Source organism: Pelodiscus sinensis, chromosome 2, assembly GCF_049634645.1.
Source record: "Pelodiscus sinensis isolate JC-2024 chromosome 2, ASM4963464v1, whole genome shotgun sequence".
Classification (NCBI taxonomy): Eukaryota; Metazoa; Chordata; order Testudines; family Trionychidae; genus Pelodiscus; species Pelodiscus sinensis.
Window position 1 is genome coordinate 183183926 of NC_134712.1, and position 288358 is coordinate 183472283.

At 44.2% G+C, this 288358-nt stretch overlaps 2 protein-coding genes and 3 long non-coding RNA genes across 12 annotated transcripts; 2 read left to right on the forward strand and 3 right to left on the reverse strand.

Moving 5' to 3' along the window:
• Positions 1–17382: 17382 nt before the first annotated feature.
• Positions 17383–158906, forward strand: TOPAZ1 (testis and ovary specific TOPAZ 1). Of its 6 annotated transcripts, none has more exons than XM_025190286.2 (22): positions 17693–17831; positions 18948–19044; positions 21589–24121; positions 31243–31310; positions 31564–31691; positions 39642–39709; positions 54457–54572; positions 59830–59898; positions 60992–61077; positions 66908–67045; positions 82797–82860; positions 84755–84906; positions 85100–85192; positions 85494–85609; positions 86608–86674; positions 96705–96879; positions 107517–107617; positions 109170–109335; positions 112714–112878; positions 135144–135347; positions 138261–138444; positions 158611–158906. In XM_025190286.2, exons 2-22 carry the CDS (start codon positions 18957–18959, stop codon positions 158879–158881), a joined length of 5052 nt encoding a protein of 1683 aa, XP_025046071.2. In that variant the 5' UTR covers positions 17693–17831; positions 18948–18956; the 3' UTR covers positions 158882–158906. The 6 variants fall into 6 exon arrangements, with proteins under 6 accessions (XP_025046073.2, XP_025046071.2, XP_025046068.2 ...); XM_025190287.2 differs by having other exon boundaries at positions 17710–17831; positions 18933–19044; XM_025190288.2 differs by lacking the exon at positions 18948–19044 and having other exon boundaries at positions 17383–17831.
• On the reverse strand, positions 124637–141001 carry LOC142827290 (uncharacterized). The gene is made up of 6 exons (XR_012901930.1): positions 138671–141001; positions 132509–132629; positions 130946–131028; positions 127741–127867; positions 127214–127340; positions 124637–124999 (listed from the first exon to the last, which is right to left on the reverse strand). It is a non-coding gene; the product is annotated as an uncharacterized LOC142827290 (long non-coding RNA).
• On the reverse strand, positions 141028–148924 carry LOC142827291 (uncharacterized). Its single transcript, XR_012901931.1, has 3 exons — positions 147866–148924; positions 146294–146575; positions 141028–141948 (listed from the first exon to the last, which is right to left on the reverse strand). It is a non-coding gene; the product is annotated as an uncharacterized LOC142827291 (long non-coding RNA).
• On the reverse strand, positions 158238–164935 carry LOC142827289 (uncharacterized). The gene is made up of 5 exons (XR_012901929.1): positions 163185–164935; positions 160402–160430; positions 159074–159170; positions 158566–158612; positions 158238–158416 (listed from the first exon to the last, which is right to left on the reverse strand). It is a non-coding gene; the product is annotated as an uncharacterized LOC142827289 (long non-coding RNA).
• Positions 164936–164973: 38 nt separating this feature from the next.
• Positions 164974–220558, forward strand: TCAIM (T cell activation inhibitor, mitochondrial). 3 transcript variants are annotated; one of them, XM_006134291.4, is made up of 11 exons: positions 164974–165096; positions 172450–172523; positions 176422–176557; positions 177206–177359; positions 179860–180112; positions 186265–186387; positions 193060–193157; positions 198743–198834; positions 208345–208577; positions 209665–209796; positions 219124–220558. In XM_006134291.4, the coding sequence occupies exons 2-11, from the start codon at positions 172495–172497 to the stop codon at positions 219347–219349; spliced, it is 1476 nt and encodes a 491-aa protein (XP_006134353.2). In that variant the 5' UTR covers positions 164974–165096; positions 172450–172494; the 3' UTR covers positions 219350–220558. The 3 variants fall into 3 exon arrangements, with proteins under 3 accessions (XP_006134353.2, XP_006134354.2, XP_006134352.2); XM_006134292.4 differs by lacking the exon at positions 164974–165096 and adding an exon at positions 165261–165402; XM_006134290.4 differs by lacking the exon at positions 164974–165096 and adding an exon at positions 165366–165572.
• The last annotated feature ends 67800 nt before the right edge of the window (positions 220559–288358 follow it).

A 288358-nucleotide genomic window follows, 5' to 3' on the forward strand; every position in this document is an offset into this window, starting at 1 on the left:
AATAAATCTTCATTATACCCCGTCCTTAAAACATTTTGCAAAGAGCCTGAAACCCTAAAAAGACCCCATATTGGCAGCAAGAGGATGAGATTGCCAGGAAGTGAACTAAAAGGAGGCTAATGAGCTGAAATAAAAATAAATAATGTACACACTACCCTAACTTTTCAAATCAGGCAGTAGATGTGTTAATTATCATCCTACTTCTTTAATAAATGTATTCTATAAAGTTATGGAACATACTGTATTTACAAATCTATAATTATAATGAACAAAATGTGTTATTGGGAAATATCCAGCATGGACATGATTATGAATAATAATTTATATCATTGTAGCATCTAGAGGCTCTGCGCAGGGACTAAGGCTCTATTGCATTAGGCGCTAGACACAGAAGTAAGAAGAAGATAGTTTCTATGCCAGGGAGATCACAGTTTAGATTTAGAACAAGACACAACATGCAGATGATCAGGACAAGAGGAGGAAGCAATAACCATAAAACAAACATTTTTGTATCACAGTCAGTCATCTCTACTCAGCATCTGTTTAGCCATGTTTGTGGGCATCAAAAATACTCCAGTATTCCAGAGTGATACAATTGATTGACACCATTTATGACTTTTCGTCAGATTGTTGAGCGTGTGGGGCAGATGTATATTACTCAGGTCTTTGTAAGATCAAAAACTGTACGTGAAACTCACTGTTCTAAATATAAAATAACTAAATGTGTATTGAATACTGTCTGGAATATGTGCAAAATAAAATTTGGATATAACTTTATGTGTTACAAAGAAGAGTGTTCCAGACTCATTACTATTTTTTATTTTACAGCTATAGCCAGGGACGGTGATACAAAAACAGCTACTAAGACATAGCCATGTTTCATCCTCCTGATGCAGAACTTGTTGCCCCTGTTTCCAGGGACTTGGGTCAATTGGTCTGTTCCATCATGCAGTGAAAAACAGTTCTGAAATCAAAAGATTGATGGAAAACAGGAAAACTTTAAGTGATGTGGTTTGGAGCTATGGGCAATGCCCTTATGAGGAAAATAGACGGATGGCAATGCTTGCCTGGAATTTGCCAAACAACAGAATATGGTGAGATTATGGTTTGGTGATTCACCTTGCCACTGCATGAACTGAAACTGCATGATAGGGAATTTGGTAATGCTTTTGATCATGAACCATGAACTCTAGTGGGAATCACTCTTGAATGATTCCATTCTTTCCTGTTTGAGAAATCCCAGAGTTGGTTTGGGTTATTACTTACATACATTCATTCTCCTGAGGAGTTTCTCATATGCAGTCAGGCCTGCCAACAAGGGGGCAAAGAGCACAATAGCAGTGGTGGCTGGAGCCCTGGGCCCTTTAAATCACCATGGGAGTGCTGCACACCATGCTCCAGAGGGCTCTCAGAGCTGGGGGAGGAGGGGACAATGTGGCACACTCCAGGCAGTGCTGAGGGCCAGCTACTCCCCGCCTGCACCCAAGTCCATGCCCTTTCCAGGAACATGGAGCCGCCCCCCTACCACCTTGCCCAGAGGCCTGGCAAGTCTGTTGCCCTCCGCCCCCACATGCAGTATCATAGGGTACGTCTACACATCAAAGTTAATTCAAAATAGCAGCCGTTATTTCAAATTAACTTTAATAGCGTCTACACAGGCAAACTTCTATTTTGAAATAAAATCGAAATAGCGGGGCGCTTATTTTGAATTTGGTAAACCTCATTGTACGAGGAATAACGCCAAATTTGAAATAGCTAAATCGATATAAGGACTGTGTAGACGCTTATTTCGAAATAGGGGGCCTCCAGCCCTTCCCAGGGTGTCCTGGTGGCCACTCTGGGCCAAACCAGGAAAACTCTTCTGCTCCCCCCCCAACCCCAGAGCCCTTAAAGGGGTAGAGTCTATTTGGCCACAGGGCCTGTGCCAGCTCCAGGTCTGCCAGCCCAGAGTCTGCAGGCGCTGCCCCGACCCAGTTGCCAGCATGAGCGAGCCAGCCAGTGCCAGCCAGCTCCACCGCTCCCCAGGAACAGGCTGGCAGCTCCCAGGAGCCTGTCAGGGGCCAGAAAAGGCAGGTGCCTTCTTGGTCCAGTGCAGAGATCATGGACCTCATTGAGGTTTGGGGGGAATCCTCCAACATCCATGATCTCCGCACTAGACGCAGCAACGTGGCCATCTACAGATGGATGGCTGACAGCCTGGCCACCAAAGGCCACATGCACACCCAGGAGCAGGTGCGCATGAAGATAAAAGAGCTGATAAAAGATGAAAGATGCCAGGGCCACAGGGGGCAGCTCCCAACCAAGGGCAGACCCAGACTCCTTGCCCTACTTTGAGGCCCTGGACCGCATCTTGGGGGGGCCGGACGGTCTGTGCCCCCCAAGTGGTCATTGACCTTGGGGCAGAGTGCCCTGACCAGGGCACGGAGCAGGAGGAGGAGGAGGAGGAGGAGGAGGAGGAGGAGGAGAACGGCCAGGAGTCGCAGGAACCTGGAGGGAGTGTGGCACCCACCCTGGACCCCTGAGGCATACCAGCAGCAATTTCACCGCTGTCTTCTGAGGCCGGGGAGGCCTTGACATGTGAATGCCATCACTGTCCCTTTATGCAGGGTGGGAGACTGGGAGAGGGAGCCCAGGGACCACGCGTGTGGGCCTTGCTGACCACAGATAACGCAGCAACCTGTGCATGTGCCATGCCAGCCGGGGCATGTGGCCCTGGCTGGCTGCCACACAGGGGCCCTGGCCCGTTACCCACACACATGTATGTATGAAGGCACATGACATGCTCTGTACCCCAGGGAGGGACACTGCACGATGCCCTCCCTCCACAAGCCCCCTCTACACAGAAGCAGGACACATCCTCCCCCACCAACACCCACACTATATACAGCTCAGAGCCATGGGTACAGTCCCGGGCCAGCTCACACTCCTGGGGATAGCAGGACATGATGGTGCAGAGACCTACTATCCTCACTTTGCAGCAGGACCAGCAGGTGCACCTGGAACCAGGAGGGATACCAGCGGCAGCACCTGGGGTTACTGCAAAGGCAGGTCCATAGCCAGGAGCACTGGGTGCAGGAAGACCTCCAGCTGCGGCGGGAGAGCTTGCAGGACCTGCGTGACCAGGGTTGTGTCATCTGCAACCACCTGCAGACCATGGCGCGGAAATTGCTGCCAGCTGCCGCTCCAGCTATCGCTCCTCCTCCCACTCCCCCTCCCGCTTCTTCCTCTCCCCCCCCCCTCCATACCTGCGCCCCCCCAGGGACACCGAGGCCCCCGCACCCACAGTGCTGGGAGACAGGTGGGCCAGCAAGACCCCCAACCCTGAGCTTCTCCTCCCACTTCCTCCCCTTGCCTCCCCATTCAAGCTCCCTGCTCCCAGGTTTCCCCCTCCCCTCTCCCACCCTCATTCCCCCTCTGCCCCCCAGTTATGGTCAATAAATAGAGGCTTTTTTGGCAACACATGTGTTTTTATTTGACATCAGGAAGGGGGGCTAGGGAGGGGAAAGTGGAAGGACATGAGGGTGGAATAAGGCACAAGGCCCCAGTGGGGCACTCCAGGGAGACTTCACTCCTCCTCTGTCTAGAAGCTCTCCTACAGGGCCTCCCTGATACTGGTAGCACCCCGATGGGCCTCCCAGCTGGCAGCCATGCAGGGCTGTGCATACAGGCCAGCCAAGTGGTCAGCCTCTGCCATCCAGCCTGGCAGGAAAGCCTCCCCCCTTCACTCACACAAATTGTGCAGCACACAGCAAGCCGCCACCGCGTGTGGAATATTCCTCTTGGAGAGGTTGAGGCAGGTGAGGAGACATTGAAATCGGGACTTCAGACAGCTGAAGGCCCCCTCCGCCACAATGCAGGCCCTACTGAGCCTGGCTTTAAAGGCCTGCTGGGAGGGGTTGAGGTGTCCCGTGTAGGGCTTCATGAGCCAGGGTTGTAGTGGGTAGGCCACATCCCCCACTAGGCACACAGGCATACCCATGTCCTCGACCCTGATATGGTGGTCGGGGAAGACAGTCCCGGCATGCAGCCTCTGGCACACAGAGGAGTTGTGGTACACACACGCATCATGTGCTTTGTTGGACCATCCCATGTTGATATCCAGGAAGTGGCCTCAGTGGTCAGACACAGCCTGCAGGATGACCGAGAAGTACCTCTTCCGGTTAATGTAGAGGGAGGCCTGGTGTTCCGGGGCACGGATGGGGATGTGCATCCCGTTGATTGGCCCCCTGCAGTGGGGGAAGCCCAGGGCACCACACCCCTCGATAACCGCATCCACATCGGTGAGGCAGATGACTCTGCGGAGCAGCACTCTGTTGATGGCCTTAACCACCTGCACAGGGACACACAAAACCACCGAGAGTCACTGGGGTGCCAGGGTGGCTGAGAGTGCTCCTTCCCCGTCACTGCCCCATGCCCCCACTCCCCGGGAGCAACCCCCCCGCAATCCTGGCCACTGCGGGCAATCTGTAGTGTGGCTGGGACAGGACAAACCCTCCCGTGGAGGGGACGAACAAACCCTCCCGTGGAGGGGACTTCCACCCCCTCTCCCCCTTTTCCCCTCCTCACACACACACACACCCCACCACAGTGGCCGGAGACTCCCATACCTGCATGAGCACTGCTCCGATGGTTGATTTCCCTACGCCAAACTGGTTCACCACGGATCGGTAGCTATCCGGCATGGAGAGCTTCCATAGAGAAATGGCCACCCACTTCTAGAGGGGAATGGAGGGCCTCATGTGTGTGTCCCGTTGCTGCAGATCAGGGGCGAGCCACTCACAGAGCTCCAGGAAGGTGTCCTTCTTCATCTTGAAGTTCTGGGTCCACTGCTGGTCTCCCCAGCACTCCAGGACGATGTGGTCTCACCAGCTGCTGCTGGTGTCCAGGCACCAGATGTGGCGGGGCACGCTGGCATCTGGCCACTGCTCCTCCATGGCCCCCAGTGGGGTCCAGAAGAGGGCCTGGGGGTTGGGCTGCCGCAGAAGCTGCCAGGCAGTCTCCAGCACTTGCTGCCAGGCTTGTAGCAAGACATCCAAAATGAGCACCAGAGTGCCCAGAGGCAGCTATGGCTCCATAGTGCCGAGTGCTGTGGTATCTCGAGTCAGGGCAACCAAAGCAATCGGAGAAAAAAAAATGCTTTGCTGTCCTTCAGCGAGGTAGGCAAGCAAGCAGGAAAACCTGAGAACCAGCTGTCCAGGGGCGTCCCTTTGAGCACAAGCCTCAGATAGCCTCAGGCAGTAGCCACACAAAGCAACTACTGACCTGATGCCCTGCTGGAACCAGTTTCAGCTGGCCTTAAATGTGATTCAGCATCCAATCAGTTTAGACGCACTATTTCAAAATAGCAAAACACTATTTCGAAATGCATTTTATGTGTAGATGCGTTATTTCAAATTAACTTATTTAGAATTAACTATTTCGAAATAAGACATTTCAAAATAACGCTGTAGTGTAGACATACCCATAATGTTTTCTTTGATTTTCACTCTTTTTCAGCATATATAGAAGATCATATGGACTATATCATTGGCACATAGCTCCGTGACAGACTTTCATCATATTTCAATGGAATAATGTCTTTGCTTTCTCACGGTCCAGATGAGATTGTAGTATGAATACTAGCCAGCTAACTGAAGTTTAATCACTTGGGAAATAGGTAACAATGGAAAGCTTACATTTTAAAATGGGAAGCAATGTTAGTGGATGAGGAAAGGTCTTTACAACAGGAATAGATTGCCATCTTTGAGTGAATTTGTTCTCCATTTTAGTTCAAGCTGTTTAATAATACAAAGGTAAAATAGCCTCTCTATTCCTGATTTCCCTGCTTATGTATTCAAGATGACATTAGCCCTTTTGGCTACAGAATTGGGTACCCTTTTCACTGATTACACTGTATGTGCTAATGAAAAGAAAATAGTATGTTAAATAGATAAGTGAGCAGAAATACCTTTGATGTTTTTAACTGAACTGTATTTGGGTGGAAAGGATAGTCTGATGCTTCAATAAATCAGCTATTCAATAAAATGGTTGTTGCTCTAAAAGTAAGATAAGCAGAGCCGTTACTATTATATGTTACCAACTGTTAAACTTCTTTTGCCCCCCCTTAAAATGAAATTTAAATATTTGCTCACTGAATGAAGTAAATATGGTTAGTAGCAGTCACTTCACGAGTCAGTAGCTGTGACCTGTTCTGATCTCATTTCAAGAGTCTTCAGTGATTGCAAACATGTATTCCAGGTTCACACATCAGTACTAGGCAAGTGTTTTAGGGTTCATGGCTGGCTCAATAAAAAGAACTGGCAGGAACGCTTCCCTGATTCTTGGGCATCATACATCCAGGCAGATGCACAGACATTAAGTGGAGAAAAATGTACAGCATTAGAAAGAGGATGAAAGTGGTGCAGAAACACTTGTTTAAGCACCCAGTCATCCAAGGAGGGATATCACTAACTTTTAATGCTGATTTTCTGTGAAGACTCCTTCAGTTTCTGATAGTAGTTTGTGACCAGGTATGGACATCATCCCATGCTCATGTCTGTTCACTTTATCTTATGTGCAGTACTGTGGATGGTATGTCACCATCCCTCAGCGCCACTTCAATCTGTCTCAGCTATGAAAAATACCTGTTTTGCTTTACCTCAGTATTTACATTTACCCTCTTTCTTCATCACTGCGTTCTAGTTAATGCTACTACCTCAAGCAATCCTTCCCATCTTTCTTTGCTCATTTCTCCCTAGCATACATGCCCTTGTTAATTCCTTTGTTTGTCTTCTTACAATCTTTTCTGTAATTTCACTTATTTCTGTTTATAATGGCATTCCTTTTCTTGCCACATTCTTTGCAGCTCTATTTCCCCTCACCATTTTGCTGACTTTCTTTCTTATTTAAAAATCACATCACACCCTAATTTTCATGTTGTTCCAATTCAATGATAAATTAGGAATCATAAGAGCTGCCAAAAGACTCCATAAGGTGCATTATGAAATGCACCAGCTGTCCTCCCCCCTTCCCAATACACTTTTCTGCTAAACTACTGAAACATAGGCTTCTTGAATCCATTGTAAAAGACCCAAAAAGAGAAAGTGGCAGCAACATGTAGGTCAAGACATACTGGTTGACTAGGGAATAGGCCAATTTGCCCTTAGATTAAATTCCTCTATGATGTTAACTGCTAACATTTTAGTAGAACTCCTCTGCCCAGCATAGCACCCTGCATGTTTCTTGGGACACATCTCGGGGCCACATTGGTTAATATGCATATGATAGCAACAGGTGTAGTGCTGTCTGTATATAATTATGCATTGCCAATAGTATGCTAGTTACTTTCTAGATAAAGAACACATGATTCCTCCCTCAAGAAGCTCACAGTCTGAAGACAGACAAACAACTAGGTGTTAGGATAAAAAATGAAGCAACAAACATACAGTTGGGCTAGTTAGTATTATAAGTACCACCAGTGCCTACAGTTTTCAGACACTGGAATTTTCTGATACCTGCTTATAGATGTTTTATGGACATAAAGATCAACTGTAGGCACTGGTGGTACTTATAATTTTTTTAAAAGGGGTACTTTATAAAAAAAGATTGAAAAAAGCTGTCCTAGCCTAGAGCAAAGATATAAGCAATACAAAAGGAAGAATTCCAAGTGGAGGACGGACACACACACACACACACACACACTGCTTTATAAAAGTTAATTTTGAAATTAGTCCTCTTTTGTTCCCTGGGTAAAAAATGAAACTTAACTTGTGATGTTATATGTGTGTACAACAGCAACGTCTTATAAAACATCTACTCAGAACTATTTGAAAGATTTTAGCTGCTTCTTTACATAGCTGTCATTAATACAAGATATCTCTCTCCATTTCTGTTTGCCAGAAGAGACTATATTGAGACACACACAAATTTTGGGAGATTAATAAAATTCATTACTGTTAAACATGCAGACATATAAGTATTGCACTTTTTCCATGCCAGTTACTTGAGTGACATTACTGAGTACATTAACAATACACATTTCTCCTCCTTCGGGGAGGATGAGAGAACAAAACCAGAATAGATGTTAATTATGTTGCTTAATATACTACTACAAAGTGCTCAAATACTGTGGTGATGAACATGGTATATAAACTTACATTGAATCGAATAAAATAGAACATAATTAGGAATTCTATGGGGCTTCTTTAAGTGGCTAGGTAGCTTTCATAAGCCTGCTGTTCTTACACTAATAGTAACTTACCCAGATATATCTTTCTCCCCTCTATCTATTCTTCAACACATCTCAGTGTGTTTCAGTCATGCTAGCTAACATTTTTTTTTCTAAGAACATAAGAATGGCCATACTGGGTCAGACCAAAGGTCCATCCAGCCCAGTATCCTGTCTGCTGACAGTGGCTAATACCAGGTGCCTCAGAGGGAGTGAACTGAACAGGTAATGATCAAGCGATCTCTCTCCTGCCTCCCATCTCCACCCCCTGACAAACAGAGGCTAGGGACACTATTCCTTACCCATCCTGACTAATAGCCATTAATGGACTTAACCTCCATGAATTTATCTAGTTCTCTTTTAAAACCTGCTATAGTCCTAGCCTTCATAACCTCCTCAGGCAAGGAGTTTCACAGGTCGACCGTGTGCTGTGTGAAGAAGAACTTCCTTTTATTTGTTTTAAACCTGCTGCCTGTTAATTTCATTTGGTGGCCCCTACTTCTTATATTATGGGAATAAGTAAATAACTTTTCCTTATTTACTTTCTCCACACCACTCATGATTTTATATATCTCTATTATATCCCCCTTTAGTCTTCTCTTTTCCACGCTGAAAAGTCCTAGTCTCTTTAATCTCTCCTCATATGGGACCCGTTCCAAATCCTTAATCATTTTAGTTGCCCTTCTAATTATGCAACAGCATTATGGTTTTACTTCTGGAAATAATTCTTAGGTTTTCTCCTTTACCATCTCTAGATAAAATCTCTAGACTTTGTGGTAAGTCTCCATTCTTCGAGGCTGGGGTCATTTTAATCAAACTCATTTTATTGATTTTTAGAATATTTTGCTTAATTGTATATAAAACAGATTTTTTTAAGCTAATGACCTGAGGTTTGTGTGTGCGCTATACACACCTATGTATACCTATGTAATTTAGGCCTTTATGGATCCATTTTATCAGAAGTTAAGTGGATGGAAGGGAATATTTGTTTAGATTGACTGGCAATCCTTCAGTTTTTGATTGACACTTTAAAACTGACATTTATATTAAGAACATAAGAACATATTGTGTCAGAATGCTTACCACCAAGAATGAATGAGGGATCAGTGACAAAGAAATAGACCCCTGCCAAAAATTAATTTTGTGTTTTCTCATATTGGTTATTCCTTACTGTTATTTTCAGTGTCTCTGCTGTGGGAACAAACAGGACAGAGGTTAGAAGGCTTCTCTACTTTGCCTCAATTCTAAAGAAAAGGAAGCACTGATGATGAATCATTTACATTAAGCACAACTCTCAGATCTATATACACATCAGGTATCTATTTTTTAAATGTAGTTTATAATTTAATTTTAGAAGCAAAACCCAAATCTCTATTACTTCATGTAAGAAATTCTAATTAGTGCTTTTGAAAAACTTGGCCATATCTATGCCGAGAAAAATATATCTAATGTTAGAAGAATTATTGTTGAACTTTCTTAGGGTTTGCTATTCAGGACACTACATGATTCTCTCTCTCTCTCTCTCTCTCTCTCTCTCTCTCTCTCTCTCTCTCTCACACACACACACACACAAAGAAGCACACTTTCTCCACTTCTCAGCAAGAATTTAAAACAAAAGTGTTGAAGTGAAGTCTCTCTTTAAAAAGATCCATTGCTTTTACAAACTATCCTGTGGAACATTTAATTATTCATAGCACCTATCTAGTAATTTAGATTTTCAAAAGACTCTATAAATTTGATCTGTTTAATCCTCTCATATTCTTGTGTAGTAGGGCAATATAAAACCCATTTTCCAGATGGGGAAACTGAAACAAAGGAATCCATGAAACTTACTTAGGTCATATGACAAGACAGTAAACAGAATCATGATTAGAACTCAAGAGTTCCTGCTTTTATCCTCATAAGCTACTTCATCACATAGATGCTCTTAACTGATTATCTGTTTACTGTTATTGAGTATTATACATAAACAGATTAAACTGTTGCCAAACAGCTGAAAAATGAACATTGTATGATGCATTCTTGCTTTTTGTGTTTGCTTACTTGCTAATATATACAATCTAGTAAATTCCAATCCAATTGTTAGTGTGAATTAGCAAGAGTCCACCAATATCAAGTTCTTTTTAATATTATTGCCTATTCTTGATTTGCATAACTCCCAACTGGTCTTTACAAACTATAGAATAGCATTAGACTTGTTATTATATATCCATTTGCAAGTGTCTTTTCTAGATTCTTACTACCATCTTACCCAATTTTTCTAGGTAGTTCTCAATATTTTTTATAATTATTGCATCACTTAACATGAGAGATGGTATGGGAGGACACCAACTTCGTAATAGGAATAAGCACACATAGTAAGAAAGCTAGGTGTAATTCTATCCTTGAATGGTAGAAGGTTTAATTTTGAGTACCCAATTTTTTGAATCCATCTGTTTGAGAGATTCATATATGTTACTCTCGTACCTTAAGAGAGCCCTTTATTTATTAACACTCAAAAATCCTTACCCATTGACTTAACTGAATTTTAAATTAAGTCCATACTGTACAATTCTGTTAATTTGCTTATAGAATTCTTTCTGGAGACAAATGAGCAGTAAGAGTAGAAAACATTTTGCCAGGTGAATTAAATCCCTCTTACTGCAGCCCCATTTTACGATGGGCAGATGGAATGCTGGAGCCTAAGGTTCCATGGCTGTTGGGATAGGACAGTTGATGCTTCTTTGGGTGGGCCTGGGAAGGAGCTGGGGCTGAGAGCCACTGTGTCTAGCTAAGCAACATAAACCTTAACCAGACAGCAAGGGAGGAAGCACAGAACTGTTGTTTCCGAAGAGGGGGTTCCCCTCTCTCTGCTGGGCCAGCAAGAAGTCTGAAATAGTTTCTAAGCCCTCTGAGAGGTCAAGCTATTGTGTCCACAGAGGCCCTGTCGGGAACTGAGATGTAAGGAATCCTACAAAGCTTCAGTGGTCCCAGAGCCAAGGGGTGTAATATCTAAAAGGGAGTCACCAGAACACTGATGCAAAGAAGTGCTGAGACCCCAGATAATCACTGACATCTTCTGCTACTGCTGATCTAGCAAAGGAGTCTCACCGAGTACAGGGAAAGGCAAGTATCACTTCAGTGAAAGCGCCAAAAAACGTTTTTTTTCTTTACAGTGGGTCTGCAGCGGTGTTATACATAAATGCATAGATTCCATGGGCCAGAAGGGACATTTGTAATGATCTAGTCTGATCCTCCATATAACACAGCTCATAAAATTTCCCCCAAATAATGCTGGGAGCAGATCTTTTAGATAAATGTTCGATCTGGTTTTTAAAAATGCTGGTAATGGAGAATCTACCATGGCTCTTGACAAGGGTTCCAATGGTTAATTAACCTCACTGTTAAAAGTGTATGCCTTATTTCCCATTTGAATTTGTCCAGCTTCAATTTTCAACCACTGGATTTTGTTATACATTCTCTGCTAGGCTGAAAATACCATTTGTTCCCTATATACATCTTACAAACTATAATCAATTCACCCTTAGCTTTGAGTTTGTTAAGGTAAACAAATTGATTTCCTTGAGTCTATTTATAATCTATCATATTTTTAATCCTTTAATTGTTATTGGGATTCTTCTCTGAATTCTCTATAATTTATCAACATCCTTTTTGAATTGTGGACACGAGAAAGGGACATAATAATCCAGCAGTAGTCACACCAGTGCCAAATACAGAAGTAAACAAGCTCTACTCCTATTCAAGACCCCCTTTGTTCATACACCCCCATTGTTTGCATTAGTCCATATGGCCACAGCATTGTTCATGTTCAGGTCATTATCTACCACAATCCTAAATCTTTTTCAGAATTATTGCTTCTCAGAATAGTCCAACATCCTGCAAAACTGACCTACATTTCTTTTCTAGATGTACGCATTTACATTTATTGTGTTAACTTATATATTGTTTGCTAGCACCTTGTTTACCAAGTGATCCAGATTGCTCTGTATCAGTGACCTGTCCTCTTCATTTTTTACCAATTTTACCCCTACATTTTGTGTCACCTGCAAATTCTATCAGTGATGGGAATGGAATAAGATATTACAGACTCTAATTATTTACTTCTAACCCTGAAATAATATAATGATCACTTTTATAATGACGTAGGTCTATTACTTATATTTAATGTGTTGTTGCTATGACCAAGAGTAGGAGCATCAGGACTGAATAAACTCTCTTTCATTAAAATTATCACAGTCTTTCTGATTCTTCTAGTATTCAGTAACAAGCCAAATCTTAGCTCTTGATATTTGCTGGACATAATACAAATCTAAAAAGGCTTTTGATGGAATTTTGGTTTGTCTAGGTCAAATAGGAGTCTGACAGAGCTATTTTTGATGCAGCATTGCCACCATGATCTCCTTTGATTTTTAATTATTTAATTATAATTTATATTGTCATAAAAGTACACATTGCTGCACAGAATGTGTGCTTTGCCACATTAGTAACAAAATCCCTAGCTTGATTTACTGTCTAAAACAAGGGTGGGCAATAATTTTTGATGAATCAATCCAAGAACCTGGTAAGCCAGGCATGTCCAAAGTCCGGCCCGCGGGCCAATTGCGGCCCATGTTCCGGTTTAATACGGCCCCACAGGTAATTTGGCAATATCTATCTTTTATGGCCCCCAATGAATCCATATGTATTGAGATGAATACATTGTAAAATCTCAGTTAATGTCAGTTGGTCTAAATCAGTTATAAATATATTTGGACACAACATGTATACTTGGTGTTATGTTCCTGTTCATATTTTTTTAACTTAAAAGTTGACAGACAACCTTTATTACCAATAATATGTAATGTACTTTACAATGTTCCTGACATATTTCAGCTTCTTGGATTTTTTTTTCATCTGGCCTTCAGATATGAAAGGCAGAGTGATTTAACACCTGTTTAGATTTGTCATCCATGTGACGAAATGAAAAGTATGCTGTTTGCAATAAACTTTGCATAAAATAGTTAATTTGCATTTAATTTTAATGGTTCAAAGAATGTCAGGCAAAATGGTCGGCCCTCACGCATGTTCACTTCATCAAATCTGGCCCTCTTTGAAAAAAGTTTGGACACCCCTGTGGTAAGCAGTCAAGGGCTGCACTCTTCCATGATACTAAATAGAGGAAATGCAAGGTCTAGAATGGAGTTGGGTACAGAAGGGAGCTCGGGGTAGGGAATTGGGGTGCAGAAGGGAATTGTGGCATCTGGGAGGAAGTTTGGTGAAGGAAGGGGTTGTGACCTGGGACAGAGAATTGGGATGCAGGAGGTGGGGGTGCAGGATCCAGGAGGCAATATGGGTATGGGTGCAGAAGAGGAGTCTGACCTGGAGGAGGCATTTATGAAGGGATCTGGGAGCAGTGTTCCCTCTAAACTGTGTGGCAGCACAGCTTCACAGGTGATGAATCAGTCCTGCCCAGTCAATCTCCTCTGTGCAGGGAGCCCTCAGCCTCTGACTGGGCAGGGCTGATTCATCACCTGTGAAGTTGTGCTTAAGGTGCTGCATACCTTAGAGCAAGGTTTCCCAACTTATGGGTTGAGACCCAAATATGGATTGCCATTACATTTCAAAAGGGTCACTAAGTGTTTCCCCAAGTGGCTCTGCCCCTCCCCTTCCCCCCGTTTTTGAATTGCTTTGGGTCACCAAGTCTTCCTGAATTGTCAAAATGGGTCCTCATCTGGAAAAGTTTGGGAACCGCTGCCTTAGAGGGAACACTGGGAGGGGGTTGTGATCTGGGGCAGAGGTGCAGGATGGCGTGCAGAGGTTTGGGTTGTGACCAGGGGCAGTATTGGGGTACAGGACAATATTCCCTCTAATTTTTTCCATCCACGTGAAGAATACATTTTTATGTGCACTAATGTACGTGCGAATGTGCACCACCAACAGAAACAAAAGCCCAGCTGTGGGTACTGTGCTAATCAGCTGGGAAGCATTTGAATCTCTCCTGAATGGTAGCACAAGCGCCCAACTTATAGCGAACACTGGTGCAGGGTCTGTGAGGAGATATGGGTGCAGGAGCAGAGGTTCAGATAGTTAGAATTGTGACCTGGGGCAGGGCTGCAGAAGGAGAGGCAGAGGGTTGGAGGTGACAGGGGTTGGGTGCTAAGTGCAGGCTCTGGCCAGAAGGTGCTTACCTAGGCAGCTCCTTGCCAGCAACCCAGCAGGTCCCTCAGGCATGCCCCATGCCTTCCACACCCCTGCCCACTGCTCAAAGTGACCAACTGCAGGGGCCATGTGCTTCTCTGACCACCATGAGCCCCCTTCGGTGGGTACTTCACACACTGCCTGCATTGCAAACAAGGCCCAGGCAGCTTCCATTGGTTGATGTCTGGCCAATGGGAGTTGCAACATTTTGCTGGGGGCAGGGTCAGCTTGTGGTGCTCAAAGAAGCACCTGACCCCCGCAGTTAGCCACTTTGAACAGTGTGCAGGAGCAGGACAGGCAAGAATCCTGCCTAAGTCTGCCACTGGGTCACCAGGCCAGTTCTGGAAGCTTGGCAGGCTGTATGTGGCCCGCAGCTTGTATTTTGCCCAACCCTGGTCTAAATGCACTGGCTGATGCCATACAATATAGAATGAGTACAAATTGTGTTGAGATCATTGCAAATTTGTTTTTGTTTTTTTTTTTAAGAAGAAGAGATTGGGGTATTCTGAGAGGGTGTGTCTACACAGCAAAGTTATTTTGGAATAATGGACGTTATTCTGAAATAACTGAGCATGTACACAGCAATTCTGTTATTTTGAAAAATTTTTGAAATAACAGATGGCTTATCCTGATTTCTGTAAACCTCATTCTATTAAGAATAACGCCTTTTCTGAAATAGCTATTTCAAAATAAGGCATGTGTAGATGTTCCACTTCTGCTTTTTCGAAATAGCCCCTCACCAGGGCCATTCTAACTTAGCAAAAACAAATATTTTTATGTATTTTAAATTCCAATTAAAACATTTTTTTAAAATGTAGACATTCATCTGAAGTGTTTGCAATTCATATGTTGTTGAATCTGTGCATGAGAACCAAAATTGAAACTGACTATCAAAGTAAAAACTATTTTATTATCTTTATCTGAGCAATGTCATGAAAAGAGTGAAGAGTGTTAATTGTGAAAACTGAGTTAGATTATACAATTATTTCCATTTTAATAGCATAAAGTTTTAATAAGAGGTAAAGAAATTAGATTCTGGTGGAATTTTAACTTCACACTGTCTTTTTAAGGCTTGACTCTTCTTTCAAGCATTCTAATGCACAGTTACAGAAGAAACATTTAAATTACACTTTTACCTCCATTTCACACCAACTTGGTTTGATCCCACTTTTCATTATTGTACATAATTGACATTATAAACACTCAATCTGAAGCTATAAATCAGTAAAGTAATTACTGTGACATCATATTTCCTTCTCTATTCCTTTCTATTGTGTCTCCCTTTCTATTGTGTCTTTATTCCTTTCTATTGTGTCTCTCCCTTTTTGTTATGCATCATAAAAGTCAGTTACACATCTGAGTTGGGAAAGGCTGAAGTTTACTTTCCAAATTACACTTTTTTACCAGTACCAAGTCTGAAAAATGTGGATATTGCTGAATGCTGTATAGCTAAATCTCCTTATTGGATCTTTTTGGTTCTGAGGACCTGGAATACCATACAAGTCAGATAGCACCTTAATTATCTGTATTCCCTGCCTTCATTAGGTTTAATTATTTGCCTACAGTCTGCAGTTTGTACACTCAGCCTAAATGAGGATCTTATGCATCAGTATACTGCAAAGGATTTGCTTCCCAACCTGCATGTTTCTTCTTCATTCAGAGATGCCTTATGATTAATTTTTCTCTGCATCATTTGTATAATGATACATTATTTCTGCATTACAAGTGAAAACTTAGAGGGATTGTAAAATTCAGTGATTTCTCCCAAGGTCACATAATGAGCCAGTCAATTGAACTAGTATCTAAGTCTATTGGCTCCTAGTTTAAATCCTATTATTTATAATATTGTAAACCAAAAATATTGATTTACTATTAGTAAGTCCCATCCTACAGCACTTTGTAATGTGAATGCTAGCTATCAAGCAACAAGTCAAGGTGATCCGGTTTTTAATCAGGTATTTCCTCTTTCCAAGAAAAACCAAGAATAGTGTGGGACTACTGGGCTAAAACACATTTTTTAAGGTATGTGTATGTTTGATGCTACTGCTAGTACTTTTAAAGTTATTAAAATTACTAAATATAATTATTTTAATTTTGATATGTGTTGGAAATATAAAACTCCATTCGAATAATTTACTTATACAATATGCAGTTCTGTACACTGAGTTTTTAGAATATGTTTGCACAATTGTTAACACATGGTAGTCTTCTACTGTACTTGCAAGTTTGGGGCCTAACAAATGGGCTATCACTAAATTTTAAACCCAAGCTGTGCCTTTAGCTATGACTATTGCATGCTAACAACTTCCCATCATTGCAGTATTTACCAAGAAATAAATGTAATCTCTTTGGAAATGTAACTTTATTAAAACTAGGTATGGATAATGAGCAAAACTCTGTAGAAGTCCTCATTTAATCTAGTTCATTATGGACAAAAAAGGAAAAGCAGACTAATTTCCTTCATTGGATAAATTGAAAAGAATAATAATTTTCACTATTTTTAGATGAATACCTAATGTTCTTCAAACTATATCTTAAATTCACATTTAACTACAATACAAACTAATTTTATTTTTTTTAAATAAACATTTTGGGGATTTTTGCAGGTTTGTGAACTTGGCAAGGATAACTTAAGTAATTCTATCCAAGGATAACTTTAAGTAACTACCAACCCTCAACTATTATGGTAAACTGCATTACTTAATGGTTTATTGCCAGGTTCCTTTCCTAGCCTGTAAACTTCCAAACTGCTTTTCGTACTTATAACGCGCTACTTGTGGCGATTCCGTATTCCAATGTCTTGTTTTAAGGAAACAAAAAGGGAAAAGACTCCCCCCTCCCCCTAGAGTTTAACTAACCCAGCCTATGACCCGACACAGCCAAAGTGTGTGTGTGGGGAGGGGGAGGAGTTGAAATCCTAACCAGTCTCTTCCTATTTTAGATATTTCTGTTCCCTAACCTCGTTTCCTAACGCTGACCATGCCCCGCACGCTACATGAGGCGTGGTAGCTGCATTTTGCCACCAGTGTAGTCGATTAACCCGGACTTGGACAAAATAGAGACTCCCCCTCCCCCCCCGCAAGCTTTTGTGGGCGCGGTTGGGATCCGGTGCCCCTGGCGCACGCAGAGCATGTGAGCCTCTCAAGCTCGCGCCAGCGAGACTGGAAACGGCAGCTGCGGCCCGCGTGCCCTGCAGCTCCCTACAGAGAAAGACGGCGCCTGACTCGGCGCCTTTTCCACAGCCAGCGCCCTCCCCGCGCCTGCGCAGCACCCGCGGCCGTGACCCTGCGCGAGGGGTGCGCCGCACCTTGCTGCGTGGCGAGAGCGTGCGGGGTAGAGCGCGAGGCGGCGGGTGGTGGCAGGGCCTGGTGTTGACAAAGGCGCTGGCTGGCTGAGTGAATGGGGTGGCAGGGCGCGGCGGGGATACCTCTGGAAACAGCAGGGAAGGGTGAGCAGAGCGGGGCTGAGAGGGCCGGAGCAGCAGCCGCCCGGCGTAGGTGGTGGCTGTGACGGGCGGGTGGAGGCCGTGGAAGGTTTTGCCTGGATCTGCAAGGGACTCCGAACAAGCCCAGGCCAACCTAGCTGCAGCTGTTCCTCCCCGTTGGCCCTAGCTCGAGGGAAAGATTGGTCGCATGGTGGCCTGTTGATCTGCCTGTAGTCCCCACACCCCACCAGTAGAGGAAGGCAGCTTTCTGTCAGAATCCTGCTTCTCTGCTGCTGGTGCCACCCTGCAAAGGCGCATTGGGAGCTGGTTTTAGGAGGCTACTCAGGCTGCCTCTGAGACAGTTTCCTCGCCATTGGGCCTACTCCCCCCCCCCCCCTCCTCAGTACTGAGGCTGGTCAGATTGGTGTGTGGTATAGTTGGGGGACTGGGTACACTTGCTGCTAGAGGCAGCCCTGCACTCTCCCTGCCTGCAGAATGCCACAGCTAAGATCTCGGAAGGTAGAGTTAAGTAGGGAGATACTAACTACTCCCATGGGGCCCTCTCCACAACCTGTGGATGTAGGGATGGGAGCCCCCTCTGGGGACTACTCTGTGGTCAAGAGAAACCCTCAGCGGGAGGCAAAGAGAAAAGCAATGCATTCCTTATCCTGCTCGTCATCACCTAACCTGTTCTCCAGGGTCCCATATGAGCAGCTCATGCTCCCGGCAGTAGTACCCGTGGGGTTGGAGGAGCAAGATGGGACTAATATGAGGCTTCTAGGGAAAAGAAAGGAAGGAAGACGAGGCCGTAGGGGAAGAGGTGGTGCTGCTGCTGGAAGCAAAAGAGAAGAAGCTTTACAGGTCTCAGACCAAGCTGCAGTTAAAATCTGGGAGAAGATGATGTTTCCAGTAGCCCCAGTAGGGAGATATTGGGAAAAGGCTATCGGTAGAATGAAAGGACAGGAATTGCAGCAGTCTTTCTCTGGAACTAGATTGGAGGGAAAATTGGCAACAGAGATTGAGGGAAAACTAACAAGTAGCTCCTTAGCATATTTGGGGTCCCAAGAAGGATTAGGGAGCTCAGGGGAAAAGAGCAGACATTCCTTAATGGAACTGAAACTACAGATTCCATGTCCCAAGGAAGAACTGATGATCCCAGAGAGGAGTAGCAGATGCACCCTGACGGATCCAGAAGTGCTGGGACCTGGGAAAGATGCAGGGAACCCAGAGGAAAAGGGTAAATATTCCTTGATGCAAATCCCAGACTCTGAGAAGGAAGCAGTGAACTTGAGTGGGAGGTTCCAATACACTTTCATAGAACTTGGGCTTCAGAAGAAAGTGGGTAGACAGGGAAAAAGGGGCTAGCACTCAATTTTAGAACCAGGAGTGCTGAGGCCCAAGGAGGGAGAAGACAGCCCGGTGAAAAGGGGCAGATATTTGTTGGCAGGGACAGGGTCTTGGGGAAAAGCAGGGGAAAAGAGGAACAGGCGTGCCTTATCTGTCCCAGGATCTGAGGAGAAATTAGGGAGCCCAGAGAAGAGGGACAGATGTTTTTTAATAGAAGTGGGAGTGGCAGGGCCTCTTGATGAAAAAAGGAGTCTTGGGAAAAGGGGCAAACAGTCTTTGGCGGAACTGAAGCTAAACAGTTCAGAGAAAATGGCTGGGCACTCCTTGTCAGTACTACAGCCACAGGGCCTACGTCTCCAAGAAAAAACTGTAAGCCCAGGAAACAGGCTCAAATGTGCCTTGCAACTACAAAGCTCAGGCCCCCAGAAAGAAGTAGAAATCTTGGGGAAGAGAGGTAAGCCCTCTTGCACCACTGAGGAATTACACCTCCAGAGCTCAGGTCTCCAGGAGAGTACAAGTAGCTCAAGGATAAGTTCTGTGGTGGCATTGCAGTCACAGAGTCTAGGTAGCTGTGATGGAGCAACTAGTCCAGGAAGGAGAGTCAGGAGCTCCTCTGTGGAGCTATGGCTACCAGGGCCTCAGGAGGAAGCAGGGACTTGTGGGAAAACAGGCAGGACTGACTTGGAGGTAACAGGAACCTCAGAACATAGGAGGAGGAGGAGGAGCTCCTCAGCAGATGAAAGAGTAAAGATGGTAACGCGGGCTGCTTCTCAGTCAAGGGAGATGTGTGGGAAAGATTATGAAGACCAGTGCTGGGTTTGTGCTGCTGGAAATACAGGAAGGAGGAGACAAGGGAAGATGCAACAGCAACAAGTTGTAGGGCAGAAAGTGGGTTCCACCCTCACTGGTGATCTGTTCATTAGTAGACTAGAGGAGAGACAGAAAAATGGAAAGGAAGAAGCTGTGCTTTCAGCTGAACTAAAATTAAAGATCAGAGAGCCTAGTAAGATCTTATTCTGTATCTGCCTGTATATTTATATATTGCTGTCTTGCATCCATATCCCTTTACTCCTCCTGCTTATACTTTGCTGTCTTTTTTGTCGCCCTTCTGGTTTGTAGGATGCTGTCCCAATTCCTTTAAATGTTCATCTTTATTGCCTCTTTTTTCAGATACCATTCAGAGTAATATCCCACTAGCAACAGAAACAAAAAATGCACTTGGGAGTGTTTTTTGGCATTATTAATTTTTTTAAGTGGTACAGCTTGAACTAGGAAGATTTTTAAAAATGTACAAATTTGTAAATCTTGCTGAAATACATAAAGTGAAATCCTCATAAGAGGGAGAGATTGTAAACACCTATGACATTAAATTGGGAAGGAATTTCTTTCCAATGAATGAGAAACTTGGTCAGGTCTCTCTGCCCCTAAATATGTGGGTTAGGAATTAGGCACATTCTCATTCCCTCTAATTTCTTGATGGAAATATGAACTTTTGTTGTCTCTTTATTGAAGATAATTTTATGTATTTGAGCCCTTTTTCAGATAGGCTTAATTTATTGCAGTGGGATAAATTGAAGTACAGAAATCGTGGCCTGTATTGAGAATTTAAAATTTAATTAAGTGTCTGTCTTTACTGTTTTGCAACTTTTTTTTATTTGCTGACCCCTAAAATTTTAAAATGGAAGTGGGAACCTCTTCAGAAATGTTAGACATAATCTGTAGTTCCATTAGAGATCCATGGATCACAGGCTGAAAACCGCTGTTTTAGTTTAGTCATTTTGATACATTATGTGAAGTGTTATTAACTTTCTCACTGCATTTTACCAATATGTTTTGAAATTTTCAGTAAAATGTTCACAAATACAATTTTTTAGATATAATGAATATTTCCTGTTAAAAGAACAGTAATTTGCTTAACATAATAAAGAATTTGTGTTTCTGGTTCTTCTTGAACAGGGACTATAGTTCTAAATATTAAAAATTTTGAATTGACTTTTTTTGGGGTGATTTTGAATACTCTATACTTTCTGAATATATTTATTTCAACACAAAATATTTCAGTGAAAGGTTTTACCTAAAATTTAAATGTGGGAATAGTATCTAAAATTATTTGCAAAAAATATTTTAGATTGATTAGCCAGTTTGAAAGAACTGATAGTAACTTCAGATATTGTTCGTACAACCTTCTACAGTTCTGTATAGACTTTATATAACAGATATGTCGAGACAGTTAATATGCTATTTATTTTTTGTATGTAAAATTGTTAGAATGTTACAACTACTTTTCACATGTATAATTTTTGTTTAATAGATAATGGTTTTGAAGGACCATTTTTGCAGTTTTTTTCTAAAAAGTCGGTTCAGCTTTTTTCTTAAAGCACTTGTAATAGTGTGTGAAACTGACTGTGATTCTTCTTCTTTTTTTTTTAATCAGCAAAGAAAAAGATAATAGAAGTTAAGGAAGACTCAGATGCACAGGATGGAAAGCAGCTAGAGACTGATCTAAGTATATCAAAAGATTGTCACAAAAAGAAACCACTAGTAGCTTACTCTGAGTCTCTTCGGGTAGCTAAGTCAGATGGGACTCAGAGCAAGGTAACAGTATGCCAGAGTTTAACAAGGGGATCTGCAGTACAATGTAACAAAAGAAGAAATAGAATCACCAAGATCAGGCGTTTACAGGATTTGAATATAAAAGTCACTGAAAATGAAGCGACAAAGAACGTAGAGTATAAAGATGAAAAATGCAGAGAAATACCAAATTATCATAATTGCTTGCCATCCACAGTAGAAAAGAATCCAGTTGTGAAATTATATAACTGTTGTTACCTGAATACATTTGTAAAATCTTCAGTTGATGCAACCACCAGCAGTTACAAAATTGGTGGTGGATTCTTGCATGTAGCTCAGGGTGAGAGAGAGACTTTTTGTCCTAACAGTGTTATGGGACAGAGTGATATGAACAGCAAGCTTAATGTAATGCAAATTGAGAAATTGCCCACACAGGAAAGTATATCATTTGACAAAGAAGGAATATGCCAAAATAGAAGAAGCTGTCAAAATGAGAACAGTAAATGCCCGAGGGAAAGAAAGTGGAGTATTGATAGAAAGCCCAGGAAAAGGATGAAACTTTCTGAAAAATCAATCCGGAATGTGTTCCCAGTTATAGACAACAAACATTGTGAATATGAGTTACGTACGGAAGATAAAACTGCCAAAACAGACACTTTAGCAGTTGTAGAGTTCAGTAGCAATGAAACTACTTCTTTATTTGATCAAAAATCAAATTCCCATCTAGAACAAAATTCTCAAGCACAAAATGGTTGTATTGCCTCAGATAATAGAAAACTGTACTTGAAACCTGGTTCAAGAGTAAATAGTTTTGAGAAGAGACTTGAGCTATTGGATTTAGCAAAAGGAGAAAGGGATGTTTTTGATTCAGAAAGCATAGAACAAGAAGACTGCTCTAATACCTCAAATAGTCCAGAATTGGTTACTGTGGTCAATGACAACATTTCTGATTATTGCAATGATGCCAGCTGCCAAAAGAGAGAGAGAATAGTGTCAGATGAAAAATTGATGAGTAATGTTGATAAATTACAGTTATGCAGCTGTCAAAGAATAGTACCAATGTCTGGTAAAAACGTTTGGCCTCGTGAATCATGTGCTAGGACTTCTGAATGGTTTAATAAACATCATGTGTCTATCTTGGAAGGAAAAACTTCAACTTCTGATTCTCAGGAATGCTCATCTCAAAACAATACTGAAGCTGTAAGAGATATGGTTTTAACTGATAACTCTAGGCAGTTAGATCTGTGTATCTCAGATGCAGAAAGTATAAACAAATCTGCATGTAAAACAATGGATTCTAACATTGAATGTCAGACTTCTGTTAGAACACCGGAGTCCTCTTTATTGGATATTTACGGGACTTTGAGAGTCACCTGTAATGAAAATCTAAAGTCATTAGTGGATACTAGTCCTATGGCTTCCAACTCTGAAAGTTTCCAGAAAGCTCAGGTGACCTTAAATTTGGAAGTAAAACAAAAACGAGATGATAAAAACAAAGGAGGTTTAACCAAAAAAAATCTGATGATGGCTCTCCAGGATGGTATATCTAAAGATGACAGTACAAGTAAAATGATTGTAAATCATAAGACATCAATTAAAAAAACAGGTGCAGTTCCAAACTTAATTAAAATGTTAAACACAGGAAATCTGTCAAATTTCAAAATTCCTTTACGCAAAAATAAAACTGAATCAAGGAAAGTGGAATCTGCTAGACCATTAGATAAAGAAACATACAGTCCTCTGGAACGCCTTCACAATTCTGCTGCTGCTTCAGCAAGTCAGAGCAGAGTCAAGGATAATTCCTCTATGGTAGTTTCAGAGCAGCAATCTGTCTCTGAAGAGACTGGTATCTCTTTAAACCCCTTAATGGAAAATATTGACCAAATGAGAAATAAAGACTTTGGCAGTTGTCGTTCTGAAAGTCTTTCAAATGAAATAAATATACTTTCTGGAGGTGTTTCTATATATCAGTGTGCTTTCCTTGAGGGAAAATTGGAATCCTCTGTTCTTAAGGACATTACTGACTCATCTGGTACTGTGCATGAAGAGAAAAGCTTCACACAAGATTATTCTAGTGAAACAGTTGACCATTCTGTTTCATCAGAAATGCATGATGATGATGATAATAAAAAGAACTCAAAACTGAGTCATGCACCGAATATAATCAAAAACTTTCCAGATGTTCTTAAGGCTTATGAAGATGATATTCTTGTGATTGATGTAATTCAGGATGACCCTGACCTTTTTGGAACCACTGATGAAGGGGAGCTTGCATTCACTATGAACCATGCAACTAAAAAGCACTGCAATATTAGTACTACCTCAGAGGAAAAACAGGATGTTAAGCCAAAATGTCTTGTCCTTCCAGAAACTAAGGATTCAAGAGATTACTTTAGGTATGCATCTCATTATTTTATCTTCATAAAATATTTGTAAAACTGAGTACATTGAGACATCATCTTAGTTTAATCCAAGTATTCAGATTTCCCAAAAAATGCTGTAGATATGTACATTTAGTAGAGTGAGCTGTATGTTCACAGATATACATACAATGTGAACAGAGAATTTCAGCCCAAGTGGACTTTGGGAAATTTAAACATTTCTTGGCAAAATTCTGAATCCAAATACAGTGTTTCATTACTGCTTGAGAGCTAGAAAGTAAAACTGATTATAAACCAAAATAACTGAATTCCTCAGGCTGAGTGATAAAAAAATGCTGGAAAGTAAATTAATTATTTAAAATTACTTTAAAGTAAGATATTGAAATAAGCTGTAACCGTGTCTATATAAATTATCTTGTCAACGTCCCCTTAATGGTAACTTATAGTTGTACTATGTGTGACAAGATCAGAGCAAAAAGTTACAAAAAGTAGAGGAAGGGAGGTATATAAACCTCAGACTGAGGAGATCTCTGTTCGCAGGTAAGAGAGGGGCTGGTCTAAAACCAGCAGGGGCAATCAAGGACAGTTGAACACCTGGGGCTAATTGACCAGGCCTGCAGAGTGAGGCCAGCTTGGGCTGATTAGGTTACCTGCGGTAAATTAGGGAAACCAGTTGAGACTGGCTATAAAAGGAGCTTGCCTGCAGTTGGTGGTGTGGGTGTGGGTGTGGGTGTAGCTGAGAGGACAGAGGAAAGCTCTGCTGAGAGTAAGAGGAAAACACAAGTAGACACTAAGAGGATGAACCAGAGAAAAGGAAGGTGTGAGGAAGTAGTCCAGAGGTCTTGGCACTGTCTTTTAGCAGGTGTCAGGGGTCTCACATAGGCAGCTGCTCTTACAGGGCCCTGGGCTGGAACCTAGAGTACAGGGTGGGCCCATGTTTCCCCCAATGCCTGCTTCCCCATTTCCACTCAGGGAAAAGACTGTGGAGTTTATTCTCCCCTTATACGCTGGCCCATGATGAAAACAGCTCAACAAACAGCTAACTAATGCCCTAAGTGTGGTGCCTAAAATTGAGGACTGCTTGTGAGCCTCTGAAGCAAGCAAATCTGTCTGAAAGCACAGGACTCATTGAATTTAAGTAGGAGCTTTATTGCATATGATTTTTCAAAATATATATAACTTTTTCTGCAGCTATGACTTCTTTTGTTATTTGCATGCCCATCAGTAAGCAATTTTAATTATCCAAATAGTAACACAACTTTTTTCTCGCTGAATAGTTTTTAAAACTATCCTTTTCTACCAGGTTTTAGTGTGCGTTTTTATCAGTCTTGCATTGTGGTGTTTAAGCTACACATTGAGATTGTAGTAGGAAATGGTAGAGGGAAAGCAAAATTAAATGTACTGGCAAGCTTCTATAAGTAGCAGCATATTGTGTGTGCACGATGTAGTAGTTGATCAGCCCCAGAGCCTTAAAGCATATCTAATAAATTTCTCTAAACCCAAAATCTTTTTATAGTGGCTTGATACACTAGCTCGGGGATGGCCAACCTGCGGCTTGCGAGCTGCATGCGACTCTTCCCTCCTATAAGTGTGGCTCGTGAAGCCTCCCCTGTGACTCACAAAGCTGCCCCTGTGCCCCTAGAAATGGCCCCAGTTTCCTATGCTCACCGGTAGGGGAGCAGTCCGGTGCGGCGATTCAAAATGGCATTGCCAAGATGGCAGTGGCCGATGGGAGCCTGATGTGGCCAAAAAGCCTTGTCTCTTAAAGGGACAGCTCAACAAAAATTGCTCAGAAAAATAAAATTCTGGTGCGGCTCTTCAGTTTTTCCGCCACTGTTTCGGCTCGCTTCATTTAATGGGTTGGCCAACCCTGTACTAGCTGTTGTTCAGAATTGGTTGTCTTATAAGAAAAGTATAAAACCTGCATAGAGGTGTATAGTACCTGATTTTCTCCAAAGACCTGAAGATAAGTGCCTTCTCTTCCAATATTTATTTTCATCGTCTTTGGTGAATGCTACCTGCAATCTTTACCCCTTTTCAGATTAATACTACAGCTAACATTTTAAATTATTTTTTTTAATATTACCAATTTCTTACACTGAAATCCTCCTTGTTAGTTGTCTCCCTCTCCCTTTTCTAAAAGTATGGTGTAAAAAGGAGGAATGTGGGAAGTTTTCTTAGGATGGTGTTGAAATGTGTGATTTAAATATCCATTTTAAAATTTAATTTTAATTGTATATCTTGGAATCTACAGTAAAACTGCAGTTGTCCGGCACTCCTAATAGTCCAGCACCAACTGGAACCCGGAAGTGCTCCAGCCAGCCGAACAATTGGAGCTGCTCCACACCGCTTCCTCAAGTCCGCTGCTGCTGCTGTTGAAACTGACAGCTGTGGACCTGGGGAAGCAGTGCGGAGTAGAGCAGGTGGGGTGCTGCCAGGTTGGTCCCCCAGCTCTGCCTTTTGCCCCCCTGCTTGGCGCCCAGCAGCACCCCAATGGCTCTGCCCCATGGCTTCCCCAAGTCCACCACTGCTGAAACTGACCAGCGACGGACTTGGGGAAGCCCTGGGGCAGAGCAGCTGGAGTGCTGCCAGGTTGGTCCTGCAGCGCCGCCCCTCACCAGCATCTGGTTTGCCCCACGCCGTTCCCCGCCCTCTCCCTTCCCCCCCCCCCCCCACGATACTCCGGCATCTCCGATAATCCGGCACCCTCTGGGTCCGAAAGGTGCCAGATTATCAGAAGTCTGCTGTAACTTTTAAGAAAGTAATCTAGCAGCAGCAGCAAAAAACAAACCAAAAAACCTCAAGAAAAACAAACAAACAAACAAAAAAAAAACCAATGACCTTTAGGAAAGTTTCTTATCTCATGCAGATAAATGTTAGTCTCAGGGTTTGATCGATTAGTACTCCCAAGAAGGTAACATTATTATTCATAGAAAGTCTTCCATTCCCAGAAGAAGGTGTAAATCAAATTGTCCATGTCACAACAGTATTTCTCACATGTGCTTTAAGTACAGCCTGGAGTAAATATGTCTAAGGATCCATTCCTATACCCATTTAATCCTTGTCATCTTTACTGAGGGGCATCAAGGGTACCAGTTAATGGTGTGTTTCATGATACAAACATGTTGCTAGGAGTCGAGTGGAGATCATATTGTTTCATGTAGATAATTGGGATGTCAGATAGTAATACTGAAATCCTGTCAGACTGAAATTCTGTGTAAAGCCTACTTTGCCCATTACTAAACTCCTGAGACATCCAGTCCTCCTGGGTTTTCATATGCTGATATTCAAGAGTGATAGCTTCAGGTGACTGTTGTAGTTTGTGGTCCCAGTTATCACATGCTCATAATCAGGGGCAGGGCCGGCTTGAGCAATTCCTGCGCCCCGGGCAGCAGGCGCGTGATGCCTGCGCGGCTCCGCTCTGGGCGCATGCACGGCCCCGCCCTCCAATGCACTGCACCCCTTAGAGCTGCCACCAGTTAAGGAGCCCTGTAAAGCTCATGGCATACTGAAGCCCCACCAAGGAGGAGTTAAGCTCAAAGAGCTCAATGGAGCTTAGAGAACATTCAAACATATGGGCTGTGTCTAGACTGCATCCCTTTTCCGTAAAAGGGATGCAAATTAGACACATCGCAATTGCAAATGAAGCGGGGATTTAAATCCCCCCGCTTCATTTGCATAAACATGGCTGCCACTTTTTTCCGGCTCAGAGCTTTGCCGGAAAAAAGCGCCAGTCTAGACGCGGACCTTTCGGAAAATATAGCCTTTTCCAAAAGATCCCTTATTCCTCTTAAAATAAGGAATAAGGGATCTTTCGGAAAAGGCTTTATTTCCGAAAGCTTAACTTCTGAGCTTAACTTCTCCTTGGTGGGGCTTCAGTATGCCATGAGCTTTACGGGGCTCCTTAACTTGAGGAAAAAAAAAATTGTTATTATTGCCCAAATGACACCCTCTTTTGGCATCAAAATGAGACTTGACTGACAGTATATTGTAAGATCTGTGGTTTTTTTCCCCTCTCCCTACGTACAGGAGGAATGAAATTAAATGGTGACATTTTTAACTATCACTAGGTTATGAGTTAATACCTTAAGGAAAGAACAAATACTAGATCTATTCTCAATCTCTATTCTTGGTCTCTACCTGAATGACTCTTTGATGTTTGAAGGAGAAAAAAATTGTTTATTTTTAATGTTAAACAAAATAAAACAAACCCCCTCTACATTTGAGAACTTTTTTATTTTAAAATATCTGAAATACACCAGTTCTTGGTGTGTATGTAGCTGAAAATACCTTTTAGAAGGTGGTGGTAAATGCCAATATGATTCAAAGCTAGCTAGCTCTTTAGTGATTTAGATCACAGGGCTGGTCAAAACATACCAGTGCTTAAAAGCTGGAGGAGGCAGCTTTAAGGGTTTATCCTTTCACATTTTTTATCTCTGATAAGTTCTAGGACATAAAAGCCAGATTTGCTTTTGCTGTTATGAGTTTAACCATTGCATTCTCTAGTTTCAGTCACGGTGATGATTTAAGTTGATAAAATGCACTGTGCCCTCAGTCTTTCCTATTTTGTTTTTTTAAGAATGACTGAGTCAGATTCTTGAATGCACGGATGATAAGCAAAACAGTCTTGTTTAGACCTGACTAGCAAAGCAGTCTGTATTGATTTGTATAGATCTCCCCAAAATAGCTTATTTGCATGTAAGGCAAACCTGGGCAAGATATGCCCCCCGGGCTGCATGTGTCCTGCAAACGCAGCAGGGGAAGCCTCAAGCAGGTTCCCTGCCCAACCCACGTGCTGCTGAGAAGTGTGTGCTGCAGGGCTCTGTTTGAACAGTTGCAAACCCAGGCCTGGGGGGAGAAGAGATTTCACGCGCTACCCCTGCCCCCAGCTATCAACAGGCAGCTTGTGAAACATCCTCCCCTCATGCTCATAGCTATTCAAAGATTACATGGCCTCTGCTATGGGTGTGGGGGTAGGGCAGGCAGCGAGTCTGCCTGAGAAGGCTGCTGGCCGGGAATCATGCAGGTAAGTCTCCGGGCCAGAGCCTGCCTCTGGCACCCCAACCCTCTGTTCCCTTCCTGCACCCATATCCTCTCCTGGATCCTGTGCCCCAATCCTCTGCCCCAGATCACAACCCAAACCCTTCAGCTCCTCCACCCTAGTCCCCTGCCCCAGGTCACAACCCACTCCTTCCCTAGGTCACAGCCCAAACACCTGCACCACGGTCCTCTGCCCCTGGTCACAACCACCTCCTTCACCCAAACTCCCTCCCAGACCCTGCACCCTCTTCTGCACCCCATTCCTTTACCGCAAGCTCCCTTCTGTACCCAAACTCCATCCCAGACCCTACACCTCCTCCATTAATCTCATTGAAGAGTGTGGCCCTTGACCATTTTCCAAATTCTTGGAGTGGCCCTCCATCAAAAATTATTGCCCACCTGGTCAAAGGCATCAACAAGAGCTTCTGTACTTAAACAGTAAAGTGTGAAAATATTTCCAAATTCAGTCTTTGACAGTGAACTCTCTTTTGATATCTAGAGTAGCAAGCTCACAGTTGTGGTTGATAATGTGAAAAGTTTTTTGTCTAAAGTTGGCCTGCAGTATACCATTTGAACAGCCCATTTTTACTATAATATCTAAATTGAAGATTATCATGTTTGACTGGAGTGATTCTAATTCCTAGAACTATCACAGCTGATAGTCTTTCTGTGATACTATCAGCTGTTCTATATTTCAAATGGGCTACATCAGCAAAAAGACTGTTTCCCAATCTTGCGTGAATCTGATATACATAGGCTTATTACTCCAGATTTTGACCTATGAATGGATCATCAGCAAATACATAATAAACCTCAATTTCTGAGATGAACCTCAGTTGTTTCTATAAAGTCTTTCACACTGTTTACTTATTTTAAGATACTTTGAGCCAAGGTTTAGGGCTGTATTTAGCCTGACAGTTGCAAAGTATTTCAGAATCTCTAAAAATAAAATATTTGGCAGGTAAGCAGTGATAACCAGGTGGCAAACTTCTGGATCTCCTGACATTAATTTTAAAAGCAGTTGTTAAGAATTGTGAACAAAATAACACATTCTTATCCTTTGCATTTCATATGAGTATCAAAGCTGTCACATACATGTTGTGGGGAGAAACACTGCCTGTTATCAGAGGGTTCCTTATAATTTCTGCAAAGTAAACATTTTGTTTGACATGAAACTCACGATTAATTAACTTTCAATGGTTTTTGTCACTGAGATACTTGTATTCAAATCAAGTGTCTATATACATCAACTTATGTATAATGCAAAACCTTGTACTCTCTTTGCTAAATTTCCACAGTGTGGCTCATTTATAACGTTTCTATTCCTACCTGCCCCCTTTGATCACGTTGCTGAGATTGGCAGTTCATTACTGCTGTGCTGTGGTGTTCTTAGTATGCCCCCAAGTCTCCCCTGTTGTCTTATACAGTTTCTTGCCTGCTGACTGTTTGCACTTTCAAGATAACACTTGTATTTGTTCATGGTTTCTGGGAAGTAGGACTTTTTCAGACTCTACCCATTTTTAAGCCAAAATGTTTGTTAAATACAGTATTCTTCCTAGCCTAAATAGTTGTGTAGTGTTGCCATAATGGGTTTCACTACAGAAGCGGGTGACGTCTACATAAATTAGTAACATTTTCTATTAAATACTGTTTGGGACTAATCTGGAAGAAATGTGTTAAAAATAAATATTTTGAAATTGGTGAGCCAGTTAACTAACATATTATTTTCAAATCTTTCCCATTTTCTGTAACTGCTGGGTTTGCCTGACCTTTGATGTTAAAGATTCCCCCGACAATATTTTAGGCAAAGGTGTGATGAGGACAAAAAACAAAATTGAAGAACTTTGGTAATATCAATATTGTAACTATATTTATAATAAAACAATTGTAAATGTGTTTATAAAAGGTTTTTTTTCAAAGAGATCAATATATGAGTATAGAAAAAAACAACTAGTGGATTTATTGTGCTGTAAACATATTCTGTCCATCGCTGAAAGCATTTACTGATGAACTGGAAAGCTTACATTTTATGTATTTAGGTTAGATTAGTCCTCCTCTTTGATACAGATTTTAAAAGTATTTTTTGTTTAAAACAGAGAAAATCCTAACCAAAAATCTGGAATATTGAAATCTGTCAGAGATTCATATGATGCCCTGCTAATAGGTAAGAATGGAGATTTTTAGAATGTGTAATTAGAGGGAGAACTGAGATATAGCTATCCGTTTTTGCTTCTCTGTTACTATAATATTTATTTTGAAGAGCTTCTCAAGCTTTCATATTGAAATGATTTTTTAAAAAATTCACATTTAAAACTGTCTGAGTTCTTAAATTTCATGGCTATAACCATCTTTAGTGAGAACAGACATTTTGTGGCTTTGTATTGGAGACTTCATAGTAATGTGTTCCATTTTTTCAGCTAATGAAATTCAAAAACATTCCTCGAGTGGAAGCTGTCCTTTAGAAGGTATAACTGAGGAGTCTGTGGAGGATGGGCAGCTGACTGAATCGGATGAACTCATAAAGGATTGTCACGTAAATGAGAAGGTACTCCCAAACTAACGTAGGCAGGAATTATGATAGGATTTTCTGTGTAGACTAATTGCTAATTGGGTTTCATACTCATGTTACACTTTAATTTTATGTCATAAAGAGTATAGCTGCTTTTCTAAAGAGGTTTTTATTGATTACTTTAATATACGCTCTAAACTAGGTCAGAGTCTTATTTCACAAACTTTTGTTTTGTTTCTGACACTTGGGTTTGAAATTTGAACTTGGATAAGACATTACAATATCAGTTACTGTAACATTCATGTTTTACCAATAATATAAATCATGTTATACTGCAGTGTTTGTGTGTATTAGTATTAGAATATGTCCATTAAGACTTTTCTGTGTATAACTTAGCCATCAAAAAGCAAGGAAATCAAAAGTTATGGCATCAAATGTTCTCCCCCTTGCATTCTGTTTTGGACCTGCCAAGGAAAGAAAAAAGCATTGTCCCCATAAGAATTGCTCAGTACCCTTCCTACTGGACTTGAGAAGGGGAAGAAGGTGGCACTGCGGCTGATAGGCTGATTGGCTCCTAAGAACCTATATGGCATCTCTTCTGACACAACCAAACAGGAAAGTTTATAAGCCCTTACTCCTGCCCAAGGGGACCATTCTACACAGGGAAGAAACATTTTCTAACCATTGGAATTAGATTAGGACTGCGTTTGTTGGGTTTTATGGGCTCATGCTAATTGCATTTTTGAGATTGGGAAGGAATTTTTCCTCACTGCCAGATTGGCCAGGGTGCTGTGGATTTTTTCACCTTCCTCTAAGTAGCCTAGGATAAGTTAAGTTATAAAACTAATTCTGTTGATATTGGCAGGTGCTCAATGCAGATACTGATGACAAGGGGATCTGGTTCCCTGATAAATTGGAATTGGAAGCAGATTAGCTTTAGTGTGTAGAAGCTGTGTGGTACTGAAGTCATGTGATATAGAGGAAGTCAAACTAGATAGTCGCTTTTGGCCTTCAACTGTAAGCCCATCTCCTAAAGAATGTGGGGAATGGGGGTCAAGGCACCCAATGGCAAATACAATGGGTACATAAATCCTCTCTTCACCACATACTTATCTCTCTTATGATAGAGAGTGGTGGAGCCCCTGCCGTGGGTTGGGACCAAGTTAACAGGGTGAAATGAGTGGTGATAGTACTCCACTGCAGGGTATGGATTATTGAAGAAGGAAAGATGACTTATACTAAATGAGTAATTCCAAGATAGCCCTATGTGTATTACTTAATAAAGTCACAGCCTAGTTAAGCAGTGTTCTTGATGTTTTATCTTGTCTTCCTGTCGTGTCCAATACAACAGTATGTACCAGGAGTGGCCAAACTATGGTTCTCTTGCATATACAGTGCAGCTTATGGAGTGTCCCATACTGTCCTCATTCTCTATCTTCCAGACTCAGGGGTGAGGGGGAAGGGGAGGAATGATGGAGGAGGAACTTGGGACCTCTATCTTGCTGCAGGGTAAAGGATAGGGACTTCTGCCCTATAGGATTGGGGATCTTGGGCCCTATAATACATGCCTGCTGAGGCTTGGGGCTGATGCCCAAGCCATGGAAAGTGTGCCTTGATTCTTGAACTAATCATAGAACTGGAACCTGAGGAGGTCATCAAGTCCAGTCCCCCTGCACTCTCATGGCAGGACCAAGTGCTATCTAGACTATCCCTGATAGTCATTTATCTAACTTGCTCTTAAAAATCACCAGTGATGGGATATTCCACAACTTCCCTTAGCAATTTATTCCAGTGATTAGCCACCTTATTAATTAAGAACTTAAACATCCTTTCCTACAATTTAAGCCCATTGCTTCCTGTCCTATCATCAGAGGTTAAGGAAAATAATTTTTCTCCCTCCTCGTAACAACTTTTTAGTACTTGGAAACTTTATCCCCTCTCAATCTTCTCTTTTCCAGACTAAACAAACCTGATTCTTTTAATTTTCTCTCTGTCATTTTTTCCTTTTCCTCTCATATGATCATTTTTGTTGCTCTTCTGTGGACTTTTTTTTTTTCAATTTTTCCACATCTTTCTTGAAACATGGTGCCCTAAACTGGACATAAAACTTCAGTTAAGGCCTAATCAGTACAGAGTAGAGCAGAACAATTACTTCTCATGTCTTGCTTACAGCACTTCTGTTAATGCATCCAAGAATGTTTGCTTTTTTGCAACAATGTCATACTATTGACTAATATTTAATATGTGGTCCACTATGACCCCCTAGATTCTTTTCTGCAGTACTCCTTTCTAGAGAGTCACTTCCCATTTTGTATACATGAAACTGATTGTTCTTTTCTAAGCGGAGTACTTTGCATTTGTCCTTTATTAAACTTCTTCCTATTTACCTCAGACCGTTTTCCAGTTTGTCCAGATTATTTTAAATTATAATCCTGACCTCCAAAGCATTTGAAATCCTTCCCAGTTTGGTATTATCTGTAAACTTTATAAGAATACTGTTTATGCCCTTTTCTAAATCATTGATGAAGATATTCAACAGAACTAGACTCAGAACTGTTCCCTGTAGAGGAAGCTCATATGTTATGCACTTTCAGTATGACTGTAAACTAGAGGTGTGAATATTTAACCGGTGGGGAGTAAAGCAGCTCCCCACCTGTTGAAGGCAGGGGGCTGCTCAAGCCCTGCAGGGGGGGCCTGCTGCGGGGGGCAGAGAGGCTGCTCTAACCTGGCTGATGCAGCACTTGCCTGGAGTGGAGGGGCTGCTTCTCTGCCCCTCCTTTTATCAGCTAACCTTTACGTTTAACTGGTTAACTAATTAAACAGGATTTTATATTCCTACTGTGAACCGCTGATCACTGCACTATGGTTATCAAACCAGTTGCGAACCCACCTTATAGTAGCTATGTCTAGGTTGTATTTTCCTAGTATGTTAATGAGATAGTCATGCTAGACTGTATCAGATGCCTTACTAAAGTCTAGATGCTCTACATCTACCACTTCCCCCTTTTTCACAAGGCTTGTTTCTTCTTTGGGTGATGTTCACTTGGGTGCTTCGCGTCAGGTGTGGCGATGTCCCGGATCCTCAGAGCAGAGTTTTGTACTAGCAGTGCCTGCGAGCCACGCATGCACGAGGGGAGCTTGCACTGTCCCCTGATTATCACCTTGTACGTGCGGTTTGCCCCTCTCTTCAGTTCCTCTTCTCCCATCCCTGGTCAGAGTTCTTCAACCTCTTTAGCTTCTCCTCAGGGGGAGTGATAAACTGCCTTGGTTTCACTCTCCCTATTTCCTCTTGTCTGCCATCTCACTTGGCTTCATTAAAAAAAAAAATCCTGTCATTGCATAAGTACCGGCTTCAGTGGGCGGCCACCTGCAGGTAGCCGCTAATCTCGCTGCCGCCTCCTGTCAGCCACTCTCTCTCCCTCTTTTAAAAATAAAGGGGGGGGGAGGAGAGAGAAGAAGGAAAAAATAACAAACAAACCAAAATAAATAAAGCCACTGCTCAGACGTTAATGGCAGTAACGGTCACAGCAGCAGCTCCTGTAGAACGGTGGCGGAGAGCCGGCTAAAAGCTGTAATGCCTGGTTCCTCCAGTTTTAAAAAAATGTCACTCATGCCAGGAGCCCATGCCAGTTTCTGACAGACATGTGGAGTGTATCGGCAGTCTTGGGGAGACACATGTCCCCCAGATACGTGAGCGCTGCTGCTCTCTCACTAGACAAAGCATTGCAGCCTAAGTGCTCTCTGGACTCCTCACAACCGGCCAGGAAAAGGGCCGCCTCACCAGCACCGGTGGCATGGGCAAAAAGGGGATGATCCACAGCAAAGTCCCTGCCCCCAACACTGTCCCCCTGAGCGTTGGGAGCAGATAGGGAGAGCACCCCCCGCACCGGGGAACCAAGTACCAGGTGCGGTACCATGATTGCTAAGATGCGCTCAGCCTCAGTACTGGGAGGATCAGCCCCCGCACCGGACAGCATTTCCAGGCACCCATGAACACCAGTGCCAGCAGCAGCAACAGATCCGGCACCAATAATCATGCTGCTCCCAGCTACTCAGCCTGCTCGGAGGGAAAGGAGCACGGAGACGAGCTTGATCACCTCCAACTCCATGCTGCCCCGCAGGGAGGCTCCGGTGCAGCCTCAACAAGATGCAGGTGAAACTGACAGACCACAGCTCTCACATATATGCTCCAGATGGGCTTTTCCCCTATACACCCCTCCCTTGGGCTCTTCCAGCACTATGCAAGATCGCCTGTATTATCTGACTGAGATGCTATCAAGCAAGGGGACCATTGCAGTGTCTTCTCATCGCAACATTCATCCTCCACTACATCTCGCCATCCTTACTACTTTCAGGGTAGACCACTGTACCCACTCTGATATGCAGAGTATCTGTACCCCCTCCTTATTACCCACCTCACTGGGTGCCATGGGACCATTGGGGCATACGGAACAGACCTTGTGCATTGCCCTCTGCCTCAGCAAGATTACCTCCACCCTCCCCATCTCAGACGGTATCATCAGCTGTAGATTCGGGTGAGGAAGACAAGAGCTAACTCTGACGAGCATGAATAATTGCAACTGACTTCATCCCACGACAACACGTCCTCACAATCTCAGGAGGCACTAATACCAGACGAATCCCATCAGTCTGACGACGTGAAACAATTCCATAAGCTCTTCAAGAGTGTGGCAACAACACAGGACGTTCACCTCCAGGAAGTAGAGGAGAAACAGCACTGACTTTTAAAGAGTATACGCCCCGCTACACAGAATAGGATAGCACTTCCCATTGACGAGGCAATAATGGAGGTCTCCGACGAAATCTGGTGAACCCCTGCCTCAATTCAACCAACGTGTAAGAAATCCGCCAGGAAGTACTTTGTACCCCAGAAAGACCTGGACTTCCTTTTCTCGCATCCATCGCTTTGGCTAACTAGTGTGCAAAAATCCCTCATAACAAAACAGCATCTAGTGATAAAAAACACAAGAAGTTGGATCTATTTGGCAAGTAAGTCTACTCATCGGCCACCCTTCAACTACAGATAGCCAACTACATGGTTTTGCTAGCAAATCATGATTTTGACAACTATTCTAAGCTGGCCGAACTGATGGAACATCTCCCAGACTCCTAAAGGGCCATTCTCAGAGGTATTATACATGAAGGTCACACAATCACTCGTAGAGTTCTCCAATCCACAATAAGTGTAGTTGACACAGTGGCCAAGACATGGTGATGAGAAGAGCTGCTTGGGTCCTTGCAGCCAAGATGCCTAAAGAGCTCCAGTCCAGGGTAGAAGACCTCCCCTTTGACAAACTCAAGCTCTTTGCGTCAACAACTGATGAAGTCCTATGTAGTAGCAAGGACTCCCGCACCACCCTTCATACACTTGGAATGTATACCCTGCCCTATCGTCGGAGGCATTATACCCCAGACAGTAAGACCAGGGATAGCTACTATAATCGTGCCTAGCAGAGGCACTACGATTACAACCGCCCTAAACACTGCACTCAAAGGAGATGCTCACCTCCAACTCGCTCCTTGGGCTCTCAGGCAACAAAGCAGCAGGTTTGAGGGTGTGGTCGAGGGCCTACCCAACCTCCCATTTCCTCCTTTGCCAGCCAGCCAGTACCACCTTTTTTACCAGCAGGCTTCGTCCCTTTTACCAGTAATGAGACACCATAACAAAGGTTCAGCTGCCACCTTCATGGCCTTCCTCACTGATGTACCACTCAAAGACATCTACAGAGTAGCCACATGGTCCTCAAACCATGCCTTTGCTAGACATTATGCCATTATGCTGCAACTGGCTGCCGATTCAGCATTGGCGACGGCGGTGCTATTTACAGCCTCTAAACAGTGGCTCCGATTCTTACCATCCTGTTGGATACTGCTTGCCAGTCACCGGTCTTGGAGCACCCATGGGGACATCACCTGAAGAAGAAAAAGGGAGTTACTCACCTCATGTAGTAATGACTGTTCTTCGACGTGTGTCCCCGTGGGTGCTACCCGACCCTTCCTTTCTCCCCTCTACTCAAAGTCACAAATCACTCCAGTGGAGAAGAGGAACTGAAGGGCAGGGTGCGAGCCGCACGTGTAAGGTGACAATCAGGGAACAGCATGAGCTCCCCTCGCCCATGCACAGCTCGCGGGTACTGCTAGTAAAAAACTCTGCTCTGAGGCTCCAGGACATTGCCACAACTGATGTGGAGCACTCACAGACGCACGCACCTCGAAGAATAGTTGTCACTGCTTGCGGTAACTCCCTTTTTCCTGGTCAAAGAAAACTATCAGGTTGGTTTGACATGATTTATTCCTTATAAATCCATGCTGATTGTTACTTATTACCCTACAAGAGGATTTACCTAGTATTGTTAAGTCCTTAACTCAATTTTTTTTTTTTAAATAAAATGAAAATGGTATTTGCTTCATTGAAATTGCTCTGGGCTGGGGATGAGGGGTTCAGCATGTATGCTGTCCCGTGGGGAGAGAACTACTCCAGCCCTTTCTGAGCACAGCAGCTTGGGTCCAGGTGAGAAGCACCTCTCCATGGCTTCTGCAATTCCATCGGGCACAGCCAAGGCATGGGTGCATGTCCACCAGCTGGGGCAGGCTCAGGTTTCTCTGCCTCCTGCACTCCCCAGTCAGAGTGAGGAACGCAGCAAACTGTGCACTTTTCACTTGCTCCCTGACAAAGGGGAACAGCTAGAAATTTCCCCATACGAATTGTGGGGGAGGAGATCTTCCCATTAGAAGGTCCTCGACAGTCCATTTGTAATGTCTTGGCTATGGGCCCCAGGCAGGCAACATACCTCCTGAAATATCAAGGTGACAGATAGGTGTCTCTGTCCCTCTCAGAAGACAGTCTCCAACGATCACTAACCCAAGTTTCCTCCTGGGAGTGGTGGTTACAGAACTATCAGCTTTGGGAGTACATGGCTTCTCCATGATTCCTCATCTCTTGTTGCCAGGGCAGTGGGCAGCATAATGATTTTTTCATCACCATGGCCAGTATGTTGGGAGTAGGGTTGGAGCACTACCATTAACCAGCTGCTTGTATCCTCCTGGTGAAGGAGCCATCTACTCCCCTGGTGGTGTGAGAGCAGTCCAGTGTGGCTGGATAAAGATTGTTATTTGTGGCTCAGAGGACCAATATGTTTGGCGACCCCTGGTATATACCCTCAACTTCTCTACCTCAAAGTATACAGCTTGCCTCTTGAACAACCATCATATACCACATACAACACCTCATAATCTCACCTTTTCCCCAGTAGGGATGAAAAATCAGTTATTCATGTTTGGAGAAAGATCTGGTCAAATGAAGAATATTTGTTTTGAGATCCTCTGGCAATTTTTGTGTTTTTAGTATAATTTTCCTGTTTCTTTTCTTTCCTAAAGTTATAGGAAAAACCTAACAAACCACAGGTGAAACTTATTGTACGGGGAAAATACGAAACAACTATGGACCACCTGTAAAGTGTGTGTTTACCTAATCTTTTGTTTATAATAATCATATGTAAAATAGAGATGTTAAAGGTTAACCAGTAAGCATATGCCTTACCAACATGCTTATCTGTTGACCACATAGTGGGAGTGTGGCTGGCAGGACCTTCAGCCACAGCGGGCAGCAGGGTCTGGAGCAGCTCCACTGCCTGCAGTAGGGCCAGGCAGGAGCAGTTTAACCAGTTAACTATTTTGGGCTGTTTTACATCCCTAAAGTATAACAATATTAGCTGAAAATGGATTAATGTAATTTTTAATTTTTCTGTTTCCCTATAAGTAACAGTAGATGTCATTATCAGCATTAGGTATTATATTGTAAAGGATAATTGCTCATGTTTGAGCCCTCATTAAAGTGGAGATAATATGAAGAAATTTTTGTGTGTGTAAAATATATATACACTGGGCATAGTTTTGAAAGATTGTTTGATATACAAGATGGAGTTATCTGAATTTACATTTATTTAAACTATAATCATTTCACAGTACAGATTTTCAGGCAAGTTGGCCGCTATAAAAGAAGAAAAAATAAATATTCATGAAGCTGAAAAAAGGTATGTGTGGTGACATACCTTTGAGTAATGTATTCTATTTTTTCTTGAGTAATGTATGCTAATGATAAAGTGAAAGGCAACTTTCTTTTTATCAAATCTCATCAGCTTGGTTTTACTTTTTTTTTTTTTTCCTTCTTACACTTGCTTCACAACTCTGTAGAAAATTAAACTGATACTTCAAGCTCTGTACACATATTAAGTTGTATCAGGGTTGTAATGAAGTTGCTGTTCATGCTATTATAGTGGACAGAATTTTGTTTTGAGTTGATTTATTTTGTCAGTATATCAGGAAGGATGTGTCTAAACAGCACCCTACACTAGAAATAAGATACTCAATTTGCACTATGCAAATTTGCGCATCTTATTTAGAAACTATTTTGCAATAACTTATTTTGAAATTTGGCAGTCTACACAGTGCCAAATTTCAAAATAACACGCTATTTTGAGCTATTCCTTATCCCTCGTGCAACAAGGCTTATTGGGATGGCAAATTAGCGCACCCGTTATTTCAAAAAATATTTCAAAATAACAGGCAGCTTGTGTAGATGTGAGTAGCTATTTTGGGATACCTCCGGTATCTCGAAATAGCTGTGCAGTGTCGACATGCCCTTAGTGTCTTATCTATTCAGGCATCTCGATATGAATGCATATGTTGAGTATGGATGATCAGTTTTGAGGTCGTGAACTACAAAGTAATAGTATTAGCTATATTTGGATTTGGTCTCTTCTAGAACTAAATAATTTGACTAAATTAAATTAATCCAGGAATATAATTGGCTATGGTAAGAGTTTGTTACAATTGCTTAAGTGCATATACTGGATATGCTAGTTTTTTACTAGAATATGGCAAGGTGAAATCCTAGCAACTTTATAGGAAACATTCTTTCATGTTTATTATGATACTGATTTATCTCCATAATAGCTTGTTTGGAATTGCAAGACGAATTTTGTGTCTAGGCACTTCAGAATAAAAGATAGATTAAGACATTTTCAAACTGAAGGAGCGTTTTTGAGAAACTAAGTTGTAGCCTAGTTCTTCCAAAAACAGATAAAATATTTAAGTGCTGTAATACTCATAACTATAAAAAGTCATAGTTGATAACTGCGATCAGCATGAGGATTGCGAGAATAGAGGTACAAATCTTTCCATTCTGTAGTATCCCCGGTTTTAGAAGTATTGGACATTGGAGTGATAGAGATGGTATTCTTACTAGTTTCCTAACCTAGTGTTCAGATACATTGTATGCCTCATACTACAAATATTTTTTCCATTGAAAACAGTTGTCTAGGCTATGATAAAATTTATTGTGGATACTTACAAAATCCACGGATATTTGATCAGTGGGATACTTTTGAAGTAATATCTGCCAGTCAAAAAATGGTGCTCAAAGATTATCTAAGCAGTCACTGAGAGAAAATAAATCAGTTTCCACTTCTGCTGTTTAGAACTGTGCATCAGAGAAAGAATTGCATCAATATCTGTCAGTTCTAGGATAGAAATTCATTGATCTGTAGCAGTTTGTGCAGCCTGCCTCTATATAGTGTGCCTGTGAGTTAGCAAAACATTTAAGCACAAACTTAAATTCAGGTATGTCCAGTTGAAATCACTGGAACTTAAGCATGTGCTTAAGCTGAAAGGGCAAGAGAACTTTTGAAAAATACATATATCCAATGCAGTGTCCAGGAAACTGTAGGAAAGGTAGAGTAACTGATGTTTCAGAGTCACTCACTCACCAGCTAGGAGACTATGGAATGCAGAAAAGAGAGCAATGGGGCTATGGTTATACTATTTACAACAGGAAACTGGTACAGTAAAATGCAGTAATGGTATAGTTCTTTTAGCATGGTGTATAGTTCTTAGACTATTCTGGGCACAAATGTGTTTGCATCTGATATTTAGTCTATTTATAAAATACTGCAAGTAATAAAATCTCATTAATTTAGCTTGTTTCGCCTAATATAGCATTAGAATAAAGGTTTATTCCTTTACTTTAAACACAACATTTTGTAGAGCAAAGAACAAACAGCTCTCACTCACTATCTTAGAACTCAGTTTGTGTGATAGCTAAATTATTTTACACAGCTGAGCTGAAACAAAAAATGATTTAGTGACCATCTACTTACAGCATAGGAGCAAAAAAAAGGTTGATTTAGATGGACTTATGAACCAGTGTAATTTACCATCATGACAAATCAAAGATTGTGAACAAATTTAGAATAGTGATAGCCTGGAAAAGGTAAGCTAATGGACAGAGAAATAATTAAGTAAAACAAACTTTTCCAACAAGAATGAACTAAAATTATGATGTACTGCTCTTAACAAGATACATGCACAAATATCCAATATACCAACAATGCATGTTTGCGCAAACTGGAATAGAGTCTGGGGGATACATTTACTTTTCTCCTCCATTTAACAAATACACTTTCTCTGTGCTAAGGTTTGTTACAATGCGTACTTCAACCTTCTTGCAGTTTGGAGACAGAACCAATCCTATCAGTCACTAGCAGTATAGGAATGCTCCTTCTTTTGAAGTTCTCTCTAGTTTTACCTGTATCCATAGCAGTTGGCAGCTCAGACATCTCCTATTGTAAAAATTTCCGGAGGAAAATTCCAAACTTTATTTCAAATTTTTAGACTAACGGTTTGTTTCAGTAACTCCTCTATGGCTGAGGAATGCACTTGATTTTTGTGGCAATTGTTTCATTTCCCTTTTGAGGCATTTGTGGAAGCTGGCTGCAGGCTTTAGGGTCAGAACTAGGCCAAAAAAAGAAGTCTGTCTCCTGCTCTTCATTGGGGATATTGGCTGGCTCTGTGGTCAGAGGTAGTTTCCCTTATAGCCCACTCTGGGTGCTGTGACTTCAGCCCTCCTTCCCTGGGGAAGTAGGGAATAACCTGTCAGGATTGGAGAGTCTGGCTCTTCTGAACAAGAAGCAGTCAAGACTGGGCAAAGCTGTCTTGGTTCCCTTCTCTCTAGCAGGAAAGGAGAACAGCAGGATTGGAAAAGAACTGGCTTTTGGACAAGCAAACTCCACTCTCTTCATCTCCATGAGGGGACTGGAGTCAGAAGGGCAACATGAAAGAATGTGCCCAAAGTCCCTATAGTCCACACCAGCCACCACTCCTCCAACTGTGGAGCTCAGCCACCTCCTGCTCCAACCTCTCCCTCCACTTCCCTACAGGTTGTGGATGGAAGACACCAGAGACACCATGGATACCAGCAACACTGGAGAGTGTGGTAAGGAGGCCTTTGGGCCTAGCCTTCTCCCTCTGCTGCCATATTTGTAATAGTGGTATCTGCTCCTCCCTCCCCCACACCCAAGAGGATTCCCAACTCATATCCCCGGCTGAGAACACCAGGCAAATCAGAGTTGTTAGGACATTGTAGATCCCATGCAGTGTAGAGGGTCATAGCATCTGGGAAGTCCATATTTGAGCCTCAAATCAGTGCTTTTCTTGACAGACCCTATACATGTTGGAGGATGTTGTGTTAATTTAGATTAATAAATAGATTAAGTACAGGCCCGAAAAGTGACCTGTAACTGCCCAATGGTAAATTGTTTGAAATGAGGTTTGGAGTTTAATGAACCAACCTCAGCCTGCTTAGTACTATGGCAAACATCATTCAACATCTTTTAAATCCTTTATTAAAAATACATATAATCAAGGGGAAACAGTTAAAACAACTTTAAATATAAAGTAGTAAATACGTTTTTCATTTTAACAATATCCCCTATTTCCTTTTCTTTTAGCTGTAGAGAAATTTTAGCAGGAAATTCCTTTTATTTTAACAGTTTTTTAAATGGTAATAGCTGTCCTTTTTGAGAAAGAGAGAAGTTAGTTAAGATGGACTGGAGTTGTTTGAAATCTGGGCCTATTTTCTAGAAGAAAATAGACAAACATGCAGTAGGGGAAAGAAAAGTCAGCAGAGATACAAAATGCAGCTTGTGTGTCGTTGATTCACTTGCATCCATACTGCTAGAGAAACACAGGCACAACACTCTGTCTTAACAGCCACTCTGACAGCTGGCAAACTTGTACCAGCATTCGTCTGTTTAGAGCAGGGGTTAGAATCCATGTATATTTTACCAGGGACTTCACCCTCAAGTGAAAAGGAGGAGGAAAAAACCCTCACAGATGTGGCCCCAAACAGAGAAGCAGGGGAAAAAAACACTTCCTTCAAGTTCCAGCCCCCTGGGTTAAGGGGGAGGTGCCGAGGCTCAGTTCTTACACCCAGGGTTGGATTAACTTTTCTGGGGGCCTGCAGCTAGTAGATTTTGTGGGGGCTCCTAGGCTCTAGGGTGGTGCCAAAAATGAGGAGCTCAGTGTATGTAGATGGCTGCTGGGGAGTGGACTGGGGATGGGAGTGGGGAGGGAGGGAGGGAAGAAGGTTGGGGGAAGGAGTGGGGTGAGATGTGGGGTCTGGGCAGGAGCAGGGTGCAGGAGTGGGCTGGGGATGAGATTGTGGGGATGGGGGAGCAGGATGAGGAAGCAGGGTCTGGGCAGGAGGAGGCAGGGAATGGGGTGCCTACCTGGTGCAGGTCCTGTGGCAGTATAGGTGGTTCTGCATGGATATGCATGTTGCTAGGAAGCACTTCCTGCAGGCATTGCCCCCCACTGGTTTTCCCAGCCAATGGGAGTGACAGAGGGGCAGTGCCTTCAAGGAGTGCTTCCCTGTAATGTGAAGAGCTGCTTCCTCCCCCCGGGCAGGCTTGCCTTAATCGGGCCCATGAGGTTCACTGGCTCTCCACTGTGGGAGTGGGGGAAATCCTGAGCCTCACAAGCCATATCAAGGCAAGACATGGGCCATATGTTCCACACCCAGAATTAGGATATTGCTTCAAGTTGCTACTTTGGTCACAGGCTTATAGCAGCATTGCAAAGTATGCAGTCATGGCTCTCTAAGTCAGACTCTTATTAGATGGAAGGAAAAAGAGAGGAGCAGGAGAAGAGCAGAAATAAAGTGAGAAAGAAAGAAGACATATTGGGAGTTTAATGCAAAGTCTACCATCCTAGAAGGTGTTCAGGATTTAGCTGGATCTGCTGGAAGAGGTGGTATTGTCTGGGTCCCTGGGTCTACCCTGGTTTGGTTAAGATGTTTCTTAGTATTAGGATGAAAAAGGCACAGACATTTCATACTGAATCCCAGCATCCAAGGAGATTGTGGGGATGGGCAGCCATGATGGTAAAGCTTACTCCTTTCACTTCTCTTTTGTTTTAGTCAGCCAATGGTCACGTCTGTTCCCCAAAGTTTCTGTGAGGGTCCCCAAAAGTAGTTTGGGTGGAATAGCCCACCTTCTAATTATTTTGTCCACCAACTAGGTATAATTTTTGAGAAATCAATCTTTTTTTAATGCTAGAACTGGAAGAGACCTCAGGATCATCAAGTCCAATTCCCTGCCCTCATGGCAGGACCAAGCACCATCTAGATCGTCCTTGATAGATTTTCATCCAGCTTGCTCTTAAATATCTCCAGTGATGGAGATTCTGCCACCTCCCTAAGCAATTTATTCCAGTTTTTAACCACCCTGACAGTTTGGAAGTTTTTCCTAATATCTAACCCAGGGGTGGCCAACCTGAACCTGAGAAGGAGCCAGAACTGACCAATGCACATTGCCAAAGAACAACAGTTCTATGTCACCAGCCCTGATCATCTCTCTACCACCACTCTCAGCACATCCTGCCCACTAGCAGCCCCACCGGTCAGTGCTGCCTTCTCCTTTTCCTCCTGCCCACTGGGATCAGCTCTTTCTCAGTGGGAGACACTGGAGGGGGGGAAGCATGGGTGTGACAGGCTCAGTGGAGAGGGTAGGAAGTGGCAGGATCTAAGGGGGAAAGGGTGTAGGGCAGAGCTGGGGGTTGAACAGTGAGCAGTTTCTGGCCCAGTGGAATGCTGGCATCTGTAGCTCCAGCCCTGGATTTGGTACCTATGTAAGGAGCCACCTATTCACTTCTGAAGAGCTGCATGTGGCTCTAGAGCCATAGGTTGGCCACCCCTGGTCTAACCTAAACCACCGTTGCTGCAATTTAAGCTAATTGCTTCTTGTCTTATCATTAGAGACCAACGAGAACAGTTTTTCTCCCTCTTCCTTGTAACACCCTTTTAGATATTTGGAAACTGCTATCATATCCCCTCTCCAGCTTCTCTTTTCTAAATTAAACAAGCCCAATTCTTTTAGTCTTCCCTCATAGCTCATGTTTTCTAGACCTTTAATCTAGAAATTTTGATTCGTGGATTTCTAGTCCCACATTTTGTTTACCAGGCTTCATCTTAACCGAGTCATCAGATTATATCAGTAGACCTCTTTGGACTAATGTTTTTCTGACCCTTTTGTGCCTTTTCCCATCAATACAATTGTTCTAGGTAATTGTGACGTTTTATAGACTTTTACTCACTTTTCATAGTTGAGCTCACACTTCAGGAAAATGCAGGAGGCAAATAAATCCATCCTTTTTGAGGACAGGGATCACTAGCCATTTGTAATATTTTCAGGGTAACATTTGAGCTCAATTTCACTTCTCCCTCTGAAGCTCTATTTTGTAGACAAACTCCCAAAGGAATTTTCTCATCTTCCCAGCAACAGCAGGACAGATAATCCATAGTTCCTAAGTCTCCTGCTTACCCTCAAAGACTTTAGCATGGCAGATCAGTGAAGAAAAGTCTGGGACATAAACATGTGCTGTTTCCTTTAGGCGTAGGTACACGCAACCCTACAAATGCAATTATTTCTCCTTAGGAAGGAAGGCCCAGCATTCCAAATCTGAGTTAGAGAAACAAATAGTAAAATATATTTGAAAAATCATCTCCTTCCCTCCAAAAAAAAACAAACCCCAAAACCAAAAGATAGACTCTTTCAGGCAAGTGTTATTGGGTAATGTAAAACTAAGCAGAAGAGCACTTCTGCTGCCTTCGAGGAGCTGTAGTTATATACCCATTCTTATGCACTCTGGGAAGTTGTATTAGTGGGACTGGAATTTCCTGCCATATCTAGAAAATTGAAAAGGTATCAAGTTGTCGTCATTGTGCTATCATTTTCAGTTATTGCTGTGGGTCATCATAACCTAATGTCCAGATTATTGTTCCCAGCTTCTGATACAGGTTGCCATGTCTCACTCCTACCTCCTCTATCCAGCAGGAGTTTGTGGAATAATGAGAGACGTGACCCAGGTGCAGAACAACCAACAGGCATTAAGGAGTCTTTTACCTGCTATTTATGCATCCCAGGTCTCCCAAAATTCTTGACATCTGGGATTCTCTTTCTTCTCTCTCTCTTTGCAGCTTGGAGGAGGATCAGAGTTCTGGAGCCAAATGGTCTGGCCATACCTCCTCAGCTCCTTGCTTCCAGTTTCTCTGACTTTGTGGCAGTGCAGAGATGAGGGTTTATACAACTTCCACTCTCAGATTTATCTGAGAACATTTTTTTGTCAATGTGGGGCAGTGATGAACAGCGATCTCCTTCTCATCCCCCTCTCCCACCTGGACTAGTTTTTGAGCTGCATGTTGAAACCCCATAGAGGTTCAGTTGTAGTGCCGCCTTATTGGCTCATCCGCATCTTCTGGCTTTGGCAAAGTGGACTAAAAAGCACTGTTGAAATCCAGATAGTGCTTCATCTGTTTGATTCCTCTCCTGGGGATGGCATACAACAATGTATGCCCATCCTGTACCCAGTCTTCTGTCTAACTTTTTTAGGTCCTGAGGAAATGAGGCGGACACTCATGTGAGATTCTTTGCCATCACTTTGACATGGGGGAAAAATTAACCAGGATTCTATGGGTAGTCAACTCAGGTTATTCCTAAGAGAACGGTGGGCAGATTTGTGGAGTCACAAATGCCTCCAAGTTCTAAAATGAGTTCTTTACATCCTGGGAAAAGGAAGCAGGACTCATAAGCACGCACACCCTTTGCAATTTGCCTATGAGGGCTCTGGAAGAGTTCCTCTGCTCCGAGGGGGAGAGAGAATAGGATCTAGCCAGCAAGAACTCATGAAGAGTTCAGGAAGAGATCTCATGACAGAACTTCAGGACTTCCACAAGGCTAGCAGCAAAAGGTATCACTAAAGCCACAACAGTTTATATGCTCTAAACAAGCTTAAAAAAATCAAAGGTAGCAAAGAAAGAAACATAACAATTCTTCAAGAAATCTCCGGGGAAGCTCCACACTGGGTCTTGGTGCTGTCCCAGCACCTGGATGGGAGATTTTGAAGCAGTCCCTGCGGGGGCCATCCGTGCACGACATCAGCTGGTGTGTGCTTTCCAGTAGGAACCACGTATGTGTGGCCCACATCCTCCGGTTTCTTCTCAACCACTCTTGGCCTAAGACGGAGTTCTGCAGTTTCCTGCTTTTACACTGATTCTGCAGTAGTTTAGTTTATCGTTAGTTTCTTGTTATTGTTAGCATTATTTAGTGAGTTAGTTAATAGTTAAAAAAACCTTTTCTTTTACATCATGCTGGGTTTGCCAGGCTTCAAACGCTGTGCCTCCTGCAGTTAGGCACTGCCTATTTCTGATGGACACTTGCAATGTGTCAGATGCCTGGAGGAACAGCACTTAACTCAGAGTTGCCCTCACTGTGCCAAACTTAAGGCCAGGACCTGCAAAGACAGGTCTCTGAATAAACTGATTTTAATGGAGAAAAGCCTTCTTCCTGCCTTGGATCTGGGAGCACAGCCTAGGGAGATGTGCTCACCCCCAGGTTCCTCACATGGCAAGAAGGCACCAAAGAGAAGTTCCTCAGTGCCTTAGCGGGAGACTTGCCGGCAAGAAGCAGTCCCCCCAAGGCAATCAATTCACATGTGTTATATATTAGCACATAGAACACCCCAGCCACTTCAGGCACAGTGGCACTACTAGCCGTTGACACGTCTAATCACAAAGGCTCCAAACAACGTCTTAGTTTCGTACCAGTAATCCCTCGGGTACCAATAAATACCCCAGCACCATTGGATACACTACGGGTGTCAACTATAGCACCAATACAGAAAACAATGGTACTGCCACCATCGCTACCCGCAACCTTGTTATCTATGGCACCATCTTCTTTCTCAGCACCAACAGCACCAGGCTCGGTCTTGGCACTGACGGCATCTGTCTTGGTTTTGGTACCGACAGCACCAGCCCACTCTTTGGCACTGCCAGCACTGACCAGACTTGCAGCACCGATTATATACTCGGTACCGCCAATATATCAGTATCATGGAATCCATGTTAGAACGTAAGAATAGCCATACTGAGTCAGATCAAAGGTCCGTCTAGCCCAGTACCCTGTCCTCCCACAGTGGCCAAGACCAGCTACCCCTAAGGGAGGGAACACAACAGGTAATCCTCATGTGATCCCTCTCCCGTCACCCATTTCCAGACAAACAGAGACCAGGGACACCATTCCTACCCATCCTGGTCCATCGATGGACCTAACTTCCATGACTCTAGCTAGCTCTTTTTTGAACCCTGTTAAAGTCCTAATCTTCACAACATCCTCTGGCAAGGAGTTCCAGATGTTGACTGCATGTTGTATGAAGAAAAGCTTCCTTTTGTTTGTTTTAAATCTTCTGCCTATTAATTTCATTTAGTGACCCATAGTTCTTATATTGTGGGAAAAAGTGCATAACTCTTCCTTATTCACTTTTTCCACACCAGTCAAGATTTTATAGACCTCTATCCTTCCACCACCACCCCCAGTCTCCTCTTTTGTAAGCTGACAAGTCCAAGTCTTTTTAATCTCTCTGTATATGGGACCAGTTCCAAACCCCTAATCATTTTTGTTGCCCTTTTCCCCTTTTCTGAATCTTTTCCAATGCCAATTTCTTTTTTTGAGAAGAGGCAACCACATCTGTATGCAGTATTCAAGATGTAGGTGTACCATTGTTTTATATAGCAGTAATAAGATGTTCTCTATCTCGTTTTTAAATAATTCCTAACATTCTATTTGCGTTTTTGACTGCCACTGCACACTGTCATCTGATCCCTAATGTGCTCAGGTATGTTTTCACAAGCAATGTTAATGTAGGTCAACAATGTTACAAGCACAGCCCATCTCAGTCTGAAAAATAAAATCGCATGGCCTAATGCTGGCTAGTCACTGGTTGGGGATAAGGAGCATATTTGTTAAGTGCAGGTTTGTGGAGCTTTGATCCTTGGAGTCAGATGGTCACACAAGTTGGTTCCCACCTATCTTATTGATACAATGGAAACTTGTAGCTGAGGCTATTCAGAGAGAGAGAGAGAGAGAGTCATCTTAGAATTCTGCCAGGTACTACAGAGATGAATACAGGTCATGTGGTGGGTTGAAGTAGTCCAGGAAGTCCTAACAGGAAAAATACCTTTTTGCATATGGTAGTTAAAACAAGTATAGCGCCTCAGAACCATCTGCATGCCTTCCTACCAGACTCTCGATTTGTGCAAGGTTCTTTCATGTTGGGAGCAAAGGACTATCTGTAACTTTGATCAGTAACATCACTGGCCGCTGTCAATTGGACACTGGATTTTTGGAGCTGTGCAAGAATTTCAGGGACAGCTTTGTTCCATTACCTATTTCACCTATACACAGAGAGGTGATAACATGAATGAAATTATCCTCCATTTGTTTCACATTGGGAAATTAACTTGCTCCCGTCCTATTTCTAGCTTCAGAGAATGGAGGTGAGGGAAGCAAAGCAGACACACATATGACACACACAAGTTCTTAAAGGAGGCTTGTTTTCAGAGTATTCCTATTTTACCATTCCTAGGTAATTATGATTTACAGGTAGATTTCTGCTTTTTTCCCCATTTTTGATCTTCACCATTAAATCTTACTTGTACTCTGTCTGGATCACTCTTTGGGATCATGGTAGCAATAATACTGTCTTTAGGGAAGAAGCCATGTTGTCTTTGACAGTTTTTCTGATCAGTGTTCTGTACAGTCAATGCCAAAGCAATCACAAAGTGATACAATTTCTGGAGCATTCTGGATTCAAGACAGACATTTACATGTGGTGCCAGGGAAGTTATTCATAGATCTGAATTGAAGGTGAATAGTATCCAGTACATGGTCTTCTTTCAGAAAGTGAAGATGGCTATAATAGAAAACAAGGGGTGCTATTGAAAAAAATTCCAAATCTTATTAGAGCCGGTTGGAAATCTGATCTCATAAATAAGTAAGCTTTAGTGATCCAGAGTTAGTGTGACACACATCTAACAATACACAGAGGAATACATGAAATCTGCTTATCTATTGGCAGAGATCTATTTCTGACTGTATATATTCTCTGTTCCCCCCCAACTGGGGAATGCTGAGAGTCAGAATTTTTTAAGGAACCTTCCTAGTTCAGTTCAGGGAAGTAGATACAAGAAAAAGGAAGAACACATCTAGCAGCTGGAAGGTAATGATTCATTGAGGTCTCAGAGTACTGTTTCTTCCATGGATAACTTAACCAGTGCTTGTCATGATACTCTTTCTTTTTTTTATAACTAAGAATAATACAAACAGCCCTACTCTGGAGAGAAATTCTCCTGTTCTGGGTGAAACTCCATTTCCTATCTCCTACATGCATTGCTCACGAAGGGAGAGAGGAACACCAAGACTTACATGGCACAAGGATGAGTAGCAGAGTGGAACCTGTATCCATAAGTCTTCTTAACAATTGTAAGTCTGTTTTGTGGGCTTCTGATCAATCTCTTTGCATTTGGGAAAAAAAAAAGCGCCCTTGGGAGCTTCTGTGTCAGGACCCGTTATGTGAGGGGATATTTAACAAGGCGCAATGCCTATGATATTTAATATGAAATCAAATAAAAAAGAAAATTAACACTACCCTTGGAGTACACCTAATATATAAAGGAGAATGTTTGTATGTTTGTGCTCTAATAACTTGGACACTATAAGAGCTACCACAACCAAACTTGACATGGGATAACCTTTCATCCAGGAGAAGGTTTTAAGGTACTTTTGGACCCGATCAGGCCCGAGCTCAAGCTGTAAAAATCAAAAAGTAACCCGTCGCACTGCCCTTCAGGTGCCGTCCTGCCCACCCTAGGTCCTGTGCCCACCGCCTGCAGCCCCCAGCGCCATCCAGGACTCGCCCCGTCCTGCTCACGAAATTACATAAGCAACCCTCTTCTCCTGCCCCCCTCGTGCCAGCACGCAGTGCCCCGACCCCCATGCACATACTGGCTCAGGCACCCGCCCTGTCCCCCAAGGCACATGGGGTGCCCCTCCCGCATGTAACCTCCCCTCCACCTGGGGTCACACCCACCTCCGGGAATGATGAGGACTTATATTTTAATCCCTATAGAAATCAGTGCAACTTTTCTACCATTCAAAAAAAGATAATGGACTACTGTTTTTCTACATTTTGTTCCTCCAGTTTCCCGAACAACGCCGGGTAACTCCAGCTGGTGTATCCATATATCATCAATCTTTCTAACAGCTCAAGCTAGTACTTGCTACTTCTGACTCATAAGAGCCAGAACTCTACCACATAGCAAAATTCTGGCCTTAAATTACCATGTATTAATTAGTAACACAGGGTTTAAAAAAATAATTAAGATCAGAGTTTTAGAAATCTGCAACACTCCAAAAAAATCTGTTAAAAGAATCTTTTTCTTTCTTACCTTAAGTTAACACCTATGTAAACTTTGTTTGAAAGGTTGTCATGCAGATGTCCTGCCACACACACAATTGAAGTCCTCCTTAATTTAATAATCAAAGTCAAGATCTTAGAGGCAGTGTCAGGATAGAGTGAGCTTGTGTACTTTAGTGAGATCATCTAAATAGCTGCTGTAGGGCTGTTTAGCTGCCTTTCCTGTCAGCCTCTAAGGGAGGCCATACTACCTCAATGTCAGGCATCTATAAAAGTGATCTCAAAAAGGGGGATTAACTGCTTCTAGAATTCAGGCCCTCAGTCGGGGCAGAGCATTAAGGCAGTCTTTGGGCCTCAAGCCCTCAATCGGGAGGACAGCAAATAGAAGTCTCAGACAGGGGTGAGCACCAACATAGTCTAGTACTCAGGCAGGGATAGTAGACCAAAGCAAGCCTCCTGGCCTAAGGTGAGGAGCTGCCACACACATGCACTGGCTGACAAGGATAGGAGGCACAGGCCAACCAACTCCACTGCCTTCTAGTCCAGGGCCCTAACAGTGGCAGAGTTGGATCACCATTGGATCAGTGGAAATCTGCCTACAACGTGCTGAACTAGCATCACGCCAACACTTATTCAGCTGGTCATTTAGTTCTTCTGGGCTACTTCCTACATCCCTGTGGTTCATTATTTTTGTGATGTGGGGATCTTCTGTTTCTAGGGGGAATTCTGGCCAGTCCTCAGGCAGCAGCTCTTTAGCGTCTTGGTTAGCTGGAAGCTCTGGCCAGTCCTTAGGCAGCAGTTGCAACAGCTCCTCGGAGTCTTGGTCAGCTAGTGATGCAGGAAGATCCGGTCAGTCCTCAGCATTTGCACAAGAGGGCTTTTGCCCGAACGGGAGCAGCATAGTATTTCTGCAAGAACACTGACAATCTTACATGAGATTGTCAGTGTTCTTGCAGAAATTCAAGCAGCCAGTCTAGACACAGCCCAGGGGCATTGTGTGGTCCTTCACTGTCAACCTCTGAGGGTGGCCATGCATCTTTATTATAGCAACATAGCCATCCATTCAGAGGTCACCACATTCTTCATAATGGTCATCCAATCTTAGCCCATGCCATTTCTTCTCTTTTGGAATAAGTCTTCCCTGTACTGTGGTGCCTTAGGGAAGATGTAGGTTATATTTATATATGATCTACCTTGTTTTGGATGTCTGCATTTAAGGATGATCCTGCTTCCTACCCTAGAGGTATACTGTTATGAAAACTACTAATATAATGGGTCTGGGAATCTTTGCACAAAGAGGAGGAAAATTTATCAGTGTTTACCTGAAAATTTCTCTTAGAATAATAAAGTCCACAGATGTGGACCATGTGTGAGACAAATGGATTACCCAGAATAGCGTTGAACATTGACATCTAAGAATTTAGATTAATCATTTTAGGTATATTTGCCATGCTCCTTAGTATGAGAAATCATTCTGTTTCTTTGATGTATATTAAGCACATTTTTAATTTGAAATATCCTGGTTTTGGAAGTTATCTCACCTGAATGGAACTTTGGGTGGATGAGGCATTCCCATGCCACCAGTGTCTGGTTCTGCCCTCAAACTGCAAATAGGCTGACATACCCATTGTGATGAATCTGTGTGCCTTATTACTCAGTGTTCAACATATATATTTTGAATTGCTTATGAGGTAGAACAAGTAATTAGGGATCATGAGTATTTTCAGTTTGAAATGTTATCAAAAATCTTTTCTTTTAGTGTAATTGGTCCATTAGAAAATTGTATAAGCTCCATGCAATGGAGTTCATCTCTGGCAGAGAAGATATAGCAATACACAGAAAGGGGGTTAACTCCAGCGTACAACACAATCATCCCAACCTTCTTTTCAATTTAATGGCAGATTTTTAAACAAGTGTCACACAGGTGCTCTCTCTACCAAGTTAATTTGATTCTTGGTTACATAGTTGCTAGCTCCTTCTCCTTGCTTTAATGTAATCATGTACAAGTTGAGATCATCTTCCACTAAAGCAGTATTGGGGGGAATTGTTCCTCTACTATTTAAATGTAGAGTGAATTCTTAAGTTTTGCTTTAATTGTTGAAGAAATCATCTAGTGTTTTATAGTTAACCCTTGACATGAAGAAGCACTTGTCTTATTTTGTTAAATATGAGTTTTTCTTTTACCATTTAGCAATAATTCTAAATATCTAGAATTTATGAGCAGCGAACTTCAATTAGGACTGCAACTGCCTTCTCTGCAAATAAATGCCTACCAGGAAGACACAGCACTGAAACCCTGGATCAATGGTATTTTATTTTGAATTAATAAAGCACTTTGTATTTTTTTTGCATTTGTTTAATGTTTTTCATATAAACATTTAAGAATGAGCTAATCTCTCGGTATTAGTTATTGTGCACAAGGAAGTGAAAATGCACATTCTTTGACAATAGTGTCTGTAGATCCCTATTCTGGGCTTCCTAGAATCTGTTTGGTTGGAATCTTCTGGAAAAGTAATGCTCATTCTGACTGTTCGAGTACCTCTTCAAGAAACTGAAAATTCAGGCTTGCTGGTTTAAACGATTACAAAGCTCTGTCCTTTCTGCTGCTCCTCTGTTTCCACTAGCAGCTTATGTCTAGGAATGTGAGGTCCCTCTCTAAGGGGGTGCTGGTGAATCCAGAACGTTAACTGTTTTCATAGAAGGATCCTACCTGACAGTATCGGGGGTGCCTATATTTATCTCTAAGTATTTATATTCCTCCACTATCCTTGTACTTGAACACTATGTAAGAGTATAAATCTATAGGTGCATTATATTTGAACTACTTTTACTTGTGAATAAGTCACTGAATAAGTCTCATTATTATAGAAAAGGCTACATACACTTTCTCCCCAAGTGACACCTTTGTGATGTTTGATCCAGAGCAAGTGTATAATTTTACTTGGCATATAAGGCAGGTAGATATGTGTATGATCTTTATTTACAGACAAGTATTCCGTTTTATTCTCAGTGCAACAGCTACTTTGGGAACCAATACTTTCAGTATCCTTTGCTTAAGTACATATCTGTAAATCTGAGTTTCCTGAACTCTGAAATTTGGTGCATGGATAGTTTAAGGTTCTGCCACCAACCCAAGTATAGGAATTACAGTACTGGATCAGACTAGAAGTCTGTCTGTTCTGCTGTTACTGATAATAGTCCATATTGGCTGTGTTTGTGGTGTTTCTTTGACCTTCTGATAGCAGTTGTGGAATAGCCTGTCATAAGGAATGATTCTTCCTTACCTGCTTTAAAGGTTGGCTTACATCCTAAGGCATGAAGTTGTATAGTCTGCCTGTAGGTCCTGTTTAGTTTTTTAAATCTTACAACTATAAATCTAGATATTCTTATTAATCTCGTAAATGTACTACCCTTGTTTGACTTCTGCTTAAATCTTGGAAGTAAAACGCTTGTGGCAATGAGCTTCACAGACTAATTGTCTGTCTTGTGAAAAAATATTTCTTTAGGTACTTTTCATTTCCTCATGCCTAGGTTCACTCTATATGAGATACATTCAACAAAGATCCATTTTGTTAGATAATTGGATAATTTCATGGATTCATTTCAATACTTAAAACTTAGTTCAGTCATCAGAGGAGAAATGCAAGCTCACAGCACTCACTATCAAAATATTGCAGTACTTTTGTTAAAAGATAACTCCAGAAAGGTGCTTATTCCTAGGTTTACAAAAATTTCCATCTTTAGTAGAGAACTTGATGGAAAGGTTCGGTCAATACATTTTTAGAGTTTCTCCAAACAACATATAGTGGTGCTGAATATTTCCTTACTTTAAAGTATTTCTTTTGTACAGCCAGGCTTACTGGGTTGAAAAGTGCTCTTCTTCAGACATGTAGAAAGCAGACTGTGAAAAAAGGATAGTTCGATGCGTTTTATAATCTGAGAACAGTTCTTATGCATCTACTTAAGTCTTATTGACATAAGGACAAGGTGCATCAAACTGGGGTGTAAATCTACAGTACTACAATAAATTCTTCTAATGCTTGTTTCATGTGCATTCCAATCAGGTGTGTGTGCACGGGAGCAGGAAGATTTTGCCTAGCAGGAAGTATCATCCAGTGCACCTCCTAGAGTGATGTCAATATGGCGCTCAATAGCCTAGCTCAGTGGTTCCCAACCTGTTTTATACCACAGACTGGCAGACTTGTTCACAAACTTTAGGCGGACCAGTAGCATTTTATCTGCATATTCATTATGGAAATTAATTTTAAGAGGCCACGTGTTATTCTGCATCACACCTGCACGGGCAAAATACATGTCGTAACAGATCAGAGTTTGCAGATATCTACAACACTAAAAAAAACATTCACAGAAAGAATTCCCCTCTGGCTGCTGGGTGGGGCAGTCCCTCCCTCAAGGGCGACTGATGCCTGCAGAGGGAAGAGCGTAGGGAGGGGCACCCACACGGGCAGGGAGCATGTGGGGTACCCCATTTAGCCCCTGAAATTTTGTCGGGCAATAGGAGCTGGTGCCCCCAAGTGTTATCATCAGTCACCTCTGCCCTCCTTCCCCTCTTGCCCCATGGGGTGGGAGAGCTACTGTTGTATCTTCCCCCGTCTCCTTCTGTACAACCCCTGCCCTGTGTCTCTCCCTTCGCCAGCCAGGCTGCTCTTGCTCCCATAGTCTCCCCCCTGCAGCTTCCCCCTTTCCTCCCTGTGACTCCCCCTTCAGAGTTTACCTCTGTTGCACCCCTGTTCCCAGTTGCCCCATGTCTCCCCTGAATTGCCCAACCTCCCTTCAGCACCTCCTGCATTCTCATCCTGCCCCTGCCTCACACATCCCTGTTCCCCCAATTCCCTTTATCTTCCCCTACCCTTCTTCAGTCTCCTCTTGATCCTTTCCAGGGCTGCCCCTCCCCCCCACCTCGTGCAGACTAGGAGCTGGCCACAGTTTCCCTGGGCCTCAGGCAGGGATTGCAGCCAGCTCCACTGGAAGCAGCCCAGAGCCAAACCCTCCCCCTGCAGCCCTGGGACACTGCTCACGGAGGGGTGTAGTCTTTCTTACCTGTCCCCCAAGCACTGTCTGCCCTGGGGCAGGGTATGGTTGCCAGATAGTTTCACAAAAAATACTGAACATGGTGGGGAGAAAAAAACCCACCACATGAGGAAAAAAAGGGGTCATGGCTCCTTTAATCCCCACATCTCCACCAGACGTGGCAGGAGAAGAATGTCCCAAGCGGCCTTCCATCCGAGAAAAACAGAAAATACTTTTCTGGCTTTTTTACCAGACAGAAGTTGCAAATACTGGACCAATACCGGACACCTGGCAACCATAGGGTAAAGGTTGGCTGGGCTGGAAATGCTGATTTGGGAGAGATTCCTGGGGAGCAACGGAACTGGCCCTGCTAGAAATTCCCCATCCTGGCTGCAGCCCGGGATCCTGGGGAGCAGAAGCAGCAGCCCCTGCCGGGAATCATAGATTTGGCCTGGAGCCTGGTCCTGAAGCACTGAGAGCAGCAGCTGCGAGTTGCTTCCTGCTGCAGGGGTTGAGCCCAGCCCTAGCTCCCAGAGCCCCTGCCTACTTCTGCAGCATCCTGGTGAGCAACCTGCTGTGCTGCAGCTCTTGCCCCTGGGAGCCCTCCCGCAGTGTGCCATGGCCTAACAGCCAGTGGTTCAGAGCCTGGCACTGGACCACAGACCGGCAGTTGGGAACCCCTGGCCTAGCTGACCCGCCAACCCCTCCCTCCTCCCCTCCTCCCTATTGTTTGGTGACGGCAGAGGGAACTTTTTGCTCTTGTTCTGCAAACTCACCTAGTTGCTTTTCAAGTATATAATTACAGTTTTATAACTGTAGGTAGATTTAATGTTAGTAGTTTCATTGATTAGAAAGGAGGGAATCCAGTTTTTTTTCCCATCCTGGGCCTGGGACATATCTTGATCTTTAAGGTTTGTCAGGCTTGCAGTAAGCTTATCCCAAACGAGTGACACTCATGCTGTCAGAAGTGTTTGGGTAAGGGTTACCAGAAAGAGAAGTGCTGCATTTGTAAGAGTTTTTGTCCATTGATACTTAAAGACAGAGAGCAGAGGCATAGAATCCTCATGGAGGCTGCTCTTCAACCTCAATTGGATCTAGGCCTAGCCAGCACCATAGCCTTGTGCAGAGTGTTCCGGCACTGACAGCGTCGGATCTGGTACCAAACAGGGACTGGCATTGCCACGACACTCAGTGTGGGGATGGTAGCCGCAAGTCTGCATCCCTGGTGCCGAAGAAGAAACGAAGTAGAGAGACCAATTCTCAGGTCCCCAGAGGAGGCAGCTGTCCTCCGTGCACCAGTTGCAGGCAGGGTCTGAGAAACTGGCACAAAGGGAACGTTGACTCCTGCCCTACAAAAGGGCCAGTTGAGTCCTCCCCGCCATCACCCCTGGACTGCCACGACTGGGATATGCAGATCCTTTCCACCGTGGAGACCTTTGAGGCAGCCCAGAAACTCATTCAGAAGACAGCACCACACCAACCAGAAAAGGACCCAGTGCTGCTTTCATCTCATTAGCTGGTGCCATAACATGGTAAACCCTTTCTATTACCACACAGATTGTCATCCCTGGAGAGGACGTCTCCCCTGCAAGAGACACGAGACCACATCTTACAGGTCTTCAGAATGGGTTACCAAGAGAGGTAGTGGAATTTCCATCCCTAGTGGTTTTTAAGTCTCTTCTTGACAAAGCCCTTGCTGCATTGATTTAGTTGGGATTGGTCCTGCTTTGGGCAGGGGGCTGGACTTGATGACCTCCTGAGGTATCTTCCAGCTCCATGATTCTGTAACTCCATCCCAAGTTCTGTTGTGCCCCCTGTCTGCTTTGTGGAGAAAGGATACAGAGTGGAAGGGGGCACCTTGACATCAGTGCCCCTCCTGTCTCTTCCCTGCCCTGCCCTGCACTGAAAGCAGGAGGCTCCCCAGGGGAATGGTAGCTCCAAGGCAAAGGACAGGAGATGAGCAGCAGTGAGGGGAGGGGCAACTGAAGTGCCGACATTTCATAGCCTCTTGGCCAAACCAGTCAGGATCACCTGTCAGAGGCTCCAAGATCTACCAGTAGATCCTGATCTACTGGTTGGTGACCACTGCTCTAATGTGATATATGCCATCAAATGCCAACAGTGGCCCTCTGCCATGTATATGGACAGTTTCTGTGACAAAGGATTAATGAACAAAAATCAGATGTTTGAAATGGTAACACACAGAAGCCTAGAGGGGAACACTTTAACCTACATGGACACTCATTAATGGACTTAAAAGTAGCCATTCTTCTACAAAGAAATTTCACAAGCCAACTATAGAGATTGAGTGCAGAATTGACTTTCATATGCAAATTTGATTCTTTCTCTCACATGGCCTGAACAAAGATTTGAACTGGTAAACATATTATAACACCAGCTTTCCGTATATTCAGTACCCTATTGACATCAAAAGCTAAGTATGGGACACTTCCAGCTCACTTAATTAGCCTCATTAGCACCAAGACTACAATTGATAGGTAATTTTTTTCTCCCTCTCCCTTCTTATTCTGAGGGTCTCCCTTTCTTTCTCCACTCAAGATCATCTCATCTGAAGAAGTGGGTTTTGCACACACAAACTCATGTATGTATATATATTTGCTAGTCTTTAAGGTGCCACTGGATTGTTTTTAAAGTTATAGACTAACATGACTACCTCTCAGACTTTTTTCACTAGAGTTGGTAGGGCTCATGCATCTTCAGAAACCTGATCATATTGTCCCCTTAGTTAGTATTTAGGGACAATTCTTGCATAACACCTGCATATTTTCATTTGCCAGTATAAAACCATTTGGGAATATTAGGGGGCTTTTTAGCATGATTTTTTGCACATTGTGTGGTCTAATGCGTTTTTTAAATTTAAAATTGAATTCTTTAAACTATTTACATGCATTTGGTCTCATTTCTGATTTGAGTCAGGTAGTTATCAAATATGTTGGACTAATGTTGCTGAGCAGAACTCCCTCAGAAATACTTTGATCTTGAATGAATGTCCATAATTAAGGAAATATAAAAATATAAAAGCTCTAAATGATACTTTCTTACTAACTCTGGAAGGAACCACTTGGAAGAGGGCAGGGAGGAGGAAAAATTGTGACTGGAGCAATAAGATTATTTTGTTCATTACATTCCCAGTTATTTGGAATAAGAAATAAACATATTTTTAAAAGTGACTAGTGTTTTTTGGGTGCCTCAGCTTTTGGATGCCCAACTTGACACCACAAATTGGTTTGATTTTTCTGAGCACCTACCTTTTGAAAATCAGATTTTTTTCAGGGAGTCAAGTTAAACATCCAAAAGTTGAGGCAATCAAAAGCACCAATCACTGTTTGAAAATCTTGGTTGCATATTTGTAAACTAACACTTGTATTAACACAATTATTTAAAGGAAATACTCTTAAGCCTTAAAGGGTGGGTGGAATGTGCATGGAATGTGTATAGATAAATATAATTGTATTTGAGTCATTCTAAAATGTCATGTTTTTATGATGAAAATATTTACAGTTTAGCTGATCACTTTCCCTGCTACAGTGCAAAAAGTAGGCCTGCAATGTCATTAAAGGAAAATAATGAGTCATTATAAGTGTTTAATAAATTTAAAGAAAAATAAGATTCATTACCTGCATCTGACCCATTTTATTATGCAATGCATTAAGTATTCTTGTCCTCAATCTTAGATTTTAGATACTCAGGAAAAACCCCTAATCTGCCATTGCCTAATTCGGACAGTTATGAGCCATGGAAAATGGACAAAAATGTAATGGTAAGTTATTAATACTTAACAAAATCTCATAATATTGGGTTAATTTTGTTTATATGGACTTTTAAATAGTTTGTCATAAAAATACTTAGATAATATCAGTCAAAACTTCAGTTACCCTAAAATGGTATAATTTCATGAATAAATTTAGAGAATAAAGGGCATAATCAGTGACGAACAAACAGTTGTTCAAAATGCAGCCATCTTGGCTTTCTGCTGCTCTAGAAAACAAAGATAAAGTGGTTTTTGCCATGTGCGAGGAATAGCTTATATTTTAAAGGTTTAGCAGAGACTGCAACATCTGTTTAATTAGTAAGTGGACTGACAGTAAGGAGACCTAAAATATTGTTTCAGCTCAGTCACTGACTAGCTGTGACACCTCGAGTAAGACACTTCTACTCTCTCTGGGCCCATAACTTCTCCCAGTCATCCATTGTATTTATTTAGATTACTAGGAGATTTACCTGGTGTTGCTCAGGTCCTTAACTCAATTAATTTTTATTTTTTGAAAAATAAAATGTAAATGTTCATGCTTCATTTAAATCATTGCTCTGCGGTGGGACTGGGGATGAGAGCACCAGTATGCAGGCTGTCCTAGGGAGAGAGGAACTATCCCAGCCATCTCTCACCGCAGCATCTTGGGGCCGGGTGAGAAGCACCTCTTCATGGTTGCTGCAACTCCAGCAGGCACATCCAGGAAAGGAGTGCATGTCACCCAACTAGGACAGGTCCAGGATCATCTGCCTCTTGTGGTCCCTAGACAGAGTGAGGAATTCAGCAAACTGACAAAGGGGAACAGCCATCAGTGTTCCTGTATGAATTGGGGGAGAGGAGAAGGGGATCTGTAGCATCCCACACCATCCCTAAAGGGTGCTTGGGAAGTGAGAGGCTCAGGGCTGAGGCAATCCCAAAAGGGCAGGGCCTTTCATTTGCCTGGTGATTCTGTCTCTTTTCTGTATGATTTTATGACAAGTATTCCCATTTTCCTGGCACAACCAAACCCTTACTTTGCATTATGATAAGAGGAAGCTGTATGCTGAATTTGGTGGTCTTAGCTCTTGCCATTTAGGAGTTCTTGGACAAACAGAGAGACGTACAAATAGACAAACTCTTTCATATAAATAATAGATAAGCTCTTTGGGATGGAAATAAGCTCTTTGGGATGGAGACTCATATGGTATATGTGTATAGTGCATAGTTTGTTAGATACTAATTATATTTTAAAGTGTAATTTGTTTTTAAAATGTAAATGAATGTCTTTTCTAATGAAAAATGGAAAGGAGAAATTATTGTATTACTTTGAATGATTGTCCCCATGTGTTTTCCACATGTGGATACACATGTGTGCCATGTTCCTGAATCTGGAGGTTTTTAGTAAGCAGGGTCCATTGGTTCACATACATGCAGTTCTCATCATGCTCTGAACTAAGAGTATAAGTGGCAGTGCAGAGCACTAACTCTCCATTTCCTCCTTACCCACCATGTGGTCTGAGTCAAAGAAGCTGTGGATACAGCTTCTTTGAGTACTTCAGTCTCTAAATATATTGTAACTATTTCATTATTTTGTTTTTACTTTTTTGGTCTTAAGTACTAGTGTTGGGTTTTTTCCATTCTGAGGAAATTCTTTCTGGGAGGCTAAGATTATAACTAGGGTTCAAGAATTGTGTTTCCTTTTCTGTGAATGATGAATGTTACCCTTACTGAATAGCTGAAATGTGAGACTCAGAAAAGTGCAGCATTTGCCTTCCTTCTCTCCTAGAATTTGTGGTGGTCAAGAGCTGTCTTAAAAAAGCATCTGATGGAGACATTAACCTCAATCAACTGTCAGTGCCCCACCCTCAGGAGTTGAGTTTAAATCTTCTAAGCCAAAGGAGAAGGCTTTTCATGAGATTAAGATGAGATAAACTGCCTTCTTTCAAATTGGCTCCAGAGAAAAGAGATTCTTCCCCGATTCCTTCAAAGTAAGGAGATTCCTCATGCACTGGTCCTAAAGATTGAGGCCTGAGTAAACCTCAGTAGGGAGAAAGTTGTGCAAAGGAGCATAAATTTATTCGTTTCTATACCAGTTCCAGTGTGCAAATTCAAAGACAAATATCCACACAGAATGTGCCAATATCATCATAGCCATGAGGGGATCTGACTTATACTGTAACCAAGAAAGCACCGGATCCAGTAGCTCCACTAACGGACTCATCCAATACATCAGAACACTCTGAGACCTACATCTGCCCAGAGAACATTTTGGCTGTCCCCCATTCTCACACCAATACCTCAAGTCCGTTCTTATTCAACAATGGTTATGCTGGAGAAAGAGGCTATCCTGGAGAGACAGAGCCACTGTCTTCCACTCATGAGCCTGAATACTCAGTCATTGGCACTGTTGGTTCCAGTGGTAGTTTGGGAAACAGCTTTTTCATCCATTTGGTTGGAGGTTCCAGGAGAGCCCTTACCCTATTATAGAGAAAGAGGGCTGGACAGAAGCCCTAAGAAATTTGGGTTCTATTCTGTCACCATAAATGACTTACCAAGAGAGAGTTGATACTCAGTGCCAGATGGTAGTCTCAGCTGGTTGGTTTCTTGTACTAACATTATTGGGGCCCTTGCGATCTCTACTGTAGGCACCTAGGGTACGTCTACACTTGCACCCTAGTTTGAACTAGGGATGCAAATGTAGGCGACCGAAATTGCTAATGAAGTAGGGATTTAAATATCCCACACTTCATTAGCATGATCTCGCCGGTGCGTTACTCCGCTCAACAGCTGTTCCAAAAGTGAAAGTGCGTGCTAGGACGTGTTAGTTCAAACCAAACCCTTGGTTTGAACTAACATTATTCCTCATTTTTGGAAAGAGTTCCACCTCAACAACAAGGAAAAGGATTCTACTTCCTAGATTCTACTTCTAGTCTCTAAAAGAACAGAAGATGTAGATTGATTGTTGATCTGTGCCAGCTAAATGTATTCATCTGGAAGAAGGCAAATGTTTTGTGGTTCTCAACATAAAAGATGCATGCTTTCACATAAACATTGACCTATCACACAGAAGTTCCCTCAGATTCTTCCTTGGTCAAGACCATTACCAGCTGATTCTTCCGTTCAGGCTAACTGTGACATCAAGGGTCTTTATAAAAGTCTTTTCACTGTTGACAGTTTTGATGAGAAGAAATGGGTTTGTCTTCCCATGCCGTGATAATTGACTACAAGAAGATTATATAAGGAAGTCCAGGTGGCAACCTGACTCCTTCTTTATCTTCAACTTTCCCTAAGACTTTTTGTCAACCATGAAAAGTCTACTTTGACCCCATGAGGACCATTGCCTACATTGCAACAACTTTGGACTTGACTGCCACAACTGCCAGGGGCAATGTCATAAAACAGGCCACCCTCAAACTTCAGTCAGAACTTACCTATTCCTCCTTTGCCTCATGCACACACATGATGCCATTTGCCAGACTCCATCTCTGTTGCCTGCAGACTTGGCTTTTGTTAGTCTACTCACCAGAAAAAAACAACATCAATAGCAAAGTAACAATTCTATCCAGGACTCTGGTCTCTCACATCTGGTGGATAAAGCCAGAGAAAATTCAGATGTGGATTCTTCCTCAAACCTGTATCTGAGGTTTTCAGCATTACTCATGCTTCTACTTAAGTTGGAGCGCTCATATGAATAATCATACTGCATAAAGCATCTAGACCCCTTGGGAATCTAGATACTTATCAGTTTATTGAAGCTAAGAATTGTTCATCATGCCTGCAGTGTTTTCTTCCACTCATTTGGTCCCAGCACATCTAGATAGTTTTAGATAATAAGACTTTTATATAAACAAAAAGGGAAAACAAGATTCCTTCCTGTATGTGTTGAGACAGTTATTCTCTGGAATTGGTGTTTCAGACTTCAGATAACTTTCAGCAGCCTATTTGCTACATTTAGAACATAAGAACAGCCATAAGTAAGACCAAAGGTCCATCTAGCTCAGTATCCTGTGTGCCTACAGTGGCCAATGCCAGATGCCCCAGAGAGAGTGAACAGAACAGGCGATCCCTCTTCTGTCATCCGTTTCTAGCCCCTGACAAATAGGGTCTTGGGACACCATTCTTATCCATTCTGGCTAATAAATATTGGTGGACCTAACCTCCATAAATGTATCTAGTTCTTTTTTGAACCCTGTTGAAAGTCCTGGTCCTCACAACATCCTCTGGCAAGGAGTTCTACAGGTAGACTGTGTGCTGAGTGAAGAAAAACTTCATTTTGTTTGTTTTAAACCTGCTACCTATTAACTTCCCAGCAGACAGTCTCAGTGGATGTTTTTCTGCAGACCACAAATGGGAGATTGATGATTTGGTCCTGAATAAGATCTTCACCTAATGGAGAATACCATCTTGGAACCTTTTCAGTTCACAAAAAGCAAAAAAAAATCCTTTGTCTGTACTGCTACAGAGCAGCTCTAGGTAGGTGTTCAGAGGGAAATACCCTTCTACTATTATGGAAAGATCACAACAGGTATATCTTCTGTCACATTCCATTAATACCACGTTTTGCAAAAAATCTGTCAGGAAAGGACTCAAATCATCCTTATTATACCCAGTTGGCTGAGACAATTCTGGTTCACAGACACACTGAGACTTTTAGCTTGTCTGCCCATGAAAATCCAGCCATTTCCAGTCCTGCTAATGCAACAAAATGGCACATTCAGGCACCCCAACCAAGAACTGCAACTCAAGGCCTGGTATTTGGATGGGTATCAGATGTAGAGTGTATATGTTCCAGGGCATTTCAATCCATCAAAGTAGGAAAGATTCTATTTAGCAAAGTTAAAGCATTTCTTGTTTGGTGCTCAGCAATATTATTTATCTGCAGATTATCTCAGCTATTTTAGACTATCTGCTTACTGATATCACTTTGTCTATTTTCCAGAAGGAAAAGGTCTCTCTTTGACCCCATCCAAAATTCATCTCTAAAGTAATTTCAGAGTATCACATGTATCAGACTATCCACTTACCATATTTTTTTGATGAAACTGCATGCCTTTGAGGAGAGAAGGCTTCTTTCTTTAGACATCCCAAGAATACTGGGCTTTTATCTACAAATAGCAAAAGGAATTAGAAAAACACCTAACCTTGTTACCATAGCAGAGAGCGCAACAGATCTAGCTATATCTGCGCAGAGACTTTCTAAATGGATCTCATTATGCTTTGTTGTCCACTGGCTCATATCCCTACCCTGGAGAGGGTGCGAGTCCATTCCACTAGAGCCCAAGCAACCACTACTGCATATATGCAAGACATGCCTCTTCTAAAGAGAACTATCTAGAGCAACTTCCTGGAGCTCCTTACTGTCACAAAATATCACACTTTGTTCCAGTCTTCTATTACTGATTCAGCTATAGGGATAGCAGTATTGGACAATCATCATTTCTGCATTCTTGCATCTGCCTACAGTTTGACTACTGCTTGTTAATCTCCCACATGTCAAATATAGATTGGAACTATCACTTGAGGAAGAAATGGAGATTACTTATCTGTAACTGTTGTTTTTTTAAGATGTGTTGTTCCTATCTGTATTTCACTACCTATAATCTGTTCCTTCTGCTGCAGATCATAATTTGATTTGTGGTAGGAGGAGGAACTGGAACAGTGCCAGTCTGCACTGCCCTACTACCCCAGTTCAGAGTATAAGGAGAACAACTGCAAATGTATTGAGTGACAGTTACTGCTTACTAAAAATCTCTGGACTCAGGTGCATGGTGTCTTGATGTGGACACGGATCCCACACATCTTGAAGAACCTATTAAAGAATCAGTTACAGGAACTAACCCTCCATTTACCTGATTTTTAGGTTTCGCATCCGATCCAGCAGAACCTTGGCATGGTTGAGTTGCCCCGTAAATATTGCAGATTGTATTTCAATACACTGCGTGGCTGTGAGAGAATGGAATGTTGGTTTTGGCATGTTCCTGAACAAGGAGATGAAAAGGTAAAAGAGGTTTGCTTTGGAGGAGGGAATCCTCAGGTTGAACACTTTCTATTTGGTATGAAATATTTTGTATTAATTGAGTTCATTGTTAGTTACCTTTGAAGCGAAGAAATCCGAAGTGGGAACCCAGAAGAACACTGTGATATTAACAGTTCCTTAAAAAGATGTCACCTAGAGAGATTATAGAACTTAAGTTTGTGTGTGTGTGTGTGTGTGTGTGTGTGTGTGTGTCTGTGTCTGTAAATTGTCCTGTGGGATGACAGAGTGACATCACTCTGCATCCCCATACCCCCAAGCCCAGAACACACCCACCCACCCACCCAGAAATAGCCTCTCGTCACGCTACCACCTTCGCTAGCAGACTTCCCCGCTGACTGGCCTCTTCACCTGAAGCCCTTCTGGCTGCAGCCCCTGGCAAATGCACCCTCCATGGCCCTCTCAAGTCATTGTGAGGTTGGGGTAGCATGTTGCCCCAGCCTCCCTCCCCTATGATCTGACTAGGGGGTGGAAGCTGTGAGCCACTGTGCAGCCTCTCTCCTCCCCAGTGTTCAGGGGAGTGAAAGCCGTGAACCGTACAGCCCAAGGGAGTTGCACATCCTCTCCCCTCCCCAGTGGTGGGGGCAGGGCGGAAGCTGTGATCCGCATGGCCCTGGGAGTCATGCAGCCTCTTCTGCCCCCATGCTCCAAGTTGGGGGCAGGAGCCACATGGCCCTGGGAGTTATGCAGCCGCTCCCCTTTTCTCTCCCCAGTTCTTGGGGGAAGCAGAAGCTCCCTGCCCGGTGCTCGGGGGGCTGTGTGGAAACTTCAAGCAGCACGACCCCGGGAGTTACACAGCCTTTCCCCTTCCCTTTCTTGGGTGCTCGGGGGTAGGAGGACAGACGCAGTAAGCCACACAGCCTCTCCCTTCCCCCCACCCAAGGGGTGGGAGCCATGAGGCCTCCTCATCTCCATTGCTGCAGGGGGAGTTGGAGCCATCTCCCCACACACACACACCAGGTTGAGGGGAGAGCCAGGGCTGGTGCGCTGCAGTCCAGTGATGTGGGGGGGGCTGGGGCAGGGGCAGGAGTGGGGCAAAAAAGAGCTGGTAGGGGGCGAGGAGCAGTGAGAGAGGTGCAGGCCGGGGCAGAAGGGAGAAGGAGTGAGAGAGCTGGGGAAGGAGAGAGGAGGGGCAAGAGAAAGCCAGGGCGGTCTTGGCCCTGGGCCCTCCCCATCTCAGGGTATGTCTAGACTACATGCCTCTGGCGACAGAGGCATGTAGATTAGGCTACCAGACATAGTAAAATGAAGCGGCGATTTAAATAATCGCCGCTTCATTTAAATTTACATGGCTGCCGCGCTGAGCCGACAAACAGCTGATCAGCTGTTTGTCGGCTCAGCGCGGCAGCCATGTAAATGTAAATGAAGCAGTGATTATTTAAATTGCCGCTTCATTTTACTATGTCCGGTAGCCTAATCTACATTCCTCTGTCGTCAGAGGCATGTAGTCTAGACGTACCCTCAGAGTGAGGCGAGCATAGCAAGCAGGAAGTGCAGCCTCCTAGTAATAATGAATTAATGGAGATGCCTCAGTAAACCCAAAAGACCAGATAATCAAACCCAGACATTTTATATGCTCCTAAGGTCCAAGGCTGTCTACATTCTTCCCCTGCAAAAAGTAGCTGTAGCAAAGGCATCTTTATTATCCTCCTTAAAGAACTGATAGACTGAGTAGAACTGGGTTTGTGTACCAGCTATTTATGCTATACCTTGCATTTATCAACATTTCATTTAGTCTGCCATCATGATTTCTGTTTGATCCTCTGTTAAGTATCTCTGGAGTTCCATGATATTCTGTGCTCCTAACCTTCCCAAATAATTTGTCAGAGGCGAATTTTATTACCTCACAGTTTACTGATTCACTTTTCCAGCTCACTTAATAAATATATTTTACATTGTATACTTCCATGGGACATCCACTAACGTTTCTGCATTGAAAATCGAACATTTAGATTTTGTTTTTTCTTTGCTGATTTCTGAACCATGACAGAATTTCACCTTTCACCCTTTGATTATTTAACGTGTGTCTTCATGACACAGCTTGATTTATAACTTGAGCATTAACCCTAATTCAACTCCTCTTAACTTGAACTAAGGTTTTTTATATGTTAAGATGGTACTTTCATTTCAAACCAATTGGTCCTTCAGGAGGCTTGATTGATGCTCCAGTGATGCTGGTGCTCAAGCAAATAATGCAATGGTGATATAACAGTTTGTTCTTTGAGTGCTTGTTCACATTGATTCTGATCACGTGCGTGCGCATCATGTGTAGAAGCATCGGAAAATTTCCCCTAGCAACTTCCGTCGGGTTGGCTGTGGATGGTCTAAATAGAAGGAAATTCAATAAGAGCAAATAAAAAGTACTCCACTTATGAAAGAACAATCAATTGCGCACATACAATATGAGAAACAACTGCCTAAGTAAGGAGGAGTATTGTGGAAAGGGGTCTAGAGATCATAATGGACCATAAGCTAAATATAAATCAACAGTATAACGTCGTTGCTAAAAAAGCAAATATTCTGGGATGTATTAGCAGGAGTGTTGTAAGCAAGACATGATAAGTGATTCTTCCACTCTACTCTGTGCTGATTAAGCCTCAACTGGAGTATTGTGTCCAGTTTTTGATCACCATGTTTCATGAAAGATGTAAGCAGAAAAGAGCAACAAAAATTAATAAAGGTCTAGAAAACATGGCACATGAAGGAAAATTGAAAGAACTGGGTTTGTTTAGTCTGGAAAAGAGAAGTTTGAGAGGGAACATAATAGTTTTCAAGTACCTAAAAGGTACATGGAGAAGGGAGAAAAAGTATTCTCCTTAGCCTCTGGTGATAGGACAAGAAGCAGTGGGCTTAATTGTAGGAAGGCTGGATTTAAATTAGACATTAGGAAAAACTTCCTAACTGTCAGGGTGATTAACCACTGGAATAAATTGCAGAGAGAGGTTGTGGAATCTTCATCATTGGAAATTTTTAAGAGCAGGTTGCAAGTGCAGGGATGATCTAGAGATGTGGAGATGATGCTTGGTCCTGCCATGATTGTGGGGGACTGGATTTGATTACTTGAGGATCCTTCCAGTCCTATATTGCCCCAGCATCCTTTGTGATTAACATTACAGAGAACCTTTTTTTTTTTTATTTTATTTTTTTTTTTTTTGCATTGTTTTCCTGGTCCTTCTTGAGTTCTGTTTTTAATCACTGATAGGCCAGCATACCGACTGACTCGCATAGAATTTTTTCTTTTATGTATTTGTTTATCTGGTCCTTCAATTCACTTATACTCCTCTTGATTTTTGTCAGTACTTTACATGACATAACTTGTTTTCTGTTGGCCTTCGTTGGGAGGCTTCCTTCATTCAGGAAACAAAGGGATTTTAAAGAAGGCTGAAAAAGGTGTAGGTTCAGAATGAATGCCTAATTACCTTCTTTGACAGACACAACAAGTATTCCAGAAAGGAGTGAAGCTGAGAAAAGAGGAAGTAGATTCAGAGCTGTGTTCTCAGAACAGTAGCTTCTGTATTTCTCAGAAAGGGGAGAACTGATTCATTCCCCCACTCCATATATACCAAATATACTCAAGGCAATGAAGTAATTCTGTATGTGCTACAGATCAGAGCAATACAATCAGCCCCACTGTCAAGGAATTTATTCTTTTTTTTCTGCCTGTACAGTCTAGGGGGATCAACCTCACTTGTGTCCAAAGAACTTGAACAAAAATACAGTATAAGGAAATTAGAATGCAAACTAGAAACTCTTTAAGATATACCCTTGCCTCCACTATTCAGAATAGTTACTTGTAAGGATGTTAAGGACTAGTTGACTATCCGATAAGCAAATGCTTATCGGATAGTTGGTCAACTAGTCGATTTCCTCCCCCCTTTAGCAGATAGAGGCAGCAAAGGGCGGGGGGAGGAGAAGGGGTACTTCAAAGCGGCAGTGCACAGCTGAGCTGGGGATCAGCTGTGTGGCACTGCCGCTTTGAAACCCCAAGGCAGTGTTTCAGAGAGGCAGCTGCCTCACAGCTGATGTGCGGCTCAGCTGTGCAGAGCTGCCCCTTTAAAACACTGAAGCACTGGAGCCTGGGGTCAGCTGGGCCCCAGCTGATCCTGGGCTCCAGGGCACTGCCCCTTTGAAATGCTGAGTTGGTGTTTCAAAGGGGCAGCCGCCACACAGCTGAGCCAGGGATGGACTCTTGTACTTTTCAAAAGAGGAATGCAGAAGTGCCTATCGAGTAGTCGATGGAAATTCCATCAACTACTTGACTAGTCAGTTAACCATAATTTAGTTACTTGTACTGTATTTACATAAGCATACCTGTACATTCCAGTACGAATCTCCCACAGGAAATAGCTCCATTTCTGATACAGCAAAAGACCACTGTTGGCATAAGGCTCTAATATTTAGTCTTGCTGTATGTGGCAGAGTATTAATCAAAGTGTTTGTCATTTTAGTGGTAGACCTTAGAAAAAAGGAAATTCATATCTACCCCTTCTTGGAGGACTTCCAAATTAATCCATTAGAAATTAGGAAATAGCTGCGACTGCCTTTCTCTTACAATGAAAAACAAACATTTTCACAAGTCAGCTAATAGCCACAGAAATGTTTAAGTACTGGTCGATACAAGATTATAAAAAGTGTTTCTGTAAAAAAAAAAAAAAAAAAAAAAGAAAGAAAGAAAGACTTAAGTATCAAACTGATATATTAGCCTTATTCCCATTATGCAGGTTAACCTGTTTTTTGAAAACGTCAGTTTCATAATATTCTTGTTTAAGATTGGTTTTGTGAGGCCCTCCAAAGAATTCTGTTCTCTTTTCATCCAACATGTCAAGATCAGCCTTCACTAGCATGAAAGTTCTCAGTAAAATGAACTCATTCTTAATATGGTGAAAAGCAAAACAGATTGCAGATTTGTTATTCCATTCCTGACTCTTTAAAAAATTGGTCATCTTGAATAAAGCCTCTCTTGGCGGGAGTCTCAATTGACTCCTCACAGATCCTGGCAAGCATCCTTTCTTGGCTACTCACTGGCTGCGTCTAGACTGGCAAGTTTTTCCGCAAAAGCAGCTGCTTTTGAGGAAAAACTTGCCAGCTGTCTACACTGGCCACTTGAATTTCCTCAAGAACACTGACGATCTCATGTAAGATTGTCAGTGTTCTTGCGGAAATGCTATGCTGCTCCCGTTCGGGTAAAAGGCCTCATGCTCAAATGCTTTTGTGCAAGAGGGCCAGTGTAGACAACACGGTATTGTTTTGCACAAAAAAGCCCCGATCGTGAAAATGGCGATCGGGGCTTTCTTGTGCAAAACCGCGTCTAGATTGGCACGGACGCTTTACCGCAAAAAGTGCTTTTGCAGAAAAGCGTTCATGCCAATCTAGACGCTCTTTTTCGCAAATGCTTTTAACAGAAAAACTTTTCTGTTAAAACCATTTGCGGAAAATTATGCCAGTCTAGACGTAGCCCCTAGGACTACTGTGAGTGGAAGCCAAGTTTGTGTACCTTGGATCCACTGGAGTGCATTAAGCACTCTTAACAACCCTGCAGGCTGAAGTATTGGTTTCTCCTTTGGCTTCCCTGGCACTGATAGCTGTCCCTTCTCAGAATAGAGGCCCTTCAGTCCTCATCCTATTTCTGATAGACTAAGTAGAACTGGCCTATTTCTCCAGGTCCATAGCTGACCCCAGAATATTCCCATTACTTAAACATACTCCTCTTCCAAAGATACAAAGCTTCCAGTTTACATTTTAACACTAGGGCAAGCAACTTTTGTGAAGCCGACAACACAGGCAGACTCTTCTCACAGTTTAACAGCTTTGTGTTTTTATATTCAATCATGTAAAGCTCGGGGGATTACGGATCACACAAAGCAAAAAATAGTGAAACTGCATCAGTTTACACACCTATTTAGGGCATTATTTGGGCTGTTGTCCAAGTTCTTTGGTCAAGTCCAGGATCCTTGGAGCTGTCTAGTTACAGGGAAGTAGGAAGGACTCCCCACTCCATAAACTAGCTACATGCTGGGTGTCCTCTCCCTTTTGGATACTTGCACCCAGCTTCTGTTACCTTGCTTTCTTCCCACATGATCACCTGATCTCTTTTGTTTGTCAGCTAACTTTACTGCTTTTTTTAAAGCCACCATGAACAATGCCAAGAGTTTAAATTTCTGTTCTGAAGGAGGCAAGAACTCGGGATCTTTGCCAATGCCTTCTCTCTGTAGTGGGATCAGGGCCTACTTTATATCTGCCCACTGATTGCACTAATCCCCAGAGTGATTGCCAAGGCCAGAAAAGACTAGGCCACACTCATCCTCATAGCTCACTATTGTTTGAGGCAGTTCTGGCTAACCTCCCATCATTTTGTCCAAGCCTACTGTTGCAAGTGTTACTTTCAAGTTTGATTGTGAACTGTTGAACTCTATGGAAAGGGATTGCTTCTCACATATTGATGAAATCCTGACAGAACAGGAAACTAGCTAAAAAAATGACTGACTCCTCCAAATGATAAAGATTCTCTATATAGGTGGTCCAACATGATCTAGACCTGGTGCATGTCCCAGTACTGTAGATTCTTGACTATTTGCTGCAGTTAAAACATTCTAAACTTTCTCAGTCTAAGTTCATTTGTCAGGAATATCAGCAAATCATCTCCATGCAGCCATTCTTAGTCTTCTCTCATCTGGTGGTATCCAAATTCCTTAAAGGGCCAATTGCACCTCTTACCTGCTAGTTGGAGAGTTTACTCAAGTAGTAATTTGAACATTGTCAAGCCTGCTCTATGTGCTCCATCCACTTTATTGTCAGAACAATGTTTCTGGTGCCCATCACTTTAGTCAGAAGAATGAGTAAGATTTATGTCCATATGATGGAACCCTGCATATCCCATTTAATACAGACCAGTTTGGACTGAAATGTCACAAAATTGAATCCCCGATGTGGTCTCTGGGTTCCACTGTCACTACTTAATCAATTTATCTGTGTTCTTTCCCAAAGCCTTTGTGATGGATAAGGAGGAGTGTTGTCCTTTTTTGAACATACCAGCATTCAATAACCAGAGGATTAAACCCAGGCAGCTAGAAAGTGTTGGGAAAGAAAGTGTTGGCCCAGAGAACCAAAGATTTGAATGGCAAGGGGTACCTGGCTGCTGGTTTTCTTTGTGTGAGTTTTAAGCCAGGGGCTGGGGAAACAAGATGAATTGAACTAGGCAGCATTACCATGCCTACAAAGAATACTGGGCAAGGAAATGAACTGGACCTTGAAGCACGGATATATGATTGTATAGGGACTACCTAGATGTTGCATCTATTTAGATGCGATCAGGTTGTTTTCTTTGTTTTGTTGTTTGGTTAAACTTCTCTGTGTTAAGTCTATGTGCTTCCCCCCCCCCCCCCCCGTACATTGTAACTTTACGCTGTATCCCAGGGATAAAATTCTTTGTTTTAAAACACTGGTATATTTTACCAGGAATATCTTTTTGTTTTGTTAATAAAATCACCTTTTTTAAAGGTATAATTTGATTCTTGTGTCCTGAAAGGTAATGGGAAATCTGTGTATGCATGCCTAAAACTGAGAGGTCAGCTATCAGAGATTACGCTTTTTTTTCCCCCCCAAGCTATCTTGTGGTAAAAGAGCTTGGGGTTCTGGAAGAAGTTCCAAGTGCTTTTTTTCCTGGATTTAAGAAGAAAGGGTGGGGTTTTTTTTAACTTCATGGTAGCAGCCTATCTCCCAGAGTCAGAGAATCTGTGACCTTAGGGATTATTTTAAGGCAGAAGCCTATAGCGGCAAGGTATTTTTTTACATCTCTTGTGGCCCCCCATCTTCTGTACTTGGAGTGCCATAGTGGGGAACAGCCTTATTCTGTACATGACAAGAAAAAGCTCCACATCCTGGACATATCCAGATTTTTTTGTACAGTACGTTGACAAAATAACATCTTTCAGATTGTCCAAATATCTGTTTGTGGCTCTATCCAGGGCTATCATCAGAATTTATGGTGCCCTGACTTGCTCTTAGCAACATAAACACAAGCTTACAATATTGGAAAATTTGCCACATTGAATAGTTTTGATCTGACAATAGTGTTCTGTTGCTTACAACATAAAAGTTGATCAGTGGCAGCACTGTGAGCTGCTTTCATGCTTGACTCCCCTGTGGCCTGCTGGTCCAGTTGCAGTAAAAGAGTTAGGTGGAAAGGTGTAGAACCCTATAATTCACCTCTCAGGACACAGAATGGCAAAAGCAGCAGCAAACCCATCCGGGTCACACCACTAGGCATCAGTTGATAAGGATTAGAGTAAGACCCCAGCCCATCCCCAATCTGAAATCTGATCTCAGAGCTAAATTCAATACATATTTGACAAACATGAATAATTTGCTTCACTTAGTGGCCTTGCAGATTTCAGATACCAGCACTCTGTTTAAACAGACCAACAGTGCCACTTGGACTCTAGTAGAGTGCACTTTGATGAGATGGATACATTTTATTATCTATTTTGGAAAAGTCTGATGAAATGGCCTGAACTTTGGAGCAGGCAGCTATAGCCAGGGCCATCCCTACCAATACGCAAAGTATGCAGGCTGCATGGCATTGGGGGCATCAAGCTGTTGATACGTCTCATCCCCAACATCCTGTAGAGGATTCTGCTTGTCAGGCACCTACAATGGGATCCACATTCATGGCCCCAATGGACATTGCTATTCAGAAGATTCTGAGCTCATGTTCATGAGGTACATGTCCATCTACAGTAGGTTCCAAACTAATTACAATATCTTGAAGAAGTAAAGGTAACCATTGTTTCCCTATTTCATAAGTGAGTTATGAAGACAGATTACAGTAAGGATTGTGATGTGCTCAGATGCTTCAGGAATGGAGGCCATGTTAGTACTTCTGGTGGATGGAAACAAGGAGACAGTGTCTTTTGTGTAATGTGTTGTGATGAACTTGATATCTTTCAAGACAATGCATATAAAAACAGTAATTTCATTGCCAGTTGTCTGAGCAGACAAGCAGTAATCTTTATAACTCACTGTTCTCATTTGTTATGCAGGTATTTGAAACACTAATAGTAGTCTTCTCTGTGCTAGTCAAATGGCAAAACCTAATTCTTCTCCAGACACAACCAGTATGAAGAAGGCCTGGGTATGTGTTCTTATTTGCGGCAAGGAGAGTTATCCTATGAACCTCTGAACATTTGAACCTTTGATCTTCACTCCTGACTATGTTGTTCTTTAGTTGTCCTTGCTATTTAGATGGATCCTGAGTTCAATGACTCTTCCTGCAAAGCTGAGGAAAGGGTCTTTAGATGTGGACAGGCTTGCATCCACCTACCTTTCAGTGTTTTCAATAGACCTTCCCTGTGGGCCCGTCACCTAAAAAGCAACTGAAAATAAAATAGGACAGAGCTTCCACAGTAGTGACAGCTCTGTTGTAGCCTCACAGATTTTGGTTCTAAGGCCTGATCATAAGACATTTCTTTTAACTTTCCCATAAGAGAATATTTACTGGCATAGTATTCTCTAAGACCACGAAACCTCGATTTGCAGCTTGGAATTTGAAAGAAGGCATTGAAAGGTGGAAGAATGACTTCAGCAGTCATAAACTCAGTTTTGCCTTTAATATGTATATAGATATAGATGAAGTCAGAATACCAGCATACATGAGGTAAATTGGCAGAGGCCCTGGAGGTTTTTCGCCTTCCTCTGTAGCATGGGGTACAGATCACAGCTAGAGGATTCTCTGCATCTTGGGGTCTTCAAAGTATTTGAAGGCTTCAATATCTGAGGGTATGTCTACACTACCCCGCTAGTTCGAACTAGCGGGGTAATGTATGCATACCGCACTTGCTAATGAAGCCCGGGATTTGAATTTCCCGGGCTTCATTAGCATAAGCGGGGAGCCGCCATTTTTAAATCCCCGCTGCTTCGAACCCCGTGTAGCGCGGCTACACGGGGCTCGAACTAGGTAGTTTGGACTAGGGTCCTATTCCGAACTACCGGTACTCCTCGTGTATCTGTACTATTTTACTTTTCTATCAAGTTAAAAAGATTCCTTCTTTTGTTACAAAACATTTGCTATGGGAAAAGATTGTCATTGCATGAAGGGCAGTTAGGACAAACCCAGAGAAGGTAGATCCTCTTTTCAGCTTGTCAGTCATCTGTTAAAAAGATTGAAATTGAAAAGTTCTTCATTTAATGGTTAAAACTCTGTATCAAAGCTTAGAATTGTAAAGATTATTAAGACTCTTGAATCAAACAAGATTACTCTTATTTTGTGTAAGAAAGTCTTATGCCTCAGAGATTTGTGAATTGGTTACCTTAGTCGTCTGTCAATACATTTTTCTAAACATATGGACTTCAGCAGAAATTGGCAGAAAGCTACTGCATATCGTGCAGCCCACTTTCCTGGCTACACTTTTGTTTAGATACTTATTTGAGGTCTCATTGCTGTTAAAATCCTGCTGCTACCAGTAATTAAGCTGGCCTTAAGGGGAGATAAATGTGCTTGCCAGATATTTTCTTCAGTTGGCTAATTATTGGTTCTGGATGGATAATGTTAGCCTCATTTGACCTGTTCCATTGTCTGCAAAATGTAACAGATACAGGATTAAGGTTTTTTTAATATATGTAATGGAATGCACAGTCTTATCAATATATTACTGTCTTAGAAGCATTGTCTAGGGCAAGACCTCCAAGTAGAGTAGACATTAATATGTCTCTAGCAATACATCTGGTGTGGACTAATGTTCAGTGGGACAAAAGGAAAAGCTCACCTTGATATTAGGAGAAAAATCACTAAGCAAAAAATGCCTTTTTAATCTTAATAGCTCTCAGTCACGAAGGACTTTTTTCTTCATTTTTGTTTGAATTGCTAGAAAAGAAGCAGATTGACTGACTGAAAGTTCATTGGGCACACTACATGCATACCACCTGTTGATGATATTTTAATTGCTAAGAGCTTTATACTAAACAGTCCAGTTCGGTTTGTGTGCATTGATCAAAATATTAATGTGTTAATACAGGCAGTCTCCGACTTACGCGGATCCGACTTATGTCGGATCCGCAGTTACGAACGCAGCTTTTCTCGCCCCGGAGCGCACGGACTGCGGGACCTCGCGGTCCCACCGCCCGTGTACTCCGGGGCGAGAAAAGCTGCTCCGTCTCTCCCTGGTCTGCAGACCAGGAAGACGCGGAGCAAAGCAGCGGAGGGGCTGGGGCTGCGGGGCAGCCCAGGCATGCCTGGGCTGTCCCGCCGCCGGCTTCCCAGCCCCAGCCACTCCGCGGCTTCGCAAAGCCGCGGGGGAAACCGGTGGCGGGACAGGCCCAGCGCGCCTGGGCTGTCCCGCTGCAGGCGTGCTCCAAGGCTTTGCTCCCCGTCTCCCTGCAGACCAGGGAGACGGGGAGCAAAGCCGTGGAGCACGCCCGCAGGGGGACAGCTCAAGCGCGCCCGGGCTGTCTCGCTGTGGGCGTGCTCCAAGGCTTTGCTCCCCGTCTCCTTGGTCTGACCAGCTGCCCGCGTGCTCCCGCTTTGCTCCGTGTCTCCCAGGTCAGCAGACCAGGGAGACGGAGCAAAGCCGTGGAGGACTTGGGCGTCCCCACCCCCGTCTCCCTGGTCTGCTGGGGGGGGGGGGGGGGGTGCAGCTAGTGCCCCCCCCCCCCCAGCAGACCAGGCTTTTCTTGCCTACCCCTGGGGTAGAGCAGCTGGGGGCTGCCGGGTTGGTCCCGCAGCGCTGCTCCGGACCAACCCGGCAGCACCCCAGCTGCTCTGCCCCAGGAGTCCTGATTCAGCTGCTGCTGGTCAGTTTCAGCAGCGGCTGAATAGTAGCGGCTGAATCAGGACTCCTGAGGCAGAGCAGCTGGGGTGCTGCTGGGTTGCTCCAGTAGTGCCGAAGAGCCGCACTACTGGAGCAACCCAGCAGCACCCCAGCTGCTCTGCCCCAGGCGTCCCCAAGTCAGCCGCTGCTGAAACTGACCAGCGGCTGACTACAGGAAGCCCGAGGCAGAGTTGCTCTGCCCCAGGCTTCCTGGAATCAGCTGCTGATCAGTTTCAGCAGCAGCTGACTTGGGGACGCCTGGGTTTCTTAAGTTGAATTTGTATGTAAGTCAGAACTGGCGTCCAGATTCAGCCGCGGTTGAAACTGATCAGTTTCAGCAGTGGCTGACGCCAGTTCCGACTTACATACAGATTCAACTTAAGAATAAACCTACAGTCCCTATCTTGTACGTAACCCGGGGACTGCCTGTATCTACTGAGAACAGTTGTTACAAGTAAACTCCTCTTTGTGCCTATCTATTCTTTGTACAGAAATTTCTATGATACCTAATTTTAGCCTACACGCCACTTAAAACTCTGGCATGCAATGGCTGTTTTCCATTATAGTCACATAAAAATGTACACATATGAACAATGTAGCTTTTGAAACATAAGATTGTCATTAGAAATATGATTGTTGGTTTTCTTTGACTTATACTTTAAGAACTGTTTCCTGACTTTTGCCTGTTGTGCCCTTTTTCATCTTGCCCAGTAACATCACTGGATCTATATTTTGCATCCATTTAAAATAAATGTCTCCTGCAAATTACTTTTGCTGCCCTTATTATTCTGTCCTCCTTGTTATGGTCATCTATATCAATCCACAAATGAAAACACAGTGAATATAAACTACGAAAGCCTCAGTCTAACACAGTCTTCCTTCAATTCTCCTCCTAATATTAAGTGCCTTAAATTAAAGTATATATATATTGCTGCTGATTTGTTTAATGCAGTGGATTATTGTATATATGGTGATAAGTGGTGATCCCTGGAGTTCTGCTCAAACTAATCAGCTGTTCCCATATGAAGAACAATTATGTTGGCTTCTTTTTCATAAAATTAAGACGTATATAAGGGAACTTATATGTGGAATCAATGGGAGCCTTTAATTAGCAGCATGATTTCCAGTGCCACTTCAGATTGAAAGATTGTTGCACTCTGATTTTTAAATGTTACTGACTTTAATTGCTGATGGCTAAAGCAGCTCCTAGACTAGAATCTAGTGTTGTCATTAAACTTCTTGTGGAATACTGTATATTGAGCTAATCAAAATTACTCATACATGGAAAAGTATATCTTGTCAACTTTTTTTAATTATAGCTGATGTGGCTCTTTCTATAACTGGCTGCTTTCTACAAATTAATGACTCAATTAGAACACTTTCATACAAGAATAAAGAACTTTAAATTTTATTTCATTTTCAGGTGCCAAAAGCTACTGTCTTTCCCCATCATTTAATAAGACTGTCATAGAGGCCAGCTTGGACTAAATTCCCCATAGAAATTTAAGTTTATATATCCTCTCCCATCTAAATCTATTACAATCAACTCCAGAGTTAGACTTTCCCATTTTTACATGGTCCATAGGTTCATTTAAACCCCTTTTACATTGAGACTGTTAAATCAAAGAAAGTTTCATACAAGCTGGAAATGAGGCTCACAATTAGACTCTCTTATGCATCTAATGTAGAGTTGTCCAATAATTAAACCTTTCTGCAACTGGATTTTCACTAATATTTGGAACAATGATAGCTTGACACTCTCCGCGGGGGGCTGAACAAAAGACCCCAATTACCTTACCAATTACAAAGATAGCTTCCCCAATTATCACCTCTAATACCATTAGCTCACAGACATCTACCTTCCTTCCCCCCCCCCCCCATCCCTCTTCTGTTCTGAAATGTGATTTGTCCTTTTCATATGTGTTCACTTTTTTTTAATTGTATCCTTTGGTATATATGGTTGTGACTATCTTCTTCCACTATTTGATCTGAGGAAGTGGGTCTGGCCCACGAAAGCTCATCATCTAATAAACCATCTTGTTAGTCTTTAAAGTGCTACATAGTCCTGTATTTTGTTTCAGCTACACCAGACTAACACGGCTACATTTCAATCACGATGGCTCTACATGCATTCCTGGTACTTTTAGGAGTCATTCCAAAGGAGGAGGAAAATAGATTCCAAAAGAAAGTAGATTAATGTACATACTTTCCACTGGTGCTAAAATTTGTTTAAAATGCCCTCAGCCACCTGGGTTTTTAGGTTGGCTTAAATTGGCTTATCCCAAGTGACATCCCATATGAATTTTTTCCAAAAGCAAAGTTTGTATACCTCATTTAAACAATAGGCGATACTGATTTCTACTAAAAAAATTAAATACAAACTATTTTGATGTTTTTCATCTTTTCTATTTATAATAAATCAGAATACTGAAACTTTAAAATCTTATGTTTGTCTGGTTCTTTGATGATCAGCTTTGCTGATCTGCAAATACTAATTTTTTTTAAGGTAAGTCAGACTTCACGTTCTAGTATGAACTCGCTTACTGTGTCACACTGGATAAGTTAGTGGAAGAGACAGATCAACTTCAAACTTAAACTATTTTTCGTTACTTATAGTTCCTAAAAGTTACACTCGAGTAAATGAAGGATACAGCCAAAAAAAAAAAAAAAATCACTTTAGTTTCTATATTTGATAGAATACTATATATTTTCAGTCTGGCTATTTGCTGAAATAGTTCAATTGCAAAGCTAAATTCTTCAATGTTTTAAAGCATTTCATCTTCAAAGGAAATTTTTAATAAAATATTTTAACACCTAATTTTAATCTTATAAAATGATTTAATTTGAAAGGATGTTTATCACTAGCGTTTGTCTGTAATGAAATAACTTTGGGTCAATTTTCTTAAGTTCTCTTACATGCCTGGCCTTGTGTTGCTTTATGGGAATACAAAGTAATATGTACATTACTCTGTTTTATTTTCTGGACATCCTTATGACTTGGGGGGGTCTCTGTACATATTTTGATTCCACACTTTTGTTTTTTTACCCTTGTCTGTTCCCTTTCCTGAATGCCTGCTTTCACCTTTTAGTGAACTCTGGCTAATACTTTATTTCCAATCTTTTGTCCTGCTTGATGCAGATATCCGATGTGGGTCTGTTTATACACATATACAAAACTTTAAAAATGAGTTATCCTGCAGCACCTTAGGGTGTGTCTAGACTACATGCCTCCTTCGACGGAGGCATGTAGATTAGCCAGATCGGAAGAGGGAAATGAAGCCGCGATTAAAATAATCGCGGCTTCATTTAAATTTAAATGGCTGCCCCGATCTGCCGATCAGCTGTTTGTCGGCAGATCGGGGCAGTCTGGACGCGATGCACCGACAAAGAAGCCTTTCTTCATCGGCACAGGTAAACCTGGTTTCACGAGGCTTACCTGTGCCGATGAAGAAAGGCTTCTTTGTCGGCGCGTTGCGTCCAGACTGCCCCGATCTGCCGACAAACAGCTGATCGGCAGATCGGGGCAGCCATTTAAATTTAAATGAAGCCGCGATTATTTTAATCGCGGCTTCATTTCCCTCTTCCGATCTGGCTAATCTACACGCCTCCGTCGAAGGAGGCATGTAGTCTAGACACACCCCTAGAGACAGACAAAAAAATATAGATAGTATCGTGAACTTTTGTGGGTACAACCCACTTCAGATGAATGGAGCAAGAGGCAGAGAGGGACAAATAAATTTTGTGTCTCTGTGCCTCTTGCTCCATTTGTCTAAAGAAGTTGGTTGTGCCCATGAAAGCTCATAATACTATCTACATATATTTGCTTACTTGCAATATAAAATTCACATTCAGACTACTAATATTTTGAAATACAATTTGATGTATTGTAATGGATTCTGCTTATGTTTTTGTAGATTTGCATGGCCATACTTAAGACGTATATAAATATCAATGAACCAAGTTTGCTACAACGTGCAGGTATGATATAACAGAAAACGAATGTATAATATGGCAATTCTAAAGGGAGCACATGAGAGAAGTCATGAGCAGAGAGATTAGTCAGGGTAAAATAACAATGAGTAATGTTAGATACTAGTTAATGAGAATCATGAGCTGTTATTTTTTGTGCAATCCTGTTTGGATTTGGGAGTTGTGCTGTAGAGTGGCTATATGTGGTCCTAAACATATTCCCAGACTAACTATACTAAGATGAAGTTTCAATGAGAATATGTATCAGTACTCAAAGATAAAAAGTATTAAGGAGATATTGTAATCATTCCAAAGCCAAGCATGATAAATCTAGGAAATTCATAATTACAATTGTATTTAAAAGAAATTCAAATATGCTAAGATTTTAAAAAATGCAGTTAAGACACCCAGAAAGCTTTAACTCTGCCCATACAGTTATGATTAAGGTGTTTTAGTATTTGATTTCCAGATATAGCATTACTACAGGGAGTTTAAAAAATAGGGATAAAAATGATTGAATGAATGAATTTCTAAAAGAGTTAAATATATACGGTGTGCCTTCTGAAAAGGTATGAAGAATATAACACTGTATAGGTATTTGAAGGGTGCAAATGGCAAGGAGTGACAGCAATTTTAAGTCCTGATCCTGCAATCAGATCCATATTTGACACACCTATGTGTGCATACAGAGCTCTGTTGTCATCAGTGGAATTCTCTGCCTGCATAAGGATCTACTCACATTGTTCAGTTGCAGGCTTACAACAGTAGATTGGTACACAAGAAACAGGAGTTTTATAACTGGAAATAATGGGTTCAAATTCAACTTAAAATCTAGTTAGTTTTTTTTTTAAGCAGATGCAGGGAATATAATGCTTCTAAGTCGCTGCTAATTTTGGTGGAATAAATCATTGTCTCATTTTAAATTTTTTTCTCTTTCCTATTTCTATGTAGAAGGCTCATGCAAACAAGAGGAGATTGACTATACTGGGAAACAGCAAGACTAACCATATATGCCAAATGTAGTTTGAGGCACCATATGCACTGTCAATTGTTCTGTATCATTTTTAACAATCTTTCAATAGTAAATGCAAAGTATTTACATGGAAGTCTGACTTTAAGTTTGTTTTCTCGCGGAGAAACACTTAACTTAATGTCAGGTTGAATGCACTGAAACTGGGAAGTGTCACTGAATGCCATTTTGTTTGGGACATTTTAAACCAGACTGGAAAAAGTGCTCTAGTCAGATTCCCCGCATTTCCAGTGAAGCTAGACTAAATTTACTATATAATAGTAATAAATCTTCTAGTAATATATTTTTCATTGCCAGTTTCTGTGATTCAATGCAGATATGATGAGGGAAGTTGAGTGCCTCTGAGGATTGATAATAGATACGGATCTTTTCATCTCTAGTATTCTATCCAATTAATACCCGACCTAGGGATTGACAAAAAGTGATTGCTGTCTGACAATTGTGTGGCCTCTGTGAAATAGATCCAATCAGTAGACAGATGTTGACATAACAAACACCATCACAGTTTGCATCCTATCTTTCTCCATCTCAGCAGAGTTGCTAGTTACTAAATGGATATGGAGATTGAACTGTACTTTCTCTAAAGGGATCTGGAGTTCATGGTATCAGCTCATCTGTGTGGCAGAATAGTATGGGCTCTGCTTATCCTTTTACAGTATCTATATTATGGATAATTCAGGAATATATGTCAATCTGCTTCTGTTACTGCAACTATCAGATTTTATCACAAAATATTTTGTTCTCACTTTTGTATTTTAATATAGTGCCTTTATTAAGAAATAACTTTTGTTTCAGGAAATAAGTTGTTTAAATACCTAAGAATGTCAGATATCTTAGAACAGAATTGACTCTTTCATTTGATTTTTTTTTCAGTCCAGATATTTATCAGTTACTACAGAGAAGTTACTCCTGGTGTGCATTTTGATTCACAAGTACTGAATGATCTTCTCATTTCTTTGCTCAAGTGTTATTTGTTGAAAGAAGTATTTCTGTTGTTAAATGTTGCTGTAATGATTAAAATGCTGGTAAGTGATCATGAAACATTTGAAAGCTTGAAAGTTATGGGACCATAATTATCTATTTTGTTTACATGGGCCAAGTTTGAAAAACAAAATTCTACATAAGGCAACATAAACTACTAGTATGAAAACTCTAAAATATCTATAGGAGACGAATAAATTATTAAGATATTTTTAATACTGTATTTTATATTTTTAGCCAGCTGTTGATATATTTCTGAAGGTGTTTGAGCATGTAGCTGCCATGAATATAAGAGATGCTGTGCCTACATTAATAGATATCTTTTGTAAGGTATGACTTTTTTCCCATTATCTCCTTATGTGTGGAAGTTTCACAAAAACTTCTTGCTTATTTTTAAAATCCTGACAATGAAATTTTAAAGATTGAATTGAAACAAGTATCTTTATTTTGATGTTGTAGCAAGGCCCTTTGTAAAGGTTTTTCTTTCTCTCTTATTTTTTAAAAATCTCTCCTACTTATATTTCTCATGTTATATATTATGTCCTCCATTGTGTTTGCCACTTGGTTTTTGAAAGATTTTAGAAATTGTAATTTGTATGTACATCTGCATTATTTTCTTTTGATACTACAGGTTTTTGATGCTGGGATGGTTCTTGAGCTTGAACATTTTAACCGTATTATTAAATTCCTTCACCAACTGCAAGTTTCCAGTCAAGAAATGAATGTTATTTTGAACATAAAATCAAGGTGTGTATTTAGCTGTGGAGATTATTTTCAGTTAATGTGCAAAATATATTTAACGGTTTCTTCTGGATTTTGTTTAATAAAAAATTATGTAAAGAACATTGGCTTGTTGCTAATTAGAAAGCATGGTGAAAAGGTGCATATTTATACATTTTCTACAAAAATTAGAAGTTTAATTATTCAGCAATAATGTAATGGAGTTTCCAATTGAATGTAATGGGGTTTCCAATTTAATGGAGAATGCTAACACTAAGTATTGAGAATTAGAAGACCAGGATTTTTGCTTCATTTATTTATTAGCTTTTCCATAGCATTCATGATTATTAAATCTGATTAGCATAGCTGGGAATAGAATGCACAAATTTCTGTGACCCTGAGCAAGTCATCTAGTGAACATGGTGTTTTACGTTACTTACAACACATGTATGGGGTTGGTTGTATCATTTTTACTTATCAGGAAGTTGATGTACAATTAGTTATGCCGTGCAATGTGTCACAATGTCAGACGCAGAGCCAGAAAAAAATCTCTTAGAAACATGCTTCTCTGTTCACTAGATCACACTTTCTCATGTAATCTGATGTAATTTGAGATTGTTATAGAACTTAATGGGATATATGAGACTCACATTTCGTATTGTCACTGCCATTTCACTGATCCTCACATTGAGATAAATCTTCTCTATTACAAGTTAGTGCCTTTTTCTGTGGAAATAATTTTCTCACTAGATTAATATTTGAGAAATAGTAAATGTAGTCTAGTAAAATATTGAAAATTATTTGTATAGTATTCATTAGAATAGTACACTACTGAAGCACAAATGACATTCTTAATATTATTTAAATACATATTGCTTTTCCCTCTTGAGTGGTGTATTTAAGCTTGGATGCTGGGGACTTAGGTAATGATGTAGGATTGAAAACACTGCTATTTTCTTTAATGATAATACAAAGTATTATAATCTTAATAGATAACTATAATTAATAGTTTTCTCTTGTTGAAGATTTCAGGCAAGACAGTTTAAAAAGAACTGGCTTTGTGACTTAAATTTGGCACTAGCTGAAATTCAGGTACAGTATGAATATTTAGTTTTTGGAAATAGATTTCAGAACTAACGATACAAAACATATAGTACTTACTCAGTTTCTATTTTTATTTCAAGAGTAATAGCTAGCTTTATACCTTTAAAGCCATAGAGTGCAACAAAGGGTTGTCAGTCATAAAGGAATGTTAGTTACTTTTACTTCAAAGACTGTTTAAAGAAACATTTTCTTATTCTTGTAAAGCAAAATTGTAGACTAGGATGACTACCAACACATAATAAGACCATCTTTATTAGAAAGTGATGTGTCAATGTGGCTTTAATTTTGTGCATATTTGTAGATTGTTTATACATGTCTTAAATTACTTGAGATTTTGTACTATATTTCTTTGAGTAAGCAAACTGTTAATGTAAACTGAGAACTTTGTCTGACAATACCAGGATTCAGATTCAAGTACCTTCAAACAAATATTTAAAGTTCTACAAAACCTTTGTTATTTAGTGCTAAGAGCTCAGATTATGGTGCTACCAGGAAAATAAATTAATTTATATATATATAAATAAAAGCAAACATGATTCTGGGATGCATTAACAGGAGTGTTGTGAGCGAGACATGAGAAGTGTTCTGGTCACCACATTTCAAGAAAGCGGTGGAGAAATTGGAGAAGGTGCAAAGAAGAGCAGCAGGAATGATTAAAGGTCTAGAGTACATGAGCTATGGGGGAAGACTGAAAGTATTAGACTTCTTTAGTTTGGAAAGGAGAAGACTGAGAGGAGACATGATAGTGGTTTTCAAGTATCTAAAAGGGTGTCACAAGGAGGAGGGAGAAAACTTGTTTTCCTTGGTCTCTGAGGATAGGACAAGAAGCAATGGGCTTAAACTGCAGCAAGAAAGGTTTAGGTTGGACATTAGGAAAAAGTTTCTAACTGTCAGGGTGATTAAACACTAGAATAAATTGCCTTAAAGAGGTTGTGGAATCTTCATCTCTGGAGATATTTAAGAGCAGGTTAGACAGACATCTTTCAGGTATAGTCTAGACGGTGCTTGGTACTGCTGTAAGGACACGGGACTCGACTCAATGACTTCTCAAGTTCCATTCCAGTTCTAGTATTTTGTGATTCTATATTCACTTATAGTTAATAGGATTCATGTTTTGTGCAAAAAATGATTCCCAAAAGGGCCTATTTGGAGTTATAATGTTAATAATTTGTAAATAATAGAATCAGTGTGATTATTTTTCTTATTAATAAGAATTTTATTGTGTAGTGTTTACGTTATTTGCTCTAGCAGCAATATTGTGGTTTTTAAAAAACTGTCCCCAAATTTAGTGTGCATTTGAGCAAGAATTTAAGAAAATAGTAGAGAGAGGTTTCTTGTTAAATAGGAGGAAAGAACCTTTAATGTGTGTCAGCTGATTTCATGAAGAATCAGAATCTCTTCTGTTTTGAGGGACTCAAGTTACTGATACTCTGTAGCACTTAATCAGCATGAAGCACCTTTATACTGATCAGGAGAATTGAGAGTACTTACTGTACAAGCATTTCAGCCAACATCAGGTAAGGTAGGGCAGGGCAGCTGCTGATTTTACAGCATTGTTTGGAATGGCCTCGCCTATATAAGGTAGCTGGAATAGATGATGAAGTACCAAGCAGGACTAAGTCATTCCTGTCTAATATATCTAAAAAGAATTGTGAATTGGAACTGCTTCACTTTTCCAAGAGTTCTCTCAAAGCTCAATCTGTCTCTTCTTTTCGGTGTTTTTCTCTATGTGAGATCTCTTTCCCCATCCGCTATTGAGGTTTTGCACACCAGTTATCAAAATAATGCTGTGGTGGATTGATCAGTGCTCCCAGACACACACACGCACAGCAACAGTAAAAAAAAAATGGCTTCCCTCTTCCGCTGGGCAATAGGTTGTGCCCATTGCTCTGAGGTGGAGACCAGTAAGTTGTGCTTCACTTTTTCATCTCCCAATTTGAGTACTCTGACTTGCTTCACTTTGGGCTAAAGAAGAAGGTCACTTTAAAGTTTTGATTCATACAATATACAGCTGCCTGCCTCCTGTAGAGGAAGACCAGTGAAACCAAATGCCATTGTCCCATTTGCTCCCTACTTAACTTCAGGTTCAATTCAAGATTGTGGTTCTAATTTTTAAGACTCTTTGGTCTCTTACAGACAGTTTCTTTATGGTGGGTGACCCATTAAGACAGTGGTTCCCAACCTTTTACGTACCGTGGACCAGCAAACCCATTCACAAACTTTTGGTGGACTGGAAACATTTTATTTGCATGTTTGCAGCTTCATTATTTACATGAAATATATGCAAATAATGAACATGCAAAAAATATGTTGCCGGTCCACCTAGGCCCAGCTCAGCCTCTTGCTCTCCAGTGCCTAACACCTTTTGACACTTTAAACTCTGACCCCTTGTGAGAGCTCAATTCCCCAACCTGACACAACAAGTGTAGAGATGAGGGGTGGGGCAGTTAACAATAAACTCTGTAAGAACCTGCCTCTTTAACTCCCCAGAGACAAACTTGTCTGGTCCCAGTTTCTCTGAAACCCAAAAGGAAACACTGCCACCACCCAAGGGAGTAACAAAAAGTATATTTAAAAAAAAACTTTTTCCAAGGAAGAGATCACTTGGGAATCCTCTCCCTAAGGCAAAGCTCTTCCCCCTTACTCCAACTTTCATTTTGCTTGGAGTTGGTGAAAACAAACAGAGGGAATCCGCACAGAACAATGGGCACTTCTCCTCCTGGATAATCAGCCACGTAGGCATAAGGACACAAGAATCAACCAGTAGCTACCTGCCAGTCAAAGCAAAACAGGAAAACACTTTTATTATCAAAAACAAAACTATTGTTACAAGCATAGTAAGTGACTGGCTGTTAAAAAGCCATGGAGTGAAATAGACTCAGGGGAAACTCCTCAGTGGTAATCCTTAATTACAAAGAGAAAAACAATTAACCAGCTCAGACATGATTTCCAAGCCCCCAAACAAAGAAAACAATAAAATGTGATGGGCTATCTAAACTTTTCCATGCCAACACATTTCAAGAGGTCTGTTCTTGGGAGAGCCGATCTCATACCTGGGAGAAACTGCTCTCACTCCAAACAAAAGAAGAGAGAGAAAAAAATCCTATCTCAGTTTGAAATTCCTATCTGCATTTCATTGGATAAATGCCCTAATACCCTCCCTTGGGTGCATCTCCAGTTTCTTAAGAACATAAGAACGGCCATACTGGGTCAGACCAAAGGTCCATCTAGCCCAGAATCCTGTCGGCCGACAGTGGCCAATATCAGATACTCCAGAGGGAGGGAGGGATCACAACAGGTAATCCTCACATGATCCTTCTCCTGTCACCCACTTCCAGAGAAACAGAGGCTAGGGATACCATTCCTACCGGTCCTGGCTAATAGCCATTGATGGACCTAACCTCCATGAATCTCTCTAGCTCTTTTTTGAACCCTTTTAAAGTTCTAGCCTTCACCGCATCCTCTGGAAAGGAATTCCACAGGTTGACTGTGCACTGAGTAAAGAAGAACTTCCTTTTGTTTGTTTTTAAACTTGCTGCCTATTAATTTCATTTGGTGACCCCTAATTTTTGTATTATGGGAATAAGTAAATAACTTTTCCTTATTCACTTTTTCCATACTAGTCATGATTTTATAGACCTCTATCGTATTCCCTCCTCCCCTTAGTCTCCCCTTTTGTAAGCTGAAAAGTCCAAGTCTTTTTAATCTCTCTCCATATGGGACCTGTTCCAAACCCCTAATCATTTTTGTTGCCCTTTTCTGAACCTTTTCCAAAGTCAATATGTCTTTTTTGAGATGAGGCGACCACATCTTCACACAGTATTCAAGATGTGGGCATACCATGGTTTTATATAGAAGCAATAAGATATTTTCTGTCTTATTGTCTATCCCTTTTTTTAATTACTCTTAACAGTCTATTTGCTTTTCTGACTGCCGCTGCACACTGAGTGGATGTTTTCAGAGACCCATCCACAGTGACTCCAAGATCTCTCACTTGAGTAGTTGTAGCCAAATTAGTCCTCCTCATATTGTATCTATAGTTGGGATTATGTTTTCCAGTATGCATTACTTTGCATTTATCAGCATTACATTTCATTTGCCATTTTGTTGCCCAATCACTTAGTATGGTGGAATCATTTTGAAGCTCTTCAGTCTGCTTTGGTCTTAGCTATCTTGAGCAATTTGGTATCATCTGCAAATTTTGCCACCTCACTGTTCATCCCTTTCTCTAGATCATTTATAAATAAGTTGAATAGAATGGGTCCCAGGATAGACCCTTGGGGGACTCCACTAGTTACCTCTCTCCACTCGGAAAACTTACCATTCCTACCCTTTGTTTCTTGTCTTTTAACCAGTTATCAGTCCACAAAAGGACCTTCCCTCTTATCCCGTGATAACGTACTTTACGTAAGATCCTTTGGTGAGGGACTTTGTTAAAGGCTTTCTGGAAATCAAAGTATACTATATCCACTGGTTCCCCTTTGTCCACATATTTGTTGACCCCCTCAGAGAACTCTAGCAGATTAGTAAGGCATGATTTCCCTTTATAGAAACCATGTTGACTTTCCCCCAACAAATTATATTCATCCATGTGTCTGATAATTTTATTCTTTACTATAGTTTCAACTAATTTGTCTGGGACTGACATTAGACTTACTGATCTGTAATTGCCAGGATCACCTGTAGAGCCCTTTTAAAATATTGGTGTCATGTTAGTTGTCTTCCAATCATTAGGTACGGAAGCTGATTTAAAGGATAGATTACACACCACAGTTAATAGTTCTGCAATTTCCCATTTGAGTTCTTTCAGAACTCTTGGGTGAATGCCATCCAGTCCCGGTGACTTGTCACTGTTAAGTTAATCAGTTTATTCCAAAACCTCTTCTAATAGCACCTCCATCTGGGACAATTCCTCAGATTTGTCACCTTAAAAGAATTGCTCAGGTTTGGGAATCTCCCCAATATCCTCAGCTATGAAGACTGAAGCAAAGAATTCGTTTAGCTTCTCCGCTTAACCCGTTCCTCGTTCTTCAAGTAAGTCAGACTCTCCATGGCAGCTCCTTTTCATGACACCCCTACAGCCCATGCCAACACCCTCTTGCCCCATGAGCCCACCACAGCCTCACCCACCACCCTTTTGCCCCCACCCCTGCACTGCCCAAAGCAAGGCTGCCCCTTTATGGAGCATAGCCGTTACTGCCGCATTGGCAGGGGGAGCAGTCATTGGCAGTGTGCGCTCCCTCCTCTTTCGCACCCCTCCCTCCCCAAGTGTGTCTCGCTCCCATGGGTGGAGGGGGCAGAGTGTGGAGCCTTGGCTGGGCTGCCATCTTACCTGGGTGGGAGGGAGAAGGAGGCATCTCCTGCTCCACTTCTTCCTGCTGCCTCCTTAGACTCAGCACCGCCATTGGGCAAAATCAATCACCACTGCTGCCAGTTACCATGAACAGCTGGCTTAAGCTTCAGCAGCTGCTATGACCCAGCAGCCAGGTCCATGGACCAGTGGTTGGGATCCACTGCACTAAGAGATTACATTTATTGGAGGTGGAGAATGTGTGTGTGGCCAAGGTAGAAAACCCACCTACTATAAGGCAGAGCATTCAGAATAGAAGGCCCTAAACTATAGTACTACGTGCTGCCAAAGATCAAGATGAATCCTAGAGTCTAACCATGTTTAAACAATGATTTGAGATGTACATTTACAAAAATATTTTTTCATTGTTGGAAGAATCTTGCAGTTCTCATGAAAGGAAAAATAAGGTGGGAGGAAAAGATGAGGATGCAAAATACCTATGGGGAACACCTAATTCTTGTACCAGAAAGCAGATCTCTTAACTAAAAATTAGTCCATAATCTTTAAATATCTGCTACCTAGATCCTAGAATTAAAAAGTACTTGAATACCAGTGTTAAGCACCTTAAAAATGGTGCTTACCACGATGGGTTAGAAATGCCACAACAAATCCATACATTCAGAACGACAATGACTGGGACCTTTTATACTAGTCATTTAGTCATAAGTGAGGATTTGAAAACTTTTCCAATTAACTAAATTTGTGCCTGATTATGATTTTTCTATCAAACTTCCTTTCCTTCTCTATTATAAATAGTAATCATTATGTTAGCATTCTTTAATTTTAAAAAATGGTAAAAAGGTCCTACCTAGATTAGTAAAAGTGCTGTAATAGATAAATGACAACATAAGAATGCTGTGTGGCACACAGTATGGTATACTTCTCTAGTAGGAAACCAGGTTTTTCATATGGGTTATGCATCATATAAGCACAATATATGTATTTAGTTTGTATTAGGAATGGAGAATGGTAATGTAATTGCTTTTGGACATGGCAACAAATCAGTATTTATGATCTGATTAATTTGAAGTTTCATATGTCAAGCGCTAATTTATTTTCACAGTGTACTTTTGGTTATATTAAAAGGTTATGGTAATATTAAAATACTAAAACATTGATGATTTAATGTTAAAACTGATAGGGGCATTGATTTTGAATATTGGTTCTGGTTAGGAGCATAATTGCCCTCTTTGAGTTCAAGCATATATCATGTATGTAGAAAGTAGATATAAATCTGTTGGTTTTGAAAGCCAGTGAAAGTAAAAATAATGCAAGATATATGTATTTTGAGCAATATTCAGAACTAGGACATTGACAGGAATAATAAATGATAATCTCTTGTTGAAAAAGTGATCATTCTATCTGTGCATAATAAGGCTAACTGCAGAGAGTCAAGAACAACACTTTCAGTTGTGGGAACAAGCACCATTGCTTTACAGGCAGTCCCCAGGTTACGTACAAGATAGGGACTGTAGGTTTGTTCTTAAGTTGAATTTGTACTTAAGTCGGAACTGGCGTCCAGATTCAGCCGCTACTGAAACTGACCAGCGATTGACTACAGAAAGCCTGAGGCAGAGTTTCTCTGTCCTGGGCTTCCTGGAATCAGCCGCTGATCAGTTTCAACAGCAGCTGAATCTGGACGCCTGTGACAGAGCAGCTGGGGCACTGCCGGGTAGGTCCCCGCAGCGCCGCACCTCGGCGCTGCAGGGACCAACCCGGCAGCACCCCAGCTGCTCTACCCCAGGTGTCCCCAAGTCAGCTGCTGCTGAAACTGATCAGCGGCTGATTCCAGGAAGCCCGGGGCAGAGCAACTCTGCCTTAGGCTTCCTGTAGTCAGCCACAGGTCAGTTTCAGCAGTGGCTGACTTGGGGACGCCTGGGGCAGAGCAGCTGGGGTGCTGCTGGGTTGGTCCAGTAGCGCCGCTCCTCGGCGCTACTGGACCAACCCAGCAGCACCCCAGCTGCTCTGCCCCAGGCGTCCTGATTCAGCCGCTGCTGAAACTGACCAGCAGTGGCTGAATCAGGACGCCTGGGGCAGAGCAGCTGGGGTGGTGCCGGGTTGGTCAAGTAGCGCCGAGGAGCGGCGCTGCAGGACCAACCGGCAGCGCCCCAGCTGCTCTACCACAGGCGTCCGCGAGAAAGCCTGGTCTGCTGGGGAGGGGGGCGCACTAGCTGCACCCCTTCTCTCCCCAGCAGACCAGGGAGACGCGGAGCAGCTTTTCTCGCCCCGAAGGACGCGGGCGGCGGGACCGCGGCGCGTCTGGGCAGTCCCGCCGCCCGCGTCCTCCGGGGCGAGAAAAGCCCCGTTTGTAAGTACAGATCCGACATAAGTCGGATCCGTGTAACTCAGGGACTGCCTGTATTCCTGTATTTCAAATAGGAAATGGTATAGTTAACCATTTGAAGAGGCAGCTACATTCCAGTTTATGTAGTTATAGTCTGGTTTTTAATTTCAACTAACCATATTGCTCTTTCAGTCCTTTTTCTAGAGCTTATCTACACATAAATCGTTACAATGGCAGAGCTGCACCACTACAGCTACACTTTCGTAACACTTCAGTGAAGACAATGCCTATGCCAACGGGAGGGCTTTTCACATCGGCCTAAAAGGCAGTAGCTGGATTGGCAGGAGAATTTGTCTGTTGACCTAGCACTGCCATATGCCAGAAATTAGGTCAGTTTAACTGCGTACAGATTTTTTTACACATAGTTCTACTGACCTAATTTCCTACTGTAGACCTAGTCTCATTAAGAAGGCAGTAAATGCATCAGAACTGATAGATAAGTGTAATCATTCTCTGAAAAGTGTGTTTGTTTAAACACATATACATCAACAGGTTTGTTATTTATCAATTCTTTCTAAATGACATTCACTCAATTTTCAAGTTAAATTATTACTCCAGAAACTCTTTACTTGAAAAACTGAGTAAATGCAGTATGAAAATTGAGACTCACTAAACATGAAACCACACAATGCCGCTTTTAAAGTCACATTTCAGAGTAGAACAGAGCTTAAGAAAGCATGTTATGGGAAATGATATTAAATATTGTTTATAAATGTATCTAGTTTGTGAAGCTGTTTGATCAAATTTTCAGATGATACAGAAACTTCCATGTGACATGTACTGTGCTTGCTATACAAGAAAAATAAAGACTTAAATTTTGATGGGCTGGTTTGATAAACAACTCTAATAGTATACATTTGGAAAGTGTCAATGTTAAATAAAAATATAAAATGAGATAATGTGATAGAAATATTGTAGAAAAATATTTGAGTAAGTTGAACATGCATAGCAGACATGGAAAGCAGATTATAGAAACTTGCAATATGAGACTATAACAAAATACCTGGTATGTGCCTCCTGAGGGGGGGGGGTGTGTGTAAAACTTTTCCTGCAGAATGACAGAGTGAGGTCATCACGTCACTTTGCATCCCTCCTGCTTCTTCCCTCCTTTCCCCCTCCTCTTTCCCAGTTCTAGGCTGCTCTGCCACCCTCCTCTCCTCTTCCCTGTGCTTGGTGGCCAGGAGGAGAGTATGGGGCCTGGAGAGAGGCCTTGGCTCTCTTTGGCAGCTGGGGGTGGAGAAGCTAGGGCTGGCCTCAGCCTGGACCAAGCCCCCAGAGGCTGGGGAGAGAGCCAGGCCTGGCCACAGCTTCAGCCCAGCCCAACTCTCCGAGGCTGGCAGGGGGGAGAACTGGGCCTGGCTGTACCGCGGCTTCAGCCTGGCCCAACTCCCTACCTGGCAGCTATGGGGAGAGAGCTGGGCCTGGCCACAGCACGGCTTTGTCCCAGCCCAATCCCCCAGTGGTCTTGTGGAGAGAGCTAGGCCCGGCTGCGGTTTTGGCCCAGCCCAGCCCTCAGCCGCCAGTGGGAGAGAGCTGAGCCACAGCATCAGCCGGGGGAAGGGAAGAGGGTTAGGCTGCAGGGGGAGGAGGGCTTGGGGCAGAGGGAGAAGGGGTCCAGGCTGATGGCAGGGAAGGAGCAAGGGACCGGGCTGGCACGGCAGGGATGTGCGGAAGGGAGAAGGGGTCCAGGCTGGCACAGCCATAGCCTTGCCTTCCCATGTGGCCATGGGGAGAGCTTGGGTTTGCCTACACCCTCGAGAGGGGTTGGCGAGCGTAGCAAACAGGACGGCATAGCCCCCTAGTAATACTATTAATGTTTCTTTGCCAGTAGTGTTAGGAACCTCATTTTATTTCAGTTAAGGATTTTTCACTGAAACAAGATTGGTAATAAAACAGCATGAAGAATAACAACAAAGAAAACAGGATTGGAAGATATTATTTATGAGGAAATACTAATAGATTTGTGAAGAAATTACATTAAACAGTATGAACATTTAAAATAATACAAAGGGGGATGACTTGCGACTAGTCAGATGTTACAAGAATTAATGTATTTAAATTGAAGTTAGAATTAATTTTCTTATCTGACCTAGACACAATAAGAGCAGTAAAACAACTTACTATAAGCTGGTTGAGAGATCATTGAGAGAGATGTTCAGAAGGTTATAATATTCATTTGAGAATATAAGAGGAGAATTTGTACAAAGTGGATTTTGAGCACCTAATAGTTCCTGCTAGTTGTACCATTCAAGTTATAATACATAATGATAACTATGTGGTGTTCTTTAGCAAGCTTATTTACATTTATTATTTGACTTTAACAGCACTGTAAAGAAAAAAGTGACTGGGCCAAATTGGGAACTTTGTATGTTAATATGAGACTAGGATGTGAAAATTTTGGTGACCTTCAGAAATTGACGTTACGTATTGCTGACATACTAACAAGAGACTCCAAGGAAGAGAGACCAGGAGTTCCTTTTTGTGAATTTGCTGAAGCAGGTAAAATAATAAGTAAAACTTATATATTGCATTTGACACTTTAACATTCATTCTCTACACTGAACAGGTATAAGAAGAAAACTGGAATTATGTGCTGAATTGTAACACTACCATTCTCTTGACCTTGTTTATTTAAATGTACATTGTGCACTAATCAAAATTCTTCTTGCTATGTGTAAAATAACATTAAGTAAACATGCCCAAGAGTAGCCAAAAAAAAAAAAAATCAGAGAACATCTGTTGGTCCTAAAAGATTCAAACTTTGCTTGAAACAGGCCAAGAAGAGAAACATACTTCAGAGTTGAGAGCCCTCCACTGAGAATGCTCTAGATAAACAAATGTGAGACCCAACAGCTTTCCTCCATTGTGGGTAATGACACAGGGAGAAGCAGGTGTAGGCTCCTAAGTGAACATAACATGACCAAACCATTGAGGACTTCTGTGAGAAAAGCAAACACCTTAAATTGAACCCAGAAATTTAAATTATTAGTGTTTCTGGAGCAGCAATGTAATATGATGTATGCATAAACACTATTAATTGAGGAGGAAAACACATTTTGTAGTAGCATGCAATGTGAGATGGTTTAAAGAATTTCAACCCCTGAAACAGACTCCACAATTGTTCAAACTGACAGAGCACAGTATGTCCCCTTTCTTCTCCACTTCCCTTGCTCTTTAAATTATTTATATAAAAGTTCTTGGTATATATTGTGTTTTATATTGCTAGGTCTATGTCACTGTGCAGCATTTCACTGCTTGTGTTTTCAGCCGTCTTGAAAAAAGTAATATGAACATCTGTCCTAGCCAGAATCCTTTTCATTCAAAAAAGGTGTCTAAAAAAGAACTGGCCTTAACACTAAGGGTTCCTATACTCTTATTTCATTTCCCAGAAAGCAAGCAAATTCTCATAGTTTCCTCAAACTGCTTTATTTTTAACTATGCATTTTCAGCCCGAGTTACTTATGATCTCTGCAGCCAGTGAGAAAACAGGAGCAAGAATGTCTCCTGTACTTAAAGAAAATACAATGAGATTGAAATTTTTTATGATGAGAGCTTCCTAAGATCTCAGGATAAGAGCCCCTCTGTGGTAGGTACAACACAAACAAAAAAGAAAACAGGATCCCAGCTTTGAAGGGCTTACAGTCTTGCAAACAAGAACAGGGAATTATCAAGTTCTCTAATCCAATATAACAACTCCTTTTGGGATGAAATCCTATTGTAATTTAGGCCATGTCTACATTACAAGATAAGGTCGAATCTCTTATGGTCAATTTTCTGGTCACCCGATTTTGCGAGTCGAAGGTCCATGTCCTCACTTGGGGGAAGAATTCAATATAGTCTGAAGTACTGTGTCCTCATTAGGGAACCTTCCATAGACTCAGAGAGCAATGTGCTGTGGATAGCTTTACATTCTGGGTTATGCTCCCAGTGCCTGTTGGGACCAAATATTGCAGCGGGTGGATACAGGTTCATGTAATATGTGTCCTATAATGCACTCATCTAGTCCATGCACCCTTGCTTGAGATCAGCACGAAGCAGTCTTTTCGCGCCCTTTTTTGCCCTGATTGCAGGCTCAGATGCCACAGCAGCATGAGTATGAATCCCATTTTGCATCAAACCATAATGATGCTGATATCTGCCTAATGGTGCAGTACTATGAGAGCATACACATGTCGCTCCAGCAGAAAGAGGATGATGAATCTCGGGTTGGCATGGCACCGCTGTTCACACAAGCCCTTGTGCTGATGCAAGCACAGCTTGCCATTCAATCCTGTGGACACAGTGCAACACCAGTTCTGGTGCTATGAAACAAGCACAGACTAGTGAGACCACATTGTGATACAGATATGGGACAATCAACAGTGGTTGCAAAACTTCCGAATGCGCAAAGTCACTTTCTTGGAACTTTGTGAATGGCTTTCCCCTGCCCTGAATCATCAGAATACCTGAATGAGATGCACTCTGACCATGGAGAAGCATGTGTCAATAGCCCTCTGGAAGCTTGCAACCCCAGACAGCTACTGGTCAATTGAGAATCAATTTGGAGTGGAGAATTCTACAGTGGGGGCTGTTTTATACAAGTAGTGAAGGCGATCAATACCATTCTGCTTTGGAGGGTTGTGACTCTGGGAAACGTGGCTAGCATATTGAATGACTTTGCCACAATGGAGTTCCGTAACTGCAGGGGACGATAAGCAGAACGCCCATCCCAATCTTGGCCCCTGACCAATTTGCCAAGGAATATATAAACGTCAGGGGGTACTTCTCCATGGTGCTGTAGGCACTGGTGGATCACAAGGGCCATTTCACTGACATCAGCGTGGGACAGTCAGGAAAGGTGCATGACTCTCACATCTTTAGGAACTTCTGTCTCTTCAGAAAGATGCACATTGTAACTTTTTTCCCCAGACTGGAAAATCAGAATCAGAGAGGTGGAATGCCAATAGTGATCCTTGGCGACCCAGCCTACCCCTTGTTCCCGGGGCTCATGAAGCTGTAGGCAGGCAGTCCGGACCCCAGTAAAGAGTGGTTCAACTACAGGCTCAGACTGGGCTGGAGCTCAGCAAACTCAACATTCCCTTTATGATGTCAGCCTTCTATGTGCTCCAAAATCATTGCAAGAGCAATGGGGAAAGTTATCTGGCGGGAAGAGGAGGGACTGGGCTGAGACAGAGCACCTAGGCAGACAGTTTGTGCAGCCAGACACCAGGGCAATAAGGAGAGCACAGCATGAGGCAGTGCAAATTAGAGAGGCTTTGAAGGACAGTTTCATGAACGGGCAGTTTTGAGACTTATACACATTGCTCACAACAAGGTGTCCCTGACATTCACTGTTGCCTGTAATCCCCCACCCCACCCCTGTAGTACAAGCAATAAAGAGACTGTTGTTCAGAGATCATGTGTCTTTATTTAGGGAAAACAGCCAGGAAATAAAAGAAGTATATGGTGGGAACCCAAAAGGTGGGCAGCTCAGAAACATGAGGAGGATAGCCTTTTGCCTCCCGAGGTCCTGAAGGTTAAGGCTACTCTTGAGTTCCCGCCCTCCCCCTTCTCCCCCCTCCCCCCTCCCCCCCCCCCCCCCCCATGTCTTGGAGACCCTGGGAATGGATGTTATGAAGCTGGGGAAGGAGGGAAAGTTATTCTGCTTGGGGTGGCCAGAGTTCTGGGAGGAGGCCTTCTCCAGGAATGCAGCCAGGTGCTCCATCACTGTCGTCAGGGAGGCAAAGAGACTCTCCTGTTGCTTTGCCTGCAGTTCCCTCCACACTTTCCTCTCTTGGCATTCTGTGATCCTCTCCTGGCGCTCTGTCTGCATATCCTCCATGAGCGTATTCATGCAATCCATTTGCTCCTTGAACATATGTTCCCTTGTCCGTTTTTGCCTCCAGATCTACGCTGGGTGGACAGCTGCTAGATCCAGGGAAGTACACAGCAAGCCAGCTGCTGTTCCTGCTGTAACGAAAATTTATAAGGGCACACGTTACAAGAGATGCATTGTGTTAAGCCTAACCCTAATCTGTTAATATACAGTGAAGGTTACTGTAAGGCCAATGAAAATGTGTTCTGTGCAAAGCCAAAGTTTTGCTTTAAAGTGGCCGCTGTACCGCATGTACATAGAGCTCCCAAGGGAGCATCTGGACTCATGTAGTTTAGAGGCAGGCAGGCATGGTAAAGGGCCTTTCAGGGTAGGAGCCTGCAGGTGGAATGGGGGGACAGGTCCGGCTATGCACCAGGAGGGAGGGAGGGGTTGCCAGAGGCTGAAGCAATGCTAGCAGCAGAGGCAACAGCTAATAGCTTCCCCTCCTTCCTCATCCAGGTTGCCATGCAAGATTTCTGTCTTCTCTGAATCACATAGTGATAGGGAGCAGATGCTGACTGAATGTGGCCAGAAACCTGGGCCTTATGTTGCAGTGTTTTGTGGTTCATCGACACCAGACCACTTACTGGTGGTTTGGTATGGGAAGGTGTCCTACTGTGGAGGAAAGAATAAGGCTGGCCTCCCCAGAAGCCTTGTGAGCAAGATCAAAGATTTCCTATCTGACTTCGTAATGGAGACATGCAGGGAAGATTCCTACTTCATGTGCAGGCACATTATCAAGCATTTTTGCCTCTCCCCCCTCCCCCCCCATGCTCTGTAGGCACAAAGCACAGTACACATCATACCCAGCTGCTTTAACCCACTTGTAGTAAGAATAGAATTGTGAACTCACAAGAAATGTCCTCCCCAGAACTGGTGCTCATTGGGGTAATGTCCTGGGAAGAGGGGACTGGCTTCAATGTGATGAAAAAGTTTTAGACTCTCGTCCATCTGTGGCTAGCCATTCTCCTTCTCCACTGCCACAACACTGTTCTCCATACTGATGCCAGGAGTGTCTTGGCTGGATTCCAGTCAGGCTTGTGAAAGTGGTTGACTCCTCCTCCAGAATCACACCCAGCTGTTCATAGAGCCGGCATGTTTGTGGTAAAGCACCAGACTTTCCGTTCACCTCCTTTGCCTTGTGGTAGGACTGCCTCAGCTCCGTTGTTTTGACTCTGCACTGCTGGGCGTCCCTGGAATATCCTTTGGCCATCAAGCAGTTTGCGATCTTTGAGTAAATGTCCATGTTTCTTTTGTTAGTTCAGAGCTCAGAGAGAATGGATTCCTCTCCCTACACCACCTTGATGAAGTCCAAAATCTCTCAGACACTCCATGCTGTTGCTCTTTTGCATCCATGGGAACTGAAGCCCATGGGACTTGAAGTATTGGAAATTATGAATATATTAGAAGTCATGGCCATGTGTGCTGAGTTGTGCCATCCAACCTGGAACTCTCAAAGGCAGTCCTTTCCACCGCATTTCTGCCAGATCTGAAATCCCTACCTCCCTAGCCAGAAATAGCTTTGTAGTCACCTAATATGGAGCACCTACGGGAACATCTCTTGAAAAAGAAGAGGAGGTTATTCACCTTGATAGTAACTGATGTTCTTTGAGGGTAGAGAAGAAACTGAGTGGGGCAGAGGGGGTGCTCATGTATGTGCGATGCCTGACACTTAGGAGTATGCGGGTGCAGATATGCTCATGAATGGCCCCAGGGATACTGCTCTGAAATCTCCTATGTAGGGCTTGGCGGCAGCACACTGATCTAATGTGGAGCACCCACAGGGACTCTCATCTTGAAGAAAGTCAGTTACTATCAAAGTGAGTAACCACCTCTTCTAAATACAGCTGCTGCTGAGCAGCCTTAGTGTTGTACAAATAGTGCTCTACATTGCGTTCGAAACCCTGGTCACTCTGACCAACACAGAAATAACATCAATTACAGTAGGAAGGCTGTCTTGCCTTTGGTGCTCTTGCCTTCAACAGAGAATATTCAGAGTTAAGGAGGAATAGTTGATTTCACAGATTAGTGTTTTTAAGCTGGAAAATATATTATTTTCTTCTGAAACTATAATACTTTAAATGCACACTGAATTGGGACTGAATCATTTTTTTGTAAAAAATTAAACAATCCCTTTTTTGGTCCACAAGTAGCAAAACTAACATGAGTAACTATTGGATTGTCTTCACAGATTGTTCCAGAGGAAGGCTATTTGTGTGGAGGCAGAGAGGCAAAAAAGTATACTTCCTGTGTTCTTAGCACATCTTTTGTTACTTCCATCTGTCACACATCAAATTTTAAAATGTGTCTGGGAGTTCAAAGCAAATATGTTCTGGAAATTATTCAGAGGTTACACTATTTCCGTATCATGCTGCCCTAAACTTTTCCCCCTGGAATGTTCAGATGAAGTTTTCCATGCAGGACATTCTAAGTTTCTAAAGCAGTATTGGGAAAAGGGGTGGGGGAGAGTCTGTTTCCAAAAAACAGGGAGATTTTTGTCCTATTTAGGTTCTCAGAAGATTTAAATCTGTGGTGTCCAACACGTGAGCCACTAGCCACATGTAGCTATTTGGCTGGTTGAGTGTGGTTATTTGGCTTGAACCATGTGGCTAATTGGATGGTTGTGTGTTGATAGTTCACTATATCAGTAGCCACTACAGTGGTTATTGGTTGGACACCACAGATTTAAATTCAGGATGGTGATAATACACTGCATAATTCTCTTATTAAGCATATGCAGTTGGTTTGGAGTTCTTGTCATGATGCATGCTTTATATCCAGCAGACCAACACATAGATGTAACTATGATTTTGTATAAGTTAAAATCATTATCAATACAAAATTTTCCTTTTGGGTATTTCTAATTTCAAGAATTATCAGATACTCAAATGTAATGGCAGTCCACAAAAGACTTCTGTATGCACTTATTTAGTTGACTGGCTGTTGAGTTAATTTGCAGTGTGCATCACAGGCATGTTTCCAGTTTCAGTAGCATTAATGCTCAACAAAGAGAGAAAATGGTCCCAGTTTGGTGAAAACCTTTATCAGAATAACCATCAACTCATTAAATGGTCCAACATATATCTTCCATAGAGCATTTTTTGATAGATGGTGCATATTGGTTGAGTAGTCTTAACACACAATCTGATTCTTCTAGAGACTGCTGTGTTTCATGGGTTCTTGCACAATTACTATCCTATTTGCTAGATTCAAGATGAAGCTTGTGTAGTATTAGCTAATGAAAATGTATATCTTGCTTCTGGACAATTTCAGTTAAACTTGAAGGTGAACCTAAATGTTTTAAAAGTTCAAAAGATTCTGAGACTCCAAATTATTGACAACATATATATGTAAGCAAGGTCTGAATCAATGCTTCCATTACAGGCAGCTGGAATGGGAAAGAAATCCTGGACGTGGTTATATAAATACAGGTCTCTCAGCTTGCTTAGGCCTGCTAGATATTCAGTTGTTAGAATGGTGTTTTGCCCATTGTAACCAATTTGGCTGTTGCGGTGTCACAAACTGTGTTAAGCCTAAAATGCAGAAATTGTAAGATATCAATGTTTGCAGTTATTGTGAGAATGCAGAAAAGTCAGATTGTTTAACACAGTTAAACCCTATCTGTAATTACACTTGGATGGACAGAGGCTTGTCTTCCACAGCCCTATGGATTAAGCTGGGGAGGGAGTCAGCAGGCTGCATGCCCTTCACATGTGAGCTGTAAGACTGATTCAACCTGTTTCTCCCCACTGTTTCAATGATAGTGTTAAAGATAAGACTCCATAAGGAGTCTCTTTTATATGTAAATTTACTCCAGTGGATGCTGGAATCTCTTGTGGCTAGACTGTGCTTTGGGCCAAGAGCTGAAATCACTGAGAGCTGAAATAACTAGGTTTGGCCCAGAGCCAAATCCATCACAAGCCAGTGGAAGATGCAATGATCAGGGTGGTGATGGAGAGGCATAAGGAGTGGCCAGCAGAATGGTAGCAGTGAGGGGCAACAAATTGCCAGCAGAGCAGTGCCCAAGAGCAGGAAGCAGGTAGATGGCGAGTGACCAGAAGAGCGGGTGAGATGCCTTCTTCCTTCCCCACCCCACCACTCAGGATGGGAGGTGAACTCTGCAGATACACCTCTGAACTCTGTTCTGCCCTGATCAAGGGCAGCGACTGAGTAGGGTGCAGAAAATTGGCATTTGAAGGGAACATCCTACATTGCGGGACTTGATAGCCAGAGAGGAAAAAGACATTGCCCAGCCTACCTGAGCTGGGAAGTTTACTCATGGCTTTGATTATGAACTCTGTGGTGTTTTCCCAAATTAATGCCACATTACTTCCCTCCCCTTTTATTAAAGGTTTATTTTCTCCACTCAGACTGTGTGTTTGCAAGTATGGAAGCATTGCCTCCCAGAGACGTCCAGGGGTGTTGTGTGAATATCCCAGGTTACTGCATGCGGATATCTCAGGCTACTACTCAACGCAGTTCTGTGTTGGATGGATGGAGAGGAACCTTTGGATATTGAACCCAGCCCTGGCTGCTGCTGGTGCTACACATATTCTGGCAGAAGGGTTACACATATTAATTGCAAACACATTTCAAACAATTCTTGAACATTGATGTTTCATTTCCTCACTGAGAAATTTTTCTCTCCAATTTTCACTTTAATAGTCGTGGTCTATACTACAAACTTATTTTGGTATACCTGCATTACACAGTATGGAAAATGTAGGCATGTCAACTAAACCACTGGAGGAGACAGCTTCTCCCATTGACATAGCTACTGCGTCTTGGGGATGTGGACTACTGGCTTGGATGGGAGAAGCTCTCCCAACAGTGTGTAGGCAAGTGTCTGTGCCATTTTAGTGTTATAAGTAAAACATATCCTTAGTGCCATTATGCACACCTATGATAAGAAATAAGGCACTATCTTTGAATATCTTCTGCATATTAGTAGTCATGGGGTGCTCCAGCCAGTGCAGCCTAAAACTCTAGCTAGCAATAGTAACTCACATCTCCCTTGCCCCTCCCCTCTGTGAACAGGGTGATGGAGTAAAAGGGCAGGGTGCTTCCACTGCTTCAGGACCTTAAAACTGAGAACAATCTCTCTCTGCCACCAGTGGTGCTTAGGTTTACACTACACAAGTAATTACTGCAGTTTTCATATTCACACAACTTCTTTCTGTCAGTGGTGCGTGTCCCCATCAGGAACATTTGCACTGACTTGAGAGGCAATGTGTGGTCTGACAGCTCCATGTGGAGTAGGAAGCTGAGAACCCTGGCAGCATCTGAACTATAGGGAGCCTGCGTCCAGCCTCTCAGTGGTGGGCAGTGAGGCTCCAGCAGTCAGCTCTGTTGGGGCTCAGAGCTAGACTACTTCTTCCCTCCTGCCCCCAAATGGAAATAATTTCTGCTTCATGTTAGGGATGTTAGATATGTAATTGAATAGTCGTGTAACCGTGTGAAATCTTAACAGTTGCACGACTATTCGATAGTCCTGAGAGGTATGGCTGGGGAGCTAGTGCGTTTCTGGCCCCATTTCCAGGAAGCCCCTTGCCATCCTGCACTACTGCCTCTGTATCAGAGGCAGCAGGGCAGGGTGTCGGGGGGAGCCAGTCTGTGAGGAGAGTCAGTTTAAAACCAGCTCCCTTGCAGACTGGCTGTCTGCTGCCCTATGCTGCTGCCTCTGATACAGGTGGGGTGGCAGCAGCTCCTGTTCATGGGGGGTCTGAGCTCCCCATGGACAGAGGCTGCTTCGTGAAAAGTGGAGCAGCTTCTTGTCTGCAGAGAGCTTGGGAAATTCCCCCTGCCCCCTGGACAGAGGCTGCTCCACAAAATGGCTGTCCTCGGAGAGCTCAGGCCTGCCGCAGTCAGAAGCTGCTTTGTAGTAGCCTCCCCTACCCCAGCACCGCTGCCTCTGATAGAGGCAACAGCATAGCATGGGGGGGGGAAAGGTGGCACTGAGGTATTGGGGGAATCCAGCTTTTAAGCCAGCTCCCCCCAGCACTGGCTTCAGTCCTGCCTGTGTCCCCTCCCCCCGCCCTCTGTAAGAGGCCGGGAGACTGGGGGGGGGGAGGGGGAGATGCAGGCAGGTCTGTGGAGCCGGCACGCAGAAGGAGCCTGCTGGGATGCCGGCTTCCCGTGCATATTGGCTCTAGCTTACCCCCCCACACACACCATCCACACAGCTGCCCCTCTATCAGAGGCAACAGTGCAAAGGTGGGGAGGCAGGCAGATCCAGTGCTCATGGAGAGATGGCTTTTGAGCCAAGTTCTCATGGGTACTGGCTCTTGCTTCTGCTCTTGGGGTGGGGAGAGTGCATGTAGTCAACAAGATTAACCTATAAGTCCAGGCTTATCAATCCTGTAGTCATCTATACAATGACATCCTTACTTCAGATCAAACACCATGGGAATGTTGATGGTGGCAGAAAATATGACAGCAATATACTATCCAAACAAGCAAGACAGAGCTCATTCCTTACAATTGTGCATAGAGTTGAGGTATATTTGGTATATTGGTGGATAAAACAAGAAATTCAACCCATATCAATTAATGTATCTAGGAACAAAATACCCTGACAGGTCATCTAAGCAGGCTAACTTCTCAAGCACATGAATGTTCTTTGATGGACAAAGTAGTAACACATCTTTTCAGGTTGTGGGGGAATCCTGTAATCGATCTTTTTGCATCTATCAGCAACAGGAGATGTCAGAGATTTTGTTTGAGAGCAGCGACCTTAGTGTTGGATGCATTCCTAGTAAATTGGGGTTGTCAGAATCAATAATGTGTTTTGCAGAATTAATCCCTTTAGGGATAAAGGTCTTTGTAAGAGTTGTGAATTAAAAGAATACTTACTTCCATAATACAGGTGAGGCAGATTGGTAGCACAGTATGGAGAAGTTTGCCATACTAACACCCATTCTAAGCCAGTTCTGTGACTAGACTTCATTCCCTAGTAAGGTCATTTTGGTAAGCTTTCAGTGTCACAGACTTCACTGTAAAAACAAAAACTTGTTCTATATTGTTGTAATTTATTAAGGTGTCCTATTGTCATGGGAGAATATGAATAACAATGTTAATGGATTTATTACCCTTGCTTTTGTATTAAGACATAAGAAATACTTGCACCTGGTCCCAGATGTTCCAAAAATGTATTTTACATAATTGAGAAAATATTTTAGAATGTACATTTTCTTTAGACTTAACTTACATTGAAAAAAAAAAAAGCCTTGGATGAGGATTTGAAAAATAGCAGTCATCAATCTTTTCTTTTTTTTCCAACCAGTTATCAAAAATCCACAACATAATGAAGCAGACAAAGATTTCCTTGGAAGGATTGGGATCAGTATAATCTATTCTTATCACACAATACAGCAATGGTCAAAGGTATTTTGCTGGATTATAATAATTTGATGGGGAGACTGGCACTTTTTTGAAAATTTTAAACTGAATTTTTCTAATTGAAAAGATTAATTTGAAAAAGAAATATTTGTTGTCAATCCTACTTAAAGATATGCCATATCATTCTATTTTGAAGTGATTCTGATTGTCATAGATGTTCTGCACTTAACTGCATCTGATTTCCATATTGTATATGCAGAAGTAAAAACATGCTTTTTCCTAACTTCAAGCTCTGCAAACTCAATAGGGATACAGAAATCAATCTGGGTTATCTTTTTCACATCAGCCCCTGAAATAGGGATCCTGCAGACCAAATTATGCCTGGAAAGACTACTGTGTAGTTGAGCTTTTTATCAGATTTGCACAGGAGCAATTGATGCAACTTAGTAATCAGTTCTGTTATAGATATACAGTAAAGGAGCAAAATCCAGTTTGCAGTCCTAACTATTAAAAAGCACTAAAAACTTTTTTTAGTTCAATAACGTAAGCAAATACAGCTGACTAATACAGAAGGTGTAACTGATATAATCAATAAATGTTATGTTTTTGCATATTCGCTTTTCAGAATAAAATCACAGTTCAGTCTGTCTGTAACTATTAACAGATTAGAATATTAATTGAAAAAATCTTTTTTTACACTTCATTCATCTTGGATAGTGTAACTAACCCTGACCATTTACAGTCAGCTTTTCCTTGATTCTTCTGCAATAACACAAAGTTTTGAACATTTAAAACACTATAGATGAGCCTTAAGAAAAAAAGTCTAATTTCTCTAATATTTTAGGTAAATTTCTTTTTCTGAAATCTAAATTAAGGCTTAAACATTTTGTGTACTTTTAATTATTGAACACAATATCTGAAGAATTGCATAGAGTGTTCATATCAACTAACACCATTAGTCTTTTTTCCCGTAAGGATAATCATTAAAAGGAATTAAATTTGAATGATGTTCAAATATTTTCCTTAAATGGAAGAGAAACTACAATTAAAATGTTTTATTTCCTCTCCTGAAATGTGGGAGCGAGTATACCATGATCAATTTAAATTAGGCTCTTAGTTAGTTGATAGGACAAATTTTAAGTATTTAAGTATTTTTGAGGTTTATTTGTGTATTGTTATAAACAGTTCAGGCAAGTGAAAAGACAGCAAAGCTTTACTGATCTTTTTTTCACCTGATTCGTAATCTCTACTTCTAAAACAAGAAAGATTTTAGAGTTATAGTGCACTCTTACTACTTGTATTTTTTAAAATCATGCATTTAAAAATGTTGAATTCATTAATCATGCAATGAATGCACCAAATGACATCTTTGGTATGATTCTCCATTTGAAAAGATGAAAAAGTTCTGTGCTTTGAAATTCATATGTATTGCATATAAACTTACTAAAATATGCATGTTTAATACATATTAAAATTGATTTTATTTTTAAGATAAACCTGGTCCTAGAATCAGAACAGTTGACTAATATTGCTACACATAGCTTAATTATTGACAATTATTCATTTGCACCCTGCTTTTTTTCCTCTCTTGCTTTAGGGCAGGAAAGTTTTGGATAAACTACATGAACTGCAGGTTCATTTCACAAACTTGAAAGGACTCATTGGTCCAGAAAGGTTAGCATCAAAATGCCAAATTGTTAATGCTGCTGCAGAAATCTTTCTTAAAAGTGGAAGTCTGGATGGAGCAACATGGGTATTGAGAGGTAATGTTATTTTATTAGACTCAAGATTTGAAGTTAAATAAACTCAAATATAATATCAGGGATACCCTGTATATATCAGGGTTGTATTCTTGAAAAGGGCACTGGACATCAAAGTGACACATACCAGGGAATATTTCCTCATAAGAAGGGCCATACTAGGTCAGACCAAAGGTCCATCTAGTCCAGTATCCAGTTTTCCCAACAGTGGCCAATGCCAGATGCCCCAGAGGGAGTGAACGCAACAGGTGATCATCACATGATCCCTCTTCTGTCATCCATTTGCAGCCTTTGACAAACCGGAGCTAGGGTCACTATTCCTACCCTTCCTGGCTAATAGCCATTGATGGACCTAACCTCCATGAATTTATCTAGGGTTTTTTGTTTTTATGGGGTTTTTTTGCCCTGTTAAAGTCCTGTTCTTCACAACATCCTCCATCAACGAGTTCCACAAGTTGATTGTGCACTGCATGAAGAAAAACTTCCTTTTGTTTGTTTTTTAATCTTCTATCTATTAGTTTCATTTGGTGACCCCTAGTTCTTATGTTATGGGTACAAGTAAGTTACTTTTCCTTGTTCACTTTTTCCACACTGGTCATGGATTTTATAGACCCTTATCATATCCCTCCTTAGTCTCCTCTTTTCTAAGCTGAAAAAAACAAGTTTTTTGAATCTCTCTTCATATGAGACCCGTTCCAAACTGCTAATCATTTTTGTTTCCATTTTCTGAAACTTTTCCAATGCCAATATATCTTTTCTTCAGATGAGGCGACCACATCCATACGCAGTGTACAAGATGTGGGCATACCATGGTTTTATATAGAGGCAATAAGATAGTCTCTGTCTTATTCTCTATCCCTTTTTTAAATGATTCCTGACATTCTGTTTGCTTTTCTGACTGCCGCTGCACATTGATTGGAAGTTTTCAGAGAACTGTCCACAATGACTCCAAGATCTCTCTCTTGAGTAGTTGTAGCTAAACTAGTCCCCATCTTTTTGTATGTATAGTTGGGATTATTTTTTCCAATGTGCGTTACTTTACATTTATCAGCATTAAATTTCATTTGCCATTTTGTTGCCCAATTACTTAGTTTTGTGAGATCTTTTTTAAACTCTTCACAGTCTGCTTTGGTCTTAACTATCTTGAGCAATTGAGTATCATCTGCAAATTTTGCCACCTCACTGTTTATCCGTTTCTCTAGATCATTTATAAATAAGTTGAATAGGATTGGTGCCTGTACGGACCCTTGAGGGACACTACTAGTTACCTCTCTCCATTCTGAAAACTGACAATTTATTTCTACTCTTTGTTTCCTGTCTTTTAACCAGTTATCAATCCCCACGAGAGGGCCTTCCCTCTTATCCCATGATAACTACTTTACTTAAGAGCCTTTGGTGTGAAGGACCTTGTCAAAGACTTTCTGGAAATCTAAGTACACTAGATCCACTGGATCCCCCTTGTCCACATGTTTGTTGACACCCACAAAGAACTCTAGTAAGGCATAATTTCCCTTTACGGAAACCATGTTGACTTTTCCCCAGCAATGATGTTCATCTGTGTGTCTAACAATTCTATTCTTTACTATATCGTCAACTAATTTGCTCAGTACTGATGTTAGACTTACTGATCTGTAATTGCAAGGATCACCTCTAGAGCCATTTTTAAATATTAGCATCACATTAGCTGTCTTCCAGTCATTAGGTACAGAAGCTGATTTAAAGGTTAGGTTATAAACTACAGTTAATAGTTCTGCAATTTCCCATTTGAGTTTTCAGAACTCTTGGGTGAATACTGTCTGGTCCCAGTGACTTGTTACTGTTAAGTTTATCAGTTTGATCCAAAACCTCCTCTAATGACACCTCAGTCTGGGACAATTCCTCTTATGTTATGTTATGTTATGTTATGTTTTATGTTAGTTTGTTCTTGAGGGCAGTGGACACCAAAATGACACATACCAGGGAATTTTTCCTCATAACAATTAAAGGGGGAATGTGTTTACAGTGTCACCACATTTGCCTGTGTCAATACTCTTTTCATCTAAACTATGTGCCTTTTAATAATCAGTTATATGATATACATTTTGCATATAAAATATTGGATAAAAAATGTAGAACCCTACTAACACCATTCAAGCACATAGCACATTTTAATACAGTAAATATAAAAGAGTAATATAGTATAAAAGTGTTAATTATGCTAAACTCAGGTAGAGGTGGCAGCTGGGTTTTTGTGGGCTGGCTTTTCTATGGCTGGCTTTTTGGTTCCAGAAAGCTTTAAAAGGAGTTTATCAGTCTGTTCTCCTGCGCAAATCTTTGAACAGTAGAGCTCCCTGTAGCAAGTCACTGCATCATTAAGAGCCCAGGAGACTTTGGCAGATCATTCACAAAAAAGATCACCATTCTTTTTTCACCATTTCATCCAGCAATCCAAAGAGATGGGAGAGATTTTTTGTCATAAAACTCCTGTCTTCCTCTACATTGTCCTTATCATCTGTGCTTTCTTCAGATATCTGTTGTTGATCCAGATCAGTCAGTCAGTTCAGCATGAGACTCCAACAAGTCCTGTACATCCTCCTCCTCCCCACCTCAAAACCAACATCCTTTGCCAGCTTAACAATTTCTTGCTCGAGAGCAGGAATGGCATCATATCCTATGAAGCTGTGTATTGCATCTGGTCATGCACAGCTTGAAATGGGGTTCAGACATTGCAAAATGACCTCTTCCCACAATGTGTGAATGCCATTCAGGGTGTTATAGTTCAGTTTGTGGGCACTTACATTATGCAGCTGAAGAAGAATCTTAAAAGGCCAAATTTTCCTTTTGACCATAAGCTTTACATTCAGGGACAGCATGGTCTACAAACCACTCACTGAAAACCACTCCACCTGTCCCTCCCCATATGTAAATGTGTAACCACTGAAAAATTCAACAGTTACATGTCTACAAAAATACATGCATTTTAACATCCCTAGTTTCTTCCCGCCCAATTCTGCCCTTTCCTCCGAGCTCCCTCTCCGTACTCCATCCCTGCTCTTTCTCTTCCCTCCATGTCTCCTGAATGGGTCTAACTGCTGATTAGTGGTAGACAGGATATACTCGGAGAGAATGGGAGAGAGAAGTCAATAAAGAGAGAAAGTCTAAATCCAAATTTTGAACCCTACATTATTCGTGCTAGAAGAGTGTAATGACCCTCTAAAAGAGACAAGCTGTTATAGCCAATTTCAGTACCATGTAAAATGTTTAATGAAAACCTAGTAATTGTGTATTTTTCTGTGAAGTTTTGAAAATTCTCTTCCGTGTCAGTATTCAGTAGAATGTTCATAGCCTATTACTTATTATACCCAATTTTAGTTCAAAACAATTCTGTTGTGTTTACTTCAGAGTCCGAATGGATTATAAATACACCATTGTGGCCCTGTGATAGAATGGATGTCCTTAATCGACACAATCTTCTGTGTTCAATTGCATGTGAATATTTGACCAAGAATCTTTGTAAACAAGCATTTGAAGTTTTGCAGAATCTACCCGGTTTCCAAAATTGTTGTGGTAAGTAAGAAAAGTTAGTGTTAAGAGGCAACAAATTAAAAGGGAATCTGCTACTACTAAACATGGTTTCTATCCTATCTGATTTTCTGATTCAATTTTTTAAAGTGCATTGCAGAGTAGTACACATTTAGAACTCTTATTTCGTCAGAGGAAGCTTGACAATTCAGAAATAAAATAGATAACTGTACTTAAATGCATAACCCAAACAAAAGCAACCGCAAGTTGAGTTACTTTATCTATCTTCTTCTCCTCCATATTCTTAGCAAGTCCCAGTTCCCTGAAGTCTATGAAAACATGGCATCATTCCTGTATATCTCCTAAGGACATTAGGCAGTTTACAAAGTGGGATGGAAAATATCACATTAGTAACCATTCTATCACCACCACCTACCATTCCCCAAACCAGTGGATGCTGAAAACACCTTCCCGCACTTCCTTTGTCATCCTGCTCCTTTGGCCGTCCTGTACGCAGCTGCTCCCCATAAAAATGCTGATCAAGTACTCAACTACTCCCAGAATAACATCTAAGGAAAGGCATTCATTTCCTAGTCTTTCCATCACTTTCCCCATCACAGCAAAATTTATTCAGCTTTTCAGCGTCTTCACAAGCCTGTTTAGACTTATAAGCCCCTAACAGCTAAGGAATCTACCAAAGAGCTGAACAGCCTCTGAGAGATTGCTGTGGGAGTGAGGAAGGGAATCTTCATTTCTCAGCAAAAACAACAAGGAATCCTGTAGCACCTTAAAGACTAACACATTTATTTGGGCACAGGCTTTCATTGGCTAGAACCCTCTTCATCAGATGCATGAAGAGGATATACATGTGCCAGCAATAATACTCTCTGCCATGTATATTGGCCATGCTGGAGTGTGTCTACCCAAAATAATAAAATGTTCTTCAAGGAGTGTCTCTGTACGTGCTCCATCTTAGGTGTCTGGGTGCCACTGTGTGCTTTGTTAGAGATTTTTGTTAGCAGTGCCCTCCAGTAGTCTGTGCATGTGAAGCAGGCAGCACGTGCAGTGCTGCTACTACATTTGTGCAGCCAACTGTCCCTTCAGTTCCTTCTCTGATGGCAGCATCAGTTGGAACCACAGTTGCTCTCCAACTTTTACTTCAAAAGACTAGCTGTTTCTTGTTAGTATAGTTAGCATAGTGGTTTTTTCATAGTTAATAGTTAAAATAGTTATTATTTGAAAAAAAAATCTTTTTTCTTCTTAAGGCCATTTTTTGCCTTGGCAGTCTTTCCTCCCTGGAATGCCAGGTACCCCAGGCTTTAAATGCTGCCTGTCTTGCAGGCTTTCCATTCTGGTTTCTGACAGGCGCTCGTGGTATGCCTGGGGCAGGCTCATGCCATGGCCCAATGCCAGCACTGCAAGCAGTAAACAGCCCGTATGCAGAAAGCTGTGGAGCTACAACTGAAGCTCATCTCCCTGAAAAACACCATGAGGCCGGCCTCGGACCTGGAGGACTCCACCCCACCTCGACAGCCCTCCCTGGTGGCTGTGTCTGAGAAAGTGGCTCCCTCAGACTCCGGTGTCAGGAATTCTTCCCCTGATCAATCCAAGAAGAAATCCCATTCAGCAAGTAAGGTGACTCCCCCTCAAAAAAATGAAGATAAACACCCAACATTCCCCCTTCACCAACCCACTTTAGGGCACTGGACAAGGAGGTACTGGGACCATCTGGCACCAACGGTTCCTGAAGATCCAAGGACCTCACAAAGGCAGTTGAGAGGGCACTGGAAAAGCCTAAGTCAAAGTCGGCACCACCAGCACCACCCAGCTCTGCTTGGGTACCAGTGAAGGCAGAGTCAGAGACGGTTTCTTCAGACACTCTGTCAGCACCGAAGAAACCTAAGTTGCACTCGGTGCTGTCGGTACCTATGCCACCCCCAGTACCGAGGAAAACACAAACACCGGGCACAAATGACCACACAGTTGGTACCATCTGCACCGCAGGTTACAGTGGTTCCACCCTCCATGCTCCCTCTGGCACCGCACCCTTTAACAACGGTGGAGCTCAGAATGATGTTCGTGTTGACCCTATTACTTGGAACCGACGGCATGCCCACCTCTAGCAGGTTTACCCTGTCCACTCCTGCAGGTTCGGCACTGCCACTATCGAGTGATGAAGACAACAAGCCCCTGGTGGGTGCTCGTTACACCGAGGAACTCTTCCCAAAACAACCTCAACAGCAGCAGCAAGTGCAGCAAGCTCCACCTCGATAGCTGCCCCTTCCAGTGCCAATGCCAGCCAACTGACCATACTGGGATCTTTGGCGTCCTTATAGAGTCTAGCAACCACAACAGATTCATCCAACCTCACCTGTACCACCTAGAGCAGGGGTGGGCAAAAGGGCCTCCGCAGGCCAAATCTGGCCCGCCAAATGGGTGGATCCAGCCTGTGGAGGCCATGCTGTTCCCCCGTCCCCAGGCCAATTAGGTGACGATGAGGCTTCTGTCTCTTCGCTTTCATCAACATACATCTCATCATCTTCCCCCAACAATACCTTGATGCCCCTTCCTCCTACAGCAGGAGACAACTTTTAAGTCGTTCCAAGAGATTTACAAGAGGATGGCCAGTGTCCTACAGGTCTCCCTAGTCAGCCTCTCTGAGAGGCAGCACAAACTTAACCAGTATATTGCACACTACTCCCGCAGCTAAATTGGCCCTGCCCATGCACCCAGCCCTCATGGCCCCTGCCAAAGCCATCTGGCAGATGCCAACAACAATATTGCCAGTCTGCAAGAGGTCAGACCGGAAATATTATGTCGCACCACAAAGGGCTGACTTCTTGTTCTCATATCCAGTCTCTAATTCCTTGGTGGTTGATGCTGTGAACCAAAGGGGGAAACAGAGTATGACTAGGACCTCTTCCTAAGGAGTGGAAACTCCTTGACCTGATGGGGAGGAAGCCATGTTGTTCTGAATCCCTTCAACTACACACATCAAACTACACAGCCATGCTCACCAAATACACGCACCACACTTTTGAGTAGATGGCACATTTTATTGACTGTTTTCCAGAAGACAAAAGAGAGCAGTTCAGAGCCAGGCACCCTGATTTCACGCATGGCCCTTCAAGCTGCTCTAGATGCCTCTGACATGGCATCTCGCTCCAACACAACAGCAGTGATGTTGAGGTCATCAGGGCTGCACCTGTCTAGATTTCCTCAGGAGGTGCAGTCCACAGTAGAAAATCTTCCCTTTCAGGGTTCTACGTTATTTGCTTACACCACTGATGCTTCCCTTCATTCACTCAGAGATTCCCTGGCCACTTTGAAGACGCTAGGTATTCATACAGTAAAGTGCAAACAGGGAAGAAGCTTTACTCAGAGGTACAGCTACACCTTTTAGCCAGGTGTAAAGGCATTTTGATAACAAGGAGGCAATGCCAAACCAGACAGAGGAAAACCCCTGACCACCCCTCCACCTCTTAGCCATCAACTTCCAGACAACATTTTGAAGCTCATGTCAAGAGTCTGGTAACACCTCTCAGTTTAAGGTGACCACATCCTGATCATCTATTCCGTCAATGTCTAGCACGTTTCTGCTGTCAGGAGTTCTCCATCATGACTGACAGATGGGTACTGGACGTTATAAAGAACAGATACTTTATCCCCTTTTCTTCTACCCCCCTTCCTACCTACTTTTCCCATCCATCTTCAGGGACACATCTCCATAACATTCTCCCACAGGAGATCAACCGCCTCCTCCATCTAGGGGCTGTAGAACCCATCCCACATTGCTACAAGGGAAAAGGTTTTACTCCCACTACTTCCTCACATCAAAGAAGTTGGGGGGGAATGGAGACTGATTCTCGATCTTAGGAAGCTCAGCAGATACATACGACCATAATGGTTCAAGATAGTCACCCTATCCACTATAATCCCCACGTTAATCAGAGGACTGGTTGTCAACTCTCAGCCTCCAGGATGCGTATTTCCACATATCCATTCACCCAGCACATCACAAGTACCTCAGATTCGCAGTGGGTGATGCACACTTCCAGTGCACAGTGCTGCCATTTGGACTCTCCGCTTCCCCGAGGGTCTTATCAAAGGTGCTGGCGGTCATTGCTGCACATCTGCACAGACAAGGTGTTTCAATATTCCCTTACCTCAACAGCTGCTTAATAAAAGCAACCACAAGACTAGAGGCACAAAATGCAATCTCCCTAACCAAGACTCTATTTCAGACCCTTAGCTTACAGATAAATCTCTCCAAGTGCAAACACCACCCAGCTCAGACAATGGAGTTTATCGGCACTCACCTTGACTATGTGGAGGCCATAGCCTCTCTCCTGCAACAAAGGTTTCAGACTATATAGGGCCTCTCTCATCATTGGCCCAAGCCAGTCCATAAGTCCCAGCAAGGACTTGCCTGCAGTTACTAGGACACATGGCGGCAGCCACTTCAGTAGTATTACATGCTAGACTGCATATGAGCCCCATGCAGCAGTGCTTAAGGAAGGTATACAAGCCACAATACAACAGCATCAACAAACTGGTATCGATCCCAACCAGAATCAGATGCTCCCTGGACTGGTGGGCAGACCCAAAAATCGTGTGCGTTGGGGTACCTTTTCACTAACATCCCCCATCCGTGACCATCACAACAGATGCTTCTTTCCTGGGTTGGGAGGTGCATTCAGGTCTTCTCATGATCCAAAGACAGTGATCCCCACAAGAATGCAACCTGCACATAAATGTATTAGAACTCTGGGTGGCATTCTATGCATGCCAACATGTCTTACACCGCATACATAACAACATGGTGCAGACTTTTATGGACAATCAAGTGACAATGTTCTACAGGCGGGGGGTGGAGGGGCAGCAGATCCTATGCTCTCTGCACAGAGGCCATCCACCTCTGGACTTGATTCATAGCAGATGACATATGCCTACTGGGCAAAAACAATCTCACTGCCAACAACCTCAGCAGGAATGTTTAACTCCAGTTACAAATGGGAAATGGACTTCACGGTCCTCCATCAATTGTTTACCACTGAGGGTGTCCTACAGTGGACTTGTTTGCAACCAATGCCAACAAAGTGTGTCCACACACAGGCATTGGCACACGCTGCCTGGGGGATACAATACAATGGAACACACCTCTCCTTTATGCCTTTCCTCCAATTCCACTCCTCCATCAAAATAAGATCAGATCCAACCACAGAAATCCTTATGGCTCTGGAGTCGCCCAGGCAGACATGGTATACTTAGCTGCTTCAGATGTCCAAGAGATGACCGTGGTGGCTCCTGCTGCTTCCTCATCTCATAACACGGGAGGGTGGGTGAGTTCACCATCCATGCCTCCAGGCACTACACCTCCACACATGGTCCTCAATGGCTCACCTCTGTAGAAGCCACATTCACTGATCAGGTCAAACATATTTTACTGAACAGTTGCAGAATAACAATCAGAAACTCTTATCTTGACAAGTTGCAAAGGTTCTCATTGTTGTAAGAACAAAAAGGCCTAGATCCAGCCACCGTGCCTCTGGCAGGCATTCTACAATACATCGTAGAGCTTAAGGAGTTGGGCCTTGCATTCAGCTCTTTAAAGATCCACCTGGCAGCCATTACAGCTTTTCATCAGCCGATGGATAACAAATCAGTTTTCACCCTCCCAACAACCAAGTGTTTCCAAAGAGGCTTACAGAACACTTCCCTGCCTATGAGGCCTCCTGTTCCAGCCTGGGACCTCAGTTTAGTCCTTCAGGTTCTTCTTCGAGTGGCCCCGTGGGTGCTCCACTCCAGGTGTCGGGTCCCGTCCCGGCGCCGCGAATCGGAGAGCTATCAGAGCCGTGGTCCGCCGGACCGCGCATGCGTGACTGCCCGAGGCGGCGTTCGCGCCTTTGATGTGTTGTGCGCGGTCCGGCTTGCTCAGTTCCTCTCAGCCGCCCTCGGTCGCGGACGAGAGCTCCTACTTGTCAGTTTCACTTCGCAACAGCTTTTTCAAAGAAGCCTTCACATTTGTAAATAGTTCAGAGCCTGATTAGTTAATTAGTTCTTGTTGGTTTTTACTTAAAAAAAAAAAAAAAAAAAAAAAAAAAGAAGAAGAAAGAAGAAGAAAAACGGACTGGATCTCACAGCCAGTTGAGGGGACAAGTGGAGGAGAGTACTCAATTTCTCCCTCCTCCTTAATTCACTATGCCGGGATCCCCCGGTTTTAAAAAATGCTCCGTCTGTCAGGACCCTATGCCGATATCAGACGGTCATGATTCTTGTGTGAGGTGCCTGGGTGAGACGCATGTCCCCCACAAGTGCACTCACTGTAGCAAGTTAACGGCGAGGGCTCGTAAGGACCGAGACTTGCGCCTCAAACTTATTCTTTATGGCAAGGCGCTGGAGTCCGATGCCATACCCGCCTCTGGCATAGCAGCCCAGAAACGGCGGGCAACGTCTCCCGGGACAGCCGTTACAAAAAAGGCTAAGGTGTCCCCAGCTCGATCGCTGCCAGACACCACTAAAACAAGATGCCCTGACGAGGCATCTGGGTCAGCAGTCCCAGGACAGAAACGGGCTCCTGGTCAGACGAGACCGGCACCGGCTCCAAAAACCGCGCAGAAACCAGCATCGGCAGGAGCGCGAAAGCCGGCACCGCCAACTGCCGCCCAAGCGGCGCCGGCGGCGGAGATTTTAAACCCCTCGGTGCCGAGCCGCCAAGTCTCTCAGGCGGCACCGCTGGCTGATCTGCCGGCACCGGGCTCTTCGTCGGCACGGTCAACGCTGCCCCCATGTGGCGATACAGAGGCATTACAGCCGCGTGCGGCACCGAGCTCTCCACCAGCAGGAGAAATTGACAAGGCTTCACTGCATTGCAAAGCCGCAGAGAGAGAAACTTACAGGGCGCTTTCCCCATCGCCTACCTTCTCTCCAGGACCGTCTCCTTCTCCACCCAGGTACCGAAGGCACCGGGACTATAGTCTTTCTCCATCTTATCAAGTGCTAAGAGGACCTTCCCATGGGGACACGGTCTATATAGAAACAAGACGCCCCCCATCACGTTCTCGCTCCCCAAGGAGTTCATCAAGGCATAGATCACCTAGGCGGTCGCCACGACGGATCTACTATATTCGCAGTTCAAGATCCTCCAGATACTCTTCACCAGCACGTTCTGACCGTTACTATGATCGCTACCATAGGGCTGAATATGATCGCCCCCACCCTGGTCGCGCTACCCTATCTTATAGGAGTTCTTCACGTAACTGTCTATCACCCAGTGCGCAGCACTTACCAGAGCGTCCACAAAGATTGTTTTCATCACCTCCATCAGAAAGCTTAACCATCCATCAGGATCACTCAGAACCAGAAGAGGGCCAACTGTCCGAGACAGAAGATCCTCGGCCACACGTTTCTCCAACTGACTGTCCTTCGTCGTCACCGGATGAAGCAATGATTCCAGATGATGCCTCTCCCTTGGATGACCTGAAGCACTTCCAGGACCTATTCAAAAGGGTTGCAAACACACAGGAAATACAGTTAACAGACGTTCCCATGAAGAAACATCGTCTTTTAAAGAATTTGCGACAGCAACAACGGGCAAGAATCGCCCTCCCTATCGATGAGGCCATCATGGAAGTGGCAGACGAAATATGGCAAACCCCTACATCGGCTGCCCCAACTAGTAAGAGGGTTGATAGAAAGTATTTCGTACCTGCTAAAGGACTGGATTTCCTTTTCAACCACCCCCAACCCAACTCTCTTGTAGTTGAGGCGGTACAGCGGAGGGCTAAGGCTCCTCAATATAAGAATACAATCCAAGACAAGGATAATAAAAAATTGGATGTGTTTGGAAGAAAGGTTTACTCTTCGGCTACGTTATTGTTACGAATCGCAAATTATACAGCCCACCTTTCTAACCACAATTTTGATAATTACTCAAAGCTTACAGAGCTACTACAATATCTACCTGATGCCAAGAAACCCTTACTGAAAGCCATAGTCCAAGAAGGATATATAGCCTGTAATACTACTTTGCAGATGGCCATGGATGTGGCCGACACAGCTGCACGGGCCACAGCTACGGGGGTCGCAATGAGGCGGTCTTCCTGGTTATTATCTGCTGGAACTCCACGGGAGCTTCAGAATAAAGTAGAAGATCTACCCTTTGATGAACAGAAGCTTTTCGCTAGTAACACCGACGAAGTTCTTCATTCTGGCAAAGACTCCCGTACCACTTTACGTACCTTGGGAATGTACACACCTCCCTATAAACGTAAACGTTACTATCCTTACCAACGGAGGTACGATTATGCATTCAATAAGAATCAATCACGTCCCCAAAACAATCAGCGCTTCCGGCAGCGTCCTCAACGTAAAAGATCTCAAACGAACCGTTCATCCAATCAACCTGCACCTAAGCAGCAAATTTGACTTTCCCGTCGAGGATGCAAGCACGACCCCCACGTTCAACGTACCACAGGACTCTTTACACATGTTTCACCATCGATTAAAACGGTACCTCCCTCACTGGTCCAGTATCACCACGGACAAGTGGGTTCTGGAGGTGGTACAATTTGGTCTCTCCATCCCCTTTCTATCCATTCCCCCCACCACCCCTCCTACCCCGTCCCTTTTCAGGGACCCCTCTCACGAACATTTGCTGAAACAGGAAGTTCAGCGCCTACTGAATATCGGTGCTATAGAGAGGGTACCAAGTCAGTTCCAGGGAAAAGGTTTTTATTCCCGGTACTTCCTTACCCCAAAGAAGACAGGAGGGTGGAGACCCATTTTGGACCTACGCAAGCTAAACCGCTACCTCAGGAAACATCGCTTCAAGATGGTGACCCTAAATGCCATCATTCCGTCGTTGAACAAGGGAGACTGGTTTGCAGTCCTCGACCTCCAAGACGCCTATTTCCACATAGCGATCCATGTGGCACACAGGCGTTTTCTCCGCTTCCAGCTAAGTCAAGAACATTTCCAGTACAAAGTACTACCCTTCGGCTTGGCATGTGCACCCAGAGTTTTCACCAAAACTTTAGCGGTAGTGGCTGCCCACTTGCGCAGACTGGGAGTGACAATTTTCCCATACTTGGACGATTGCCTCCTAAGAGGTCAAACATATTCAGAGGCCAAACACATGGTGACAACAGCCTCTCAGGTTTTTCACTCTCTGGGTCTACTCATAAACATGCAGAAATCCTCGCCAGAACCTACACAAGATCTGGTCTTCATAGGAGCGAGGCTCGATTCGAGAACAGCGCGCGCTTATTTACCTGCCGAACGTTTTGCCGCCATTCAAGATCTTGTTCACACCCTGACGTATGCTCCAACGATCCCCGTCAGAGTACCGTTACAACTACTGGGACACATGGCCGCCTCAACAACTATTGTTCAAAACGCAAGGTTACATTTTCGCTGCCTTCAACACTGGCTGAGTACAGTATACACTCCGATGAAGGACAGCATTCACAAGGTGGTGGCGATACCGTCACATGTACAACAATCCCTACAGTGGTGGACCAAGCCGACCAATGTTATGGCGGGCATTCCTTTTCACCGTCCGCAACCGTCGAAGCAAATAACAACAGATGCGTCCCTTACTGGCTGGGGAGCGCACATGGACGACATGACGGTTCAAGGTCGCTGGTCCCCGCAGGAGATGCTCTTACATATCAACATTCTCGAGTTACGAGCAATACGTCATGCATGTCAGCATTTTCAGTCCCATATAAGGAACACGACTGTCAGAATCCTTACGGACAATATTGCCACCATGTATTATGTAAACAGACAGGGAGGGGCTTGATCCCGATCTCTCTGTATAGAAGCGATGCACTTGTGGAACTGGTGTACCCGCATCAATACCATCCTAACAGCTTCCTATTTGCCGGGTGTCCAGAATACTATTGCGGACTCACTCAGCAGGCTGTTTCCCCACGACCACGAGTGGGAACTTCGCACGGACATTCTACACGGTATTTTCGCCCAATGGGGGTTTCCCTCAATAGATCTGTTCGCTACTGCTGCCAATGCCAAGTGCCCCTATTATTGCTCCAGGGCAGGGATCGGACATCGCTCCTTGGGAGACGCTTTTCTCCACAATTGGGGAACGGCACTGCTATACGCCTTTCCCCCGATCGTCCTAGTTCCCAGGATCCTGGAAAAGATCACTGTAGAAAGGGCTCGAGTAATTCTCATAGCCCCAGCGTGGCCACGGCAGCCTTGGTATTCAGTACTCCACCAGATGTCCATCAGGACACCGTATACCCTTCCTCTGCTTCCGGATCTCTTGACTCAGGACAACGGCTCCCTTTCCCATCCGAAACCCGAAACATTACACCTCACGGCGTGGATGCTCGCTGGTTCAATCCAATCGAACGATCATGTTCGCAGAGAGTCAAGGAAGTATTAGTACACAGCAGAAAAGATTCCACTCGAAAGACCTACCTCGCCAAGTGGGCCAGATTTGAAACGTGGTGTAGCACTGATGGTAGGGATGCTTACGTCGCAGGAATATCCCAGATACTTGATTACATTTTACACCTCCACGACACGGGCCTTGCGATAGCCTCGCTGCGAGTGCATCTAGCAGCAATTAGTGCTTTTCATCAAGGTCAGGATGGGTTTTCTGTATTTGCTCATCCCATCACAAGGAGGTTCCTAAAAGGACTTACAAATCTCAACCCACCACCACCTTCCTGGAATTTAGACTTTGTTCTGGATTCCTTGACACGCCCCCCCTTTGAGCCCTTGGCTACGATACCGTTGCAACTTCTAACTACTAAGTTGCTTTTTCTGCTTGCCATTACATCAGCTCGCAGAGTGAGTGAAATAGCGGCATTCATGTCATCACCGCCTTACACGGTGTTTACTAAAGAGTCGGTAACGTTGAGATCTCATCCAGCTTTTGTTCCAAAAATTTGTTCGGATTTTCACATCAACGAGCCAGTTGTTCTCCCCTGTTTCTATCCCAAGCCTCATACTTCAAGGGAAGATGCACGATTGCACACGCTCGATGTGAGGAGGGCATTAGCCTTTTATATCGAAAGAACGCGACACTTTAGGAAATCGGACCGTCTAATAGTGTCGTTAGCAGATCGAACCAAGGGACAACCCATCACTTCCCAACGGATTGCGAGGTTAATAGTGTCGTGTATTACAACCTGCTACTCTATACATAACAAACCTCTTGCGGGTACTCCTAAGGCCCATTCTACGAGAGCAGTAGCCACGACTACAGCTTTTCTTAGAGGTGTTCCTTTCCGAGACATTTGTCGAGCAGCAACATGGTCATCGCATTCTACCTTTATGAGGCATTACGCTGTAGTAAACCAATTTGCTGCCGATTCCTCCGTGGCTACAGCAGTACTTTCGCATAGCCATAAACCTTAGTCCCGGAGCGCTCAAGTGTTCGAGTACTGCTCTGAAGTCACCTGGAGTGGAGCACCCACGGGGCCACTCGAAGAAGAAGAAGAAGTTACTCACCCTGTGAAGTAACGATTGTTTTTCGAGATGTGCCCCGTGGGTGCTCCACGACCCGCCCTTCCTCCCCGCTCCGGTATTTTCATTTTATCGTTTCAGGGAGCGGCTGAGAGGAATTGAGCAAGCCGGACCGCGCACAACACATCAAAGGCGCGAACGCCGCCTCGGGCAGTCACGCATGCGCGGTCCGGCGGACCACGGCTCTGATAGCTCTCCGATTCGCGGCGCCGGGACGGGACCCGACACCTGGAGTGGAGCACCCACGGGGCACATCTCGAAGAACAATCGTTACTTCACAGGGTGAGTAACTTCTTCTTCTCTCTCATAAACAATTTCAGCCTGTGGCGACGTGCTCCACCTTTCTATGAAGATGGTCTTACTGGTGGCTGTCACATTTGCCAGGAGGTTGAGTGAAATTAGTGCTCTCATGGCAGACCTTTCTTTCATGGTATTCCATAAGGACAAAGTGGTTCTTCATCAAGTAGTGTCCCCGTGGGTGCTCCACTCGAGGTGCTGGGTCCGTCCCGGCGCCGCAAAACGGAGAAACTTCCACAGCAGTAGCCCTGCCGGCACGCACATGCGCTCCTGTTGCCTTGCGCCGTTAGAGCTGAGCGCGGGCCAGCTCGTCAGTTTCCTTCAACTGTCCGCGGCCGCAGACGGACCTAGGATGCGCTCCCTCTCCAGCCTGAGGAGAAAAGGAAGTTTCATTTAGAAATCTGTTTGCCACTTGGCAGTTTATAGTTAGGATAGTGTTAATAGTTCTTAGTAGTTTTTACTTAGATAGTTAGTTAGTCTCAAGTTCCTTGTTTCCGTCCTAGTTTATTTTTTTGTAGTAGCCTTTTAAAAAAAAAAAATGCCTGGTTTCAAGAAATGTTCCCAGTGCCAGGAGGCAATGCCAGACTCAGATGGGCATTTGTGCTGCATTAAATGCCTAGGGCACGGGCACATCCCTATAAAGTGCCCTCACTGCATGAAACTACTAGCCCACGCTCGGCGCGATAGGGAAATGAGGCTGAGGGTGATTTTATTCAACAAAGCCCTCCAGTCCGATGTGACCACGTCTTCTCCCACTGCCTCGGGAGTTCACTTGTCCGTTCACCTGAGAAGAAGTTCCACAATGCCGAGCCACAGCTCAGGAACGTACGGGACAGACCGGGTACCTCTGGCTCTTTGCCGAGGCACCCGACAGAGAAGCCGGGCAAGAGCCGCAGTGCCTCAGCTCCGACTTTGGTCGGATCAAAAGACCCGATGCGGGCTCCCTGTAAGGGACCGCGGGCACCGACAAAGGCTCCAACGGTCGGGCCACAAGCAGCAGTGGTGGCCCCGGCACCGGCTGATACTGCGCATGCACAGCCAATGACAATTCTGCTGGCACCCATGCTCACGGTGCCAGCTGACGAGACCTTGCTCCCTGCGGTGCCGCAAGCAACGGCGCCGACTCAGGCACCGCAGGCGGCCAGCGGCACCGCGCAGCACTCTACACTGCAGGCTCTTCCGGCACCGGCACAGCTGTTAACTCCCGCGGCACCGCTGATTCAACTCCAGGGCAGCCATGCAACTGGGACTACACCACTTCAAACGGCACCGTCTTCTCCTGCAGATTGTTCGGTGCCCTTCAAGTCAAGGCGCGTTCAGACCCCTTCACTCACGCCTGAAAGAGCACGGTTCTCTCCGAGGCCTTGGTCACCAGCTTCAATCTGCTCTGAAAACCATCGTGCTTCTCATTATGTTTCCACTAGAGACCAATATCATAGATCACCGCAGCGATCACCGTCATACCATCACTATCGCTACCACGATCAACGACGCTATTCCTATTATTCTCGTTCACCATCTCGTTTTTCTGACATCTATATCACTGAGGTCTTCAGGACATTTGAGATATTCACGTCGATGCGAGGCGTCTAGAGCCTACACTCATAGACGATCCCCGACTCACGGTCGGAGATGTGACCGTCACTATGATGACCGTCGGTGTCCTCATACCACGCGATATCCACAATCATAATCTCCGCAAACCACACGCCCAGCATCTCCACTTAGCGCACCTTCGCCGGTGATTCCATCAGTGCCTGTGGAGGGCGCGATGCCAGTTACTAGTCAGGACACATCTGAAAACAACTACACTCCAAATAGGGAACCACAGACCCCTGAGTCTCCGGCCAACCAGTCATCTCCAGACAATGCTGTCTTTCCTGGTGAACTATCCCCCACGGAAGATCACAAACAGTTTCAGGAGCTCTTTGCCAGAGTGGCACAATCTCAGGGTATCCAAATTACGGACGTACAGCAAAAGCAACAGCCCTTGCTGAAGAACTTGCAGTCCTCACAAAAATCAGAACTGGCTCTGCCCTTTGATGAGGCTATCCTGGAAATCGCTAATGATATATGGCAGACCCCCTCCGCTTCTTTACCGACTAACAAGAGGGCGGACAAGAAATACTTTATAAACCAAAAAGGGATGGACTTTTTGTTTACGCATCCCCAGCCCAATTCCCTTGTTATGGATGCCGCCCAGCAAAGATCAAAGACTGCCCAAAATAAAAATACAGCAAAAGAGGCTAAACGCCTGGACATTTTAGGTAGAAAAGTGTATTCTTCTGCCACTTCAGTTCTCCGGATGTGCAATTACGTGACCCCCCCCCCCTTGCCAATCACGACTTCGATAACTACTCCAAATTAGTCCCTCTTCTAGAGCACCTACCAGACTCAAAGCGCCAGATCTTGCGGGCGGTAATACAAGAGGGCTACTCAATGGCCAGAACAGCACTTCAGATAGCCCTAGACACGGCTGATGCAGCAGCTAGAGCCACGGCTACCGCGGTAGTTATGCGTCGCGGGTCATGGCTGCACCAAGCAGCTGCCCCAAGGGAGTTATTAAACAAAGTGGAAGACTTACCTTTCGATCGTCAGTCTCTTTTTGCCCAGTCCACTGATCAGGTGTTCCACTCGGGCAAGGATTCCCGTATGACTCTTAGAACGCTTGGCATGTATACGCCTCCGTATAAACGTAAGAGGTATACGCCCTATAACAAACAGAGACCCTTCTCTTACGCAACATTCCGCCCCAAGCCATATGAACAACAGAGACCAACACAACGCCAGCAAAAGCAAAGACAACAACCTGGCAAGACTTCCAGTCAGCAGCAGGGCCGGCAACAAGTTTGATGGGTCAGTCGAGGGACTGCGTGCAACTCCTTTGTCGGGAGCGTCACACAATCAGGTAGCCTTATTTCATCATCGGCTGAGGCCTTATCAACATCGCTGGTCTCTGATTTCCACCGATCGATGGGTCAACGACATAGTTGTTTCAGGATATGCCATCCCTTTCAACTCCATTCCCCCCCACTTCTCGCCCTCCCCATCCCATTTCAGGGACCCCTCTCACGAGACTCTTCTACAGCAAGAGGTGTCCCGACTACTTACTATAGGAGCCGTGGAGAGGGTATCCATTCAATTTCGGGGGAGAGGTTTCTATTCCAGGTACTTCCTCACCCAGAAGAAGTCAGGGGGTTGGAGGCCTATCCTGGACCTGCATCGACTCAACCACTGCCTGAGGAAACAAAAATTCAAAATAGTCACGTTAGCTTCTATCATCCCGGCTCTCCACAAAGGCGATTGGTTTGCATCCCTCGACTTACAAGATGCCTATTTCCACATAGCCATTCACCGGGCCCACAGGCGATTCCTTCGTTTCGTAGTGGGCGCGGAACATTACCAATACCGAGTGTTACCTTTCGGTCTGTCAGCAGCACCACGGGTGTTTTCCAAAACCCTGGCGGTGATAGCTGCTTTCCTCCGACGCCTCAATATCGCGATTTTCCCGTATCTCGACGATTGCCTATTAAAGGCCCTGACTCGCAAAGAGGCTATGTGGGCAGTGACCACCACCACAGCCGTATTCGAGGCTCTGAGCCTCATAATCAATTTCGGCAAATTGCCCTTGGCACCGAGTCAGGACTTGGAGTTTATCGGCGCGAGACTCGATGCACTGAGTGCGAGAGTATACTTACCTGCAACAAGATTCCAGATGATTCGGGACTTGGTACATATTGTTTCAATTGCTCCCAGATCCAGCATACTGACTTACCTGAAACTGCTCGGACATATGGCTGCCACCACATATGTGGTGGCGCATGCGAGACTTCATCTACGCAGTCACCAGCGCATTGACTGTTGAAGGTCTACACACCGGGGGTACACGCTGTGAGCAAGACAGTGTCCATTCCCGGACATGTCAGGACTTCACTAATATGGTGGGACAACCCGCAAAATTTGTTATCAGGGGTCCCTTTCCATGCATGAAGACCCACAGTGCAGATCACAATGGATGCTTCTTTGATCGGTTGGGGCGCACATCTGCAACAACAACGAGTTCAAGGACTCTGGTCGGCACAGGAGTCACTTCTACACATAAATCTCCTCGAGCTGCGAGCTGTATCCAATGCATACAGGCACTTCCTTCAGAGGATCCGAGGTCGTGCAGTCCACATCCTCACCAACAATATATGCACGGTGCACTATATCAACAGACAAGGCGGGGCCCGTTCACGATCCCTGTGCGCGGAGGCGATACGACTGTGGAACTGGGCGATCCACCACAATATAATCCTTACCGCATCGTACCTCCCAGGCAAAGACAATATCATTGCCAACACCCTGAGCAGACACTTCCTTCCTCAGCACGAGGGGGAGTTACAAAACGAAGTGGCTCACGGTCTCTTCCGTCTCTGGGGGTTCCCGAGTATAGACCTCTTTGCCACTCGTCATAACAAGAAGTGTCATCATTACTGCTCACGGGCGGGTACCGGCAAGAATTCCCTGGGGCATGCTCTTCTGCTAAATTGGGGATCTCACCAACTTCTCTATGCGTTTCCGCCTCTTCCTCTCATTCCGAGGGCACTGGAGAAGATAGTGACGGAGGGTGCAACAGTGATCTTCATAGCACCCTATTGGCCTCGACAGACTTGGCTGACACAATTGTCCAGAACGTCGGTCGCTCAGCCACAACGACTTCCACTGATGCCCAACTTACTGTCTCAACGGCACGGTTCGATGCTGCATCCGAGCATCGATCGCATGCATCTTACGGCATGGTTCCTAACTGGTTTCAGCCACCAGAAATGACTTGCTCTCAGGAAATGAAACATGTACTTATGAATAGCAGACGCCATAGCACTCGCAAGGCCTACACCTACAAATGGCACCGGTTCCAAGCTTGGTGTCTGGAAAGGGACTTTGACCCTCTTTCTTTACCGGTGCAGCATACTTTGGACTACATCTTCCATCTGAAGACGGAGGGCTTAGCAAATGCTTTGTTGAAAGTGCACTTGGCAGCATTCTCAGCCTTCCGCCCGCACATCGACGGACATTCGCTGTTTGCTCACCCGTTAGTTAAAAGATTCCTAAAGGACTTGATAACCTATATCCGACCTTCACAATCCCTCCGGAGCCGTGGGACTTATCTTTGGTACTGGACGCACTAACTCTTCCCCCCCCTTTGAACCGTTAACAACTTGCGACCTGCGCATGCTCACAATGAAAGTGTCATTCCTTCTGGCAATCCCGTCAGCACGTCGAGTTAGTGAGTTGGCAGCTCTTTCAGCCGATCCAACATACAGTTTATTTTCTGAACAAGGGGTTCTGCTTCGCGTTCATCCTCCCTTCCTTCCGAAGATAAATTCTCCCTTCCATATAAACGAGCCCATAAGTCTGCCAACATTCTATCCGAAGCCTCATTCCTCGCCAGAAGACTCACATTTACATACCCTCGATGTTAGACGAGCACTGACCTTCTACCTGCATAGAACATGAGCCTTCAGAAAGTCTCGGCGCCTTTTTATAGCTACGGCGAGCGCTCCAAGGGTCAACAGCTCTCCACGCAACGTATTTCCAATTTGATCACCTCCTGTATCTCACGTTGTTATGCCCTACGGCACAAATCCTTACCAGGACGACCTCGCGCTCATTCCACCAGAGGCATGGCCGCATCTACTGCATACCTTAGAGGGGTACCCTTACAGGACATATGCCATGCAGCAACCTGGTCATCCTCGCTCACCTTTGCCAAGCATTATGCTCTTGCGAAAATATTGAGGAATGATTCAGTGGTGGCGCAAGCAGTCTTGGCCACAGCACAGAGATCATAAGTCCGAAGCATGCCAATAGTGCTTGACCACTGCTCTGTACTCACCTCGAGTAGAGCACCCTCGGGGACACTACTCGACGAAGAAGAGAGAGTTACTCACCGTGTGCAGTAACGTCTGTTCTTCAAGATGTGTGTCCCCGTGGGTGCTCCACGACCCACCCTTCTCCCTGCTTCGGAGCTTCTGTTTATCTCTTTCAGATGCTTCCGGTTGGGAGGAAACTGACGAGCCGGCCCGCGCTCAGCTGTAACAGCGTGAGGCAACAGAAACGCATGTGCAGGCCGGCAGGGCTACTGCTGTGCAAGTTTCTCTGTTTTGCGGCACCGGGACGGATCCAGCACCTCAAGTGGAGCACCCACGGGGACACACATCTCGAAGAACAGACGTTATTGCACAGGGTGAGTAACTCTCTCTTTTCCATCCTCATCCTAAGTTTCTCCCAAAGATTCCCACTCCATTCAACTGCAATGAGCCCATAAACTTACCTATCTTCCTCCTGAAGCCTCACACTGATAACAAAGAGACTGCACTGCATACGCTGGATGTCCACAGACTGACTGCCTTTTATCTGGACAGAATTAAACAGATCCGTAAGTCAAACATGTTTATCTCCACCCTGGAAAGATCGTTGGGCATGGCAATCTCCACCCAAAGACTATGCAGGTGGATAAAGGACTGTATCAAACTGGCCTACTTAACCTGTGGCCTAGCTCCTCCATTGCACCTACAGGCAAATGCAATGAGAGCAATGGCAACTTCTACCTACAGCAGGGGTGGGCAAAAGGGCCTCCGTGTGCTGGATCCAGCCCGCCAAGAGGGTTGATCCGGCCCTCGGAGACCCTGCCACTCTCCCACCCCCAGGTCAATTAGGGCCTCCTCCCTACAAAGAGTGCACATTGCTTAGAAGCACCATGCACTCCTGGCAGGGCAGAAGAAAGCTTTGCGCGCTCCCTCACCCCCAAGTCCTGATTGGCCTGGGGGCAGAAGGGAGAGTGTGCTATGTCTCCTCCCACTGCTAGGGGCATGGGTGCCTACCGGGGAACCTCGTGGGGGGGGGGGGGAGGGCACAAGTGCTCCCCTACCCCAGACCAATCACAGTCTGTGGGTGGGGAAGCAAGGAAGTATCCTGGCTCCACCCCTTCTGCTTGAGGCCCCGCCCTTTCTGGTGCGGCCCAGGACCATTTAAAAAATTTCTGAAATGGTCCCTTGCAAAAAATTACTGCCCACCCCTGACCTACAACCTACTTGCATGGCTTTCCACTCATGGACATATGTAGATCAGCAACTTGACTCTGCGCCCACATTTGCTAGACACTATACACTTGATAGTTAACTGTCCTGGGGTACACAGTTTGGACACACTGTCCTAGCTGCTGTGCATGATGCTAACTGAAGTGCCCGCTTCCAGTCATGGTTACTGCTTCCTAATCACCTATGGTGGAGCACCCACAGGGACACTCCTCAAAGAAGGAGAGGGTTACTAACCTTGTGCTGCAATGGAGGTTATTTAAAATGGTTGTCTCTGTAGGAGTTCCACCACCTGCCCTGCCTCCCCTCTGCTTTGGACATGCTTGTTTCTCCTTCTGGGGCAGAGAAGGAACTGAAGGGACAGTTGGTTGTGCGTGTGTAGTAGTGGCACTGCACGTGCCGTCTGCTTTGCATGTGCAGCCTGACGGACGGCACTGCTACCAAAAATCTCCAAGTAGGTGTGCAGCGGCACCCAGACACCTAAGGTGGAGCATCCCGCAGGAACAACCTTCTTGAAGTACCTCTGTTACTGCATAAGTTGTGTAACCTTCTCACATAAATCAAACATCAAGAACAGCAACTTTCAAAAAACATAGGAGAGCACTTCAGCCTCCCTGGATGCTCAGTAACAAGACTTGAAAGTTACCATGCTTGAGCAAAAAAAGCCTTCAAAAACAGACTGCAGCATGAAACTGCAGAGCTGGAATTCATATGCAAACTTGATGCTATCACGCTGGGTCTGAATAGAGACTGGGAGGGGCTAGCTCACTACAGAAGTTTCCCCTTTTTGGTATTCTCACCTTCTCATCAACTGTTCAGAGAGGGCCACATACAGGCTTCCTTCTAAGTTGCACAGCTCCACACTAAAAATTTTAGGTTCTCCCATGTCATTTTAAGAGCCGTACATCAGCACTCACCTTCCTGCTGGAACAAAAGGTAAATAGTGACAGTGGCAGCAGCTGTGACCTGGTGGTTTCCTGGTGGCGGGCGGCTGCCTTTTTGCTCCGGCCAGAGCTGGGGTATGCGAATTGAAGCTGTTCCAGTGAGGCTGCCCCAGCTGGAATGGGCCTTGTGCAGCTGCCACTTTACTCCAGGTGGAGCCAGGGCTGCCCGCGGTGCTATTTTTAGTACCGAGGTCCTGCAGAGACTGGGAGCGTGTACTAAAAATAGCACTGCAGGCGGCCTCTACTCCAGTCCCAGCTCATGGTCCTGCCCCAGGAGCAGCTGGGACCAGGATCGCAGATTAGAAATAGCATTGTGGCCCCAGCTCCAGCCCCTGCAAACTGCTTTCCACATGGAAGGCAGAAGGTGAGGGAAGAGGTAGGGGGAGAACTAAGGGAGAGGTGGGGGCGAGAAAGAGTCTTGTACTGAGGGGAGGAGAGACTAAGGCAGGAGAAGAAAGGGGAAGGCACTAAGGGGCAGGGTGGAGGAGAAACACATGCCAGGGGGCCAAGAGGAGACAAAGAGGAAAAGGGCAGGAGGGGAGGGGAGGTGTCAGAGGGTGTGAGGAGGGGACAGGGTGATGCGGGGAAAGGAAAAGGGAGGGACAATGGGGGCAAGAGGGAGGAGAGGGGAGGGATGGGCATGAGGAAGTCGGGATGGAGCAAGTCATGTGTGAGGGTACAGATGAGCATGAGGAGAACTGGGTCAGAAGGTGGTGGGGTGGGCACCAGGGAGAAAGAGTTCAAAGAAGGAAGGGGGAGGCACCAGAAAGGTGCAGGGGTATTATGGGGGTGAAGCAGAAGGGCAGACACCTGGAAGGGAGGGACGGGTACCAAAGGAGAGAGGCAGGGCATATGGTAGATGGACGTGTTGTGAGAGGAGATGGAAAGGGGTAGCTACAGAGGATCAGAATGGGACTAGGGGAGGAGTGGGCATAGGGGGAAGAGAAGGACAGGTGCCGGGGTCAAGGAGGATGGGGAGGAGAGCAGGTTCCGAAAGGGCTGAGGGGAGTGAGAAGGGCAAGCACCAGGTGAGCAGATGAACCGAGGGGAGGGTGAGTGACATGGCAGCAGAGGGAAAAGGGAGAGGTTTATAAGATATTTATTAGTAACTTGGGTGCCACAGTGGCACACGTCCAAACGAGTGCACATGAACTCAATATGGTGCACATGACAAAATTCACTCTGCTCATGGGTGGAAAATCTTAGAAGAAACACTGGCCCCATCCACCCTGATTGAATAGCCTTGTTAGTACTTGTCCTACACATAATAATGTAGCACTCCCATCTGTGCATATATCTCTGCCAAAATGTAATTTCTGCTTCATGCATCTAACAAGGTGGGCTCCAGACTACGAAAGCTTATGCCCAAATAAATGTGTTAGTCTTTAAGATGCCACAAGACTCCTTGTTGGTTTTACTGAAACAGACTAACATGGCTACTCCTCTGAAATTCATTTCTGAGCATACCCACATATATTAGGGAACAGTAGAAGGCAATGTAGAGGGGAACAAGTAAGGGATTCTTCACTTCCAATCTGTCTTCTACTCTCTACCCCAGATAGATGGGAACTGAGAAATCCTACATCATCTTCCCTGTCCTAATCCTACTGGTTTTTGGCCCCCATTCAGTGATCCTAGGGAGTGAAGCCTCCTACCTTTACCTGATCTTTCAGCCCTGCTCCTCACCATCAGCCACAGTTTGTCAAGACTGGATGTTCTTATTATGATTATTGGAAATTTTATTTGGCTGAAAAGGGGAGGAGCAGAGTCCTTTGGGTGAATTAATTCCTTCCCCTAATCTTTCTACAATGTCCTAATGCTGTCGAGGAAGCACAGCAAGGGCTCATTTGAAGTTAGGAAGATTTAGGAAGACAGGGGTGTTCTTCCTCTATTACTGCTAATGCTCAAAGCCTGAGTCGCTTCCTCCTTTCTTGAACTCCTGGAGAGTCCCAATACTTCAAGTCTCTGCTGAAGGATAAACCTGATCCAGGGATCCCATAGTGCTTAACAAGATTCAAACACCCTGCACACCTTGAATTTATTTTATAGTTCTAAAAAGATAGTTCATGTTTCTAATAATAGTACTATTGCTCAATGTGGAAATGTGTTACTTCCATGCATACCAACGTAAGTAACATGGTATTTAGGAACCAATTTTCAGTACTCCATCAGAATTCAGTGTCATCTTAAAGACTTTTTGCTTTCAGCAATAAATTATTTTAAACTGGAACTAATTATCACTTGATCTATTAAAATGTTGTTAAACATTGTAAACAGAATGTGTATCGTTAGGGTCTGTACAAAGAGACCTTCCAACAGAGAGGCAAGTGCATCATTATCATAAGGCGTTTTACTTTAATTTTCACTGTTTTGTTCTGAAACTGCTCCAATTTAAGGTTGAAGAGATTGGACTTTTGATATGTTCGTAGGACGGTATCCAGCAATTAAGATTGCTTTTATCTGATTTCAATAATTAACATTTTCATTTCAGATTCTCTAGATGTCTCCCAGTACAGCCTTCTTTTTAACAAACTTCTAGATGCCTGTATTGAGAACAAGAACTTTGGTGTATCTTCTTCTGTAACAGACTTTATGCTGTCAAAAAACATTCCTATTGATTTTACTTTAATTAGAGGATTAATTACAGCATTGGGAAGGAGCTCTTTGTGGCTTAAAGCCAGGACCTATTACAAAAGTAAGTATCCCTTGAAATTGTGTTTTACAGTTTGTGATCCTTGAATAAGCTGTACTCATTAGAACTTAATATTTTGGGAAGTATGAGTAAGAGTACTACAGGAAATCAAATATTTTTCTAACCAATTTACCATAAAAATGTAACATTAGACATTTAGTACACTTAACTGAGGGACAAATCCGAATGATAAGTTTTCTGTGCTAGGTGTTGGGCTAGGTATATGTCCCTTAAGGTGACTCTAATATATAGGATAGTCACAGAGAGAAACTTAAAGTAGCCTCACAGAAGCTTTAAGTTGCACAGGCTACAGCAGCCCGCATGGATCATGCTGTTACTTGGAGATCACCAGAACATAGAAATACTCGAAGCCACAAACCTGTGCAAGGCTAGAAGATGTGGCACAAAGCACACATTTCAGCTAGGAATTTCCCTTTTCCTGGGGAATTTACTAACCAGTCAGATAGAATAGCTTCCTGCCTACTTCATAAAGTTGGAGTGATATAAAACAGTAGCTAAGACTGAGACTTCAGAAAATTAAATAGAGTAAAGCTGTTTTGAAACTTTCCCTGGGTCAAAATGTTTGTTTATATATAAAAACAGAAGTCCAGACAGTTCAGTCAATACAAAGTTAAAAGTCATCAGGCTACCCAACTATCAGCCTCTTTGGTGGTCAGAGGAAAATAATCCTGTCTGCTTCACTGTTGAGCATTATTTTATTTGTAAATAAAAATGGCAATAGAAAATAGTTAGGATTGCAAATGTGAATTAATGAAATCTACCTAACACTTTGAAAATATATTTTCATAAAATTATTCTATTTCAATACAAAATATCACACATACGATACTATGAAAATGAATATTTCAAGGATGCATCCATATCACTAATGCCACATATTCCCTTTTCATTTGTTACACCCACAAAAATGATGCTTCACCACCCAACTTCAACTTAGATCCCCTATAATTTTCATATTTCATAATTTTCTGCTTTAACATATAATACACTTTTATTTTAAATTACAGTTAAATATCAGTTGGTAAGTGTTATGAACAAGGGCCCCTTGGCACAATGGGATCAAATTCCAACTTGCAGCAAACCCCTAAATTGCACTGCATTATTAATTTATTATTGTCTTTCTGAAATATCCTTCATTCCCAGCTTCTGACATACAATTATGGCTCAGCTGAAAATACCCATTCATGTAAAATGTGTTGATATTTTTAGCTGAGTTTTTTTGTTATGCTGTCTGGCAGTCCACTCCAGTCTTCTCTGCTGCCACATTACTGTCTAGCCTCAAAACCTCCTTCCACCATAGTAACATGGGAACTTGTAGCCAGTTTTAGCAACTCATCACTCCAATCCTTAGCTACTATGTTCTTCTTCAAACAGCCATCTTATCATTCTGCACTCTCCCCACTCACTTCACTGGCTGCAGTCTAGCTCCCTGATTATTCCTGGAGGAATTCTGTGCCAAATTTTTAAAAAATGTTTTGCAAAATTCTATGTTTCATTTGTCAGAATAACTACATAAATCATCCTAGTTTCAATTATTTTGGTAATTTATTGCAAAATACCTGCCAGAAATATATCTGTAGCAATACACAAAAACACCCACACTCCCTGCCCCCCTAGAGCCCAAGCAGTCAGTAGCAAAAACAGTCTGATGCTCAGTTCTAGGCTTGTGTGGAGTTCTGCATGCTTCAGTGTCCTTCCCTCAGGGCATGGGGAGAACTGCAGCTACTAAGAACGCTCTGCTCTCTCCTCCTCCTCCTCCTGTCTTCACACTGTCTTCAGTTTTCAAGCTGGGCTCTGCTGGGTCCAGCAGCCCTTAATGGCCACCAGTAGTACTGCAGTCTCTTTTTGGGGGGAGGGAGGGGGAATCGACCCCAAAATATTAACGTCTGCAAAAATCAGCATTGCACAGTGGCTCAGAATTCCCTCAGGAGTATCGGATCTTTCAGTTGCTGACCCCTCTTTGTGGGGAAATAAATAGGCAAAAGACAATTGCAAGTTGCTCCCCATAAAGCAGTGTTTCACATCTGGTGCAAAAGTAGGGGTTCTGTGAGAACCCGGCACTCCCCCTCTTAAAGAAACAGACAAATTGCGGTGGGGCTGCTTTTTGCTTGACAAATTTTACTCTGGCAATCCTAGGGGTTCCTTGAAATTCTTTAAAGCTGGAAAGGGTTCTGTGGCCAAATAAAATTGGGAAACACTGCCATAGAGCATGGAAATAAAACAAAATGCTGTGTGTATGGTGAATTCTGTTACAAATGCTGAATTCATGATATTTTTGGGAAAAACAGATTAATTCCACAGGCATGATTTATTTATAGGTAAACATACTAGCTGCAGTTGTGGTCAGTATTTTGCACTAAAATTAGTGTTGAGGGAAGAAAATGAACCAAACCTCTGTGTGAAATTACCTTCCTCAGAGTTTAGTGCCTTGAAAACTAAAGACCTGAGGCTACATCTAGACAGCAGAGCTATTTCAGGATACTGGAAGTATCTTGAAATGGCAATTCCGCATCTTTAAACATGCCAGTTATTTTCAAATATATTTTGAAATATTGGGCACACTGTTCCAGTGTCCATGGAATCCTCATTCCACGAAGGTTAAGGGACTTGTCAGAATAGCACTTTATTTCTAAATCTGGCGCTGTGTAGACAGCAACAAATTTCAAAATAAGCCATTTCAAAATTATCTTGAAATAAGCTACACAATTTGTGTAGCACAAATTTTGAGGTAAAGGTGCAGTGTAGATGCACCCTGAGTGACCACATAAACTTTTTGTTGATAAGTCTATTCAACTACTTAGGGTTTTTTGGTTCTCTCCAAATCTCAAGCTATTCACACATTCAAAATAGGCAATAGTTCCAACCTAACTTTTGCATGTATGCTTTCCTTGTCAGGTGCTTTATCATTGGGTTGCTACCCACCACTAAAGGGAAATTTATACCGGAAACTGTTACTGATTCCTTCTTATATGTCTGAGATTGAGATGTTGCTGGCCATTGAAATATTCCTAGTTTCAAATGCTAGTAATATTCAAAGTCCGAGTGCCACCAGCCAGACACTTCAGATAGTACTGAAAAGGTTAGTTGGTCAATTTTTGTACTTTACTTATGTCTCTTTCTGAGTATATGATGATTTCGCATCTGGGAGAGAAAAAGTTTTTGCATGCATTTGATTTGGCTGTAGCTTGGGAAAGAAAATCATTTTTCAAAATTAACATGTTTTACTCTGGTTACAGAGGGCAGCAAATATGTGCATTAATAACTTTAAAAAAATTATTTCACATTCAAATAGGGAAACCACATACCTGCTCAATTTGTCCAATATAGTAACCATGCGCCATATTATTAAAGAGAACATGATTGTATGATATGTTGTTGTATAAAACCTTGTCTTGTAGTTAAGCATATAGAAATGTGTGGTTGAATGAGAAAACATAGTAACACACTTCGAAGAAACACCTTGACTGCTCTGTCATGGAATATTCCAAGTCTCTGTCCTTGTCCTCTGTGAGGAATGTTTCATTAGTTTCAGCTTTGGGGAGCCCTTGCAAACAGATGGCATACTGTCTTCATTTGAAATTACAGTTGTCCCCTCTGTCTCTGATTCTGCTGTCACTCTTACTAACTTAGACCTTCACTTTGTTCTCAAGACCAGGAATCTTGAAATAATCTTTGTTTGTTTCTTCAAGTAATTACATATGCACATTATACCAGGTGTATGTACAGCTTGTGTATTGGGTCCAGAGAGATTTTCCTAGTTGTATCCACAGAAGTGTCCAAAGCTGTATTTTGGTGTTCCTCATGCACCAACCTAAGGGTATAAAGGGAGAAGTCCACCTACTCATCTTTCATTTCCTTCTGGTTGGTGGCTGGAGCATGCTATCTGTTCTTTTGGCAAATGTGCCATTTTTAGTTAGGTTTCTATTGTTAGTGGAACTAGTTTTGAGGTCCTTGGACCTCTTTTTCTGTTCTATTTTTTCTTTTCTAGATTGTCCATGGTGAGTGGATGCCAGGCTCCACATAGTACCAAGAGAACCTCTGCCAAGGTCCCCTAGCTTCAAACCCTGTTCAAGGTGTTTTAACTGATGCCCATGAGTGACCCTCATCCTCACTGCCAGAAGTGTTTGTGTGAGGGCACATCAGGGCCAGGTGTCCAGTTTTCTGGGGCATCAATGCAAGAACAAAGAAGCGGAGAAAACAGCACCTCTGGTACATCTTCATGGAGGCTGCTCTTTGCTTGCCATCTGAACCATCTCAGTCAACTAGAGGGAGTTTCTCCCTATCTAGAAGTACTTACCTAGGAATAGAGACAAAGGGAGATCCCCTTTGCTGGGACAGTCATCTTGGAGCACCCTTAGCTTCTGAATCCAAAGAAGCAGACAACCTCCACATCATCTTCCGTGGTGTCCAACACGCTAGCCACTAGCCACATGTGGCTCTTTGGCTGGTTGAGTATGGCTAGATGGCTTGAACAGTGTGATTATTTGGCCAGTTGAGTGTGGCTTGTTTGCTATAGCAGTAGTAGCTACTGCTTCAGAACTGGTTGGACACCACAGCTTTAAGTCCTAAGTGTTTGACTCTTCAGCTGTAGAGGCAAGTCACTCCAATACTACTGGTAGAGTGCACCCTTTGACCTGCTGCTTCCCAGTGCTGCATCCTAGCAGCAGCTTGTCCACACCAGAGTTGTTGACTCCGCTTGCTGTGCTGGGACTGTCATAGCCAGCTTCTTCTTCGTTGAAGACACTGGAGCCATCACTTCTGCTCACAGTTGGGGAAAGGCCCATTTTGGAGCGGACCACCACTGAGACACATGCAGCTGGGAATGATCTGTTAAGACTCTTGGAATTGTTCTCATTGATTATTCCAAATGCCAGTGCCTTGCCAGTCCAAATGATCAGGGATTCCTGCAAAAGTACAACAGACTATTGACAATTTTCCCTTTGAGGGTTGTGCCTTATTTTCCTCAAAGATTGATGAAGCTTTACATATGCTAAAAGATTCAAGGGTAGTGCTGAAATCCTTGGGTCTTTACAAACTAGCTCCAAAACGAAGGAAGTTTTGTTCTCAGTTTTACTGAGGCAGCAGTACTACAATGCCTAGAGAGGCAAATCAGTTCAGGCAGAAGTACAAGCAGCAATGAAGGCAGTAACGGCCATCAAACTCCACTTCTTCTGGGAGGCAAAGCAGTGTTTGATTCTTTGTCAGTGACCATATAGCAGATCTCACCAGGAATCTACCATCCTTAAGGAACAGATTGTCACATTTCCTAAAGGCGTGGTAGTTCATCATTTTAGATAAGTAGGTGCTAAGCACAGTGGAATCAGGTTGCACTCTGCAGTTCTTGTCCCTCTCACACCTTCCCTTTGCCCCGTCAGGTTTCTATCTCATGAGTCTGTTCTAAAGCAAGAAAGTACAAACTTTATATTCGAGAACAATAGAAGAAGTGCTTGCTTGGTACTGGGATAGAAGGTTGAACTCCTGCTACTTCTAAATGTTTTCCCTCACAAATATTATTCCTTCACTAGATCTGAGAGGTTAATATGCTGCCCTCAACTTTGAGGGAGGCTTATGTCCATGTAGCAATCCACCCTTGCCCCAGCAAATTTCTAAAATTCATAGTAGAAGAAAACCATCTCCAGTTCTCAGTTCTGTCCTTTCGCTTGTCAGCCATGCTGAATGTTTTTACCAAATGCATGGTGGTGGGAGCAGCCTATCTCTGCCACTGGGATATTGTGACAGGGTGTGTATACTCCACACTGGGCCAGAAAAACTTAATGCCCTGTGGGCAGAAGTCTGTCCCTCCAGCCATCTTGGGCATGGTCCAAGGACTTGAGTAGTATAAAAGGGAGCAGCTCGCTTAGTCTGGGCTGATGCTGGAGAGGAAGGACCTGCTACAGAGCTCTTGAGATAACATGGCCAGAGACCCTGGTGATGGGAGATGGCATGGAGCCTCCAAAGCCAGTGAAATCTTAGGGGGAGACTGGAGCTGCAGAATTAGAGGATCCAGAAGCTACACTGATCACCCTAACACCAAATTGGGTAGGAAGTGACCCAGTGAGGGTGTGCGAGTGGTATCTCACACCTGAATGAGCTCAGTGTGTTGCGGTTGAATTCCATGCTGCACTAGGGCTGGATAACTCTGCCACCAACAGGGTGCTGGGTTGGGGCCCAGTGGAGTAGGTTGAACCCAGGCCCCCCTACCAGGGCTGCTGCCCCCAAGCCTTTTGAGACTCTAGCCCAGGGTGGGAAAAAGGGCCTCCACGGGCCGGATCTGGCCCACCAACTGGGTTGATCCAGCCAGCAGAGTCCCTGCTGCTCCTCCACCCCCAGGCCAATTAAGGCCTGGGGGCGGGGGAAGCGCACAAAGTTCTTCTTCAAGTAGTGTCACCATGGGTGCTCCACTGTAGGTGTTGGGCTGCTCCTGGAGCCACAGATCAGACATTTGCCAGCAGTGGGCTAGCTGGACCGTGCATGCGCCGCTCTTGCACCCTTTGCACCATTTCTTCTACGTGGTCCAGCTCCCGCCAGTTCGTCCTAATTGTCCTCAGTCGCAGACAGAGTGAACGGCTTCTCCTCAGACAACCTGAAGAGAAAAGAAACAGTTGTTCTTGTTAGTTGTAGTTTGTGTTTTCTTATAGTTCCAGTTATAGTTAGTAGTTAGTTACTGTAGTTTAAAATATATATGGTTTCCTGTTAGACAAGTTCAACATGCCTGGGTCTCTGGGCTTCAAAAAGTGTTCTGCATGCCGTGATGCCATGCCTGTGTCTGACGGGCATTCACAGTATATCAAGTGTTTCAAGTGTTTAGGGGAAGGACACATTCCACAAAAATGTCCACATTGCTCAAAGTTAATGGCACGAGCATGGCGCGACAGAGAAATGCGGCTCAAGATGCTTCTTTTCAACAAGGCCCTCCAACCTGCCACACACAGTTCATCGGAAGAGCCTCCGGCATTAACAGAGCGAACGAGTGCTCACACAAAGAAAGCCTCATCGTCTCAATCCCTACCACGAGTGAGCTCTGCAGATAAGCCGGGTACCTCAGGCATGACTGCTAGCCACTGCCCCGAGAAGCATAAATCCAGCCGTAGCACATCGGCTCCTAATCCGGCTCTCGTTAGGGAACCGGCAACAGGCTCCTCTCCAGCGCCGAGACCCGAATCAGCACCGGCACCGACAAAACAGGCACCTATGTCGGCACTGCCACCTCCAAGACTAGCATCGGCGGCGGACCACAGCACCGCCTTGGTACCAACACGATCAGCAACGGCACCTATGGACATGGTGCTGACAACTGCTGCACTGACGGCCTTGGAATGGACAGATCAGTTGACGATGGCCCCAGCACCGACCGCAGCAGCGCCAATCGAAGCAGCACCGAATGCTCCAACGCACCATGTGTCTCCACCTATATTGCAGAGAGAGTCGTCTCCAGTACCGATGAAGGCCAAGTGCAAATCAAGGAGAATCGACACTCCTCTTTTAAGTCCAGAACCTCCTCCTTTTTCTCTGGAACCGTTATCTCCAGAGCCAATCCGACCCAGAAACGGACGACATCACAGTCTCATCAGAACATACCAACGCTCACTGCATTACTCTCTTTCTCCGCATTGCTATTACTGACACTGGTCACCACCTTCACACAGGTACCACCGTAGAAGATCACATTCACCAAGATCACCTACGCTGTCAGCGTGCTCTCACTATCACGACAAGAGCAGATACTCTCCGAGATACCAATATTACTGAAGACATGGACATAGATATGTAGTTTCACAATCCCACTCAGTAGAAGAATCCAGTCATGTTCACTGCATTCACTACAGTCACAGGAAACACATGGCACTGCCTTGCCTACTCCTTCAGGCACAAGATCACCAACAGGTGACATTCCACCTCCGGTTCAGACCACTCAGGCAAATGAAGAACATTAATCGAGGGATGAGCAACCACAGGGAGTCTCCCTGACAGATCAGTCTTCCTTTTCCCCAGATGATGCCATGTTTCCTGGAGACTCCTCACCGACGGATGGTGTTCTGCAATTCCAGGAGTTATTCAGACTGAGAGCCAGGAGGTACAGTTAACCGGGGTGCAACAAAACAACACTGGTTGCTGAAGAATCTACAGCCATCCCAAAAAGCCAAGGAAGCGCTGCCACTCGATTATGCCAATGACACCTGCGTCCACTCTGCCCACTAATAAGAAGGCGGACAAGAGGTATTTAATGCCCTCTAAGGGCATGGACTTCTTATTTACCCACCGCCAGCCGAATTCACTAGTGATGGACACAGCTCAACAGAGAGCCAAAGTTCCCCAGTACAAGAGTACTGGGAACGACAAAGACAGCAAATGCCTCGACATTTTTGGCAAAAAGGTTTACTCTTCAGCCACTCTCACTTTTAAGAATGTCAAATTATTCAGCACTTCTCGCCAACTATAATTTCGACAATTACAGCAAACTTGTAATACTCTTAGAGCATTTACTGGACAATAAGCACCAGATATTAAAGTCCGTGATTCAAGAGGGCTATACTGCATCGCGCACAGCGCTCCTAATTGCCCTCGATATTGCTGATGAAACTGCAAGAACAACTGCCACATCGGTGGTCATGCGCAAAGCATCATGGCTGCAGCAGGCAGCGGTCCCCAGGGAGCTTCAGTTGAAAGTGGAAGACCTATCCTTCAACAGACAGAGTCTTTTTGCCCAAAAGAGTCCCACACCACACTGAGGACCCTAGGCATGTACATGCCACCGTACCATTGAAAGCGATACCAAAGAAAAAGACCTTTCTCATATCTACCATCTCAGTGTAGACAATTTGAACACCAACGTCCTAGACAACCGTCCAAAAGAGAGGCCAGCAAAACAACAGGGAGCCTAATCAACCAACCAACCATCAGCAGATTTGATATATCGGTCATGGGCCTGCGAACCATTTCCCTTACACATCACCTGAGCAAAACATCGAGACTGTTCCACCATCAACTCAGGCCTTACCAACATCGATGGGCCTCAGGAACAACCAACCAATGGGTGTTAGAACTAGTAACTTCTGGCTATGTAATCCCCTTCATAATGCTACCTCCCCACTTTCCCACTTTCCTCCATCCCTCTTCGGGGACCCCTCTCATGAGGTTCTCCTAAAACAGGAGGTACAACACCACATCGATATCGGAGTGGTAGAAAAGATGCCCGACCAGTTCGGGGGCAGAGGGTTCTACTGCCTTTACTTCTTGACCAAGAAAAAGTCAGGCGGTTGGAGACCAATTTTGGATTTACGCTGGCTCAACCGTTACCTCCGCAAGGCCAGGTTCAAAATGGTTACATTAGCATCTATCATTCCAGCTCTTGATACAGGGGATTGGTTCGTATCCCTCAACTTCCAGGATGCTTACTTTCATGTGACGATCCACCCAGCTCATAGACGATTTCTCAGATTTCTTATTTGCACAGATCACTACCAATACCAGGTTCTACCCTTTGGTCTCTCCACAGCACCCAGGGTATTTTCGAAGACGCTAGTGGTAGTAGCGGCATTTCTCCGCTGACAAGGTATCGTCATATTTCCATATCTAGACGATTGCCTCATCAAGGCACCTTCTTTCGACGAGGCTCTGCATGCAATCAATACCACAAAGATGGTATTCGAGGTTCTTGGTCTCATAATCAACATTCCCAAGTCCAAAATGACACCACAACAATCCCTCGAGTTTATCGGCGCTCGACTGGGTTCCACGACGGCCAGGGCCTATCTTCTGATAAACAGGTTCCACACTATTCGAGATCTTGTGCAGGTTCTTTCTGAGCCCCAGAATCCACACGCTTACCTGTTTACAACTAATTGGTCCCATAGCGGCCTCCACATACATGGTGGCACATGCAAGACTACATCTCAGATGCCTACAACATTGGATAGCACAGTCTACCACCCAGGCAGCCGCGATGTCCACAGGATGGTCTCTGTCCCGACGGCAGTGAAAGAGTCACTAAAATGGTGGACATCACCTGCCAATATGCTAGCAGGCATTCCCTTCCATCGCCCACCACCTACCATGCAGATCATCACAGGTGCATCCTTGCTAGGTTGGGGAGCTCATATGCAACATGTCAGGGCTCAGGGTCAATGGAACGCCCAAGAATCTTTGCAGCATATCAATTTCCTCGAACTGAGAGCAGTAGTCAACACATGCAAACACTTCGTGAACACCATTCGAGGTAGCACTGTCCAAATTCTCTCAGACAACATAGCTACCGTGTACTACATCAGTCGACAGGGAGGATCCAGGTAATGCTCACTATGTGCAGAAGCAATCCACTTATGGACGTGGTGCATATGCCACGGTATTACTCTTACAGCAGCATACCTTCCAGGGAAGGACAACATACTTGCAGACTCCCTCAGCAGACACTTTACCCAGCAACACGAGTGGGAACTGGATCACAAAGTGGGGCAAGATCTTTTCCGACATTGGGGGTACCCCACTATAGACCTCTATGCCACACATCACAACACGAAATGCAGACTCTACTGCTCCAGGTAAGCCACCAAATCGGAGTCTCTGGGAGATGCCTTCCTCATCAGTTGGAGTCACCATCTCCTATATGTTTTTCTCCAAGTTCCACTCGTCCCAAAGGTTCTGGAGAAAATACACACAGACAACGCCACGGTAATACTTATAGCCCCCTTTTGGCCACGACAACTGTGGCTACCCTTGCTTCTATGTATGTCCATTCAACAACCATATCATTTACCAAACCAAGGCAACCTCCTGACCCAGAAGGATGGCAGAGAGGTCCATCCCCAACTAGACCACTTACATCTCGCAGCTTGGCGCCTAGCTGGCAACATCAAGCCAAATTAACCTGTTCCCAAGAAGTGAGGTGCATTATAATTTGTAGCAGACGTGATACGACCCGGTGTACTTACATGCAAAAATGGCAACGGTTTCATTCATGGTGCTCTCTCAACAACATAGATCTGTCCTCAATTCCCATGAAACAGATCCTTGATTATATCCTTTATTTGAAACGATCCAGCCTTGTGATATCCGCAGTCAGGGTCCATCTAGTGACGATTTCTGCTCTTTGAGACAGAGTTGACGGATCTACAGTGTTCGCTTATCCACTCACCAGGAGATTCCTCAAAGGGTTATCGAATCTCTACCCCCAACGAAGAGAGCCACCTGTCCCATGCGACTTGGAACTCGTTCTGCAAACATTAACACAACCCCTCCTTTGAGTCTTTGACCATGTGTTATTTAATTATGATGACTATGAAGGTTATCTTCCTTCTAGCGAACACATCAGCGCGTAGAGTAGGGGAACCAGCCGCTTTAGCAGCAACACCATCCTATACACTATTCACTCCCCGTGGAGTTATACTGAGACCCCAACCCGCCTTTATCCCAAAAGTAAACTCAGAGTTTCATATTAACGAGCCCATAATCTGTCTTCTACTCTAAACCACATTCGTCACCGCAGGAAACTCGATGGCATATGCTAGATGTATGACAGGTCATAGCATTTTGTATCAATAGGACACGGAACTTTCGTAAGTCACAGCATCTGTTTGTGTCAACAACCATACCTTCAAAGGGCCAACCATTGTCTGCACAGCGCATCTCCAAACTGAGCTTATGCTCCTACACTTCAGTTAGTCTATAAGGTGCCACAGGACTCCTCGTCGCTTTTGCAGATTCAGACTAACACGGCTACCCCTCTGATACTTTCCAAACTGATAGTGGCACGCATAGTGAAGTGTTACTCAAGACAGAAGAGACCACTTCCACATGCACTTTCAGCCCATTCCACTAGGGCAGTCGTGACTTCTACTGCTTTCCTGAGGGGTGTCCTGTTACAAGACATCCATCGAACTGCTACATGGTCATCTGACTTTACCTTTGCAAGACATTACACCATCAGCAGCATCATGCTCCAAGATTCAGCAGTTGCCTCCGCAGTATTATCTATGGTGGGACATTTACAGCTCCAAAACCCATCACCAAGCTTTAGGATACTGCTGTGAAGTCACCTACAGTGGAGCACCCACGGGGACACTACTCGAAGAAGAAGAGGAAGTTACTCACCCTGTGCAGTAACGGGGGTTCTTCGAGATGTGTGTCCCTGTGGGTGCTCCACAACCTGCCCTCCTCCCCTCTTCAGAGTCACTTTTTATATCTTTCAGATATTCTCCGCTTAGGAGGAACTGGCAGGAGCCAGACTGCACAGCACTAATGGTGCAAACAGTGCGAGAGCAGTGCATGTGCGGTCCGGCTAGACCACTGCTGACGAATCTCCGATCTGTGGCACCGGGACCCTTTCTGAGGCAGCTGAAATTTTTGAAGTGGCCCCTGGCCAAAAATTATTGCCCACCCCTGCTCTAGCCACTAGGCTGTGCTGCTCTGAATCTAGGACGGAATTACAGATGGTGGTCTTTGGGCCACGCTGCCTCAGGACTGGGTGTACCTATGACATGACAGATATACATGTATATTTATACCTGCAGAGATGGAGTCACTCTTATGAGCACATCAGTGTCCATCAAATCCTCCACCTGTTTTCATTCATAAACCTGAAAGTGAACAAAGAGAAAAAAATGTATCAGGGCAGTCCTAGAACTTAGCCTTAAGCAGAGCTTTTTGCCTCTCCTGAGGCTTATAGCTTTGCAGGACCTTTGTGCCTCCTAAAAGGACCATTCCAGAACCTTGGTAAGGAATTGCCTGAGGGTTCTGAAGCATATCATAGAATCATAGAATACTAGGACTGGAAGGGACTTCGAGAGGTCATCGAGTCCAGCCCTCTGCCCTCATGGCAGGACCCAGTACTGTCTAGACCATCCCTGATAGACATTTATCTAACCTACTCTTAAATATTGCCAGAAATGGAGATTCCACAACCTCCCTAGGCAATTTATCCAGTGTTTAACCACCATGACAGTTAGGAACTTTTTCCTAATGTCCAACCTAAACCTCCCTTGCTGCAGTTTAAGCCCATTGCTTCTTGTTCTATCCACAGAGGCCAGGAAGAACAATTTTTCTCCCTCCTCTTTGTGACACCCTTTTAGATACCTGAAAACCACTATGTTAGGCATCCCTTCATCAGACTCCTCGGTGAAGACCGAAACAGAGAAGTCATTAAGCATATCTGCCATTTCCAAGTTTCCTGTTATTATTTCTCCCTCTTTGCTGAGCAATGGGCGTACTCTGGCCTTGGTCTTCCTCTCACTTGTAATATATTTATAGGTTGTCTTCTTATTTCCCTTTATGCCTGTAGCTAGTTTGAGCTCGTTTTGTGCCTTTGCCTTTCTAGTCTTGCCCCTGCATTCCTGTATTGTTTGCCTATATTCATCCTTTGTAATTTGTCCTAGTTTCCATTTTTTGTATGACTCCTTTTTGATTTTTAGATCATGCAAGATCTTTAATTTTTAGATCTCCTGGTTAATCCAAGGTGGTCTTTTGCCATATTTTCTATTTTTCCTATGCAGCAGAATAGCTTGGTTTTGGGCCCTTAATAATGTCCCTTTGAAATACTGCCAACTCTCTTCCGTTGTTTTTCCCCTCAGTCTTGCTTCCCATGGGACCTTACCTACCAGTTCTCTGAGCTTACCAAAATCTGCCTTCCTGAAATGTATACTTATGTGATTCCCCTACCAAGCTGCATTTCAGATGGTTGCAACATGACGCAAGTCTGTACATCACCTTCAAATACATTACCTGAACACAAGTGTACATCTCAGACAATGTACTATTATTGGAGCTCTGCAAATATCCACAGACCATGTTTGCCAATCAGATGCAGATACATGTTTTATATCCATACAGAGCTCTTAACTGGTATCCCTAGATTGGTGGTTGAACCAAGAAAGCCTTTGCAGAGGAGTCCCTGCCCCCCATTTCTTCCCTTTATGACTTTGTTAATAGACACTTCAGCCATGGGGTAGGATGTATACATTGGGGATGTGCAGGCTCAAAGATTGAGTATTTAACAACACGACAGCAATGTTCAATGTCAGCAAGTTGAGGGTTCTAGATCAGAGAGGAGGCAGTCAAGCACTGGAATTTCTGTACACAGAATTCCCTGATTCTCACAGCATCACACTTACCAGCAGTTCAGAATGGCTCAGTAGACTAAGTAGTTCATTTGCCCTGGATCGTAAATGGTCTTTCAGCACAACTGATCTAACATAGTTATTCATAGAAGAGGAGATCCTGCAGTGGACTTATTTGTGAACTTGCAGAACAAGAACTGCTCCCTTTTCTGTTCACAGGACAATAGTTGCCACAGGTCCATCTCAGATACGTTTCTCTTTCCTGGAACAGTGCCATGGACTCCCAAGGTCATTTTCAAGCTGAAGAGTGAGGCAAAATGATTCTCAGACCTATACAAATTGTCCATTGGGGAACCCTTATCCCTACAATTCGTCAAAGTCCTGATATCCCAGAAACATAGGCAGGTGTTGCAGCTAAACCTCACAGCCTAGTTCCTAAGTAGCCAAATGCAGAGGCACAGTTCAAAGGCAGTCTAGAAACTCCTACTTAATAGTAAGAAGCCATCCACAAGGGGTACTTCCTTTAGTATGTGGAATTATTTCTTTGTACAAGTACATAGGGTTTGTCTCCTACACAATCTGATTCAAAAGATTTTAAGCTATTTGTTATCCTTTTGAGTTGGGTTTGGCAGTCTACTTTAGCAAAATGCACTTGGCTGCACACCCTCATGTTACAAGTAGCACTGTATTCTTTAACTCTGTGATGATCAGGTCCCTTAAAAGCATAGAGTGATTGTTCTTCTTCGAGTGGTCCCCGTGGGTGCTCCACTCCAGGTGTCGGGTCCCGTCCCGGCGCCGCTGGTCGGAAGTTTTCCATAGCCGTAGTTGGGCCGGACCGCGCATGCGCGAGCGGAGCGCGCGGCGTTCGCGCCTTTGCAACGGTCCGGCCCCCCCCCCTTGTCAGTTCCTCTCAGCCGCCCGTGGTCGCTGGCGGAACGCCGTTTCTCTCCTCACAGGACTGTCTTAAAAAAAAAAAAAAAAGAAAGAAAAGAAAAAGAAAACAGACGAAGATAAAAGAACAGTAGTTAATCAAAAAAAAAAAAAAAAAAAAAAACAAGAAGAGGACGAGAGAGGGAGATTATGCCTGGCTCACCAGGTTTTAAGCGGTGTATACACTGCAAGGAGGCTATGCCTGCCTCTGACGGGCATGAAGCCTGTGTCAGATGCCTGGGAGAGTCGCATGTCCCGCAAAAATGCGCTCACTGCGCAAAGTTGACTCCCAGAGCGCGGAGGGAAAGAGATATGCGCTTAAAGCTCCTCCTCTGTGATAAAGCGCTACAGCCTTCTGAGCAACATTTCTCAGGAGCGCCCGGAGGGCAAGGTAAAAGAGCGAAGTCTCCACCGGCAACGGGAACGCAAAAGAAAAGGGCTTCCCCTGCCCGCTCCCTCTCGCCCCCCTCATTGTCCCGTGTGTCTCAGGGACATAAGCAGGGAGCCTCCGGGGCCGCGAGACAGCCGGAGAGATCAAATAAGCCGCAGGCGGCAACATCAAGCCGCACGTCATCGGCACCGGCTATACGTCCCGCTGAGAGCGCAACTGACACGCAGCGCCCGGCACCGCTCCAAGGGCTGGAGCCGCGGCAGTCTGCCCAGCCGTGAGTCAGAACGGCACCGCAAATGCCTGGACTGAGTCAGGGTAAGCCGGCACCGGGTCCGGCACCGGATGCAACCCTGCCACACGGCACCGCGGAGCTCAGTGAACATAATAAACAGAGCGCCCCCCTCCGTGCCGACTCGGCACCGGCCGATCAGTTTGCAGCTGCAACGGCACCGCAAGAACAGCTGCCTGGGGTGCCGGCTAGGGCAGTAACACAGCAGGACGACGCAGTCCTGGTTAGTCCTCCCCCTGCCCATTCTTCTTTATCAGTGCAAGGGGGAGAGACTCCTTCTGCCTCTGCAGTCCCCACTAAGGCTGCTAAGAAATCTGTCACGAGGCATTCAATTTCACCCTCACTCGAGCCTTCAATCTCTCCCTCTCATTCACCAAGCATTACTCATCGCACATCTTCTCATCACCAAACAAGGTCCCCGCGATGCAGATCAAGGTCTCGTTATTCTGATCGTCACGGGCGATGTCATCGTTATTATAGGGAATCATCATATAGATCTCGTTCACCAAGTTATTCCCCCCCAAGATCCTATCATAGGGGGTATGCCAGTAGATACTCCTCCCGACGGTCTTCGCCTGATCACCCTGATCATAGGGGCCATCGAGCATCCGAATATGAAAGACATCACTATCGTCCTGGCCATTGTTGTTGCCATACCCCTCATGAATCGCGACAATTATCACCAATTAAGGACTGGAAGGGGGCGTCATCTCGACAGCAAAACCACTCACCTTCAGTCCAGCTATCTGAGCCTGAGGAAGGGCAGATATCGGATGTGGACGATCAGCTGCACAATATGTCACAAAAAGATATGTCGTCATCCTACCCTGACGACGCACTGTTTGAGGGGGACCCATCTCCCCCAGACGACACAAAGGACTTTCAAGATCTGTTTAGGAGAGTGGCCCAATCTCAGGAGGTTCAGATATTGGACACTCCAACGAAACAATTCAAGCTCTGGCGGAACCTAAACCCTAAACAACAATCTAAGGTCGCTTTGCCTATGGACGAGGCTATCCTCCAATCAGCTGCGGAAATCTGGCGTACCCCGGCTTCGACTCTACCAACGTCAAAACCGGCAGAAAAGCGATATTTTATAGCGTCTAAAGATTCAGAATTTCTTTTCACTCACCCGCAACCAAACTCGCTGGTGGTCGACGCAGCTCTCCAAAGGGCTAAGAACCCGCAGCTGAAAAATGCGGGCATTGATAAGGAGGCGAAGAAACTGGATGCCTTTGGCCGAAAGGTTTACACATCAGCCACGCTGCTCCTTCGCATAGCGAATTACACAGCTCTCCTAGCCAATCATAGCTTTGATAGTATAACAAAGCTTACTGAGCTGTCTCAGAGATCATCAGAGGCAGACAGGGAGCTACTACGGTCTATTCTCAAGGAGGGCTATGTGTGTTCAAAGGCCAATCTTCAGATAGCTATGGATATAGCTGATACAGCGGCTCGGGGAGTAGCAACAGCGGTATCAATGAGGCAATCTTCTTGGCTCGCCACGGCCGCGGTACCTAAGGAGCTGCACTCCAAGGTAGAAGACCTCCCGTTCGATAAGTTAAAATTGTTTGCGGAGAAAACAGATGAGATCCTTCATACTGGGAAGGACTCAAGAACAACGCTTCGTACGCTCGGCATGTACGCACCACCATTCCGTCGCCGGCATTATTTCCCATACCAGAGACGGTATGACTATCAGTCGAGGAGACAGCAAAATCGCCCCTTCGACCAAGCGCGATCGAGACAGCGCCCCCAGCGGAGGCGTCCACCACCACCTAGAGTGACAGGCACGGCTGCCTCAAAGCAGCAAGTTTGACTCCCTGGTCGAGGGCAAGCGCGCACTACCAATCAACCTGGACAAACCCATGTTCCACCACCGCTTACGACCTTACTACCACCAATGGGTCGAGATAACAACGGACAAATGGGTACTGGAAGTCATAAACAACGGCTTCACCATTCCTTTCACCTCCATCCCCCCCACCACCCCACCCTCCCCGTACCTGTTCAGGGACCCATCTCAAGAAAATCTCTTGCAACAGGAAGTTCATCGTCTCCTGGATATCGGAGCAATAGAGAGGGTCCCTGATCAGTTCAAGGGAAGAGGGTTTTATTCCAGATACTTTCTAACGGAAAAGAAAACGGGGGGTTGGAGGCCCATTCTCGATTTAAGAGGTTTGAATCGTTATCTTCGCAGACAGCGTTTCAAAATGGTGACCCTGAATTCCATAATACCGTCCCTCGATTTAAACGATTGGTTCGCTGCCCTCGATTTACAAGATGCGTATTTTCACATCACAATACATCCTGCGCACAGACGTTTTCTACGATTTGTGATAGGCCACGATCACTTTCAATATCGCGTTCTACCGTTCGGGCTGGCGTCAGCGCCCAGAGCGTTTTCAAAGACCCTGGCCGTCGTAGCAGCTTATCTGCGTCGCTTCCAGGTGATAATATATCCGTACCTGGACGACTGTTTAATAAAAGGTGCCACGCAGCGAGAGGCGTCACAAATGGTGGCGATGGTCGAACAAACTTTCGAATCACTCGGCCTCCTTCTCAACAAGCAGAAATCGACACTTATTCCAACTCAGTTTATAAGGTTTATAGGGATAAACCTAGACTCGCGCATGGCAAGAGCTTACTTACCGCAAGAAAGATTTCAAGCAATCAAGGATCTTGTCACTATACTCACTGGCAACATGACCGTATCGGTACACAATTGCCTTCGTCTCCTCGGGCACATGGCAGCGGCCACAGCAGTAGTTCCTCATGCACGCCTCCACTTGAGGAGCCTTCAGCACTGGCTGTCCACGGTTTATGTCCCCGTGAGGCACGACATTCAGAAGCTAGTGTGGTTACCTCCACATGTTCAGAGATCGCTGCAGTGGTGGACAGAAGCGAGAAACCTTCTCACGGGAGTTCCATTCCATCGACAGCAACCAACAGTGCAGATAACATCGGATGCCTCGCTCATAGGCTGGGGAGCCCATATGGACAACGAGCGAATACAGGGCAAATGGTCGCTCAGCGAGAGACGTCTGCATATAAATCTGTTGGAACTTCGAGCAATCTTCTACGCATGCAAACACTTTCTTCCCCAGATCAGAGGGCTTACAGTAAGGATACTGACAGACAACGTAGCGGCGATGTATTATGTCAACAGACAAGGGGGAGCACGATCACGTTCCCTATGCGCCGAAGCAGTGCGGTGCTGGAATTGGTGCATACAGAACAACGTAAGCATAACAGCATCGTACTTACCTGGCACCGCCAATGTGATTGCAGACTCCCTCAGCAGACAGTTTCCCACGGATCACGAGTGGGAAGTGAGGACAGACATCCTATCTGCAATATTCCAGAGATGGGGTACTCCACTGGTAGACCTATTTGCAACATACGACAACAAGAAATGTCACCTATATTGCTCGAGAGCGGGGCTCGGCAAGAGCTCTCTCGGCGATGCGTTTCTGATCAGGTGGAAGAAAGCACTTCTGTATGCGTTTCCTCCCACGCCGCTTATCTCCAGAACACTAGAGAAAATCAGGTTAGAGGCAGCAACGGTCATTTTCCTAGCTCCAGCATGGCCCAGACAAGCCTGGTTTCCATTCTTACACAGGATGTCAATTCAGCCACCTTACCTTCTTCCTCTCCATCAGGATCTCCTCACTCAGGAAGGGGGGACACTGTTACACCCCAGGCTGCAGTCGCTGCATCTGACGGCGTGGCTTCTTACTGGTTGAAAGGAGATGAAAATCTATGCTCTGAAGAGGTCAAGACAGTACTTCTTCACAGTAGAAAACAGTCTACACGGAATACCTACCTGGCAAAGTGGCGGAGATTTTCTGACTGGTGCATTCAGAACAATATTCACCCTCTATCATCTCCTCTACAGAATGTTTTGGACTACATCCTTGATTTACGAGAGTCAGGTCTTACGCTTTCGTCTTTAAGAGTGCACTTGGCAGCCATTAGTGCTTTTCATCAACCAGTAGGGGGTTCTGCGCTCTTCTCTCACGCAATTACAAAAAGATTCTTGAAGGGACTTCAAAACTTATATCCGCCACGAAGCGCGCCCTCTCCTTCCTGGAATCTCGACTTAGTGCTGGATACCATTATGCACCCACCTTTTGAGCCCTTGGCATCGGTTTCGCTACATATTTTAACGATGAAAACAATCTTCCTGCTTGCAATTACATCGGCGAGACGGGTAGGGGAATTGGGGGCGCTGATGGCAAGCCCCCCCTTCACTGTTTTTTCCAAGGACACAGTAACACTCCGATTACATCCGGACTTTATCCCCAAAGTTTGTTCTTCTTTCCATATCAATGAACCTATCGTTCTACCGACCTTTTATCCCAAACCTCATTCCTCCAGTAGAGACGCTCTGTTCCACACACTTGACGTCCGACGTGCACTGTCGTTCTACATAGACAGAACGCGCCAGTGGAGACGAACCGACAGGTTGTTGGTATCTTTGGCACCTAGATCGAAAGGCAAGGCACTTTCCACTCAACGCATTGCAAAATTAATCACACACTGTATTATGGAATGTCATTCAATCAGAAACAAACCTCTTCCTTCATTACCTCGGGCTCACTCCACGAGAGCTGTAGCGACTTCCACTGCATTTGCAAGGGGAGTTCCCCTGGCGGATATTTCCCGTGCGGCTACTTGGGCTTCTAGTATAACTTTCGCACGTCATTATGCCATAACGAAGAGGTGGGCTTCAGACGCTGCAGTAGCCTCTGCGGTACTGTCCACGGTAGAAAATAATTGACCCGGAGCGCGTTCTGGGTTACTGCTTTGTACTCACCTGGAGTGGAGCACCCACGGGGACCACTCGAAGAAGAAGAAGAAGTTACTCACCCTGTGTAGTAACGATGGTTCTTCGAGATGTGTCCCCGTGGGTGCTCCACGCCCCACCCTCCTCCCCGCTCCGGGTCTCTCTGCTTTGTCTTTCAGGGACCGAGCGGTGAGAGGAACTGACAAGGGGGGGGGGCCGGACCGTTGCAAAGGCGCGAACGCCGCGCGCTCCGCTCGCGCATGCGCGGTCCGGCCCAACTACGGCTATGGAAAACTTCCGACCAGCGGCGCCGGGACGGGACCCGACACCTGGAGTGGAGCACCCACGGGGACACATCTCGAAGAACCATCGTTACTACACAGGGTGAGTAACTTCTTCTTCCCACTTATTAGGGACCCTACCACAGTGAGATTTAAACTTAGTGTTAACAGCCTTTATGTGGTCCCCATTCAAACCTGCTGACTGTTACCCTTTTCAGCTAAGGTGGATTTCTTAATAGTCATTATCAGCAAAAAGAGTGGGGGAACGTCATACTCTGGTGATCCTCTATACGTTCTTTTTCATGGAGACAGTGTACAGCTTCGGCCAAACCCCAAATTTTTCTCCATGGTAATGTCTTATTTCCATCTCAACCAGCCTCTACAGTTGTCAGTCTTCGGTCCAAAGCCACATGCTCCCAAAGATGGACAAACACTTGACGCTTTGGATGTCTGCCAAGCACTAGCTTTTTATTGGCAAAGAACAAAGTCTTTTGGGATCTGTTCCCACGTCTCTATATGGAATGAATGAGGGCATTCTGTAACAGTGCAATAGCTGTCCAGGTGGATCACCAACTATATTGTCATGTGCTACAATATCAAAGGCATGACATCTCTGTAAAAGCTCTCTGCACATTCAGGCAGAGTATGCTCAGCCTCTAGCATTTGTGGGAAATGTCCCTCTTGTGGATATCTGCAAAACAGCAACACGGTCTGTAATCCACATCTTTGCTAGACATCAAGAGAAGATATGTAGCACTCCGCAAATCTTTGGATATACCCTTTATATCCACAGGCATCTGCACATGTGGGTGTGAATATCTACAACTCATTTTTGCAGATGCAGATACAAATTTTGTATTCGTGCCGGGCACTAAAGATGTGAATGTGGGGAAAGCAGTTCTGTGGTCTCTTCCCATAAGATTCCTAGCTCTCTCTCACCCCTGTTGGAAGATGCTTGAGTAATTGTTGGTCTTTGAGATGTTACACGTGTCCATTGTGTGACCTATCTTCCTCCCCAAATGTATCAAGAGTCTATCATCTTAAAAGTCCAGTGTGAAGGAACTGAAGGGTGAGAAGAGTGACTGCCATTTATAACTTGGCCCAGTGTATTAGAAATAGCAAGGTACAGCCATGGCTGCATCTACAGGTATTGCTAGAGAAAACTCACAGCACCAGTGCATGGGATATGCCCACACCTAATCCAATGGACATATGCAACACATCTTGAAAAACAGCAGTTACAGTGGAGTCCAGATTAACCGACACCTGGTAATCCGACACTGCTTTATCCAACCCTGCAGCTCCCCGGGACTTTATCCCCGGGAGCTGCAGGGTCGGATACAGAGCAGGCCAGGAGAACGGCCCCGCTTGCTGCCCCGTCGCTCTCTAGGAGCAGCAGCAGCTCCTAGAGAGCAAGGGAACAGCTGATGCTGCTCTGCCGGGGACCCTTCATCCCTGCAGGAGCGGCATCAGCTGTTCCCTTGCTCTCTACAGTAGAGTCCGTATCATCCGACATATTTGGTCATCTGACCATGTGTTGGTCCCGTTAAGGTCGGATGATAGGGACTCTACTGTACAAGAAAATGAATAACTCTTTCTGAGATCTTTCTCCTGCCCTCCACACCAGCAATATTTATCTATTAATCACCAGCCTTCTCAATCAGATTATTTCAAGGAATCATCCTTCTTCACTGAGGGTGTCTGTGCATTCCCACTTAAATGCATTCCCACTTAAGAAATGTATTGCCTCTGGTATTGAGCTAAAGACTTGAAGACTTTTATATAACTATAATTTTCTATTAAAATTCCTCAATTTATATGTATTTTAGCTTATTTTTGCAGTTTATTTTGGAGGAATAATATAACAGTCCTTGGTTAGTGAGGGCAGGTTGATAGCTGAGGACAAAGTGCCAGTCATTTATAGCTCATAGGTGATGTTCCCTGAGAGAGAAGGAAAAGGAGCGTCCTAAGCAGAAACTCCATTATTGAGAAGTAGAACAAAATCTGCTACTGGGGGCCAACTCATTTTTTTAAAAAAGCTATAGTTTGTGGTGTAATACATTATATCCCCAACTAGATAGCCAGATTCAAGTCAGTCCTACTGTAACTCTTCTTGTAGGTTATAATAAATAAGGCCCATATCCTTCAAGGAGTTAATCGCATCCTTTATGTATGTTGAAATGTAATCCCACGGCAGTCAAAGGTATGCCCAGATTCTTGCCAGGTCAGCGCCTAACATGCTCTACCATTAGATTCTAATTTTTCCACTTGATAGTATGCTGTTGAGGAAGCACATGACTCGTTTGTCACTGGGATGTTGATTCTACAAAACACCATTATTTTAAAATAGTTATCAGAGCCTAGCAGTTCACAGTATTTGCATTAGGAAATATGATACTAAGGTTTTTTTTTTACTGTTTTAATCATCTTAATGCTAATAAATGAAAACCATCTATGAATGATGTTTCTTACTGTTTGTGTTCCATTATTTTTGTGCATGTGAAAACTTTCTTGCAGATCTGAAGAACAAAAAGCACAGAGTAAAGAAGACTATCAAGCAGCAGTTGAAAGACTGATTCAAGCTGCTCATATATCTAATCCAAAGCTTTCTCTTAAGCACATGACAATGAATGTTAATATGGAACAAGTTTACAGTTTGGAACATAATTCTGCTCTAAAATGGTTGAAGGAGAATATGAAATGGGCTGGAAAGGTCTGGCTTTTCAGTAAGCCATTAGTTGGTAAAGACTTTTTTTTGAATACTGGTAGTTACAATAATCATTGTTGAAAATAATAAAAATCAATAGATAGTTCCCTTTGTGTTCAGACTGTTATTGAATCATTGTAAGAGTAAACCCTTGGATTTGATAAGGTTTCAAATCTTAATCTATTTTTGAATGTTTGGGTAAATTTTCAGAAATAACATAGGAACAGCATTAATTTCTTTTTGAGGCAAGTATAATTGCATAGATTATCTCACTAAAGTCACTGTAGAATCCAGTAACTGACTTCAGAAATTCTTGTGAGTATGGTTGAATATCCTCTACAACTGCCAGTTGACCATTAACTTTTTCCAGCTGAGAAATAAGAAGCATAATAGATTTTCATTTGTTTTTGTTCTTCAGAATATCTATGCTACTTTTTTGGAAGAGCTATATTTTTTTTCTTTTGACTATTTTTAAACCACTAATTGCTATTTATTTGAATTATGCTACTAAGAATCCTATAGCCATTGTGCAAACAATTAATAAAACTGTCTCAGAGTTCTTGCAGTCTACTCGTCAGACAGGACACAACAGATGGACAAAGCACCCAGCTGAAGTGGGAGTGAGTTGGGAAGCTAAAGTAACAATATATATATAATGAACAAAATTGAGTAAAACAGAGCTCACAGCTTGCCTCTTTCCCAACTGGTGCCAGACATCCAATAGAAACAACACCTCCCTTTCTTATCTGCCTTGTCATTTTTTCTAAAATACAAACTGCCATTTTTCTTAGTTGCCTATCAAGCTTCTAAATTTAAGAGATTAGACAGTTCTGTTTGATCCAATCCATTCAAACATAGCTAGACACATGTATTGTTGGAGAAATTCCTGTAAGAAAACTTCTGCTTAAATTACATGGAACATAAGCATATAGACCAAAAGTCGTTTATTCGGGACTCTTTTATGGTTTTGAAAAATCTTGTTTGACAATGTGGTGAGTGGTCTTTTCCCTGACCTAGACACCTCTTTATTTTAACTGATAATGGGCATGCACTGATTATTTGCAGTTCTGATGTTTTCAGTGTGAGACATCTATCCTTTCGTGGATTTACAGCTGGGGTGGAGAACCTCAGGTCCAGGGGGATGCTTATCTGGATCCGGCTCCTGAGGCTCAGGGTGCCCCTCCTAGCACTGGGGAGCCCGCGCCTACTGAGGGACTGGGACTGGAGCACACAAAATCTACTAGCCTGGACCCCACTAAGTTCTGGTGTGCAAGGGGAATGTGGGAAGTGTCTTTCTCCTTCTCAGTTAGGGGCCATGTCAGTGAGGGTTTGGGTGGGGTGGGGTGGGGGTTTCTCACTTGTGCAACCACTGACTGATTTTTTTGTGGTTTTCAGTGGGCCCCTTGATCCAAAAAAGGTTCCCCACTCCTGATTTACAGCATATATTTTAACCTCCTGTTAATTTTTAACTGCTTCAACCTCATATTCACAAGTTTATCAAATAAAATGCAATCTAGTTCAGCTTCAGAAGTAATTTTAGATAACCTGCTCTAATTAAAGGCTTAGTAGTTTCCTACATAAAAAAATAGATCCTCTCCTACCTGTATCTCTAGGCAAAGTCCAGAAAGACCTGGAAGATGCAGAGCAACGGCCAAAGACAGTGGGAATAAAATAGCATTGAATGGTCATGAAATTTCAGAAACAGAGGGAACTCTATACACAATAGCTCAACTATCTCAATCCTCCCCCATCATAGGTTGTTGCTAAAGTTAGTTCCCTTATGTTAGATATCCCCTTGCATTTTAATTGGGCACATTATGGATAGGACTTTCTAGAATAATGCCTTTTTCACTGCTTGATAACTTTTGAACTAATAAAGTACTCAGAGGCAATGTTCCCTCTAATTTTTTCCATGCATGTTCAGAATAAATGTTATATGCACCAACACATGTTCAAATGTGCACCAGCAGGAGAAACACAAACCCAGCTGTAAGTGCTCTGCTAATGAGCAGGGTGGCATTGGAATCTCTGCTGAGTGGGCACACAAGTGCACACTTACAAGGAACACTGGAATATGGCACCTCTGAGCAGACACACTTCTCTTAATACAGATGAATGATCCCTTTTAATTCCCAACCAATCTTGTTCAGTGAGGTTAATGATCTTTGGCCTCTCTATGGTCATAAACAGGGCTCGCCGAAGTGCGGCAAGCCCTGCTTGCCAGCCGCGCTGTCCGGCGATCTGCACATGCACAGATCACCCGAACCCAGCTCTTCTGGGTTGCAATCTACTCGTCATGGGTGAGTAGTTTGCATTATTTGTAGAACCCTGGTCATAAATATTTTTTAGATGGGACACAGTGTTATACTTGTGTAATAGAACTAGCATAATCTTAGGGGGATAAGGCAATATGTTGAGTTTATTGTGGAGGCATAATTAATTTATTATCCATAGCTACTAAAATTATTCATCACACACACAGTTCTACAGATGGGATATAATTACCAGTCTCAGTTGCTCATATTATGCCATTGGCCAAGTGGTCTAGACCAGTGTTTTTCAACTAGTGGTTCAAGTACCTTCAGGGGTACTCAAGAGAAGTCTGGGAGGTACATCAACACAACTGAAATGTGAAGAAAACTGAATTTTTGTTCTAAGTTTTACAGTGTTTTATTATTTTTCTACTTTTTACACCCAAAAATTTCATCACCCACCTGACTACAATTAAGTTGTTTAAACAAATGAGTTGTAATGGTAGAAAAAATTGTGTGTGTCTGAAAACTGTAGGTACTGGGGGTACTTATATATATTTTTATTTTATTTTATTTTGAAAAGGGGTACTTTATTAAAAAAGGTTGAGAAATACTGGCCTAGACATCAGGAGGCAAGCCAGGTCGTGTCAGTGTGCACTGATGCTTCTAGAGGATGATTATAGAACTGAATGACCCAATTCTGGTTTTGCACCCACCGTTATATATTTTAGTCCATAAAGCCTGTCCTGTCCCACTGCCTCAGGACACTGTGGCTATGTCTACACTCGTGGCTTCTTGCACGAGAAATATACAAATGAGGCTAAGCGTGGAATATTGCCGAGCCTCATTTGCATACCTAATGAGCTGCCATTTTTGCAGAAGAGGCTCTTGCGCCAGAAGGAGCTGTCTACACTGCTCCTTCTTGCGCAACTAAAACCCTCTTGCACAATGCCGTTCTTCCTGAAAAGTAATCAGCATAATGGCATTGCGCAAGAGGGTTTTTGTTGCGCAAGAAGGGGCAGTGTAGACAGCTCCTTCTGACGCAAGAGTCTCTTCTGCAAAAATGGTGACTTATTAGGTATGCAAATGAGGCTTGGCGATAGTCTATGCTTAGCCTCATTGGCATATTTCTGGCCCAAGAAGCCACGAATGTAGACAGAGCCTGTGGACATGTCTACACTAGGAAATTATTTTGAAATAGCTAAATTTGAAATAATTCTCAAAATAACTCTTTTGAAATAAGCTTTTTCCCCAAGGAAAGCAGGAGTACAGATTTCAAAATAACCAGCCTATTTCAAAATAACAGGGTTGGTAGTGTGGACACTCCGCTTATTTCAAAATAACTCCCTAGTGTCGCCCAGAGCTGTATGACCATGAGTTATCAGTTGATGGCAGATGGGACATTGTCATTTCTTGATGAGGCTTTTGCCTTTTTTTTTTTTGTTCTTTTGCAGGGCCTGCCTGCATTATTCTTTGGCCCTGAGAGTGGTGCTAGCATCTGGTCATCTAGACATGCTGGCTTCTGGGACTGATTCCTTTACACGCACCCACATTCACACTTTTACAGATACACACACCTAACTTTAAACAGTGGTAAGGCAGTACAAAGTTTTAAATTGGATTTATTACAATATATAAAAAAGTTACAGTTACAGATTCTCCAAAGGCCATTCTCAACAGGTTACTAACAAATTAATCCAAATCCTATTAATAAAACTTGGGCTGCAATTCATGAGGTTACATAATCTCACATTGGTAGATATAATTTATTAAAAGGACGATTTCATTTTTCAGCCCCAAACAGGACATACTCCACTTTCCCTCTATGTGCTGTTCTCTTTTAAAAGGCTAGATTTTTATGGAGTAGTAGATGGATCTGAAATTTCTTAGCTAATATAAAGAGACACATGGTGTGGAAGTTAGTAATCAGGACATGCAAATGCATGTATTTAACTGGCAGGGAAGGCTGCAATTTTATTAATTTAATGTCTCTTTGAAGTATTATCTGTTCTCCTTCCCAAATTCTCATGTATTAGCTATTTGAACAGATTTAAAGTGGGAGGTTACAGAGTTCCCACAATATAGCCTCTCGGCCTACTCCAAGGATTTAAGTCACTCCAAAATCCTCTCACCCTCGAGTGTCCTCTCCAGTTGAACTACTGGATTCAGATTGCTTCAGTGCTGGAGCTTAGCTGTGATCAACATGCTAACTTGGCCACCGTCCAGTGTAACCAATGTGCTAGCGTGTTACAATTCCAGAGAACTAGCCTTGTTTGGAATGTCACAAAGAGGACCCTAGCAACCCTTCCATTCTAGGGATAGGAAGATCTAACCAGTTAACCTTCAAGCCTCACCCAAGGCTGAAGCAGCTTACTGCTGCAGATACAGGGCTGTTTCAGGTGTTGCTCCGGTGTCCCAGTCAGACTAGCTCTTGTCTGTGAGGCACCCTGGCCTGTCACAGACAGAGCTTTTGTCCACAGTGGGCCTGGATGCACCGCAGTCAGGGGGCTGGTCCAGGATCCTGGCCAGTACAGCCCCTGCCTGCAACGGGGTGGGAGAGAAAGGGAGGGAAGGAGTAGGGGGGGAGCACAGCAGAGTCTGCTCTGGCTGGGAGGGAAGGAGGCATTCCAGCTCAGCAGCAAGGGGGAGCATGTCCCTTATTCACCCCCTTTTAATTGGTTAACAAGTTAAACAATATGTTTAACCAGTCTGGGACTATAACAGGATTTTACATCCCTAGGACAAGCAGCTTTATAACAGTTTGGTTTCTAGCACGCTATTGCCTAAGGTCTCTAGGACTCAGAATTCTGATGCTGAGGATGTCACTGCACTATTGCTTGATTGATTACTCCTTGCATTTCCCATATTTCTCTTTGATGATAGTAGTGATTTCTCATTTTAGGAATTTTACTTTCTTGTCCTACATGCATTTAGAATGAGAAATTCTAGATAACTAGCAGCAGTGATTTAAACTCAGATTTTCAGAATGTAAATCTAGGCCAGATTTTTCTATCATCTTGCTTCTATATGCAATTATACATTTCTGTAAAGTGGATGTAAAATGCTAACATTCAAAATTACAAGATGGAAGGCAATATATCAAGAACATAGGTAACACTAGGCTTGGAAATACTATATCAGGGCTACTCAACTTTGGAAGCCCCAGGGACCTCAATGATACAGCACATGCTGAAGGCTGCAACTTAAGTGTACTTGCATGCAAATATATGCAAATCACTTTTCACACTGACAGATGAATACAAAGCACTTTCCATAATTCCCCAGCGCTCCCAGCACCTCCTCCCTGGGGAAGGGGGGGCTAGAAATGCCAACACCCTGTACCCGTCTCTTCCAGCCAGCCCCTCCGCTTGCATCTTTCAATGCTCAACCTGCCTGGGAGATGCCTCGCCATTGTTACAGATCAGCCAAGAAAAATGCTATTAGAGATTTAAACATATTTACTTTGTACAGATATACCTGTGGTGACATTTTAATGGTTAAGTTTCAAGTTTTTTTAATTTTAGCCATGTCTTTAAATACTTTGACCCTCTCCCTAGTTTCCCACAACTAAAAATTTAAATGGATTAAAATATTAAATTTTAAAAATCCATCAAAATTACCAAAATAAATTTGCCAATCCTAGGTAATAGTTATGGGCTTTATTGAGTGCCTATTACTACTGCATACAATTATATTTCGGTCCTTCACACTGAATCCCAAACACCGCTGTCGGCTATGCAAAGTGCTCAGTAACCTCTGGTTTGAAATGCTGAGACGTGCGTTTGGCTCACTAGGGCTATGGCAGCGCCTGGCAATTTCGGGGCTGACTTAAAAGGAACACAATGTGTCCCATTCGCTTGCGCGTCAACAAACAGCAACTGCTTGGGAATTGCGTTCCCCGGCAGCGCACAGTCTCGGCGAGAGAAAGCAGCGCGGGGCAGGAGGCGTTGCCAGGCCCCCGCTCCTCAAGCCCCGCAGAAGCTGCGGCAGCAGCAGGAGCGCGAGTCCCAGCCCGCGTTGCACACGCGCTGCCTTGCTCGGCAGGTAGACGCCGGCCCCTTCCGCGTGGCCCAAATCACGCGCGCTGCGCGGGGAGGAAGCCGTTCGCCAGCCTGAGCCGGGCCGCGCACCCTGGGCTTCTACGTTCTGCCGCCGCGAAACGACCTCGCTGGCGCGGGGACACGGCTGTCACGCATGCGCGGCTGCTTTGACGGTGCGGTGGGAAGTTGCGCGAGTGCGCGCGCTCCTTCTCCCTCGCGCTCGCGTGCGAGGAGGAGCGCAAGATGACGTGGCTGCACCGCGGCGCTCGAAGACGGGTCATTGCGCGAGCCGGAGGCGCCTGTTCGGGAGGTGGGAAAGTGACGGCGACGAGACCCCGCCCCTCAGGCAGCTCCTCCTCCACCCTCTCAAGTGGGGTGTCCCTGTGCCACCTTCCCCCCCTCTAACCCTCCCCCCTCGCGCGCCGCCATGGGGACCGAGCCCCGGCAGGCAGGGGGAGGGGCTGCTGTCCCGACCCTGAGGTAAGGGGCGGGGCTGTGAGTTGTGACGCGGCCTGGCGGCAGGTGCTTGTGACCCTGCCTCGCTCGGGGGAGCACTCGCGCCCCAGCTGCCGGCGGGACCATCCTTGGCCGGGAGCTGGCGGTTGAACGCGCTGACGGGCCGCGACGGGGACCGGCTTCCACGTGACGCGTTCAAAACTTCCCGCGGGATCTCGCTGCTGCTGCTGCTGCCGCCGTGAGGGGGGGGGGCGGCGGCGCATGGAGCCCCCGCCGCTTGCTGAGGCGGCCCTTTGCGCGGGGTCCGGGTTGTAGTCGCGGTGTTGTGCGGGGCCTGCCCGCAGAGAGGCTGGGGCTAGAACACGTAGTAGCCCCCTGGGAGGGCTAAGCTGTGTCTGGCGCCCTTCGCGGGTCTTGGGTTCTCTGGCCTGGCCGGGCTCTGAATACAGACCCTCCCTCTGGCTGAAACAAAACCAGGACTATGCAGCACTTTAAAGACTAACAAGATGGTTTATTAGATGATGAGCTTTCGTGGGCCAGACCCACTTCCTCAGATCAAATGGTGGAAGAAAATTGTCACAACCATATATACCAAAGGATACAATTAAAAAAAACGAACACATCTGAAATTTGATTTGTCCTTTTCATAACAGAAGAGGGATGGGGGGGGGGGAAGGTCTGTGGGCTAATGATATTAGAGGTGATAATTGGGGAAGCTATCTTTGTAATGGGTAAGGTAATTAGATTGTTTATTCAGACTCACGTGTAAAGTGTTGAATTTAAGCATGAATAACAGTTCAGAGGATTTTCTTTCAAGTGCAGTCTTAAAAGGCTTTTGAAGCAGGATGCCTCTGGCTGTAATACTTGGGGTTGGTGCTGAGGGGTGTTGGTGGCCTGTGTTATACAAGAGGTCAGGCTGGGTGGTGCCCTCTGTCCTTAAACCCTGTGGATGGTCAAGAGTCGGAAGACACTTGGCCTGTGCTGTGTTTTGGAGACCTCTCCCCTATTAGGTGTGTGCAAGCCATCAATGAACGTGCATCCTGTCCATCGGGAAGCCAGTCTAAAACTCTTCCTGTCCTGCCTCAAACAAGAGGTTTTGATTTGGAGCTGCTGTAAGATTGAGTGCATCTCAGATCTATCACATAATACAGTAAAAACTTAAAAACCAACAGATAGTTCTTCAGCACCTTGGAGACTAACAAAATGTAGATGGTATCATGAGCTTTCATGGGCACACCCCACTTCTTCAGATTAATGGAGTAAGGGGTTCAGGGTACAAAAATACATACAGTAAGCCTACCAGGTGTCTGAGGCAGCAAATGTTTAGTCACTTGTTAATGTAGATTTCAACATGGTGTATTTTACATTTTCCTATTGACAAATCAGCCCAGATTCATTCTCTCTTGCATAGAGCTAAAGATTCACATTTTAGATTTCAAACCGTTTTTTCAGTCTGGAGATAGAATTTGCTGGGTGTTTCACGAGATACTTTTAAAATGTACTCACATCTTTTTGAATGTTTTGTATTTTATACTGCACTGAATTTCCCTTAAGCAGAAAAAAGTAACACAACCAGTTCTAGTGTTGTGTTCTAACCATGGGTGTGGCTGAACACCCAGCAGGGGAAGGCAAATCCCAGCCCCATCCCATCTGCCTAAGGCTCCTTTCCCATCTTCCCCCCTCCCCACAAACTGGATCCAAGACTCCTTAGTCTCACCATCCCAGCAGTGCTGCAGTCCCAGCCCTCCTGTGTGTTGGGCACATGGGCAGTTTTGGGAAAACAACATCTTTCCTTGCCTACATTACCCGCCACTCAGGGCTCTAAACTGTGTTGTAGTTAAAATGCTTATATGAATGCTCATATGAATGTTTGTTTAGTTCATTCTGTATACATTCTTGTTGAAGTAACCATGTAGCAATCTGGCAAATTAGGGAAATCCACCCACCCTATGCTGCTGCCTCTGTTTTACATGATTACTTAACTAAACACATTTTAACATCCCTAGTTTAAGCTTCTTCAGCTTCTGCCTGTTCATTCCTACTAACATTGATATATAGTAAACTGCTGAACATTCCAGACAGCAGCTGCTGGGAAATGCTCTCAATAATCAAGTGCTCAGTTAATGTGAGGAACAATACTGACTACTTACACACTGCAGCTTCCCTTGAGTGGGGACTGCCAGTTATAGTGAACTACTTTGTGCCTTACCAAAGGAAAAAGGAGGCTATATCGGGGTAGGCAAAAGCCTTTCAGCAGGCCAAACCTAGGGCTTTGATCTGGCCTGCAGGGCAGTTCCAGGCCACAACCCCTAGCAGGTTGCTTCGGAGCAGGAGAGGGGTGCAAACCTGTCTAACTGCTTCTATTTAAAGGGTTTGTGTCTTCCTCACACCTTGCCTAGCAGCTGCAAGGAAGGCACAAGCCCTTTCAATAGAAACAGTTGAAAGGGCTTGCATCTCTGTCTCCCTAGCAACGTGCTAGAAGCATGGGGAGCTGCAAGCCCTTTCAAGCGCTTCTATTTAAAGAGGTGGCACCTTCCCTGTGCCTGTCAGGCAGCATGTTGCCTAGTAGCCGTGGGAACAGGAGAGCCCTTTAAATAGAAACAGATGAAACTGCATGGAACTCCACTCACCTCTAGCACGTTTGCCAGAGATGCCTGATCCCTTTCAGCTGTTTCTATTTTAAGGGCTCTCTTGTTCCCACAGCTGCTAGGCAATGCTGCCTGAAAAGTGCAATGAAGGCACAGGCACAAGCCCTTTAAAAGAGCTTGTGTCTCTTTCTTCGGAGCAATGCATTAGAGGCATGGGGAGCTGTGAGCTCTTTTAAGCGCTTCTATTTAAAGAGCTGGTGCCTTCCCTGGGCCCTACAGGCAGCTTGCTTAGCAGCTGTGCAGAACACTGGAGCCCTTTAAATAGAAACAGCTGAAAGGGATTGCTCATCTCTGGCAACATGTTAGAGGCATGGGAAGCTGCCAGCCCTTTCAGCTGTTTCTATTTAAAGGGCTCTTGTGTTCCCACAACTGCAAGGCAATGCATTGCCTGACAGGACCAGGCAAGGTACCAGCCCTTTAAATAGAAGCACTTAAAAGGGCTTGCAGCTCCCGGTGCCTCTAGAGTGTTGCTAGCAAGCCAGAGATTCACCTGCTGCGTGGCTGCATTTCCTAGCAGCTACCCAGCAGGTGCAAGCCCTTTAAACAGAAGCAATAAAAAGAGCTCACTGCTATGCCCCAATGGCCTGTTGCCTAAGAGCTGCCCAGAGACATGAGCCCTTTCAACTGTTTCTATTCAAAGGGCTTCTGCCTGCCGGGCAGCTGCCAGACAACAGGGCTATGTCTACACTTGAGGTTTCTTGTGCAAGTATGGCCATTCTCGCGCAAGAATCCGCAGAGCATCTGCACTGCCCACTCACTCTTGCGCAAGGAAATTTACATTACGGCATGGTAAGAGAGGGCTTCTTGAGCAAGAGCTATGCTCTTTAACAGGTGCAAGCCCTCTTGCACAGGAACTCTTGCGCAAGAGGGCAATGTGTACACTCGGCAGGGATTTCTTGCGCAAGAAAGCCCTATGGCTAAAATGGCCGTCGGAGCTTTCTTTCGCAAGAGAGCGTCCACACTGCCATGGGAGCTCTTGCGCAAAAGCACAGCGTGCACATGGCAGTGTGGATGTTTTCTTGCGCAAGACTTCTTGCGCAAGAAGCCATGAGTGTAGACATAGCCCAGGTTAGCAGTGGGGACCAGGAGCTGTGAGCCCTGTTGTATGAAATCTAAACCTGCACCGCAGACAATGCTAGGAGGAGGATAGCCCCCAGCATCCTTCCCTCTGCTTCAGGTCCCTTCCATTGGCTAGAAGTCAGGGGGCAGGGACTCCAGGCCAAGCAAAGCTCCCGGTAAGGTAGCTCTAAACCCTGCACCTTCCACCTGGTGCCCTGTCCCTTCCAGGTCGGTCCTCAGACACTTCTGAAATTTGTGAAGTGGTCCCCCTTCAAAAATTATTGCCCACCCTGGGCTATATACATGTTAGCACATACACTTTTACTTGACACAAGAAGGTGTTAGACTCTAAGGCTACATCTATATTTGCAGCTTGCACAAAAACTCTTTTGTGGAAAAGTTCTTGTGCAAAAACTCTTCCACAAGAGAGCATCTACACTGGCATGTGCTTTTGCACAAGAGATGTGCTTTTGCGCAAGAACAGCGTTTCTCAAACTATGGGCTGCGGCCCAGTACCGGGCCGCAGGAAAAAACTACCGGGCCTCAGAGTGGTTGCCGGGGTATTCTGCGCTCTCGGAGTGCCCGTGTGGTGCCGGGTCCCCTAAGCCCTCTGCCGGCCTGGGCGGAGTCTGCAGCCGGATGTTCCAGTTCCTGGCAGAGTCCTAGCTAGGGGATGTGAGGGGGGGGAAGAGGAAGAGGGGAGAGCCCGCCACCGGAAGCAGCACTGGACGGGGGAATCGGGCTGGGCTGGGGAAATTGGGGAGCCGGTGGAAGCAGGGCTGCCGGGGGGCACGAGGTTGGGGGCAGGGAGCTGGCTGGGAAGATGTAGGGAGGGGGGGAGAAGCAGCCGCCGGAAGGAGGGCTGGATGCGGGCAGCGGGGCTGGCCAAGGGAGATAGGGAGGAGAAGCGGGGAGAACTGGCTGCCCGGGAGGGGGTTGGTGGAAGTGGGGCTGGCCAGAGGCACAGCGGAGGGAGCAGGGGGGAGGAATGAATCGGCCTGCGGGGAGTGGGACTGACCCAGCCATATGTAGATCTTGGGGCGCTGCCCCCATTCCCCTCCCTGCAAAGCACAAGTTAGTCCGGCCCAGAGATTCTTTTGTCCCCCCTCTCTCCCCACACCCCTTCTCGAGTAGTTGCAAACTGTCTGGCTGGTAGACACACTCATGCAGCCTGAGCACATTTACCAGCCAGGCAGTTCGAAACTACAAACTGATACATCTAGTAATAATAAAACTTACCTAATGAGAAAATACCAGACATGTTATATGTATGGTATTTTCTCAGTTTGTTTTTTATGTGTTTATGTTTTTGGGCTGCAAAAAACAGTACTGAAAAAAAAGGGTTCCAACTAAAGTAAAAAGTTTGGGAAACCCTGGTCTAACCAGTTTTCTGTCTGTCTTACAGTCCATTTATCCAATCCATATTCCTTAACTTGCTGGCAAGAATATTGTGGGTGACCATATCAAAAGCTTTGCTAAAGCTGGCACGGGGGGGGGGGGAGGACCAGAAACAACTTATTTGAATATTCATCATTTGATTAATGAATATGCAAATATGCAAATGAACATTACTGGTCCTCCAAAAGTTCATGAATGGATTTACTGGTCCCTGTGTCAGAAAATTTGGGAACCCCTGTGCAAGAGCATCCATGGCAGTGTAGACGCTCTTGCGCAAGAAAGCTCAGATGGCCATTTTAACCATAGGGGCTTCTTGCCCAAGAAATTCATGTTGCCTGTCTACACTGGTCTCTTCTGGAAGAGCTCTTGTGCAAGAGGGCTTCTTCCTGAGAGGGAACATCAGAGTTCTCGTGCAAGAAACCCTGATTTTCTATAGTACAATGTCAGTTTACTTGCGCAAGAATGAGTGGCCAGTGTAGACACAGCCTAAATGTATGCAGTATTCCAAAAGCCTGGGCTTGTTGGTTACCATTAACAGTTACACACAGGCTCCTGCCCTGAAATGCAGGCTTTGTATCAGGGACACATTCAGGAAAATAACCCACTTCCTTCCCTGACAGACACTGTTTTCTACAGAGACCCACAAAACACTGACAGATCCACTCCACCCATGTATCTATCTCCACTGATTTTGACTCTGTATGCTCTGGGTGGTGGGTCAAGACAGCTTATTCACTGACACTTTGAAAATTCATACATCTTAATCTGGGACATTGCTGGTTATGTACACTGCATCTCATGAACTATTTTAAACCAATACTTGTAATCTCTCCATAACCCAAGCTTGTCCCCCACACACACACCAGCCCCCCATGCAGCCAGCACAGCTGGGCTCTCAGCCCCCTCAGGGCTCCTTCCTCTGGCCCTCCACCAGGACTCTCTGGTCAAGGAACATTCATGGTCCAGTTGCTGAACCAGAGAGTCCCAGGTTAGTGAGGTTCAACCTGTATTATGTCAACTTTCTTTCAAACATTAGCTTTAATAATATTTTACTGCTGCGTTTGTAGATTCTCTTGTTATTACACAAAAATTGCTAATCTCTTTCTGAATTCTGTTAAGCTTTTTGCCTCAATGGTACCTTGTGGCAGTGCATTTCATGTCTAATTATACATTATTTGGAAAAGTATTTCCTTTTATTGGTTTTGTGTCTGCTTCTTGTTTTCAAGGGACATAACTAACTTGAAAATTACTTTTTATTTTAAAAAATTTTACTTTAATTGTGGCACTTAAGGTAACTGGAAGAAGTGTGAGTGAAAAACTTTTTTGCTCTGTTTTTTTGTTTTGTTTTGTAGATTTGAAAGCACTTTGTGCATAGTCAATTTCACTGTTTCCCTTGTGTAGCCAATCAATTTCTCCTGTGCTGAGAACAACAGAAACATTAACAAGCAAACTGGAAAACACTTTAAATATTTCAAAGGATTTTTTTAAAGCCATATTCCTCAGAAACTGGAGTATCTTTAAATGATTCATTTTAAGATTTTCAAATAGATAGTGGCAGTTCAAATCTACCTAAGTAAATAAAGAGTATATATTTGATCAAATAACTTATTAAAGGATACCTTTTTCCTGTAGCTTAAAATATAAAAGCAACTTTATGTAAAACCAAATCTTGTGTTGATCATTTAAGAAAATCCACATTACTACTGTTACTTGTAAAACAATTTTTTAGAGAATTAAAAGGGGGAAATACACACGGACACAATCATTAAATATACTTTACTTTTGTATTCTTTAAGTGATCTAGCAGGAGCCTGAAATTTGACTTGAGCATAAGCAGTGAGATGTTTTGCCATTTGGGGGCTGTGAGGAGGTAAGACTGATTGGAAAATTAATTTACCTTTTAACTTTGTATTTAAGAGCTGGAAGTTTAATGTTTTTCAGTTTTTCTCTAAATCAGTCATTGGTTAGCCATGTGGCCTTTGACAGTTTTACCACAGTAGTGGCAATGCATTTTCAGCCATACAATGGAGGAAAGTGGTCAGATGCAGGCTGAATGGAACATAGGTTTAAAAATGGTTTTATTTCCTAAAAGAAAGTGACATGACAAAGTGAAAAATAAATATACAAAACATAATTGAATTCTCATGCTAGTAAAATTTAGCATTACAGATAAAGTGAACAGTAAGGTAAAGTAAATTACTTTTAACGAAGATCTTCAATGTGAAAGTTATAAAAAAGTTAAGTTTAATAGGTTTTTATTCACAAATCTTCAACAGGGTATTATTTCATAAGTAATTCTGTCTTGTAATCCTATTGCCTAACATCTTGTTAGTCGATATTTTGTTAGATAATATCTTTCACAAGAGTCAGGCTGCCCATCTCTGGCTGGTAATGATTTCGCTTTTGATCATGAATTCGTGTCTCTTATCTTCTTGATCTGAATGTGATTTGGGGGAAAATTGATCACTCCTTGAGCAGGAAGCCATGGACACTTTCTTTACATATTTTCTCAAAATTAATTACATTTCTTAATTAGACCATACAGTTTTGGGATACTTGAAAGATCTATTTTCATCTTTTCTGTGTATATTCTTCATTCTGATACACAGGTTAATTATGGTCTGTGACTGTTTTTCCTTTCAGAAAGTTCAAAATAGATTTTTTTTTGCATTAGTCATTTTTCCTCCTACAAATCATGTTTGTCCAAGATGTTAATATCTCAAGACACATGTTCAGTAAAAGAAAAAAGTTATGAGGAGAAACTTGCATGTTAGCCATAGGTAATTTTTAAATATGAGAACAGGTAAGGTGTTGGAAGACTAGACCTCTTGCCAAGCAAATATGAAGAGATAGGGTGCTGGTATTCTTGAATGAGTAGTAATGCATCTTTTTTCAGGTTCTTTCTTTTCTGGGACTTCTAGTTTGATTAAATGTAAAGCACTTAGGAACATCTAGAAGGGAAAAATCTTCCTCTTACTGCCTCAGAGACTTCTGGTTACTGAAAAGAAGCTGTGTATGGGAGGGGATAACTTTTGCCATTGTCCTTTCCTTAATAACAGTGATTGAGCTGACCAGTCTTGGTAATTTCACTCTATGTCTTGGCTAAAGTAAGAGTAACAGAAGGAGATGGTAGCATTTTCTGTCAGCCAGTACAAGGCTTTTGTTTACATTTGATTCACATTTCAAAGATTATTTTCATAACTACAAGGTCTCCCCATATATGCCAGAGAACACTTTGTGCCTATCATGGTCAGGTGGATTCTTCAAGCCCTGTAAGTTCATTTAAATCTTAAATATTCACTTACCTGTTTTTATCAGCCTCATCAGTTATCTTGATGTTAACTAAAGGCAGGGCTTAAATTCAGCTGGAACCATCCAAAGCTTTGGGTAAATATTTTTAAACCTACAGGAGCCCCAGAGTCATTCCCTGGGAAATATTTGCGGAGAATTTAAGCTCTGACTAAATGGTTAGAAATACTGACAAACCAGATAATTAGGGTACTTATCTCAACCTGAGAACTCAACACTTGTTTTAAAAATTGTTAAAATTTAGACATGCATGTGAGACTCTTGACATCTGGCTTAGTTTTAATTGCTGGATGGAAAGGGATTCATATGAATGAATCTGCCCAAGTGATGTAAAGGAGATTTGAAGACAACTCTCTAAAATGTTAGGAATATATGCAGTCTTTTTTTATCTGACTCACTGTTTAATTATTTTGGAAAAGAAATGATTTGTCTCCCAAAGACCAAGCCATCTCGTGGTTAAATTCATATTGCAATGACTTACTCTTTTATGTTATTTGATATTTCAGAACATCCATATTTGCACAGGTCTTGGCTTGTAAAACATTATTTGATTGTCTGTCTTGGGTTTATTGATGATGGTTTTACCCAGTCTCTCATTAAATTTGAATTAACTGTTGTGACTAACTACGGTGTTTGTTTGCAAAGGCTTTTGGTGACTGCACTAAAACTTGATTGATTGGTCAGCCTTTTGGACATCTTATTTTGAGCCTTGCAAAATTATCAAGATAATTATCTCAATTCAGGCGCATATTCTCCTACCCAACTTTTCCCCATTCCCAAAAAATACTGCCAAAATGTTAGCCATCTTCTTTTATAGGGTAAGAGAATACACACAGTTTATTTGCCAGCAGAATTATTCATCCCAGGAAATCAGGTGAATGGAGTTTTATAAGGCAGTCTTATTATTTTTATATCGTCATCATTTCTATGCTAAGGATATGAAACTCTGCTGCTTTTCTTTCTTTTCTTTGCCTGTCTTGATTTAATCAACTTCTGACCATACTGTAATTGTGTGATTTATTTGTGAAGTAAGTTTTTTCTATAGTTTAAAAGAAAGACACTGCATAAATTAAAGTGTTTTACTTCTGAACAGAACTGAAGTGGTATTAGTCTTAGTTTCAAACTGAGTGTGAATACTAATGGAAGGAAAAATGACTTCTGGCAAATTAATTAGCCTAGTGTGTGAGATCAGTCAGAAAAAATTACACTGTTAAATATTTACCTTTTATACTCTGGCCTTGGTATTTATAAGTATGCATTCTTCATTTAACACAATAACCAGGACATTAACTTTGTACTATGGTCAGAAACTTAGTGATCTTTTTACCCAGAATTTGCCTTTTCCTCTTATTTCTCTTATCTGCCATGCAAATCAGTTCTCTTGTCATTTTGCCCGAACTTGCCCTTACTTTAATTCTGCCTCCTGAGATCCTTCTGGGGAGACCAAGAGTGTTGTGGTTATATAACAATTCCACTCCAGGAAATGTAACCATATCATACTTATTGCCTCGTGTTAGTTTTCAGATCAGTTCAGAATTGTAATCCTGATATTTAGTGTGTCTTTGCCTTTAGAGATTTCTGTTTGCTCTTTGCCCAGTACTTGCTCTTACAACCTTGAACTAACTCTTTACTTTAACTTTCCACAGTTGAAGCTTAACCTTTAACTTGTGCTTTCTGTCTAGAATTTCTTCACCCAAACGCTCCTGGTCTTCAAATCTTACTTTAAACAATCTTCTTCACTTATGACTGAAATTAAATCTGTCAACATCCCTCTTCTTCTCCCTATTCTTGCATCTATCCTTACTTTTAGCACTCTCATTTTCAAGTAACAAACTTATTTTCTTTCACTCCAGGCTACCTCCTTTCATCATTTTGTCTTCTATATAAGAATATGCTTGGAAAGCTAACTAAGTTTGCTCAGGTTTAAAAATAACCATGGACATGTGGTTTTCAGAAGTGAACAAGGGATGCCGTTTCTGTGTTAAAGTATGTTTATTTTTTAACCCAGACCTAATAATTTGTTTTGTAGCACTCTGCTATTCTTGGATGAAGAGTGCTTTAGAAATATTAAGCTTCTAGCTACTTTTGAACCTTTAAGTTATGGGCATTGGCAGCCCTCCATACCTCTGACTGTTCTAATCGCCAATCTTTAAAAGAGGTATTTGTGTGGAGAATTTCATGTATGAGCATTTAACATATGTCCATTACCTTCTCCAAATACCACTTTTTGAATGCCACTAATCATAAGTATCAACCATTGATGAAACACTATAAGCATACTCTGGTTAAATGGGATTTTGTAGATCCCATGGGACAAAATCCAGCTTTCTACTGGCTTGGTTTTAAGTGAATGCAGTTCATATGAGTTTTTGCACCATTTTGGTAACAGTTCTTTTATGTTGTTTATATCATATCATCAGTGGTTACTGTAATACATAAAGCTTTTATTACCTTGTTAGGTTGTGTCTGGAGAAAATATTGCTACAGTGGGTTCTTCAGGCAAGAGGTTTGTCAGGGGCTGAAGCCGTCAATGCTCTCAGACCTTTCTATTTTGCTGTGCATCCAGATTTCTTTGGCCAGCATCCCAGAGAGAGGGTAAAAAATAAATTTTTGTTTCTAGTGGTGTTTTCATGTTTATAGTCTATGAAGAATGGAAGTATTTTATTAGTTTAGTTTTTATACTATCAATGTTTGGCCTACTGTTTATAGAATTATAATGCTTAATATTGGTGATTAGGAAAGTACATCTTTAACAAGATAATGTCCAGCAAATTCTCATAATTTGTACAGTGTGTATCCCCAAACTAATTGATCAGCCTTTTTTGCTTGCTCTGACAATCTGGAGTCTTAAACCATACAAAACATAGAACTAACACAACTCTCAATTTTATTTTCTTAAACCTATTGCTATCTTAGAAATGGGCAGTATTGGACAAAGAATGACCTTTATACTTTTAATTCAATTTAATTTTTGACCTGTTTTGGCAGATACATGCTTTAACTTCTGTTTACTTTTTTTACCATCATTTCTTGCAATGAAAACAATTTTTAATAAAATTAGTCATTTGCTTTTTTGTTATGAATACACTGTTTTTCATGGAATTGTGAACTATATGTAATATTTTGAAACTTTTATTATGGTTATTAAACTAACATTGTTAGCATGTTTATTTAAAAATAGACTATGTTGAGAAAGCAGGCAAAATGTAATACTTACAGTGGTTTGTATTTTTTTTCCTACAGGAAATCAATGAAAACTCTCTTAAGAGGTTAAATGGCTATTTGGAGAATCTCCAGAAACCAGGATTTAAGTATTTTAAACCAACTTCACTCACTTTTTATGTGCGAGAGAGAGAACAAAATTCTTCCGATGTCCAAGAATCCTTCAGTGCTTCAGGTGCTTTTTTTAATCTGATAATTTCTCTTGAAAAATTAAATGCTGAAAATCCATTCCATAGTTTTGTACTCTCCACACTTTTATAGCGCCTTATCTAATACCCATTTATGTTATTTGGCATTGGACCAGGTCCGTAAATGCCATCCTGAGTAATTACACATTTTTCTAAGAGAAAATCTTTATTGGAAGTGATTTATAATAGGATTAAATGTAACAGAGAGTCCAGTCAATAATCTTACAATGAAATTGAAATAAAATCCTGAAATACTTGCCAGATACCAATGTGCTTAATTTCACTGTCTGTGTTTAACTTGAAGATAGTTTAGGATATTACTTTTATTTTCTCATTATTTGGTCCAGATACAATATGTAAACTATCGGTGTGTATAGAAGTGCTGAATGACCTAGAATAGCAGAGGTAAAATTTAAAGTGAAATTTGTAAATTTCAAGAGATCTTTGTTTAAGAGAACATTGGATGATTCACTGGAAAGTTTGGTATGCTTGACTCTCTCTTAATTTTCCTCAGATTTTTTGTACAATTTTGTTTAATGAAGTGTTAGGCTGCATTTTAATTTATGTTCCTGTGGCCAGAAAATTCTCACACAATTAATTTTGAGTGAGCCTTCAGTGAGAAGAAAATCAGACTAGCCTGCAGAGAAGAATAGTGATATTTGAGCCACTTATCTCAGACTAAAGTGGTTTTATTTTGTAGTCAGAACAGTGGGCACTAGGTATATGTGTTTCTGTTTCTGCCTCTACCACTGACTTGTGACACTCTGCGAGTCCATTAACATCTGTGTCTTAGTTTCTCTATCTAACAAGTGTAATGCTTCTCTCTTGAATTGTATAGGTTTTGAGGTTTTCTCTTTGTGAAGTGGCCTTATATCCTTGCCAATCTATGTTGCATTTAATACAAAGTACAGGCAGTCCCCGGGTTACGTACAAGATAGGGACTGTAGGTTTGTTCTTAAGTTGAATTTGTATGTAAATCGGAACTGGTACATATTTTGGGGAGGGGGACGGGGAGCTGAAATTAGGTGGAAAAGACCCTGATTCTCATATAACTTCCTTATTCTAAGAAAAAACACATACTGTTTTGATATGAAGGTTTTTTTGGTTGATATTTTAATTAAAAATTGATCATAAGTTTCAGTGTTTCATGCTATATCCAAATCTTCCTTTTGGGGTACCTGAAAGATCCCAGTTATTCATTTAATAGTCAGAATCTTTGTTTTTTATAACTAAAAAAAGTTTATTCAATGAATATTACTGTTCCAAATAGAATTTGCTACAGATGGTTCAGTGAAATGGGTATTAAGTGTAATCAATTGGAGAGCACAGTGAAATATTGATACAATCAAAGCTGTTGTTGTATTCTGCTGAGCAGAAAATGGAAATCCCTTCCTGTGAAGTGTGTGTGTGAATTTATCCACAGGATTAATTTTAAAGAAAAATTCTGTGTTGGGAACAGGAGTTTAGCCACAGGTGGGTCCTCATTGTCCACTCACCCACTTTGCAACCAGACCCATCCCTTCGGGGCTTACCCTGCTCCGCTCCAGCCAGGATGTGGGGTTGGGGCTTATCCCCTCTTCCCTTCTGTCCTGCTCCTCCCCATTCTTGCCCACCCACTCCACTGGGTAATTTTTCAGCTTCACCTCTGCCAGGCTGGAAGAGACTTGTTAATTTCACGTGACACTAACAAGATACTTGCAGCCCTAGTGCTGAAGAGGGAAAGAGCTGTTGCTCCCAAGGTGGGGACTGTAACACAATGGGTCTCACTGCCTGCTGCTCCTGCTGTTCCCTAGGAAATTAATTTTTCTGCTCTGCGGTGCCCCCTTTTGGCTGGTGTCTTGTTCCCCCAGCAGACCCGTGTCCTCCGCGGCGAGAAAAGCCGCTCCGCGTCTTCCTGGTCTGCTGGGGGGAGGGGACTAGCGCTAGCTCCGCATCTCCCTGGTCTGCTGGGGGGAAGCGCCCCCCGCGCTGCCGGAGGCGGCGACAGTGGGGGAGGCACCCCGCACTAGTTGCGCTCCCCCTGCCCCCCCCCATTTGTAACTAGGGATCCGACATAAGTCAGACTGATGTAACCCGGGGACTGCCTGTAATGGTTTTTTTTAAATCTTCTATAAAGGATTATTGGACAAAACTGTTAGAGTTGAAGCCATAGCAGTGTTTGTGCCTCTTTGTATTTATTTTTTATTTGTCCCAATTGCAGATAAGCTTCAGACTTCCCCATTGAGACAGATAGTTAAAAAATCCTAATAGTTTTAGCTCTGGACTTGTACAATTGTAAATATTAAACTATATTCTGATGCCTTCTGCCATGAAGATAGTTTGAAATCTGCAGTATTTGTTAAATGTTATAATTGAACTATGACATTTGTCATATAATGTATGGTTTGTTTTAACGTTAAGACAAGAATGAAACAATGTAAATGTATTGAAAAGCTCTGCTTTTTTGTTGAATATAATATTAATTGTTTTGAGGGTTGCATTTTATAGGTTTTCGAGCCGTCACTTTTACTTTGCATACCAGAGATCTACTAAGCACAGTATTAGACATTCTCAACTCCTGCAGCTTATCTACTGAGCATGTCCAAAGTTTGAATGCTAATGTGAATTCTCAGCCTCACAAAGAAGTCAAAGGGACATTTTACAGGTCTATCAAATGGGATAAGACTTATTACTCATTTACTGGATTCAAGGATCCCGAGGAGGAACTAGAACAAGCCCAGAGAGTGGAAACTACTCTAATGTAGGTAAAAGTTTTTATTTAACTAAACTAGTCTTTTGTAGTATACATTAAATAGTCTGATTTTAATAGTAGTAAAATAGGGAGGTTACGAATTTTGGACAAATTGCTAAGTTATCACTCCAAGTATTGTTCCTTACCCTATAGTGAAATAACTGAAGGGTGCTCAAATGAGCAAGTGCATTAATCATACAGTCTGGTGAATGATAGGCAAAAAGCCAAGGAATGTCATGGATCATGCATGTTCAGTTGTTTCAAATGTGCATGTTTAATCCTAGTTTTTAACTGATTTGCTATGGAATACCACTATAGATTCACTAGTGGAATCAACAGATTTTTCCAGGTGTTATAATTCAGACAGTACTCTACTTCTTATAATACAGGCAGTCCCCGGGTTACGTACAAGATAGGGACTGTAGGTTTGTTCTTAAGTTGAATCTGTATGTAAGTCGGAACTGGCGTCCAGATTCAGCCACTGCTGAAACTGACCGCCAGTTCTGACTTACATACAGAATCAACTTAAGAACCCCAAGTGTCCCCAAGTCAGCTGCTGCTGAAACTGATCAGCAGCTGATTCCAGGAAGCCGGGGCAGAGCAACTCTGCCTCGGGCTTCCTGTAGTCAGCGCTGGTCAGTTTCAGCAGCAGCTGACTTGGGGACGCCTGGGGCAGAGCAGCTGGGGTGCTGCCACGTTGGTCCCGTAGTGCCCAGAGCGGCGCTGCGGGACCAACCGGCAGAGCCCCAGCTGCTCTGCCACAGGCTTCTGGAGAAAAGCCTAGTCTGCTGGGGGGGGGGGCGTACTAGCTGCGCCCCCTCCCCACCGCAGCAGACCAGGAAGACGCGGGTGGCGGACCGAGACGCACCGCGGTCCCGCCGCCTGGGTCCTCCGCGGCTTTGCTCCCAGTCTCCCTGGTCTGCTGCAGACCAGCAGACCAGGGAGACGGGGAGCAAAGCCTCGGGGAAGCCGGCAGTGGAGCAGCCCAGGCGCGCTTTGCAAAGCCTCGGGGGGGCTCGGGCAGCAAGGCAGCCCAGGCACGCCTGGGCTGCTCCGCTGCTGGCTTCCCCAGGCTTTGCAAAGCTGCAGGGGGGCTTCCCCAGGCTTTGCAAAGCTGCGGGGGGGGGGGGCGCTCGGGCAGCGAGGCAGCCCAGGCGCGCCTGGGCTGCCCCGCTGCCCGAGCCCCTCTGCGGCTTTGCTCCGCGTCTTCCTGGTCTGCAGACCAGGGAGACGCGGAGAAAGCCCCGGAGTACACGGGCGGCAGGACCGCGAGGTCCCGCAGTCCATGTCCTCCGGGGCAGCCCCGTTTGTAACTGCGGATCCGACATAAGTCGGATCCGCGTAAGTCGGGGACTGCCTGTAATTTATTTACATCTTTTGGAGCACAAAATAATAGATTTAAATCTGCTGAGTGGAGACATCACCATGTTATTGTGCACCATGTTATTAAGCCCTGTAAAATGCTCTGAATCTGTATTGTCTGTATTTTTTTTGGTGCCTAAAAATATCTTTTTGTGTCTAAACTTGTAACATCTTGTAACACCTTAGGGTACCATCTTAAATATCCAAAGCTTTGGCGATTAACATATACAGTTAACTTACACTAAATGTATTACTGTATATGTTGTGATTTAAAAATCAACTTCTCAATATTGCTTAGTACTCTTTATTGTTTATAAACTCTGAATTGAGCTTACTACTAATTTCTGAAGAACTGATCATATGACACTTTAAAAAAAATGAATTGAAACAAAAAAAAAGTATACCGTTTAATTTTATTTGCTCTAATATAATAATGTAAAATGTGCGGTGTTCATGCCATGTGCCAAATAAATTAGAGCATAAGGTCTTCAGGGTACCTTGCAGATAAGGTCATTGTACTACTATACTGTAAAAAAACTAATCTAAGTTCATGAGCTTTCTGCCCACATGCAATTTGTACATCCTTTTTTCCTATATCATGAGCCTGTTATGATTACTTCATAATTTATATAAATTGTCACTTGAAGATGGACCTTTTTCTTGCTTGAGTTTAGTACATTTACTTATTGGTGGAATATAATATTGCTCTTGTAAAAACAAATTGAAGTTAATCAGTTGTGTATAGAGAGCATTTGGATAGCTAAAATGGTTTAAAAGGGTAAATACAATAAAGGAGATCATTATTTATCTCTTAGAGAAAGATTCAAATAAATTAGTATTTCAGAGTGTCTCAAATATTTTTCCAGGTACTGTATAGTAAAAGCACTACCAGGTTGCCAACCAGAATTACAAGCACCATTTAAAGTTTTATTTTATTTTGTGTGTGTGTTTAAAGATAACATTTGCTATCTAACTGTATTCCTACTAGTAAACAATATACCTTGTTGACATGCCAACAATTTCAACTTCACACTCTGGCTTGCCACATAAGAATCTACAGCACATTAGCTGGCTGCTCGCTGACTGGCTATACAGACTACTGCTGTGCACTAGTAGTTCCACAGTATACTTTCATGAACTGCATACCATTACAAATCTTTTATTGTGCAGTAACAAGATCCACAGGGCCAGTTAATGCATGGCAAACTAGTGTACTGTAAGTGTCATATCCTGACTTGCTATGCAGTAGTGTCTATGTGGGCAAGCCCTGAGAAGTCCGTTTATTGCTTGAAGTGGCATCAGAATTGCAATTCAGTCAAAATACCTTCCTGTGATGGACTGAATCCCCAACACTGGCAAGAAAGAGTTAAAAGCCAATTGGGTGGACATTAGATAGTTATCTACCAGAGAGGGGAGACAAAAAAAGATGTGAGAGTTCAGCAGACACCCTATAAATAGGCAGAGAGAGAGAGAGAGAGTCCAGTCTTGTGGAGAAAGCCATAAGAAGCAGGTGGGTCATTTCTGCAAAGAGCCACTTCTCAAGATCCAGAGGTACTTCTCAAAATCCGGAGGGAACAAGCTCAGGTCATACTGATAGCACGAGCCTGGCCCCCTTAGCACTGATACACATCTCTCATAGACATGTCGTGGAAATACCAGTCACCCTTCCACTTTTCCTGGACCTTCAGATGTAGGATCAGGATCACCTCCAACATCCTAACCTCAAATCCTTTCACCTCATGGTGTGGGTGCTCTGTGTTTAAATCCAATGGAGCTTTCCTGTTCAGACCAAGTTAGGCAAGTTCTCTTTGGCAGAAAGAAACCCTCTGGGAGCTACCTACCTTACCAAGTGGAAGAGATTTTCAATCTGGTTAGTGCAGTGACATTCTTCCCCACCACTAACCTCAATGCCACTTATTCTGAACTACCTCCTCCAAAGCAGATGGGGCTTTCATTGTCATCAGTAAGGGTGCACTTAGCTACCATCTCAACCTTCCATCCAGGTGTGGAGGGCTGTTCAATGTTTGCTAACCCGATAATCAGCAAGTTTTTAAAAGGCCTCAACAGGCTGTAGCTGCACATCCATCAGCCTATTCCTTCCTGGGACTTCAGCCACTTTTTGAAGTGTTGATGACATGCTCCTTACTCTTACCTCTCATACAAGGATGTTCCTGGTAGCAATAATCTTGGCTAGGAGAGTGTCTGAGCTTAGAGCCTGAACATCCAAGCCCCCTTACAGTGTGTTCTATAAAGACAAGAAGCAGTTCAACCATCATCCCACTTCCCTCCTGAAGTTTGTGACAGTTTCACATCAACCAGAATATCTTTCTACTGGTGTTCTAGCCTAGCCAAACCCGCATTCCAGCAGCAGGCATCAGAGACTTCACTCTCTGGATATCTGCAGGATGCTGGCCTTATACATCTAGGCTATGTCTACATTCCCCTGTCTTGCGCAAGAACATGTGCAAATGAGGTGCGGCAATGAATATTGCTGCACCTCATTTGCATCCTTAATGAGCCGCCATTTTGCGCAAGGAGCTTTTGCGCAAGAAGGAGCAGTCTACACTGCTTCTTCTTGTGCAAAATCCCCCTCTTGCGCAAGAGTCATTCTGCCCAAAAATAAGCAGCAGAACGGCTCTTGCTCAAGAGGGGCTTTTTGCGCAAGAAGGGGCAGCGTAGACTGCTCCTTCTTGCACAAAAGCCCTTTGTGCAAAAATGGCGGTTCAAATATGCAAATGAGGCATGGCGATAGTCATTGCTGTGCCTCATTTGCATATGTTCTTGCGCAAGACTGTGCAATATAGATGCAGTGCAGGATAATGAAACAGTTTAGGAAATCATTCCATTTATCAGTAGCAGACAGAATGAAAGGTCAGCCTGTCTCCTCGCAACACATCTCATCATGGATAGCAATATGAATGCTAGAACCTGGCAAGGGTTCCTGCATCTCCAGTCACTGTGCATTCTACCAAGGTGCAGAAGGGGCATGGGGGGGGGGGAAGGTAAATGTCTGTGAGCTAATGATATTAGAGGTGATAATTGGGGAAGCTATCTTTGTAATGGGTAAGGTAATTAGAGTCTTTGTTGAAATCTAAGCGTAAAGTGTCAAATTTGAGCATGAATGACAGTTCAGAGGATCCCCCTTCTGTTCTGAAATTTGATTTGTCCTTTTCATATGTGTTCATTTTTTTAATTGTATCCTTTGGTTTATATGGTTGTGACAATTTTCTTCCACTATTTGATCTGAGGAAGTGGGTCTGGCCCATGAAAGCTCATCACCTAATAAACCATCTTGTTAGTCTTTAAAGTGCTACATAGTCCTGTTTTTTGTTTCAGCTACACCAGACTAACACGGCTACATTTCTATCATAATTCAAAATGATCTGGACAAATTGGAGAAATGGTCTGAGGTAAACAGGATGAAATTTAATAAAGACAAATGCAAAGTGCTCCACTTAGGAAGGAACAAATAGTTTTACACACACAGAATGGGAAGCAACTGTCTAGGAAGGAGTACAGCAGAAAGGGATCTAGGGGTTATGGTGGACCACAAGCTAAATACGAGTCAGCAGTGTGATGCTGTTGCAAAAAGAGCAAACGTGATTCTGGGATGCATTAACAGGTGTGTTGTGAGCAAGACAGGAGAAGTCATTCTTCCACTCTACTCTGCGCTGGTTAGGCCTCAGTTGGAGTACTGTGTCCAGTTCTGGGCACAGCATTTCAAGAAAGATGTGGAGAAATTGGAGAGGGTCCAGATAAGAGCAACAAGAATGATTAAAGGTCTAGAGAACATGATCTGTGAAGGAAGGCTGAAAGAATTGGGTTTGTTTAGTTTAGAAAAGAGAAGATTGAGGGGGGACATGATAGCAGTTTTCAGGTATCTAAAAGGGTGTCATAAGGAGGAGGAAGAAAACATGTTCATCTTGGCCTCTGGGATAGAACAAGAAGCAATGGGCTTAAACTGCAGCAAGGGAGGTTTAGGTTGGACATTAGGAAAAAGTTCCTAACTGTCAGGGTAGTCAAACACGAATAAATTGCCCAGGGAGGTTGTGGAATCTCCATCTGCGAAGATATTTAAGAGTAGGTTAGATAAATGTCTATCAGGGATGGTCTAGACAGTATTTGATCCTGCCATGAGGGCAGGGGATTGGGCTCAATGACCTCTTGAGGTCCCTTCCAGTCCTAAGTATTCTATGATTCTAAGTGGCTGAAAACAGAGTAAAGACATGAGAAAATTAACATTCAACATCAGCTAGTGTTTTGTCAGGTCCAGAGTATGGAAGATGTAAGTCAAATGATCATAATGGTCCTGGAAAATCGCTTATTAAGAAAAGAAAATATGATTTATATAAAATATGTCCTTACATGTATTCAGTGATCAAGGGTCTCTAGTGACATCTTGGAAAAGTGCTGCAATTTTCATGATATAATAAAATTAATGTAATGATAAATAGTGTAAATAAGCATGTAACAAAAAACAAATTTTATATTTCCAAGATCACAGCTTTTACAGTTTATACTCAGATAAGGGAGAAAATGCCTGGAAATTATTCATTGTTAGTAGGTGGCTTTTGAGATTTGACATTTTTGAGAGAGGTGTTCATGGGTTCCAAAAGTTTGAGAACCACTGCACTAAAAATAGATTTACTCTTTTCTATTAAAAAAAATGATTCTTTTAAAACATTACCTGATTGGGTAACTTGATATAAATTCTTAAAGTGGACAATGCTTTTAACTAGTAATATAGTGTGCCTGAGAAAAATAGTCTTGAATAGCTATATATTTTTCTTTTTTTACAGCTCCTGGTTAGATAATAGTAGAAAAAGTGCAATAAAAAAGCTGAGAAGCAGCTTACCACTTAGGGAAGAACTTAGCCGTTTAAAAGATGAACTTGCTCATCAGCTGCAATTGTCTGATATCAGGTAATGAAGAACAGGAGATCTAACTTAATAGTGTCAAAACAAGCATAATTTAAAATTTTATAAGGCCACACAAACAAAAAAACAAGTAGTGCAATTAAGCTTTAAAAAACTTATTTCAGTAAAACTTCTATTTTGTATGTAGTCATTAAAGTGGTTCTTCAATGAAAATGTATATTTTCATCAGAATTGTATGGGACTAAAAACTTGAATTTACCAATATCTAAATTAGACCTAATCTTGTTTATACGTCAGGAGATTGTACTACTAAGAACATGGTCGGCAATTCGGGAAAATGCATGTGCTTCGATTCTGTTGTAGTTAGTAATCACATGTTTAATTTTAAGTACTTTCCTGGATAAAATTACTTTCCTGAGTTGAGGCTTGAACTTGCTTATACAGCTGGTCCCCGAGTTGCGAACGGTTACGACCGTTCACATTTACGACCAAAGCTCCCATGGAGCAGTTGTAAAGGCGGTCCCCGAGTTACGAACACGACCTGCGCTAATGGACAGCGCGGTCGCTATGTAACTCAGTGGGGTCCGAGTTATGAACAGATCAAGTTACGGCCAAGTATTTGGTCCGTAACTCGGAGAGAGGCTGTATAGCAAACTTTGTTTAAACAACTTAACTTTTCTTTGATGTTGCATATGGTGCTTGTTGACAACCTGTGAATACTTAGTAAAGGTATTGTCCAAAATATCAGAAACAAGAGTCCATTGAGGGAATATTGTCATAGTTTTAAAAAGCAAGCTGGGCTCTGCATTTGGATTTAACCCCCAAATATTGCTTAGAAAACACATTGTTTTTCTCAAATATTAATGAGTTGTCTCTCTTCAGGGCATACGGTGAAAGCTTGGTGTTAAATAGCTTTTAGTACAGTAACATAGAGTTTAAAGCCAAACTGGCACCCCATTCTGACTTTCTGTATATCACAAGCCACACAGTAAATGCAACAACTGAAATTAAACTGAAGTATTTCAGCCCACAAAAGACTGGTGTGTGCCACAGGCAAAAAATAGGAGGAACCAAGAAGCACCATCGACAGCGAAATGATTATGTGAGAAATACTCAGATAATCCTTACAAATGACCAGCACCCACACACTACAGGGGAAAGTGAAAACCCCCCAACATTTTTTTTCTAGCCCCACATATGGCAGTCACTAAGACTCTAAGGATATGAGCAAAAGCCAGTCAGCCAGGCATTTGAAAGAGAGCATGCTTGGTGCCACCTCAGAGTCCTAGTCCTCCCTGTCCAATATCCCTCTCCAGCTATGGCTGTCCCTGATGCTTCACGGGAACTATATTAAGAAAACCCAGAATCTGCTAGGTGAAAGGGGTAGACCTGAGAAAATATCCTTTCCTGTCCCCTGCAGGTGGCTGCCTGAAACCCGGAAACATATGCTTTTAGGGACAGACAAACTGGAATTGAGCACCAGGGGTACTGCCCCTTACTGTCACAAGCAAACCCATCATACAAGCTCACTCATAAATTTGTACAGCTTCCTCTTGAAACGAAGTAAGTTGTTTGCCTCTACAAATTCCAATAGGAGGTTTGTCCAGAACCTCACCCATTTCATTGTTAGGAACTTTCTTCTAATTTCCAGCCTGAATTTGATTATGGTGATGTTACATCCATTTGTTCTTATGCCAACACTGTTCTTTAGCTTAAATAGCTCTTCACCCTCACTTGTATTTACCATCTTAGTATCTTTATAGAAACAACCTTCTTTTTGCTAGCGTTAATGAGCCAAGCTCTTCTAGTCTCCTGTCATAAAATTAGACCCTTTGTTCCCCGATCAACTTATTAACTCTTCTCTGCACCTATTCTGGTTTGAATTCATCTGTCTTGAACATGGATAACCAACATGGGTAACCAAAGTTGTATGTGTTATTCCAAATGATATCAGTGCCTTGTACCTGGCATTATGATGTGTCTATCTACATTGGAAATGTCTTACCTGATACATCCTTGAATCTCATTTACCTTTTTTCACTGCTGCTTCATACAAATGGCTCATAATCATCCTGTGGTCCAAGCCATACATCCAGGTCTTTCTTCTCCTCAATTGCTTCCAACTGATGAGGCACTACTTGTAGCAAAACATTTTACTAGACTCTTAAATTCCTGATTTTCACCAAATATCCCATTTCTGTCACTCCAGTCTTCAAGCCAGTCCAGATCTTCCTGTATAATGTTCCAATCTTCCTCTGTATTGACAGTGCCCCCCAACTTAGTATCATCAGCAGATTTTATTAGCATGCACCTACTTTCTATGCCAAGATCATTAATAAAAATATTGAGTAAGATTGCTCACAAAACCAATCCTTGAGGAACTCCACGAGTAACCTCCCTCCAGTCCAATAGTTCACCTTTCAGCACAAACCATAGCCTTCTCCCCTTTTAGCCAGATCCTTATCCATCTTACAGATCTTGTACTGATACACATCTTCCCTAATTTAACTAATAATTTTTCATGTAGTACCATATCAGATGCTTTACTGAAATCCAGGAACTCCATTTCCCTTATCTAAAATAATGTATTTTCTGAAAGAAGGAAATCAGGTTAGTTTGAGGTGATCTATTTTTGACAAATCCATGTTGCATTACATCCCCTTTAGCATTTGTCTCCCATGAACTTGCTCTTTCCTTCACAATGTGTTCTAAAGCTCTATACAGTAGTTACAGACCTATTTATTCTGACTACCTGGATGACATTTATCCCCTTTCTTAAATATAGGTATGACATTAACTATTCTTTCATATTTTGGAATGGAAATTATTCAGATCCCTGAGCACGTTGACCTTTCTGGTTTTCTTCCAGCTTAGATGCAGTAATTTCCATTTCTAGACACTCATTTCCATCATGCTTTCATGTTCCATATTATCATCCTTATTGAAAAGCAGAGCAAAGAATTAATTTAGTTAGAGCCATATCTAGATTATCTTTAATTTCCTTCCCATCCACACTGCATAGAAGCCCAACTTCATCCTTTTATATAAACTAAAGATTATTTTAATTTCCTTTGCAAGAGTTAATACATCTTGATTTTTAACAATTCTAGTTTAGTTCTTACATTTTCTAACCTCAAGGATGTTAGAGGTTTTTCCATTCTTTATAGGCTCCCTGCTTATTCCTAATAATCTTTTTGAGGTTGTTATTTATCCACCTGGTGTAGAGCCTTTCCTTCAAGTTTTTTCTCTTTGTTTGGGATGCACATTTCAGAAAACTTGTGCGTGGTTGTGTCATAGGTTAGTCCCCTGAGAGTCATTTCCAGCCTCAGTAACTGACCACCACAACTCCAGGTCATCATAACCACCAATGTGCTTTATATTCCTTCAGAAGGCCACAGCCTGGAGCATTATTTACATAGTGCTTACAGTCAGTTGTGAGCTTCTTCACTTGCTTCTGGATAATGGTACAGTATTAGCAGCAGCAGCCAGTCCTATCTTGTTCTGCCTTCCTTCAGACTCCCTACTTGCCTTCGTAGCATTAACTTCCTGTCTGCTTATATAGTCCCAGCTGTAGTGGTTTCTTCCATTCTTTTAGCCTCTAAGCTTTATTTTTAGTTAATTGACATGCTTTGCCAATAACCTGTCTTTCACTCAGGTCCCAATTAATGTATATTGGTGAGGATTTGAGCCTGGGTATCCTTGAGGCCATGAAGCCTCAGAGAAGAGTGAAGGGCCCTCAAACGGGCGGTCTTGGAGGGTGTTTTGGAGCACCGGGGGAACTCCAGAACCCTGGAGCCAGGAACTACTTCATAGGACCACACCTGTGGCCATCACTCGGGCAGCGGCATCTGCCATGTTGAGAGCCACCTGAAGTGCTGCTCTGGAGATTGCTCTCCCCTCCTCATGGAGAGCCTTAAACTCCGAGAGGGAGTCCCTGGGGAGCAGGTCCATGAACTTGTCCATGGACTCCCAGGTATTATAGGTGTAACATGACAAGAGGACCTGCTGATTGGCGATGTGGTACTGGATACCCCCGGATGCGTAGACTTTTCTGCCTAGCCAGTCAGTCTTCTTGGCCACCCTGTTCTTAGGGGTGGCAGCGGGATGGCCTTGTCTTTCCCTGTGGTTGATGGCTTGTACCACCAGGGAGCCTGGAGGGTGAGAAAACAGGTGCTCGTTGCCCTCTTGGGGAACAAAGAACCTCCTTTTGGCTTGCTTATTAGTCGGTGGGGGTATGTCTACACTACCCTCCTAATTCGAACTAGGAGGGTAATGTAGGCATACCGCACTTGCAAATGAAGCCCGGGATTTGAATTTCCCGGGCTTGATTTCCATAAGCCGGGCGCCGCCATTTTTAAATCCCGGCTAGTTCGAACCCCGTGCCGCGCGGCTACACGCGGCACGGAGTAGCTAGTTCGGATTAGGCTTCCACGAGGAGTACAGCTAGTACTTTCCGCTCGCCTCCTCCTTCCCTACCCCATCCCTTTTCAGGGACTCCTCTCACGAGCCTCTGTTTCAACAGGAGGTCCAACATCTCCTTACAATAGGGGCGGTAGAGCGTGTGCCCTCCCTCCCTCTCCTCCTCCCCCCCGTTACTTTCTGGTCCCAAAAGCCAAAAGGGGCCTCCATCCCATCCTGGACATCTGAGCCCTCAACTCCTTCATCGCCAAAGCAAAATTCAAAATGGTAGGCCCTCCCCTTCAGTATTTCCACGGCCCCTCGGGTCTTCACCAAATGCATGGCGCGGGTGGCCACCGCGCTCAGGAAAAGGGGCATCCAGGTGTTCCCCTACCTAGACTACTGGTTCCTGAAGAGGGACTCAGAGACTTAGGTGAGGGCCCACATCACCATACTCCACACACTCTTTGATGACTTAGGCCTCCTGCTAAATCTGGACAAATCAACTCTAACTCCCACTCCAATAATAGAGTTTGTGGGCACCAACCTGGACTCTCTGGGTATGTCTACACTACCACCCTAGTTCATCCACCTATTAAGACCCTGCAGTTCTGCCTGCCTACCTAGCCCTGTGTGTGGAACTGGAAGCATTTCAGGAAACTCTACCATTGAGGTCCTAGATTTCAGTCTCTTTCCTTGCAGCCTAAATCTCCCCTATCCTTCCCTACATGTACCACAACCATTGGCTTCCCCCAGCACTACACATAAGTCGATCTAGATGTCTCAAGAGATCCACAACCTTCACACCAGGCAGGCAAGTCACCATACAGTTATCCCAGTCATTGCAAACCTAGCTGTCTGTTTCTAAAGTTCAAGTCCTCCATTACTGACACCTGTCTTTTCCTAATGACTGGAGATCCCTCCCCCAGAGAGGTATCTTCTGTGCGAGAGGATACCACATCATCTGGAAAGAGGTCCCAACTATGGGATCATTTCCCTCTGCTCCAGTTGAATGTTCTCCTTCCCTGAGCCTTTCACCCTCTTCAACAGCACAGGGTCTGTATGACCAGAGGTGGAACAGTTCTACAGTGTCCCAGAAAGCCTCATCAGTGTGCCTCTGTACCTCCCTTAGCTCCTCCAATTCAGCTATCTTGGCCTTCAAAGTCTGTACACTAACTCTGAGGGCACACACATACTACCTGTCCATAGGGAAGCTAATCATACATGCTACATTGGATGCAATAAACAGGATAACCCCCTGCTCTGCTGCAGGGCTTCTGCCTGCATTCTCACCTAGGCTATGTCTAGACTGCAAGCCTCTTTCGAAAGAGAGCGTCTAGACTGCACGCGGAACTTTCGAAAGAGCAAGCTGCTTTTTCGAAAGAAAGCACCCAGTGAGTCTGGATGCTCTCTTTCAAAGAAGCCCTATTTACATTCAAGAACGCCTTCTTTCGAAAGAAGCACTTTCGAAAGAAGGCGTTCTTCCTCGTGAAATAAGGTTTACCGCCGTCGAAAGAAAAGCCGCGTTCTTTCGATTTAATTTCGAAAGAACGTGGCTGCAGTCTAGACGCAGGTGAAGTTTTTTCGGAAAAAGGCTACTTTTCCCGGAAAAAACCCTGAGTCTAGACACAGCCCTACAGATTATTAGAATCTAGATGGAGTTTTTATTTCAATATGTATTTAATGTCTCTTAATTAAATATTGTAAATCATAGACATCTGTATGAATCCAGCCAAGAATGGATAATTTATTTTGGCTGGAAATTCAGAAAAACTGAAGACACTATTTTGTGCAAGATATGATACAAGAAATTTTGTAGAGACGTTTTTCTTCCTTATTTACGGTACATGCACATAATACTATCAGTTCAAGTACAGTAGTTCCCCGTAATAACAAGCCAAATCAACCCATCCAGTTTATGATCTAAATACTGGGCTAAACTCTCAGAGATTCAAGGGGGAAGGAATCTTTTCCCCCTCCCCAGTGCTTTTACTGTGGAACACCTTTATAACTAAGTAAGGGCTAGTTACTAGTTAGCCTACTTAATTTTATGCAGTGTGAGTAACCCAACTAAAGTCAGTGGACATACTCATACATGCCAGCTTCCTCTGGGCCTCAGGGGAGTATTGTATGACTCAGACCACTTTATACACAGTCCCAGTAGGGTCATTTGCTATTTACTACTTTTCGGTGACTGTGAATTTTGTTGCTGTGAATTACTGCTATTTTGTAAAGTTTTAGCACTCTTTGAGCACTCTTTTTTTTTTTTTTTTTTTTTAAATAATCCTTTGAAATATTCTGAAGTATATTTTTCTTTAGATGGCAAAGAAGCTGGGGTATTGCCCATCGTTGTAGCCAGCTACACAGTCTATGTCGGTTAGCTCAGCAGAGCCCAGAACCACTACGAAATGTTAAAGGTATATTTCCTATTTTTTCTTTTGTGTGTCATGGTATAATAATCATGTAAGGATAAGTATGAATCTTACAATGCTCCTCATGAAAACGTAGAACATTTTGCCTGAGTTACATATATATCATGCTGTCCTTGCCTGCAGACACCACTCCTGCAGTTCCCATTGGTCACTAATGGGAAACCGTGGCCAGTAGAAGCTGTGGGCTCAGTGCCTGCAGATGAGGGGCAGCACATGGTGCCATGGAGCCACAGCTGTATATGCCAGCTGCTTTCAGGAGTGACGCAGGGCCAGGGCAGGAGTAAGCCTGCCTTAACCCCACTGCTCCACCACCCGGAAGCCATCTCAGTTAAACCATACCCATCCAGAGCCTGCTTCCTGAACTCCCTCCTGCACCCAGCCTCCTGCACCCAAACTCCTTCCCAGAGCTTGTACCCTGAAACTCCTCCTGAACCCCAATACCCCCACTCTGGGCTAAACCCAGAGTCCACCCACACTCCAAACCCCTTGGCTCAAGACCAGAGCCTGCACCCCAGTCCCCTGCCCCAGCCCAGTTAAAGTGAGTGAGGATGGAAGAGGAAGGGGGATGGAGTGAGCAGGGTGAGGCCTTAGAGAAGAGGTGGAGCAAGGGCAGGGCCTCAAAGAAGGGGCGGAAAGGAAGTAAGGCAACAGTATTTGGGTTTGAGGTAGTTCTTACGTTGCACTTACTTTGAAAAAGTAATCTTGTGATTAAAAAGGTTGGAGACTACTGTCTTACAGTAATATGAACAGATAGTGATATATAGATATTTATTTTTAATATAAATGACAAGTGAAAAATAGTCACAACACATCAGAGATAGCATAACGTAATTATAAATAGGATTCTTAACATTTCTTGTTACTGTTACATTACAAAGTTGACATTCAGATTAGCCATATTAAACACAAATGCTTAATGAATACCTTAATTGAGGTTTGAGAATTTGAATGCTTGGCAGTACACTCCTTGTAAATAAGCAGCCATAGAAGCAGTATATCTGATTTTTTTATTAGCATACAGATTTGTAGAATAAGTGTTAAACCTTGCCTCAACACCCAGGATTTTTAAAGTTCACACAAGTCAGCTCCATGCTTCCAGATATTGAGAAATATTTTGGTATGAGGATTCAGACACATTAGAACCTATGGGATTCCTATACACAGTCCCCTTATTCTTATGGCACATATGAATCTGGGCCGAATGCCCCCATCCCTTTGCATCTCTTCAGCAAAATATACATGTAGGAATCAAGATGTATTGTCAAGAAAGTGCCCCAGATCACCTCACAATGACTGCTCTTCAAGAGGATCCTTTGGATTAGAAATGGGTGAATCATTAGGAAGATATTTTTATAAAAGATTGATAGATCCGTCTGCCATTGCTAGCTCTCCTGACCTAGATAATACTAGAATCAGCTTCTGTTTTTATCTCTTGATGAATAAAAGGTATTTAAGGTTTATTGGCTAGACAGGTGAAAACACTACATTTGCTTGTTCACATTATGGAAGAGAAATCTACAAATAGTTACCGTCCAGACAAAAGATTCCTAAGGTAGCTTTTTCTGACAGTGAAGGTCTTTTGGAACTACGTGAGATTTGAGGCTCTCGGTTTCATCCATGCCACCAGTATCCAAGAAGAATGATCCATTCTAACAAGTGCCCCAGGAGGACAAAAATCCTTCTACCAAAACCAAATACTGGGTTCCTTTATAGGGTGTGGAAAAGAGTGAGTCAATGCAGTGATTATAATCTTTCCTTGGAAACAAGGAGACAAAAAAAATGAACCACCAATTCTCAGAATACCCACTTACCAGGGCAGTAGGGCTTGTAAGGACATTCTTTACTTGGATCAGGTTATCTTCTCTTGTAGATCATTTTCCAAAAGGCCTACATTCTGAAATCAAATCTCCTGTTCAGGAAGGATTGAGCATCTCTGAACGCTTTAAGGTTACCATGTGACTCCTCTGATACAGCAACTTGATCTGAGGTAATAGCTGTTGGCCAGCACCCGGGGCTTCATGTTTAGTCTCTCTCAAGGTTCTTGGGTTTGGATAATTATTCTTTAACTTAAGAACTCACTTATTTAATCAAAAGATAGGCAAGATTGTCCCACATTTAATCTTGTAAAGAACTTTGGAAAGGTAATGTTTATCAATGGAAATATCAATATGCTGATTATACGAGAGTGTATATAATTGTTACTTGGACCCTGAAAATGTGGCCTCTGCCTATGTGAATAGTTGAATGGTTAACTGTATCCACAGTCTCAGCCTTTTCTCCCACCCCCAGGAATCATTACTGTCATACATGTAGCTAAAGGTCATTATGAGAATACTTTTACTTCCTTTTATTCCTGTTTTTTAGATGATTCCCTAAGAATGTTCCTTTCAACTGTGTCTTTCTTATGGAAGATGAAAATCATGTCTGCACTAATACTTTTGTCACTCAGGAGTGTGGGTGGAAAAAAACACTCTCCCAAGTAACATAAGCCTTGCCAGGCTAAACACTTGCGTGCTTGGCCTCTGCAGGCCCTTGCAAGGTGGATGGGGGGAGCAGCTCCATGCTTCCTGAAGAGGCACTGCTGAGCCAACCCTCAGTGCTGCCTAGAGTGCACAGCGACCGCCCCTTCCCCCCAGTCCTTAGTGCTGCCTGGAGCATGCAGCCTGGCACTCTGGTCCAGGAGATTTAAAAGGCCCAGGGCTCTGGACACTGCTGCTGCTACTGCAGTGGCAGCTGGAGCCCCAGGCCCCTTTGAATTGCCAGGCCCTGGGGCAATTGCCCCTTTTGCCCTCCCTCCCCTTTCAGCAGGCGCAATGTATGGGAGAGTAGGCTGTCAAACAGCACAGGGACCGTATAGGAATACCTTGGGTCACATATATCTGCAAGGAAGTTCACCAAAGAGTGGCATGTGAGGTCTCTACCATGAGTGCGTTGTCCACTGCTTGTCATAATCCATCGTGAAATGTATGTACAGGTAATATTTAAGAAATTAGATACCGGTATTGGAAAATTATGCTTTTAAGGTTTTGGTGTTAAGGTAGATCACCAGGAGGTGATGTATCTTTCAGGAAGGAGGTAACTGACACTTGTCTCCCTTTTTGGCCATTTGTGTATTGTATGCCTCAGGCTGTATGCCTGTTCGCATACTGAGCCAGGTGCAAATTGAGTGACTGGAAAATCTACAATAGAACAAATCTGCAGGGGGAAACTAACAGAAGGGAGTGTTCTCTTTATCATAAAGGCAAAGGATTTGTCTGGTATATTTTGGAGAACAGAGACACACTAAAGCCTTCATCTAGGATGCGAACTGACAGCATGTGTCTCTCATGAAAAAAGATTCACAGAACGCCTAGCTTGGGGTGAGCAAAACTCTACTAGATATGACAGTAGGCTGTCCATTTAGTCCAGCTAGACTGTAGGGATGCCAATGTGTAGACGACTACACAATTAACTAATAAGCTCCTCCCCGCAATGCCTCTATATCATAGGCAGCAAGGAAAGGGGAAGCAAGAGTCAGTTAATGTGGGGAGCACCCAGCTCCTCATGAGCACAGAATTTACCTATCCCCTGCGCTGCTCCCTCTGATAGAAAGGCAGCAGCGCAGAGGGTGAGGGGGGCAGGTGGGAGCTGATACACACAAAAGCCAGCTCTGCAGACCCGTCTATCCCTCCTTTGATGCCTCCTACAGAGGCAGAGGCGGAAGACAGGAGATGCCTGTGTGTCCTTCCCCTCGCCCCACAGGGGAGGCTGCCATGGCAGGGTCCGAGCTCCCTGCAGACAGAGGCTGCTCTGCATCCCTGTAGCCCAGTGGGGTGTCCCCCTTGGGGTCAGTGGGTGGCCACACCAACCCACTACACGCAGTTCCAGTTTGAGCCCCGATTCAGAGCAGAGCTACCTCACTAGCAATTTATAAACCAGCCCAAGTGCAGGGCAGGCGGCCATAACCAAGCAGTCTCTGGCCTGGCCCTAGTGCAGGGCAGGGCTGCAGCAATCAAGCAATTTATGGTCGAGCCCTGGTGCAGGGCAGGCCTCGCAGTTTTCAAGCAGTTTGTAGCCCCAGTCCTAGTGCAGGGTGGGGCTGCAGTAACCCAGTAGTTTATAACCCAGCCTTAGAGCAGGGCAGGGCTGCAGTAACAATGCAGTTTGTAGCCCTGGCCTTACATAGGGGAAGGCCACAGCAGTTACAGAGTTTATAGCCTGTCCTGATACAGGACAGGGCAGCAGTTTATAAGCCCAGCCCTGGTGCCAGGGTGGGGCTGTAGAAAACAAGCAAACCACTTCACTGCAGGTATTCACAGGTAAATAATTTAGCTCCTTGTTCAAGAGGGATTCAGGCACCTTGCCTGTGGTCGTCAAGAGCGGGAGGGGAGACTGCCACAGCTCAGGGAGGGGCGTTTCCCCCTCAGGGTCAGTGGGTGGCCACTCCAACCCACTACAGTCCCATAGAGCAGCTTCTGTCCACAGTGAACTTGGGCCTGCCGTGGACAGAGGCTGCTCCACGGCAGCAGCCCCTGTCCACGGGGCGTCCACGCTCCCCATTGACAGGGACTGCTCTGGCATGGAGCAGCCTCTGTCCATGGGCAGCTCGGACCCCCTGCGGACAGAAGCTGCTGCCACTGTTTTTTTGTTTTTTTTTTTTTGTTTTGTTTAAACTGGTTCCCCTCGCAGATTGGCTCCCGCCAGCCAACTTGTGCTGCTGCGTCTGATACAGAGGCAGCAGTGTGGAGTGACAAGAGCTCCCTGGGAGTGGCGCTGGGAGCGCACTGGCTGCTATTGAATAGTCATGTAACTGCTAAAATTTAATTTGGTTACACGACTATTCAATTCTGCTCTATCTAACATCTCTACTAGATTTCATGTTATGATTTTATTTAATATGTCACCATTGGTTTACCATATTTATTTATTTCAATCTCTCTCTGCTTTGTTAAATAAACTTGTATTTGATTTCACTATAAACAAACTTAAACACTGAGTTATTAAATGGGTGATCAGAGGTGCAACTGGTAAACTGGGATCTGAACACTCCCAAGATAATGCTCAGATTGCTCGAAGCCTCAAGGAGTGGGGGGGAGTGCTTATATTGCCAGTGACTGAGGTTGCTGAGGCAGACACAAACTTTACTTTAAGGGCAAGTGGTAGAGAAAAGCCTCACAACCCTGGAAGCCCCTGGGTAGGGTTACAGTGGGGTTTTGGGCAACATTTACCATATTCAGCTTAAAATTACTTTATTTAATACAAATAATATTGAACTAATTGTTTCTTTAGTGCATACGTTGTTCTTTGACTTATCTAAAGATGTTATAGTCCAAATATTGATACTTGTCCAAAAATAGTTCTCTATAAGATTAGACTTAAGTAGTCAAACTACAGGGAGAAGGATGGAAAACACTAGATCAAGTTTGTGTAGAAAAATCCTTGTATTTAAGCTTTCAGAATGAGTCTTCAATTGATTTAACTCACAAAAGCTTTTGTCTGTGCTGCGAAAAATTACTGTTGGAGAAATGCAGTGGTATAGTTAAGGCTTACATAGTTGTGGAAAGTGACTACAAATTGTGTTTCATTATTAGGACACACGGTAGTATTCACGGACTATTCAGGTATGAGTGCCACAGGCCATGTCATGCTAGGAACAATGGATGTTCACCACCACTGGATCAAAGTAAGAGAATTTCAGATAAAGGATAGTTAATATTTTTTCTTAATTTAGGTAATGGAGCCTTGTATAAATGATTTATTTTTAAAGCAAATGATTTATTTCTAATCAAAGCATTAATTGCTACAGGTGACTAGTAAGTAACTTAATGCAGTGCATGTAGGTACTGTAGCATAACATGACCCTTGCATTCTAAAATAAATCCTTTGCAATAGATAATGATGATAACCAAAGTCTTTATTATGTGTGTTTTGCCATTTCTGCTAGTAAATCAACTCCTTGTCTCAAAGTAAGGGTAAACAAAATTGGCTTTTTTTTGATCCCGCATTCATTATCTCAACTAACCAAAGAAACCAAAAAAATACGACTATTGAGAACTCAATGGGAGATTTGCTATTTATTTCAGTGAAAGCTGTGTTGATCACAAAATCTTTTTGCAGCATCTACTAAATTACTCTTTCTGTACCCAACACTTCAGCTTTTTTGTTAACTAGCTACTTTAGACTGAAAGAATGAAGATGATTTTCATATATTTCATAGTTCCTATTAATTTAAATTTAGCAATTTACACCCCCTAAAATAATCTTGCAAAAAAAAAAAACCCCTGCTTTTAAGTTGCTTCTTCCCTCCCTCCCCCCCCGCCGCCCCTCCCCCCCGCCACACACACACCTTGCTGCAAGAGTAGGGGATGAGAGTAGTCAACTTGACTAACCAGTAAGCCTAGGCTTATCAGTCAGTCAGCTACTCTCTTACATCCCTAACCAGGGCCGGCTCGAGCCATTCTTACGCCCCAGGCAACGAGCACGCGACACATGCGCGGCTCCACCCCCGGACACACAGCGCATGCGCGCACCTCCAGCCCCTGGCACGCTGCACACCTTACAGCTCTAAGGGGCGCTGCACAGCGCCTAATGGCAGCTGTAAGGGACGCCGCACGGCTGGGTGCACGGCGCCCCTTACAGCTGCCATCAGGTGCCCCCCATAGGTTGGCACCTCGGGCAGCTGCCTGGCTGACCCCCCCCCCCTTAATCCCGCCCTGTCCCTAACAGCTACATTACCTGTATAATTGGATTGGACCTCCTGCTGCAAATTATCATTATAATTGTAGCCTTTACTTTAACTTCTTCATGATGGAAATAATGCAACATTGATGAATATTGCTAAACTAACTGTCCAAGATCTGCTTTCTTTCTTATCTGATGAGCATGTGCTGTTTGGAAGGTCTTTTCTGCAGCCAAACATCAAACTAAATCTTTTTTATATTGTCAAACCAATCTTAAATCAGAATAAGAGTAAGTACACCCAGTCTTGCATTGGTTTAACTAAACTGGTTTAAAAACACCCCTTGATTTAAATCAGAGCAAATCTGTATGTAGAGAAGGTTATATTTCCGCTTTAGTACCACTGGTTGTTTGTCATTGTCTTTTCTTTTGAAACTATTCCCTATTCAGGCAAACTGATAGTTCAGATTTTTTGCACACAAGGAAAAGAGAGATCCTTCAAATCACACTAAACAGGGTGTTCTGAGGCTTGTATGCAGTTCTAGTGTATGTGGGTATTAGTATATCTATAGCTAAAACTTTTTCTTTCTCATTTATGTGCACATGCATACTTGAATAATTTCAGTGCATATAAGGTACTATAGATAAAATAGTACATATACAATAGATAATTCATAGGCAATGTCATACTAGTCATCTCGTTTCATATATCATGGTAATGTGTATTAAAACAAGACAAGCAATCATAAGGGTTTTTTATATATCAGTACACAAAAGTTATGAAATAGGTAAGGTTGCTACAAATACAGTGTGCTTGACATACAACACACACAAACGAGGAAATAAGTTTAGCTGCCTAACAGTACATGCCCTCTATTCCTTCATCCACAAATATACATCTTACTGTTATTACTGCTACTGTACAGGATCCTATCAAGTTCATAGTCCATTTTAGTCAATTTCATGGTCATAGGATTTTTAAAATAATCAATTTAATGATTTCATCTGTTCAAATCTGTTATAATTGAAGGTGTCCTGACCCAAAAAGGAGTTATTGGGGGAGTGGTTGCAAGGTTATTATAGTGAAAGTTGCAGTACTGCTGTCCTTACTACTTGTGCTGCTGCTGGAGAACAGTGGTTGCTGGCCAGGAGCCCAGCAGCCGCAGCACACAAGTAATGATGGCATGGTGTGGCATTGCCACCCTTTTTTCTGCACTGCTGCCTCAGTCAGCCCCTGCTCTCCAGCTACCCAACTTTGAATGTAGCCATTCAGAATTAAGGGTGGCATGGTGAGAACCGTCCCTTGATGTGGAAAATCGGATGACCACTCGGGGACACGTATTTCAGTATACATGTCATGCAGGGGCACTAGGCTGGACCCAGGTAGGGGTTAAGGTGCAGGGGGGTACTAGGCTGACCTGGGTGAGGTCAGGGCTGTGGGGGGGGAGCACAATAGGCCAGCCCAAGAAGTTCGTGGAGGGAGGCTTGACACAGACTGCCAGGATTGGGCCTGCACTCAACAATGGGAGGTGCATGTTGTATTTCTTTTTCTTGTTCAGAATCTTGGGGCTCAGGCTCAGTCTCTGGCAGTAGCAACAGCAACCCCTATTAATACCGGTATTTAACCTGCCCTTGAAGTTCACCGTAACCAGATTTTTACTGTATAAAAAACAATGGGGGCCCATACAGGCTTATTTGTCCCGGGCCCCACACTCCTCTAGGAATGGTCCTGGACATGGTATGGTATTACCACCTTCTACACTGCTGCTGGTGGGAAACTGCCTTCAGAGCTGGGCGCTCAGCCACCACTTGCCAGCTACCATTCTCCAGCCTCCCAGCTATGAAGGCAGCACAGAAGTAAGGGTGGAAATACCATAGTCCTCCTAAAATTATTTTGAAAAAAAAACCCCACAACTCCCTTTTAGGTCAGAACACTGGTTTCCTCTGTGAAAACTCTATAGCATAGAGTAAAAATAAAAGACCAGATTTCATGGTGAGACACCACATTTCACAGTCCGTGATATGTTTTTCATTATTCTGAATTTAGTAGAGCCCTAACTGTAGACCATGCACATGGGCTAGAAATGCAATGCAAGAAAGAACATTTTTAATCTGTCAGCAACTGTGTATGAGCCCTCATGTCAATAACTGCTCATGAATGCTATTTCATAGGATAAAATCCATTAAAAAAGCATAACTCATAGAGATTCTGTATAACCATTCCTCTTTTTCCCCCCCACTCCTCAAAACATTGTCATCATCTTTGAGTGCTTGCTCATGTCCAATCCACTTAGGTGTGTGCACGCTGCATGCACAGATTGCTGGAGAGTTTTTCCTTAGCGCTACGCGTTGGGCCAGCCAGGGAGTCCCCTGGAGTGGCGCCGCTATATCGGTGCAGATATATCCCTGCTGGCCCTCCACACCTTCAGTTCCTTCTTACCATCCATGACTGTCGTTGGAGCTCCCTTCTCGCTTGCCTGCAAGCATGATCTTAGCAGTATTCGAAGCGTTCTAAGTAGTTAGCACCTAGTTAAACCCTTTTGTTTCTCATGCAAGTTACTTTCCCTGTTAAATAGTTAGGTAAGTTATTCGGGTTGGGGCTCACCTGTTGCATCCCGTTCCTGCCTAGCCAAAGGGGCATGCCAGGGCGTCACAGTTTTAAGCCCTGCGCTGATTGTTCGAAGCCTATGCCCTATGGTGACCTGCATGATTCGTGCTTAAAGTGCATGGGCGAGGCCCACGTCCCAGCTAAATGCCACAGTTTTAAACCCAGGACTCAGTGCAAGAGGGAATCACACTTGATACTCCTCATGGAGTCGGCACTTCGCCAGCACTGGAGTCCCGCAGCCCACTACCTTTGGTGTGGGAGACTCCTGGTTCCTCGGAGGCCTCATCGGCATTGAGGTGCCCTATGGCGTGGCACCGCTCACAGTCACCGGTGCAACGCAAGATGAGAGTGGAGAAGGGCAGGTCTCAGCCCCATCATGCGCCCGAGGTGCGCCTCCATTCGGGGCACCCTGTCATGCCCACACCAGCTGTGATGTCTGCTGCTCCTGGGCCGGAGAGTAGCCAGTCGAGTGCAACCAAAAGCCCTGGTGCAGGGGAGGAGCCGGTTCAGGTCCAACAGCTCTCCATTCCAGATACGTTCAAGGCGGCGCAGGAGCTGATTGAGTTGACAGCTGACTCGCCCTTGCCTCCTCTGGAGCACTGGGACCCATCTCGGGCCTGGGCCTCATCATTGGTACTAGATCTGAGTAGGTCCACACTGCCCTCGGCACCAGCGCCCCATGCGGTGCTGTGTTCCCCGGCTCTCATGTCAACGCTAGCACCAACAGGACCCTTGGCACCACTGGCTTCACTCTCTCAGGAGTCCAGAGAGAGATTGGCGTCAAGCACGCTCATCCCGGCGGCCCAGTTGGCAGCACTGGAGCACCTCATGCCCCCTCTGCTGGTGCAGCACTGGGGCAAGCCGACCTCCATGGTTTGGCACACGGAGAGACATCGTTCCATAGGTCCGGCCTCTGCCCCGCCATGGTCAGAGTCTGACTACTCGTTGGAGTCTGACATGGAGTTGGTACCATCAAGGGTATCTATTTCTTGTTCCTGCTCTCGGCACCACTCAAGTTCCCAGCGCCGATCCTGGTCCTGGTGCTGATCCCCGTGCTGGCATCTCTCTAGGTCTCAGTGCCGTTCTAGATCTCGACACCACTCCAGGTCTCTGCGCTGTTCTCACTCCTGGCATCATGAGCGCCAAAAGTATCTCGGGCCTCTCACAAACATGGCCTCTGCAGTGGCAGCATCAGGACCAGTGGCCATTCTGGTCCCCCTGGGCGTACCACCAGGCCCAAGGGAGTGTTCCCTCTATGGCAGGATCCCGACTCCACCTTCAGCCATCCCACTGCCCAGTGCCCCAGCAGCGCAGGTCTTAGCCCCAGTTGGAAAAGGGTGGGGTTCATGGGCCATCAGAACTGTCTGTTCCCTCTAAAGCATCAGAGCCACCCCATGAGATGGAGGACTCGACAGTGTGGGAGTATTCGTTGTCCTCTCCTGACGAGGCCCTGGGATTGTCTTCTTCGTTAGCACCAGACATGGACTCCTAGGCCCACCAAGAGCTTCTTCGGAGACTGGTCCAGAGCCTCGGGGTCCAGCTTGAGCCAATCTCCGAGGACTCAGACCCTACATTTAACATTCTTAATGCTGAGGTTCCGTTTCACGTGGCCCTGCCCCTAAATAAAACAGTGGGCAAAATAATGAAGGCCCTCTGGCAGATGCCAGTGTCTATCCTGCCAACGGACAAGAAGGCAGAATACTGGGACTTTGTCCCTCAGGCGGGCCATGAGCACCTGTTCTCCCATCCGCCATCCAGTTTGATAGTGGTACAGGCCACCATGAGTGAGAGGGCCAACCTGTCCCTACCCCTTAGAACAGGGAAGCCAAGTGCTCAGACCTGTTGGGTTGCAAGGCCTATGCCTCGGGGAGTCTCCTGCTCAGGATCGCTAATCAGCACATCCTCCTGCGTAGGTGCACCTTTAATTCGTGGGCAGTTATGGAAATGTTCAGAGAGTCGGTGCCCCCAGACTCAAAGCAGGAGTTCAGAACCTTGTCCAAGGAAGACAAAGTAGTGTCCCGGGTTGCACTTCAGGTAGCCCTGAACTCAGCAGATGCGGCAGCCCATACTATGGCAAAGGGCCTGGTCCTGCATAGGGACACATGGTTACAGGTGTCTGGCATTCCTCCGGAAGTGCAGAACGCAATCCAGGACCTGCCCGTCGAGGGTGGCAGTTTATCAGAGCAAACTGACACCAGCATTCATGGGCTAAAGGATTCTAGGGCAATCTTTAGGTCCCTAGACATCCACACCCCCAACCCACAAAGACGCTCCCTCCCTAGGGCCCCGCCTCGCCCTTTCCAGCAGGGGAACAGGTCAGACTTCCCTAGGCATAGAGGCCGCAACAATAATAATAGGAACGAAGGATGTCTCTCCCGTTCCTCCTCCGACCAGGGGGTGAGCCCCTCCAGCAAGCCCCAGGGCCCGTGGCCTAATCTCTGAAGGTGAGAGCAGGGACAGCGCACCAGTCTCAGACTGGATGCCATTTACCAATTGCCTTTTCCCGTTCTATCATGCCTGGTCACTCATCACAATGGACTGTTGGGTCTTAGACATGGTGAGAAGGGGATACCTCATCTCTTTCCACTCCCGCGCGCCCTCCCATTCCCCCTCCCCATCCCTTTTCATGGACCTCTCTCACGAGCATCTTCTCAGGGTGAAAGTTCAGAAACTCCTCCCCCTGGGGGTGGTAGAGGAAGTCCTGTGGGACCGCAGGGGAAAGGGTTTCTACTCCCGCTACTTCCTGGTCCCAAAGGCCAGGGGTGGCTTCTGCCCTATTCTGGATTTGAGGGATCGAATACCTTCATAGTAAAGTCTAAGTTCAAAATGGTTACCCTGGCCTCCATCATTCCTTCCCTAGACACACAAGACTGGTACACTGCCCTCGATCTCAAAGTCACCTATTTTCACATTTCCATCGCTCCTGCGCACAAGCGCTTCTTCCATTATTAGTTTATGGCCCTCCCATTTGGCCTTTCCATGGCCCCCAGGGTTTTCACAAAGTGTATGGCAATGGTGGCCGCTTTCCTAAGGAAGCAGCAGGTCCAAGTTTACCTGTACCTAGACGATTGGCTCGTATGAGACTTGTCCCCATCCCAAGTGATCAGCCATATATCCCTTGTAAGAGAGACATTCCTCAGGATGGGTCTTGTATTGAACGAGGCCAATTCTACCCTGGTTCCCATTCAATTGATAGAGTTTACGGGACCTCTTTTAGACACAACGGGCAGAGCCTCCCTGCCCTTGCGGTGCTTCATGACACTGAGGGATGCAATTCTGCATCTACAGTTGTTCCCCACCATGACGGCCCACTGTTGCATGAGGCTGCTGGGGTTTATGGCGGCCTGCACTTATGTGGCTCTCAGAATGAGACCACTTCAACTATGGCTGCATTGGACTCAAAACCCAGCTTTCCAGCATATGGACATGGTGGTAAAAGTGCCCACAGATGTGCTGAAATCCCTCAACTAGTGGCTGTGCGAGGAAGTGGTCTACGAAGGGATACCATTTCTTACCCTTCCCCGTCCATTCAGCTGGTGATAGACGCGTTTGTCACGGACTGGGGAGCCCCTCTCGGGAAGCTCTGGACGCAAGGTATGTGGGGACCCACTGATCTCTCTTTCCACATCAGTGTCAGGGAGTTGAGAGCTATTTGCCTCACCTGCAGCGTGTTCCTATCCCAACTCCGAAATAGGTGCATTTCAATTTTGACCAATAACACAGCTACGATGTTTTATATAAACAGACAGGGTGGTGGTTCACTCCTATCCCCTGTGCAAGGAGGCTCTCCAAGTCTGAGAGTTTTGCGTAACCCACGATATTCACCTGGTGGTCACCTACCTCCCTGGGGTTCAGAACAAGCTGGGAGACCACCTCAGCAGGTCCTTCCAGGGGCAGGAATGGTCTCTGTGGGAGGACGTAACCCTCTTCATTTTCCGCAGGTGGAAGTTTCCCCACCTGGACCTGTTCACCACCTGTATCAACAGGAAGTGTCCCCAGTTTTGCTCCCTGTTCAGGCACAGCCCGGGGTCTCTGGAAGATGCGCTGTCAGTCCCCTGGCCTCAGGGCTGCTGTACGCCTTTCCCACCTTCCCGCTGATCCCCAGAGTAATCCTCCGGGTCAGAGAGTTCCAGGCCTCAGTGATCCTGATAGCCCCGGCCTAACCTTGTCACCATTGGTTCCCGGACCTCCTCACCTTTTCAGTGGAGCGGCCTCTGGCCCTCCCCCTGTGTCCGGACCTAATCTCACAAGAGTTCACAGGCTCAGGCATCCAAACCTTCACTCCTTGCAGCTCATGGCATGGAAACTCCATGGCTAACGGCCTCTGAGAGGCACTGTTCGAAGCAGGTCCAGGCAGTCCTCCTAAGGAGCCAGAAGCCCTCCATCCTGTCGTCTTACCTGGCAAAGTGGAAAAGGTTTGTGATCTGGTCAGGTGATAAGGGGGTCCTCCCATACGGAGGCCCCAGTCCTAGTTATCCTGGACTACCTCCTGGGCTCAGACTCCAGGGCCTGGCTCCCTCCTCCGTGCGAGTGCACCTAGCAGCCATTTCAGCTTTCCACTCTGGCTCAGGGAGAAGGACCGTCTGATCAGGCCCTATGGTGTATTGATTCCTCAAGGGCTTAGACAGGGTTTACCCTCAGGTGCGGGACCCAGTGCCTTCCTGGGACCTAAATTTGGTGCTTTCGTGGGTCCTCCCTTTGAGCCGTTGGCCACGTGTTCCCTTCTACACCTTTCTGTCTTTCCTGGTGGTCATTTCCTCTGCCAGGCGAGTATCGGAACTCAGGGTCCTACTAGTGGACCCCTCATATACAGTCTTTTTTAGGGATAGGTCAGGCTACGTCCCCCGCCCAGCTTTTTTGCCAAAGGTGGTGTCTTACGTCCATGTTCACCAGGATATTTTTCTCCCTGTTTTATACCCTAAGCCCCATAGCTCCAGAACGGAACAGGCTTTACCCACACTTGATGTGAGGCGTGCGTTAGCTTTTTATTTAGAGAGGACCAAGCCCTTCTGCAAGTCCCCCGAATTTTTTTTATAGCGTTAGCAGATAGGATGAAGGGTCAGTCAGTGTCAGCTCAGCATATTTCATCCTGGATCTCAGATTGCATCAAGGCATGCTACGAGCTAGCGCAGGTTCCAGACACGCCCATTAGGGCGTACTGCATGAGAGCGCAAGCCTTTTGCAGCCCAGGTGTCCATCATGGAGATTTGCAGGGCTGCTACTTGGTCCTCAGAGCACAGTTTTGCGGATCAATATACCATCACGCAGCACGCCAGAGAGGATGCTGCTGTAGGTAGGGCTGGTCGACAGTCCATCTCTAGGTACGCTCCGACCCCATAGGTGATGCCAGAGTTAGCCTCCCAAGTGGAAAGGACATGAGCAAGCACTCGAAGAAGAAAAACCAGTTACTTACTTCGTAACTGTTGGTTTTTGAGATATGTTGCTCATGTCCATTCCATATCCCAACCACCTCCTCTGCAACGGAGTGTTCCGGCAAGAAGGAACTGAGAGGGTGGAGGGCAAGCGGAGATATATATGCACCAATATAGCAATGCCACTCCAGGGGGCTTTCCGTCTGGCCCAACGGGTACCGCTAAGGGAAAACTCTCCAGCAATCCATGCACACGATGCGCACACACTTAAGTGGAATGGACATGAGCAACGCATCTTGAAGAACAACTGTTACTAAGTAAGTAACCGTTTTTTCTGTTCACCCAACCCTGGCAATCATGTTTGTGTTCACAGTGCATACAACTTTCAATTGGAATTTTAAATGTTACCTGTTTGTATTGTTAGATACTTCATTTTCTTTAGCATTTCTTTCATCGTGAATCAGTGCTTAATTTCTTGGAGAGATTTTTATGATGTGTTGTGTGTAATAGAGGAAATGTATTTTTGTTTGTGCAGATTTTTGAGAGATTGCCTAGCTATTATAAACTTCAAAAGAAAGTGCTGCTTTTGGAGGACCATATAAGTCATCTTCTAGGAGGCATACAAATGACGTACATTGAAGAGCTGCAACCACTGTTAACTCTTGAAGAGTATTATACCAATCTTGATTCTTTCTATAATAGATTGCGTAACAGTAGACTGTCTTTTCACCCTCGTAGTCTGCGTGGCTTGCAAATGATTCTAGAAAGGTAAGTGTCTGCAGGGTAGCTGCTTTTATATAACTTTTTGATCCTTTTACGCTGTTATGTTGATTATGTATTGCTTTTAGTAATATTACAAAATCTCATTTGCTGTAGTATTGTTCTTTGGCATTTTCACATCCCCTGTTGCATGTAATACATTTTACATTTTTAATGTGGCTTTAGGAAATGTTAACTGCCTGCATCAAGTTAATTAATACTGCACAACTGTAAACAGTATGCGCACACTATGACTTACTGGGCACTATCAATCCTCTTTATAGTTATGGAATCGATATGAGATGTAACTGTGTCAAACTGTTTCTCTTCAGCTGAAGAGAGGTTAGCTAAACGGAAATCATGCACATCCAGAAAGGCAGCATTTTGTCTTTATAAACTCATCTGCATAGTCTATAGCATTGAATATGTTGTTCAATCTGTCAAGCATATGAACAGAAGTTACACAGAGACATAAATATGTGCATTTAATAAGCCATTGCCGTTAAATGAGAGTAGAAATCCCTGCTCATGGCATGTGTATTTATCATAAACAAAGTCCAATGTGCTTTTGCTTAAAAGAGCACCTGACTTGAATTCATTTCAGAACCAGCTTTTCATCCACATACTGCATTAGTAAGCTCATCAGATAGGCTGAGCAAAGGAATCAAGAAATGCAGTTGCAGTTGTTTTGTAAGGGTTGCGTTAAGACTGCTAAACATAAAATTTTAACATATCTTAAAATTGCTAATCTAATGGACAAAGTCCTCTGAAATCTAAATCTTTGTTTACATCTCTGAGAAGTTATCTAAAAAAGTGAGTTTTGTGAGTCAATAGTTTGTCTGTAGCAAGAAACTATTTTTTAGTTGCTTCTGCTGATCCACACTGCTGAAATTTTTTTTAATAATAGAACACCTAATATAACCGTCTGTATGCATGTCAGTCTGTATGCAATCTTTACTAAAGAATTATTTTGAATTTGTAGATCATGTAGGATTTTCTTATCCTTAATTCCACATCTGTGTTATCCACAATGAATATTTGAGTACAAGAAGTGATAAGATGCTTCTTTTTTGACTTGCATCATGTTCCGTTACAGTGATAGGTACGCTCCAAGCTTGCATGAACTTGGGCATTTTAACATCCCAACAGTGTGTGATCCATCAGCCCTTCAGTGGTTTATAATTACCAAAGCAAAGCAAGCAAGGGAGAATCAGAAAAGAAAGGAAGAGTAAGTATTTTCAAAAAGTTTGTACTCCAGCTCTTGTACTCCTCTTCTACTTCATATATTAAAAAATAATTTCTTTTACAACTTTGAGGCATATTAAGAGTGAACTTTTCCTTACAAAATAGGTCATGCCTTTCCCACCATTGTTTTCTATTTGTTGTTTTACCTAATTTAAGAGCTTGTCTCTCACCAACAATAGTTAGTCCGTCCAATAAAAGATATTACCTCACCTGTCATTTGTTATGAACTGGTGATCAGCTGACTACTTCCTTATCAGTTTACATACCTATATTTAATTGAAAAATGAAAGACATTTTTTGTTCATAAGATGTATAATGAAACTTTCTTTTGATGATTTTACAATGATCTTCAAGTATGCAGAGACTCAATAATTTCCACAATTTAATATTCTTTATTGAAGAGATCAACCTGTACTATCATTTGGAAAGGTAGTGTTCCTATGGTATTAGAAAAATGCCTTCTTTTGGTGTAGGCTGTGCCTGCATTATATAGGATCATGCTGGCAAAGCTACTAGAGGTGTAAAATATTAAGTGGCTAACTGATGAGCAGGAGTCTTACCATTAATAAGAACATAAGAACGGCCGTACTGGGTCAGACCAAAGGTCCATCTAGCCCAGTAGCCTGTCTGCCGACAGTGGCCAGCACCAGGTGCCCCAAAGAGGGTGGACCGAAGACAATGATCAAGCAATTTGTCTCTTGCCATCCTTCTCCAGCCTCTGACAAACAGAGGCCAGGAACACTATTTCTATCCCCAGGCTAATAGCCTTTTATGGACCTTTACCTCCATGAAATTACCTAGCTTCTCTTTAAACTCTGTTATAGTCCTAGCCTTCATAGCCTCCTCTGGCAAGGAGTTCCACAGGTTGACTACACGCTGTTAAACCTGCTACCCATTAATTTCATTTGGTGTCCTCTAGTTCTTCTATTATGGGAACTAATAAATAACTTCTTTATCCACCCTCTCCACACCACTCATGATTTTATATACCTCTATCATATCCCCCCTCAGTCTCCTCTTTTCTAAACTGAAAAGTCCCAGTCGCTTTAGCCTCTCTTCACATGGGATCCGTTCCAAACCCCTAATCATTTAGTTGCCCTTTTCTGAACCCTTTCCAAGGCCAAAATATCTTTTTTAAGGTGAGACCACATCTATACACAGTATTCAAGATGTGGGCGTACCATAGTTTTATACAGGGGCAGTAAGATATTCTGTATCTTATTTTCTATCCCTTTCTTAATAATTCCTAGCATCCTATTTTCCTTTTTGACTGCCGCTGCACACTGTGTGGAAGTTTTCAGAGAACTATCCACGATAACTCCAAGATCTCTTTCCTGATTTGTTGTAGCCAAATTAGCCCCCATCATACTGTACGTATAGTGGGGTTATTTTTCCCGATGTGCATTACTTTACACTTATACACATTAAATTTCATTTGCCATTTTGTTGTCCAATCACTCAGTTTGGTGAGATCTTTTTGGAGTCCCTCACAGTCTGCTTCTGTCTTGACTATCCTAAACAGTTTGATATCATCTGCAAACTTTACCACCTCACTGCTTACCCCTTTCTCCAGATCATTTATGAATAAGTTGAAAAGGATTGGTCCCAGGACTGACCCTTGGGGGACACCACTAGTTACCCCTCTCCATTCTGAAAATTTACCATTTATTCCTACCCTTTGTTTCCTGTCTGTTAACCAGTTCTCAATCCAAGAAAGGACCTTCCCTCTTATCCCATGGCAATGTAATTTACACAAGAGCCTTTGGTGAGGGACCTTGTCAAAGGCTTTCTTAAAATCTAAGTATACTATATCTACTGGATCCCCCTTGTCTGCATGTTTGTTAACCCCTTAAAAGAACTCTAATAGATTAGTAAGACATGATTTCCCTTTACAGAAACCATGCTGACTTTTGTCCAACAAATTATGTTCTTCTACATGCCTCACAATTTTATTCTTTACTATTGTTTTGACTAATTTGCCCAGTACTGAAGTTAGGCTTACCGGTCTGTAATTGCCAGGATCGCCTCTAGAGCCCTTTTTAAATATTGGTGTCACGTTGGCGACCTTCCAGTCATTAGGTACAGAAGCCAATTAATATATTTCAGTTAACATTTAAAACAAATTATGGCTGTACAGCAGCCCTAGCCCCTGACTCCTGTCATGTTAACAATAAATGGTTAACTGATATAATTTTTATAGTTTATATGAGCACTTTTTAAAATGTTATCTACATACCTAATAGCTATGGTAACAACTTTAGTATAGTCTCCATGATGTAGATACATCAAAAATCTGTACATGTATCCTGTTAATGATCTGGATCTTAAGCACAGTACATGTGAAACTTGCTTTAAAATTAAAAAAGGTTTCTGTTTTTTGATTTTGTGGGCTGTTTCTTTGCATTTCTTTAGGATTGTACTAAATAAAAGGGAACTTACATATTCTTCTTCGAGTGGTCCCCGTGGGTGCTCCACTCCAGGTGTCGGGTCCCGTCCCGGCGCCGCTGGTCGGAAAACTTCTATAGCCGTAGCCGAGCCGGACCGCGCACGCGCGGACGCAGCGCGCGGCGTTCGCGCCTTTGCAACGGACCGGCTCCCCCTTGTCAGTTCCTCTCAGCCGCCCGTGGTTGCTGGCGGAACGCCGTTTGTCTCCTCAGACAGGAGCCGTTACTATACAAAAAAAAAAAAAAGAAAGAGAAAGTTAGTTAGTTAATTGGTTAATAATAGTTAGTTAGGTTAAAAAAAAAAAAAAAAAAAAAAAAATTCAAGAAGACAAAAACGAGACATTATGCCTGGGTCACCGGGATTTAAACGGTGCGCTCTCTGCAAGGAAGCCATGCCAGCATCTGACGGGCATGAAGCTTGTGTCAGATGCTTAGGAGAGGCGCATGTGCCACAAAAATGCACTCACTGTGCTAAATTGACTCCGCGGGCACGCAGAGATAGAGATATGCGCCTGAAACTGCTGTTGTGTGACAAAGCTTTACAGCCTCCGGAGCAGCAGGTCTCAAAGTCCTCTATAGGACAAAGGAAGAGATCAGATTCCCCTGAGGCGTTGGGATCAAAAAAGAAGAGAGTTTCTCCCACCCGCTCTCTCCCACCTCCCTCGCTGTCCCGGGCTGGTCAGGAGCACAAGCCGGGTGTCTCCGGGGCGGCAACGCACTCAGGCAGGTCGCATAAGCCGCAAGCGGCAAGCCGCTCGTTATCGGCACCGGCTCCGCGTCCCGCCGAGAGCACGGTCGCTGCGGAACGCTCGGCACTGCCACAGGGGCTGGAGCCGCGACAGTCTGCCCAGCCGCATCGAGCGGCACCGCAAACGGCTATTGGGGGCCAGGACAAGCCGGCACCGTGCTCGGCACCGGATGCCGCATTGCCAGATGGCACCGGGGAGCGGAACGAACGGGGCCGGCAGATCGCCCCCCACCGTGCCGAGTCGGCACCGACAGATCATGCTGCTATCGCAGCTGCACCGAGTGACCATCTGCCTGCGGTGCCGGGCAGGATGCTAATGCCTGCCGACAATCCTGGCGAAATTATTCCTCCCCCTACCAGCTGTTCCTTATCAGTGCAAGGGGGAGAGGCTTCCCCTGCCTCAGCAGTCCCGACAAAGGCTGCTAGAAAGTCAGCACGAAGGCATTCAATTTCACCTTCACCTCAGCCTTCAGTTTCTCCTTCTCAGTCAATGAGGGCTAGTCATCCTCCGTTGTCCCATAGCCCAACAATGCCTTCTCCTCGCTGTAGGTCAAGATCTTGTTACTCTGACCATCGGGAACGATATCATTGCTACCGTCGGGAATCATCATACAGATCCCGCTCACCTAGCTACTCCCCGCCTAGATCTTATCATAGGCGGTATGACAGCAGATATTCCTCGCGAAGGTCTTCCCCTGACCATTTTGAATATAGAAGTCACCGGTCAGTTTCGGGATATGGGAGACCTCATTCTCGCTCTCATCACTGCTGCTGCCATACTCCTCATGAGGCACGTCAATCATCTCCAATTCAACACTGGAAGAGGGCATCGCCTAAGCACCAGAATCCTTCGCCTTCAGTTCAGCTATCTGAGCCCGAGGAAGGCCAGATATCGGATACGGACGATCAATTACGATCTGTAACTCAAAAAGATATTTCGACATCTTCCCCAGACGATGCAGTGTTTGAAGGGGATCCATCTCCCCCGGACGACACTAAAGACTTTCAAGACCTTTTTAGGAGAGTAGCCCAGTCTCAAGAGGTTCAGATAGCAGACACTCCAACGAAGCAGTTTAAGCTCTGGAGAAATTTACACCCCAAACAACAATCTAAGGTGGCTCTTCCTATGGACGAGGCGATCCTCCAATCAGCAGCAGAGATTTGGAATACCCCGGCTTCGACTCCACCAACTTCGAAACCGGCGGAAAAGCGTTATTTTATAGCATCCAAAGACTCGGAATTCCTGTTTACTCACCCGCAACCAAACTCCTTGGTCGTCGACGCAGCTCTCCAAAGGGCTAAGAACCCACAATTGAAGAATGCGGGGGCTGATAAAGAGGCAAAGAAACTTGACATATTTGGCCGAAAGGTTTATACATCGGCCACCTTGCTTCTTCGCATAGCGAATTATACAGCTCTGTTGGCGAATCATAGCTTCGACAGTATAGCGAAACTTACAGACCTGTCCCAAAGATCATCGGAGGCGGACAGAGAGTTGTTACGATCGATCCTCAAGGAGGGCTATGCATGTTCCAAGGCCAATCTTCAGATAGCCATGGATATAGCAGATACAGCAGCTCGAGGAGTGGCAACAGCGGTGTCCATGAGGCGCTCTTCTTGGCTCGCCACGGCGGCAGTGCCCAAGGAGTTGCACTCCAAGGTAGAAGACCTCCCGTTTGACAAGGTGAGGTTGTTTGCAGAAAAGACAGATGAGGTGCTTCACACGGGAAAAGATTCAAGAACGACACTTCGGACGCTGGGGATGTACGCACCGCCATTCCGCCGCCGTCGTTATTTTCCATACCAAAGACGGTACGATTATCAGTCTCGGAGGCAAACAAATCGTCCGTTCGACCAGTCGCGACCTAGACAGCGCCCTCAACGAAGGCGTCCACCACCACCCAGGGTGACGGGCACGCCCGCCTCAAAACAGCAAGTTTGACTCCCTTGTCGGGGGCAAGCGCATCATACCAATCGTCATTACACAGACAAAACCCATTTTTCACCACCGCTTACGACCTTACTATCACCAATGGGTCGCAATAACATCGGACAAGTGGGTTCTGGAAGTCATAAGCAGCGGCTTCACCATTCCTTTCACTTCCATCCCTCCCACCACCCCACCCTCCCCGTCCCTTTTCAGGGACCCATCTCACGAGGATCTCCTGCGACAGGAAGTCCATCACCTCCTGGACATCGGAGCGATAGAGAGGGTCCCCGATCAGTTCAGGGGAAGAGGGTTCTATTCCAGATACTTTCTAACGGAAAAGAAAACGGGGGGCTGGAGACCCATTCTCGATCTAAGACGTCTGAATCGTTATCTTCGCAGACAGCGCTTCAAAATGGTGACACTGACTTCCATAATCCCATCCCTCGATGTCAACGATTGGTTCGCTGCCCTCGATTTACAAGATGCGTATTTTCACATCACAATACATCCCGCGCACAGGCGTTTTCTGCGATTTGTGATAGGTCTCGATCATTTTCAGTATCGGGTTCTACCATTCGGTCTGGCTTCAGCACCCAGAGCCTTCTCAAAAACCCTGGCCGTCGTGGCAGCTCATCTGCGTCGGTTACAGGTGATAATATATCCATACCTGGACGACTGTTTAATAAAAGGTGCCACGCAGCGAGAGGCATCGCAGATGGTGGCGACGGTAGAACAAACGTTCGAGTCACTCGGCCTCCTCCTCAACAGGAAAAAATCAACACTTATTCCGACGCAATTCATAAAGTTTATAGGGATAAACCTCGATTCACGCACGGCAAGAGCTTACTTACCTCACGAAAGGTTTCAGGCGATCAAGGATCTCGTGACCATACTAAACAGCAACACCATGGTATCGGTACACAGTTGCCTGCGTCTCCTGGGCCACATGGCAGCGGCCACTGCTGTAGTTCCTCATGCGCGCCTCCACCTGAGGGGTCTCCAACATTGGTTGTCCACAGTTTATGTCCCTGTGAGGCACGACATCCAAAAGGTAGTATGCCTACCTCCGCATGTCCAAAGATCCCTGCAGTGGTGGACGAAAAAGCAAAACCTTCTGCCAGGGGTTCCATTCCATCGACAACAACCATCGGTACAGATAACATCGGATGCCTCACTCATCGGCTGGGGGGCCCACATGGGCAGCGAACGAATTCAGGGCAAATGGTCTCCCAGCGAAAGGCGTCTGCACATAAATCTGTTGGAGCTTCGGGCAATCTTCTACGCATGCAAACATTTTCTTCCCCACATCAGAGGTCTGACAGTGAGGATACTGACGGACAATATAGCTGCAATGTATTATGTCAACAGACAAGGAGGAGCACGGTCACGATCCCTATGCGCCGAAGCAGTGCGATGTTGGAACTGGTGCATACAGAACAACGTAACCATAGCAGCGTCGTACTTACCTGGCACCGCCAATGTAATTGCAGACTCTCTCAGCAGGCAATTCCCCACGGATCACGAGTGGGAGATAAGGACAGATGTACTTTCTGTGGTATTTCAGAAATGGGGGATTCCACAGGTAGACCTATTCGCAACATACAACAACAAGAAATGTCGCCTGTATTGCTCGAGAGCAGGGCTCGGCAAGGGCTCTCTCGGCGATGCGCTTCTGGTCACATGGAAGAAGACACTTCTGTATGCTTTTCCCCCCACAGTGCTTATCTCCAGGACACTGGAGAAAATCAGCTTAGAAGCGGCGACTGTCATTCTGCTAGCGCCAGCGTGGCCCAGGCAAGCCTGGTATCCATTCTTACACAGAATGTCAGTTCAACCACCTTACCCTCTTCCTCTTCACCAAGACCTCCTTACTCAGGAACGGGGCACGCTGTTACACCCCAGACTGCAGGCGTTGCATTTGACGGCGTGGCTCCTCAGTGGTTAAAAGGGGATGAAAATCTCTGTTCTGAGCAGGTCAAGACAATACTTCTACACAGTAGGAAAGACTCTACGAGGAACACGTACCTTGCAAAATGGCGGAGATTCGCTAACTGGTGCATTCAAAACAACATACACCCTCTCTCATCTCCTCTACAACACGTTTTGGACTACATCCTTCACTTACGGACTTCAGGACTGGCACTATCGTCCCTAAGAGTGCACTTGGCAGCCATCAGTGCTTTTCACCAGCCAATAGAAGGTTCCTCGCTCTTCTCCCATGCAATTACAAAGAGGTTCCTCAAAGGGCTCCTAAATTTGCATCCACCACGAAGGGCGCCTTCCCCTTCTTGGAATCTGGATTTAGTATTGGACACCATTATGTACCCACCTTTTGAGCCCTTGACATCAGTTTCTCTGCATATGCTAACAATGAAAACAGTCTTCCTCCTTGCAATTACATCGGCAAGAAGGGTAGGTGAACTGGGGGCGTTGATGGCAAGCCCTCCTTTTACAGTTTTTTCCAAAGATACAGTGACGCTGCGATTACACCCAGATTTTATTCCCAAAGTCTGTTCTTCCTTCCATATTAACGAGCCTGTGGTCCTCCCGACTTTTTATCCCAAGCCTCATTCTTCAACTAGGGACGCTCTGTTTCACACGCTCGATGTCCGACGTGCGCTCTCTTTCTATATAGATAGAACACGTCAATGGAGACGCACTGACAGGCTGTTGGTATCTTTGGCACCTAGATCAAAGGGCAAAGCGCTTTCCGCTCAACGCATTGCAAATCTCATCACTCTCTGTATTACGAAATGCCACTTGCTTAGGAATAAGCCTCTACCTGTTTTACCTCGGGCTCATTCTACGCGAGCGGTAGCGACTACCACTGCCTTTGCAAAGGGCATTCCCCTTGCGGATATCTGCCGGGCAGCTACCTGGGCCTCTAGCGCAACTTTCGCACGGCATTATGCCGTAACTAAGAGGTGGGCTTCAGATACAGCGGTAGCCTCTGCAGTCCTGTCCACAGTAGAAAATAACTGACCCGGAGCGCATTCTGGGTTACTGCTTTATAGTCACCTGGAGTGGAGCACCCACGGGGACCACTCGAAGAAGAAGAAGAAGTTACTCACCCTGTGTAGTAACGATGGTTCTTCGAGATGTGTCCCCGTGGGTGCTCCACGCCCCACCCTCCTCCCCGCTCCGGGTCTTTCTGCTTTATCTTTCAGAGACCGAGCGGTGAGAGGAACTGACAAGGGGGAGCCGGTCCGTTGCAAAGGCGCGAACGCCGCGCGCTGCGTCCGCGCGTGCGCGGTCCGGCTCGGCTACGGCTATAGAAGTTTTCCGACCAGCGGCGCCGGGACGGGACCCGACACCTGGAGTGGAGCACCCACGGGGACACATCTCGAAGAACCATCGTTACTACACAGGGTGAGTAACTTCTTCTTCCATATGAGATAATATACACAGTGTTTTAACAGTACACGATTTAGAATAGCTCAGTGTGTCTGTCTTTAATCTGTACCAACTCTGTCAGGTTTGCATTACTTGACAGCTTTTTGAAACTACAATTCTCAAATATACATATATACTAGCTTTTTCTTTTAAAGAAGCTGAATTTGTCAATTGGTCTGTTCTTACTCCCTTTTGTTTAAGAAGAACTGAAAAATAATTTTATTTGCTAAGTCCTTAGTTAAGGATTCTGTATTTCTTTTTCAACAGTTTAACTGTATTACTGATACCTAAAATAGAGCAGGTAGCTATATTACTCTTGACGTTAACCAGTGTTTTAGGTCAATTGCAGAATACTGAATATTGACTTTGATAGGTGGGTACAAGTTGAAATTATTTTTACACTTTCAAGCTTAGTTTCTTAATGATTGAGCTGACTGTTCATTTTTGAGCTATTAAAAACCTTTTTTATCTCTAAGATGCCTTGAAAATGAAGTCTCGTGACCTTTTAATTAATTTTTTAACGACAAAATCACTTCAGATAAGTGAGTAATGTTTTTAAAATTTGGCCCCCTTGACCTCCAACTATGTAACTTGGCATAATCGTTTGCATATTTGCACACAAAAACATTAGTTTTTAAATGTGGACACTGTCACATTATACCTGCACTTGAAAAATGTAAACTGTATATAAATATTTGTCTTTCAAATAAATAAATAAAGACAAAGCACTATTTTATCATTGTATTTGGTTCCCCATATTTAGCACTAACTTTCTAACTTTTTAAAATATACTAGGTTGACAGTGATGGAAAAAGAGCTTATCAGTGCTTCCACTGAAAAATTTTCTCTGAAACACCTGTATAAGGAACCAAGTATTTCCCATGCACAGATGATAGACTGTTGTAAGCGACTGCTGGAAGAATCGCTCCCATACCTGCAAGGCATGCACCTCTGCATTTCACACTTTTATTCAGTGTTGCAAGATGGAGACCTCTGTATCCCTTGGAACTGGAAAAGCTGAGGGTCTGTCTAATAGAGGAACTGTCTATTTTCTCTAGGAGGCTATAAACATGAATTATTTTCTCGTAGAGTAAATTATTTAAATGTGTATTTTGATATCAGTATTCTAACTAATCCAAGAATTTTGTTTTTAATTGCTGCTTAGAAAGTAAACCTCCAGTTTTAAACAGTCGGCTGAATAATGTACACTATTGCCTGTTCATGCCTAAAAAACAGTATGGTTTACATACTCTCAAGAAGTCCCATCATAGGCAAGGGGTAATGAAAGGGTATTTTTGATAGTTAAACACAACTTTTGAATTGGATTTGAAGGTTACAAAAAGCATTTTGGTTTGTTTGTAATATACATGAAGATTCCAGGATGGATTTTATTAAGCACATAGTACATACTGCCGGGCTTGAGAGGTACAATGTCCATCTAAAGTAGGTGATTAATTGGATTAAAAAAGTAAGAAATATCTTGTCAAAGTAGATTTTCAGGGCAGAAAAAGCTGTAGAAGTAATTCTAGAGTCCTTTAAATATCACTAATTATCTGGTGCCAATAATGTAGTTACATATTGCTACATATCTTACTGTATAAGAAACAGAAGAAGGAAAAATCCTTCAATGTTTTTATTGTGCTTTGAACATTTTTTGAAGAGTTTATTTTAAATATTATCCAATATCTGTCCATTAGAGTAGCTGGTCAACACTTTTAAAAATATTTGACATCCTATTTGCAAATAGATCTACATTATTGTTACCATCATTTCTTACTGGAGATAAACAACTGATGTATCTTAAGTACACTGTATCTATGGACATGAATGTGAAACTCTTACTCATACTGGTGAGCACTGTTTTGCATAACTAGTCCTGATGAAATCTAGGGGTGCTAGAAGTCAGTGTCTGTGGGACTATTCATAAAAATAAATGCTCACTAAAGTAAGTATGAGGGTCACAACCCTGAGAATCAGACATACTGAACTTCATATCTGAAAACTCTACTAATTAGTAAGATAAGGATTGAGAGCTTATTTTCCAAGTAAATGTTAGGCATCTTAAAAAGCTGCTGTTTCACTGTATTTCACACTAGGGGACATGCTGTGTTTGAGTCCTGCATCTTGTGAAATCATCTGAAAGGAACTAGCCAGTTAACATTTTTTGAACATAGATTCATATTTCAAAACTAGCAAAAATACTGTAAAATAAATATGCATAAACTATGTATATTATTTCTCATTTGTGTTATTAAGATTGCCCATCACCTCCCATTATAAGATCATGTTTTCCCTTGCTTATAACTTGGCTATACTTTATCAATTTGGGCTGAAATTTTCCGTGCTTGGTGTCTGGCTCATGCTAAATTTTTTGAAAAACTTCAGCAGAAATGGTTCACCATTTCTGAGAATGAGGCAAAGGAAAAAAATATTGTTTGCCCATGTTAAGTTCTTGATTCTTCTTGAACTGTTCTAGCATACCTGTGCTTTGGTGCAAGAGGGTTGATTTTGTGTCATGGATGTGACTTTTGTCTTGCCCATGAAAATCCACTTGAATTTGGCCAAGTTTTAAGTCTTTGAAGAATTATGCACAGTAGAGCCTTACTAGAGATTTCCATCCTCACTGAATATGCTCCAACAAGACTGTGCATGCAGCAGTCCCACAGAACACCTGCGCATGCTATAGCAGGGGTGGGGCAATAATTTTTGGTGGGGGGCCACTCCAAGATTTTGGTATGTGGTCAAGGGCTGCACTTTTCTGTACAGAGGTTTCAGGGGGAGGTTGGATGCAGAAGGGTGCACAGGGTGAGGGACTGGAGTGCAGGAGATGGTATGGGGTCTGAGAGAGTTTTTGGGTGGAGGAGGGGGTTGTGACCTGGGTCAGGGGATTGGGGTGTAGGATTAGGGAGTGAGTATGGGTGCAGGAGTGGATTCTGGCCTGGGGGAGGGGTGTAGGAGGAGGTACAGGATTCAGGAGGGAGCTGTCACCTGGGACAGAGGGTGCGGAGGGTTTGGATGATAGTCTGGGGGACGGAGTTGGAGTGCAAGAGACTGGCGTTGGCTAGGAAGAATTTACCTAACTGTCTCCTGGCCAGCAGGCTGCAGGTCCCCCAAGGCAGGCCGGGCTCCATGCCTGCAGCAGCCCCAGCTCACTTGAAAATACAGGCTGCTCCCTCCACATAGCTCTCAACTCTACTACCCCAGTCTCTCAGGCCAATTTCTCAGCTCTGATTGGCTGGCTGTTTCCAGCCAATAGGAGCTGAGAGGCTGAGGTCAGTTCCTACTGGCCAGTTGTTTCTGGCCACTAGAAGCTGAGGATTGGGCTAGGGGTGGGGAGATTGCGCAAAGCCTCCCGCTTCCTGCAGACCAGGGAGATGCAGGGACTGAGTTTTAAATCGCAGCAGCTGCATGTGCCTGAGGGTCCTGGCAGGGGGGTCCGTGGGCTGGATCCGGCCACCAGGCCGTATTTTGCCCAGCACTGTGCTAGAGACAAGGGCTCAGAATTTCCTTTTAACAGCTGCTTCAAGTCAGAGTAATATCAGAATTGTGATCTGGGAGTCTCTCTCTCCTTGCTGTCAGAATCACTCCTGCTTGCAGTCTTCACCAAGGCAGTATGGGCAATGTAACCAATTGATTTGAATGTAGAGAGAACAAAAGCTGAACTTGGGGGGCAAGAGTAGATTAGGACAAGGAGTCTTGTGAGAGTGGTACTAGAATGGGTGAGAAACTGACTAGAAGCTGATTCTGTGGGGGAGAGACTGGGCAAGGAGACGGACTGAGAGCCAGTTGTCTGGGAGGGGAAGATAGTGAGATCAGATGAGGAACTAAAATGAGACTGGGACTAGGAACCAATGTGGCAGGGCAGCTGGGAGAAGAGACATTTGTTGAAGAGTTGTCTATAAGAGAGAACTGGGACTGGCTGGGTGTTGAGACTGAGGCAAGGAGCCCAGGTGGGAGGAGGGAACTAAGATTGGTTGAAGAGCCCAGGAATAGAGACTGGAACTAGTGTGGAAAAGGGAGAGACACCAGCCAAAGAGCTGTGGGGTGGAGACATCCAGCTGGATAGGGAGTGGGGAACTGGGATTGAGTGTGGGGAGGGAAAGAGACAGGGAGCTGAGGGGATGGGGACAGTGTGCCCAGGCAGAAAGGCAAACTGGCAGGGCAAGGTTGAGAAGCCTTAGGAATGGAGGCTGCAAGTGGCCAGAGAAGGAGACTGACACCAGGAGCCAGGGCTGGGAAAGAGACAGGACGGGGACAAGTTGGAGGGGAAGAAGTGGGACAAAAGCTGTCAGGCCTGGGGGAAATGGGAAGGAGAGTCTGTGCCCACTGGAGTACACACTCCCTCCGAATTTAAAATCGTATCCAAGATTTCTGAGTCTCACCATTCCTTTGGTGTCTGCAAATATCTGTGCAACTCATTGTCATAGTGTGTGTCCCATCCCCCAGCAGTGCTAGTCCATGTAGTAGATGGCAGTGTACTCCTGCTATCAGGTACCCTACTGGCTCAAATGGCAGAGCTCTGTGTGGTGACTCTAAAACAGCGGTGGATAACACGCAGGTTGCATGTGGCCCACTGAGGTTCAATGTGTAAGCCCACAGACATTTTGTTTACCATTGCCCACACACAGGGTTGCCACATTCCACTTGTTTCCATCAACATAAGGGTTTTTTCCCTACTGGTATTACTAAAATGACATGCACGTAAAGCAAGGGCATGTGAAGTGAGATGCACTCTGCATGCAACGTTAAATGACTGTGAGAGCCATGTGCTCCCTCTGCATCCAATCAAAGTGCTGCTCTGGTTCAATCAAACTCACTAGCCTAGGTTGCCCATGGGGATGTCAATATAATGCCCCATTATAGCATTTGTTGTTTGTTTTTTTTAAAAAATAACTAGGAAATAACACACATTGTGTTGAAAATACAATATTAAGGTTGCAAAATTAAATGCTCAAAAGTTAGGAAATACCACAATTTGGGTATGTCTAAACTACATGCCTCCGTCGACGGAGGCATGTAGATTAGCCAGATCGGCAGAGGGAAATGAAGCCGCGATTAAAATAATTGCGGCTTCATTTAAATTTAAATGGCTGCCCCGCTCTGCCGATCAGCTGTTTGTCGGCAGATCGGGGCAGTCTGGACGCGACGCGCCGACAAAGAAGCCTTTCTTGATCGGCACAGGTAAACCTGGTTTCATGAGGCATACCTGTGCCGATCAAGAAAGGCTTCTTTGTCGGCGCGTCACGTCCAGACTGCCCCGATCTGCCGACAAACAGCTGATCGGCAGAGCGGGGCAGCCATTTAAATTTAAATGAAGCCGTGATTATTTTAATCGCAGCTTCATTTCCCTCTGCCGATCTGGCTAATCTACATGCCTCCGTCGACGGAGACATGTAGTCTAGACACACCCTTTAAGTTGGCTTACTCAACCCTCACTATTCTTTTCATCTATTTTTGTGTGAAATGAGAAAAAAAGATGGTGATCAATAATTACTAATAAAAATCCAAAACCAGTTTTATTTTTGAGTATTATCAGTCAATTAACTGAGATGTGAGATTTTTTTCATCCTTCCTGTTTTAGAAATGTTGACCACTTACATTCAAATATTTGAAAGAAAGATGGATAGCAATTCTTTAATTTCAACCAGTGATCAGAGATTTAAGAGAGTTGGCCCATCTATTATCAAATCAAGACTTTCCAGATCATGTCATTCAGACTTCAAGAAGTAGTTTAGTCTTTACAATTTCCTTTCTGACAAAATAGTAAAGACAAGGTGCTGGAACAGAAGAGATTGTTAATCTTTACAAACTGATAAACATTTCATTTAAAAAAAATCAGAATTCCAGTCCTATGTACAACTATGTCTTTATGTTGTTTGTGTTTTGGCAAACGACATTATGTTGGTAATTATATGTCTAACATTTTAAAGTACTTCAGATCATTATTCTGGTCGTATATAATGTTAAGACATTCCCTAGTATCTAAAACATTCTCCTTCCCACCCTACCTCCCTCACTCCTTGAACTGTATATGAAAACTGTGAAACAGTTGCCCATCTTGTCATTGTACTTTTACCTATTATGACATAATTTCAGGGACTAACCATTTTTTGTATCTGCTTACATTTTTAGAAAATGTTGAAGTGTCAATTTTTAATCTTGGGATCTTGTCTCCCTGGCTGCTTAGTGTACAGCAAGCTAGGGGGTGAACATACAGCTTGCAAAACTTTTATACGCTAACTGGCCTTCTTGACCTTGCTATCTTGCACTAAAAATTTGATACTTTTAATGCACGGCGATAGAGTCGGCACAGCCAGTTAATTCACGGCAGTCTGTGTGCATTCAGCTGTGTAGACAAGCCTACAGTAGGTGTGTGGGAATGGGATAGAAAAAATAGAGGACAGATGGATGATTTACATTGCTAGTGAATTCATAATTCATCATAACTTTTCTTGCAGAAGGTGAGTTAGGTATGTAGTCTAAATTGTGCTCACTGTATCTGAAATAAACTGTTCCTCTTGTGAGGAAAAGATATTAAACCCCGTTACTTAAAACTTTTGTCATTCTCCTAATAAGCAGCATTTGTCCACAAACAGAATATTTGTACAATACCCTGAATATATGCATATTTATACATTGTATGAATTGTAAATGTACATAGTAGTGAATTTGTCTCAATTTTTTTCTTTATAAATGCAGCACTTTTGGTGATGCTAGAGGCCAAGTCATATCCGACCCAATTGGCAAGGAAAAAGTATAATGTAATTATGGCAAAAAGTTTAGAAAGACACACATTCAACTCCTTCCAAGACTAGAAGGGGCGATTGTGATCATCTAGTCTGAATTCCTGTAGTATCGGTGATAGAAATTCTATGGCTTGTGTACTGTAAAATAATTTCTACAACAGATCTTTCAGAAGAACATCCATTCTTGATTTTAAAATTGCTAGTGATGGAGAATCCACCACAACCCTGAGGAAATGGTTAAATACCCTCACTGTAAAAGATTTGTCTTATTTCCAGCAGGGGCAACAGATTCTTTCTAAAAGTAGAGGTGGGAGGACACAAGGTTCCACTCTCCTCCATCTGCCAGGGAGACAACGGCAGCCTCTGGCTCATGTATCAGTCTTCCATCCAGGGCAGGTGGAGGATCCACATCTGCCCACGTGACTCTTAACCCCACCTAGTTTTGAGTCTGACTTCCAGCTTGACCTGGAGGTGGAGTGTTGGTGACCAAAGAGCTGCAGCTGGGCTATGGTGAGAGCTGCTTGGGCAGCTGTGAGGAGCCACAGCCTCTAGGCAGAGGGCCCAGGAGGCAGAGACAACAGCAGGAGGCTGCTCTTGTCCCCACCTCCATCAGGTGGAGGATCCACAGCTGGCTGGGCTGCTCTTACTCAAGCTGGGTTCCAGCTTCCAGCCTGGGCAGGAAGCGGGATGTCAGGGGAAGAGATGAGGCAGGAGGCCAAGCCCATGGCAAAAAGTGGGAGGACTATGCTCCTTGGTGCTGTTTCCACATTCCAGCATCCTTGATTTCTAATCTGAATTTGTCTGGCACCAGCCAGTGGATCATGTTGTCTGCTAAATTGGAGAGCCCATTATCAAGTATCTGTGGAACAATGGTGTGATGGGGTAGACTAGGTCCAACACCCCCTGCTGGAGGCCTTGCTGCACCACCCCACCCCTCTGCCTGTGGGAGAAGAACAGAAAATAGGTCCTCCAAGCAGACTAGAGTGGCTGCTTCTCTGGTAGCCAATCAAGGCCCAGTAGGCTGATATAAAAGAAGCGCTGGACCAAGGGCTGGCAGTTCCTCACTGGAGTTTGACCCAGCCAGATCTAGAGACTGACTGAGAGGACAACAGCACCTCGGAGAGCTCCAAGTGTGAGCTCAACTTCAGACCTGGTTGAAACCCAGGTGCAGCAGCTGAAGACTAGCCACAACTGACTATCACGCTTTACAGAACCCTGGACAGGGTGTGCCAAGTGCCTGGCTTCAAAGTCCTGAGAAAGAGGGCTGGATGGAGTGGCGTCATGGAGAAGCAGCCCAGGGAGCAAGATAGCAGTGGACAGAAGAGACAGCAGGCAACTGTCAGGACCCATAAGAGTGGGTGGGCCTGGGCTCCCCCCTCTCCTTCTAGTAACCCAGCAGCTACTGCAAGGAGGTAAGAAGAAGCCTGGTCCCAGGCAACTGACCAGAAACCCCGGGGTTCCACAAAGTGAAAGCAAGGATTGTGCAAGAACCTGATCACTTCCTTCCCCTCCCCCCCAAGAGCCGGTCTTAGAGGTGAGCTGCTGTTTGGGGGGTTTTTTTGGTCTACCAGTTTCCCCTGGATGGTTTTTTTTAAGGGTTCCGTGGCCAAATAAAATTGGAAAATACTGAAGAGACATACTCGTATGCCCTGTCCCTCACAAAAAGTTTCTGTGAAAGGATGACTAGGCATGTAACTCCTATATGTGTGGCCCTGTGGAGGCAAGGTCATGAAGAATTGCAATTTAATTAATCTATGTATTGATAACTAGAGAATTTACCTGGCATTGTTCAGGACCTTAACTGAAATAATTTTTGTTTTTCTTCATTTAAATCATTGATCTGGGGTAATTCCCAGGAAGAGGGAGTTGCTGGCAAATCCGGAGGAGTGAAGAGGGCCAGAAGGTAAGGAAAGGCAGCAATGTGCAGGAGGGAACAGACCTTGGCTGCTGTTTAGAGAGTCTTTGAGCTGAAGCCTGGTGTAGACGATGGGTGTGGGTTCCCCTGTCTGCCATTGAGGAAGGGGCACCTGAGGCTGCTGGTGAGTAGAGATTTGGACACAAATCATCAGAAGGCAAAACCGCATCAGGACCTCACCAGAGGGCTGAGTCAAGAAAAGAACGAGGGAGAAAGCGACTGTGTGTAACCCAAGGCAGGGGTATCTGCCATGCAGAGCTAATCCCCAGAAGGGCAAAGTGAAGGGAGCTACCTGGGATGTCACAAGCACCTTGATCTGAAATAGCCAGGGAAAGACCCCACTCTCCCAAACACTACAGCATGGGTTGGCAACCTACCAAGTGGCACACAAGCCTCCCCGCCTGATCCAGTGTTCAGGGAACACTAGCCCCCACCCTGGATCCGCATGTTGCCATTTCCCTTCTCCTGGCTGGGACAGGCTCACTAGAGTGATGCAGCAGCAACAGCCTCCCTACCACACGTACACACAAACACACTCCCTGCCCCCCAGGCCGCTTCAGCCACATGGGGCCCCGGTCCGGCAGTGCCACCAACTCCTTCAGCTCCAGGCAGCCACTTGTTACAGCAGCCACCACTGCTGGAGCAGGGGATGTGCAGCTGGGTCTAAGGCAAAACCCAGCGGAGCTGCTCCCGCACCTTGGACCTGCCGTATCAGGTCTGGGAGGGACTGTGCAGAGCCCAGCTGGGGCACTGCAAGGCAGAGTGCGCTTGAGCTCAGCAGGTGCACTCTGTGCATTGCTGCTCTATTCCCTCCCCCCCCCCCCCCGCTCCTCCCTACCCTGTTGGGGGAGTGGCAGCACATGGGGCCACTTGCTCTGCTGCTCTCCACTGCAAGCTGGGTCTGGCAGGGAAGGTCAGGGCTTTTTTCACATACCCCACTCCCCACATGCCCTCCAAGCAGGAAGCCACAGCTGGTGCTGCAGTCTCCTGTTGCGTGGGGGGAAGGAGAGCTGAATTCCCTCCCCCTCTCCACTGTTCTGGAGGAACTGCAGCACAGTGATGCATGAGGCTTTCCCCCTGCAAGGGGGTGTGAAGCCAGGTAAGCATCGCCCCTCATGCCTAGGCGCCCACACTCCAATGCCCCTCACTCACTTGCTTCCCCCTGCCAATACTCCACACCCCCAGTTAGCTCCAACACCTCCCTTGCTCCTGCTCCCTCTACCTGGCCAGACACCCTACTCCCAGCCTGCTTCTGCACCCTATCTCCCACCCAGATCTCGCAACTTCTCCCTCTTCTGCATCCTCCCTCCCTCCCAGATCCTGCACCCCATCCCTATCACATTCCCTGGCAATCCTGTCCTGCATACTGAACCCCTCATTTTTGTCCCTATCCAGAGACTAAGGGGGTCCATAAAATCCAGTAACTCTGGAATCCCAGAACAGTAAATCTGGCCTATGGGAAACCCTGAACCTCAGTCCTCCCTGTCCCTTTCCCTCTCCCTGTGAGGCTGGGGCACCAGAAGACTGAAGTGTCTCAGTTGGGGGCCACATCATTGAGGGTTGGGGGTTTTTGGAGGAGATTTTGCTTCTCACTTGTGTGGTCCCCCAACTGATTTTTCTGTCGGTCAGTGGCCCCTGACCCAAAAAAGGTTCCCCACCCTGCCATAAACAAAGAAAAGACTGAAACCTTTTGTGTTAGACATAATATTTTACTTTATTTAAAATGAAGTTTGATAAACTCCTATGAGAAAGTTAAAACTCTTAATCTGTTTAATAATTTAAACTGTTCTCTGAGCTGCAGCTGGTTCAGAAAATATGGTCACCATACCCAGCCTGCCCCTGCTCCTAATCCCACCTCCTCCCCCAGCACACAGCTCCATAAATAGAAGTGAATATGTTAAATCTTGGCATGCCACTTCTGAAAGGTTGCTGACCCCTGCACTACAGTAACAGATGGTGTGCACTCAGCAAAACTGACAGTGGATTTTTAAAAGGTAGAGCATTGGGTTTACTCTGTTCCCACTGAAGTCAAAACTTCTGTGGAAGCTGAGTTAGGCCAATACTGAGCTTTTTTTTTTTTTTTTTTTTAATCCTATCCTCAGAGTATAATAAAACTCCATCTGTTTCATTACAAAATCTATTTCCAATCTTGCCCTTGGAAATAATGCCCAGTAGAAAGAAGATGTGCATTTAAATGTAACCTAGCAGTTTTTCAACATGGGTGTGCTTTCTGAAAATTCTGACACTTTCATAATCAAACTGGGTGGTCTAAGGTTTGAAGAGGCATCATTACTAAACAGATCTTCCTCTCTGCTCTTTCCTGGCTCAAAGATGAACGTCTCAGTGTTTTGTGAGCCTCAAATGTCCTTTAGTTTAAAGGTTAACTTTTATTTTATAACTTTATCACTGGAATGTATGATCTTGAATGCTAGCTCATGTCCCTTTCCACTTCTGCTCAGCCTCATTTCACCTTAGATCCTACCCAGACTCTACCCCCACTCCACCACAGGTCCTGCTCTTGCTCAGTCCCCCTCCCCTGAGGCCACTCAGGCCTCTATGCCTCCTTCCCCCAAAATCCCTGTCACTCTCACACTCCCTTCCCCAAGAACTCTGGAGATTTTTTTCTCAGAGGAATCTGTCAGGTAGGCTCTAGTGCAGAGTTGGGCAAGATGCGGCCCAGCGGCCAGATCCGGCCTGTGGACTGCATCTGGCCACTTTCTATTTATAACCTGATGCCCGTGCCACCAAATTTCCAGGCAGAGGCTCAGGCAGCAGGATCCTATTTAAATGACTCCTGGTTCCCAGTCGTGGCGCTACCTCACCAGGGGCCAGAGTCGTGAGCCTTTTAAATAACTGCAGCAACCACAGGCAGCTGCCAGGCAACATGACAGCAGCGGCACCGGGAGCTGTGAGCACTTTGCTGTGTTCTTAATTCAAAACTTCTGGCCCACTCAACCCCTGAGGGAGACTAGTCCCAGCCCCGCCCTTTCCGCCCTAGGCCCTGCCCCTTCCATGGGTGGAGCCGGCCCATGACTATATACAAAAATTCAGTAAGAGGCCTCCCCATGAAAATTATTGCCCACCCCTGCTCTAGTGTCCTCTGGAGCCGTGGCTCATGCAGTGGTATAAGGGGCTTGGTTGGCCCTACACCAGGAGTGGGGAATCTATGACGCATAGGCCAGGTCCAGCCTACAGCTTGTTCTGATTGAAAATCATAGGCCCAGATCTTGCCCCCAGCCCCGCAGCAGCACGAGCCAATGCTGGCACTCTTCCCATGCTGGGGGGGTGGGGAGGATGGGCCGTGGCTACAATGCCAATGCCAGCCGGCTCGCATCACTGCAAGGGATGGGGGACTGAGCCCCGAGACGTGTGAGCCTGATCCAAACAAGCTGTGGGACGGATTGGGCCTGCAGACTCTGCTTGGCAGGGGGAAGAATCCACTCCATGCAGCTCTACACACTTCAGAGAAGTACTCCCTGCAGGCACCATCCCTTGTGGCTCCCATTGGCCAGGAATCACACCTAATCGGAGCGGAGCAACAGGGGGATGGGCGGTGCCTATAGGGAGTGCTTCCCTGACATATAGAGCAATGCAGAGATTCCTGTGCCTCCTTTCTCTTAGATCTGTGCCAGGTAGGTGCCTAGCCCCCACGCCCAGCCCCCATATCTCCACCCCCAGCCTCTTGCTGCACCCTACCTCCCACCCAAACCTCCCACCCACACGCCCAGCTAGGGTTGCCAGATGGTTTAACCAAAAATCCCGAACACCCCCACCCCTCAAAAAAGGGGGGGAAAGGGGGAGACCAAAGTTGTTGAGCAAAAAAAAGGACCTCACGAGTTAAGCAAATTAATTAGTTAATTAATGTAATTAAATAAAACAGCATTAAAACATCATGGCCCCTTTAAGTGCGTGCAGAGTCAGAATAGGGATAGGAAGAGGAGAGGTTGAGCACTAAGACCCAGGGAAGGCCTTACTTCCCCTTGCTCAGGTCTATAGGCTTTTTGCTGGTGGCCATCTTGTTTTCTTGGTCGAGCCAGAAGGGAGCTTCCCTGCAGAACCAGGTAAGCAGGGGAAGGGGGGCCAGACCCAATTGCCGAGTGTGTCATAGGGTTTTTCTCCTGGCAGGGAAAAAACCCAGAAAATACCAGACATTTTAGGTGTCCGGTATTTTTTGAATCTTTTTACCGGTCAGGAGGCGAAAATACCAGACTGTCGGGGTCAATACCGGACACCTGGTAACCCTACTCCCTGGCAGTTCCCTCCTGCACACTGAACCCCTCATTTTGACCACATCCCAGAGCCCAGGAGCTCCCACAAAATCCACTTGCTCCAGGTCCCCAGAAAAAATAATCCAGCCTTGGGGGGTAAGCCCTAAGCCTTGGCACTTCCCTCCCCTGTGGAGCTGGAGCATGGAGAGAATGTCTTTGTATTCTTGCTTCTCACATCTGTGAGGGTTTTTTCATCGCCTCAGTTGGGGGCTAGGTCAGTGTTTGGCATCCAATTGATTTTTTTCCCTCTGGTTCAGTGGCCCCTGACCCATATAAGATGCCTTGCCCCTGTCCTACACGCTCTCAGTTCCTTTTTACCATGGTTTCTGGGACAACTCCTCTTGCCTCAACAAGGTACTCAAGTGGTTCCATTTTCCCCACCTTTCTTCACAAGTTTAGTTAGTAATTGTAGTGTTTATTGACTCCTCAGTTGTTTAGAGGAGCCTCCTCTGCACCTGCAGCTGGGCAAGCCCCGGTCTCAGGGCTTTAAATCTTGTGACCCCAGCAGCAAGCCCATGCCAGTGAGCAACCCAAACGCCTGTTGTCTGACATATTCACTTGTGAGAGTTTTACCAGATCTAACGCCAATTGAACCCTCACATGAAAAAGAACGGGGAAGCTCAGCTAATGGAAACTGCACTCAGACCGGCATGAGAGCCAAGCCAGACAGACTCAGCACCAAATACCTCAGAATCAGTGCAGAGTTCTCCTCCAGCAACCTGGGTTTCTAAGCACCATTCCACTTCACCGGTACCAAGGAAGAAGCACAAAAAGCAACAGTCCAAGAGGGGGCACCTGCACCCACCCCTCCCCAAATCAAGAAAGGACAAACACAGGCAATGCAATGGAGCGTGTCCTGCATTGGGCTACTGGTTTACTCTCATTCCACAAATGGCCTCATGGATTCCACTGTGCTCACAGGTGCCATTGAGTCTGACCTGCTTGAAGGACCATCAGCCAACTCTGAGGGAACATTGTGCACCAGCAGAATCATGGTGCCATTCACACCAGAGGCATTTGCCACTACCAGGGACTACATGGTTCTCCTGGGACCGCCAATCCTGAGAATACACTGAGAAGACAGAAGCATGTTGTCCAGAGCTCGTATCCAGCATCAGGCTCTGATACCAACCAGGGGGGGACAAATCCCCGCTGATGTTGACAGTGACTTCCCTGCTCCACTGTTCCCCAGCTTGGTCACTTATACCAATGCATAAGTGGGTGGGTGGCTCCAGAGGATGCTAGAGCTGACCAAAGAGATACCACTGTGGGAGGAAAAAATCTCTGGTAATTGTGCATACCATGCATTCGTATCTAACATGGAATGGGCATACGCCACACATCTCAAAGAGCAACAGATACAGATAGAATATTTAACCATATTTTTCAGCATTAGCAAGCCTTGCTAGGAGATACCAAAGATCACCTTTTAAAAATCCAAACAATAACATATGGTAATGTGAGATTTCACTACTAGAAATTGATTGTATATTTTCATTATAGTTGCCTAATTCTGAAAGGACCATTACAAAATGTTAATCTAAGCACCTTCACCCCAAAAATACAAGCCTTCTGCAAGAGAAGGATCCTCAGACTATCATGAATCAGTTAAAAACCTGACATTACGGTATAACTACTCCTAGTTCAAAGTATTGATAAATCTCTCCTCACATCCTCAGCTACAGGAGGACAAGGTGATGGGAAGATTTGTAGAATAATAATTACACCTTTTTAATGATATTGCCTTCACTGCCTTTTATCATTTTATGGAGAAGTGAACTATTCTAGACAGTGAATTGCTCAGTAGCAAATTTTCTAGTGTAATCTTGGATGTATTTTACATTATTTAAAAAAATCTAGATGTAGCAAATGCTGTAAAGCAAAGGATCATGTGGGCATGCTTACTAAAGAGGCAGTATGTTATAAAACAAATCAATATTGTATACTATTGTGAGACCTTCTGTAATATGGCCTCAGGTCTAGTAAAGAATGTTTGGGAATGGTCTGCTCTATATATTTTCACAAATAAGAAAGGGTTTTTGAATAATACTATTTAACCCTTTTGATTTTCGAAGAGTTTTACAAACACTAATTTTTGCATCACTTCAGTGAAGTAATAGTATTCTAGGTGGTACTAGAACTCAGGAGTTCCTAGCTCCTATTCCTGGTCCAAGCCTAGACCATGCCCCTCCTGCAAAGACACATCGTTATTTAAATTGGAGGATCTCTGTGTCCCTGAGTAGATCCAAAAAATTCCCACAAATAGAGTTTCAAGCTACAGCCTCCAACTTTTCTGCAAAAGGAGGACCTGTGAGGATTTCTTAAAAATCGTGGGCATACTGTCCTTTTTAACCTCCATGTACATGTGTATGTTCATGAAGGAGCTAAGAGCCTCTGAGTTCTAACCTTTCTTATGATGCTCTGTATATCCTTAAGCAGGACACTTAACCCCTCTGCCTCAATACCTGGCAGAACAAGTCCAAGAGTGTTCTGAGTTATGGGATGAAGGTCAAGCCCCTTTGCTGCAGAGATTAAAGAATTTAACTGGAGAGCAGATGTAGGCATACTGGAAAGATTACTCTCTGCAGTCTCTTGACAATAGAGTATTATGCTACTTTGCCTGAGTCAAATACTTGAATTTAGTACAACTAATGGAATGTTGGGTTTGCTTATTGATAATCATAAATGGGCTATGACTCCCACTGTGCTTTGTTTTATGTCAATTTATTTTACAGACAAAAATGACATTTCAGATCTACTTCTCAAAACACCATCTCCATTAGGCATTTATATAGGCTGTAGACTCACTGACAGTCACAAGTAACTAATACTGAAGAAAAGTTGCATCCATACTGTTTGGGCAAAAGAAATTTGCAGCTTTCCTACATCAGATTAAAAAATACAAATGATAATAGAAACTAAAAAACAAATGGGCATTTTCTGAGAACTTCATTCAATAGCACTATATAGGGATCTGGTGTGTGGCTTTAAATCTGGAAGCCTGAATCCTTGAAATGAGAGAGAGAGAATGGAATAAATGCAAGATCATCTGGTTTCTTTTTTATTTGTTATGGTAAACCTTCTAGTGGCCAGGTCATAACCTTGGATTGTTACTTTAGTTATAATCTTATTTAGAGTCAAATTTTGTGTTCTATAGCTTTAACATAGCCTGCATTATTTAAAATGAATTTAATGGTCCTCTAGGAGCGAATTCTGCAGGTAGCAAACAAGCATCTTGGTATATATTGTCTTCAATTATTCATGCTGGACTATGGGGATTTCTGAAATGTATTTCTAGCTAAGCTCAAAGCCATTATACTAATGCCAGCAACAGAGCTGTGCTATTTAGTATACCAGAAATGGACATGATTGCCCTCTTCAAGTTTTCAGCTTATAATATTTTATTGCATTTAATAGAGTTTCCTACAGTTATTGTGGACATGGGCAGTCATTAGAGAGTATTGCAATGCAATTTGCATCCAAATATCACAAATTGTTGGATATTTATTACAAAATAATTCTTTGGCGATCCTCCTGGGGCTTCATAGAAGAAATGATCACATACAAGGAATATGAAGATTTTTGTGTCTCATCTGTTAGTAGCTGCTCAGCTACTGCTAACCTCTGGTTGGAGGAAAAAATAGAGGAATGGTTTTAAAAAAATGTGAGGTGGTATTTCTGGAAAAAATATACAACTGTTACATACCCAGCAAAAGAGACAGAGGACAAATTGATGTTTAGCTTTTTGGTTATCTTTTATTCAGTCCTCGCATGCAGTATGTTCACCAGGAAAAAAATACACTTGCCCAATTTTTTTAAGATTAACATTCCATAGACATGCCTGGAATGTTAAATGTGTAATCAGAAATTTCAACACAATGTAATGCAATGTCATAGTTGTTGTAATGATACTTTCAGTGTCAAACACTAATACCCTATTAAATAGGGACATCTGATTAATCTATTAATAGAATCATAGATTAGGGTTGGAAGAGACCTGAGGTCATCTAGTCCAAGCCCCTGCTTGAAACAGGACCAACCCAACTAAATCATCCATACAGGACAGAATCATAGAAGATTCCTGCACAATGTCCTCTTAAAACAAAATCTGTGTTCTAATTATTGTTTTGTTTCTGATGTTTACATGGCAAGCATTTGTGAACCTGTTAATATTTCCTAACTACACAGATGGAAACTTTTTTTTATTACTTAGAAATGTTATTTGGCAGAGATATGGGATGGGGGCACAGAAGAGGCATGCATTAATTGTAAAGCACCTTTTTGCCTTCAGGAATTCACATATATCATCTTGTGCAGTGTATGTGTAATCAAAATGGTTTTACACACAAATTGCTTGCAAGTGAATTCCATGAATAATTTTGCTTCTGTTAGTCCTAGTTCCTGGCTCTCTAGTGCAATCTCAAAACAAGCTACTGCTATCCTTTAATATGTTTTCTTTAAAAATCCAAGCCACTTCCTAAAATAATCTGTTTAGGCTTAACTATAGGCTCACTACTGCTTGTTCATGATTTTTGTTTTAGAAAAGTGTCTCTTGCTGCTCTCATGTGGACCATATTTACACTAGTATAACTCAGGGCTAGGAATGTAAAATTTTGATTAATTGGCTAATCGAATAGTCGATGCAATTTGATTCAACTATTCGATTAGTTGATAAGAGCACCTCTGCTTCAAAGGTGAAAGCACTGTGGGGAGCACAGGGCCAGCGGGAGACTCAAACAGTCCCCCACTGGCCCCGTGCTCTCCACAGTGTTTCAAAGCAGCAGTGCCGCATGGAGCTCAGGTCCCTGGGCTCCACATTGTGCTGCCACTTTGAAATGCTGTGTGCAGCCCAGGCCAGCTGGGAACTTCAGGCTGCATGCAGCGTTTCAAAGTGGTAGACCCTGGGCTCCATGCAGCGCTGCCACTTTGAAGCATCCCATCCTCTCCCCCACTCTTCGCTGCCTCTTTCTGATAGACGCAGCAAGTGGGAGGAAGCAACTAGCTGATCAATTGTTCACATCCCTACTCAGGGCTTGTCTACATGAAAGCCTATCACCATTACACCAGAATAAGTGCTCATCTGGACAGTCTTATTATAGAATAAGAGTGCTTTTTAATGTAGCATAAATCTCTTCCCCAGTGACAAATTAATCTGAAAAAGTTCCACTTACACTAGAGTGAAAAATTCCATTGGGGGAGTTATACTCTTACAATTGTACTTACAATTATACCTTCATAACTTTTTCATATACATAAGCATTCAGCTGGCTTTGGTGATATTGCTCCTGTTTTACACCAGTTTAACCAAGCAGAATTGGGACCAGTGTTCCCACTAAGCTGCGTGCCTGTGCAGCTGCACACTAAAAATTTTAGGTCCGCCCACATTATTTTAAGAGCTGCGCAGCAGCACTTGCCACTCACCTTCCTGCTGGAATGGAAGGAGAGTGGCTGCGGTGGCAGTAGCCAGTGGGTTCCTGGCAGTGGGCACCAGGGAGGAAGAGGGCAAGAGCAGTGAGGGAAGGGGGAGGGGAAGGTGCAGTTGCCAGGGGGATTGTGGGGGTGAAGCAGAAGGGCAGACACGTGGAGGGGATGGATAGGCATCGGAGAACAAAGGAGAGAGGCAGGGCAAGTGGACAGAGGGGAGTGTTAGGAGAGGGAATGGAGAGGGATAGCTACAGATGATCAGAGTGGGGCTAGAGGAGGGGTAGGCATAGGGGGGAAGAAGGATGGGTGCAGGGGTCAAGGAGAATGGGGAGGGAGAGCAAGTCCCCTAAGGACTATGGGAAGTGAGAAGGGCAGGAGCCGGGACAGCAGAGGAGGGTGAGGGGTGGGGGCAGCAGCAGGCACCAGGGGGAGCAGATGGGGTATAGGGAGGGTGGGAGACATGGTAGCAGAGGAAAAAGAGAGAGGTTTGTAAGATATTTATTAATATCTTGGGTGCCACAGTGGCACACGTCTGAACAACCTCACATGAACTCAATATTGGTGCACAAGACAAAACTAGCTCCACTTGTGGGTGGAAAATCCAAGGGAACACTGGTCCTGAGCCTCAGGGGCCAGATCCAGGAAAGCCAGGGCCCATAGTTGGCTCCTGGGGCTGAGGTTCCCCACCCCTGCTCTCTAGTTTCAAGAATCACCCGCTCAGATCTCAGCAGAGAATCTTCTGTGTGGCGCTCATCAACACTTGGACAACATTTTCCATTTTGTGGGTAAAGGGGGGAAAGTTATGATGGGAGAATTCACAATTTAGCCTTATTTGAATTGTAGCTGAATGGGTATGTCAAATGAAACCCTGCAAGCCAACATCCCGCAGGCTTTGGGAAGGCCCTAAAGATTTTTAGGACAGCTTTCATAAAAGTAGGAGCGTTTCCTAATGGCTGGGGAAGCTTTATATTCATGGCTGCCCTTCTGCATAGAATTGTCCCTGTTTTGGTGATGCTTTGTGGTCATTTGGGCTGACGTGTAAGAGGATATTACAAGCAAGTCAGGGCAACGGAACTGCTTATGTTAGTGGAGATTCAATAATCTTGTTGAAAAAATCTAGGATCTACCGTTTGGATATAAATCTCCTCTCCATTGCAGAAATCTGCTTCTTGGATCCTTGTTTCTTGCTGCTTGTCTCAGCCAGATGGGTCTGGGCTGTGATTTTAATTGGAGCTTTTCGAATTCTTGGTGATTTTTTCACTGCGCTGAATGAATATTATTTTTAATGCAAAAAGTTTTAATTGTCTCTGGAAATGTTTGTGTCACTGACTTAACCCTGTCTTTTCTTCACTAGCAATTCCAAGAAAATATGGTTTCCTTTGTGGTAGTATCATTAGAAATGCAACAAGAAAGCACTTCCCATTCATATTACTAGAGAGATTAGGCACTTGTGAAAGAAAACTCAGCATGTTCTGTTTAGTGCATTAGAAATGTAGCAATCTGCCTTTTATATCCGTTCTGGACATTTGTTTGCTGATTAGTGGATAGATAATATATACAAAACCAGATTAACTAAAGCCCTACTGATGCTTGTCAATGCCTGCTTCGTTCCCAGTAGCATATGCACAACTTGAAAGGTGATTGACTAGTGACATTTTATTGCAGGCCTGAGGGAAGTAGATCAACTGCTGTCTTCATTAGACAGAAAACAGATCCAAAGAATCAATAGGAACATACACAATCTCTTCTAGAGCCTCAAGCATCTGGGACCTATCAAGCCACTAGAGGGTAGTATGGAGGGGACATGTTTAACATTTTATTTATTTATGTAGAAATTTTGATCAGTGTCCACTGCCTAAGCACCTGGGATGAATGAACATTAACGAGGTAACAAAAAACATGAGCCTTTCTACTATGGGAACTAAATCAGAATCTCTTGCTCATAAAATAAAAAAAACCTCTTCTTTATTAAACTAATCTTAAAGATCCATCAACAGCAGCATCAAACAAGTGAATTGGGTCTTTGGCCCATAGCTCACCAAACCCAGGCTCTGGAACTAATGGAGCGCTAGTGTAGCGCCTATGAAAGTTAGTTCGACCTACATTATGGAAGCCTGCCTCAGACTAATTTTGAGGTTTCCCTGCAGTGTATTTCAAAATAAGCTATTTTGGAATAACTATTCCGGAATATTTTATTTTGGAGTAAGTGTGGAGTGTAGATGTACCCTTGTTTCCTTATGTGGCTTGGATTTCCTCTGCTCCATTACAGGGGATGAGGACTTGTGTTGCTGGTGTTAGGTTCCTTCAAGTTCTTTCCTTGTTCAGATGATGTGGAAATCTGTTTCTACCATCTCTGCCAGGAGTGCCCATACTTACCTCTCATGGTCTCGTTTGTGCATCTCTGCCTTCCTCTGTATCACAGCAGCCACTTACTTACATTGGATGATCAAGAAAAGACGGGGCTTTGCCAGCTATTTCCCAGCCAGAATTTAGGCAGCATGTACAGTGAGCTCCACAGCTGGCTGGTCCCTTATTGCTCAGTCACAACCGTCTGTTATTGGTGATCAGCAATCTCTGGAGAACCCAGAAGGAAAAGAGAATAAAGTTATAGCAGCAATGTGTTTATAGAGCCAGTTTGAATTCCTGAAAGTTTGGGGATGAAAAGATCTGGGTTTTGGTTCGGATGCTAATGCACATTTTAATTCTAAAATATCCCCTATGAAAATTTGGAAGTGTTAAGATTAATGCTTTTCTTTCAGACCTGTCTCCATCAACTGTGCCTTTTCCTGAAGGTTTGAAGAGCTGTATGTTTATTTTATTTTATTCATTTGAGCCCTTTTAAAGACTTGGATATATTCTTAATAAATAATCTGGACCAAATTCTGTTCCGACAGTATCTGCAGCACCACTGAAATCCATGGATTGTACAACAGAACAGAACAGAATTTGGCCCACTTTCATCATACCAAAGGAGAAGCAGCAGATTCTAATATATATAATATATATAAACCCTTTCAGTTGCAGCCTGCTTTTTTTTACAGAAGGGAAATTGTCACTGTTGGGATCTCCTTTAACCTTGGGCTTAGGAGCATTGTTGTGCTAAGAGCATTGTGCTAGGAGCATTGTTGTGCTAAGATTGCCCCAGGGAATGAGTTCATAACAAAGAGGCTTGATGTTTCAGAAGCAAGAGTTTCTGCTTACAGCCAAAGTATCGAACAATCCTGTACTTCAGATTCTAGCACTAGGTTGAACAGCAGGATCAATGCACTCATAAAACGTGTGTTGTGCTTATTGCTCCTGAGGATTATTAAGGCATTGAACAGTCTCCACACGAATGTGAGAACCCAGACTCTGGTGAATCTGTAATGAACCTGATGGCTACCAGGTGCCTTCCCTCATCCCAGGTGAATATTTAGCTAGTAGAGGCCCTGTGTTTCCCAGTTTAACATTCAGCCAGCCAGTAGAGGGCTCCATAACCCTCATCCTACAGGAAAAGGCAATAATGTTCTGAGATCAGAAGGGATGAGACTCGTGAGAGCTACCGACTGCATGAGGGACGGTCAGGCAGTAGGCAGCCTGCAAGCTGGGCAAAGATCCAATCTGCTGCTGGCAGAAGGATGTTGTGAAGGGGTACAGAGAAACAGTTACCTTTATACCCCTCCTCTGGACAACTCCTAGAGGCTGGGCTGGGAACTGCAGAGTTTTTTTTTTTTTTAAGTAAATGTTAAAAGTAATTTGTGCTAAAGTCTTTTCGCTTTTATTTTCTGGCAGCCCAAGTGGTTACCTGTTTGTAATGTGTGAATGATTAGGTGGCCTACTGACAGGCGGAGCCTAGCCTAGTGCCTCTGAGCTCATGGCATGTAGTGCACGCTGCTGAATGCTCAGGTGGATTGGGGGAGGTAAGGGATTTGGTTGCAGAGCATTTACATTGGTGCCACAGAGGGAAGAGAAATGTGTTTTATGTCTCCTCTTTACAGTGCTGTAGGGTTACAGAATCATAGGGAGACACAGGCCAGCTAACAAACTAAGCAAGACCAGCAGCTGCCCTTCTCTCCTAGGCATGTTAGACAGACACCATTCCCTGTGACAGCTCCCCATCCTGTGTCAGTTTACTGCAGCCAGTGACAATAAGTGGTGGTACTCTCGGGGCTTTGTTTCTAAAGCAGCAGGCTGCTGGGAACAAGCTAGGAATGCATCAGATTGAGGTAATTAGGAAAACTGACTAGTTGTTGGGGAAGCCATGCATCTAATGATTACAGCACGAGTCAGAAGAACAATGTATTGTATGTTCACTTCTGCAACTGACTGACTGTTACTTCACATACATCATAAATAAATTACCAAGGACATCCAGTAACAGTGATCACAGTTAATAATGGTAATGGGCGCGAGCAGAGGTTATTTTTATAACATTGGGCCCCGTTGTACTAGCTGCTGCACAAAAATATCAGAGACCTGGCTTGCAGAACTAAACACAGGACCAAATATGGGTGGGAAACAAACACAGGGACAGGTCAGTGGTAGGCTCAGGAATAGACCCCTGGTCTCCTAACTCCCTTTGCAGTACCCTATTTGCTGGACTACCCCTACTCTCTTAAACCAGATGAATCATTGGCCTCTCCCTTTGTAGTAAATTCTCTATTTCAGCTCTAGCAAAATCTGATACTTGGTAATAAAAATGAGCTAAATGAACCAGGGCTGTGAAGTTCTCATTTTCGGATCTTTGACCATATTTGTCTTACCGCTTTAAGGCCTGATCCTACAATGTGCTGAGTGCTTTCAACTCCCAGTGACCTTGATAGGACTTGAGGGCACTCAGTTGCCCCAAAGGATCATGCCCATGGTCTCTAATGTGTAAGATTGTAGCCTAAGTATTATTATATTAGTGCTAGTCAAACACCAAGAACTCCATTCGGCTGTAAAATGATCCACATTCTGAAATTTTATGGGGCATGCAAAGCGTAAATTATTTTTTGTTACTTTTGGATATTGATGATACCAATATTATATTTAGAGTCCAGCTGTCCAGATGCTCACTTTACTTTAAAAAAAGATTCAAATAGCTCCTGTTTTGACTGTGGGGTCCATTTTTTAATTAATCTCAAAATACTTTTAACAAATACGAAACATTTTAGAGCAGGAGTTCTGTCCTAGTGAACAGGCAGATCCAGCAAGTGTGATGAAAGATATTCCACCAGGGGATTTCTGACACACACTGGCCATAGATTTCTGGTATTTATTATAAAGGCAGGGGAAGACATAAGCTCAAGGGAAAACAAAAATCTAGGTCTGCCTCAGGTTATTATAAACTGAGAATTGATAGGCATTCTCAATTGCCCTGTTGCTAAGCAGCCAGTGAAATTGGTTGTCCGTAGTCTAGTTTCTTTTTAAATAACAAAACACAGTGCTTGTGTGTTAGGAAGGTCTGAGATAATATGTAAACATCACATTATCATGCTGAGTGCCACATTGGGGTGTGTGAAGATAAATTTATAAATGATGTGAGGTGCTCATTATACGTGATGGGAGTAATGGCAAGTACCCAAGCTGACAGAACAACTGGTTAATGGGATTATTCTAGTAGAAGTCAGCAGATTCAGGTGCTTACAGTCTCAGTATTACTGCAGTATAGTTTGATTTGAAATAAACTGGGAAATAGCCCAAGTTACTGAGGAATCCATGAACTTAAACACAGCTGATATTACCATCACCTCCACACCCTATAGTTGGATAGTTATAGTGTAAAAACAATTGGTAGATTTCACATTTGTTTTCTAAATAACCACTTTTCAGTCAGTGAAAATCTGTGGGTGGGTAGAAGAGAGATTATATTGTGAGGATGAAGTAAAATGGTAAAATAGAAGGGATTGTGTATATTTCAAAGTGGCTTATCAGTTCACATTTTGGATGTAGATTGTTTATCATAGAATTATCTAATGGAGAACGTTCCCTGGGTGCTAAACCTCTTTTTGTTGTTTTAGTTCATATGTTTGCCATCGTACACAGAAATAAGGGACTTGGATATCAGTATTTTGAAACACTCAAACTGATAAATTGGCCAGTTTCTGTATTTCACCATGAACATCTCGGTCTAGAATCCCTCCGCCTTCTTTTGGCAGCTTATTTGTATCATCAGTAAGTAGAGATCTAAATAGAGAGTAATTTTCCATACTCTATAGCAGTTTCCAATCACACCCATTATTTCTCCCTTTAGTCCAAATTGTTCAATAAGCTTCTTCAATTTAGAAGCTAATTCTCTAGGAATGTAACTGATAAGTAACCGGAAGCAAGAACTACCTACATACACATTTCTCATTCACACAAAAAAATTAGGGAAGGATTGTAGTATGGATGGAATTTGGGAAGATCAAACTATCCCACTACAAAACCCTACTCACAAAGAAACATGCAGTCAGCACAGAGCTGATCTGTCATTCTGTCTCATCTGAATCAGCATATTTGAACACATTTCTTGATTGCTACATTTCTGGTACCAAAAATATTTTCTACATCCTGTTTTTGGCGGATGCTGCAGATGCAATGGATATTACTAACCAAGCTAATGTGTTCAAATATTTCTATAAACATCCCGGGCTTGAAGAAACACCCCATTTTGACCTCAAAACTATATTACACATGGAAACCATCAGAAATTTGACCAGCCTTCTATTCACCATCACACAGAAGTACATAACTGTCATGTAATCATAGAGAACAAGTGACCAAAAGACTAAATCAGTCCATCACTGTTTTGACATTTATTTTGTACAGTTGCAAATCTGTCACCCCCATGTCGCTCAACAATACATCTGCTCCTAAAAAAATAATTGCAACAACAAAATTGCTATTGCTTCAATATCAAGGTTTGGTTTTGGCAAAGCAAATCAGTATCTCTAAAGCGATAAATGGGTTATTGCCCCGATTTACACACATACATGGGGTACAGTAGTACAGAAAACCAGAGCGCAGCACTCGTGTGCCAGGTTCAGTTACCCTTCCTTACCATTCCTCCCCCAGCCATGTGCCTAAAAATAGAGATAATCAGGTTTCAAAGAGAAAAAGAAATGAAAAGGTCAAGTGTCATGACCTTAGACATATTCTGAATCTGCTTTTCTCTCCAGCTTGGCTTTCCTTAGCTGGGCCTCAAACAGCCGTTTCCGTTTTAGAAGTGGATCTACAGAGTGCTCTTGGGTACTGATCATGTCACTGATTGTTTCTTTCTTTTTTTCTCTCTCTCTGACCTGGCTTCCTGCCTGCTGCTTCTGGCTCCTTCCTTACTTAAAATAATAATAATTCAAAAAAAGAGAGAGAGAAAAACGAATTCTAATGTTCTTTATTAATGGCCAAACAACTACATGAGTCAATGCTGATATAACTATTGCAGCCCAACAAAGTAAAGTCAAATGTGTAATGCAGCTTTTGTGACAACAATGCTGTTACTAAGACTGAGTGGCAATTCCATTCTAAATCTTTATTTACAGCCATTTGTAATTTTCACATAATTTTGGGGATGACACTTCTGCTACTTGATGTCAGCCCAGAATCATTTTTTAAAAAACATTCTTAAAGCTAGATAAAATTCCACTTTGTGCTTTGTGAGAACTAGGTGGCAGTATTTTTCTTTAGCACCACCACAAATATTAGATTCCCACTTCTAGGTTTTGATCCCACAGTATCCGACCAGGACATCTAAGCTTCTCGATGCTATTCTGTTCAAATCACAATGTGCAAACAGGATAGTTTCATGCTGGAAATATAAGACTCAGAGACATGGATTCCTTGGGATATGCAGTGTCTTTTGAGAATTTCAGGTAAATAATTTCCTTTTTCGAAGATATTAAGAAATATTTCCACTGTTTTTTTTTCCCCCACTGATGACTTTTTAAAAAGAATTATCTGAAAAGTTTATATTTTACCCGTACTTTAAGTAGTCTTCAACTAGGAATCAATATCTTGACTAGTTTTTCTTTTTCAGTAAACTTATTTGACTACAGACTATTTCAACACTGATCAGTATGTGTTCTATCATGGTTATAGATGCACACTCCTTTGCACTTAACTTTGCCAATCGCTTTTGCTCAACATAAGAAGCAAATATGAATTGGAAGAAAAGTGTGGGGATGCAGTAGTGAGATAAAAATGAAGTCCATGATCAGCTTGTTGTACAAACTTTAAATTAAATTCACTAAAGAAGGGGAGTGCCAGTCAGATAAAAACACCATAACGGTGAGAAGAAAAAGCAGTGCTAAGAAAAAGCAGTGCTAAAGTGGCTGATGCATAATTTTACTTGAAGACAATGGCTCAAATTATTGGCTGGTGTAAACAAGTAAACTTCACTGATTGCTGTGAAGCTCTGCCGATCTGCACCATCTGGGGATCTGTGCCTAGGTATTCCTCTTTGGGCTGGGCACTGTATTTGTTCTGTGTTTGTGCAGTACCTAGCACAGTGGGGCCTGGTCCTTTACTGGTCCTCAAGATGCAAATCTTAATTCATATAATAAACAGGTAATATGGCCGCTCCTTCTGTGATGGGCTGAAAGGAATAAAGGTGGCCAGGCCAGCCAATTAACTCTATGGGGTGCACCTGGAGGAGAAGCCAGGGAACATATCACTAATTAGGAGGCGGCTCAGCTGGGCAGGAAGAGGTAGGGCCAGTAAAAAGTCCAGGAGGAGGTGAGCAGCAAGGCAGGGAGGTAGGCTGAGTGGAAGGAGTTGGGAAGCTAGAGGCGTAGGAAAATGCCCAAGGAAATACTTGTGTGGGGTCAGATTGTGGGGAGCACTTGGCTGATTGGTTCTATCCCAGGGACTCTGTAACAGTGCAATGGGCGGACCTGGATTCCCTCACCAGACATTGGGGCATGGTAAGGATGCTGGAGATGCCAGACAGACAGTGGGTGTGGAGGGGCTATGAATTTCCCAAAAGGGGTGGACCTTAGTGACCTGGCAAAGCCACAAAGAGGAGACTGCAGATCTAGGAGGGAGAGGGATTGCAGAGCGAGACCAGATGGGGAAGACACCACCAGAGGGAGTGCACAAGCCTGGCATAGTGCCAGGGTGGCCAGCAAGAGAGGCTGCTCGCAGTGAGTATCTGACACACCCCATCATGAGATTATCAGAGTTGCAAAACCTTTCAGACTACCTAAAGAGGGGATTTGTGGCAAGAATCCTAAGATGAATGCTCAGCAATGGTTTGAACATGTCCACTGATGTGTCCGACAACATAACTTTAGAAGTCTAGGGATCCTTGAAACCACCAAGAGAAAGGGGAAATTACCTTCCCATATGGCAAATGTGGCTTATGAGAGAAACTGTCTAATGCAGCATTTCTCAAACTGGGTCGTGACCCCCAGGGGGTCGCGAGCAACTTAGAGGGGGATTGCAGCTGGATTCAGTTTTTCACTTGCAACCCCTCTCCCCTGAACCATGAAGAGTGGCAGGGAGGCAGAAGGCAGCCGCCGGCAAGCTGCGCAGCGTGGCTTGGGCTGTGAGACTCCAGGAGCGTGGCTCAGTTGCAGGAGGAGGCAAGGCGGTGGGAGAATGAGGCTGGCACAGGAGCAGACGTGCAAGGGGCCGGCCAGGGCACGGTTGCCGGGCGACCGAACTCTTCCCCAGCTGGGAGTGGACGGGGTCCCTCAGGCAGGGGGCTGGGGATTTGGATTGGGGCAGAGGAGCCGGAAGTAAATAAGGGCACGTGGGGGTCAGAGGAGAAGGCAGAAGAGACACCGGAGAGGAGTGGAGGATGGAGGGGAGGAGGAACCAAAGGGATGCGGAGCGGAAAAGAGGCACAGAGGAGAAAGAGATGGGGGGGGGGGGAAGAGCCTGCAGGGGGGAAGGGCGTTGAGGGCTACAAATGCTTTGAAGGAACCCCAGGAGGACAAGGAGTCTAATGAGAAGGGGAGAGGAAGCAACCCAGGGAAGTGAGGGTGGGGGCAGGTCACACAAATTCATTTAGCATTTTAGGGGGTCGTGATATCACAAAGTTTGAGAACCCCTGGTCTAATGGATTTGCCTCCATGGCTCTGAGGGTGAAGTTCCCCAAAAGATAAGACTATGGCATGGGTTCCCAAACTGGGGGGTGTGCCCCCCTGGAGGAGGGGGGTGAAGAAATTCCAGCGTGGGCACAAGGCGACCCATTCCCCTGCTCAAGAAAGAGCCCAGTCCATCTCTCTGCTTGGCCGCCAGAACACATGCAGCTTGGGCTGGCTGGGGCAGATTTCAAAATGGCCGGGGAGAGATGTGAGGGTTTCTCAAAAATCAAAAAGGGGGGGCGTGATGCCGAAAAGTTTGAGAACCACTGGGGGAATACCAGAAGTAGTATAGGCTGTATCTATGTTTAAAAATAATTTGCATATCCATCTCTTCTCTGGCTGATAGTTCTCCGTCTTGCTTTTTTTCCTCTTTTCTGTCAGGCTTCTTGTCCTCCATCCTATCACTTGTGCAATGTTTGATATGTGGAGGGAGGGGCGGGGTTTCTTAAGAGTTCCTGATGTCAAGTGAGAATCTAATCACCTTTTTGTTTTAAGTAAATTATCTTCAAGATTGTGGAGAAAAACTTGAAAATATTACCTCACACAAAGGGCTCAAACTGGATAGTAAAGGGAGGGGAAATAACACCCAATTTTGTTCTAAAAGGAGTTAAATAAATCTCAAGACTTTGGAAGTTGGACTCCTGATTTCTGAAATGTGTGGTGTTTGCAAAAGCAACAAGGAGTCCTGTGGCACCATAAAGACCAAGGGTATGTCTACACTTGCACCCTCTTTCGAGAGAGGGATGCAAATGCAGCTGAGCGAAATTGCAAATGAAGCATGGATTTGAATTTCCTGTGCTTCATTTGCATAATCGCGGACTGCCGCTATTTCGAAAACCCTTCTTCCAAAATAACTGGTAAACCTCATATGAGGTTTTCTCCCGAAATAACCGCATCTACTCAGCGTTTGTTATTTTGAAATAGGGTATTTCAAAATAGTGGCGGTCCGTGATTATGCAAATGAAGCATGAGAAATTCAAATCCGTGCTTCATTTGCAATTTCGCTCAGCTGCATTTGCATCCCTCTCTCGAAGAGGGTGCAAGTGTAGACCTACCCCAAGAGATTGATTGGGGCATAAGTTTTTGTGGGTAAAAACCACTTTGTCAGATGGAATGAAGTGGTTTTTACTCACAAAAGCTTATGCCCAAATAAATCTGTCAGTCTTTAAGGTGCCACAGGACTTCTCAGTCTGTTTCTGCAAAAACAACAACCTGGCTACCCCTCTGAGGCTTAGTGTTTACAGTACTTTAACACTCCATCTTCAGTATGTGGCTCATCTTTGTATACAAATCCCCTACCTAACCTCCATTCTTATTGTAGGTAGCTTTGGTTTCTTTTTAGATGACTCTGCTGACTCTACCTTCTCTCTAACTCTTCCTCTGACTGACTTGACTTCTTATAAATTGCAGTCAGTAGAGATTTTCTTTTAATATCGGTTTCATCCATTTCAGCTTTAAAAATATGGTAGTATGTAGGGAAGCACTGTACAATGCAGCAAGGCCTTCTTCCCTAAGCACAGAATGGGGTATGGCCCTGCAAACACAGTCTGTTAGCTGGTCTGAGTGTGCTTGATGCATGCAAATTATTGTCTCCCTTTTTTGTGTACTTTCCTTGGACTGGGTAACATTTTTGTCTTTCCACAGAGCACCAATTATATATATTTCAGATTAGTGAAACAACAAAGAAAGAACAAAAATAAAGTCTCCTTGACAGGAAGGTAGCATAAGAATGGTCACATGAGTAAAGTGAACCACTGCAGTGCTGTATATATGAAATGAAACAGTCACAGAACACCTACAAATGGAAGGGAGGCACCTCTACCTTTAAAGATGCAGTGCAATGAAAGAGTGACACTATATTGTCAGCTGTATGGCTTAGTATGTGTTTTATAGTACTGTTAGAATGATGATTATCTATACTGCTGTCATTCAAAGGCCTCATTCAAGGCTGGAGCCCCATTGTGGTTGGCTTGCAGTTCTTTGCTTTTCCATAGTAGCACAGCACCTCCCCACTTTTTCCATCCAGCCAGCAACTGTCTCCCATGTGGCAATAGGGAAGAGAAGGTTGGCTACATCCCCTTGATAGCTGTTCATGATCCCCTCTGGTGGTTATGACCCTCAAATTTAGAACCCACATGCTAGGCAATGTACAAACACATAGGGATATCTACACAGAAGAGCTAAATTTGAAATAAGCTACGCAACTTGAGCTATGCTAATTGCATAGCTTACGTTGAAATAGCTTATTTTGACTTTTGGTGCTGTCTGTGCAGCACTTATTTTGAAATAGAGCACTCTTCCTCTGACTTCCCTTACTCCTCATACAATGAGGGTTACAGAAGTCAGAGCAAGAAGCCCGTTATTTCAAATTTATTTCAAAATAACAGGCTTGCTGTGTAGATGCGCACTACATTATTTTGGAGTATCTGTCATTATTCCGAAATAATGCTGCTGTGTAGACATAACCATAGTGAAACTCTTAGTCTCAAAGCCGCTCTAGTTTTTGTAACAACAAAGCAAAAACCTTTCCAAGGTTCACTGGGTGTAGGAGAAGAAGATGTGAAAACAAAATAGTAAAGAGGCTTAATTTAGAATGTCAACAAATACCGGAATTTAGCCAAAGGGATATTTTTATTTAGTTCTTTAATGATCAATGTGGTGGTTGAGCATATTCCTGCTACTTGTTCTTTGCTTTTAGTAATCTCCAGGGGTATGTCTACACTACAGAGTTTTGTAGGAAAAACAGCTGGTTTTCCGACAATTTCAGGAATGTCCACACTGCAGTTGTGTTCTTCTGCAAGAAAATTGAAAGAACAGAGGGGTTTTTCCAGCATTGGTAATCCTCATTCTGCGAGGAAGAAGCCTTTTTGCAAATGAGCTCTTTTGTAAAAAGGCATGTGTGGACGGGGAAGAGGGAGTTCTTTCGAAAGAAGAGGAAAGAGGAAAAAGCAAAAGTGCCCTGGTGGCCATTCTGTCCATAGCAATCTCAGTTTACATGCGAGAGAGCGTCCATTCAGTCTGGATGCTCTCTTTCGAAAAAGCAGATCACTTTTTCGATGCACTTTTGCAGTGTGGACAGTCTCTTTTGGAGAAAGTTGTTTCAGAAGTTCTCTTCTGAAAAAAGCTTCTTCTCAAAGAAACCTATAGTCTAAACATAGCCCAGGATGATTAAAGAGATGCCAGATGGACAGTTTTTTACCAGTTTGTAAGAAATATGGCCCAATTCAGCCCTTACATGGACAGGTGCAATTCCTGTTTACATCACTTGCTTATGCTAGGGCTGAATTAATCACTGTTGATTTAAAAAAAAAATGGTTTTGTTCTTAAGAGTTGGACGAAAGAGTGAGTCTAGAAATAGAAAAAGAACTTGTGGGTAATTAGGACTGAGAAGGAGGCATTGAAGGCAGATGGGAGGCTCAACTGATGTTAGTGTGGAAAGAGTAAAATTAATTTTCTGTGCATTGGCACCAGCGTTTTAAAAATTACTGTATTCAACAGTCTTTTAAAATCTAGAATTCAAAATCCATACAAAGATGCTGAATGTTAGTAAGCACTAACAGTATGCAATACACAGGCTTATTCAGAGAAATATTTTAAAATATTTTCTCTAGTTGTGGGGGTCATTATACATGAAAGTGAAGTATTCAGTGCATAACAAGTTGATGGTCTTTAAATCCCTGCCAGTTTATCTGGTCCTGCCTTTTTCTCTTTCTGCATATTTTAATCTGGGCAAGTGACTGGCACTGTAAACTTTTGGTAGAAACAACACACTGTTGGCTCATATTTAGCTTATGGTCCACTATGACCTCTAGATCCCTTTCTGCAGTACTCCTTCCTAGACAATCACTTCCCTTTCTACATGGTGAAACTGACTATTTCTTCCTAAGTGGAGTACTTTTCATTTGTCCTTATTAAACTTCATTCTGTTTACCTCAGACCATTTCTCTAGTTCAGTGGTCACCAACCAGTAGATCGGGATCTACCGGTAGATCTTGGAGCCTCTGACAGGTGTTCCTGACTGGTTTGACCAAGAGGCTATCAAGTGCCAGCACTTCAGCTGCTCCTCCCCTCACTGCTGCTCTTCTCCTGCTCTTTGCCTTGGAGCTACCTCTTCCCTTGGGGAGCCTCCTGCTTGCCGTGCAAGGCAGGGGAGGGAGAAGAGGGTGCTGATGTCAAGGTGCCCCCTCCCACTCTGAATCCTTTCTCCACGGAGCAGAGAGGGGGCACAACAGGACTTGGGATGGAGTTTGCTGGCTGCTTTAGGGAGTGGGCCAGGGCCAGAGGAGGGGTGAGCCCACCTTAGCCCCACTGCACCACCACCCAGGAGCCACCTGAGGTAGGCAGGGCCCAGCTGGAGCCCACATCCTGAACTCCTACCCCAGCCATGAACCCCTTCCTGTACCTCAAGCCCTGCCCCAGCCCCGAGCACCCGTGTATCCAAACACCTTCCCAGAAGCTGCACCTACAACCCCTCCTACTTCCCAACTGCCTGCCCCATGCTCAGCTCAGAGCCCCTCTCACACTCCAGATCCCTTAATCCAAGGCCAGAGCCTGCACCCCAACCCACAGCCCCAGCCTGGTGAAAGTGTGTGAGGATGGGCAAGAGAGGTAGGATGGAGTGAGCAGGGGCGGGGCCTTGGAGAAGGGGTAGGAAGGAGGCAGGGCAAGGGTATTTATATTTGAGGTAGATCTTGGACTACACTTAAATTCAAAAAGTGATCTTGTGCTTAAAAAGGTTGGAGACCCCTGCTCTAGTTTGTCCAGATCATTTTGAATTTTGATCCTATCCTCCAAAGCACTTGGAGGATACACAGAATGGAAATGATAGTAGAAATTTCATACCAACTCAGTCCAGTCTCCTCTTTAGGAGCTAGAACTCAACAATATTAAGAGTATCTTATTGAAAAATTAACAAAAGGGTTTCAGATAGGTCAGTTTTTACTTCTTCTAAAAACAAGTAGTCCTGTAGCACCTTAGGGTATGTCTACACAGCAGTGTTATTTGGAATAACTGACTTTATTCTGAAATAACATAATCCGCATCTATACTAAATGCAGATATTTTGACATATCAAAATAATATAGAGCTGGAGGACTTGTTACTCCAACTGCTGTAACCCTCATTTTATGAGGAGTAAGGGAAGTGCGAGGAAGAGTGCTCTTCCTTGAACTTCCTGCTGTGCAGACAGCGCCAAAAGCCAAAATAAACTATTTTGACTTAAGCTACACAATCGACACAGCTCATTTCATCTTTAGCCAGAAAGAGCGATAGAGAGACCCCTACTTACTCTGCTCACCTAAGGAGGTGGGTTTGCCCAGAAAAAGCTTATGATACTATACATATTTTTGTTTGTCTCTAAGGCAGGGGTTTACAACCTTTTTCAGTCCCTGTACCTCCTTGGCTTTTAGTAAACCTTCCTGTACCCCCTATTCAATATGAAAGGAAATAAATTCTAGACTCTAGAATCCAAAACTTTTTTCACTAACACTACTACTTTTGGAATATTTCAATTAGGATAATCTAGTTATTTACCAAATATTCTCCATATCCTCCTTGACAAGCGTCTCGTACCCCCTGGGGGTACGCGTACCCCAGGTTGGGAACCCCTGCTCTAAGGTATTACAGGACTACTCCATTGTTTTTAAAGTTACAAACTAACATGGCTACTCCTGAGACCTTTACTTTTTCTGTAATTGTTCTAGCAGCAATGTTTTCATAATTACTTTTTAAAGCGTTCTTTGTGTATTACAGGCTTATAAAGATTAAATATTCAGCCCATGATTGCCTTGGGTCGCTTTATCTTTGTTCTTCTCTTGTCTAAGGCCTTGCTGTCTCTAATCTCTGAAGCAACAACTGGAAAATGGCTGAGGGAAGCAAAGTTTATTTGGACTCCCTCCTCCAAAACATGCTACTTCACATAAGAAACTCAAGATGATGCCTAACTGCATGACTTAAATAAAAGGGGGAAAGGCTAATGTGGTGGCGCATCCACACTAGTTTTCATTAAGTCTGTAGTCCACTGCTTCCCTTGTCATTGTAAGATAACAGTTCTATACTGGAGGTAATGTCGATTACTGTTAAAACTATAAATACCTGTCCTAGCTCAGTTTTTTGATGGGTTAAAAATACCTCCTCGCTGACTACACGTGAACTTCTGTTTGGTGTGTCTAAAGGATGCTTTGGAAATCCAATAATTGAACTCTTCCTTGGAACTTCCAGAAATGTATCAGGAAGAATGTTTCTTTTCAGGGCCTGATTAAGGCCTAGACACTACAGGCCTTTACCTAAGGCTACTACTTCTGAAGTACTGTGATATAATAACAAATCTCATCTTTCCTTAAATACTAACCCTCCTGGTTGTGAAAATTTTTTTAGCATGAACCGTGTCTTGGTCGATGTTGTGATGTGTACCTGAGTCTGCAGAAAGCTTGGAACAATGGTCCTGAAGTATAATTTTATTCAAGTGACTTGGAGAGAGATGCATCCCCAAGCTCTGGGAAGCCCTGTTAACATAGCCCCCTGTGTGACAGGCGGATTAGAATGCAGCATGTTTAACACACCCCAGCAGTCAGAATGTACAAGAGCCCTCTGCTGCTCCTAGAGGAGAGAGGGCACCCAGTGATTCTGCCTTGTCTTTTTAGGAGTGGAAGAACAGGGCCATAGAGTGAGGGCAAGTATATGGAGTGAGGCTAGGGAAACCTCCATGATGTGGTGTCCCACAGCCCGGGATTACCTTAATCTGGTCCTGCCCCTTCTCTGTGCCCTCCAGTGGAATTTATTCAATTGGGCACTTCAATCCACCTTCTCAAGGAGCTATACTGTGGGGGAAAGTCTGCCAAATACCACCCTGTTTTGAGTTGTAGCAAAACTAACTTTTTGGTTGTTGCTAAGGAACATTAAACTAGGTGCCAGAATTGCATCTCCAGTTCCCTCAGCAACACTCCAGTGTCACCCTGGAATGTTCTAAGGTTACAGGGTTACATTCCTTTCTTGGTAGCAATGGGGCATCCAATATTGTAAAGGTCAGAGGAGCAGGTACCACCGCTGTCTCTGCAGATCTGTCTCCTGATTGTAAAGTAGTTTACCTGTAGATCAGTATCTTCTCTTTCTGAGAAATATAGAAGAAGGCACTAACGAATGATGATGATCATTAGGAGTGTGAAAACTGAAGGCTAGGCTTCTCAATAGCTCAACTACTAGTTTTACTGAGGGGAATAAACTCTTTCTAAATAATACACAGAAAACATTCAGTGTTGACCACACGGACCTTGAATCAGCTGTGATTTCCTCTAGTCACTAGACATCAATAGCTAATTTTGATCAGCCCAAAAGACTTGCTTTTCTTTTGTGAGGCAGGATGGGCTTTCAGACACTAAGTTTGAAGCAGAAATTCCTGAGTGATGTCAGAAGGAATTAGAAAACCAGTGTCAGCTGTGAGAAAACATCAGAAATATGAGCTGAAATGCATTATTGCTCCCTTCCATTTATCGCTTCATTTTCCTGAGCATGGAATGGTGTTTGAGTGTAAAGTCACTAACTTGTGTCACAGAATAGATAGTTTGGAATAGCCTGTTGGTCTCTCCGAATGGTTAGAATGATTTATAATATCTGACTCTTGTAAATACTTAAACTTGGAATGTAATTGACTTTCCCACATTCTCAGTATCCTATCATATATATACTAGCCTAATGTCTGTGACTCTGAAATGCTGGCTGTTGCCTCTGGGCGGCGCTATTGCCTGAGTCACGTCCTTTGCCTCCCGCCATGGCGCTCGGCTGACTTCTGCCCCCGTGTTGCATAGGGAGCGCAGATCCCAAACGGCCGCTTGCGCCGCTTACTCTTCTGCAACAGCTGAGCGGCACAGAAGTCAGCCGAGTGCCACGGCGGGAGGGGAAAGGGGGCGGGGCAGTGATGTACACGGCCAGGGGGCGGGGCCTGACCATGTACGTCATCGTCCCGCCCCCCTTCGCACCCTCCTTCGTCTCCCGCCATGGCACTCGGCTGACTTCTGCGCTGCTCAGCCGGGCCGCCACAGGGGAGCCCAAACGGTCGCTTGCTCTGCTTGTTTCCCCGCAGCGGCCCGGCTGAGCTGCGCAGAAGTGAGCCGAGCGCCATGGCGGGAGGCAAAGGGGGGCAAGGCGCTGACGTGCAGCGTGACAGCAGCTCCAGGCCACACCCCCTGGCTGTGAACATCACCCCCTTATTCCCCTTCACCTCCCGCAGTGGTGCTCGGCTGACTCATGCACCGCTCAGCTGGGCCGCCGTGCGGGAGCAAGTGGTGCAAGCAACCATTTGGGATCCGCGCTCCCCATGCAGCACAGGGAGTGCACAGCCCAAATGGCCATTTTGGCTCCGTGGTCCCTCGAGTGAGAGGCAGGAGGGAGAGGAAAAGAGAAAGAGAGAGATGGAGAGAGAGGCCGGAGATGGAGGAGAGCTGGGTGGGGGAGGCAGGAGGAGGAGGAGGAAGAGAGAGAGAGGGAGATGGACGTGGAGGAGAGACACGAAAATCCCGTCTTATGACGGGCTATTGGCTAGTTGATTACATGTTTAGCAAATCCTATAACAGTGGAAGTTGGGTGTATAGGGAGCAATGTGAGTTCAGTTCCTGCTTTTGTCAAAGATTATGGTAAATTTTCTCATCTAAGTTTTTAAATCCATGTTGGATGGCTTTGTACAAAATAGGGTCTAGTCCAACCACAAATCATTTCTCAACACAGAAATTACTGAGTGAGGTTCAATGACCTGTGCTATGAAGTAGGCCAGATGAGCTGATCATAACTGTGCCTTACGGCCTTAAAATCTATTAACCTACACAAGCTAAAATTCCCATTGACTTTTCCCAGTTGCGTACTGCTTATGCAAGCAAAGCTTCTACTGATGCCTTATGTTATAATCCAATAATATTTTATACTTGCCTATCAGCTGTATATCTTATAGTGCTATAATCATAATTTAATCACAAAAATGAGCCCTGGCTGAAAAGTTTGGCTCTAGATCTGAATCTTGTATTGCTCAATAGTGACCTCTCTGGCCAACTAAGGAGCAGCATTAATGGAGTGAGTAAGACACAATTTTGTCTAAACCACAGAAAATAATCATTTATAACATGGCTTGGGGAACATATCCATTATTCAGTGGTGCTGGAACAATTTTTAGGGTAGGGATGCTGAGCTGCAACTCCCCTACCCTATCCATGCCCCTCACCACCCCAGGCTGGGGCCACAGCTGAGGGCAAATGCAGAGCCCCAGAGACAAGAGTGGAGATTCCAGGCACAAAACCTGGTGATGCTGCAGCACCCTGCCACCCCTATTTTCTACACCTATGTCCATATTGATAAGATTTTTTTTTTCTCCTGCATGTGCACTTTAAAAACAGTTGCAGCCAGGTTTGAAATGGATACATATGGTGTCGGAAATGTGATTCTGTTTTAACACAATCATATATTTAAATATTTCTGTCCCAGTAACAAAAAATAGCCAGACTCTTAATATGGCCTCAGGATCTAGCAAAATAATGCAGCCCTTCCAAACACAGATCTCTATTTATTTTGCCATTGGTAGGGTTGCCAACTCTGACTAAAGCTATTCCGGGCGATATTTTTCCCAATATGATGTAATGTCATTTTGCTTTTAATAGGATATATCCTTAAGATTTTAAAAGTCAGGGGAGATTGATGCCAATTCCAGGAGGCTCCAGGTCAATCTTGGAGGGTTGACAACCCTAACCATTGGTCAGTGCTGGAGGGTTCCTTTGGCAAAGGCTTAGTAGGCCTTTAAAAAAAATTACTCCTGTTGCTGATGCTGGTACTAGGCCACCAAAATGGGGGAGTCTATATTGACAGGCTGCAATGACAGGAGTGGCATAATGCAGTCTTGATTATTCAGATCTAAGTGAGGCATACACATGAACCTCTGTACTATGGGTGCCCCTAATCTGGGAACACCAGGGGCACAGACCCTGGCAGGCAGAGGAGGAAGCTGGTCTGTGCACTGCTGCTGCCCCTCCCCCTCAGCTGGAGGAATGGCAGCACAGGGATGTGCGTCTCCTGAGGCTTTTCCCTGCCATTTCCATAACAGTGAGGGCCGTTACTTGTGAGCAAGGGGGAGCGCGGCACCATGTGTGCCCCCAGTAGTGGGGTGCCACATAAGCCCTCCATCACCCTTGTACTCAGAGAGTGCTCTCCCTGGCCCAGCAAGTTCCTTAATCTGGCATAGCCTGTTTCCCAGGGTTGCCGGATTAAATGGGTTCAAGTGTATTTAAAAAATGCTTGTGATTGCAGGTGCTTTAGTCCTCTTCATTGCATCTGACTGTCTCAGTCAAACGACTTTTTGTTTCTGCTACACTCCAGTGAGGTGGGGAAAGAGTAGCCCCATTTTACATGTGGAGAACTGAAGCCCAGGGTATCTAGTGACTGTCTTAAGGTCACACAGGGAGTCTGTGGCTGAGTCAGGAATTAAACACAGGTCTCCTGAGTGCAGAGTGGATAGATTTTAAAATCAGTGAACCCTGATTGTAAATCAGGATTTAAATCAGCAAGTAGCAAACCTTGATTAAAAGCAATTGATTTTATTCCATGGTTTGCATTTGTAATCTTTAGACGAATAACTAAAAGGGAGGTTGATTTTTATTTGGTAACCACTAAAATGTCGATTTGCACCTCAATACTGCCTTTATGAAAAACTTGATGCTACGTCTTGCTAACCAGGAGGATGCATTATATCAGCAGGTCACAACTGTGGGTTGAGGCCCCAAGTGGGTAGCAACCCTATTTTAATGGGGTCACCATGGCTGTCTTAGACTTGCTGGGGCCCAGGATTGAGGGCCTCGGCCCTGGTTGGTGGGGCCCAGGTTACAGGCCCCCTGTTTGGAGCTGAAGTCCTTGGGCTTCAGCTTTGTCCCCCTTTTGCCTGGAGCTTTGACTCTTGGGTTGTGGTCCCTGCACACAGGGTGATGGGGCTCAGGAGGGCTCAGGCTTTGGACCCCCCTCTCCTGCGGTCGTGTAGCAACATTTGTTGTCAGATAGGGTTTGCGATGCAACGAAGTTTGAGAGCCCCTGTGCTATATCTATACGCAGTTCAGCAATCACATAGCATATATTTTTCTTGTGATATGTATCCAGCTCTAATTGAATGAACATTCAGATCAATTAAAAATGTAACTACCTTAAATATGCTGGATACAGAAGGAAAAACACGTTTATCAAAATTAATTACATATAGTTGAACACAAATTGAATTTGACCCACCCATGTGATCTAGTTCCAATATAATGCTAGTGTGTATTAACAGGAGTAGTGTTTTATTTTCCTTGGCACTGGTGAAGATTATGCTGTCTAGTTTGGGCACCACAGATGTGGACAAATTAGCATCCAAATTAGGGATGCAAGAAAGTAGTTGACAAGTCAACTACCCAATAAGTCTATGCTTCTCGGGAAGTCAAGTTGACTACTCGCTTCCCCTCCTTCCTTGCTGCCTCTGTATCAGGTTCCCCCAAGCACTATCTCCGCGGTGTGGAGGGGGTAGAGCCGCAGCTGTCCCAAAGCCGGCGTGAGCTGGGACTATTCAGTTCCAGCTCACATCGGTCCCGGGAGCCAATACCACTGTGGCTCTGCATTTTATACGTACTAGGAGCCACGCTGCCTGTGTGTCTGGCTCCTACTACATTTAAACTGCAGAGCCACAGTGGGGGTAGCAAGCGCCCTCCCCCCATTGACTAATCGAGTAGTCCAGGGGTTCTCAAATTTTGTGATACTACGACCCCCCTCTAAGTTGCTCGCAACCCCCGGGGGGGGTTGGGACCTACAGTTTGAGAAATGCAGGAGTAGTCGATGGAAATTCCATCGACTACTCGATTATCTAATTAATCACAACTTAACATCTCCAGTCCAGAGGCAAGCAACGAAAATGGTAAAATGACCTATGAGGAAGAGTTTAAAAACTGGATATGTTTAGTCTTGGGAGGGGGGTGTAATATTTTCAGATATGTTGAGGGCTGTAATAAAGAAGACAGTGATCAAATGTTCTCCAGGTCCACTGAAGGTGGAACAAGAAGTTAAGGCTTAACCCAGAACTGGTTTTGCACTTCAACAAACTCTGCCCCCAAGTGCTTAGTCAGTGACTTCTCCCAGTTCAGCATTTTGTGTTTCTTCAAAACTTGACAGCAAACATGTACTGGTCTGTCTTATTTTCTTGTATTGGATTTAAATGATAATTTTAGGCCTTCACATAGAGCTATTTTAAAAAATAAAGTTGTATTTAATCTAAATACACATCTGATTTTTAAATCAATTTTTGTCCACTCTCCTAAGTCTCAGTCCAGAGCCACAAAGCCATCCTATCCCATCGTCACTGCCTCCAGTGGAGATGCACTCGTGGTGGTGGTGTGATAGTGAGTACTCCACACTGGCAGTGACAGGATTAAGGGAAGTGAAGAGCCCAGTCTGTGCCCTCATAGGGGAGTCTGATAATTAAGATGGGTGGAGCCAGTCCATAAAAGAAGGACAGTAGGAAGAGGACTTTGTTGCCCTGTAAGCTGGGGGGACGAGTTGTGACTTGGCTAGAGGGTTGAGTTTTGAGAAGAGGCAGACAGCCCCTGAGCTGAGGTGGCAATGGGTGCTGAATGAAGAGCATACACACAAAGGGGTGGGCCAGGAGGGAGTCCTCTCCTCTGCAGATGATAGGGAACTTTTTCTTTACTACAACAACAACAACAAAACAACCTAGTTTAGACCAGGGTAAAACTGCTGTGACATTTTGTGATTGGACCGAGATGGGAGATAAGGGATGGATCCAACAAGGATAAGGAGTTCCCATCACAGCAGGAAACTTTTTCTTTAGCTGTGCAAAAGCCTTTGTATCTCATGGAATATTGGTGTAAGCACCCTAAACTGTATCCAACCTCCCAGTTTGTCAGTTCTGCCTTTGAGGAATTGTATATTTCACTGGGTAAGTTGTCCTGTAGAAGATATGACTGTTGCTATGGCAACTAAAGTTAAATTTAGCTGTTCCTTATAAGTTGTGACTTTCAGAATTTTATCCTCTCAGATCCTCTGAACTTCATTAAGATGGAACTTGATTTAGAAGCTGTCAGCATGGATGCTGGTCTCCTGCTGAATTGTTTGTTTTTAATTGGCTGCTCTGGAAGTAAAATGCACTGGTTTCAGCTGGCTTCTTTTTTTTAACTTAGGCAATATTTAGATGCAAAAGTTGCACCAGTTTAACCTGTTTTTTCAACCAGCTTTGTTAAAACCAGTGCAAATTCTTATGTGAACACTCCTGTTTCAGTTTAAGGGTAGGTTATTTTTTGTTTAGTTTAAACCTCTTCCTAATGGATTTAAGCTAAACTGTTGTATCTCTAGTTTTAAATCAAAATTAGTGTCCACAAAATATTATCATCACAACCCTTAACTCAGGAAAACTTGATATAGACAGGCCAGGAGAGCCAAGGTGAGGGGGTGGCTTAGTGCTCCCAGGAGGTAGCCCTCAGTACTACCCAGTGCATACCACTATGTCCCCAGAAAGCCCTCAGCACTGCCCAGAGCATGTTCCCCGCCACAACCCTTACTGCTTCCTGGAGCGAACCGCACAGTGCTCTGGCAGCAATTTAAAGGGCGTGGGTCTCTGACCCCCACTGTTCCTCTAGAAGCAGCAGTGGTGGCTGGGAGCCCTGGGGCCTGTAGATTCAAAGGGGCCTGGGTAGCTGCCCCCTTTCAGTGGGTCTGAGACAAACCCTGACTGTGCAAATTAAAGTATAACTTGGCAAAGAGTCACTCCCTAAAGCTGGACCATTGGAAACTTAATTCTTTGGAAATGGCTATTTGCTTATAGAGAAATGGTCTGAAAATTGACAGGGAACCCCCATCTTATCTCCTATACAGAAGGAAAGCAAGGGGACTCCTAAATCTTAGTAGGTACTCCTGGGAAGGGGCCACTGACGCAGGGGAGGACAGTAAGCACTGGTCAGCACTAGGGAGTTATTTTGTTTTCTTAAGACGACAACAGGCACTGAACCAAATTATTCTGTCATGGAGAATGTTACACCATTGTGTGGGGCAGTAAAGTATCTGTGCCCTTATAAATGTAACAGAAATTCAGGGTACTGACCATTCTCCATTAGTCTGGTTACACAAAATTAAAACCTCCAATTGTAGACTGCTATGGTGAGGCATAATATATAAATATTATATTGGAAATTCTTTTCTTTTCCTTTTATATGTACAAGGTGGCTGATGCCCTGTCTAGGAAAGGGCTCTGACCTGCTGCTTCTGTATCAGCCAGTGGCTGACTGAGGGCAGAGAGGTGACCAAACACCCCAGCAGTGGGCTACTGGCCGCTAGTCTGGGCAGAGCTGGGGCAAGACAAGACTTGTTCTTTCCCTACAGAACTTCTCTCTCCAGGCTGCAGATTCCTCTGCATTTTCTTCTCCCAACTTGCTTCTTATCTCCCTCCCTTTGCAGCTGCCTTTGGAGAGGGTGTTGTACAGGAATTCCCCCCCCTCCCCTTCCAGGTGCAATTAGCTTAATTCAATAAAAATAGAAAGGTGAGGCATTTGAAAGAATTGTTCACCGCCTGGCCTACATACCATTATAGTAATCTTTGTACAAAGTACGTCTTGTGAGAGAGAATTTGGAATCTAATAACACGCCTTTATAATATAACGAAATATGTGTACAAAATGTGTATGTAAAGTTATGAACTTGAGCAGAAATTATAACTGAAATGTAGTCACTGGACAAGTCTGGGGAATGGATAAACCCTTTCTGAAAGACAAGGACAAGCTTATTCCTCTATAAAAATTGATTGGCAGTTACTTCTTAAATGGCCATTCTTTGGCCAAGATGTGGGGGCAGTAACAGATCCATCAGACTGTTTGCTAAATTGTAGATCAAAACTCTTTCACCACAACACTCCATGATTTCAGCCTCACAGCAGGAATGAATTTTATCTAGGTGTAGCCCTCAGAAAAATGCATTTCAAAGGAGGACAAATCAGGGCAAAACCAGCCCAAGATCTGTCCCTATCTCTTTCATTTAAGAAGATGAAGTAGCCATTTGACTTTGGAAGAGATCCTGACCTGAAATTTGGACAGCCCAGTTGTTGGCTAATGTGGTAAAAACTTTATCTTGAACCAAATATAGTTTAAATTCTAACACTAGGAAATGTTCTATCTTTAGTTCTCTATCATATGCTAATCAGCTGAGCGGCATTTGAATGTCTCCTAAGAGGCTACACAGGCACACAGCTTTCAGGGAACATGGACTCTCAGATCATTTTTAAATCAAGATCAGATATTTTTATCTACTCCAGGAAAAATGTTAGGAGAAATGTTGTGGCCTGTTTTGTGCAGGAGGTCAGATTAGATAATGGTCCCTTTGTCCTTGGAATCTGAATCTAAATGCTGCAGGAAAACATCCTGGCTATGATCTAGTAGACTCGTCTCCTAAAGAATGTAGAGGATGTGAGAGGCTTGGCAAAGCCCAGTTACTTGAAAAGTTTAAAGTAGGTGATCAACAAATGGAAAATACGCTGCCAGGCAGAACAAGATGATCTAGAAGGTCATTTCCATCTCTGACTTCTGTGAATAATAAAAATAGGACTTTTGTCTCTAATTCAAGTGAACTGTTTAGCTTTTTAAAAAGGGCTTTTCAGGAAAATGGCTGTAGGCCTCAATCAGGATTCCTGGAACTTTTACTAAGCTTTCCATGTGAGTGTTCAAAGTAACAGCCTGGCATAAGATCTAATGTCACCTGTAACGCCTATGAAATAATCCTAAAAATCATTGGCTCTAGTTTCCCAGTGGTTATATCCTTGCAGGATACATTGGTGCATATTACTCTCTGGTATGAACCTAAGATTGTCATTCTTTTAATAAGCATAAGATGATTTAGGACTCGAGTGTGTTTATTCCCTGGATAACAGCTTTTGAAGTCATGTCTGGATTACTGAAGATATCTCTGCAGCATGGCTCAGGTCTTAAGTTTTGTAGAGGAGGGATATTCCTACCCATTTTGTGCGCGCGCGCGCGCGTGCACACACACACACACACACACACAAAATCAGCTTTTGGGTCCTCTGTTCTCCCTGCTTTACTGCTACTGCATTGTGAAGTAAAATCCCTGGGGAAAAAACCCTACCACAATTCTATTCACCATTCACAACTCTTAGTTTACCAGTGTAGCCCTTCCATTCTTCTCTGGCGCTTCAAATGTGGTTGCTCACGTTGCAGTGGATGGCTCCTAAACAGCACCAGGACCTCTGGAAAGCTAAGGGCTAAGACTGTTTTTTTTGTGTGTTTTTTTAAGGGCTCAGTATTGGTCTAACTCTATTCTCATTGAAATCCATAAGACTCTTGATTTCAGCAGGAAGTTAGACCACTGAGAATTTGAAAATCCCTCCCTAGATGATGCCCATCTACTTGCATGTTTATGCCACAAAGGCACTACCTAAAATTTGAATTATAATTGTCATGTTCACCCCTTCTTATACTGGTGGAGGATGGCCTTAATACTTCTGCTCCCACACTTCCCTTCTGATTACAGGCAGTCCCCGGGTTACGTACAAGATAAGGACTGTAGGTTTGTTCTTAAGTCGAATTTGTATATAAGTCGGAACTGGTACATATTGTAGGGGAAACTCTAGCCAAACTTTTTTTTTTTTTAGTTTTGGATAGCATAGGGAAAGGTTAATTCCCCTCTAATGTTTGTTTTGCTGTCTGTTCCCCTGTTCAGAAGATTTCACATCTCTTTCTGTCCCTGTGACAATTTTGAATATTTTGGGTTGTCTTGGAAAGAAGGATTGGCGATAAAGCTTCAGTGGAGACACCTTTTTCCCATGATAACTCTTACAGGAGTGAATTTCCCTTCCTAGAGGTAGATTTCCCCTCACTTCCTGTTGTCTCAAGGACAGGATATGAGAATAAATCTTTCTAATGAGGATACAGACAGCAGTAAAACCTCAAGTGGCTCTAACCCCACACCAAACTAACCAAAACTTTAAAAAAAATATTTGCATGGAGTTCTACTTTAAATGCAACTTGGACAGATGTTTGTCTTAACATATTCTTTATTTTTAACTGTGCATGTAAATGCTTAAACGTTTCAAATACTGTTACAGTACAACCTTAAACAATTGTTACCGTGCAACATTAAACAATCTTGGTAGAGGATGATGGACTTGTTGGAGAGGATGGGACTGGTCTTAGAGAGTCAGAGTCAGATTCTGCTGCTGGAGTCAATTTCTTGAAGTAGGCATCAAGGGAGGCTTGTTTAGAGCTTTTTTTTCTCTCATCATAAATAGCCCTGTAGCATCTCAGACCTTCGGTAACTGTGCGGTAAACTTTTTCGAACCTCTCTGTATCAGGATCTTGCTCCTCTAACTTTGCCATTCCTGCTTCAATAAGTTGAAAAGCATCAGCTAACTCTTTTGTAGAAATTTTTTTCAATTGTGGAGTTTCTAGGTCCTGGTTTTCTTCCCTAGATTCTATCTGCTGCTCTAGTTCCATAAGGTCTTCATTGGTTAGTTCTTTGCCATGGGAGTCGAGTAACTCTATGACATCATTTTCAGTGATGTCCAACTGCAGTTCATTACCAATAGCAACCACAGCTTGCCTGGTTTCGGCGATTTCCTCATCTGTAAACCCCAGAAATTCTTCTGTGAATTGGGGGCACAATTTGTTCCAAACTCCTCTCATATTTGTCTCTTTCACTTCATCCCAAGCATCAGCAATATTGTTGATGGCATCATAAATGTTATAACTTTTCCAGAAATCCCTTAAGGTCATCTCATCCTTTTGGGTAGCTCTGACAGCTTGTGAGAATGTCCTCCTTAAATAACAGGCCTTAAAGGAGGCTATGACTCCCTGATCCATTGGCTGAATTAGCGATGTGGTGTTGGGGGGTAGAAATACCACCTTTACATTGGGGTGTATGTCATCTAAAGTGTTTGGATGTCCAGGGGCATTGTCAAGGAGAAGGAGAATTTTGAAAGGAATGTTTTTGCCCAAGCAATAACGTTCAACAGCAGGGACAAAATGGTTCGAAAACCATTCTTCAAACATAGCAAGTGTAACCCAAGCCTTTGAATTTGCCCTCCAAATAACAGGAAGAGATTCCTTAGTGACATATGTAGTGCCCTCGGATTTAGGGAGCGATGCACTAGCAAAGGTTTTAGCTTTAAATCCCCAGATACATTACCCCCAAGTAATAAAGTCAGCTTGTCCTTTGATGCCTTATGTCCTGGTGCACTTTTTTCCTCTTTCGAAATGTATGTCCTCTCAGGCATTTTTTTCCAAAACAAGTCAGTTTCGTCTACATTAAAGATTTGTTCTGGCAAATAGCCTCCATCGTCAATAATATCTTCCAATATCTTGGGAAAAGAACTTGCAGCACTGACATCGGCACTTGCTGCTTCACTTTGAACTTTAATATAATGCAAATTTGCTCTTTTTTTAAAGCGATTGAACCAACCCTTACTTGCAACAAATTCTTCATTGCAATTACCTTTACTTGCTGTACGAGTAGCTTTTAAATCATTGAAAAGGCTTCGAGCCTTTTCTTGCACTAAAGAAAGACTGATAGGTAGATTACACTGATTTTGGTCTTCTATCCAAATTGTCAGCAGCCTTTCCATCTCGATAATTAAACCACTGCATTGCTTGGTAATAATAGTAGCATTCATTGGGGTATGGCCTTTCACATGCTCCATTATTCTATCTTTATCTTTTAAAATTGTTGCGATTGTTGACCGACTGTAACCATATGCTCTGCCAATGGATGATGGATTTTCACCTCTCTCTGATCTCTTTATTATTTCTACTTTTTCTTCCATGGTGATGGTTTTTCTTTTCTTTGCTGTATCACCAGCACTTGCATCAGATTTGTGTTTTGGAGGCATTGTTACAGGGTGCAAAAAACACTGTACAGTATATACACAGGTTCTGGTCAGCGGGACGCAGGCCTTTTAGCTATCTTCAGTGGGGTACACTGTTGTTACAGCCCCTTATCTCTCAGGAAGCTTTTTCAGCAGCCCACTGCTGCATTCGCAGGGAGCCCGGCATGTATAGAGGGGAGGCGGGGGAAGGCGGGAATGGGGGGCGGAGAGGCTGCTTTTGCCCACTGATTCAGCAGTCTGTTGCTTGGGGGGGGCTGAGGCTGGCCGGCCGGGGCGGGCAGGCTGCGAGACCGCGGGGGCAGTGGGCGTGGGGAGGCACTTTTCCTCCGCCCAGCACCTCTGTGGGACCCCTTTCCCCGTGGCCAGCTGCTGCTGCAGGCGGAGGCCAGTCGGAGCCCGCGGGCCGGAGAAGGAGGAGGAGGTGGATCCCAGGATCCAGGTGAGCGAGCCCCGGGGATGCTGCTGCGCGGGCGCGGGAGTTGCCTCACCCCGTTCGTAACTAGGGATCCGACATAAGTCGGATCCACGTAACTCGGGGACTGCATGTATTTAGTGGAGGGTACTTTATGAAATGACCATTTCCTGTATGCCAGTTTCATGTTTACTAGCACGGGAAAGGGTAATGACTTCTGTTTGAGAAGCAAGTCTGGTCCTTCCAAGGTATCTTGACACAGCCCTACAGATCCTACATCAGAGGGTGGGTACACCAGCCAGCACAAAGGCAGGAAATAAACCAGCAACACCTAGGACACTTTCTTGGAGTGCCCTAGAGGTCAGAGCTGTATAGTTCATGTGCATGACAAATTTCCCAAATATCTATTTCCTAAACCTTTATTGCAAACCTCCCCTCTCAAAAATAACCACCACAACTTGTAGGCTTGCTGGCACTCTCAACGTAAGAAACCAAAGAGTTAAATGAGTACAGAAAGGGAATTTTGCTTCTACTCCAAGGCATGGACCCTCCAGGTCAAGGCTGAAACGCTGATGTAAACATGGTTTACATTAGAACTTAAAATCTTATCAGCACAGTGTCTCCAAGGCAACCTAGGGATGCATTTTCCCACCTGGAAACTACATCTAAAGAGTAATGCAGAGCTCTGTATAGCTGGCTGTATCTGCTGCCTATGACTGGCTGGTGGGAGTCAGGAGGTGGGAGCCACACCAGTGCAAACCTAGTTTCTATGATTTGCTGAGTTGGTGATAGAAGAGAAAGGGGAAAAGCTACGATTATCCTGAATATCCTACTCCAGGGTTAGAGCCCAAAGTTAATTCTCTCCTTCCTTCCTGAGGATACCTGAAACCTAAGCTTCTGAGCGTGTGGGGGAGGGGACAGTTAAATTCTCAGTTGGCTCAAACAGCTGCAGATCTTGAATAAAGAGAATTTTTCACATATCTCTGGCAAGGTGCAGTTGTTGTGTGTAATAAACCCTTCTGCAATGACTGTTTCGTTAGACCTCATTTTTAACTGAGTAAGGGATGGCAAAATGACAAAGTATTGTATTTACATATCTAATTCTTAATAGGGCCCTACAAATAAGAGGTGGGAAACAATAATTTTCTTTTCCTGCTTCAAGCCCAACATTGTCCCTGCAAGTTTTCCCTTGTAGTGAAAAGTAGCTATATACAGAATAGGATTATATACTTACAGGCATTGTTCCACCAACCAAGAGGCAGTAGCTTTATTACAATTAGTTGCGGGTATGCACATATTAGTAGTGGGACAGAAACAAACAGGTGTATCTAGTCCTTTTGCAAGGGGCAGAACTGATCTTATTTTAAAGAGTTCCTCAAGAGATTTGCTCCCCATATTCTTGTGAAAGGATAAGGAAAATGGCTGTGATCAAACAATGAGAAAAAGAAACTCTGTTTAAAGGTATAGTTTTAAATGTATGTATAATTAGTTATCAGCTTTAAATCATTGTATTTGGTTGAGGGTTCCCCATAGTCCAAAAAGGTCAAGATGTAAAATAACTAATCCATATTGATAAAAAAAACAATAAAACTGATACAAACCCAAAAAAAGATTGATCATTAAGTGCCTTTCTTCCTTTTGAAATTAAAATGATCTAAAAACATATAAATGAGCTATGACTAGAACAACATAATAAACACCTCTGGCCATATATTCATAAGTAGTATGTTTTCAAAAACAGTTCAAAGACAGAATTTTTAAATCCTTGTTTGTTACTCAAAGCGGCATAGATTGGGATTGATTAGTTTTTAAAATCTAGTGTAGTGTAGATTCCTGCTATTTGCATCTTCCACACTTCACTCAGCTTAGAGAATGAAACCAGACAAGTCAGACACACTTTCCGATTCTACTGCATCAATACAACATGAGACCCCCAAACTTCAACAGGGTTTTCATGATGAGGGCTATAATTTCTGATGCTTCCACATAGAAGAATGTAATGGACAAGAAGCATGATTTAGTGCAGCAGTCCTCAAACTTCATTGCACCGTGAGCCCCTTCTGTCAACATGATCCGGGGGAAAGAGGGGAGCCAGAGCCTCACCACCTCAGCAAGTCTAATGGTGGCCCCATTAAAATAGTGTTGCAAACTCCGAGAGCTACTGTCTTAGGGTACATCTAGACTACAGAGCGTTTCTGGGATACTGGAAGTATCCCAGAAAAGCTCTGCCGCGTCCAAGAACACAGCTGCTTTTCCGAAAAAAAAAAAAGGCAGAAAAGCAGACGCGTTTTTTCGGCATCCCTATAAACCTCATTCTATGAGGAAGAAGGGATGTTCCAAAAGAGGTGTTTTTTTCTGACGTTTGGCCCCACGTAGACGGGTCAAATGTTGGAAAAGCCTCTTTCGGAAGAAAAGCAGAAAAAAATATGTAAATTGCAGTTTGCAGTTTTGCATATCTTTTTCCAACTTCTTTGAAGTGTAGACACAGCATTAGGGGGCAATGTGTTGGGCTTGGACTCAGGAAAGCTGGGTTCAGTTCCCGCTTTAGTCAAGTGCTCCTGTGTGGCAGTAGGAAAGTCATGATTTAATCTACAGTGTGCTTCAGTCCTCCAGCGAGGATATAATACATTAACAATCATGAGGCGCTGCAGTGATGAGAGACATAAAATGGCTAGAGATAAAGTTTAAATAAAATATAGCGCTTTCACTGGAATTTTAAAAAAATCTGTTTTACAACTGACTTTGTTCAGCCTTTCTCTCTTAAAATAAAAACTAAAATATGGTCTTGGTAGCTTGGCAAAGACCCTTGAAATATAAAGAGAGTGTGTTTAATGTCCCACTGCCACTTTTGACCATGAATTAATTTTAAAAACATAAACAGAAGAGATGAACATTGAACTGAAAACCGCTCTCAAATCTTGGGTAAAATAAAACACTGTGGCAATAATTTAATTGTCAGTTAATGTACAGGTTTGTTCCTGAGCAGTAAAATACAGGGAGATTTAGTCCAGGAATTAGATTAGCTTGTAGTGTTCAGCAAATGCTTCTTACCCCTATACCTGTTCCAGATAGCAATTTAACACAGTTCTTTTTGTTATCCCTAGTGGATAGCACAGTGAATCCAGCCGGTTGCAAAAATGAATGCTTTTGTTCTTCAAATAAAATATCATAGGATCTTTCAATCCTCTTTGCAGGCAGAAACCTTGATTTAAAATGTCATCTGAGAGACCACATCACTAGAAGCCCATTATTATTTTCTAGCTCAGTGCTTGGATGCTGGCAGAATGCAATAAAGGCTTCTCAGCCATGACATGAAGTTAGATTTTGTGGGTCCTGAGGCAGATCTCATGTTTCATCATCGCTTCACAACATGTGGGCATCTGATCCACAGAATATAAAGATATCGGACCAGGTTCTGCAATCCTGGATCACGATTACAGGGTGGTCAGCATCCAATGAAATTAATTTATCTATATTATTTGATATAAATGTTCTTTTATAAACAGGAGATAAAGCTGAAGCCTTCATAATGCAACCTTTGGTAAACTATTTGATTATGTACTTTAATTTTCCCCATAAACTTACAGGTTGAACCTCTCGAGTCTGGAAACATCTGTGGTCTGGCATGATTTTGGTTAGCCAGATATCCACTTAACATGGGTGTAACCAAGTTTCCAAAATTACTTAATTTTCTAATTTATCCCTAAAACATCTTCTAAGGACCCAGGAAGCAGTGGAAGTGTTAGTAATCTGTTAGCGTAGACAATATTAATCTCCTGTGGTTCAGCAAATTCTCTGGTTCAGCACCAGTCAGGTCCTGAGGATGCCAGACTAGAGAGGTTCAACCTTTCAGTGACTTTCAGATAACGTTAATATCAATAAGTGCAAAATTCCTTAAATAGAAAACTCTCTCAATTATCATGTAAATGCTCCCCCTTAAAATACCTTTCTTTAACGGGGCTGACAAATCTTAGGCTAAGTCCACATTGGCACTCTACAGCACTGTAACTTTCTAGCTCACAGATGTGAAAAAACATGCCTCTCCTCCTCCTTCCGAGTGCAGCAAGTTTGAATGATGCTCAGGAAAACTAGCTGTTGGCTGAGTGGTATTAAAGATGGGTGAATTGGAGCGGATGTTTTCGAAACACAAGAAATGTGAAAAATGTATTGTGCCTTTGCATTCTGGCTTCAGCCCTGACTATCAGTTGAAATACTGTAAGAAATACAGTAATTTCTCATTTAACACTATAGATACATTTCTGAAAATGTTCGTGCTAAGCGAAAACGTGCTATGCGGGGTCAATTTTCTCATTAAAAATAATGGAAAAGTTGGGGGTTAGTTTCAGTTGGTGGTGACAAAGTCAATTTTTTATTGGTGCTGGGTCATCAACGTCAACATTAGATCTCTAGCAACACAATATCTAGCTACACAAGTCGCCACGGTCTGTTAAAACACAAAGATAAAATACGTGAGTGAGCGGAGGAGCACTGTGACCACGTATATTCATCCGCTCATGTATATTACCACTGTTTTCACCAACTTATACCACCAAGCGAAGTAGTCCGCCACTTGATTATTTTCATTTTATTTCGGGGATGGTCGTGTTATTCAAAAAACGTTCCCTAAAAAATAATTGTGCTATAGCTAAAATGTGTTAAGCGGGCACGTATTAAACGAGTAATTACTGTAGCTGCTTAGTATATTTCCAATCTGCAAGCTCTCCTGGGAGAGATTGCTCTTGCCATATTTCCAACCTGCTTTCTTCATGTTCTGGAGAGGGAAGGAAATATCTTGTTATGGTGAGCTGGGTGAATCCTAGAGTCTGGGAGCAGTGTGAAAGAGTGTGTGGAAGAGGGCAATCAGGCACTTCATAAGCAGCAACATGTATGGGGAAGGAGGCATATCCTGGGGGAAACAGCTCTTTGTGTTTGGGGCCAGGTATATATCATTGTGAGCCAGCACATAGGTGGGGAGTGACTCAGAGTTGCTCAGTGGATACATATTTTGCCAATGTCAAGTTTAAATGCTGCTTAGTGATTTGTAAGTAACCTTCCTGTTTATGGAAAATAATCAGCAGGGTCGGAATGTATGGAGTAGGGGTGTTATCATTTATTTTAGTAATCGTGTAGCTGCAAAAAAATTTATCGGTTACACAATTGCTAAAATACTCCCCAGGGGTAGGGTTGGCAGCCAGTGTGCTCCTGGCCTACCACCCCGCACTGCTTCCTATGTATCAGAGGCAGCAGCTCAGGGTTGGCAGGCAGAGCCGGTCTGTGAGGGGAGCCAGTTTTAGAAATTGTCTCCCCATGCAGACTGGCTCCCGCCTGCTGCCCCATGCTGCTGCCTCTGATACAGAGACAGCAGCACGGGGCACAAGCAGCCTCTGTTTGCAGAGGACTCAAGCTCCCCTGAGACATCTTTGGGAGGCAGCAAGGAGGGTGGCTGGTGGCTCCACAGAGCGAGAATGCACAAAAAGCCAGCTTAAAAGCTGGCTCCCCACATGTATCCGCTCCCTCCTGCACTGCTGCCTTAGAGGCAGCAGCATTGGGGGAGGGGGAGGGCAGGAGGTTCCGCAGGAGCTGATTGAAAGCTGGCTTCTCGGTGTACCGGCTCCCACCTGCTCCCCTCACTCGCTGCACTGCTGCCTCTGTCAGAGGTAGCAGCACAGGAGTGGGGAGGTAGGCGGCTCTGGGGGATCCAGTGCTCAGGGGAGCCTGCTTGCCCTGAGCACTGGGTCCTGCCCGCCACCCCACATACTGCTGCCTCTGTGGGAGGCAACTCAGGAACCAGCATGAGTGGAGAACCAACTTAAAAACCAGCTTCCCACAGGCTCCGCCTCGTGCCTTCCCCTACCCTTGCTGCCTCTGATAGAGAGGCAGCAAAGGGGCAGGGGTTTGTGTAGTCATTTGGATTCACCGATAAACCCAGGCTGATAATTTAAACAACTATATGCTAACATCCCCAGTATGTAGTACATTTTCATTTATGCTTCCTAACGTGATAAACATTTGGGCTACAGTGGCCAAAACAGTTTTTAAGGCTGGTCAGTTTACATCATCCCTTGCTGTTTCTCAGGATTTTTCATGTTAGGCAGATCACACTGCCCAGCTCTGGTAATAGCTTAACAAATTCTGAAATAGCTTTAGTTTCAGTCTGTAAAACTCTGCTGTAGTGTAGAAATACACTAACCCATACTGTGACAGGGAATCCGAGCCCTGCACTCCTGCCAAAGCGCCACCGCCTCAGGGAGGAGGGCGAGCGGCGCGACAACGGCCCGACAGCACATGCACTGGCACTCCGGGCCGCTCGGACATGGCCGTGGGGAGTTATGTGCAGGGTGGGGGGAGAGGAGGCGCTCAGTGCGCCCGGCGTCCTCTGCGGCGCAGCATTTAAAAATGGCACAGCACATGATCAAGCGGGGGAGGGGAAGGAAGATAGCTGTGGGGAAGGGAGCCCCAGAGGCAAGGACCTAGAGGTGGAGGATGGCTACAGGGGAGAAAGCCCTGGCAGCGAGGGACCAGAAGAAGGCAAGGATGCAAGTCCTGAGCAAAAGCCTTCCAGGACAGGACCGCGAAGGAGCTGAGGACCTGGGCAACCGAATTCGCAGGTAGCAGTCCGTAAGGTCGGCAGGATAGGAAGTGGCCCAGGGCAGAGCCTCTTGGCAAGGCCCACGGGTTGATGTGTTACGGTCAGTGTCCCCATCAACCAAAGGGGGGGAGTGCAGTTTTCTATCCCTCAGGGTCCTGGGTTGGGACCCGGCAGAGAGGGTGAGCCCGGGTCCCCCTACCCCACACCCTTCCCTGGCACCCGGGTGCGTCGGCGGAGGTCTTGTTAGTGGTGTACCAATTGAGGCACTGCAGACGTGAATAAAGACACCCTGGGACAAGTAAGGGTGTGATACTTGAGGCATATTGGTGCGGCCGAGGGCGCTGGGACCACGGATCTCAGGGTGAACCACGTGGAACAATGGTGAAACGGGTGGAGGAAATATAGCTAAATTGTAAGGATGGAGAAGGAAAACACAGTTGAGTGCCCCTCCTCGGGGTAGGGGCTACAGAAAAGGGGGGGTGCGCGTTCTGTTCCCAAACGCACCCCTACACACACCCACATTAAACAACCTTAGTTCTGAACTTTGCAGCAAATATTCATGGCTCCTTGCCCTATCTGAGGTGAAGGTTTTTTAGATCAAATTCTCTTTGTTGAATCCATTCATGTTCCCCCTTCCCCCCCCCCCCCTTCTCTTTGGTAATTTGGTACTTTTTACATTAGGTCAGGAGTACTCACTTAGCACATGGCCTCAGGGTCACATGTGCTCTGTAAAGGCTTCTCAGGTGACCTGCAGAGATGTTTTAATGAACTAACTAAGCTGTTTCAGACGGTTTCCCTCAAATTCTGATCTGCACTGATTTGCTAAAAGGCAGGCAAAAAAAAAAAAACCACTAGCAAGAGATGAAGGCTAAGACAGTTACTTCCAGGAAGACTATCCAGGAGGAAAGCTCGCTGATCTAACATATGGCAATTTGGAAATTTTTTATCATAAGAGGTTGTATTGGCTTGGCAATGGCTCCCTCGGACGTAAGCAGTAGCCTGATCGGTCCTTGAGCAACTTTGAGTTGAATACCCATGTATTAAATCGCTGTGGCTTTCATATGCACTGGCCACCATCATTGCTTAGAACTGGGGGTTGGGAAACAAATGCCTAAATCAGAGCAACAGAATTAGGCTTTTACCCACGAAAGCTTAAGGAACAGATTTTATGCAGGCCAGGACACAGACTGGAGGAGTAAGTTCAATTCTGATTCTCAAGATACTTCTTGCGAAGTCACTGCAAATGGCATGCAGTACTTGCTGTCTGCAATCAAAAACAAGCTTGTTCACCCCGTCTGCATCCTGAATGATCTGGTCTTGTTGAAACACAGTTCTCGTTTTAAATTGACTGCAGTGAAATAGAAGGCTTTGAGAAAATAAACTCCCTCCAAACAGATCCTTAACTTCATTTCCTCTGATGGCTCTGCTTTTTTCTGAGCTGGGTTTCATAGGTCACTTTGGGGTTTTTTCTTCTAATTTTAATTTTTGTCCCACCAGGGGTTGTTCTTTCATAGGATCTCTACCATGAATTCTCACATGGAGATAAGAGTCAAGAAGAGTACCTGACTGCTTTTTTAGTTGCTGGGTCCTAAATTATCCCATATTTTATTAATTTAGGATGTTTCTCTGACATAACTCTCCTAAAACAATGAGATAACATAAGAAAAGTAGATTATGGGCTTTTTCTAGGTTTTTAGAAGATAACGCTCTTCTTTAATTAACTTGGTTTTCACCAAACTCGGTTCCAGTAACAATTTATCAATTTACCAGCTATTTCCAAAAATATAAGTTGACAAGGTTGCCAGGTGTCCAGTTTTCACCTGGACCATCCAGTAATTGCGTCTTCTGTCCAGTAAAAAAAAAAAAAACCCCGAAAATACTGGACATGTAAAATACCGGACATTTTTCCCCTGCCGCGTCTAGACTTTTTTTTTTTGCTCAACCAATTTTTTTTCCCCGCCATGTTCGGGATTTTTTGTGAAGGTATCTGGCAACCCTACAAGCAATTAATCCTTATACAGGTTAACACTGTCTAGTCTGTCAACACTTGGTGTAGGTTTTCATGGACACTCAGGCTATTTCTTGCTTAATTGTAAGGATATTGGGATAAATAATTTATGGAATGGGATAAATAATTCCCTGCCATAAATGGGGTATTTTGGGCCCATGCTCTCCAGTGATGTAATCTGAGGTAGCTCCATGGAATAAATGGTTGGGACATGCAAAGGCTCAGCATCTTTTAGAGTCAATTCAGCCTACTGCTGCTCCAGTCTAGGGTGACCAGATAGCAAGTGTGAAAAGTCATGGCGGGGTGGGGGCTAATAGACACCAATGTAAGATAAAGCCACAAATCTGTTGGGACTGTCCCTGTCAAATAGGGAACATTTGATCACTACCAATAGGGCTTCAAAGGGACAATTGATCAGATGCCTGGGCAACTTAAAAGTACCCAGAGCTCCCAGGTCGCCTCTGCTGCCACAGTAGCAGTAGCTGGGAACTCCCTGACACTTTTAAAGCACGGTGGTGGCACAGTGCAGTGGCAGTGTGGGGCACCCACAGCTGCCCACGGGGAGGGGGTGTTAAAAGGAAGGTTAATGCTACCCCACCCCTTCTGGGGACCCAAAGCAGGTCCCCCTTTGCCTAGGGGACCAGCAATTCTGTCGACCATCCTGGTCACCCTACTTCAGTCCTGCAAAGAGTCTTTAAGCAAAATTAAGGAAACTTGTTTGTTATTAGTGTTCTATAATAGAAACATTAATTAAGATAAAGTTTTGAGGGTCTCCTTCTGCATCATTAAGAAACAAAGGGGACAAACTTTTCTTCTTCTTCGAGTGGTTGCTCATGTCCATTTGAAGTAGGTGTGCGCACCGCGTGCACCGCGTCTTCCAGAGCGTTTTCCCTAGCGGTACCCGTAGCGCCGGCAGGGCGCCCTCTGGAGTGGCGCCGCCATGGCGGGGCATAAGTACCCCTGCCGGCGCTGCCCCACCTCAGTTCCTTCTTACTGCAGCAACAGTCGTTGGAGCGTCTCCATATCTCCCAGCCTACTTAGTTAGTTAATGGTTCCAGTTTTTCACATTGGTTGTAAATAGTTCTCACAGTTAGATAGTTAGGTTATTTGCTTTGTTCCTTCCCCCTTGGGGGTAAGGAATGCCAGGGCCGCAAGGCTTTAAGACGTGCGCTGACTGCGGGAAGTTTATGCCCAGGGCCAACCCTCACAACAGCTGTCTTAAGAGCCTGGGTGGGGCTCATCTGGCTATTGCCTGTAAAATCTGTAAGTCCTTTAAGCCCCGTACCAGAAAAGAAAGGGTTTCCCGCCTGAAACTTCTCCTCATGGAGACAGCGCTTCAGCCGGTGCCGCTGGATCAGCCTGCGGTGCGCAGCGCACCAGCTTCTACGCGGGACGCCCCTCACTGGCACCGCACGTCGGCGTCGACAACCCGGCACCGATCGCACTCTCCTCCAACTAAGAGAGTGAAGAAATCCCGGGGAAGGTCCCCTTCGAAGAAGACAACGTCAGTGGGGCACCACACTGTGGGCTCTCCGGTGCGCGTATCGTCCCCTCCGCACCGTCAGCACCGAAGAGGCCTAGGTAGTCCTGGTCGCCTACCTCCGCACCGCCCGTCCACGCCGGATACGTTCGAGGCGGCGCAGGACCTTATTAGCCTCACGACCTCCCCGCCATCCTCAGTGGACTCGGAAGGGTCGAGGTCACCATCGTCGGAGGCTCGGCTGACTGCAGCTTCGCCCCAGCATGGCCGAGGTCGGCATGCTACAGTGGCTTATGCGTCGGGACCATCCCTTGTGGGGTCAGTACCGATCGCTACCTCGGCTCCCCTATCGTCGCCGAGCCATCACTCCCAGGGAGTTTCCAGCCATGCGCGACCTGAGATGCAGCTGAGCTCCTTGCCAGCTCCCCGCATGGCGGTGCCAGTGCCGGTGCCGTATCTGAGTAGCCATGTGGCGTCCACTCAGACATCTCTCTCCTCCGTGGAGGTCACCCAGGGGCCAGCGTCCGTCTCCGTGCCTTCATCTGCACTGGCATTGACCCAGTGGTCTCACCAGGCGCCGGGCCTGGGTACCCCGGTGCCGCAACCGCTGGACGCAACTCAACCGGCACCGGGCCTGAGCACCCCAGTGCCGCAATCTTGGGCACCGTTTCAACCGGCCTGAGCACCTCGGTGCCACAGCTGCTGGCAACTCAGCCGGCACCGGGCCTGGGCACCCCGGTGCCGCAACTGCTGGCGACTCAGCCGGCACCGGGCCTGGGCACCCCGGTGCCGCAACCGTCAGTGGGCCTTCCAGCACAAGCCATGGGTCCCCCGGCCCCAGTCAATGGCAAGGTTTGCCCCGCTCTCTTCATAGGCTCCACCCTGGCCGGAGTCCGATTATTCCTCGGACTCGGATGCTTCCTCCATCCGTTCGGGCTCCTCGAGGGCATCCTCGACACATAGATCGAGGTCCAGACGTAGGAGGGACCACACTCAACAAACGTGGCCTCCACACCCACAGTGGCCTTTCTGGACCCCCTGGGCCTACCACCAGTGGCAAGGTCAGCTACCTCCTTCTTTGGGGTCAGGGACGTCTGGGCACCGTTCCCGTCCGTCTGCGTGCCTGTCTCGAGCCCCTCCCTCCCCTCTCCGGGCACCCCAACCCGATCCAGCGGCACCGCAACCGCCGGCACCGGAGGTGGACCCATCGGGAGCACAAGCTACGCAGACAGCTCCGCAGCTGGCGACAACTGTTCCTGTGCCACTTCAGGAGTCGTCGTCGTCGTCGTCCCTGGACGAGGCACTAGCAGACCCTGCACCGGGTCTGCCGTCAATGGATTCCCGCACATACCAAGACCTCCTCCGCCGCATGGCTGCCAACTTGGCCGTGCCGGTGGAACCTGTTATTGAGGACACAGATCCAATAGTGGACATCCTCACGGACGACGCGCCTGCGCGATTAGCCTTACTGCTCAACAAAACGGTATCAAAGATTACCAATGCCCTGTGGCAAACGCCGGCAACCTTAACCCCTACCTTAAAAGGGGTCGAGAGGCGTTACTATGTCCCAAACTCGGGGCATGATCACCTGTACTCACAACCCACCCCTGGGTCCTTAGTTGTGCAGGCCGCGGCCCAAAAGGAAAGACTCCCTCAGCCGGGGCCCTTTCCAAAAGCTAGGGAGCCTAAGAGGCTGGACCTATTGGGCCGTAAGGTTTACGCCACGGGGGCGTTACAGCTCCGCATCGCAAACCAGCAGGCGATGCTGAGTAGGTATGCCTTTAACACCTGGCAGGCCGTCGAAAACTTCCAAGACAGACTCCCTGTGGAGGACCATCAGGAGTTCGCGGCTGTTACCTCAGAGGGCAAAGTCATTTCACGAACCACTCTCCAGGTGGCCCTGGACACGGTGGATTCAGTGGCCCGCACGATGGTGACTGGTGTCGTTATGCATTGGGGGGCATGGCTCCATGTCTCGGGAATTCCCCCGGACGTGCAGCATACTATTCAGGACTTGCCTTTCGAGGGCAAAGCTCTGTTCTCGGCGCACACTGACTCTAGGCTCCATACTCTGAAGGACACTAGGTCCACCCTGAAGTCCTTGGGCATCCACACGCAGGCTCCGCAGCGGCGACAGCTGCCCTATAGGCAGCAGGGAAGGAGCAGCCCCAGGTCCCCCGTGAGGATTACTGGAGGCGCCGTCCCCGGGCCTCCGGTGGAGGTTCCGGGGCGGCCGCACACCCTCAGGGGGCTAGGGGCCAACGTCGTCGCCCCAGGACTGATACCCAGCTTGGAGGTCCTCACAGTCCTTCCCATCAGGGCAAGCCCCAGTTTTGACGCCTCGCTCGAGAGTCTCGTACCAATCTCCTACCCTGGGCCCGTTTGGGTCCAGGCTATCCCTTTTTGCCCATGAATGGGCCATAATAACATCGGATGCCTGGGTTATCAACATAGTAAATGGAGGGTATTCTATCCCATTCCTAGGCCCACCGCCCTCAAAACCCCCTTCTCCGTCCTTAGTAAGGGACACCCCTTACGAACACATCCCGTGCCAGGAGGTGTCTGCGCTCCTCGAAAAAGGAGCAATAGAGGCGGTTCCTCCGCAGCTGCGAGGAAGGGGTTTTTACTCCCGTTATTTTGTTATCCCCAAACCGAACAGAGGGGTCCGTCCCATCTTGGACCTCCGAAATCTAAACAGGGTGGTAGTAAAACACAAATTCAGAATGGTGACCCTGGCATCGGTCATCCCAGTGCTACAGTTAGGAGACTGGTACGCGACTCTCGACCTCAGGGACGCATACTTCCACATGGCAATCAGACCCAGCCACGGGAGGTTCCTCAGGTTTATGGTGGGCCAACACCATTTTCAGTTTATGGTGCTCCCTTTTGGTTTATGTATGGCACCGAGGGTATTCACGAAATGCATGGCAGTGGTTGCTGCATATCTCCGCAAACACGTGTTTCCGTACATCGACGATTGGCTGATCCGAGGTCGCTCGTACAGGCAGGTAGAAGCTCACGTGGCTCACACAAGAGCCCTTTTCCTAAGGTTAGGACTCATGATAAATATCGAGAAGTCGTCCCTGACCCCCTCGCAACAGAGAGAATTCGTGGGGGCCCTCCTCGATTCGAGGGTGGCAAGAGCATTCCTGCCCAAGAGCAGGTTCCTTTCCATAGTGGAGCTGATCTCGGGCCTAACTCGGTCCCCTATAACGACCCCTCGGGTCTGCTCCAGGCTCCTGGGCCTTATGGCGGCGTGTACGTACACGGTCCGCCATGCCAGGTTGCGGATGAGACCCATGCAGGCGTGGTTGTCGAAGGCCTTCAGCCAGTCCAGGGGCCTTTGGGACTCGATAATTACGGTGCCCAAAGTAATTCTGGACTCCCTCCTATGGTGGACCCAGGAACCTGTGGTTCACAGTGGGGTCCCGTTTAATACCCCTCCCCCCTCCCTGACGCTGGTCACCGATGCGTCCGACCTGGGCTGGGGAGCACACCTGGGGCGACACAGAACTCAGGGCCTTTGGTCCCCCTCCGAGCGAGCCCTACACATAAATGTCCGGGAATTGCGGGCAGTGAGGCAAGCCTGCAAAGCCTACCTGCCAAGGCTCGCCCACCGCTCGATCCTGGTTCGTATGGACAACACAGCGGCTGTCTTCTACCTCAACAAGCAGGGTGGGGCGCGTTCACCTCCCCTCTGCAAAGAGGCCCTACAACTTTGTGTGTCACGCACGACATCACACCTCAAGTGGAATACCTCCCGGGGTGCAAAAACCTGTTAGCGGACATGCTGAGCAGATCCCTTGGAGCCTATGAGTGGACCCTCAAGGACTCTGCTCTCCGCCAGGTTTTCCGCAGGTGGGGTTATATCCGCCTAGACCTGTTCGCCTCAGCAAGCAATGCCAAGTGCAGGAACTACTGTCCCCTGCTGGGACTGGGGAAATATTCTCGGGGGGATGCCCTGACGACCATGTGGCCAGAGGGCATCCTCTATGCTTTTCCCCCGTTTCCCCTAATCTCCAGGGTACTGACCAGGGTGAGGACGTTTCGGTCTTCGATCATCCTCATAGCCCCCAGGTGGCCCAGACAATTCTGGTTCCCCATCCTGGTGGACATGCTTGTCCATAGCACTCCCTCCAGTCCGGGATCTGCTAACTCAACCCTGGGGCGAGGGGGTCATGGTTCACCCGGATCTCCGGTCTCTCCATCTAACGGCATGGTTTACCCGTGGTTGAACAAACCGGAAAGGGAATGTTCCCAATAGGTTCAGATGGTTCTCCTCAGTAGTAGGAAACCCTCTACTAGACGGTCATACGCGGCCACGTGGCGGTGCTTCTCGTCTTGGGCGTCCCGGAGAGGAGTGCACCCGTCCTCGGCTCCTATCCCAACTATTCTTGACTACCTTTTCCAGCTTCGGTCTAGTGGCCTATCTTTCTCTTCTATCAAAGTCCATGTGGCATCTCTCTCCGCCTTCCATGTTGGTATGGCAGGCGTCTCCCTTTTTTCTAACCCAGTGGTTAAACAGTTTCTTACTGGCCTGGAAAAGCTGTACCCCCCGGTGAGGGCCCCACTTCCCGCCTGGGACCTTAACGTGGTCCTCCACAGGCTTATGCTACCTCCCTTTGAACCACTGGCCACGTGTTCCCTGCTGCACCTTTCATTGAAGGTTGCCTTTATCGTGGCCATTACATCGGCTCGAAGGGTGTCGGAACTAAGGGCGTTAACTATAGACCCGCCCTACCTTGTCTTTTCCAGTAACAACGTAAGGCTACGGCCTCATCCAGCCTTCCTTCCGAAGGTAGTATCACCATTCCACCTGTCCCAGGAGATTTATCTCCCGGTGTTTTTCCCAAAGCTGCACGCCTCCTCTAAGGAGCGGGCGCTGCACTCCTTGGACGCTAAGCAGGTGCTGGCGTTCTACATTGATAGGACCAGGCCGTTCCGTAAATCACAACAGTTGTTTATTGCTTTTGGGGACAGGGTCAAAGGGTCGCCTATTTCCACGCAAAGGCTATCAAGATGGGTGGTGCAGTGCATCACAGAATGCTATCACCTGGCTGGTAAAACCCCACCCAAGGTGAAGGCACACTCCACCAGGGCGCAGGCGTCCTCGGTGGCCTTTGGTGCCCAGGTACCGATCACAGAAATTTGCAGGGCAGCCACCTGGTCTTCCCTTCACACGTTTGCAACACGTTATGTGCTACCTCAACAGGCCAGGGAGGATGCAAAGGTGGGCTCCGCAGTCCTTGAATCTGTGATGTAAATATGTAAATATAGAGATCTGGTTGTCTTGTTCTGGGTTGGTGACTTGTCACTGTTTATTGTTCAAATAAATCTGTTTATTGTTCACCTTCCTTTATGACTCTGGTGCTATGACTGTTCCGACCCCTCCTTCTTGGGGTTAGCTTGGTAGTCACCTACTTCGAATGGACATGAGCAACCACTCAAAACAGAAAAGAACGGTTACTTACCTATAACTGTTGTTCTTCGAGATGTGTTGCTCATGCCCATTCGACTCCCACCCTACCTTCCCTTCGTCGGAATATCCAGCAAGAAGGAACTGAGGTGGGGCAGCGCCGGCAGGGGTACTTATGCCCCGCCATGGCGGCGCCACTCCAGAGGGCGCCCTGCCGGCGCTATAGGTACCACTAGGGAAAACGCTCCGGAAGACGTGGTGCACGCGGTGTGCACACCTACTTCGAATGGACATGAGCAACACATCTCAAAGAACAACAGTTACAGGTAAGTAACTGTTCTTTTCTCTGCAGTTCACCTTTAACATCTTTGAGTCTCAGCTTTCCCATTTATACACAACGAGAGCCACCATTTTTGTAAAGTTGCTCTGAGCACCTCAGATTGAAACATGCCATTGGAGTCCACGGTGTTCAAAATACGGTGCAGAATTGTCTCTTAGCTGCATTATCGGTGGGGCAGCTTATATTACAGCAATTTATGCACCGCGTTCATCAGTGAAAAATGTGCCATATGAGCACCCACTAAGAATCCTTCTTCCTGCCTGAAAAAGGAAATCGCATGGTTGCATCATGTTCCTAATATCTTCTTTATAAATACGATAGTTGGCTGGACTAGGTTTGCTATAGATCACACAGTGCCCAGGGCAAACCAAAACGTAGTGCCCTTTTCCTTAGGGTCCTTACTCATTTGCCTGCCAAACACCCTGTCTTCCCATTCCTGGCACTGCTTGTAATTGATTCGTTGATACGACTTCTGTCTGATTTCCTTCACTTGCAGCTGACGGCATTATTTTTGAGCTTTCACGCATCAAAGGAATCAACTTTCAGGCTGTTAAGACCTCTAGATACAGCTTTGAAGCCTGAACATATCCTGCAGGAAGAACAGAAGCTCTGCAAATCAATAAAGGAACGAGACAAAGTATATGAATTTAATGACTATAAGGGCAAAGGACCTAGCAGATTTTTGCCAACATTTCTCAAACCTGGGTAACTCAAGGTGCTGCCAACTACTTAGCCCACGTCCAAGAGTCCATTCTGAACTAGCCTGAGAGAAACTTAGGGACTGATTTTAGTCTATTAATCAAGAGTAAAATCTGCTGCCTTCTTTGATCACGGCTACCCACTGTTCAGTTTGTGCACACAAATGGAATTTTGTTCTGAGTGAATTAAGTCTGTTGAGCTGAGGAAGAGAACTTATTTTCCTAGCAAATTTTTATTTGGTGCACATGCGGCCTGTCACTGTGAAAGCTGGAACTGGAAAATGTATTCCTTAGATAATCATGTTTTTCTTTTATAGTTAACTAACCAACCACTGGGTGCCACTATTGTGCTGCGTAAATGAAGCTAAAAGAGAAAAATAAACTAAAGATTATTGGGCTGTCACATTGGACAAGTTCAATATCTCTGCAGTGTTTAAAGTGACTTAGGGTACGTCTATGCTCCCAAGTTTTGTTGATTAAAATTGTATATTGACACCCAAAAGTCAACAAAACAAAAAATCACCAAAGGGTGTTCACACTTGCTCTCTGTGTCAACTAAAGTCCACTTTGGGGGCACCATCATCAACAGTGTAAGCAATGCACTATGGGTACATATCCCACAGTGCAGTGTTGTGGGAAGGCAGGGCTGATCCCTGCTCTTCTTGGGATTCCCTCCGAGTTCTCCCACAGCCTCCTCAGCAGCTGGGACCAGAATCATGAGTAGCATTGTGAGCTCTCCTTGCTGAGGAATGTCAAAGCAGCACAGCAATCTCTCTAGCCCTCCCCCTACAGCAGCAGTCTGCCTGAGGCTGTGTTCCTAGTACAGGGCAGAACAGGAGCATTCCAATTATTTTGTTCTTTGTTTGTTCCCCAAATGGAGTACTACGCTCAGCTGTCAGATATTTCCCAGAGCTTTGAAAGGGGAAAGGTGCATGCCTGCAGGGCAGCAGAGATCAAAACACTGAGCAGAGCCATCAGGACAGGCATTGTGAGATACTGGCTGAAGCCAGTTCTGTCAACAAAACAAACAGCAGTCAATAATAAAAGGAAGGGAAAAGGAAAAAGTCTCTTGTATGGATGGAAGTTTTTGTCACCAAAACTGGGTGTTTTTCCTGACAAATTGCATTCCAGTATGTATGCTCTCACTGTTTTGTTGTCAAAAGGCAGTTTTTGGTGACAAAACTTGGTAGTGTAGATGAAGCCTTAGACAATTCTGTGTTTCATCTATGTTTCTCCAAAACTGATGCATGTCATTACAAAGAGGAATATCCTCCTCCTAACTACACACCTATTACATGATCACGAGACTTGCTGATAACTTCATGGAGGCCCACTTACCTTTTTCTATTACAAACTCATCCCCCAATACTTTGTCAAAACCAAATACTGATGGTTCAATTTCTCCATGGTTAGAGGTGGAGGATGTAAAAAGATATTGGCTTTGTGTAAACGAGGTCAATTGGTGCAACTGATGGTAGAAAGATAGATGTCTTCTTAATGCTCCAGTCCATCAAGATTCTGTTAGTAAATATATTGGAACTCAAAAAATATTTAGCACTTAGGTTGACAGATGTTTTTAATCTGAAAGTACTATACAAAAAGCAAAAAACACTCTCGCAGGCATTATGCAGTTATGAAGTTTTAGCTCAGACCAGCTCTCTGTATGAGAGGAGATTCATTATAATGAAATTGCAGTTTGAAAGAATTATTGTCAGTAGACAAACCACCCTTTAGTAAAGGCTCTGGGACAGGACAAACTGGCCCGCTAGGAATGGATATTAGTGGTTGCACCCTAATCTGCTCGCCTTGCAAGGATAATGAACTTGAACTGCTTAGATTTACAATCAGCTTCTAAATTCAGTTAATTTACCTTATTCTGTACTATTAAGTCCAGGTTCCCCCATGATGGGCTACCCCATTCCTCACCCAAGGGACTTGCGTCTACACTGTTGTATCCCAGCACAAGGATTGGGGATTAGAAGGTGTCTATTCATAAGACTATTTAAAATCCCTTTGAGACAACAGCTAAATAAATGTTAGCTACTGATAATTTTGAAGACTTAGCCACTAAAATAAAGCATGATAGGAATGAGGGAAAAATAGGTCAATTGCTCTGGGCTTAAATACATCTCTGGAACTACTTCCACTTAGAAATATAACATATCCTAGCATGAGCAGTCATTGCAACCAAAGACGATGTCAGGATCAATCAGACCTGCCAGAAGTCATTCTACCTTTCAAGGGAATTCCTAAACAGATCCATAAACCAGTAGTGTCTCCTGCATTTGGAAAAAACAGGAGTCGAGGTCTCTTCTCATCCATGGCTTGGGATAAAAGTCATTAATGCAGAACATCCCTGATCTTGGGTAACATTTTCTTATGTGCCTAACGATTTTGAGCCTAAATCTCATTTTCAAAAGGGAGATAGCTTCTTAAGCACTTACAGCCTATTGACTTGCTGCGAGATTTTAGTTCTTAAATACTTACATCAATTTTGAAAGTGGGATTTAAGCCATGTCTACATGGCTCTGCTGTTCAGACTATCAAGATATGAATTTCAGCTCACACTAGCATGCTGCACTGAGCTATAATCCTCTTGTACAGACCTTCAGAGAACTAACAGAAAGGTTAGCTACTTAACTACACTGTGAACTATTTTAACAAACTAAATACAGTGACCCTAAACAACCCTGTATTCACACCTTACACACTACTGACATAATCTTTGCACAAAATGTTTTGTGTGGTATTATTTAAAAACGAACAGCTCTGGGAAAGGCCCTTTCCTATGATTACCAATGAACAACTATACTATTGTTTGCTATTAGCAAATAAGCTAGCGATATATATACAGTGTGAAGAGGAAAATCTCTATCAACCAGCCAGTCAAACTGCTGCACAGAGCAACTGAAGGATGGTTGAGGTGGCGAGGTATTTATACCTGTAGGTACTGAATGTGAAGCTTGAAGGTGCATCCCCCAACATGGTTTTTTGCTCCTAAAAAAGGTTTTGTGGGCAGACATTCAATTCCAATAGTGTGGAGGCTAGCTCATAAGAAAGAACTGTCATCACCTTTGATTTGTGCCAGAATATGCAATTCCATATGAAGTAGTTCATGTCTGGATACTCAAAAAATAAGTTATCTAAAAAGTACCCAGACATGAACTACTTCAAGATAGGCCCAGAAAAGAAAACAGAATTCCACTTATCACCTACAGTCCACAACTTAAACCCCTCCAATGCATTATCAACAATCTACAACTATCCTAGAAAATGACCCCTCATTCTCAGAGGCCATGGGGGAAAGGCCAATGCTTGCTTACAGACAACCCCCTAGCCTCAAACAAATTATTTCCAGTAACCATGGAACACACCTACATCATAATCATCCAGGAACCCACCCTTGCAATCAGCCCCAGTGCCAACTCTGCACACACATCTATACCAGTGATTTCATCACTGGACCCAATGGCATCAGCCATCAAATCAAAGACTCATTTAACTGTACATCCACTAATGTGATCTATGCCATCAAATGCCAGCAATGCCCCACTGCAATGTATATTGGCCAAACTGGACAATCTCTACAGGAAAAAATTAATGGACATAAATCAGATATCTGAAAAGGCAACACACAAAAACCTGTTGGAGAACACGTCAATCTTCCTGGACACTCATTAATGGATCTCCAAGTTGCTGTTTTGTTTCAGACCAATTCCACAAGCTAAATACACAGAGAAGGATTGGAACTTAAACTTCATTCACAAGTTTAATTCTTATGCTAATGGTCTGATCTGATCGGGGATATAGGATGGCTCCCACACTATCTTCTACATTTTAATGACTTTAAACAACCAACCAAACAATGGAGGTGCTAATGGTTCTTAACAGCCTCTTGTAACTATTTGCACTATCTACTCACTGTCTCTCTTTTTCTTTCTCCCTGCCCCTTTTTCCTTCTCCCTCAACCCCCTTCCCTTATATATTCTTGGATCTGGACTTATTATACTCTGGTCATCTGAAGAAGTGGGTTTTGCCCATGAAAGCTCAAGATACCATCTACATGTTTTGTTAGTCTTTAAGGTGCTACTAGACTATTCATTGTTTTTTAAGTTTTTCCTGTTACAGACTAACTCGGCTTCCCCCTGAAGCTTTTCCTTTCAAGTAATGTCAGTGGGATTTGTGCGTCATGTTTTCCATGAAGAAGAATGGTTTCTGGATATTCTCTCATTTCAGTATGGCATATGTACTTGCATCCTTTCTCCATGTGCTCTGAGTCACTTTACATCCTCAAGGAATCCACGTACAGAACACTTTTTTATTTTCTTGGGCTAATTCAGTATCCAACAACGTAAAATTCAAAATTTCTTCTAATTTTTAAATGGTAAACCTAACTCTCAAATGCCTTCCTGAGAAAAGCTAAATGTCACATTAAAAACAGAACCCTGCATGTTAATGCCTTGAAATCAGCCTACTATCTCCCTCCTCTTTGCTCATCTAACAAACTCCTATGTTCCTTAAGACCCTGATGGAATGCAGCATTTAAGTACTGGTGTAACTTTCAGCATATGCATAGTTCTATTGATTTCACTGAGACTAATCACAGGTCTAAAGTTAAGCATGTGCTTAAGTGCCTTATTGAACGAGGCGCCCCCCCCCCCCTCCCCCGTGAATACAACTACTGAGAAATAGGTGTTAATGTTCTGGTTTTGACTCTAGCATATTTGTCTTTCTTTTACATTTTTATCTCCTAAATGCTCACTCTAAAGTGAGCATTGCTCCAAAGATTTTTGCCTTCATTCTTAGGAGATATGTCCATCTTGTTAGGACTTGCTCCTTAAAATGTGAAGGAAGGAATGACCATTTGACATGTTGGGTTACATAATTCCTGCTGTTATCTTAATGTACTTAGTTGCCATACAACTGAATATTTTATTATCCAATGATTATGTCCTCCTAAAAAGAAGGATCTAGATTATTCTGTTCATTAGAAAAATTAACTAGGTAGATCACATATGCAAAAGAATATTAAGGTCTGGTGAGCTAAGAATATGTAGTGTTGTTTCTAAATCCCTCTGAGACCAATGAGAAACTTTTTACTGATTTAAGTGGACATTAAATCAGGCCATAAAGATTGCTATTAACATACAAATCAGATATGGGGGCAGATTCTTTAATGTGATTTTTCATATTTACTCTAATCTAGTGGGCCTGAACTTGCATATAGTGAAGTCAAAGGCAAAACTCCCATTAATTTCAACAAGAGTATTATCAGTCTTACGGACTTTAAGATGCTGTACAAACTAAGAGACAATTCCTGGCTCTGGGAGCTTACAGCTTGAAACTATGATTTTCCAGTCAGACTATTTTAGGCATTGTTATATTGTGAAAACAAAAATATGCAGAAGAAAATGTACATACTGGGTTTACTTTATTGCTCTCAGACAGATTTTTCAAAGTACTTATACCCTGCTTTAAAAAAAAAAAAAGCTTTTCTTATTCCTGGAAATAGTACATGATGATTACTAGCTCTTTTTTTCAACATATACTTATCCTTTATGGTCACTGTTCAAGAGAAGGAGCTTAATGATCAAAGAACAAGTGTACAACCTTATCTTTCAATGTTATTTTGAGAAAGACAAAGCAAAAAAGATAAAAGTAGCTCATTCTAACTTGGAACTATGCTAAACAATATCTTCAAATCAGCATTGACCTGGCATGGATCAAGTGTGTGGTTAAAACATAACCAGTTGAAACTACTAAGTTTTGACTAAACAAGATAGCTAGCCAAATAGCTTCACTATCATATTCATGAAA

What these genes read in the sequence shown, in the direction of transcription:
- TCAIM (XM_006134291.4), top strand. Translation starts at nt 172,495, where the DNA reads ATGTTTTGCCATTTGGGGGCTGTGAGGAG. An exon ending in GCCAGCATCCCAGAGAGAGG is followed by an intron (nt 176,558 to 177,205) that starts GTAAAAAATAAA and finishes TTTTTCCTACAG; the next exon opens with GAAATCAATGAAAACTCTCT. An exon ending in TTGCAAATGATTCTAGAAAG is followed by an intron (nt 208,578 to 209,664) that starts GTAAGTGTCTGC and finishes GTTCCGTTACAG; the next exon opens with TGATAGGTACGCTCCAAGCT.
- TOPAZ1 (XM_025190282.2), top strand. Translation starts at nt 18,303, where the DNA reads ATGCCACAGCTAAGATCTCGGAAGGTAGAGTTAAGTAGGGAGATACTA. An exon ending in TTTTGCACACACAAACTCAT is followed by an intron (nt 59,899 to 60,991) that starts GTATGTATATAT and finishes CCTCAATCTTAG; the next exon opens with ATTTTAGATACTCAGGAAAA. An exon ending in AGCCAGGACCTATTACAAAA is followed by an intron (nt 135,348 to 138,260) that starts GTAAGTATCCCT and finishes TTTCCTTGTCAG; the next exon opens with GTGCTTTATCATTGGGTTGC.